General features: G+C 47.1%; 3 protein-coding genes, 2 long non-coding RNA genes and 1 other non-coding gene across 11 annotated transcripts; 1 reads left to right on the plus strand and 5 right to left on the minus strand.

Annotated features, from left to right (window-relative positions):
- Nucleotides 1-3,830: 3,830 nt before the first annotated feature.
- Nucleotides 3,831-21,790, minus strand: SLC26A2 (solute carrier family 26 member 2). Of its 2 annotated transcripts, XM_072756894.1 has the most exons (4): nucleotides 21,656-21,790; nucleotides 9,500-9,677; nucleotides 8,099-8,836; nucleotides 3,831-6,578 (listed from the first exon to the last, which is right to left on the minus strand). In XM_072756894.1, exons 3-4 carry the CDS (start codon nucleotides 8,804-8,806, stop codon nucleotides 5,058-5,060), a joined length of 2,229 nt encoding a protein of 742 aa, XP_072612995.1. In that variant the 5' UTR covers nucleotides 8,807-8,836; nucleotides 9,500-9,677; nucleotides 21,656-21,790; the 3' UTR covers nucleotides 3,831-5,057. The 2 variants fall into 2 exon arrangements, with proteins under 2 accessions (XP_072612995.1, XP_025864568.2); XM_026008783.2 differs by lacking the exon at nucleotides 21,656-21,790 and having other exon boundaries at nucleotides 8,099-8,831; nucleotides 9,500-9,587.
- A 21,173-nt stretch (nucleotides 21,791-42,963) lies between these two features.
- PDE6A (phosphodiesterase 6A) lies at nucleotides 42,964-95,205 on the plus strand. The gene is made up of 21 exons (XM_026010631.2): nucleotides 42,964-43,110; nucleotides 43,850-43,939; nucleotides 44,494-44,634; nucleotides 49,501-49,575; nucleotides 55,981-56,045; nucleotides 62,985-63,051; nucleotides 66,018-66,065; nucleotides 68,768-68,917; nucleotides 69,469-69,612; nucleotides 71,659-71,724; nucleotides 71,939-72,085; nucleotides 73,059-73,166; nucleotides 74,787-74,896; nucleotides 76,348-76,435; nucleotides 76,612-76,712; nucleotides 77,123-77,230; nucleotides 89,041-89,104; nucleotides 89,394-89,468; nucleotides 91,009-91,092; nucleotides 92,593-92,740; nucleotides 94,646-95,205. The coding sequence occupies exons 1-21, from the start codon at nucleotides 43,030-43,032 to the stop codon at nucleotides 94,723-94,725; spliced, it is 2,040 nt and encodes a 679-aa protein (XP_025866416.2). The 5' UTR covers nucleotides 42,964-43,029; the 3' UTR covers nucleotides 94,726-95,205.
- Nucleotides 95,206-98,404: 3,199 nt separating this feature from the next.
- Nucleotides 98,405-210,804, minus strand: PPARGC1B (PPARG coactivator 1 beta). 2 transcript variants are annotated; one of them, XM_026008788.2, is made up of 12 exons: nucleotides 210,567-210,804; nucleotides 131,605-131,778; nucleotides 124,487-124,708; nucleotides 121,175-121,291; nucleotides 118,770-119,916; nucleotides 117,787-117,823; nucleotides 117,118-117,182; nucleotides 115,029-115,821; nucleotides 111,692-111,767; nucleotides 109,535-109,659; nucleotides 106,970-107,124; nucleotides 98,405-106,036 (listed from the first exon to the last, which is right to left on the minus strand). In XM_026008788.2, exons 1-12 carry the CDS (start codon nucleotides 210,642-210,644, stop codon nucleotides 105,936-105,938), a joined length of 3,090 nt encoding a protein of 1,029 aa, XP_025864573.2. In that variant the 5' UTR covers nucleotides 210,645-210,804; the 3' UTR covers nucleotides 98,405-105,935. The 2 variants fall into 2 exon arrangements, with proteins under 2 accessions (XP_025864573.2, XP_025864582.2); XM_026008797.2 differs by having other exon boundaries at nucleotides 109,535-109,656; nucleotides 210,567-210,798.
- Nucleotides 206,783-207,940, minus strand: LOC140598668 (uncharacterized). Its single transcript, XR_012001235.1, has 2 exons — nucleotides 207,799-207,940; nucleotides 206,783-206,958 (listed from the first exon to the last, which is right to left on the minus strand). It is a non-coding gene; the product is annotated as an uncharacterized lncRNA (long non-coding RNA).
- A 20,576-nt stretch (nucleotides 210,805-231,380) lies between the features above and the next one.
- Nucleotides 231,381-231,487, minus strand: LOC112928973 (U6 spliceosomal RNA). The gene has a single exon (XR_003236827.1). It is a non-coding gene; the product is annotated as a U6 spliceosomal RNA (small nuclear RNA).
- Nucleotides 231,488-243,105: 11,618 nt separating this feature from the next.
- On the minus strand, nucleotides 243,106-265,921 carry LOC112927443 (uncharacterized). 4 transcript variants are annotated; one of them, XR_012001236.1, is made up of 7 exons: nucleotides 265,805-265,921; nucleotides 262,595-263,116; nucleotides 260,979-261,081; nucleotides 260,577-260,698; nucleotides 251,151-257,267; nucleotides 246,471-246,675; nucleotides 243,106-244,102 (listed from the first exon to the last, which is right to left on the minus strand). It is a non-coding gene; the product is annotated as an uncharacterized lncRNA (long non-coding RNA). The 4 variants fall into 4 exon arrangements; XR_012001237.1 differs by lacking the exons at nucleotides 262,595-263,116; nucleotides 265,805-265,921 and having other exon boundaries at nucleotides 251,151-251,254; nucleotides 252,031-257,267; nucleotides 260,979-261,210; XR_003236543.2 differs by lacking the exons at nucleotides 262,595-263,116; nucleotides 265,805-265,921 and having other exon boundaries at nucleotides 243,329-244,102; nucleotides 251,151-252,205; nucleotides 260,979-261,210.
- Nucleotides 265,922-285,991: the final 20,070 nt, after the last annotated feature.

Raw genomic sequence — 285,991 nt, forward strand, 5'->3', positions numbered from 1 at the left:
GAGAAATCATAGTAGCATCAGAACTTAAATAGTAATTTCCCACCTGATTTGAATGAAAAAGACAGGAGCTTTTTGATTCCCGGTTTCTTATTATTTTAGGGTTAGGGGATGGGAAAGAGGGGGAGAGAACTTCCCTAAAGTAAGTTTATTAAAGCTGCCGTTAAAAATCTCTTCTGGCTAAGGCTGCTTGTCTATCTGCCAACTAAAAAACCTTCAGTTAGAAATTCTGTCATTGGTATTTCAAAATAAGATTATAATTATTTGGCCTTTTTCAGAGCCATAATTCAAGTCCAAGAAAGGTACAAGGTTCCAGTGTAGACTTGCAAACATGGTATCTCAAATAAGGGCATTTAGTGTCCTTCATTATTCTAGTTTTCACAATTCAATTTCTCCTCCTTCTTTTATATCACTAAGAGAAAAATAGAATACACACCAAAAAAACCCACTAGTTAGTATATTGCTTATTTAACTTTCCCAACTGTATTTAACATGTTTACTTAAAAAATAGGTGCAAAACACTTTTAAAAACAATAGTCCTTGTCAGGATAAAAATGACCTTATAAAAATAAATCTTCCCCTACTCCCACATCTAAATTCTCGTTCCCTAGAGTTACTAATGTTAAAAAAAAAAAACAACACACACACACAACTAAAATGTACCTTTAACTTACAGTATTTCAATAATATTTTACTTTAATAATAGGCTATGATAACAAAGCAGGTTTATTATTTTGGCCTGTTTCATTATACTTTTCTTTTTTTTTTTTTAATATTTTATTTCAAAGAGAGAGCAGAAGCAGGGGGAGGGGCAGAGGGAGAAGCTGGCTTCCCGTTGAGCAGGGAGCCTGACAGGGGAATTGATCCCCGGACCCTGAGATCGTGACCTGAGCCGAAGGCAGAAACTTGACTAAGCTACCCAGGAGACCCCCATTCTACTTTTCATTTTTGTATTAACACTTGATGATTCCAATCTTGATTATCTAATAAAATCTTAATATAAAAGGGGAAAAAAGCTAAGTTAGTTCAAAACTGAAAAGGTTCCTAGATCTAATTTCCTCCTCCGAGTTTTTTAAACCCAGCTTCAAATTAAGGCATCACTAGAATAGATAAAGAAAACAGGTGGAGAAAAGAAAAACATCAAAGAACAGAAAAACTAAACAAAAAGCCTAAACTCTGTTGACTGGGTTTTTGCGATCTCACTGTAGAATCATTCCCTAAATAGATCAGGGGCATCCATGTCTCCTTGTTTGCCTCAGTTGCCTGTCTCCTGTTCAGACCTCGGTCCAGGCTCAGCTTGGCTCCTCCAGAAAGCTCCTCCAAGTGCCCCAGTATTACCTAGGAGAGTTACCATATGGCCCATCTACTAGATTTGGTACCATAGTCCCAGCACCTGGCCCAGGACTCTAGACCCCTGCACGGGTCCTCAGTAAGTAGTGAGGTATTATCTACACTGGTGCAAAAAAGATCCTATAGCTCATCTATAGCAATATATAGAGGAAAACAATTCATTAAGAACAGTAACAAAGACCATAGAGCTGAAATTTATCATTGTAACTTCAAGACTCAATTTTAGTTCCCAAGAAATTCACTGCCTTTTTCTCATTTTTATAATAAGATCAGGGCTAACACCCAGACAATGTGTTTGTTCTTCAGTGACAAACTATTTAAGTATACACCTGCAGAGAATAACTATTCCTGTTAAAACATGTTCATTAGCATTAGAATAGTCTAATGAACTCATCTAACATCTTGATACATGTTTAAAGATCACCATTTATCATACTGTAAATTTACCAACAAATTCTGGCTTCAATGACTACTACTGTTTAAAAGCTAAGTTGGACTATCCAGATTTTCCTTTGGTTCCACTAAAAAAAAAAAAATAATAATTGTCAACTAGACATTTGTCCCTTTTACCACCATCAGAGGCTACAGTCACTCAGTCTATGCTCCAGATTAGGTCAACCGGGCCTTTGCCCCAACTCTGGGGTTCCACATGCTCCTCAGCTCTTTCATCTTTGGTGAATCCACCCTCCCTTTCTAGAAACCAAAACCAGTTCCGACCCTGCTGTCAAACTAAGGTGTGGCTCCTATTTCTGATCTCCCTACTGCTACATGGGGCTAAAAACAGATTGTATCCTGTTCAACTTAGTCCTCTCCTTTATCCCTCTTTTGGTCAAAGAGGTTTTTTTCTTTTTTCTTTTAAAACATTTTATTTATTTATTCATGAGAGACACAGAGAGAAAGGCAGAGAGAAAAGAAGGCTCCGTGTGGGAAGCCCAATGTGGGACTCTATCCCGGGACCCGGGAATCACGCCCTGAGCCACCCAGGCATCCCCAAGAGTTGTTTTCAACAGTATATTCCTTTCATTCCTCTTGAATGTTATCCTTACTCTGCACATTAGCATACTCTGTCTCTGGCTCTAAGTTTTTAACCATCAAGAATATATACACTATGTTTCAATTAAATGACTATTTTAAGATATTTAGAATTTTATGCATTTGTCAATAAGCAATGAGAAAATGCTTTAGACTCTAAAGTGTAGCATAAGCAAGATATTTTTGTATCAATAAAGTGTGTAAAGTATCAGCTTTTGAACTAAAGTCCAAACCTTGAGCAAGAAAGAAAATTAAAATAGTTTTGTTGGGGAGTTAGATTTTGGCTTTAGGTTGATTTCTTTAAATACTAGCAACCAACAATGTGTCACAAAAGGTGGACTGCAACCTGAGCAGAGAAATGAGATATAAATTCCAGTGAATCTTAAATGTTTTTACAAGTGGCTGCCAAAAGCAGAATCTCCTGTATATTTGTCTGGGTAGAAGAGGAACAAACCAGAACATAATTCAAGAATTTGCTTAATTGCGTAAAACTCCAGAATTGTTAATATCCATATATGGACAGAAATGTCAGGTAAAAGATCCTGTTACTCCATTCTAAGGCATTTTCTAAATTCTTTGGATCCTTTTTTTTTTTTTTTTCTGTGCTACTGTTTGCTAAATTATAGGGTCATCTTTAACATGTACTCATTTACTTTCTCACATGGCATTCGACATCTGGATTCAAACCTGGAGGGTGAGGGGGTGGATAAGAGGGATTAAAAATAAATAACTAACCAAGACACTATAATTGTACTATTACTATTCCTAAAATTGGATAGAAAGGGCAAATAGTGGCTAAAAACAAAAGGAAAAAAACCCCACAAATACAAACAGCAGCTAGTATTTTTGAAATTCTAGATTTAAATTCTAAAAGGATGTCAAAATTTAGTACTATTATACTTAATCATGAAGTCAATCACCTTCAAGACAGAAATCCAGCTTTTCTATCGAGAAACTGCTTTAATAGAAAGGCATTTTCCATGTAAACAGATGGACAGAGTTCTACCAGTAGAAAAGCAACACTTGAAGGTTTTGGAACCAAAAAGAAAGTTAAATGTATTTAAAAGTGTCCAACTCCAATAGATGCCCAACAGATAGGGTTTGCTTCTCATAAATATTTAAGTTGTTTAGAATGTAGTAACAAGTTAAAAAATGATTCACATTTCTGTAATTATTATTTTGCTTGCTTTAAATAGTGTGGGTAAATGTTTCAATCTTGAAAAATTATTCTCCTAGTCCTAACTTTGGAAAACTTGTTTTTTTTTTTTTTTCTTGACTATCAAGGTCCACATACGGAATAAGCTTTTAATGTGGGACATTCTTGCTTTTCAAAAGGAACTGAATAAAGATGAATAGTAGCTTCTATTTGAGAAAGACTGTCAATCCCCAGTGGACCCTTGCTAAAATGCCATGGAAAGGAAAAAAAAATTCACTGCTAAGTAAACAAATTCTTTTTTATTTTTTTATTTTTTTAAGATTTTTATTTATTTACTCATAGAGACAGAGAGGCAGAGACACAGGCAGAGGGAGAAGCAGGCTTCACGCGGGGAGCCTGACGTGGGACTCGATCCAGGGTCTCCAGGATCACACCCCGGGCTGCAGGCGGCGCCAAACTGCTGCGCCACCAGGGCTGCCCAGTAAACAAATTCTTAAGGGAAACCGTCAATCATTTCTTTTTTTCAATCCATCCTTACAGTAGCCTCAAGCTCATTTAAAATGCTGTCTAGAATTGTGTAGTCAGCATTCTGCCCTTTACCTGGCAATCTTGTAGCAGGTAATGTGTAGCAGTATAAGACAGATTCTGTGGGAAACACTAAATGAACGAAAGCTACAACAGAGGTAATAGTAGAGAATAGTAGAGAAATACTCAGTAACAGGGACAGACTGAGATCACAGGAAAGACATGGAGGTGTCCTAGTATTTGGCCGATTATGAAGAAGAGCTCTTTGCTTACTTACTTACTCTAAATAAAGAGGCATGAATAAAAACATCAAATGTATTACAAAGAATGTTCTAAGTAACATGGGGCTGGCTGATAGGATTTCACCTATCAGCCCACCCAGCCATCAAATTCCTAATAAGACTATGCCTGTGGAGTTCCTAGCCCTAGGAAAGGAATGGTGCTCTCCTACTAAAAGCCAGAGATCCTACTGCCATAGGGAGCAAAGACTGGGACCGGAGAAGTACAAGTAAGAACAAATCTTTTGCCACAGAAGTCCCCTGACCTGCTGGTATCAGAGCAGGTACAACACTATTTCCCTGCCTCCTTTCTATTCTCTCCTAAGAGTCACATCAAGTAGCCTCTAGCACTTCTCACGTCAATGTCAGCTTTACCTCCAGGAGAAGGAAGAGTCCAAATGCTTATCTTCTAAAACAGCATGGTAATTGAGTTTGAAGCCTACTTTACAGTTCAATTCAATAGGTATTTATTTAATTTCAAGAATACCTCATATCTGCAAAAAGGCCTAAAACCACAAAATTTTCTTCTTTTTGATTCTGCCTAACTATAAGTTCTACTGCATTTGTGTATCTACAAAGGCCATCAACTTCAAAGGAATAATATCTCTCCATAGGTTAAATTTTCAAGTACAACATTTTCCACTGTGGAACTAGAAAATATTACATACTTCAAACCTTAAGCTATTGGCTAGACATCATTCTTCTTTCCATCTACTTTCTCAATCACTGGAAAGGCTTAGACCATTGGGAATACACACTCCTTTCTGATTCTGAGATTCTTCTGCAAAGGCCATTGCTTCATACACACTATAAAAGAGAAGGTTTTCTTCTTCCTTTTTGCAATACTCTCCACGTGCCAGGGAATCCCTCACAGAGGGATTGCACTGAGCCAGCAGAACCTGGATGCCGATGGCTTCATAATCTCTACGAACCTCTTTCAGCGTATGAATCCCCGCTGTATCTAAAAACTGTATTGCACTGCAGTCAATCACTATGGTTTGAAGCTCCAAGGGATCATGGGAAAGTTGCACTGAAACTTCATCCTGGACACCACTGAGAATCACTGTTTCCTTTGTGATCTTTCTCTTTGCGGCCTTCTTCTGAGCTGCCTTTACTAAGACTGGGTTGAGTGTTTTTTTGTATAAAGCAGATTTAAAACATTCTTTGTTTATGTAGTAGAGAGGGGCTACAAAACGGAATATCTTGATTCCCGGCTTAGTCTGCAGATTCTTGTAAGCAGACATGGATTCAAAGATTTCAGACTCTTCCACCAAACCAAGCAATGAAGTCTTTGGCTTCTGAGTACGGAGAATGACACAAAACATAGAAAAACAAACCCCAATAAGCAGGCCTATTTCAGTACTTATCAGTGCAGAGGACAGCATGGTAACAAACCAGATAACCGTATCCATTCTGCTAACCTTCCACATTTTGGGCAGATCCTTAAACTTACGTAAGGCTCCCCGGAGATTTACAATGGTGATTACACCAAGGACACTTTTCTGAAGGGAATAGAATAAAGGAGCTATTACTAGGAGGACCAACAGAAGAACCATGGCTGTAACCACACCAGAAAGCTGAGTTTGGCAGCCTGTTGATTCTTTAACCAAGGTCTTTGCAAGAGCTGCACTAGTAGTAAAGCAGTGGAAGAAGGAAGGGATGATATTGCAAAAGCCAATGGCATACATTTCCTGATTAGCTTTGACTGAGTAGCCATGTTTTTTGGCAAACATCTCAGAAAGTGATACAGTAATAGCAAAACCAATGATTGAAATAGCTATTGCATCTACGGCCAAACTAGGAATTAGGTTCCAGTCCGGTGCTGTGGGTGGCATAAACCCTGTGGGAATAGACCCAGCAATACTGGTATTATATTTCTCATTTAGTTTTCCAAAATGAGAGGCTAATGTGGCTGCCACAACAACAATGAGTTCAGTAGGAATTGGTGCCTTAAGCTTGGACTTGAAGTGCTCATTGAGTTCTTTGGTTGGCAAAAGAACCAAAAGGCACAAAAGGCTGGTGATGAGATCACAGATATTGGTCTTATGGATGTTTTTGAAGATATGTATCCACGTAGTGATGAGCGAGCCCACACCATTACTCCGAGGAAGGCTGAGCCCAAGGAGATACTTGGCCTGAGATGTAAGAATAGTGAAGGAGGCACCAGTGACAAATCCACTCAGCAAGGCATCTGAGAGGTAGACAGAAACAAAGCCCACTTGAAAGAAGCCCATCGCTACCTGGAAGGAAGGATATACAAGTGTTAAATATAAATGGAAAAGAGCTTCCAAACACTCTTAATAAATACCCCGGCATTGCTTTGTGTGGAGACATACCATCAGAGCATCGCAAAATGTCGGAGGTAGAAAAAACACAATTGTACATCAGTTTTACAAAGAGGGCTCTCATTTTACAAAGGGAGGGCTCATTTCACTGACACTCAGAGGGCTAAGCAACTAGCCCAAAGTCACACTGTTACTCAGTCTGGATGAGACAAGTAGTTAGGATTCCTACTGTCTTATACAATCTTTCTTAAATGTGGATAAAGTTCAGACCTTTTTGAAAACAAAATAATTCTTAAAGACAAGAAATTATAGAAACTCAAATTGGAAAAATTCTCCTAATTAAAAAAACATGTATTTTCATTAAATTACAAATCATTTCTATAATAAAGTGAAGTTTTAACTGATAAACAAAACTGGATTCATATCAAAGAATCACATTTAAAATTATTATAGAACACACTTCTTTAGCCTCACGCAGAGAAACTCTTCTCATTCAGGGTATATGTGCTTATTATGCCAAACTACTTCCCATACTAATTCTGTATCCTCAAAGAGAACTTTTATTTTTTCCTTTTTCCAATGATTCCTCAGAACTCTGCCGAGCCCTTCCTCATTCTTGATGAGACATACTAATGAAAAAAGAAAAAGAGACCCTGCAGAACACCAGTCTTCTGCACATCCCCCACTTCTCCTTTTCCTCTTCACCAGGCACCATATAAAGTGAGCTACTCTTCCTCTGCCCATATTGGAACAGAGAAGAGGTTTAATGCTGGCAATGACTCCTGGATGCCAAAGACAGGGGCACGATAATAATGGCGGGTTAGTGGATTCTATGAGAGACTCGAAGAGAATCTCATTTTCTAATCCTTTCTTTTGGCTGATTAATATGAAATTGTGGTTCTCAACTTGTTCCCCAGAAGTCCAAGAAAATTGCTCTCTTTGGCGAGGGTCACTCACTAGAGCAGCAAACCTAAAGGCAGGCAGGAGGCGGGTAAAGTATGGAGGGGAGACACCTATAGTTTGAGACCTCCTCCACTCCTCCCTTTGCCAACCCTTATCCTGTTACCCTTCTCCTGCTTGTTAATGCTGACTCTGCCAATAACCAACCACAAATAAACTCAAGCAAACCCAATGTTTCTCAGCATATAAGATTAAGGAGTTGTACTAAATGATCTAAGGTCCCTTTCTGGTCAACATTTTTACAAGCATATAATTACAATCTGGCTGACTGAAATTGATTGGCTAAGAGGTAGCCTAAAGTTGAGAAAAAAGAAGCAGTCTTATCTTACCTGTAAAGCCAAATCAGGGTTTGAATTTTGGCTCTATCCTTCATATATCCTAAGCAGTCAGTAAATGATAGCTTTGATTATTATGATCTCAGACATCCCTTGCAGACCTGAGATTTCATGTACAGTGATTTTTTTTTTACAGTGATTTTTTTGCTAGCAATAACCACTTGTTCCATTGTTTCTTACCTGATAAACTCCAGCCATAAAGGTCACAGTGCTGCCAACTGCAATTGCATAGCAACTTCTGTCACATATCCAGTCTGATGTCTGGTTTAATAACGTGCTCCCATTCAAAACCAGTCCTAAATCAGAAGGCGCATTATCGGCAGTGTCATAGCCAGCTTTGTGTAGTTCTCGGTCAACTACCTCACCAATCATAAGGCACAATATTCCAAAAATGCCCACAGAAATGTGACGGGAGGTACCCAACAGGAAATAAATGATGCTGGCAAAAAATGATGTGTACAGACCATAGATAGGTTCTTGGCCAGCCAAGAGGGAATAAGCAATGGACTGGGGCACTAATAAGATGCCCACAATCAAACCAGACATCACATCCCCTAAAATGTTTTTCTTCAGATCATATTTTGGGAGCCATCGCAAAACAGGAAGGAAATCAAAAATCATATTTTTGGCTTTGGCTGGACTGCACTGGCAACTCTTCTGCAGTTTTTTAATGACAAATTGCTTGAAGTTAGTACTTGATTTCTCTCGAGGCTCCATATGGATCCTACGATAAAGTGTGCATTGATCATTGACTTCAAATTGCTTGAAGTCAGTACTTGATTGCTTTTCAAGCTCTGGATGCATATTAGACAGAGGACTGTGTTGGTCATTTCCTTCAACTGAATTCTTGAGTGACAGATCATGTTGTTGTTTACTTTCCAAAGACATTTCTGGAGATAGACACTTCAGCCTCCTACACTGAAAAAAAAACACCAGAATTAACCAAGTAATTCTCAGTGTTCACACATTTTAACGGTTCTACTTTTCATTCATGAGAATTAAAAGTGGACTTCAGTTTGGAGGTAGTTATCTCATATTTACTTTCTTTATTTGACCCTCATATGTCTTGATGGGAAAACAAAACCAAAAAAACAAAACAAAACAAAACAAAACCAACAAACCATAATTAGTCAGTTAAAGCAAGTAAGTCACTGGATATAGGATTTCCCAAAAGTATAAACCATGAAGAATTTTTCTCCATCTTGTGTTAGTTAAGTAAGAGTCTCTCCAGCTCCTAGAGGAAAGGATATCTTGTTCATCGTTGTAATCACCAACAAATGTATAACGACTCTGAGATGGTAGGCTTACAAAATATTTGAATGAATCAAAGAACAAATTAACACACAACTTTATGACTTTAGCCAAATACCGATAAGATATATTAGATGGAAGACTCAGAAAATTTCCTATTTTGGAATTGATAGAAAAATACACCCTTTACTGTAAAATTAATCCACATTAATTTTGTTTGGAAGAAAGGGCTATAGCTGGTCATCCCACTCAGTAAGAGTAAAATAATGTTACTTGATGGTCTTATTAAGTACATAAAGAAGAAAAGAACAGATTTAGATGACCACTTACCCTGAGCAAGTCAATCAAATTTGTGGATACACACAGCAACTCTTCATTCCTCAATGCAACTCGTCTATAACTCTCTTCTTACTTCCTACTCAGGCCAAGCTAGTTTGAATACATTTCTTATGTCCTTCTATTTTGGAACAGCTTTTAGTGATTCCTGGGTGCAAAGGCTTTTCCAAACCTAAGATATGCAAAAGAGGCATAAGAAAAAAACAAAATCCAAATCTTGCCCTACATGGCTGCTATCTGGGACGGAAAAAGATAAAAATTAATGCTAGAAAGTCCAACAGTGATGGAAACTGTAAGAAAGAATTGAATTGAAATACTAAAAGTGAAAAAGACAGTAACAGATGAAGAATGAATGCCTCTGACAGGATCATCAACATGCTTGACAGAGCCATAGAAAGAATCCATGAAATTGCGGACAGGTCAATAGAAATTACCCAAACTGAAAAAGAAAGAGAAACACAAAATTTAAAAAAATCAATGACAACAATGTAAGAGAACATTCAAGAGCTATGGACATATTAAACAATCTAACTTATGTATAATTGGAATCCCAAAAGGAGAGGACAAACAGTGGTCAGAAAAAATATTTGAGGGATCCCTGGGTGGCGCAGCGGTTTGGCGCCTGCCTTTGGCCCAGGGCGCGATCCTGGAGACCCGGGATCGAATCCCACGTCGGGCTCCCGGTGCATGGAGCCTGCTTCTCCCTCTGCCTGTGTCTCTGCCTCTCTCTCTCTCTCTCTCTCTCTGTGACTATCGTAAAATAAAAAATAAATTAAAAAAAAATTTGAAGACATAGTACCAAGAGTTTTCCAAAATTAAACACAGACACCAAACTATAGATCCAAGAATCTCAGAGAATACCAAAAAACAAAAATATAGAAACAAAAACCAAACAAAACCCCACACCTACACATATATTCAAGCTATGGAAAATGAAAATAAAATCCTGAAGACAAAGATAACATCCTGATGACAACCAAATTAAAAACACACATTAAGGAGCACCTGGGTGGCTCAGTGGTTGTCTGCCTTTGGCTCGGACACACACATTAAACAGGGCACCTAGGTAGTTCAGTCAGTTAAGCGTCTGCCTTCAGCTCAGATGATGATCCCAGTGTCTTAGGATTGAGCCCCATGTGGGGCTCCCTGCTTAGCTGGGAGCTTGCTTCTCCCTCTGCCCCCATGTCCCCACTTGTGCTCACTCTCTCTCTCAAATAAGTAAATAAAATCTTTAAAAAACAAACAAACAGGGATCCCTGGGTGGCGCAGCGGTTTGGCACCTGCCTTTGGCCCAGGGCGCGATCCTGGAGACCCGGGATCGAGTCCCACTTCGGGCTCCCGGTGCATGGAGCCTGCTTCTCCTTCTGCCTATGTCTCTGCCTCTCTCTCTCTCTCTCCTTCTGCCTATGTCTCTGCCTCTCTCTCTCTGTGACTATCATAAATAAATAAATAAATAAATAAATAAATAAATAAAAATAAAAAAACAAACAAAACACACAGAAATAAAGACAAAAATTATAGCAGACTTATTTGAAACATCAGAAGATAACAGAGTAATACCTTTATCACAGAAAAATAACTGTCAACCCAGAATTCTTTACCCATAGAAAATATCTTTGAAGGAGATAAAGGAGAAATAAAAACTTTCTCAGACAAACACTAAGAGAATTTCTAGTAGACCATCACTACTATATATACATATATACAAAGGACATATATACGTACATACATATATATCAGAAACTAGGTCTACACAATACACAACAAAGAAATAAAGTCCAGGAATGGAAAACACGGAAATGAAATACAATTCATTTTTTAATTTAAAATATATTTAACTGCTTTAAAAGATAAACATCTAAGCAAAAATAGTAATGTATTTTGTTTATAGCATAAGCAAAATAAAATATATAAAAATAGCACAAAAAGTGGGTGGAGGAATTGGAAATTGTAAGGTCTTAAACTAGATGTGAAGTGATAGATTATTATTTGAAGGCAGGCTCTGATTAAAGATGTATATTGTAGGGGCACCTGGGTGGCTCAGTGGTTGAGCATCGCCTTTGGCTCAGGTCATGATCCCAGGGTCCTGAGATTGAGTCCCACATCAGGCTCCTGCAGGGAGCCTGCTTCTCCCTCTGCCTATGTTTCTGCCTCTCTCTCTGTGTCTCTTACGAATGAATAAATTTTAAGATTGTAAATAAAATCTTAAAAAAAAATGTAAAGATGTATATTATAAATCCAAGAGTAATCACTAATTTTTTAAAGGTATAAACAGTAAGTCAATTGTAGAGATACAGTGGGATCATAAAAAATTCTCAATCCAAAAGAAAGCAAAGAAAGGGAAAAAGGGACCAAAAGTCAATGGAACACATTGAAAACAGCTTGCAAGACAGTAAAATTTAAAACAAACATAAAAATAATTACATCAATTGAATGGTCTAAACAAGTCAATTAAAAGGTAGCAAATGTCAGATTAGATTAAAAAAATAAGATTCAGCTATATGCTATCTATAAGACTCTCAACCTTCCTTCCTTCCTTCCTTCCTTCCTTCCTTCCTTCCTTCCTTCCTTCCTATCTGAGAGAGATGGGGGCAGGGGTAGAGGAAGAGAAAGAAAGAATCTTAAACCAGGTTCCACACCCAGTGTGGAGCCTGACACTGGGCTAGATCTCACGACCCTGAGATCATGACCTGAGCCGAAATCATTCTCTGTCTTAAGAATCAGACACTTAACCAACTGTGCCACTTAGGTACCCTAAGAAACCCACTTTAAAAACAGATTAAAGTGAAAGGACTTGCTCAATATAGTAATTTATTTAGCTTGTAAGTGACTGAGCCAAGTAATAAAATCCAGATTTTAGGACTCTAAGCATAGCTCTGTTAGAGCATGGCACTATTCCTATCACCTATCTAATTAGCTTTCTCTAACTTCAGATACTTCCAAACACTTTAGAATTCAGCTATGCTTCACATCTCACTATTACCTCCCTGCTACCATAAACTTACCACTGACAACCATAAACTTGTGCCCTCTCCATTTGCTATACTCTTGGCCATGGTCCTTTTCCACTTCAAGCTCTCAAAAATTTAGGTATCCATCCACAAACAATCCTAGAAGTAGAACTGACACAGCCATCAGTCTGAACCCAAAAGTCATCTAGTCTCCTTTATCTGTCCTATTCACCTTCTAAAATTCTCTTCAACACTATATTTCTTTTTCACACATATCTTAAAACCCAAAGCAACATAAAACTACACTTAAAAGTACCTTAAACTAAATTGTAGGTATGACCTTCATACTAACGAAGCTCCTTGAGAGCAAGCTCCACTCTCATTCATCTTTGTATCCCCCAAAATGTCCAGGTATGTGCTTTCTAAAGTAGGAACTACAACATCTGCTAAGCAAATAACTCAAATACAGAAAAAGTAGGATGCAAAGCAGTATTTATTTTCAAGTGGAAATATCTACTTCAGAACATATTTTCCAAATATTCCTTTCTGCACAAAAATCCCCTTACTTCCCAAACCAGTTACTGCTTTTAATTACAGTATTCATCAATTATTTCATGAAAATTAAGAGATGACAGTGTTTATTCTTGGAATAGAGCCTACATCCAGACATCCATTTTAAGGAGACTGAAATACAAACTATTCATCCCATGAAGTTCAATAAAAGACAATTCTACTGTATTGATTGTCTAGGGTAGTTTCTCCCTTTATTAACACTGATAACCGAGAGTGAGAAAAGGAAAGGCTCAAGGGGAAGACACTTGGACTTTCCACATTACTTTGCAGAAAAAAACATAACATTTGAAAAATACATTTACATATTCATACATAAAGTACAACAGTAGGTCAAGCAGCACAAAAAGGAAAGATATTCTGTCCTTTCTTCTTTGACTATCTAGAAAGTGGTCTGATCCACATGAGTAACCAGCAGCACTGGCATCATTCCCATGTGAATGAGAAGCTAGAGCACTGGACTAGAAGAGAAGTTGCATCTCTTCTTCTTCTTCCTTTTTTTTTTTTTTTTTAAAGATTTTATCTACCTATTCATGAGAGACATAGGCAGAGGGAGAGGCAGGCTCCCTGAGGAGAGCCCGATGCAGGACTCGATCCCAGGACTTCAGGATCACGACCTTAGCCAAAGGCAGACGCTCAACCACTGAGCCACCCAGACGCCCCAAGAGGTTGCATCTCTTCTATATATGCCCAAGAGTGGTCAGCCAACTTTTTTTTGAAGATTTGGTTATAAGCAAAACAATGTCTACTTTTGGTAATTATAGCATATCATTTTAACTAATGGTGCTTATATAGCAGTTTTGCAATTTGTGAAACCGAAATGCCTTTTCAGGGGGCAATCGTTTTCAGAGGACAAAGGTAGAGTCTACCTCTGAAACATTATGGTTCCGTAGTTACGCTTTGTTTGACCTGTATGTGCGTGCCACAACTTACTGCTACATAAAACTGAAATTGCTGACTACTATGATCACAGCATCTACACAGGGGAGATATCTCCAAGAGCTGGACTAGTTTAGAAATGCTTCAAGGGAAGAACCTGTCTCATGTCTTACCTGGGCTCTAAACTCTAGGTCAGAATTGAAAGGAGAGGACTTGGAAAATGTAGGAGGGAGAAGAAAACTCAGAGATAGTTCCGAGGTTAGAAAAGAATCAGAAATTAGAATGTTTAAAGCACCAGATGTACATGGGGAACTGGTAGAAGAAGGAGCTGCCAAGGTACCTGGGAGAGATTCTGGAGGGTCCTATGTGCCAGGTTAAAAAGGTAGACTTTGATCTGCAGGCAGTACAGCAACCCTAAAGGTTTCTGAGAAGGTTTTCAGATATTATTCATTTGATAAATGATTATGTATTATCTTACTACATCTTCTGGTCTGTTACGCTCTTTAATTATTTTCCTACTAAGCGATTAATATTTTACTTTTTTTTTTTTTGCCTTTTATGAATACAGAAATAGGCTTAAGATTGTTTTAGAAAAAAACTAAACCATAAGCAGGTACAACTAAGGGAGAGTCTCTAGTTACACAGTGCCATCTGATCCTCCAACTTAACTGTTTGTTGCCAGACAAATCCAGGGAAGATCATAGCTTCCATTCCACTCTCCATCCCACTCACAGGTTCCTGAGGCCAGGATGGTTGGTGCCTAAACTACTATTCTGGGCTCCTGACCTAGATTAAGAAATTAACACTGAGAGCATAGGAACTCCTGGAGGAAAAGGAAAGACTGGTCCTCAACAGATGAAAATTCAGACCCATCTTATCTTTGTTCTTTGAGTTTGCAACCCTTGCTTATTCCATAAATGTTCATTAGTGCCAACAAGCCTTCCATGGCTAGATTGATTAACTCTTCTATGTGAGCTCCTAGAGACTGGGTACTGGTCTTCCATTATATTATATTTACTAAGCACCTACTATAAGCTAACCAATGTGCTAGACACAATGCATCAGAACCTAGACCCCTGGGACGCCTGGATGGCTCAGCAGTTGAGGGTCTGCCTTTGGCTCAGAGCCTGATCCCGGTCAGGGGATCGAGTCCCATATTGGGCTCCCTACGAAGAGCCTGTTTCTCCCTCTTTCTGTGTCTCTGCCTTTCTCTGTGTCTCATGAATAAATAAAATCTTAAAAAACAAAAGAACCTAGACTCCAAACCGAGAAGTCAGTCTTTCTTTTCCCTACCCCACTAATCAATCTTATCCTGTATATAATCCATTAGTAAGTCTTGTCTGTTCTACTTCAGATAAGATATTCTTCTTCTCTCTACTGCCCAAAGTATCTGGAATCTAATCACTTTTCACTCTTCACCACCATCACATCTTATCTGGGCTACTCTCTAATAGCCTACAAAATCTGAACCCTGCCTACCTCTTCACCTCCTTACTGCCTTTCTTGCTTTTCCTGGAACATGCCAAGTTGATTCCTTTTTTTAGGGTCTTTGAACTTGCTCAAGTTCTCTTTGCCTGAAACAATCACCCCCAGGTCTTTGGAGGCTGTTTCTCATCCTTTAGGTCTCAGCTGATGTATCATCCCCTTAGACCTTCCCTGGCCATTCCAAATAAAAATAATACTCCATCCCATCATTCTTTAAACCCTTACCTGGCTTTATTCCTTCATAATACTTTCACAGTGACTTCTAAAATTATATTATGTATTTATACATTAAAGAAACTATTACAGTCTTTCTCACACATACTGTATCCCCAGTGCCAGAAACAATGCTTAGCACATGATAGATCAGTAAGTTCCTATGAAAATAAATAAGAAACCCAGGTTTTACCCACAATCAAAGGGTTAAAATAATTATTAACAGATAATCGATAAAACCCTCAGACTGGGCAGGGATGGAAGAGGTTTGACTTTTCAGTGTACAACCAGACAAGAGACAGTAAAGGAGAAGAACAAATCTAAGATGAATCTGAGATTGACCACACAAAAGGAAGAATTATGTACAGGAATATGGAAGAGGAAATGGAAAGAAAGGAGACAACAAAAAGCTTGACTTTAGGTTTCATAGATTTGAAATTTCTATTAGATGTCCAAATGAGGATGTTCACTGAGCACTTGGAGGTGTCAAGTACAAGAGAGAAGCCAAAACTGGAAAAATAAATGAAGAAAGGAAAAGTATTTTGATCATTAGCACATAAATGGTATCTCATTTTTCTCTGAGTTCCCATTGTGTAGATGTTCAATAAATGTTCAATATATGCTTTACCTTCTCAACTAAATTAAAAATAATTCAAGGAGATGTTTCACACATTTTGCATACTCTCACAATTTGTAGCATAAAACTTGGCACACAGAGAAGACATTTAATAAATATTTTGTTAATCGACAAACTACCCTCTATTTTTAAAAAGTTATTTTAACAAAAAACTCCAAAAAGAATTACCTTTGACTTTTAAAATCTGATTTTTGTTTCTCGAAAAGATAACTGATACACTGCTGGTGGGAATGTACAATGGTGCAACCACTGTGGAAAACAGTCTGGTATTCCTCAAACAGAGAGAATTACCGTAGGACACAATTCCACTCTCGGGTATATAACACCTCCCAAAAAAATTTAAAAATTGGGACTTAAACAAAAACTTATATGCCACTGTTCATAACAGCATTACTCACAACACCCAAAAGGTAGAAACAACTTTAAGTATCCACCCACAGATGAGTGGACAGATACAACTGGTACAAGCCATATTGTTCAGCCACTAAAAATGAATGTAGTTCTGATACTCCTCATCTACATTATGGATGAACTCTGAACCTGTTATGCTAAGCAAAAGAAACCAGACACAAAAGGACAAACACCATATGATTCCGCCTATATGAAATATCTACAACAGGCAAATTTATAGACAGAAAATAGATTAGAGATTACCAGGAACTACATAGAATGATTTCTTGCTTAATAATTACAGTCTCTATTTTAAGTTTTAAAAATATCGACTGCAGATAGTTATACAACATTGTGAACTGTACTTGATGCACTGAACTGTAAATTTAAAATGGTTAAATGGGACACCTGGGTGGCTTGGCAGTTAAGCATCTGCCTTTGGCTCAGAGCGTGATCCTGGAGTCCTGGGATCGAGTCCTACATCAGGCTCCATGGAGCCTGCTTCTCCCTCTGCCTATGTCTCTGCCTCTCTCTCTCTCTGCATCTCTCATGAATAAATAAATAAAATTTAAAAAAAAATTAAATGGTTAAATGGCCAACTTTATGTTTAATATATATTAACATAAACAAAAGTAGGAGGAGAGGAAGCATAGTATTAGAAGTACAGTATTATGCTAGACACAAAAGGGTACAGTATCACTGAAGATAGGCTATGATAAATTAGGGATTCCTACTATAAATTCTAGTGCAATTCCCTTAATAACACAGTTATGGCTAAAAAACCAACACAGGAGATAAAATGAAATCACAGAAAATATTGAATAACCCAAAAGCAGAGAAGGGAAAATAAATAACAACTATATATAGTAACCTAGATCTAAAGTTTTTGGAAAACTTGAAGTTTTAACATTAACCTAATATTAATGTGAACAAGTCCTCTGCCAAAAGACTCTCTTCACTTAAGTGGAAAAATCTCAACTAAACTAGGCTGTAATTGGCATGGACTGTGTAGTTTGGAAATAATTTTCCAGTACCCGTGCTGCTTATAAGCATTGGAATAGTGACTGGAACCCAAGCCTGTCTGATTCACACCTATTCTGTCTCTGGGTTGCTTATTTTGAAACTTTTCAAATCTTCAGAAAAGTTAAAAGAATGATACATGGAACACTGGTATATTCACAATTCACCTATTACACAATTTAACAATTCACCAATTGTTAATGTTTTGCTACATCTGCACTTTTGCACTCTCCAAACATACTGGTTTGGAGTTTTTCCGTTCAACAACTTGAAAATTACAGACATATTTCAGCCTTAAACACTTAATGGAACTAACTTTTTTTTTAAGATTTTATTTACTTATTTACTTATTTTTATTTATTTTTATTTTATTATTTATTATTTATTTATTATTATTTTATTATTTTTTATTATTTACTTATTATTACTTATTTACTTATTTATTTTATTTATTTACATGAGATAGAGAGAGAGAGAGAGAGAGAAGCAGAGACACAGGCAGAGGGAGAAGCAGGCTCCATTCAGGGAACCTAATGAGGAACTCGATCCTGGGACTCCAGAATCATGCCCTGGACCAAAGGCAGGCGCTAAACTGCTGAGCCACCCAGGGATCCCCGAACCAACGTTTTTTAACCAAATGCTATGCTGCCTCTTCTTCCAAAAGAAGCATTCAATAACAACATGAGATCAAACCATTTGGATACACCCTTCAAAACCTGCAATGGCCCCCCACCTCCTCCTGCATATAGTCTTAAAAAGTTTAGTACAGGCTTCTCTCTATCAGTGAGCTGAACTTGCCTTTCTTTTGCTTCCTTTCATGCACTACTGTTCTAGTCACCAATCCACGAAAATATTACACATCCTTTGTTTCTCTGGGTCTTTGCTCATGTTGTTCGTTCATCTGGAATGCCTTTCCCTTCTATCTCCATCGATCTTGGTCCTTTTCCTAATCCTTTAAGGTTCACCTCAAATGCCACAGGACAAAGAGGTTAAAACTTCTGTGGCTATGCTGCCCTGACATATTCCATATAATCCTTTAGCACTTAAGGTTCCATGTCTTTCAAACTAGAGTATACATTTAAAGGCATCCTCGTTCCTACATAACCCAACACCTGACACAATGCCTCTAATGGTGTGTAGGTGGTATACCTATATTTATTGAAATGGACAAACAGGTGAAGTTTCAAGTAATTGGAATGAAGACAAAAAAGTCTTTCTATTTTCCAGTCATCACAAATAATCAACAATGTTCTTTTATGTCTGTGATGCAAAAAGAAGAACCACCATAAGGCTTATACAGTAGTACAAGCACTATGACATATCATTTCTGGTATAAAGCCCAATGTAAGACAGAAAAGTAAAATACCCAAGAGGAAAATAACAATGTAAAACCACAATCGAATTATTTAATAGTTCCTTCACAGTAATTCACTGCTTTCAAAAAGATTTTATATACATTTCCCAACTGCCTCCTGAATAAATCTGAGAACAGATTATGAATCCTTTACTTTAGTCAATTGCTCAACTAGCAGGACCAGATTCTCAACCTTCATTTTCCAATTTCCAAGGCTCCCTCTCTTTCTAAAATACCACTCACCCCTAAATTCGTTTCCTTGCTAAGAAGTTTTAAGAGCTAGCTCAAATCAATATTTCGTGGTCAAGTGCTCAACTCACTTCTGAATCTTATTAATTTTAATAAGTCAAGGTAACAAACTGCCTGAAGCAGTTTACATAACATTATTGAAGCAGGTGTGGTAAAGGAATAAGAGTGAAAATACTTTTATCTTTCATATGAACACACATGCATTGGTAACATTTTCATTTACCTTTTCTATCAGGAGGAACAATGTAAAATTTACCTCTGTAACTACACTTTGGGTTCAAATTCATATCCCAGCCAAGAGTCAAACAAGCCAAGCAGGTTCCTCCCTCCATCTACTTTTGCTGGCTCTAACTGGAATGCTGCTCGGGGCTAGGTTCATGGCTTTGCCTCTTGCTTCTTTTAGGTTTCTGCTCAAATACTGCCCTAATTGGTCCCTTCTCAGACACAACTTATAAAACGGCACCACTACCAACACCATGCCTCCCTCCTGGGCCCATCTCTGCCCTGCCTTCCTATCCCCCACTTCCCCTTACTTAGCTTTATTTTTTTCCATGGCCTTTCTCACTGTCTCACACTATATACATCTATCTATCTACATCTATCTATCTATCTATCATCTATCTATCTATCTATCATCTATCTATCTATCTATCTATCTATCTATCTATCTATCTATCATCTATCTATCTATCTCCATGGCCCTTCTCACTGTCTTGCACTATATACATTCACATTCATTCATTCACTTATAGTTTCTCTCTCATGGGGCAGGAACTTGCAGTTTTGTTCACAGCTGTATCTCCTGTGCCTTGAACCATATATACAGCACCTAATAAGTGCTTAAACATTTGTCGAGTGAATGGATGATAGGTTAACAGCTATGGAGTAAAGAGAAAGGAGTGAACCCTGTCTTTCCACCTCCATACACCATAACTGAACTACATCAAGAATTTACAGTTTGGTAAGCATCTGCTTGGGGGTTTACGCTCACTAAAAGTAATGTCAATGTTCAAAATGCTCACCCCTCATAAATCTAGTCTAAACCTCTCCAAAGCCCTAACTATGTTAACTCTAGATCTTCCCCTGGGAGGCAGCATATTATAGTACAATGATATTCAAATGCAGAGATCTGTTAAAATTCAGATTCTCAGGCAAATTCAGGAATGAGATGCAAGCGGGCACCCTGGGTGACTCAGAGCCAGTGAGGTGATGTCCATAAGAGAATCACTGGGTATATACTGGAATCAGACAAATCTCTATTCAGATCCCAGCTACACTATCCAACAGCTGTATGGCACTGGTGTAAAAGTCCCATTTTACTCAACATCAATTTCTCACCTGTAAAATGGGGATAATATTATCTGACTTGCAGGTTGTATAAAGCTAACATGAGTACTTAGTGCAGTGTCTGGCATATAGTATTTGTTCAATAAGAAAGCTACTAAGTCTGTCCTTTGAGATTCTTAAAAGGAAAAAAAAAAAATGTGCTCATTTCTTCCAACAGGACTGGCTCTCCATTTCTAACTCGATTTTCACTTGGTCGTACCCAAAAGGCCGAGAAGCAATCTTGCTTGATTTTCAAAAACAAGAACTTCTGCTTAACCCAATACTGGATCTCACATGAGTTCCAGATTTTACATAAAAGTCCCTAGAGATAAGGAGGGGGTGGGGGTGGAAAAACCGTACTAGGGTGCCAGAAAGTTTTAAGTCCTGTATGCTTCTAACTCACGTGGTCCCCCAATCTGTGCAAAGGAAGGGGCCCAGCCTGACAGTCTGAGTTTGGGGGAGCTGGGAGCAAGTTCCGGCAAATGACTTGCTGTGTAACATCAGGCAAGGATCTGGCCTTCTCTGGGTCCTTTCAGCGTCTCTCCATCTTACCCAGCGAAAGAATTCCAATTTGGCCTACACGAGACTGCAAGAAGTACAGTTCCCCGTTTGTACCTAACCAGGTAAGTGGTTTTAAAAGCCAAGATAATGAAGTCCTCTCGCGTGTCCGAGCCTCTCAGTCTCCCCATCTGTCCAAAGGGGGGAGGCTGGGTGGAGCTGGTGGCTCCGGTCTCCTCGGTCTTTCTCCCGGTTATCTGGGTTCAAGACGGCTGGACGGAAGACTCCGGCAGAAGAACGGCACAGTTATCCGCGGGGGGCGAGGGGCGCGGAGCGGGGGGCCGGGGGGGGGGGGGTAGAGGCCCGGGGAGCGGGGAGCCGGGGCGGGACGGCGGCGGCGGGAGACCCGGGCCCCGCCCCAGCTGCCGCCCCCGCCGCCCCCGCCGCCCGCGGGTACAACCCCGACGCACGCCCACCCGCGACGCCCGCGCTTCCCGCCACGGGCCTCGGACGCGGGCCAGGATGCCCCCAGGGGCGCCGCTGCCGGCGCGGGGCCGGCACTGTCCCTCCCTTCTCACCTGTCGCTCCTGGGCCTCCCGGCGCGTCCTCCGCCGTGGCGGGAGCGAGGGGACACGACGGCGCGGGCAGCGGTAGCCCGGTGCCGGGCCGGCCTCGCTTTAACCTGCCCGTCCCCCTCCCCGCCCATCGCCCGGCCCCGAGGAAGGCGGGGCCCGGCCGGGCGGCACCGCGGGGAGCGCCCGGCGCACCGGCCGAGAGGCGCGGAACACCCAGCCGGGACGACCGCTCGGGAGGTGGCGGTCACGTGGCCCCGCGAGCGAGCGACGCGGCCGCCAGCCAATGGCGCGGCCCGGCCCGCGGGGGTACCGCCCCCTGGCTGCTCTCCTCCTCCCCATTGGCTGTCGTGAGCCGCGGAGCCACGAGTCCCCGAATCTTAGGCAGATTCCTCCTCCGCGCTCGTGCTCGCGGGGACGTGTCACCCGCTCTGCACCGTAACTCTGGACGCGTGGGGAGGAAAAGAGACCCGTCGGCGGAGACCCGGAAGCTCTCTGTCTCGAGCTGTTAAGTGCTGTGCGTTTGCGCGGGCCGAGGTCCTTGTCCCCGACTCCTTGGGACCCCCTTCCCTCCCGCCTCCGCTCTGCAGACGGGCCTGAAGGCCCAGGATGGGGAAGGGTCGGAGGCGAAGTTAGGCGCTTTGCCCCCAGGGTAACCCACTCTCCACTGAAGGTCCCAAGAGCCGGAGTTGCCTTTTCAGATGTGAATAAAAATATAAGAATAAATATGAGAAATGATTCCAGCCTCTTTTAAGATCCTCAAGTGGCTTTTCTTGACATTTGTTAATCAAAATCAAAGTCCTCCCTATTCTTTTGAGGCCCTGAATGCTCTGGGCCCGCCCTGGCACCTTTCTCGCTAGGTATCTGTCCCTCCCTCTCTGCTCTCCACGCATCCTGGCCTCTTTTGCCCGCCAAGCTTGTTCTCTTTTGGGACTCGGGAACACTGCTGCTTAATGCCTGGTTTCTTTCTTGTCTCAGGTCTGGGCTAAAAGTTGGAGCTCCCCCCCCCCCCCCCCCCCCGCCCCCAGCGAGGCCCACGTATCCTGGCAGTCACATCCTATGGTGTCATCCTGCTTTAATGATCTGCCCCCTAGCTGGGCGCTCTCTGATATCGAATTCGTGTTTATTCTTTTCTTCCTCCTGTCGATAGCCTCCGGGGCGGGAGGGCGGTGCCATTAGCCTTGAGTGGAAGGTCAAGAACAGCTGCGAAAGAAGAAAAATGGTTCACCTTCCTTTCTTTCCCTTTCCAGTGAACCTCGTCACAGTAATTTTAAGGAGCTCCATTTCTTGTCTAGAGATGATCCTCATGTTTCCATCAACCATCAGATCCAGAGCTCCCAGAAGTCACAAGCCGTATTGGGAATCAGAACACCTGGATTCTACTCCTCTTGCTGTCCCTTGTAACCAGAGTTAAGTCAATAGGCATGATGAGTGTTCTCATGTCTCCAATATAGTTAGTTGATTGCTCCCGGCCTGCCAACTCACACCTCATGTACCCCTCCTTCCAAGTCCTGGAGAGGGCCAAGTAAAACAATGAATGTAAAGTACTTTGCCGACTCCCTGTAGGCTACAAAACATACAATGGCAACAGATGCTGATTTCTGGATGCACAAAACTCTTTCCATTGATTTTATTTAATCCTTATAGCCACTTTCGAGGAGGTCCTGTAAGTGAGGAAATGAGACTCAGAGGTGTTAGGTGACTTGCCCAAGGTCCTAGCTAATAAGTGACATAGATATGATTTTAACTCAGTTACATCTGACTGCAGAGCCCACTTTTAACCACCACACCCACTGTTTTGGTCAAATGTAAAAATCCACCTTGCATCCTTGCATGTAATAGACACCAATAAAAACTGGCGTCTATTTAATAATTTAATAATGGCTATGGCTTTCTTTCTCTTATTCCATACTTTTTAATCCACATTATGGATGAGGAAACTGATGGTCCGAATATTAAGTTATTTAAGAGGTCACACAACTGGTAAGTAGTGGATTTTGAGGTGGGATAGAGATGGATTTTGGAACTGCCAAATGCCAAGACACAAGAACAGGTGCTATGACCTAATGCAAGGGGAAGGTGCTAGAGAGGAAGTTTAGGCAAGTCATTGGTGCCTCTCTCCTTCTCAGTTCAGCATCTCCAACTGCAACTTAATGCGGTGGGCCTCTGTGCCTCCCTTCACACACATGCTCAGGGCCCCTGGAAGTGGACTTTGCTCTGCCATTCCTACCTTATCCTCGTCAATGCTTAGGTCCCTGCAGGAATCTAAGAGGCAAAACAGATTACCAAATCCCTGCTATTCTGCTTTTCCTCAATAACAGGAGGTCAGCTGCCCCAGCCAGCCAGAACCCACATCTGTTTACCCCTCCCATGTAAGCCTGGATATTTTCCTCCTGTTGGTCTCAGGGTTCACAGAGGTGCTGGCAGCTGGAGGGTCACGTATTATAGCCATTACTCTGTCCTAAACTGCTTTCCAAAGTGTAACTAAACTGAGGGTGTTGTGGGTCAACAAGTAAGTCATTTCAGGTGAGAGGCCATGTCAGGATTTACCTCTGCAGCACTTTCTGACCAGTCACACTTCCCAGGTAGGACAGGTCACTTGCTCGGAAGCCTTGCTATAGTGGGCCCCAGACTGACTCCCATTATTGAATAGGCTATTCCCGATTTGCTATTCTGATTTATTTTCACTGCTATGGGTTAATTTTACTTTTTTTAAAAATGTGATTGTTCTTGAAATTGGGTAACATGTATAAGTAAATAAATTCAATAGATCAAAGAGTTTAGGATGAAAAGTAAGTCTCCCACACTATCCATTCTTACCCCATTGTTCCTTCTGGAGTCAAACACAGCACCGGTTTCCTGTGTTAGCTTCCGGTTATTCTATACCAGCAGTTCTCAATCCTGGCTATACATCAGAATCTCCTGGAGAACTTTTTTATTTTTAAGATTATATTTATTTATTCATGAGAAACATGGAAAGAGGCAGAGAAATAGGCAGAGGGAGAAGCAGGCAGACTCCCTGTGGGAAGCGTGATGTGGGACTAGATCCCAGGACCCCAGGACCCCAGGATCACAACCTGAACCAAAGGCAGACGCTCAACCACTGGGTCAGCCAGGTGTCCCTCTCTTAGAGAACTTTTAAAAGATAACAATGTTTGGGTCCCATTCCCAGATATTATGATCGAATTCAAGTAGAATGCCTGAGCTCAGGCATTGATATATTTTTAAAAACCCCAGGAGATTCTAATGCCAACACAGGATTGGCAAACCAGTGATCTATGCATATACAAAACTTTCTTTTTAAATAAAAGGGACAATATACACTATTTTACACTTTTAAAAAATTAATATTATACATTGAAGACTGTTCCATATCAGTGCATAAAGAGCTGCTTTCTGGCTATCTACTGCTGAATAACGAATCACTCCAAAACTTTTAGTGGCTCATCATTTTGCTAATTTGCAGTTTCTGTGGGTCAGGAATTTGCTAAGAGCTTGACTGGGTGGTGTCTCATAGACCTATAGTCAGAAAGTGGCCAGGTTGGGGACAGGGCATAGGGATCAAGCTGAAGGCTGTCTGGGCCTCTCCTTGTGGCTCTGTGTGGGCCAGTTTGGGCTTCCTCACACTATGGCAGTCTCAGAGAAGTCTCTGTTTAAATGACAGCTGAAGGCTTCTAGAGCCAGTGTTCCACCAAAGAGGACACTGGATAAGCCTTTTACAATCCAGCCTTGAAAGGCTCATAGCTTCACTTCTATTGCACTAAGTAGGTTGAAAATCATAAAAGCCTGACCAAGGGGTGCTGACTATGTGGTTCAGTTGGTTAAGCTCAGATTTTGATCTCAGGGTCTTGAGTTCAAGCCCTACATTGGGCTCCATGCTTTCTGTAGGCATGGAGCCGAAAGAAAGAAAGAAAGAAAGAAAGAAAGAAAGAAAGAAAGAAAGAAAGAAAGAAAAAGAAAGAAAGAAAGAAAGAAAGAAAGAAAGAGAAAGAGGGAAAGAAAAGAAGAAAAGGAGGAAGGAAGGAAAGAAGGAAGGAAGGAAGGAAGGAAGGAAGGAAGGAAGGAAGGAAGGAAGGAAGGAAAGAGCAAGCAAGCCTAACTAATTTCAAGGGTAGGGCAGTAGACCCCAAATCTCCATGGGAGAGGTGTCAAAGTCACATTATAAGAAGGATGTGGGATGGGAAATATTTTTTTTAAGATTTTATTTATTCATGAGAGACACGCACAGAGAGAGGCAGAGACATAGGCAGAGGGAGAAGCAGGCTCCCCACAAGGAGCCCGATGTGGGACTTGATCCCGGACCCCAGGATCATGCCCTGAGCCAAAAGCAGACACTCAACCACTGAGCCACCCAGGCATCCCTGGGATGGGAAATATTATGGCTATCTTTGGTCACAGCAGCTGAATAGTATTCCAATGTTTGGGTATACTGTCATTTATTTAAGCATTGAGGGACATTTATGTTGTTTCCATTCTTTTAATATTACAAAGGGTGCTTTGAACTATTATGGATGTTTTCCTTCTGCTCCCTATCCCCACTCCTTAGAAGGGGCTTGGTCTTTTGATCACTTACCTCTCAGGGCCACTGTGCAGCAGGACAGGAAGTAACCATTCTCAGGCTCAAGAAGAGATCCCCTCCCTCTTTGGACCTTTGAGGGAAATTGTGCTGAACTGTCCCAGACAAGAAAGAATGGAGAGCCAAGTCATTGGGGGAAAGGAGATTTTTGAAAGCCTCCTTAAGGTTGATGTGGGCTTGGCCTTGTAGGACACTTGAGTGGCAAGGATCTAGACCTTTCTCTACCCTGGGCAGGCAGGAAATCCTCCCACATGGGTTGCCCTGGGAGGCTGGAGGACCTTTGAGCCCCTGGGAAGAGAAGAATTGTGGGCCTTTCAGGGGCCATACCAAACTGAAAGAGGGGCACATTTATGGTATCAGGGTGAACGGAAGGCCAGAGGGCTGTTCCCCGGCTGCCCTGAGTTAGACTGACAGACTTTCACATGAACCTGGGTGGGCAGCAGTCATAATAATTATCCAGATTAATATCTTGCCAGCACTGTGGGATGGGGGCTTGGAACAGAGAACATTTAATCTGGAGAAAGAAAAGACATGTGACTCTTAACCAGGGTAAAAAAGCATAATTCACTTTTCCTACAAATATTTAGGTACAGAAAGAAATCTGTTATTTGACTTGTCCCAGCAATCACAAGCCCCAGAGTTCCAGATTTGTTCCTTCACAGGAATGTGCCAGGTGCTATGGGAGACGGTCATTCAAAATAGAACATGATCTTTGCATTAAAATATTGACGTTCCCACTACTTCTTTACTTAAACTTTTACTTAAACTTTCATATTTTGGGATAGCCAAGGAAAATCTTCAAAGATTAGTAATGAAGTTGTTCTGTCTTTCAGGTCAAGTTTTTTAATAACAAGGTAAGAAGATAACCAGGCATGTATGCAAAGATTTCACCACAAAAATATTCATTGAGAATACCAAAAAATTAGAAAGAGCCTAAATAACCAACAGCTAGAAATACATTAGACAAGTTATGATTCAGCCACCCAACAGAAGTCTATGAGGCCATTAAAGAAGAATATTTAATGGCACAGAAAGATGTTTGCATATGTTATTAAACAAATAAAATACAAGATTACATAGTCACAGTTACATTATGAACATATTTATATGATTAGATAAAGGATGTACATCAAAATGTTTCTCTGGGTGGTAACCATTCTGTTCTTTTTATTTGGCTGTATTTCCTCAATTTTCTACAACAAGATGTATATAAAGAGAAAAATAATAAGAATTTTTGCTTAGAAAAGAATAGGAAAATAGATATATTTGCATTACTTCTGTTTTCTACAAATACCACTGCCTCATATTCCACTATATTATCATTATTAAAGGTTACATTTATTGAGAACTGGCCATCAACCAAGTTCAATAGATACACTGCCTCCAATCCTCACAACAGCGCTATAAGTATTGTTATCCACAATCTGCACATGAGAAAACTGGGACTAGAGATTAAGTAATCTGCCAAATGTCAAAGTTTGTGAATGATATAGGAAGAGGATTCAAACGCAAACCACTCTGGATCCAAAGCCCAGGTGTACTCTCCTATTTGTTGCCTTTCTACTGCTATGGTCACAGGATAGGTATTTAGGACCTAATTTTACTTGTCTTTTCAGGATTCCCTAGAGTTCCTAACTATTTTTGAGTTACAGATTCCTTTCAGAATCTGACCTTTGGGAAAATGAACAGAAGGTTAAAATGCACTTAGGACAAACTTCTACTAGATGCATCCACTGACCCATATAAGACCCTGAAAGTCAAACAAGGAGAACATCATGGACTAGCCGAATAGCAAGGATCAACCAACAGGTAACCCAAGGAGTTGAATAAAGTTACTAAGTCAACAGATGACTGGACAATTAGGAAATGATAACAACTGTAGGTCATGGGTATGAACACGTGAAACATGGAAGTGAGCCAAGCTAAGTATAAACGAGGGTGGAGACCAACCAAACTATTTCTTTCAGCAGTTCTAAGGATGTAGCCAGAGAATGGCCTTCTCTTTTGTGGCCTCACAAGGACATGGGGTTTGGCAAGCCTGGAGAGGAAAGGCCTTCAACCAAGAAATGGAGACCAAGTCAACATTGGACACCAGTGAAATGTTCTGAAGGGGGCCACACAGTGCCAAGTTTCCTGTAGGGATCCAATAACACACAAATTACCCAGGCCTACCCCATTCTTTCTTATGTTTCTCTTTCCCAGTCAGCCAGGATGTCTTCAACAGCCTTCCTCTTGCTTCTATGCCCACTCACTTCTCTGCACTCTCTCAACCTCCATCCTAGACCTGTTCTTTTCCTCTGGGAAGATTGAGACAGCTTCCTTATTGACTTCCTAGCCCCAGACTCATCTTTCTAATGCTGGTGTTTGAAACCTCTTTGCCAAGTCCTCAGCTTGTATACCTTCAAAGACAAGGAGCACACTATCTTCAAGTTAATCCAGTTCGTCTTTGAAAGTTGTGATAATTAATGACAATAGGATAACTACTTTTTAATTGAACCATATATAAATTGTTGTTTGTGTAGGACAAAAATAGTCAAATGGGATGATTTCATAGAGTTCACCTTAATATGCACTGGGTAACACATAGCTGGGCATTATACTATAAATTATCTCAATCTCCACTACAGTCATGGAAAAGCATTCTAATTTTAGAGAAAAGCAAAATGAGGTCCAGGAGAAACTCAATAATTTACAGAAATAGTAAGTGACAGGCCCAGGGTCAGTCTCAGATCTGACTCCTGAGCTCTACCTCCTACACACTCTGGGTATTGCCTTCTTATAATAACCTATTCCTCTGTCCTCCTCCCTGGATCCTCTCTGAACAAACTGGCACACTCTCCATCCCCAACATCCTTTCAGAGCTTCCTCCCAACTGAATATCTCTGGTTCCTTCACTATTGCTATTTATAAGAGGGATAAATGGTGGGGAGCCCATGGAGACCTTTCACCCAGCACTAGAATTTGTGGAACTAATATGCTGATCATTCCCATTCAAATTGATCCCAAATTTCAGAGTCCTATTCTTTCCAAAAAAAAGCGTCTCACAAAACACCTTTCCACAAATGCGTCTTCTTGACCCAGTTGGTTCCTTGCTATGTCCTATTTCTTTCCTTATTCCCTCCTTTTACCTTCAAATTCAGAGTCATAAAATCACCCATGGACCCAGCAATTACACAGCCTGGGTATATACCCAATAAAACTTAAGACTTATCTCCATATAAAGACTTGTGCGTGGATGTTCATAACAGCCACAAAGTGAAATAACCAAATGTCCATCAACAAATAAATGGATAAACAAAATGTGGTATATCTATACAGTGGAACATTATTCAGTCATAAAGAGGAATGGAGTTCTGATACATGTAACATGGTTGAACCTTGAAAACATTACGCTATGTGAAAGTAGTCAGACACAAAGGGCCACATATTGAATAATTCCATTTCTATAAAATGTCCAGAAGAGGCAAACCATTAGAGAGAGAAAATAGATTAGTGGTCACCAGGGGATGAGAAAGTAGATCATTGGTGGCATATCATAACAAATATACTAAACAAAAAAACAAAAATGATGAATTGTACAATTTAAAATGGTGGATTTTATGTTATGTGAATCAGTTCTCAATTTAAAAAATTTTTAAGTCACCTATGATTTGAGTCATCTAACTTTTCAAAACTTTTCACTTTTTTCACCCATGAAACATGGATCTTGGAATAGAGATCATTCTAAATAAATGGTTCTAGGTAGTCTTTCAAAAGAATCCTTTAGCAAGGCTTATGGTCAGGGATGGACAAGTCAGCTGTTTCTGGTCAGTCATCCCTCTGAGCCCATCTGGAGTCATGGATCCAGATGTGTTTGAGACACATTATTAGATGTTTCTGTGAACTGGGAAATCAACAAAACCTTCAAGGAAGACAAGACTTTTTCAAAGTCACAGAATGAATCAGTGGCATTGTTGGGCCTACAGTCTTGTTTTCTTGTTTCTAGTAGTATGGTTTCTTTTTCAAGACTAGACTACAGAAAAAAATCTTTCCTAACCCTACTAGTAGTCCCTGCTCCCAATAAAAGAAGTTTCAGATTTCCTTCTGCTGATACCTGAAATCAGGACCATTTGGCAAGCAAGTTAGGAGGTCACCTGCTGCAAACATCTGCTTATATGTACCTACCCAACGATTAGAACTGAAGTTTTTCAACAGGCTCGATTTCCTCATTCTGGCATATTGAAAAATGAGGTAAAAGTAGATTTCTTACAAAACTGTTGCTTCCCTGATGGACATTAAGGAGGGGACTTGATGGGATGAACACTGTGTATTACACTATATGTTGGCAAATTGAATTTAAATAAAATATATTTTTTTTAAAATTTAAAAAAAATTTTTTATTTAAATTAAAATATTTTATTTTAAAAATTTTTTTAAAAAACAGTTGCTTCCTAAGCCAGTTGCAACTAACCCAATATAACCCGTTGGTATATTATGATGATAATAATATAATAATTTAATATGATATATTAAAATTTTTTTTAAAAAAATTAAAATATTTTATTTAAAAATTTTTTTTAAAAACAGTTGCTTCCTAAGCCAGTTGCAACTAACCCAATATAACCCGTTGGTATATTATGATAAAATACTTGGGCTGGGCTTTTTTGGAGATTTTAAGAAAAGGTAAAGTTTTACTCCTATCTTCAAAGAGCTTGAGTTTGGTGAGAGGACAGATGAGCAGAAGTAATACAACCTAGAATGAAGAAACTCCTATTGGAATGGAAGGAAACCAATAGCTTAGGGGTTCCAAATAGAAAAAGAGTCTAATTGAGGCATCAAAGAATCCATGGAGGGAATGGCATTTGAACTGGACAAACAGGAGGCACGGCAGGTATGAAGGTGCAAAAACCAGAATGAAAAACAGTAGGGTGGAGCTTATAGTGTTTACAGAGAAATTGTGAAAAACAAAGCAGAAAGAGTTTTGGAGCCACATTCTGGATTTCTGTTAATGCTGAGATTAAGAAAAATTGCTGGGACACCTGGGTGGCTCAGTGGTTGGGTGCCTGCCTTTGGCTCAGGTAGTGATCCCAAGATCCGGGATTGAGTCCCACATTGGGCTCCCTGCGAGGAGACTGCTTCTCCCTCTGCCTATGTCTCTGCCACTCTCTCTCTCTCTCTCTGTGTCTCTCATGAATAAATAAATATATCTTAAAAAAAAATCGCTTACTTTCTGATGGGAGAGGTGGGGCTAAGAACAGTCTCATATACTCTGGTATAGCCTTGGAGAGCAAAAGTAGCATTCTTTATCTAAACGCTTAGAGAGCTATAAGCTGGATCTCCCTTCTAGGTTTTTCTTGTTTGTTTGCTTTTTCTTTTTTGTTTTTTACTAAAAAATATAATGATGTTCATTACAGCATTGTTTATAATACATGAAAATTATAAACAACTTAAATGTCTAACTGTAAAGTAGTGGTTCTCAACAGAGGTGATTATGACTCTAGAGGACATTCAGAAATGTCTGGATTTATTTTTGGTTGCTGTCACAATTTGAAGAATTCTAGTCTAGTAGATGGAGGTCAGGTGACTAGTAGGTGTCTAGTAGGTGGAGGCCAGGGCTGCTAAACATCCTACAATATGTAAGACAGTCTCTAGAGCAAAGAGTTACTAGGCCCAAAATGTTGAAAGTGTCAAGATTGACACAATGTATATATTTTTTACTTTTATGCCTAAATCTTTAAAATACATATTTTAATATCTTCCAAAAGAGTATATATATTCCATATATTTAAAAATATCCAACAAATATTGCAATGGTAATATCTGGAATTATGTTTAATTTCAGTATTTTTCCTTTGTGTCTTCTTGTCTTTTCCAAATCATACTCAAGAATATACAGGAATTTTTATTTTGTATGAGTCAGGTTTCTCTAGAGAATTGGCTCACGTGGTTATGGAGAAGTCCCACAATCTGCTATCTGCAAACTGGAGAACCAGGAAAGCCATTGGTATAATTCAGTCTGTGTCCAAAGGCCTGAGAGCAAGGATCAAAGGTGGAAGTCCTAGTCTGAATCTGAGAACCAGGGGTGCTAATATCCATGGGCAGTAGAAGATAGATGTCCCAGTTCAGGCAGAGGGCACATTCTCCCTTCCTCCACCTTCTGTTCTAGTCAGGCCTTCTACTGATTGGGTGATGCCCACCTGTACTGGTGAGAGAGATCTACTTAGCTTACTGATTCAAGTGCCAATCTCTTGTAAAAACATCCTCCTAGACACACTGAAAATTATGTTTTACCAGCTATCTGGATAGCCCTTACCCCGTCAAGTTGGCATCTAAAATTAACCATTCCAGACTTACAATTAAAACAATTTTGGGGAACAGCCCTGGTGGCTCAGCGGTTTAGCATCGCCTTGGGCCTACAGAGTGATCCTGGAGAACTGGGATCCAGTCCCACATTGGGCTCCCTGCATGGAGCCTGCTTCTCCCTCTGCCTGTGTCTCTGCCTCTCTCTCTCTCTCTCTCTCTCTCTCTCTCTGTCTCTCAAGAATAAATAAATAAAATCTTAAAAAAAAAAAAACAATTTTGGGGGCAGCCCAGGTGGCTCAGCAGCTTAGCACTGCCTGCAGCCCCAGGCGTGATCCTGGAGACCTGGGGAGTCCCAAGTCAGGCTCCCTGCATGGAGCCTCCTTCTCTCTCTGCCTGTGTCTCTGCCTCTCTCTCTCTTTTTGTGTCTCTCATGAATAAATAAATAAAATCTTTTTAAAAAATAAAATAAAATAAAAATAAAACAATTTTTTACTTAGCATCAAGAATGTGCCAGGCAGCATTGCAAGGCCTAGGGAATCAGCCCTGGCAGGTCCCCACCTGGTAGAACTCACAGTATAGATGTGAAGAGAATCAATTGGCAAAGAAATGAAACACAAACAAGATAATTTCTAACAGTAATAAATTAAATAGAAGAGATAAATAGTATGATGTAAGAGAAAGAACCTGAGGAGGGCTGTACTTGGAATAAGATCACTAGAAATGACTAACTTGAGCAGAGACCTGGAGGTTGAGAAGGAGCTTGTATGCAGAGCTGTGGAAGAGCATTGTAGGCAGAGGGCTCAGGTTATTTATGGCGGGAATGTTTGCAGAAATTCAGGTTGCTGAGTGGCCTGCCAGACTAAGCGGTCACCTGTGTACACAGGGCTAAATGGGCACAATACTCTAAGAATTTACTACACACTACAATAAAGGAAGTAATCTACTCTCCATTAAAGTTCATTTGCAAAGTTCAGAGTGCCAGCAAGAGTCTATTGGTCTTGCGATGCCTGAGTGGCTCAGCAGTTGAGTGTCTCTGCCTTTGGCCCAGGGTGTGATCCGGGATCGAGTCCCACATCAGGTTCCCTGCATGGAGCCTGCTTCTCCCTCAGTCTATGTCTCTGCCTCTCTCTCTCTCTCCCTCTCTCTCTCTCCCTCTCTTGCTGTCTCTCATGAATAAATAAATAAATAAATAAATAAATAAATAAATAAATAATCTTTTTTAAAAAAGTCTATTAGCCTGCATTCCACAGTGTTTACAAGACAGAGACACCAGGCCCTCACATGTATATTCATGGAAACAAAAGTACAGAAAGAAAATGTTCTCCTCCTCCCCTATTGTCCTGGAGGGTACTTCAATGAAGATTCTGGTGTTTTCAAGATTCAAAAAGAGCCGATAGCATTTAGACTCTCGTGTGCATTTCTGACTGACAATCCCAAAAGGTACAGATCGTATCCAGAAAAACCACATTAAAGTATCAAGAGAAAGATAGGGGGTGGGGGTGGGGGTGGGGGGGAGGTGCAGTCAAGGGAAATAGCTTTTAAAGGTAAGCCTCTACAGAAAGGACAGAAACGAAAATGCTCACTAGAGGTTACCTCTGAGTAGCAAGATTATGGGGGACTTTAATGATCTTTGCATATTTTCTACAGTGAACATGTGTTTTGTAATGAAAGGAAAAGTATGAATGGCGTTATTTTTATGAGGGCACCTCATATTCTACAGTTAAAGGGTCGTTGAAATCTAAAGCTGGGAAAGGCTTTGATGCAGATTCTGAAATCGGGCCCGTTAGGTGCCAGAGCTGCACCGAACACAGGGAAGCAGGAGGATTGGTGAGCCAGCGCAGTGAAGCTGGACTGCGGGGGCCCTGGGAAAGGGGGCACAGAAGGGTAGAGGTGACGGCCAGGGTGGCTGAGGGCTGGGTGGGCAGTTCCTCTCGGCTCTGGCCATTCCAGTAGAAAGCAGGCCCAGGGTCGTTAGGTCTTCCAATTCTCCAGAAGAAGCTGAACGAATCTCAACAGCATAGGTAGGCTTCTGTGTCAAACACTGAAGAAAACACCCTGCAGGGCAGAGAAAACACACCTCCGGTAGTAGCAGTTGGTCCTGTGCTGCCCTCTGCCTTGGGGTGGTTTTTTGGGTTTTTTTTTTTTTTTTGGTTTTTGTTTTAAGATTTCATTTACTTATTCATGAGAGACACACAAAGAGAGAGAGAGAGAAGCAGAGACACAGGCAGAAGGAGAAGCAGGCCCCATGCAGGGAGCCTAATGTGGGACCCGATCCCGGATCCCCAGGATCAGGCCCTGGGCTGAAGGCGGCACTAAACCACTGAGCCACCCAGGCTGCCCCTGGTTTTTGTTTTGCCCACCTCCTGCTCTGTCTAGAAATCCCTTCTCAGCTGTTAGGCCAAGGTGAAAAGGAAACGCTCACCTTCTCCCGTCTGGGGCCTGGCAGCATCTGGAACCCTCTTGATCCTCATAATCCTTGTTCTCAGGAAATATTAATAATTTAATCTCCTGAGCCCGAGCTCTGTGCCTCACCTCTACAGCCGTAGTGGCCACATCCCACAGAAGCCCAGGTGGGAACAAAATACCTCCTGACTCTGTCTTGCCCCCAACTATAGACCTTCCCTGGGCAGGCCAGCTTTAGGCTCTCCTGGGAAGTAGCCAGCGGGATTCCAGTCATGGGTGAGGTGACGGCAGAGCAGGTGGAGAAGTTCCTGGACTCGAATATTACCTTTGCCAAACAGTACTACAACCTCCGCTACCGGGCCAAGGTCATCTCAGACATGCTGGGGGCCAAGGAGGCAGCGGTGGACTTCAGCAACTACCACTCGCTGAGCAGTGTGGAGGAGAGTGAAATCATCTTTGACCTCCTGCGAGACTTCCAGGAGAATTTGCAGGCCGAGAGATGCATCTTCAATGTCATGAAGAAGCTGTGCTTCCTCCTTCAGGCAGATCGCATGAGCCTGTTCATGTACAGGGTCCGAAATGGCATCGCAGAGCTAGCCACCCGGCTCTTCAATGTCCACAAGGATGCTGTCCTTGAGGAATGCCTGGTGGCGCCCGACTCAGAGATTGTGTTCCCCCTGGACATGGGTGTGGTGGGTCACGTTGCGCACTCTAAAAAGATCGCCAATGTCGTCAACACAGAAGAGGTACCCTCTTCCCCAATGAGAAGGGGCGCAGGGAGGCATTATTCCCTGGGGTCCTGGGTGGGTTCAAGTGAGGGGAGAGAGCTGCTGGCCATCAATACTGGGATGGTGAAAGTTTGGTGCTTCTCTTAATTTATTTATTTATACAATTTTATTTGGAAAAAAAAAATCCAAACCTAACAAAAGAGCTTAAAAAATAGTACAGACAACTATATGTCTTTCATCCAAGTTCATTCCTTGCCACATTTGCTTTATCGCTCCATTTTTCTGACCCATTTGGGAGTCCATAGCAGACAACATGCTGCGTATTTCCAAAACAAGGACATTTTTTTTTACCGTCTCTGCAGTGCAGTGATCAAATTCAGGAAATGTAGCATTGATGCACTACTATTTTCAAATAAATAGTCCAGATTCAGTTTTTGCCAGTTGCCTCAGTTACCCCCAGATAGCACTATCTCTTTGGTCCTCTCAAATCTGAAACAGTTCCTTGGTCTGTCTTGTTTTCCACAATGCTGATGTTTTTGAAGGGTACAGGAAATGCCCTTCAATTTGGGCTTTGGCTGTGTCTTCATGATTAGATTCAGGTTGTATGTTTCTCTCAGGAGTATTGTAGAGGTGATATTGTGGTTATCTTTGTGCATTTCGTTAGGAGACGTATGATGGATGTCTGTCTCATTACTGGAAATGTTAACAGTGCCACTTGGTTAAGCACTTGACTTTTGTTTCTGAGTCTAGTGTTCTGTGGGATTCTGCTGGCAGCTCTGATAAAGACCTCTTTGATCACCAGGACAAAGCACTTCATACAGCTCTCCACATGGCTCTCTACCCCTGGCCCAACTCCTACTTATCCTTTGGATCTCAACTTAAAGGTCACTTCTTCCAGGAGGCCCTCCCAGACCCCTCTGTTACAGTTTCCTTTCTAAAATCATTTATTATAATAAGCCTGGGGGCCAGGGACCATGCCTGTCTTATTCTCCACTTTATCCCAGCAAATGTCTGGCACAAAGCAGAGGCTCAGTAAACACTTGGCATTAAAAAAATGTACCATCAAGTAATTATACTTAATTCCTTTAACTCCTGTTGTGCCCAAAATGTTTGCTCTGTGATAGCAGGGCCCAAACCTGGTGAGCAGCACTGACCAAACCAGGAGCCTGTGTTTAGGAATTTCCAAGATGCAGCCTGGACATTTTGTGACTTTGCTCACCTTACCTCTGGCCTTATTTCATATTAGGGGTCATAAGGTTAAGAGGGGAGAGAGGAAACTTCAGAGATTATCTCATCCAACTGCCTTATTTGATGGCTGAGGGGTCTAGAGTCAGGAGAGTTTGAGAAGGGACTTGTCCAAAGTGACCAACGAGTTAGGGCAGAGCCAGGACTTCACATCCACAAATCCAGGAATTCAAATAGGTTATCTTTTGGACTTGGGTTCCTTGGCAAGATAAAAAGCACAGACTTCAACCTCCATGGGAGATAGTTTTCTTTGAAATACACTGGGCTGGATCTTCCATGGGGTTCATCTGTCCCTTGTTTCCCCTTGGACATCCAAGGGGGGGGGATGGTTCTGCCTCCAGGAAGCTTTCAATGGGACTGGAATCTATTGTCCCTTCAACTCTCTCTGGACTTGAATTGTAGCCAACATGGACCGCCACAGTCTTATGACATAACTGATTATCCCTGTTTCACAGATGGTGAAGCAAAAACCCAGAAAGGTTAATAACTTGCCCAGAGCCTCTCTGACAGAAAGTGGTGGAGCAGGTATTTGAACCCAGGCACTCTGGCCTTGTGCCCACATTTTCCACTGCTCTGCTATTCTATCCTTCTTCCTTATCTGTAAAATGAGGGCATTGAACTAGGTGCTGTTTACCAGTGGTCATTTCAATTCATATGGCAGAGAATTAAGAGGTTAAGCCTTGAGGTCACATCTGGGTGTGAATCATGACGCTGTAACTTTCTTAGACCAGTGCCTTGGCATATTGTTGAGCCGTCTAGGCTCACTTCCTAATTTATAAAATGGGGTGAGAATACCTACTGTACAGTGTTGTTGTAGGATCAAAGGAGAGAAATATTTCTCATCTAGCAAAGTTCTTGGCACATTGTAGTGGCTCCTATTGGCAGCTCCTGCTCCTTGTTGTTATTATTATTATTATTTTGTTGTTGTTGCTAAGGATCTATTCTAAGGGATGGATGCTGTACTGGGTCTGTGGTGGGATTTGGAGAAGAATCCAGTCCTGCCCTTCTAGAGCTTTCAGTGGGAAAAACAGAAGAGAGGTGCTGACAGTTTCTGTAGATTCTGGTGTTGAAGGACTGAGCATTTAGGCTGGTGCTCTGCTGCTAACGTACCCTAGTGCAAGAGTTTGCTGAGCCCCTGTGCTAAGGGATCACCCAATATTTCCTGCTCAAGCCCAAAGTTCACTCTGGAAGTAATGTCTGCACTTACCTGGAAGCTTTCAAGTGGGGGTCAGTCTCCCTGGTTGGTGACTCAGGCCTGAGGGTGAAGTTCATCCAGGATAGTAAGCCTTGGTACCTACTATTTGCCTGTGTTTGTTCCCTTCTAGAGAAATCTTGCTCTGTTCGGGACTCTGGAGAGTGACTGGAGGCTAGGTGGAGGAGAAGGAAGATGGTATAGACTCAGGTCTGGGTTGATCCTGCAACATAAAAAAGTGATAGCCTTCAGCACCCTCAAAAAACTTGGGGCATGGTTACAATCACTGGATTTTTGAAATGTGAAATGATGAATGAAGAATCTCCCCAGGGTTGTAATATAACTCCCCACATCCTAGCAAATTCCTGCTTAAACTTGGGATCTCTTCAGGAAGACTTGCCATTAGGGTTGCCAGATGAAATATGGGATTCTCAGTAAAATTTGAATTTTAGATAAACAACAATATTTCAGTATAAGTATGTCCCATGCAATATTTAGGATATACTTGCAGTTTAAAAAGTATTTACTTGAAATTCAAATTTAACTAGACATCTTGTGTTTATTTGTTAAATCTGGCAACCCTGCTAGCCCTTCAATATTTGTGTTTTATTCTTCATCCTTTCTCCTTAGGAAAGCCCACAAGGCCTGCCTATTCCTGTCTGGTTTATTCACCACTGGTCCTCAGATCCTAGTCCAGGGCCTGGAACAGAGTGGGTACTCATTACAAATTATTGTGTGAATTAATAAATGATGGTCCTTGCCCAGTTGGCTATGATATTGAGATTTATAAAAAGAAGTATTTATTTGGTCTTTGTCCTGGTTCCTGACACAGAGCTCCTGAGACTCTTATCATTTCCTGAGTAATAGGAGCATCTGACACAGAGCTTCTAAATTCCTTAGAATTTCCAATATGTTAGATGGTTTTTTTGTTCTAATGAGTTGACTTTTGGGCTCCTGGATGAAGCCAGTCACCAGAAAGATCAAGTCATGATTAGAAACTTGGAACCCTCAGCCCACCTCCCCATTCTCTGACAACAAGGGGATGGGCTGGAAATGGAGCTAATAATCAATCATGCAGGTGTGATAAAGCCTCCATAAAAATCTGAAACATCAGAGAGTTTCTGGGTTGGTGAACACATGCATGTGCCAGGAGGGTGGCACACCTCAACTCTAGGGGACAGAAGAGCCTGCTCTCAAGAGCCTTCTGGATCTCACCTTATATATCTCTTTATATGAAAGCTTATCTATTCTTTTATTCTGTCCTTTATCATACAATAAACCTGTAAACGTAAGTATTTCCCTGCATTCCATGAGCTGTTCTGGCAAATTATCAAACCCAAGGAGGGAGTCTTGGGACCCTGCTATACCCAACCAGTCAGAAGCATAGGTGACAAACTGGGACTTACAATTGGGATGTGAAATGCCAATGGGGGCAGTCTTGTGGGATTGAACTCAACCTGTGGGGTGAGATGCTGACTCCAGATAGATGGGGTCAGAACTGAACTGAATTGTTGGACAGTCAGCTAGAGTCAGATAACTGGTCGGTGTGGGAGAGACACCTACATATCTGGTGTCAGAGTGGCGTGAGTGTGTTCCTAGTGTGAGACGAAAGGAGAATAGGGAGTTTTTCCAACACAGGACATTCCCATTTCTCAAGACTGAACCTGAGAGCACCTTTCCAGAGACTCTCACAGCTATTGTCCTTCCTTGCATGGGGGACCCAGAACCCAGCATTCTAGACTAGGAGAAAACCTCAAGGAGGACCCACTCCAACACTCTGATTTTACCAAAGGGCAAACCAAGGCTCAGAGAATCTTCAAACTACTGATAATGTACAAATTGACCCCCCGAAGCCCAAGAGAACAAGTCCCTCTCTCCCCGTCACTCATCCTGTGAGGACATCCTTCATGTTATGGTTTGAACTGTGGGTTCAAGTTTTGCATGATGTTCCCAGTATCCTGGAAGAACCCAGTGAGGACAACCTCTTCTTTCTTATTGGTCTTGGCATATCCAATACTTCTCACAGAGCCTATGCTCAGCAAATATGAATGAATGAATGAATGAATGAATGAATCAATCAATCAATCAATCAATCAATCAGTGTATCAGTATATAAACCAGTGAATGAATGGCTGTCCCGCTTACCAGCAAGGGAACTGTCTATGTGATGGTTCTATGTGACAGCGCTGATGTGTGACTTAATGAGATAATAGATTAAATCGTCAGGCTTGGGGCTGCATACATCACTATTGCTCCATAAACAAGATTTCACCATGGGACACAATGGAGCTTGGCCCCATGAAGGTTTGAAAAGAGGAATTGGAGTTTTCAGGAATGAGAAGCCATCTTGTGCTGCATTGGAATAGAATTTAAACTCTACAGTGGCCTCCAAGGCTCAGCCTCATGGGGCCTCTGACCACCTGTCAGACTTCCTAGCCCTCCACTCTGCCTCTCCCTCGCTGTGCTTCAGCTATGCTGGTCTTTCTGTTTCTCAGATGGGTCAACTCACTGCCCTCTCCTGGCCTTTGCATTCTCTGTGCTCCCTGCTTGGAATGAGTTCCATCCACCTGGCTCCCCTGAAACATCAGCCCTCAGCGTTGTTCACTCCCTTGTTTGCTGCTGTAACCTCAGAGTCTAGATCAGTGTCCAGCATAAACGTACTCCATGAATGCTAACTGAATGAGTGAATGACTCTGGGTTTTCCCTAAGCTGGGCATCTGATCCCAGACCTTAAAATAAACAGTTTGAGCTAAATGGCTGCTAAGGCCCCCTCTGCTTCTGATAATCTGAGGTTCTGTGACATGATTGTGTAGAGCACTTTCTATGCTGAAAATACAAGGATGGCAATGATTGTGCAAACACCAGTCAGTCGGCAGCTGTGTTATTTGTGAGAGAGTTCTGGAATTCTCAGTGGGAAAGAGGGTTCTGGTGGCTTAGTAACATCTGTTTCAGATGTAGGTAAGGCCCAAGTGTTGCTTTCCTTGATAGAAGTGAATATTGCAAGACTGAGCTGACTTCGTGAAATGAATCTGAGCATGCCCCACCCAGGCCTGTGTTTAGGGATTTATCAGTGTCCTTAGAGAAAGACATGGAAAACCCTTCATGGCTAATGCCTCTTTAGAGATTTTGCTTAATCTTCTGATGCTAATTCAAGCAGAGCCCTACAGGTGTCTCTTAATTACTGTACTCTTAACCTGGTTTGAGACATCTTCACTGACAACATGGCTGTTGCCTGTCTAATCCCACTCCAACTGGAAGAAAGCCAAAGATGCAGAGCATTACGCTCTGAATTTCTCAATTGTGGGAAAGGTTCTGCACACCCAATCCTAGAAAAGCTATGTGAATCAGCTCTATGAAATACACGTCCTTTCTCAGAACAGCATGAACTGTGCATATCTGGGCTGGCTTGTGTACCAAGCAAGGCCTATGGTCGGGAAAATTCATAGTGCTACCAAGAAACTGAAAGGTGGATTCTTTTGGATTTAAGACAACTCATGCTCTGTCTCTTCTTTCTGACCACTGCCCTGTGCTGGCCTCCCAGGCTGCTTTAGGGGTGGGGGGAGTCGGGATGTGTACTCCTCTGTACTCTCACAGCTTTGAGCCAAACCCTGTGTCCTGTATTACTATTATTGATTTGACTGTGAGCTGGCCTGAACCTTAGTATCCCCAGCACTCACCACAAGGTCTGCCATACAATGGGGCTTCCATGAAGATCTGCAGAATAGGGATACCCATTGGACAGACCGTGCTGTGCTAGAATTGCTCAACAAACTGGAAGTGCCAAATTCTTTTTTTTTTTTTTAAGATTTTATTTATTTATTTGACAGAGAGAGAGAGAAAGAGGGAGAGAGAGCACAAGCAGGGGAAGGAGCAGAGCAAGCTGCAGAGGGAGAGGGAGAAGCAGGCTCCTGGCTGAGCAGGAAGCCTGATGCAGGGCTGATCCCAGGACCCTGGGATTATGACTTGAGCCGAAGCAGAACTTAAGTGACTGGGCCACCCAGATGCCCCAGTACCAAATTCTTTTGTTCGATGACCAAAATGCAGGTCTAACCTCATTGAGGCTTCCCTTAAAGACAGCAGAGCTGAGGGCAGGTTCTGGAGTCACACACACACACACACACACACACACACACACACACACAAAGTATGTCATGTTAACCTGCTTGAGTCTCAGTTTCCCTTTGTAGAGAATGGGCTACTAGCAGCCCCCATCTCATAGGATTTTTTTTTTTAATTTTTTTTTTTTTTTTTTTTTATGATAGTCACAGGGAGAGAGAGAGAGAGAGGCAGAGACACAGACAGAGGGAGAAGCAGGCTCCATGCACCGGGAGCCTGATGTGGGATTCGATCCCGGGTCTCCAGGATCGCGCCCTGGGCCAAAGGCAGGCGCCAAACCGCTGTGCCACCCAGGGATCCCCATCTCATAGGATTAAAGTGAGTTGATGCACATAAAGCACCACACGTGATACCTGCTAGCAGTGGTGATTATTATGCTCACTAACGTCTTTTCTCACTCAAGTTTCTATTTTGGCTAACTGCCATCCACTCAAGAGAACCTTCTCTAGCCCTTACTTCCCAGGCAAAATCAGTCTCCCCATCCTCAGGTTTCCACAGGGCTTTGATCGTATCCCCTTCACAGTCCTTAGTAAGTTGTATCTCAGACTTTCTCCTACTGGAAGTTGAAGGCTTCCTGGGCAGAAATCACCCCTGATGGCTTTACTCTTGCTGAAAGAAGTATATGGAAATATCTTAACTCTCTTGTCAACAAGATAATAGTGATACCCTTCCTCCCACCTCCTACCATGGGCACATGGGGCTCTGGGCTGGTTTACTATCTTTGCTCTTCCTCTAGCCACCCATGCCTGTCTCTGTCTTCCTTCAGGATGAGCATTTCTGTGACTTTGTGGACACTCTCACTGAGTACCAGACCAAGAACATCTTGGCTTCCCCCATAATGAATGGGAAGGACGTAGTGGCAGTAATCATGGCTGTGAATAAAGTGGACGAGCCCCACTTCACCAAGAGAGATGAAGAGGTAAGAATGCTTCAGAAACTGCTGGGGTGGCCACGCTAGCACATTCTCCCAATTTGTGAAGTTCTCTGAGCCTTGTTACTTGACCTGGCCCTGGTTTCCCCATCTGTAAGATAAGGGGGTTAATCTGATGCTTTCTGAGGGAGGCAGGACAGGGTAATGGTTAGGATGTTGGGGTCCGGAGCTAGGAGTAGAGATAATTGTCCTGGCTCTGCAAATACCTAGCTGTTTGACTTGGGCAAGTTACTTAATTTCTTTAAACCTCAGGGGTTTTTTTGTTTGTTTTTGTTTTTGTTTTTCCTTTAAGTAGTTTCCACTCCCAACATGGGGCTTGAACTCAGGACCCTGAGCTCAAGAGTCAGGTACTCTACCAACTGAGCCAGCCAGGCACCCCTAAACCTCAGTTTTCTTATCTGTAAAATGGGCCTAGTTTTACATCCATCTCTTGGGGTACTTGTGATGATCAGATAAGATAACATACCTAAATGACTTATCACAGGGACTGCAAACTCAATAAATAATACTGATTTTTTATTAATACATCCTGTGAACATTGACATTCTACATTCTATGAGTTTTACATTCTAACAATGCAACATTTTATGAGTCAGCATTCCATGATCCATCTGCTCAAATTGCCTCTGATGCCTTTAAAGTATTCAAATATTTGCTGAAGGTAGAAGTGGCCAGAGGAGGAATTTCTTCTTCTCACCTATTTCCCCTTGTGCTGTTTGATTTCCAGATTCTTCTCAAGTACCTCAATTTTGCAAACCTAATCATGAAGGTATACCACCTGAGTTACCTACACAATTGCGAGACTCGGCGTGGCCAGGTAAGGGGCTTGGTTCAAGGGAATGGACTGACCATGTCTTTTTACTGAAGCATTGATGTGGTCAGGCTGGAAAGGCTGTGGTGATAAAAGTGCCTGGGAACCATCCTAGAGTGTCTGCCCAACATCCCTAGCGTTAGTAGGGTGGACACTAAAGCTGTATCCCAGAATTATTATATGCACAGTTTTCAAGTCAGGCAACTTAGATTAAGCTATTAAGCCATTTACCAGCCCTAAGACCCTACGACCACTTCCCCTAAGCTTCAGTCTCTCCCATTTGAAAAATGAAGCTTATTATTATTATTATTATTATCAATAGTAAATGAGATAATGCATGTAGAACACTTGTGTTCAATCAATATTTGTTATTATTATTCTTATCAAACAATCTGTGAAACAAAAGAAATGGAAAGAGTTGGATCCAATATTTCAGCTCTCTGGACTTCAGTTTCTCCATCTGTAAAATGGGGATAATTATCCTGTCTCTGTCTTGGGGTTATTGTGAACCACTGCTTTGTGTCTCAAAAACTTTGACTATGTTTTTGTGCTTTGTTAAGATACTGCTGTGGTCTGGGAGCAAAGTCTTTGAGGAGCTTACGGACATCGAGAGGCAGTTCCACAAGGCCCTGTACACAGTCCGGGCCTTCCTCAACTGTGACAGATATTCTGTGGGACTCTTAGACATGACCAAGCAGAAGGTGAGAGGGATTTAGAAACAGACATCTCCAAGAACAGGTTAAATATACAGCGGAGCCTAGACTTGTGTTGCACATTCAGTTCATAGGGAAGAGGCAGGGAGGATGTGGCTAGTTGCAAAGAGGTCTTCACATTGAAGTCTTTTATACTGAAGAGTGATGTACCAAACTTTAAAGAGGAAAAGTTGACCAGGGCACGAGTGAGTGAAAACAACCTGGTCTTCCCTGGTCCGTGGCAAAAGAAAGCTTGATGAGATGGTGATGGGGAGTGATAAAGAGGTTCTACATAGGGTGAAAACCAGAAAGAAGAAAGTTGCCAACTTCACGAATTAGAATTGCACCCAAACCTTCCCCATGGTTTGTCAAGCCTACAGCTCACCCGGGCAGTTGAAGTGGAGGCAAATGATTGGAACTGGCCCTCTGGATACTCAGGGGGCAGATCTGTAGAAGCTAAGGATTCAGAGACTTATACAGCCCCTGCAATATTTTTCAGCCAGGTTTTCAACCCAATCAGTTCCCACATTTTCCTTTCTCTACCTGTCTCTGCTTCCTGCAGCTAATCATTTTCTGCCTTGAAATAGAGTTCCAGAGTTACCTAGATTTGTGATCTCTTATCCTAAAGAGCCACGATCCATGATTCCTGTCAGTTTCATTTTTGTAGGGCCGTGTGCTGAGTGTGGTGCACTGACCAATGCAGACCCTCCAAATATTTAGTTTGATGATTCAATGAATTGCAGAATCTGGAGTTGGAAAAGACTTTGGGTCTAGTCCAGAGGTTCCCAGACTTGAGTCAGATTCTTCTGAGGAAATGTTTGATAAATGCTGGATCACATTTCCTGATAGTTTGCTTTTTTTTCTTAAACTTAATGTCTTGTGAACATCTTCCCACATTAGTACATGTGGATTCTTTTTAATAAGCCTTTATGTTGAAATATAACATATATACTGAGACGAGCACTAATTACAGGTGAATAGGTCAATGAATTGTACAGAGAGTCTCCTCATGGAACCCCAAGATTAAGAGATAGAACATTACTAATACCCCAGAAGCCCCTTGCCTACCCGTTTCCATTAACTTCCATACCCTCCTCCCTGAAAGTGACCACTATGGCCTTTAATGACTTCATTCAAGAAGTCTCTGGTAGGCCGTGAGCTTGACAAACCATGGGGAAGGTTTATACCCACCTTCGAGGGCATTTTCTGAGAATTCCTGAAGTTGGCAACTTCTTTCTGGCTTTCACCCTGCATAGAACTTCCTTATCACTCACCTTTAATGCCATGTTAGTTTTGCCTGTTTTTCAACCTCCTGTATACAGAATCATACAAATACATATTCTTTTGTATCTAGCTCCTTTTGCTCAACATTTTGGTTGTAAGATCCATCTTTATTGTTCCACATAGCATTATTTCATTCATTTTCATTCTTATGGGATGTTGCATTATAGGAATAATCCTCAAAGTATTTATTCATTCTATTCTTGATGGGCATTTGAGTTTTCAGGTTTGGGCTACTATGAATATTGCTATATTTTTTTAATTTTATAAATTTATTTTTTATTGGTGTTCAATTTGCCAACATATAGAATAACACCCAGTGCTCATCCCGTCAAGTGCTATTATGAACATTGTAGTACATATCTTTTGCTACACAGTTGTACCCATTTCTGTTAGATGTTTACCTAGGAGTAGAATTTCTGGGTATTAGTTTTAACAGATACTGCCCATCTGATTTTCAAAATTATTTTACACTCTCCCTAGCAATGTATGAGGGTTTCCTCCCAACATGTGGTTATTGCCAGTCTTATTAATCTTAGCCATATTGGTGGGCACGTGGGTATTATCTCATTTGGTATTAACATGAACCCCCCTAATGAACTGATGAGGTTGAACACTTATTCTTGTTTATTGACCACATGGATATCTTCAAAAGAAGTACCTATTCCAGTCTCTCTCCATTTTGAAAATTCTTTTGTCCTTTTTAATATTAGGATTTGTAGGCATTCTTTATACATTCTAGAAATGGGTTTTCTGTGGAATACACACATTCTAAATATCTTCTCCCACTCTGTGTTTTCATTCTCTTAATAGTATGTTTTGATGAATGCAAATTCTGAATTATAATGTAGTTCAATTTATCAATCTTTTTTTTTTTTTAATGGTTATTGACTTTTGTGGCCTATTTAAGAAATCTTTTCTGGCCCCAAGGGAATAAAGATACTCATATATGTTAACTCTAAAATTTCATTGTTTTAACTTTCACATGTAGCTCTATGATCTACCTGGAATTTTTTAAATGTGCAGTGTGCAGTAGGGTCAATATTAACTTTTTTCCAAATGGAGATACAACTGACCCAGCACCATTTACTGAAAAGACCATTCTTTCTCCACTGTCCTCTTGAAAATATCATCCTTCTCTAATGTACCTCTGTCATCAATCAAGTAACCATATATATGGGACACTTGAGTTTTGGATTCTGTTAAGAAGGACTTCCCCAACATTATTATAAAGATAATCTGAAATAATCTGATATACTTTGATTAATATATTTTAATCTTTCATTCATCTTGAAATTATGAATGTGTATGGTTTGAGGTAGGGGTAAACGTTGTCCCTCACTCATTTTTCTCCAGTTAGAGAATAGTCTACCTTTTTTCCACTGTTTTAAAATGCTACCATTTTGATATGCCATGTTATCATATACCATATTTCCATATACTCACGGGTCTATTATTCTGATTTTTAAAATAGTTCTGTATGTGATTTTTGGTCCAGGTGGGCTATCTACTGATTTTAGGGAACCTCTGATTCTAGTGTAGATATCCATTTGACTTCTGCATACTTATGAACCAAATACTTTGCTAAATATTGCCTAGTCCAGCAATAAGTCCTTTGACATACCTTCAGGAAGTAGTAAATGAATGAATTAATACAAATGAATTGTTCTTTCTTAATCAAAAGAATTTCTGAATAGTTGAACTCAAAAGGTGCTCACACCTTAAAGGATCTGACTCCAGGTGTGGGCTACTGTGTGTGGTTGTATTCTGTTTCTCCTGAACTCTCTCTCAAAAAGGAAAGTCACATTTAAACAAGAATATTCTGACTTAGTCATCCCCCAAATATGGAACAATCTAGCAATTAGAAGTGGGCTGGCCTGCACATAATCATTCTAACGACTTGCTCCCTCAGGTAGCTAAACTCTTATCTGAGCTATTGACATTATGAAAGAAGTCAATAAAACCACTGACTTGTATATTTCAACTGGGTGAATTATATGGCATGTGAATTACATGTCAATAAAGCTGTTTAGAAATAAAAGAAAGGAGAGAGATTGAGAATGAGGAAGACAAGCCTAAATACGCCCCACTCTCTGCCCAACCCCTCTGCTTCTCTCTGGGGCAATCTTCAAACGCACTCAGTGTTTGACACAAAGGCTGTCAGCCTGATGTATTTGCCTTTCTTCTGGGCTCCTCTAACATTTTTGTTCTTTTTCCATTCCTGTTTTGGTTCTTACCCTGTCTACCTGATATATTTACTTGAGTACTTGATTGTCTCCTCCAAGAGATAGCAGGTTCCCCCAGGGCATGAACTCTGCCTTATTTGTCTCTGTACATCTAGCAGCAAACATGTTGTGGGGCTTATGTAGACTCCCTCTTCACATTTTCACCCAGAATTTAATTTATTCCTGTTGTGTAGTCAAGACAAAGAGTCCAACTGGGCAGAAGGTTGAGGACATGGAGTTTGAATTTCATGATGACTTTCTTCTGCTTGTGCTCTGGATGATATTAGAATAGTAACCCACTATGTCCAAATGAGAAAGAGGCCAAAAGCAGAAGGGCTTAGCATCCTATCTATGATGACCCAACACTAACAGATCACTGTACCTAAGCAGGAACAGATGAATGAACAGAGAGGGCAGTGAAGCATGGAGGTCTCCTGTGCCAGGCCCAGGAAAACCAGCAGACAAGTGGCAAGGAAGAGCTTGTGCAGTGTCCCAGTTTTTTCTGAGGCTGTGTGTCCATGCGGTGCCTTAGCTGGCACTTTCTCTCTTCCCTATCTGTACCTTTGCCAGTTGTTTTATGGGTGTCACTTTTCTTGTTGGAGCCCAGCTACAGGTCTATCTGTCCATTTTTGGCACCATTGTTTTTTCTTTCTTATTTAGGCAAGATATTTTTTCCCTGATTTCAAAAGCAATTAATTTTATTACAGAAAAATTGCTAAATAGAGTCTCACTGTGACTACCCAGAGAAAACTAGTTATGATGCTTTATTGTGAATTCTTTGAGAGGATTTTCTATGTGTAATTAAGCATTGAAGTTACATGATCTATATTTTTTGTTACCTCACATTATTCACTTATCAATGCAGCAAGGACATCTTTTTAATCAACATATAGACATCTGTAGCATTAGTTAATAGAGGTGCCATAATTGTTTCATAAGTCCCCTTTTATTGGACACTTAGGTTGTTCTTAACTTTCCACAACTATAAATGATCCTGCAGAGGACATCATTTTAACTAAACCTTTGGTCACATGCTTAGCATGCTTAGCAACTTTTTAGACATAGAGAGCCCAATTTCTTTCTCATGTTGACTTCCACAGCATGGAGAGCATTAAGGTGCTCCAACTCAGCTCTTACTTATTGCTTAATGATTAGACATGCTTAGTTCAACAATATCTTGAAGCACAAACATGACCAACATCCTCTGACACTAATGAACTTTGCATCCCTTCCAAGCTTAGTTTTCAATGAACTTTTCCCACCTTCCAAATTTCAGTGATAGGTGACTCATGTAGGTGGGTCTTCTTTTCTTAATCTTTTTTCCCTGACCTATTTTCAAGACTGTAATTGTTGTCTTTCTCGTTCCTAGGAATTTTTTGATGTGTGGCCAGTCCTGATGGGGGAGGCTCCACCCTATTCTGGTCCCAGGACTCCGGATGGAAGGGTAGGTCTCTCTCTGGCCTGCTCAGTATGATCTAATGTTTATTGAAATACAAATGTAAGGCACTGTAGACATTGCTGACATTTCCTTTTTCACTTATTTATCTTCTCTGGGTTGGGTCATTTCCCTTGAAGTTTTGATAATTGTTCATAATTGCCACGCCTTATAATTTGCAAGGTATTTTTAATATCTTGCTAGAGTTTCATAATAACTTGGTGGGATAGACTAAGGAATAATTAATATCCTCATTCCACAGATAAGAAAATAGCCCCAGAGAGGTCAAGCTATCTGCTCAAAGATTCACCCAGCAAATGTTTAGAATTGCAGACAATTAGAGCTGGAAATAACCTTAATATCTAATTGAGACTGTATAAATTGATAGCTAGAACATCAATTCCAGCCAATAGATAAACCTATTTGGCTGCATACATTTAAAATGCTTTCTTTGGGATGCCTGGGTGGCTCAGCAGTTGAGCATCTGCCTTTGGCTCAGAATGTGATCCTGGAGTTCCGGAATTGAGTCCCACATTGGGCTCTTTGCATGGAGTCTGCTTCTCCCTCTGCCTATGTCTCTGCCTCTCTCTTTCGGTGTCTCTCTGAATAAGTAAATAAAATCTTTAAAAATTTTTTTAAACTGCTTTCTTTTTACTTTAATTTTTTTGAATTTGTAGCTTAACATTAAAAAAAAAAAAAAAACCAAGATTTATTTCCTCAAAATATCTAGCTTCTCAATTTCTTTTTAAAAAGTGGAAGATCAATCGAAATTGGACCCACAGTCCCACAGGGTAAATTTTTTAAAATTTTATTTTTAAGTACTCTCTACACCCAACATGAGGCTTAAACTTACAACCCCAAGATTAAGAGTCACATGGTTTGCTGACTGAGCTAGCCAGGTGCTCCCACAGGGTAAATTTGATGGGAGCCGAGTGGCAGCTACCGCCTTGGAACCTGGCCTGAGCTCTCTAGCTTGTCAAAGCCCCCACCACTCCCCTTGTGTACCCCTGCCCCCCAGTCCCCACTCTCATTTATGTTCCTATCAGACCTCTCCAGGCACTGGAGTTTGTGACCTCTGCTTTTATAGCATTTTATTTTATTTATTTTATTTTATTTTATTTATTTTAAAGGTTTATTCATTTATTTGAGAGAGAGGGAGAAAGAACATGAGTGGGGAGAGGAGCAGAGTGATAAGCAGATTCCCTGCTGAGCAGGGAGCCCATTGCAGGGCTCAATCCCAGTATCCTGAGATCATGACCTGAGCCGAAGGCAGGCACTTAATAAACTGAGCCACCCAGGTGCACCCCAGTGCTTTATTTTAAAAGATGAGGCATAAACAAACACCTTAGAGAAGCTGAAATGGTTTCTGTGGAGAGGAGATGAGGCAAGGTAAACGGATGTGTCACTCAAATAGCCTAGGGCACCTGTGGAATAACTGGTTGACCTTAGTTGAGACCATATAGTACAAGTAAGCAGCAGAGTCACCCCCAGAATTGAGTTTGAGTCTGGTGCTTGTCCCAAAAGATCTTTTAGCCTATCTGAAATTGTGTAGCGATTTTCTGGTAGGAGGCCTGATTCCCCCAGCCAACGGTAACCCTGCCCCAAATTAAAATGTGCATGGGTGTGCAAGTATGTGTGTGTATAATGGACTTTATCTTAATTCAAACTCAAAGACATTGAAATCATCACCCTTGCCTGTGAGCTTCATGTACTCACCAGGAAAGATTTCACTCTGGAAATCCACATCATCTGCTGTGCTTCATCCAAAGTATCTTTTTTAACCTGCTCTTGTTCTGCTTCAAACCACTGTTTCACCCACACAATTCCATGATTTCATAACTGGGAAGACTGAGTCTTCAAGTACTGCATCATGTGCTGCTGTTGGAAAGCAACTTGGGGACACTTTTCTTTTTAAGCACAGCCTTTTCTGTCAGTATAGTTGACATGTTACCACTGAGCTTTCTAATTCATATAAGAGCTGGGTTTGTATCTTCTGGAAATTTAGATGTTGAGGAACTGGAATAGAGTTCACCATTGCTTTCAGACACCACCAACTTCAGTTAACTTCAATTTCCTAGGCTATTTTTAATATTCAGCTCTCTGAGCTGAGTCCTGAGGTCAGAGGTCATCTCCAACTCCATGATGGCCAGAGCCATGCTGGGCTCTGAATTATCTGGCTCTTCATCCTCGAGCACCCCAATCTGCAAGATGGAGCCGAACGGAACATATTCTCACAGCACTAGTCCAAGAAATGCTGCCAATCGTTTGATCAGTTCAAGAAGTTTGGCATTCCCCGAGGTGACGCACATTTATAGTTAAGACTTTCCTTTCCAGAAACTCTTCCACACCTCAAGTAGCAAGGGCTCAGTCCTTGCAAGAGTACGATGCATTAGGTTGTGATGGAAAAGGCCAGAAGGCAAAGGACTGTGGTTTTGGTTGGTTGCTGACCTGTAGGGTGAACTTGGTCAAATAATCCTTTTGGTCCTCGATGTTCCCAACTATGAGGTACTGTCACCAAACTTGTCTCCAAAGTCAGTTGTAGGTCCAAGACACAGCTAGGGAGGATACACACATAGGCCTGAGCTGGGGCCCAAATCCAGTAGAAAAGGATTGACCCAAAGTGGATCTTTTAGAAAGACTGGGCTTGGAAAGAACCAGTCTCAGTTCCAGAGATCCCTGCTCCATTAGCCAGTTGTGTGGCCTTGGGCAACCTTTCTAAACCTCACCTTCCTCATCTGTAACGCCTGGGTAGTCGAGATGGCCTTCCAGGACCATGGTAGCTAAAGCACACCACACACAGACACATAATAGGCAAACAATCATCATGGCTACTGGGGTTGAATCTCATTATCTGCTGGCACTTTACCTGGATTATATTATTTACTCTCCTCAACAAGTTCATAAAGGAAGTATCCTCATGATCTCCATTTCACAGTTGAAGAGATTGAGGTTATGAGGGGTCAGTTTATTTGCACAAATTCAAAGGCAAGCTGCTTTTCTTTCTGCTAAATCATTACAGTTGTGCTTTTTAGCACTCCCTCTGGCCTTCTAATGGCCTCACGCTTTACCTGCCACATTCATGTGAGAAATACAGCTTTTGTCTGGACTATGACCAATTAACCTCCCCAAATCTTGAGTCTAAAGATCTCCAACGGCAGCTACACCTCACTTCATCTCCTTTTAAAAATAAAACATTATACATGTGTGTGTTTTAATTATTAAAAAGTTATACAGGCTAATGATGCTTTGTGGAAAACAAACAAACAAAAAACCAAAACAGCACTCGTTTAAAAACTGGTATATTTTCATGCAGGATAATTTCGCTCTGGCTCTATTTTAGGCTCTTTCAAAGCCTCTTGTGTTGTAGCCTTAGCTGTTCAGGTGGAAGGTAACAAAGGTGCCCATTGATGGCTCAGTTTTGACTTTCCAAAGGCTGGTGAATTCTTAACACGAATATGGCTTTAAAGGCAACTTGGCTGAGCTGCAGTGTGTGGAAAAAGCCCTATTTACCTCAAGCACACTGATCTTTTTGTTGCTTTCTGTGAAAGCAAATTTATTCTCCTGTGGGCTTCAGAAAAAAAAAATCAATTTCTAACCTTTCTAAAGGAGTCTCGTACAGACCCCTGGAGAGGGCAGCCTGGGGGAGGGGGGGGCCAAGGAGCCAGCAGCCCACTTCAAGGAGCACCCCAAGTTCAAGGACAGATGGCCTGAAACAACGACCTGAAGGTCGAGAAGGTTCTAGAAATCAGCCTCCTTTTCCCCACAGGGGGCACTTAGCTATACCCAAGTCTCAGCAGATAACGTTGCCATTTTTGTTTTCAGGAACTGCCTATAGGGTAGAACCTCACTTTAAAAACTGTCCTTAGCGCAACCCATTTACATCTATTGAAAAAGTGATTCATGAGCAAGTGAAAAGCTCACACTATACAAAATGACGCACCACAGAAATCCAGCCTCCCCGAAGGCAGCCAGTGTGAGCAGCCTATCCTTCCAGAAATGTCCACAGATGCCCAGATAATCCTAGAATTCTACCCCCAGCCCAACCCTCAATAAATGGGATGCTTCTGTTTTGTGCCTTATTTCCTAGCCTGACCATATTTTGGCATCTTCCCTTATCAGCCCAGATACAGCTACCTTGTTCTGGAGACATGCACGGCACGCAGCCAGTTGGCCACTCTCCTAATGGCAACATTACATTGTCTCCAGACTTCGGAAAGCAGTCTGGCTGAGACGCCTGGATGGGGCAAACGATGCTTTGACCCACATTTAGAAGGGTGTCTCTAGGGTTCATTACCAATTATGGAATGGCTGGGTCAAAGGAGATACACATTTTAATCTACGAGGGATTTGACTAACCATCCAACCACAATCTTAGAAGCATAGCTGGGAAGAACTTTGGGGATTATCTAGTTTAGGTTTTAAAATGTTCTGACTGGGGACCCCTGGGTGGCTCAGTGGTTGAGCACCTGCCTTTGGCTCAGGGCTTGACCCTGGAGTCTCAGGATCGAGTCCCATGTCGGGCTCCCTGCATGGAGCCTGCTTCTCCCTCTGCTTGTGTCTCTGCCTCTCTCTGTCTCTCTCTCTCATGAATAAATAAATAAAATCTTTAAAAAATAATAAAATAAAATGTTCTGAGTGTCTTTAGACCCTTCCACTTCCACAGCTGTTGCCTTGGCCAGCAGCGACTAATGAGGAAGGTAGAAGGACAGGAAAGGCAGTGAGAGGAAGCAAAGAGAAATGCTGGATCTCCTTGTGCCCAGCTCTGCCTCCACTGTGGCAGCTGGAACAAACACACACCGCTAGTTTTCCGACTGGGGAAACTGAGCCCCCAAGAGTGCACATAGTAGAACCAAGACTAGAGCATGGGTCTTTTCAGTGGCTGCTAGTCAGGAGAAGCAGAGCCTCTCCCTCTGGAGCCTGAAGAAGGTCATGATCACCTGTCTACCAAATGGGCTTTCAGACACCTTTGGCTGGATCAGGAATTTCTTTTTGTTAAGGTCTCTGAGGAGACCAAGGTGGAGCTCAAGTATCTACATTTAAATCTCTAGAGCAGGGCACCTGGGTGGCTCAGTGGCTCAGGTCATGATCTCGGGGTCCTGGGATCAAGTCCCATATTGGGCTCCCTGAAAGGCATCTGCTTCTCCCTCTGCCTATGTCTCTGCCTCTCTGAGTGTGTCTCTCATGAATAAAATAAATAAATAAATAAATCTCTAGAGCAATACTTCTCAAAATACTGCCCTCAAGGAACAGTTTTGTTTTAATTTCCAATCCATTTTGGACTGATACTTTTTAAAATGTGGTAATATATAACTAGAAAAATAAAAAATTTCAAAGACATACAAAATGTAAATCCCTTCCCCCTTTTTAAATTAGTTTCAGCAGGCCTAAGCTAACTCAGTCAGACTGCTATACAAATTTCTAAACACCGACTCTCAGTTTCTGTTTTTATGTCAGCATGGAATGACACCTGATAGTTTGCCGGCAGTCTCAGTCTGGGGCCCATCTTTCAACTAACTTTCTTCTGGGTGAGAGTGGATGCAGAGAGTAAAACACTATCTTTGATTAACATAAGATTAACCTTCAGTAGCGTCACAGAAAGAACCCTGAGTATAGGACTCAGGGGCTTTGCTTTTGGCTCACTGTCTACTATAAATGAGTCTCTTCCTCTCTCTGGGTTTCATTTTTCCCATTTGTAAGATGGTTTCTAACCTGCCCATCATAGCTGGGTGTTCAGAGGATCTAATAAAGCAATAGACTTTTCCCTGGAGGGTTAGGGGAAAGGAGCCACCTGCCAATATCGTACTACATGTTAGGAAGTCATGTAACTGAACAGATCTACTTTAAAGGATGGGAGTTTTCATGGTGCAAGGAGGTAGGAGAGATGGAAAGTGGGTTGGGAGGCATGAAGTAAGATGGGGAAGACAGGTCTGGAAGAACTGACAGAGCAGAGAGTAGCTGAGTGATGGGAGACAAGGAGAAAAGGGGGTGGTGACCATGAAGCTGAGCCCTGCTGGGATGGCTGAGTTGACCACAACTCTGAATGGGACAGGAGTCTCCTTTCCACCTCCCTCTCTCCCTCAACTCCAGAAAGCAGTCTTTCTCTCTGTCTCCTTGTACTCACCCCACAGTTCCCCTTGGAACACTTCCTACCCCTCTTTCCCAGATCCTAGCTCCTGCCTGGGCCCTGTGAGCTGCTTTGAAGGTTAAGCACGCTGAATTGTGAGTCAGCTGAGGACAGTGAGCTCCAGAGGCAGCCGGGATACGCCCTGAGAGGGCCAGGCTGGTGTTTCTGGAAAACCACAGGGTACACGGTAGAGAACAAGCCTTGTCCCATGGACACACTCATGCTGAAGTCCTGGGATCTGGGAAAGGGATCTGGCTCTCGAGTTATGTATTTTTTATCTCTTTTGCCAGGAAATCAACTTTTACAAGGTCATTGACTATATCCTACACGGCAAAGAAGACATCAAAGTAATCCCGTAAGTTTCTTCTCAAAACCTGTAGAATTGTAAGCATGTTATCAATGTCCACAAATACTCATTCTAAGATCAACACCCAAGAAGGCCACACATTTAATTAGAGGCAGGGAGAGCAGTAAGGAGACAGTGTGGAAGAATGGAAAGACCATACAGGTTGGGAAAAGAGGCTGGATTTTGAGTCAGCTGCTGGGAGTTCTGGTTCCAGGCCTCAATTCTCCATCTACAGAAAGAGACCGTGGGATCTGATCAGGGTTTTCCAATGGTTTTCTGTGGAGGCAGATCTGGAGCCTGGCCAGGGAGGTGAGGCAAAGGCAAGAAGCTGGCACAGGGAAAGCTCATTCTCTGTTGTCCTCTTCCTATTAACCATGGAGGATAATGAAAGGAAAGAAATTCCTAGAGGGTGAGGCTTCTACCTCCCTGTACATGGTAAAAACTCAAGGCCATTTTAAGAATCTAACAGTTAAGAACCTTCTTTAGTATAAGCTTATCCATTTTTGGTCAGTAGATCACTGGCAGAAACCTAGCTGCCTTATTATTTATTTGAATCCTCTCTGCGTGCTAAGAGGCACACCCACAGTTCTGTCTTAAAATTGGCTCACTTTCTTAACTGAATCGTAGACACCTCCAGGCCAAAGTCAGACTGTGGGATTTACTGTTGGTCACCTTGCTCCTCAAACAGTGAGTATGAGAGGCCACAATGGGAGTTAATCTTGGTCATCACCAGACTGAATGATAATAATCCATCGCACAGACAACGCAGTTCACAAATTTATCTGTAACTGGTTGGGGTTGAGAAGTTGCTTCAAGGTCCTGAGTTTCTGGGTTCTCTCTGTTCATTCCTGTTTGTATGAAAACTGATTTTCTAAGCTTACCCCTTCCTTCCTTCCTCTTTCTTTTTCTTTCTTTCTTTCTTTTTCTTTCTTTCTTTCTTTCTTTCTTTCTTTCTTTCTCTTTTTCTTTTCTTTTCTTTTCTTTTCTTTTCTTTTCTTTTCTTTTCTTTTCTTTTCTTTTCTTTTCTTTTCTTTTTGTGTAGGCTCCATAGCCAGCGTGGAACCCAATACAGCACTTTAACTCACAATCCTGAGATCAAGACCTCCTGAGCTGAGGGATCCCTGGGTGGCACAGCGGTTTAGCGCCTGCCTTTGGCCCAGGGCATGATCCTGGGGATCCGGGATCGAATCCCACGTCAGGCTTCCGGTGCATGGAGCCTGCTTCTCCCTCTGCCTGTGTCTCTGCCTCTCTCTCTCTCTCTCTGTGACTATCATAAAAAAAAAGACCTGAGCTGAGATCAAGAGTCAGATGCTTAACTGAGCCATTGAGGCACACCATGTTTTTTTTTTTTTTAACCTTTAACCTTGTCAAAGGCATACCCTTTAACCATTCTAACTTCTTTTCTAGGGATAAAAGTTTATTAAACTCATTATCTGTTACCACAGATCACAGTTTTCCCCAGTGTTTTACCACTTGTGCTCAAACATTGTGTCCTCCTAACTTCTGCTAACACTCACTTTGCTACCTTCCACACAGACCACCCTAAGTGGTGTCACCTATTTTAGATTCTTTGTTATGGTGGCACCCTGTCACTGATAGTAATTTTTGTATCAGCCAAAGCAGGCCAGGCTGCATTATGGCAACAAACCCTTAAGACCTTAGTGGTATAGGCAGCCCGGGTGGCTCAGCAGTTTAGGGCTGCCTTCAGCCCAGGGCGTGATCCTGGAGACCTGGGATTGAGTCCCACGTCAGGCTCCCTGCATAGAGCCTGCTTCTCCCTCTGCCTGTGTCTCTGCCTCTCTCTCTCTCTCTCTCTCTGTGTGTGTGTCTCTCATGAATAAATAAATAAAATCTTTAAAAAAAGAAAAAAGACCTTAGTGGTATGAACAGTAGAAATTTATCTATCCTCCCTCTCCATGTTAATTGCGGGTTGGGGGTGTGGCTGGAGTATCTTGTATGGACTGTAGGCAGGTAGGGATCACAGCTGATAGAGCAACCACCGTTTTGAACCTTTCGAGGTTAACTAACTTGCCAAAGGGAAGCAAGAACACAACAAAACACACACTGGCTCTTAAACATCCCTCTGGAGGTGGTGCTCTTCACTTCCTCTCACGTTTCATTGACCAGAGTTAGTATAGGGCTGCACCTAACCTCAAGTAGATAGAGAATGCAACCATCTCACAGGCCAAGAGTGAGAGCCAGAATATTCACAACTATCCTAAATGACTGCTAAAGTATATGCCATCTGAACTCAGAGAGGGGAAAACAGAACAGTAAATAAATGGTTAACCAAACCAAAAGAAGACAAAATAGGTTTAGAGAGAACATAGAACAGATGAAAAAAAAAAAGTACACATTAAGGTGGTATTTAAACCAAAATATATCAATAATTACTTTAAATGTCAATCAACTAAATGTTCCAGTTAAATGATAAAGATTGCCAGACTGGAAAAGAAAGAAGTCTTTCACATTTCATTGATTTTAAGATGCATACTCTTCTACTTTTTGACATTTCTGGAATAGAATCAATGACACTATATAATTTCTGTCAGCCAGATGGCAGTCATGATGTAGGTGTTGCTGCCTGTCTATGCGTGAACTTGGCAATGACAGTTTGTATTGCTAGGACTTCAGTTGAGTTATGTGCACTGTTGTTTGTACTCATGTTTAATTTAGTTACCATATAAAGTAACTTAAAGAGGGGTGCCTGGGTGGCACAGTCAGTTAAGGGTCCAACTCTTGGTTTCAGCTCAGGTCGTGATCTCAGGATCATGAGATTGAGCCCCACATGGGGCTTTGTGCTCAGCTCAGAATCTATTTAAAACTCTCTCTCTCTTTCTGCCCCTCCCCTCTGTGCTTTCTCTCTCTCTCTCTAAAGTAAAAAAATAAGTCTTCTTTTTAAAAAAAAAAATAACTTGAAATTATATTCTATAATGTAGCACTGAAACAAAAAGTTGCTTTGAAAAGCACAAAAAGATAGGAAAAGGTGTGAAATATAAAAATCTGTTTCTAAACTCTAAAAGAGTTCTGTTGATATTAATAAAGTAATAATACAAGTTCAAAAAAAATTGTGTTACTGATTAACTGCAGCATTCTATCTTCCTAGTTGCATGTATGAAATGGTCTGTCAAGGAACAATTGGCTTTCTAGGTATAAAGAAATATTGTACATCCTGTTTATTAGAAACCCATCTAAAAGAAAAGAATATAGAAAGGTTTACATCCTGTTTATTAGAAACCCATCTAAAAGAAAAGAATATAGAAAGGTTAACAGTAAAAGAATGAAACAAATATATACTATACAAATGCTAATAGAAAAATTAATATAACTATATTAATATCAGATAAATTAGACAATATGACAAAGAGAACAAGTAGAGATGTAGTCACTTCTTAATGATAAAGGGGTTAATTCACCTGGCTATTACAGGAAGATATTATAATTCTAAATTTGTATACACTTATTAACATGGCCTCAAAAAAAGAAAAAGCAAAAGCTGATAGCAATATAAGAAGATAAAAGCAGATCCATATTTGCTAATTGGTAGGAGGGACAGACTAAAACAGAATATAGGATATTTTAATAACACAAACTTAATCTAATCGGTATGGAGAGAACATCACACCACATCCTCCAAGCTAGAGGACACTCGATCTTTTCAAGCATATATGTGACACTTTAACAAGAACTGGTGATAAAATGGGCCGTATATTTATATATTTCAAAAGATTGAAATAATACATGGAATGTCTCTTGGTCACAATGAAAGTATTCTGGAAAAAAAAATAAAATTAAAAAAAAAAAAAAAAAAAAAGAAAGTATTCTGGAAACCAATAAAAAAAAAACTAATTAGAGTAATCTTCATATGCAAACATGAAGCTAGAAAATGCCTTTAAAAAAAGATGTATTATTTATTCATGAGAGACACAGAGAAAGAGGCAGAGACATAGGCAGAGAAAGAAGCAGGCTCTATGCAAAGAGCCCGATGTGGGACTCCATCTCAGAACTCTGGGATCATGAGCTGAGCTGAAGGCAGACGATCAACCGCTGAGCCACTCAGGGGTCCCAAACATATGCTTCTGAAAGAAAAAAAGGAGTCACTTCCCAAAAAACTCATAGGTAAAAGAATAAATCAGTGGAAATTAATAATATTCTGAAGTGAAAAATAACAAAAAGATACTACATATCAAAACCTATGTGATGCAGTAAAATCATGCTTAAGGTGAGATTTACAGCCTCAAACATAGATATTGGAAAAGATTAAAACCTGAAAAAGAATGAATGATGTACCCACCTGTATCTGTCAAGGTGCCAACAGATGGTAGGCGTCACGTTCAAACTAGGATAATTTGAGGAGGGTTTATATACAAAGGGAAAATTACAAAGGTGTGGGTGGATGAAGGAAGAAAACCACAAGAGAAGGTACTAGTAGTGATGCTGTTATAACCACTTCTGGACCCAAAGAGAGATTTCTAAAACCTGAAGAAAGAAGGGGTCATGCAGAACAGGCCACCTTGAGAGAAGCATTGCCTTTTAGTCAGGGAACAGAGTGAGCCCAAAGCGACCTTGCCAGGGGGGACCCAGGGAAATAAATAACCTCACCTCGCTGTTCTGTCTTCCTCTAGTCTTTGGCCAGGTCCCCCCACTGGGCCAAACCCAACTAGAACCTAGAAGGCCAAAAGTTCTGTTGATGTAGTCCCTCCTGGCACAGGAAGGAACAGGTTTGAGAGTGGATCTGGAGGGGCAGACAGATGCTATCTACAACATCATCTTAAGAAATCAACAACAAACTAGCAGAAAAATAAACCCAAAGGAAAGGATAAAGACAAGCCCAGAAATTAATAACATAGAAAGATACAAATGATGGACAAATGCCAAAAGTTGGTTCCTTGAACAGATTAACACAATTGACAAATTTCTGACAAGGCTGAGCAAGAAAAATAGAAAATCAAATGAGTTATATCAGAAATGAAAATGGGGGTAGCTTCAATGGCACAAACAGTAAAAAGATAAGAGGATATTTTGTGAAAAATAATTTAAATCTAGATGAGCTAGGCAAATCCCTGGAAAAATAAAACTTACTAAACACAAATCGAGAAGAAATAGAAAACTGTAATAGTCTTACAGCAATAAAATAAATCAAAACCTTCCCACAAGGATTGTAGGCTCAGACGTCTCCAGGGGTGAGTTCTAGGAAATATTCAAGGAAGAAATAATGCAATTCTCATGCAAATTATCCAAGAGGACAGAAAAAGAAGTGCTTGGTATAAACTTGGTAACAAAATCCAACAAGGGTTGTATAAAAAAGGAATATTCCGATCACTTGAACATTGATGCAAATATTCTAAATAAATTTTAGCAAATTAGGAATGAATAAATCACAGGGATAAAAGGTACAGCATAGGGAATACAGTTAAGGGTATCGTAATAGTATTGTATGGTGACAGTTGGTAGCAACTCTTGTGGTGAGCATAGGATAATGTATGGGGTTGTCAAATCACTATGCTGTACACCTGAAAGTTGTGTGTCAACTGTACTTCAATTAAAAATTCATTAAATAAAAAATTCATTAATTTTTTAAATTTTAGCAAGTAATAACTAAAAAGGATTATATGTGGTGACTCAGTTGGGTTTATTCCAATAATGCAGGGCTGGTTTAACATAAGAAACATCAGTCAGAAAAAAAAAAAAAAAGAAAAAGAAACATCAGTCAGTACAGTTTGCTACATTTAGAGAAACATGACATACTTATCTCCATAGAGAATTTTCTTAACTTTCTAAAAAGAATGTCTGTAAATAACTAAGTATCAGCAGAGACATGGAGCAAAAGAAAACTCAAATATACTATTGTATACTCTAGAGTTAGGCCCTACTATACTAGAAACAACCACTTCTGAAAATAGTTTGGTTTTACCTAGTAATGTTGAAAATATGTACATCTTAGAAGATGTACATCTCAATATTTCTACGTCTGAGTACATATCACATAGAACGGAGAGCAGATATACCAGACTGTGCGTAACATCATTGGTTATATTAGCCTTAAACTGGGGGAGAATGCCATCAATAATTGAATGGATATGTTGTGCTATAGTTTTACAAGGAAAAACTGTAAGTCAGTAAAACAAATGAATGACAGTAGCATGAAAAAGAGACCAAATGAAATCACATACACTGTATGATTCCACCCAAATGAAATGGAAAAACAGACAAAATTAAACTAGAGGGTACTGGAAAGGATACTTAAGTAGTAAAACAAGACCATAACTTATCATCATGTCAGAACAGTGGTTACCTTTGGAGTTAGGGAGAGGACTGCCACTGGCAGGGACAGGTCAGGAGTCTCCAAGGTGCTGACAAGGCTGTTCTCAACCTGGGTGTAGTTTAATAGATGTTCACTTTCGAACAATTCATGAAGATCTTGATGCATTTTTTCACATTTATATCTTTTCTCACAGCAAACAAGTATAATCTTACCGTAAATGAAAGATAATAATACCAAAAAAAGGTTATATTGTTGTGGGAGGTAAATAGATATGTAAAGCACCCAGCTTAGTGCTCGGTACATGGTAGGAGTTCACCACAGATGAGTTTCCTCACTCTCTCTATAGAATTAAGCTACCTTGCTCTGTGTATTATTGGAGGGAAACGATGGTGCCTGTTTTTGCCCAACAGTCAAAACAATCTGCTGAATGAATGTTGTACCTTTTCTTGGGTAATCGAACTCAGTGTGCTGCCATAAAATATTGTATTCATTGTTGTCTTTTTTCCATGTCTAAATTTGAGACAGTAAGCTGCTTAAACAAGATTTGGGGCTTATTAAGGCCCCGTGGATATAAGCAGGAGCTGAGAGCCACAAGAGAGTAGAGGGGGGCAAAGACCCAGATTCAAGATTTTAGTCCAACTGTCTCTACAGCAAAAGTGACCAGTTGTCTTTGGCCTTTACAGGAATCCACCTCCTGATCATTGGGCTTTAGTAAGTGGTCTGCCCACTTATGTTGCCCAGAATGGCCTGGTAAGTAAAACAACTTTGAAGCTTGAATCCAGTGGAAGAGTGAAAGGATTTCAAATTGAGAGAATGGGAAACACGATGGGAAGCATAGGTCTCTAAAAACTTGATTCTCTCTCATTTCTCAACTTGCTTGACCCTTGGTCCAAGGACATGAGCAGAGAATTGACATTTGAGGAAATCTGAAATACACAGAGATGTTAATCTTTAGATGGGAAGGTGCTTAGTTTCACTGACAACTAAAGATACCTACTCATATGTCGGGGACAAAAGCATGGCAGACTGGTCTTCCAGGCTCATCACAGACCAAGTCCCAGCCTCTCATTCTAGAGACCTAGTTGCCACTCTCTAGCCCTCATCCCTGCCACATTTCCAACTATACCACCTACAGCAGAGTTTAAATGCCCTACCTCCCACCCTGCCCCACTCACTCAGGGTAAAAAATGGAGTAAACAAGACCCTAGAGAGAAGGGTCTTGTCTGTTAGCTGCATATCACCCCCATATTTGAGTCTGATTACCCTTTTATCCTTTTTCAGGCACACACTACTCAATCCTGCTCACATAACAAGTTTATTTATTGAACATTTTCTATGTACCAAGCACTGTAATTGGCTCTGGGGATAGAAAGATAGATGCATCAGATACGGTTTCTCTTCTGAAGTTCACGATCACATGGGGAGATGTTTTAAACAGATTCTTATACTCCAATGTGCTAAGGACATAATAGAGATATACACAGTATATTCTAGGAACACAGAGTAGGAGGCATCTAAACCAGGCTTCACTTCCTAGAGTGTTTGTTTGAGTTTTAAAATAAATAGGCACTAGGCAGGTGGGAACAGGAAAGGAGATCTCAGGTAGAGGTGACAATATGCACAAACAGGCCTGGAGGTTTGAACGGCATGATATGTGCAGTCCAGTGTTGTTGGAATATTAGGTTTGAGACAGGAAGATGTCAAGAGATGAGGCTTGAGGGGGAGGGGAGTGCCAGATAGCAGTGGCCTTGGATGCCAGGTCATGGGGGTGGGACTTTATTCTATAGGCAGTGAGTTTTTAAGCAAGAGATTGGCATAGCCAATTTTCATTTTAAAAAGATAACTGAGAGATCTGAAGGGATTAAGAGGCAGGGCAAAAAGTACATCCTTACAAGCAAGAGAAGATGAGCATCTCATCAAAGGCATAGGCAGTGACTAGTACTATCCATGGTCAACAGCCATTGAGTACCTATGAGGCATGCAGTAAATACATTTGCTCATTTGACACTCACACAACTCTGACAGAGACAAGATGGAGAGAGGGAGATTGGGGATCAAATTTAATATCAGGAGGTTAAAACTAGCAGGACTTTGTGATTTTGAGCAGAGAAGGAGGGAGAGAAGAGTCAGAGCCAGTTTCAGGCTTCTGGTTGGATTAGTAGTGCTGACATCAGATTTGGATGTGAGATGAGGAGGTCAGTTTCAGACAAGGTGACACTGAGATATTTTTTCAGCAGCAAATGTCCAGTAGGCAGCCAAAGAGATGACTCTGAAGTTGTGGAAAGAGAGGAGGGACAGAGATGGGGTTTTGGAAGACATCAGGACAGATGTTACTTGAAACTATGTGTGTGGATGAAGTCACCAGGGAAGGTGAGAGGGATCTGGGGTGGGATACTGTTGGATGTCAGCATTTAAAGATTGGATGGAGAAAATGGAGTGTGTGAGAAAGGAACAGAAGGAGGGTTCAGAGGTCTTTGGAGTCCCAGGAGGGAGTAGTGTCACGGAAACCAAGGAAATAGGTAGTAAAAATGATCTAGCGAGATAAGAACTGAAAACACTATTGAGTTTGGCAATTAGATCATCAGTGGCCCCAATGAAAGCAGATTTGGTGGTAAGGTGGAGGTAGAAAACTGTGTGCAGTCTGGGAGGCATGGATGGGTAATGAGGAGGAAGAGAATCACAAAAGAAAAAAAGAGGAGAAAGCCTGGACGGTTCCTATGGGACCATAGGAACCCTCCCTTTGGTTCAAGGGAGGATTTCATTTTCAAGGATGAGAGACACTCTAGCAAGCTCACGGCTGAGGGGAAAGAGCTCTTGGAGAGGTCGGAGATCAGGAGGGAATAGTGGCAACTAATGGAATTAGTCTAAACAGAGGCCAGAGAGATGGTGCAAGGGGTAAGCAGTTTTGAAACAGGAGCAAAAACAGCTGGCCCCCTGAGACCACAGTATGGTCAGGGCCAATGGGACAGGCAGGTTACTTCAAGCCCAGATGGTGCCTTTTTGGAGCTAGAAAAAAGTACCCCTTCTCAGCGGGCGAAAAGAGAAAGACTAGGTGCATGGCCTTGCAAGTCAAGAGCAGGCTGGATTTCAACTCCCAGTCAGCCCTTCAGTGAAACGCTTTTGTGCAGTACACATGCTATGCAACTGTATACCATGACCCCATGCAGGGCTCTGGAGGGATCAGGTTAAGTCCCATATGTATGGTAGGGTAAATTGGTTCAATGTTTAGAAGAGGAATCTGGCAATATAAAACCAAAGCTACAATTTTTTTTCTCATCCTACTTTGGTGTTTATACCCCAAGAAAAAACTCCTTCCTTACAAACAAGCAATACCAAACCTAAATGTAATTGCCTTAAAGATGCTTAAAGTAGCCTTACTTACACTAATAATACCAAAATTGGATACAACTCAAATATTCAACAAGAAAGACATCAAAAATGAGATACTATAATACAGCTATTAAAAATGACAAATTGTCGCCTTAATTTTTTCAAAGCTTGGAGCCAAGCAAATGGCAAGAAACACTGTTTATAAGGTAGCTTTTCTGTCCAGCAGCCTCAGTTAATCATTGAAAACCATCTCGAGCATGTCTACCTGATGAAAGAATGTGAACGCCTTGGGCAAGGACGTAGCATTTCTGAGATAGCACGCAGGGCTTACTGGGTATGCTATAGAATCTAATCATGGCTCTATTATTCCTCTTCACGGCTTTCAGATTTGCAACATCATGAATGCACCTGCGGAGGACTTTTTTGCATTCCAGGTAAGTCATAATTTGTTTGTTCTCTTAGTCATCTGATGTTTTTCCCCCCAAAGAGGGTTAGAATACATTAAAACCCATCTATTTATTGGGAAGCAGTTTCAACAAACTGAAAACATGGATGGAAAAAAGTCACGTGCCTATGGAAGTGGGGAGGGAGTTACTTTGGTAAATTCCAAGGTCCTATTTGGTTTTAATGTTCACACACTTTGCTTTCTGGACTCAGGACCTTTAGCTATGCTGTTCCCCCACCCCCAAACCATCACATCCTGCCCAAATACTCTCTGCCCTTCAATATAACCTCAATTGCTATGAAACTTTGATGAAGCTTTATTGTTTCCTCTGGCTAAAATAATTTCTGTCTCCTTGGGAATTTCACGGAATATTGTTTAACACTCCATTTGATTTTGTCCATCTTTTTAACAAATATTTATGGAGGGCATCTTCTGGGCCAGGAATTGACACAGTGCTACATTGGCTGCAATGGTGGACCAGACAGACATCATCTCTGTCTCTAGGGGGCTCACGATTGTATGGGGAGAAAGCCCTGGAGTGCTGGTCAGAGAACGGCAGAGGGAGAGAAGAGGAATCTCTCTGGGGACTTAACTTAATGTGGAAGAAATCAAGGAATGTATCCCTGAGAAATTATATTTGGGCAGCAAAAGAAAGGAGAGAAGATTGTAGGAAAGAGAGAGTTTGTTGGTAGGACCTAGATTAGACCAATGACTCGGAGTGAGAGACATAGTGGAGAGTGTCAGGAGGGGATTCCAGAGAAGTAAACCAAGGCCAGATGACGCATGGCCTAGAGGGCCTTGCCAGGGAATTAGTTCCTCCTACTAAGTCTCTTTACTTTATCTTTTATTACCCTTCCTTGCTCTCAGATTAATTCCTCTCAGCAAAATATCAGCTTCTTTTGGTCAACGGTTGGGCCTTATCTTTGTTAACATTTTCAGCTCCAGGTGCCCTATCAATATTTGTTGAATTTAGCATGCTAGATGGAAGAAAAATAAATCATTATTGTAATCAGGAAATAATTAAGAAGAAAATAAAAATGACTCCTAGAAAAATTAGTGAGTTACTTTTTCACCCCTTGAAGAACGTGATGAGAGAGTTGAGTGAGAATACCCTTCCAAAGTTTAAGCTGTAGGTCTTGTGTTGGGATTTTGATCCTAGCAAGGTGACAAGCCCAAATCGTTGCTGAGAGCTGCTAACCGGATTATCACCATACAGAACCTGGTCTCTAGCCAATTAATTCAGTTTACCCACATTAAGATAGCAAATCTGATCTCGTTTTTAGATTCTAGTCTTCTTCCTCCAACTCATCCTCTACCAAGTAGCCTGCATAATTTTTCAAAACTCATGCTGCATCAAGTAACTTTTCTGCTTAAAAATCTTTAATGCTTTCTCGTTTCACTTTCGATACAACCTGTTTCCTTATCATGGCCTTCAGAAGGAAGGAATTCCCTGAAGGTTAGGTAGAGAGTTGGGGGGAAGGCAGACCTGGAACTCCTGTTCCCTGACCAATAGCCCTTTGCTCTTTAGACTGTAATCTGTATCCTACTAGAGTCACTTTCCCACCAGCTGCTGACTTCCAGTTTTCCCGAAACCATCATCATCATCTCACCACCTTAAAAATCTTAGAACTTTTGAATTGGAAGACTCTCCGAGTACAGGAAGGCTTCCTTGATTTCCTTCCCTCCTCTGGCTCCCCAAGAACCCTAACAAACTCCCCACAGGCAATGTCATTGCTCGCTTACCTTCTAGATTATGAGCAACCTGAGGACAACCTTTGTGCCTTATTTTGTCTGGGTTTTTTCAGTTTCTAGCTTAGTTCTTTGCACATTGAAAAATGTTTAATATTTTACGAGTTCATGGGAAAAGAGTCTAGAAATGGCCTAGTCGGGTCATCTCCATGTTATAAATTATAAAAGTGATAGGCTCAAACAGACAGGAAATGACTCACAAAGCGGCACTTTACCACTGATAGAGAAATTTCACCTCCCTTGTCTCATTTGTTCCATGAGGGACACCTTCTTGCTCCCATCCCCATCTGTGGATGAGACAATTGAGGGCAACAGAAAAAAATAACATGCCAAAAGTAGCACAGGAAGTCATGTCAAGAGACAAACAAACAAACAAGAACTATAATGATGGCTTGCTTAAGCACATCCATAAGTGATTGTGAGAGACACCGTGAATGAGACACTGTGAACAATCAGAAGCAGGTGAAACAGTCCAGATTCCTTTTACCTGTTGCCAGAACAGACAGGTGAAAAACAAAGCAGGGAGCCGGTTATAAAGCCAAAGGTTTTGTTGACATAGCTACAATTGGATTTCATAGCCTTGTTTACCACCTACCCACAGAAGCCCTAGTTATTTTGCAGGTCTCATTTTGTAAATATTACATGGAAAACATAGGCACTTTTTAAAGAGACCTAAATAGCTGGTGTGGCAGAAAGTCTGAAAGCTTTGTGCACAGAGGCCCGTGAACTATATGCTATTTAAACTCATCGGAACCCCTCTGGACTGTGATTATCTTTACTTTCCTCTGTTGTTGCTCATGTTGTTGATAACGAGCACATGGAATTATTTTTCCCTTGTCCTTCCCTGACTGCTATTTCTAGGGCCAGTTCTATCCAGACTTCTGAATGAAAGGTCCTCCTGAACAATAACAGATTTGTAACCTACTCTGGCTTCTCTTGTAGAAAGAGCCTCTGGATGAGTCTGGATGGATGATTAAGAATGTCCTTTCTATGCCAATTGTGAACAAGAAGGAGGAAATTGTTGGGGTGGCCACGTTTTACAATCGCAAAGATGGAAAACCCTTTGATGAAATGGATGAGACCCTCATGGAGGTATGGTTTGGGAGGAGGCCTTTGCCACTGGGTTGTGAAGTCGGCCTGTTGCAAGTGTGCTGGGGGCATTCACCTGTGGAGGGGAGGGGAGCTCACCTTGTAGACACTACCCTAACTCAGCCTCAATGTCTGCTTTCTTTGCTTGCACTTCTGCACTCCATGTGTTGTCAGAAAAATCCACCTTCCCTTTACAACAAATTTTAATTAATAAACTCTACCTTTTGGCATGTTTAGGATCCTGGCAAAAATGAGCAGAAAGTATAAAGTTCCCATATGCCACCTGTCCGCACATGGACACAACACATTCCCCTTGAGTGGAGTTACTACACATAAGAACGATGCTTTATGTGTGTTGGCACTTTATTTTAAAGTACATTCGCATCCATTGTTTTATGTTCATCCTCACAACATCTCTTGGAAGAGGGCAGCACCTAGCTGATCAAACCTGTCTTATAGCTGAGGAAATGGAATCCTAGAGTCTTGCCCTGAGTCGCAGAGGCATGATAAAGGCTGGATGTTCTGCTTCTGATTATTCTTCTCCTTCCTTTCAGTCTTTGGCTCAATTCCTGGGCTGGTCCGTCTTAAATCCTGATACTTACGAGTCAATGAACAGACTTGAAAACAGGAAGGATATTTTCCAGGACATGGTAAAATACCACGTGAAGTGTGACAATGAAGAGATCCAGAAAATCCTGGTGGGTAAAATTGTATTGTTTCTGCTCTAGCAGGGACTGCACCCTGGAGATGTGGCCAGAGCAATACTGAAGCTCCATGAGGGCAGAGACAGGTGGACTAGACTTGCATAGGGATGCCCGGGCCCCTCACATCGAACAGATGGATGGATGGATGGACCCACGAGTGCCAGAGAGTCCTACATAATGGCTGATCTGTGTGGCTTGGCGACAGCCATATCTAGCAAGCCACCTCAGTGGGGGCCAAATTTTGGCTTAATATCTCTAGAAACTTCCATTTTTCCACTGTGCTGAGTGAGGGCTGACTTAGGTAGTAGAGATGGAGTCATCCAACCACAGCACCTACTCTGACAGCCCAGTGGACAATGGTCGGTTTCTCAGAGTCTCCCTCCATGACGTCAGCTTACTTAGAAACCCAATCAGATCACAGAGGAGTTTGGTGAACAAAGAAGTATGACAGAAGGAATTAGATGTTAGTAAGGAGTCCTCACATAATTTCATCACTTTACAGTTTATAGGGCAATTTCATACTTAGGATATTGTTTGATGCTTGCAACAGTGCACTAGGGTGGGTGGGGTGAGGGTTTCTATTCCCATTGTAGATATGAATAAACTGAGGTCCAGAAAGGGGAAGTAATTTGACCCCTAATCACCCAGCTCATTAAATAGGTCTCACTTAACCTTTATCAGGATAATGTGCAAATTCTCTACCACTTTTATGAATGGGCTGCCTCATGAGGGAGTGAGCACCCTGTCAAGAGAGGTATCCAAGTAGAGGCTGGATGATCATTTGTCAGGAATGCTATAAAGAAGAATCCTACCTAGGGTAGGTTACTGGATGAGGTACTTTCAAAGATATGTGACAATTAGGGACTCATCATTCCTGGGATTTTGTTCTAAAAGAGACCATAATCTTAACAGTAAATTGAGTTAGCCAAATGGCATTGGTTAAGACGCCCAGCTGAGCTCCCCAGACCTTGCTTATAGACCTCACAAGTCGAGACAATACAGGCCAGTATTTTCACAAGTGATTTCTTAAGCTGGGAAGCTATCACAACAATTTTTATCATTTCATCCCAATAACTGATAAATTCAAAGGAGAAATCATCGAGTTTGGATGAATTGACTCACGATTTGCTTGTGTCAGACTGTGATTTCAGCCAAATGAGGGATATGGGGACCTTATGGAAGGATAGCCCCAGTGAACCCCTGAAAAGTGAGTAGACTATACTCTGGGTCAAGAAATCAGAAACAAGTAACTGGGTCCATGTCCCCCCCTCCGCTGGCTCATGCATGGTGCCGGAGGCCCAGGGAAGGAAGAAACTTGCCCCAAGTCACACAGTAAGTAAGAGGAAGAACCAGGACCATGAGCAACACCTTCTGACTCCTGGTCAGTAATAATAACAATATCAGCAACAACATTATTTAATTCTAGTGCTTACTATGTTATGTGCCAAGCACTGCACTAAGGGCCTTACGTGCTTTATTTCATTTAGCTGTACACATGTTTTTTCTTTCTTTTTTTTTTTTTTTATTTATGATAGTCACACAGAGAGAGAGAGAGAGAGGCAGAGACACAGGCAGAGGGAGAAGCAGGCTCCATGCACCGGGAGCCTGACGTGGATTCGATCCCGGGTCTCCAGGATCGTGCCCTGGGCCAAAGGCAGGCGCCAAACCGCTGCGCCACCCAGGGATCCCCAACACATGTTTTTTCAAAATGAATTGGTGTAAATCTAACCTGAATTCACCAGTTAAGTATTTATTATCCCCATTTTACAGATGAGGAAATGGAGGATCGAAGGCATTCAGTAGCACTGAGAATAAGTGGCAGAGCTCGAACTTGGACGCAGGTCCCCACAACCCCAAAGCCCAAGGCTCTGAATTTGCCTGTCAACAAATGGTGAAGGGCAGCCTCTCTGAGCTCGTGGCCCCGCTGCAAGCGCTTAGGAGGAAGGAAGAGAATGGAAGTGGAAAAGTGGAGGTATCTCTAGACCTCAGATAGAGTAACCAATTTTTTTTCTCTCTGTCTGCTACCTTGGGCCCTGACAGAAAACCAGAGAGGTGTACGGGAAGGAGCCGTGGGAGTGCGAGGAAGAGGAACTCGCTGAGATCCTGGTGAGCAGGGCAGAAGGGCCCTGGCTCTGGCCCGGAATAGGGCAGGGTGGCCCCGAGCATGTGCGGGGAGGGGGCTGCCCCTGCAAAATCTGACCCTTGCCACCCTGCTCTGATCCTCCCAGCAGGCCTGGGATGGGGACAGGGCTGGGGGCTGCGGGGAGAGACCCACAGACACTTTGTGCGCTCCGACCACTGGGCTCCCTTCCTTACACAGCAAGGAGAGCTGCCAGATGCAGAGAAATATGAAATCAATAAATTCCACTTCAGCGACTTGCCCCTGACCGAACTGGAGCTGGTGAAATGTGGAATACAGATGTACTATGAGCTCAAAGTGGTGGATAAATTTCACATTCCTCAGGAGGTAAGGTCAAAATAAGCCTCTTCGATTTCCCTTTTTCTTCTTCTTGCTTTTTTTTTTTTTTTAACTCCATCTGCAAACAGCGCGCCCTCAGCTTTGAGGATACAAAGCATTAGTCATGTTGCACTGATGAGTCATTTATCAGAAAAGAGACACACAGTTCCTCTGAACGGTGGCATTTGGGGTGCACTGGCTTCTCGAGGTGGGTTGTGAGACGCGGAGTTCTGAAGGCTGGGTATATATAGGAACCTATAGTCAAACAAGGGTGGGAAATGTGGGTGACATCAGTTTAAACAGGACGTTTCCTCTGCAGGATTCCTTCAGTGTGCCTGGAGGGACAGGAAGGTAGGGCTGGCTGGGGGGAGTGTTAAGCTCAGAACTTCCCAGACTTGTTTGATTAAAGCAGCAGTTCTCAAAGTGCTAGCTGAGAATGTATCAGAAGCACAAATTTGGGGCGCCTGGGTCATGATCTCAGGGTCCTGGGATTGAGCCCCACATGGGGGCTCCCTGCTCAGCGGGGATCTGCGAACCTCTCCCTCTGACCCTCCTCCCTGCCTGTGTTCTGTTTCAAATAAAATCTTTTTTCCAGAAAAAGAAAAGAAGCTCAGATTCTCCCTTGTGAGCGCATTCTCCTGGCTCTAATGAATTGGAAATTGTGTGTTTTATCAAAACCGTTGGGTGCTTCTGATGGGCACTCAAGTTTGAGAACCACGGATTTCAAGACCCCCCTTGTTTTCCTCCCCTGTAGCTCTCTGGGGCAGTTAGGAAGCTCCATTAGTGGGTTGAGTGGAGTGACTCACACCCACCGCGTTTCATAACAAGGCCCATTTTGCTGGTACTTAGCAGTTTGCAAAATACACTCACAGCGTTAGGGTTACCGCAGCTGTTGCTCCCCACCCCTCGGGCCCAGTGGGGCGGCGGGAGGGCCTCGCCGGACACAAGGCCCCAGGCCTCACTCCCCTGCCTGTGTTCGCAGGCCCTGGTGCGCTTCATGTACTCGCTGAGCAAGGGCTACCGCAGGATCACCTACCACAACTGGCGGCACGGCTTCAACGTGGGGCAGACCATGTTCTCCTTGCTGGTGGTATGGCGGGAGCGCGGGGGGCTGGGGCTCCTGCCACACCACACGGCCTCTGCACCTCCTCCGGGCAGCAGCAGCTTTGAAGAACATGATGCAAGAGGAGTACATGCTTAGCATACATGGATCCCAAGCACAGAGAATTGTATACAATAAAAAGTGATAAAAGGCCACAGGCTACCCCCCACCCCAGTGCAGGTATTTAGATAACCATGGCACAACTCCTTCCAAGTTATCTTCTGGAAGCATCGAGACCTATTTTTACATACGCACACAGAGTTTATTTTGTTTATAACCTATTGAATAATAATATTCTAGAACATGCTTTCTTCGTTTGAAAAACTGTATCAGTCACATTCTTCGTTTCATTTTTTATTGTGGTAAAATACACATCACAGAAGACTTATCATTTTAACCGTTCTTAGGTGTACAGTTCAGTCGATGGTATTAAGGACATTCCCAGTGTTATGCAGCCATCTCTACTATCCTCCCCTGGAACGTTCTCATCTTTCCAAACAGAAACTCTGTCCCCATTAAACAACGATTCCCCACTTCCCTCTCCCCAGCCCTGGGGACCACTCTTCCCTTTTTGTCTCTATGAATTTGACTATCGTAAGGACCTGATATAAGTAGTCTCCTACGGGATTAGCCTTCTGTGTCTGATTTATTTCACTCAATGTGATAGTTTTCAAGGCTTACCCATGGTATCATTTTATGGCCACATAGTATTTGGTATTGTTCGAATACACCATAATTTCTTTACCCAGCCCCCTATTATTATTAGACACAGGGGTTGTTGTTGATCTTTCACTGTTAGGAACACTACCATGATGTCCTTGGGTGGACATACCTATGTGTATTTGTGTCAGTCTTTTCAGCTCCGAGGGTTCAGAGATTCATATTTCTTTAAAAATGTTTCCTATCCAGATCATGATGCAAATCTCTGGCCTTGTCCAGTGCGCCTCATCCTCATTTCTTCCCCCATGTCTGGAATGGTTGGGTGGGATAGGCACTAGGACATCAAGGCAGGAATATTGGCCAGGCCACCACAGAAGACGACAGTGACAGCACTGAGACTTGATTTCTTTGAGTCACAGAGTCAGCATCACCTCTTCAGAGCTCTTCCCCACCCTGTTCTCTAACACTCAGCATAAACAAGAAGTATTTGAAGGAGACTTAGGGAAAGATTCTTCTGGGCTGTGCTTAAACCAATAGACCAGTTTGGAGAGATTGCTTTGCCACTCTGGGCATATTCAAAAACCCTCCAGATCCTAAAACCTGGCAGCTGCAATTTCTCAACAGTCATTTAGTCCAGTGCCTACTACCTCCAGGGTGCAGACTGGGATACTGAGGCCCAGAGGGAGACGGGACCAGTTACTGTCACTCAGGAGTAAGGTGACCAACCATCTCCATTTGCCTGGAACTGTTCCAGTTCTAGTACGGAAAATCCCATATCCCTGAAAAACCCCAAGTCTCAGGCAAACATCTGGCCATGCTATTTATTGTGCCAGGGATAGAGCCAAGGTCAGACCTGTGTTTCCAAGCACCAGGCCCTCCCCCTCACACCTGTTCTGCTTCCAACCCCTGCAAGAAAGGAGTGAGTGACACCTCTGATTGCTCTTCCAGACCGGAAAGCTGAAGCGATACTTCACAGACCTAGAGGCCTTGGCCATGGTCACCGCTGCCTTCTGCCATGACATTGACCACAGAGGCACCAATAACCTCTACCAGATGAAGTGAGTCAGCCCTCATGGTCCCCTCTCTCTACCTCCTGCTCCCATGATTCATTACCCAGATGAATAGCTTCCTACTTCCTCCTGCTCTGTGGCTCTTAGTAAACTCCTGTGATAGACAGAATAATGACTTCCAAATATATCCATGCCCCCATGCCTGGGGACTGGGAATATGTTGCCTTCTATTGAAAGGGACTTTGCAGATGTGATTAAAGATCTTGAAATATACAGATTATCCTGGATTATCCAAGTGGTCCCCATGTAGTTAGAAAGGTCCTTATAAGAGGGAGATGAGAGGTCAGAGACAAGAGAGGATGCTATACCATTGGGTTTGAAGATGAAGGATGGGCCACAAGCCAAGGAATATAGGTGGCCTCTAGAAGCTAAGAGCAAAGGGAACGGATTGTCCCTTAGTGCCTCCAGAAGGAAAGCAGCTCTGTGGACCCATTTTAGACTCTGAACCCCAGAGCTATAAGATAATAAATCTTTACTACTTTAAGCCATTAACTTTGTGGTAATTTGCTATAGCAGCAATATATGGAGTGGGGTCCCTCCCACTCTCCCTTTCTACCTGCTGAATGAAATTAAGCCAAATGTTAGTAACTGATACTGGCTCATTCATTCACCTCATATTTGTAATGTTTTCTATAAGTGTTGTAGGCCCTATGCTAGGCAAAGGAGGTACCATGGTAGCAAAACAGACACAGTCCCTGTCCTCACATAGCTTATATTCCAGACAGCCTCTGAAACATGGTCCTTGAATTTAGTGGACCTTATGACCACATTGTAGGCTGGGTAGAGCAGGGACTAGTGTTACATTATGGAGGAAGAAACTAAGGCTCTGCCCAGGGCCCACAGTCTATAGGTCATAAACAAGCCCTAGTACCTGCTGCTGAGGCTAGAGGTCATGCTTATCTTGTGGGAAGCTAAGTATTGAGCTCAGTGCTTGGCACATAGTAAGCATTCCACAATATTTATTGAATAAGGACATGAATAAACACATGGCTTGTGGGAATTCAGCGGCTTCTCCTGAGATTCAAATATCATATCTAGGGCTTGGTCTTTAAAGTATGGCCCAGGGCCAATGTCCAATGGATGACTACGGGGAACCCATAAATCTCTAAAATTGCATGTGGCATTGTGTGTGTTTGTGCCTTTTGGGTACACACTATTCAACAGCCTCTCTAAGGAGTCCATGAGCCTAGAGAGGCTCGGAATCAGCTATGGAGAAAATTAAAGCCTGAGAATCAAGAGGCCTGACATCTAGTCTTATTTCCCACTCTCACCATGTGACAAACTCCTTATTTCTGGCCTTCAGCCTTTCTGCCTACAGAACTAGAAGGGGGCAGGACTGGGTGAGGATGATATTTTTAACTTCTATCTTGGTCATTCCATGCCGACTCGTGTGTGTGTGTGTGTGTGTGTGTGTATGTGTGTGTGTGTTTCCCACTCAGGTCCCAGAACCCACTGGCCAAGCTCCATGGGTCCTCCATCTTGGAAAGACACCACTTGGAGTTCGGCAAAACGTTGCTGCGAGATGAGGTAGGATGGGTGGGGGCTTCTCACAAGAAGCTTGAGTGTGGCCCCACAGGGCTCTTCCCATTGGCCCGGGCAGCCTCTCCCATCATGATGACCTATCATCAGAGGTCATCATCAGTAGCTGTATGGCTATCCTACCAGCATCACTTCTCACATCTCTTCTACGGTTTTCTCTTTAGAGCCTGAATATCTTTCAAAACCTCAATCGCAGGCAGCACGAGCACGCCATCCACATGATGGATATAGCAATCATTGCCACAGACCTCGCCCTGTATTTCAAGTTGGTATTTCTTTTCATTTTAAGAACAAGAATAACAATAACAATGACTGTAATAATAACAAACGCCATAGATCCAATTGATTTAATATGTTCTGTGTGCCGGGCACAACACTTGTGCCACAGAACAGTAACTCTCAGTAAGATCCTGGAAGTTAGATAGTCTCACCCCCATTGTATCCATGAGACGCTGGAATGCAGGGGAAGAGATTTGCTCAGTAATAGCAGGTAACACAGTGGTGACAGAGTCTGGGTTAGAACCTAGGTCTTCACGCCCAGGCATTGGTTCTTTCCACCTTGTTTTGTTAATTATGTTGTTTTCAGAAACCTCTGTCTGAAACAGGCAAAGTTAGAAGCTCGGGTGTTGCCTTACTCTAAGATGAGCTTCTTTAATAACCTGGTATGTTTTGCAGGAAGAGGACAATGTTCCAAAAGATCGTGGATCAGTCTAAAACATATGAAACTCAACAGGAGTGGACACAGTACATGATGCTGGAGCAGACACGGAAGGAAATTGTTATGTGAGTAAGACAGGGCTTTAACCCTGATTTTCCTAAGCCCAGGGTCCTGAGGTGAGATGCTGCACTGATAGGCCTTGGTGCCCTCAAGAGAGCTCTGGGACACTTGCCATTTTGGAGGCCTCCAATATCTGAAAACAATAAAGTTATGCCCAAATGGAGTTGCAGAAATTATGGTATATGTTTAATTTTGAATTTAACACTAAAATACAAGATAATATATTACTGTTTTATTTCTCTGTAACGAAAAGGAGAATACTTGAAGTGTTGCTATCATAAGATTCAGAATTTTGGTGGTAAAGTAATATAACTTTAAACGTGTTGATAAAACACAAAGCATTATGCCAATTATGATTTGAATGATATCTGTGTATCACTCAAAATATGTAGGCTTAATTTTTTTAGCATACCTTTATATATGGCAATGTCCTACTATATAGCTCTTCTAGTCACAAATCAGGTGCATGATTTATATTAAATTTATAGTCCCTTGTTGGCATGAGGCCTGATAATGGGAGTCACACTGGGGTTTTAAAAATGATTTTATTTATTTATTTGACAGAGAGAGAGAGAGCACAAGCAGGGAGAGTTGGAGAGGGAGAAGCAGGCTCCTTGCTGAGCAGGGAGCCCAACATGGGGCTGGATTCCCAGGCCCATGACCTGAGCCAAAGACCTGAGCCAAAGGCAGACACTTTATCAACTGAGCTACCCAGGCGCCTCCCTGTTTCAGTTTTTAATGACTATCTTCTTTTGGTTCCCTCATGCGCCCCGTGATTCACCTCAAATGATGATGGGGTGAGAAGTGTAAATCTGAGGCCTTTTGTGACTATATGGCCCAAGCCAAATGGTCCCCTGGCTCCCCTGTGATGAGTCCTAGGTATTGATGGTAAGGGAAGATAAAGCTTGACCCAGTTCCCAAGGAAGTTATCAGGTTTTATCTCCAGATGCTTCTGTGGAGATGAGGCTTGATTAAATCACAAATGTTGCGAGTTCCTGCAACAGAGAAGGGGTGGCTGCTGGGATGGGCTCAGGGGAGAGGGACCAATGGCAGCCTGTCCTTCCCTGGGCCTTGCAGTTGTCCAGCCAGGCAGATCCCCTGATCTTGAGGAGCTGTGTGACCTGTCCCCACTGAATACAGGGGCACGCTGAGGCTGTGGCTGCTCCCAGCTAGCTGCCTGATTTCAAACTGTGCAGCAGAAAAATTGATCAAGAAGGAAGCACATCTTATTCTTAGATAGAGGCACTTAATATTAAATGTTGTCTATTCTCCCTAATTAATTATTCATTTAAGGTGATTCCAAGGAAAATATTGACATTCTTTTTGGGATCATCAGGAAGCAATGCTAAAATTCTTATAAGAAATAAGTAAGCAAGAAGAGTCAGAAAATCCTGAAATACAAGAGTAATGACAGGAAAAAACAGAACTAAAGGCAGTTCAGTCCTAGACATTAGTAGGACAGGTCAGTGGGGCAGACTGGAAAGACTATGCCTGTGTTAAGAGTGGATATATTTTTTTTAAGATTTTATTTATTTATTCATGATAGACATAGAGAGAGTGAGAGAGCGAGAGAGCGAGCGAGAGAGAGGCAGAGACACAGGCAGAGGGAGAAGCAGGCTCCATGCAGGGAGCCTGACGCGGGACTCGATCCCGGGACTCCAGGATCACAGCTTGGGCCAAAGGTAGGCACTAAACCACTGAGCTACCCAGGGATCCCCCAAGAATGGATTTTATAAGTGCCTGGCTGATTCAGTCAGAACAGCATGAGACTCTTGATCTCAGGGTTGTGTGTTTGAGCCCCACATGGGGTGTAGAGATTACCTAAATAAATAAAACTTTTAAAAAGTGGATTGTATAGCAGTGAAGAGGGGAATAAGTTCATAAATGATGTTGGGATGGTAAGGTAGTCTAGTGGGTTTTTTTTTTTTCTCCATTTCTTGGTGGACCCAAACTGGGTGTTCTATAGATTAACTCAATTCTGACATTGTCTAAATGGAGGTAGCATTCATTAGAACCCACAGGTTAAGGGCTAGTCCCACAAGACCACTGCAGACATCAACTGCAAGTCAAGGTTACCACTTCTGCTTCTGACCCCCTGGCTACAAATTGGAAGTTCCCGTGACCCCATCCTTTGGTTTCTATTCATTTGCTAGAGCAACTCATAGAACTCAGAGAAACATTTATTTACTAATATTTACCAGTTGATTATAGAGGATAGTAATTATAAAGGATGCAGAAGAATAGCCAGATGAAGAGATACATAGAGTGAGGTTCAGAAGGGGATGGCTGGCACAAGAGCTTCCGTCCCTATGGTACTGGGGTGCTCCACCCTTCTTGCAAGTGGACACTTCATCAACCTGGAAGCTCATCAAATTGCCACTGTTTGAGTTTTACAGAGCTCAATCTGCAGGCCCCCTCCTTTCACAGAGGTTGATAGGTGGAGCTGAAAGTTCCTCTATTTGCTTGGACTTTCTGGTGTCCAGTCCCACCTTGAGCCTATTTAGGGACCTCGCACTAAGTCATGGTCATTAACATAAACCCATAGTGGGCTTTCCATGAAGGGCATTCCTATCACTCAGGAGACTCCAAGGGTTTGAGAAGCTTTGTTCCAGGAACCAAAAACAAAGACCAATTATATTTTGCATTAGACTGTAGGTGATCGCAAAGCTGGATCGCTATCTCACTCCTGTAACAAAATAAGTTCCAGATGAACCAAGGATTTTAATATGATGAGAAAACAAGCCAAAAAAAAAAAAAAAAAAAAAAAAAGGAAGAGAGGCAAAGGGGCATGGTAGAATTAAAAAGAATAATTTCAGAGTGAGCTTTTCTAAGTGTGACATAAAATTCAAAAGTCGTAAATAGATTGATAAATTTAACGACATAAAAATTAGGGATTTCTGCCCAACACATGTAAAAACACATAGCTGAAGTCAGAATGCAGGGGGGAAGCTGGGGCAATATATCCAACAGAACTTCTGGCAGAAAAAAGAGCCCATTTCCTTAGTAAATAAAGTGTTAATACAATTCAAGAAAAAGACTAATCCAATAGAAAAGTCGGCCAAACGTTCATTTCCCCCAGACATTTCCCAGAAAAGGAATTACAGAGGAAAATAAACATATGAAAACAGGATGGCCTTACTCAAAATCAGAGAAATGCAAAATAAAACTAGAACAAGATATGTTTTTGTTCTTCGTGTCAGCCAAGATGAGGACGTTTGCAGGCACACTGTGCTGCAGGCAATCCCGTCCATGGCCATGGGCAGGTAAATAGACGCAGCCTCTGTGGAGGGCCACTCCTGTCCAACTGTAACCGCCCACACCCTGACCCAGCAGGTCCCGGTGCAGGATTCCCCCCCCCGCCGGGTACTGTCCCCCTTGCATGCCAACTGTGTACACCTTTGAACACAACTCTTCAATGCAGCAGTATTCGTAATCATCAAAAAGATGAAAACACATATCCATGGATTGGAGAACGGGTTAACTACATGCCAGTATTTTCATACAACGGGATGTTATACAGACTCTACAGAGAATGATAGGATTTCCAAAATATAATGTTTAATTAAAAAAAAAAAAAAAGGCCACAGGCAGGACTTCAATCACTGCAAAAGCCAAGGTAGTTTTAATTGGAAGTCTTCAAACTGAGGTACACGTACCCTACCTCTCCTACTCCGACTCCCAGCCCAAAGCCTTCCAAGAAATACATGGGCATCGATGGCCTCAAGGGAGTCAGTGTTCTCTTTCTAAATGTTATCTTTCTGAGATAGCACACGAGTGAAGCATTGTCAGTTAGTTCCCTTACTCTTCTTCCTCCTTACAAAATAAAGTCAAACTCAGGCCTTCCCTGTCTCTGTCTCTGTCTCTCTCTCTCAGTCTCTCTCTCTCTATTTATAATGCAAAACAAGGCATTAGAGAAGGAGAATTCTGTTCTGAATTGTACAGTGGGGCAGCAGGAGCTAAGGCATCTTTTATTTAACAATATTACTTCCTTCAGAGAATGTACCACTGTCCAGGGATGTCCTGCTGATATCAGGGCAAAGGGGGCATCAAAATAAGTTCTGATGGCGGCAGCACTGATTTAATCTGTGCCACTTTCTATTATCTATCTATTTACCATTTATCTTCTATCAATCATCTATCATTATCTATCTATCTATCTATCTATCTATCTATCTATCAATCATCATGTATCTGTTCTACCTACATAACTAATCGATTTACCTACCTCTATCTTTCTTAGAACTGAAAAGAAAAAGTAAGATGGATGGCACTGGGATGCATTCTAACATGCTTATTTAAGTTGGCAAATAAAATCAGAATCTTTCTGACAAAAACATGTCTGATCTGCTTGCTCTAGTGGACAGTAACAGGCATTTCCAATGATATTATATAGCAAACATTTCTGTAGATGAAATGAGTCAAGTCTGCAGCTTCAAAGTTTTGATGAAAACAGTTAAAACTTGTTCTAGGATAAAAGCACTTTGTAAAAAAATATAACGCTGGAAAATATATTAAATTAATAATGTTTTAATTGATCTCACCCATTCTGAGTATCTTGGCTTAACCAGAATGCTGCAGAGAAAGTGTCAGGGGTGTAATTAATGGGAAAATCTTTATGGCATGCTTCCCAGAGATTGAGGAAGTGAGTGATTTCTAAGGTTTGCTTTAAACAAAATTGAAGGAGAACCTAATTGAATTGTCAGCTGATAGATCATTCAGACTAATGATCAGAGTATACTTTTTAACAGCTAATTTGGAAGAATTGAAAGAATTGAGTGACGTTGCTATAACAAAACTTCCATCCCCAAGGCTTCTAATTACTTGCATCTATAAAAAGAAGAGTCAGATTTTTAAATGGATGAATGGCTGATGGTTGGCATGAAACTGCTATGCCATTTAGATTTCTATGTATGTGAAGAATGATGTAAAATTTCATTTTAAAAATGCCAGTATCGATTGGATGCCTGGGTGGCTCAGTTGATTAAACATTGCCTTTGGCTCAGCTCATGATCCCAGGGTCCTGGGATCAAGTCCCGCATTGGGGTTCCCTGCTCAGCGGGGAGTCTGCTTTTCCCTCTACTCCTCCCCGCGGCTTGTGCGCGTTCTCTCTCTCTCTCTCTCTGTCAAATAAATAAAATAAAAATAAAAAAATCTTTAAATAATAAATAAAATAAAATGCCAATATTTACAATATGCTTTGCATGAGCTCCTTTGCAAATATTTAAGCTTATGATGAAATTGTCAAGATGTCAACTTAAAAACACATAAAAGAGTAAGTGTTTCTCATCTGAAAACCTGTAAAGCAGAGTTTCTCAACCTCAAGGTTAGTGTTAATGCTGTTGACATCTGGGGACAACTCTATGTTGTGGAGAGCTGTCCTGTGCATTGTAGGATGTTTAACAGCATCTCTGGTCTCTCCCTACAAGATGTCAGTAGCAGCCTCCTCTTTAGCTGTGACAATCAAAAATATCTCTGGGGGGGGAGGGGAAATATTGCCAAATATCCCCTGGGGGCAAAAGATAGTCCCTGAATGAACACCACTGCCATCAAGCAGTCTTGAGATCCATCGGTGACATAAAATTAGAGCTTCCCGCGTGGCTCCTCCTGTTACACAATGAAGGGCTTCCACACCAGACAGCCTGGGTTCAAGTCCCAGCTCTCTCTCACTTACCGCTTGGTGTGACCTTGAGCAGGTTATTTCCCTCTCTGTGCCTCGGTTTTCTTATCTGCTCAAAGAACATGAAGGATCCTACCTCCTAACTCTACCTGATGGATTATCGTGGGGGCTGAGCAGGATTCTTCATAGTATGTAGTGGTGTTGGGAGCTTCCTGGGCTTTCATAAGATGTATGTGTTAGGTCTTTGTACAGTCCCCAGACCCGGAGCTCTAAACCCTTTTGGAATGTTCTGAGCTGTAGGAGTGATAGGAGTGTCTTTTGTTCTAATGAGGTGACTCTGGAGGACTGCAGGATGGGGGCTGATCCCCAGGAAGACTATAAGCCATGACTAGAAGCTTGGCAGTTTCAGCCCCACCCCCAATCTCTGGGCAGAACAGAGTGGCTGGAAACTGAGTTGGTCACCAATGGCCAATGATTTAATCAATCATGCTTACATGATTTAAAAAAAAACCTCTGCAGAAACCTCTAAACAACAGAATGCGAAGGGCTGCCGGGTTGGGGAACACAAGGAGGTGCTGGGAGGGTGACATGTCCAAAGAGGGTGTAGAAACTTTGTATGCGCCCCACCTCCACCCCATACCTTCTCCCATACCTCTTGTCCATTGCCTATTCCTGAAGCATATCCTCTATAATAAACTGGTAAATGTTAGTAAAGAGTTCCCCTGAGTTGTGTGAGCTGTCCCTGCAAAATTTTGAATCCAAAGGTGGTGTTTGTGGGAATTCTTGACTTTGTGGCCACGTTGGGCAAAAGTGTGGGTAACCCAAGAACCTGATATTTGTGACTGCCCTCTGATGTGAGGGTTTTGCTTGTGGAGACTGAGCCCTTATACCCGTGGAGTCTGACAGGTGGTGTCAGAATTGAATCGCAGGACATGAAGTTGATGTCAGAATTGTTTGTTGTGAGGGAGAAAACACTTCCCCCCGCCTGCTGCCACCCCAGTGCTTCGATTAACTTGGAGGGCTCCTGTCAGTGAACCCCCTGTAGTCTAAGGTCACACCTAACCCCTTGACACATTCTAAACCCACTGATTTTCACTGGCTGCACAGCTAGTTTCTAGGTCACCCTACATTGTATATTTATATTGGGCTGAGGTGTGAAAGTAACTCTAGATTGAGGGTGTGACTGCCCATTCTTCCTGAAATCCCTCACGTCTCCACTTAATTTCCAGTTTCATTCCTCACAGTCTGACCAGACCATGAGTTGGAAGGGCTCTGGGACCCTCTAGCTCTGGGGTGTAAGGCCTGCCACCTGTTTTTGTACCTCTCATGAGCTAAAATGCCTATTACATTTTTAAATGTTTGTGGGGGGAGAATCAAAAGAGGAATATTTCCTGACAAATAAAAAGTCTAAGAAGTTTGAATTTCAGTACCCGTAAGTAACATTTTATTTTTATACACAGGGCCACATTATGACTTCGGGGGGTCCTAGGCACTTTGGTCTCTGTGGCTTCTTCCTCTATTAAAATAAATTTTTTTATTTTTTTTTAGTTTTTATTTATTTATGATAGTCACAGAGAGAGAGAGAGAGAGAGAGAGAGAGAGAGGCAGAGACATAGGTAGAGGGAGAAGCAGGCTCCATACACCGGGAGCCTGATGTGGGATTCGATCCCGGGTCTCCAGGATCGCGCCCTGGGCCAAAGGCAGGCACCAAACCGCTGCGCCACCCAGGGATCCCTAAAATAAATTTTTTTAAATGGTATTTTATGACTGTGCTGGTATAAAGACAAATATAATGTGGGCTGAATTCACTCTTACATCTTTGTCATTATTATATGATTGTTTTCTTCTGACCTGAAAAGAAATTAAAATTCAAACATTTTCATGGGCCCCTAAAAGTATCCTGGGCACTCTGCCTTTACTTGCCTCTGGCTGCTTTCACACCATGATGCCAGAGTTGAGTAGTTGAAATAGAACCCACGTGGTCTGCAGAACCGAAGCTATTTACCATCTGTCCCTTTATAGAGAAAGTTTTCCAGCTCCTGGTCTAGTGTTTTATAAACGAGAGACTGAGGACCAGAGAGACAATGTGACTTACCTGGCGTCACACATGCATTACGGGAGCATCAGTGACTGGAGTCACCCTCCCCCTCTCCTGCACGCCTCCAGCTTTCTCAGGCTTCTGTAGGCCTTCCCCCGCAGGCCGCACCCTCCAGGCCAGGTGCAATTCCAGAAGTGTCTGAATGCCAGGCTGGGTTGGCTGGGGTGCTTGCAGGGCCAGCCAGGGGGCAGGGAGAAGTGCCACTGAGCCGCACAGCCTCTCAGAAGAGACATTTGCCTTGAGGATGGGCCAGGTGAGCAGGAGTCCTGCTTGCTGCCAGCGGCCCAGCCCTGTGCACCTGGGCAACCCTGTTTAATGTGATGAAGGTGATGATAATGAAGATGAAGACAATGTGTGCACTCACAGGGCCGTCGTATGTGACAGTCACAGTGGCCCAGGAGACGGCATGTATTACATCAAACCTATGTGAAATTGCTGACTTTGGGTTGGTTTTGACCCACAAAGTCAGAATTTCGTGATCCAAGCTAATATGATGATCTCCTTTTACAAAGGAACAGAGGCTCAAAGTCACTAAGTCACTTGTCCTGGACACAGGAAGTAAGGAGAAGAGCAGACCTGAAGTTGCTCTGATTCCAAAGCCCTGCATGTCCTCCCACTCAGCTCCGTGCCCTCCTCCCCTGGATGCCCCTTGCTCACCCAGAATGGCTAAGGTTCACATGTCTCCACATCTAAAGTCTTCATGACTTGTGCTCTTGTCTGCCTGGTAACCCCATTGTCTTTTGCCCTCCCCCATCCTGACACCTCCCTCTTCCTGACTTTGCGTGTCTCATCTGTCCCCACGCCCTGTTGAGTTTACTCCTTCAATGCCTTGTTTATCTGGATACTTGTCCTGGTCCTGCAATGGCTTCCTGGCTGGACTCCCTGCTGGTGTTCCCGTCCCCTCCACACTAAAGCCACAGTGACCCTGGAAAACACAAATCTGATGGTTTCACCCTTCTGTTCCAACTCTTCTTCAGTGGCTTTTCCTGTTGTTCTTGGCAAGAAGACGTTCCCCCGCCATGGTCCAGGCTCTGTGGGCCTGCCTTTTTGTCTCTTGGGCCTCATCTTACCCCCTTTCCTGCTGCTTCTTGAGCTCCTCCCACCTTCTAGCTCTTTGAATGTGCCAGGCTTCCTTCTACCAGGGCCTTTGCAATAGATGTTGTCTCTGCCAGGATTGTGTCTCCCCATCCACTTCTTTATAAAATTTACAGCTACACTGCCTGCAGACATCAGCTCACAGGTCACTTCCAGGAGGGAGCTCTCCCTGACATTTCAGACCTATTCTCCTAGAATCGAATTCCTTTCCCTCAGAGCAGTTGTTTACATGCTTACACTCATCTGTGTGGTAAATATGTTACCCCCCCCCCCAATGTATGTGTAAGCTCTCTGAGAGCAGGAACGCTGATGAGTGCAGGGTAGATAGATGAAGGCTCCGCTCCCTACAGTCACCTCCTGGATGACCCTCTGCCCTATGGCAATCCTGGGCAACTCCACTGCATCTCTGCTTACTGTATCCTCTCTTGGAGAACTCCTATGCAGCCCTGTCATCTCTTGCATATCCCCTGAGCTACATATTTTTTTTTTCTCTTACACCTTGTACTTCTTTATGCCATCTCACTGAGCATATTGTGAAAACAGCTTTTTGCTCTCTGTTCTCTGAGTGACTGTGAGCTCTCTGTCAGCCTCTGTGAATGCCCGATAGCTAGCATAGCACCTTTGCCCCACAGCACTTAAGGAGGTGGTGCTGACATGAATGCAATGTCTTGTCTTTAGGGCATGAGGCTTTGGATTTGCTTTCCTGGCACCCTGAAGTCCTCACTTCCCTGCTCCCCCATTCCCAGGCACACAATCTCTGTCTATAAAACACCTGGGTGTGTTTCCCCTACAGTGGGAGTGATTTTCACATGAAATGTGAAAAAGAAAGTAAACATCCAGTGTTCTCCTAAAGCCACGCCTAGCTGTGGGCTGAAAACGTGGACACTGATGGGTAATAAGGAACCAGGGACTCTTGTGTGCACAGCCCGACATTCACTTGCTTAGTTTATTTGATGGTAACGTGTCTATGCCACTTGATATTAAGCATAGGGCACATGTTTTGAAGCTATTACATAGCTATAGTTGTTTCTTTTTTTTTAACATTTTTTTAAAAATTTTTATTTATTCAGAGAAAGAGAGAGACTGAGAGGCAGAGACACAGGCAGAGGGAGAAGCGGGCTCCATGCAGGGAGCCTGACGCGGGACTCGATCCTGGGTCTCCAGGATCAGACCCCGGGCTGCAGGCGGCGCTAAACCGCTGCGCCACCGGGGGTGCCTGCTATAGTTGTTTCAAAGGAAATGTATGCATTTCTGAAAGCTTAAAGAATCCTACGAATTTTTGAGGGTTTACTTAATGAAAGATCACCAAACCTGTTAGAATTTCCTGAATAACTCTTTATTGAAGTACAGTTGACACACAGTGTTACATTGGTTTCAGGTGTACAACATAGTGATTGGACAAGTCTGGAGGTTATGCATCACTCCCTACAAGTGTAGCTCCCATCTGCCACCACACGACACTGTGACAAGATTACTGACTGTATTCCCTAGGCTATGCCTTTCATCCTCTTGACTTATTCATCCCATAACTGGAAACCTGTCTCTCCCACTCCTCTTCCCCCATTTTGCCCAGCCCCCCAGCCCCCTCTCCTCTGGCAACTGCCCATTTGTTCCATGAGTTATTCTGAAGGCTTCCCAGACCAGCTGATATGAATTATGCCAGATACACCTGGTTAATTGTAAAATTGTCCAAATAGCAAGACCCCCGGCCTTCTCCAACTCTCCCATTTCCCCAGCCGCTGCCCACCTGCCTCACTGAGTTTCACCAAATCCCGCAGACCCCAGCAAGGTGGCCTGACCAGCAGACACTGCAGCAGGTCAGGCCCTCCTGTGCTCCTGCCTGAATCACTGCAGCAGTCCCCTCCTTCCTTCCCACCCTCTCCTTTCTGCTCCATCCTCCAGGTGCTGCCAACCTGCTGGCCTGCAGCACAGCTCTAAAGAGGTCATGACCAGGCCCTCAACCTTCAGTAGCTCTCCACGGCTTATCAGATACAGGTTCCATTTCCCAGCTTGGAATGTCATGTCCCCACCACATGCTCCTGCGTTCCCATCCTGGATGTGGATGCCACGGCACCCCCATCTCTGAAACACCTTCTCAGATTCCACCCTCCCCCCACCCCAGTTCTTTGTCCACGTCCCTTCTTGTCTGTCTTATATTGTACGGACCTAGGTAATAATACCTGTCTTACCTTCTTCCTGTTGTTGCAAAACTGCTTTCAGAGTTCATGTCTTAATCCCTTCTATTCCTAATTCTTCCTTCTACTTCTTAATGCAAGGCTTCCTAAAACGACTGACGGGGTACTTCTTATATGGTGCGTTTTCAATGGAGGCGATATCAGCCACCACCCCAGGCAAAAAGTAGTTCTTGGAGGAGAGGCAAAAAACCTTATGTATTACAGTGACCTGTGGCCCTCCAGACAGATATACAGCATGGCTATGGTCTTAAGATTTCCTGGTGGAGTGATTACAGAAAAAAATGTGCATAGAGGCTGTTTGACGTGGAAGGTGGAGGATGATGAGATAAAGCTTAAGAAACATTGGTCTCCACTAGACAAGAGAGCAAAAACTCCAGAGAGGTGCTGAGACTGAAATGAAATCGATGTTTCAAAGTGCCTAGAGCAGTGCGTGTCACCATAATAAAAACCCGATGTATGTTAATGATTATCACCAGTATTTATTGGGCACATACTATGTCCAGACCCTGTGCTATGATTTTTACACACATGATCTCACTTAAACTAGCACCTGTCTGATGAGGAAAGTACCTCTATTATTACAGATAAGGAAACTGAGGCTTACAGAGGTTGGTTTAATTGCCCCATGCCTAACTGCTGGTCATTGGCAGAGGCAGGATTTTAACCACTGACTTCAAAGCCTGCGCTCCAAAGGCAATGCAGCAGTGGCCTCCTCCTCGCAATGCGGTGCGGAGACAGGAGAGATGGTTGGAGTTAACCAGCGCTTGCGGCCTTAATTAGCTCCAGGCTGATGGATGTCCTTGTGTGCAGGGCCATGATGATGACCGCCTGTGATCTCTCAGCCATCACCAAGCCCTGGGAGGTGCAGAGTAAGGTATGGAGCCCTCCTGACCTGAGAGGAGGGGAGTCCTGGCATCATGACAGCAGCCAATGCGGCTCGGACTCCCAGCTCCAGAGGCAGCCCACCTTCGTCTCATCTGCCAAGACATGGAAACCACTTTAGTGCCTCTCCAGTGATGACAACAAAGGGGGTGGTGACGCAGTGGTGGGGTTTAAGTTTTCACTGAGCTGGAAACCCAGGAAGGGTGGGAACAGGGGTTGGAGGACCGGGGCTGGGGCTTGACTCTGGGGGGCATGTGTGTGTGGGGGTCTGCCTATTGCAGGTAGCTCTACTGGTTGCTGCCGAATTCTGGGAACAAGGTGACCTGGAGCGCACAGTGCTGCAGCAGAATCCCATTGTGAGTAGGGGGGGGGGGGGGATGTCAGCCTGATGTTGAGCTTGTGCGATCATGACCCCTGACATAGGTGCATGTGATCTTACCATAGAGACGATCTTTTCCTGTTGCACTGATTCTCAAAGTATCGTCCCCAGGCTACCATCAACCTCATTACTTGGGGACATATTAGAGATGCAAATTCACAGGCCCCACCCTAGACTTTCCTAAGCAGAAACTCTGGAGGTAGGCTCAGCAAATGTGTGCCCTCCTATATAATAAGCCCTCCTAAAGTTTGGGTACGTATCCTTGGCTCACTCAGCTAGGTAGAGGTTGACAAGAGAACACAAAAACAGATTTCCTCTCAGTTCCAACAGGCTAGGGGGCCACCTCTCCAGGCCCTGTACAGGGGAAGACCTTGGCAAGCTGAACACCCATCAACATTGAAGAAGCTTGGCTGGGAGAGTCAGTCGGCTCCCCACCCAAGCTGGGGAGCCCAGGAAGCGAGATTCACTAAGGTCCTGAGCCAGGGCAGGGCTAGGAAGCAGAGGTGGGATAAGAGGGAGAGACATCCTGGGGACAGAGCCACTGATGGAGATAGGGACTATAGGGACGGGTGAAGCCTGTGGCAGTGCCGAGGAGGCGGGGCCCCCTGTGTGGGGCTTGGGCAGGGGCTGAGAGGGACAGACAGTGAACGGTGTGCCAGTCTGAATGCAAGCATGCAGGGAGCATCCCAACTTGAGTAGCAGGGGGCCACGGATTGGGATCTCTTTTCTTTCTTTTCCACATTTTAACAGTAGAGGGACGAGTGAACAAACTCTAGAGACCCATCAGCCAGGTTCAACCACAATCCCTAGTGACGGGTCAGCCATTCTTGTTTTATCTATCCCTCCACCCCTAGGCATCTTCCTATCTTTTGGTTGAAGTATTTTAAAGAAAATTCCAGATGTTATCATTTTTTCCATAAATACTTCAGTTGTATGGGTCTCTAAAAGATAAGAAAAACACGAGGCATGTGTGCGTACCCCCTCCCAGTACCACTGTGATGCTCACAAAATTAGTAATTCTTTAAAATCATATAACCGTCAACCTCTGTTCATTTTCCCTCATCAAATGAGAGAAATAATTAGGGAGATATGCTCAAATCAGGATCCAGTCAAGCATCACTCACACTCCCTCTGGTTGTTAGGTCTCCTGAGCCTCTTTCAACACATATCAGTTTTCTGGTTGTTGTTGTTTTTAATATGCCATGTATTTTATTTGTTGAAGACTGTGGGTCTTCAACCCACAACTGTTGTGTAGTTTCCCACATTCTGGATTCAGTTGATGGCACCTACATGGTGTTATTTAATATGTTCCTTTATTTGCTGATTATTTCCAGCAAACCACTAGTCAGATCTGGAAACTTGAGGAGTTCAGGTTTAGTTGGGTGTTTTGTTTTGTTTTGTTTTTTTGTTTTGTTTTGTTTTGTTTAACAAGAATGGTTCATAGGTAGGGTGGGTCCCTTTTAATGCATCATGCCAGGAGGAGCCCAGTACAGCTAACTCTTTCTCTGCCATGACAGCCCATGATGGACAGGAACAAGGCAGATGAACTCCCCAAGCTTCAAGTCGGCTTCATTGACTTTGTTTGCACCTTTGTCTACAAGGTAGGTGCTTTGCTTCCTCAGGCCCGATGAGATAGCTTTGAGAAACCGGAAATTCCCGAACACCATCAGGAATAATAAACCCTGACTAGTGACCAGTGGGTGATAGTTTACAAAGAGCTTCTCCTCTGCAAAGGCATTTGGTCCTCAGGACAAAACAATGGGGTCTTGAGTGACTATCTGCCTAGGCCAGAGCCTGGAGCTTCACACCCTCTAGTTGCTCAACACCATAGGGACAGATGACTAAGCATGGTTCCAGACAGGAAAGGGGGAGCTCTATCAGACACACACTCTCCTAACTTCCCTAGCTGGTGGAAATGTGATAGGTCAAGGTACCCAACTGTCAAAAGATAATGTGGAATTTCTTTGAGCTCTTGCTCAGAGAAAACCCACTGCTCCCAACTCCATGTGATTTGTGCTACCATCTGCCTCCCATTTGTTATTTTTATTTTGGTCATGTGTAACACGAGGAGGCAGAGGTCAGACGTGAGAAATGACAGGGCCAGCATCACAGGAGTCAGCCATGCACCAGGACTAGAGCCAGGGCACCTGATCCCTAGTCCGGGGCTCTTTCTGCTGTGCTAGGGACAAGTGCCTCTCCAAAATACTGTGGCTAATGGGGGTCCTCTGAGTAAACGTGATCCCCACTATCATCAGCAAGGTTATTAAACCAGGTAGGCGAGGCTGAGTGCCCTAAGTGCGCTCTCACAGCCCTGTGAGGTAGGTGTTACCCTGTGCTGACTTTATGGCTGGGGCTGAGTTCTGTAGGTCACACGGCTTGTGGCAGAGCTGGATCCAAACCCAGGCAGCTCAGAGCACCACCGGCTCTGGCTGGAACTAGGCAGCGGGCCCTGGATTTGCCCTTCTCACCGTGAGCTAATCTATCCCAGCAGCCTGCCTGCTGGATTTTCTCCCCTGCGAAAGTAGGAGGGGTGCATCCTGTTTTCCCACCTCCCAGGAGTTTCTGGGGATCAAAGGAGATGAAGCGCTTTATCAATTATGTGCTGTGCTCAAAGGCTATATTTTTATTCCTGGAGTTAAGAGACCTCAAGAATCCCCTTCATGAATCCCAGTCTCACTCAGCAAATGCTTCCCGGTATCTTTATGCCCCAGACACTGTGCTGAGCCGGGGCCACCCCAGTGAACAAGGCGCCCCTGTCCCTGCCCTCTCCAAGGTCACAGCCCCTGGGGGAGACCGGCAAAGGGAGTCCTTGCGATGGAGTGAGATGTGGAAAAGAGGCTTTGGGAGCTTCTAACTGGGGACTCTACTTACCCAGAGGGTTCAAAATGGTGCAAGGGCGAGGGGAGTGACTCAGGAGGGGTTCAGAAGCCAAGTGAAGGCCTCACTCCCTTCATCCTGAAGGCCAGGCTGCCACAGGAGGGTCAACACACAGGGACCACTGGGTGATGGGACGCCCACCGCCCCAAGCCGCTCACTGCTGTGTCTCCCTGGCCCCGGACCCTGGCGCGTGGCCCCTGCCCCAGAGGCTCGCTCTCTTCCAGGAATTCTCCCGTTTCCACGAGGAGATCACTCCCATGCTGGATGGGATCACCAACAACCGCAAGGAGTGGAAGGCGCTCGCCGATGAGTACGACACCAAGATGAAGGCCCTGGAGGAGGAGAAGCAGAAGCAGCAGGCAGCCAAGCAAGGTCTGTGGGCCGCGGGCAGGGGCGACACGCAGCCCGTCCCCACACATGACACTCACAGCGTGCCTGGCCTGGTCTCAGAGCCTCATGCGTGTGGTCCCATCCGGGCTTCCCTCATTCTGCATATGAGGGCCCTGAGGTCGCCGAGATGAAGCACCATGGCCAAGTGACACAGTCCGTGGCAAGGCTCGTTCCCAAGATTGAATCTCCCAGCCAGGACCCCCGACTGTCCCCCAACCAGTGTAGGCCGGATTCCAATTCCAAGGCTGTGCAGAGGGCCCTCCCCAGGGGCAAAGGAGAAAAGCTAGAATTGTTCTTTGAAGGAATTTGAGGGGTCGTATTTCTGGCCTTTCATTAGTTGTTTGAATGCCCTCTATACCATCGTGAGCCTTTGCTTGCACACTACCAGTGATGGAGCGCTCACTACCATACGTGACATCCTCATGCAGTACCACTATTAGAAAGCTCTTCTGTGACCTGCAATCCTCCTGGTTGAAATCTCCACCTAGTGGCCATAGTCCTGCCTCCAGGAATCAAATGGGATTTGCTTGCTCCAGCTCTTCCCAACTGACACACACTCTCCCTCCCTCAGGTCATTTCTTTGACTGGTTGAGTGAGTCCAGTTCTCTCATAGGACATGACTTGTGGTCCAGGCCTCACTCTCAGGGCCCTCCTCCGCACACCTGCCCCTCCGCCGTGCTCTTAACACGGACGCTGTCATGACTCTAGTGCCACCCAGGCCATCATCGGGTGATTCTAAACCGGTGGCTGCAAACGTGGAGCTACTGTTTACATTTTGCAAGTTATGCTTTTTGCACAGCTCCAGGAGGTGTCCTGTACATTACAGTCATCATAGGTTTGGGCTATCTTAGAGATTCATTTATTGTATTTTAAAGAGAGGGGGAAAGAGAGAGCATGAGCTGGGGGGAGAGGCCAAGGGAGAGGGAGTGAGAGATTCCCAAGCAGACTCAGCACTGAGCCTGACATGGGGCTTGAGCTCATGACTCTGAGATCACAACCTGAGCTGAAATCAAGAGTTGGAGGCTTAACCACCTGAGCCAACCAGGAACCCCCTTTATCATAGATTTGTATGGTTATTACAATTTTCCAGAAATGGCAATAAAGTGTCCTAAGGAAGATGCATCTTTTTCTAATTTGCAAATTATCTTTTGGGCTTGCGGCAGGTCTTGTAGCCTGCAGATATCTTTTGTTTGGCCTGTATTCTTTTAATGTGAATTTGCTGTCCATGTTTTAAAATTAGGATATTTCAGGGGCACCTGGGTGGCTCAGTCAGTTAAGCATCTACCTTTGGCTCAGGTCATGAGCCCAGGGTCCTGGGATCAAACCCAGCATCAGGCTCCCTGCTCAGTGGGGGGCCTGCTTCTCCCTCTCCCTCTCCCTCTGCCCTTTTCCCCCTCCCCGGCTTGTACACACACACATTCTCGCTCTCAAATAAATTTACCTTTAAGAAATAAAGTAAAATAAAATTGGGATATTTCAGATTTTTTTGAAAAATCGATATTTGCAGTATTTCTTTTTTAAAAGATCACTCTTTGGCCATACCAGTCTGCATTTCTGCAGAACAGTTAGCTGGAGCTGAGTGGCAACTGCCCCCTTTAGATAAGACAGAAGATCTCTCCAGTTTGCCACAGTCTCCACCACTCCCTGTTGCCTCCCAGAAGTACCAAGTGCCACTTGCCATTTATCATCATGATTGTGCTGCTCTTATTCTACTTCTCATTCTTGATTTCTCTGATTCTCCTTACACTTGGCTTGCCTTCTGCATGTATGATTATCTGTGAGCTTCAGAAAGCCCCTGAGTTTGCAACTTGGTCTAAACCTGGCCGAAGGGGAAGCGCATGGTAGTTTCCTCTCACCTAGTGGGTTCTCTTTCCTATCTGATTGCAGGGGCAGCAGGAGATCAGCCAGGGGGCAACCCCAGCCCAGCGGGGGGCGCACCTGCATCCAAGTCCTGCTGCATCCAGTAACGCTGCCTGGCATCAGCTGCACCGAATGGCACCACCCTTCCTGGAAAGAGACCACCCAAGCCAGCGGAAAACCAAAACCCTGCTTGTGAAGTAAAATAGTAATCGGATTTGAAAGCTGGGAGAGAATTTAGCTTACATTTCATCTAGTGGTTTTTGAACACTTTTTCAGTTTTGAATACTTTTTACTGAGCTAAAACCAACATTCTAGCTTTAATAGACATCAATTAAACATTTAATTAAGGCCAAGTTCATTTGCTTGCTTAGAATCATTTTCACTCTTATATTTCCATTTTATGTTTTCTTATAACAATTGTCAAGCATCCTCAAAAGTAGAGAATTGTTCAGTGAATCCTTCCCTCCTCATCACCCAGATTCCAATATCAAGGTTTTGCCCCATTTGCTTCATCCATTCTTTTACATTTCTTTTGCATTTTTTTTCTTAGCTGAAGTATTTTCTGTATTAAATTGGTGGTCTTTTTTCTTTTTTTTTTTTAAGTGTTTTTATTGATTGAAGTAACCTCTACACACAACATGGGGCTTGAACTCACAACCCCAAGATCAAGAGTCGCATGCTCTTCTCCAAAGGAACCAGCCAGGTGCCCTTTAGCTGATGTATGTACAAGCACATTCCAGACATATCATTTCACTGCTTCATGACACATCTTTAAAAACATCTGGGTGTTTTCTCATAGAACCACATCATTATCACATGCAGGCAATGAACACCATATCCAGTTGTGGTAGATGCGGTGATGAGCTGGAGAGACATTTCTTAAAGAGTAAAGGACCTGTGGTCCCTGCAGCACCCAGTGGTGTCCCACAGCCCTCAGAGATGACCTCAGCTGTGGGGAGACACTTTGCCCACAGCCATGCCCTTTCCTGGGATGTCCTACACACAATGACAGACCCATGCCAGGGGTTAAGGCCTGGCCACCTTGGCTCCCCGCACAAGACAACTCCAAAGGGCCCTTCTCACTCAAGGATTCCTCATGGGGTCACCACGGCTGTCACCGGAGCTCCATCACAGCTCAGCTTCTCCCTCTGCCCATTTCTACTGCCTTCCCTTCCCCAGGAGTTGGTCCCATGGGCATGCCTTAATAAACAGCCTGCAGACCAAGACTCCTGCAGAGGCTGCTTTCTGGGAGGCCAGCTGGGGATACCTGTCCATCGTGGTCTCACCCCCTATGTCGCCAAAGTGTCCTAATTAGTTGGTTTGCTTGAATCTGACCCAAAGGTCACACTTTAATTGCTATGTCTCTTAAGCCTCTTTCAATCTACAAAAGCGCTCCCTCCTCTTTTTCCTTTGCCAGTGATTTGTTGCAGAAACAGTGTCTGTTGCCCCATATTCTGGATTTACCCATTTGGCTCCTTGTGGTGGTGTCTTTCTCCTCTGTCCCTGGTGGCCGGTAGCTCTAGAACTTCTCTTCCTCCCAGAGAGACTGTCTTAAAGCAGATACTAATGTATTAGAGCATTTGCTTGGAGGAGGGGACCAGAGGGTTTCTCCAAACTATAAACCAGGATCTCCTCTAACCTTCCTTTTTACATAAATGAGGAAATTGAAGGCCCATAAGAGGACAAGCTGGGCCAAGTTCATGGCACAGTTCCCTGGCTGCCCTCAAGAATCAGATCCCTGAAGTCCCGGAGAACACAGCATACAGAGCACATGTCCCTATGACTTCCATAGCAGATCAATCCCAGCTCCTGACGCATGAGCCTGCCCAGGTTTGCAGGTCATGATGTCATTAGAGAGCTGGGTCTCGAACCCTCCTCTTTTAACTCTCAGGTTAGATTCTTCAGCCCTCCCCAAATTGACAATCTCAGAGCAGTAGTCTTTAAACAGAGACATGTCCCTAAGCACGCCACATGTAGTGGTTAAGTGGCAGGGTAAAGAGGAGAGGTATGTGTCACTCAGGAACATACAGATGCTGGTCCTGGCTCCATTCCTTGGGCAAGTTCCCCCTGCTTTCCCCAGCCCTCAGACTTCCCCATCTGTCAAATGAGAGTCACAATCCTCACCATGCCTCGCACGGCGCTGTGGTTAGCACCCATAAGACGGTGCATGAGGATAGCAGCTTATGTCGATTGTCTCCCATGACGTCCGAGGTACTGTTCACGATCTTAAATTTCATCTTCACAGCCCTATGAGGTAGAAACTATCACTAGTCTCGTTTATCACATGATGAGGAGACTCAGAGAGGGTAAGAAACCTGCCCTTGGACACCCAGCTGGTAAGTGGTGGAGTCAAGACTCAAAGCCAAACAGCCTGACACCAGGCTCCTGGCTTGTCACCATTTCCCCTGCACCATACTGCTTCTGAGAATCAGCTGTTTTAGAACGGAAGGGACCTCTGAGTTCATCTAAGCAGATCATCTGGCATAGTCGGGAACCAGGGGCCAAAGAGGCGGCTCGTGCAAGTTTGCAAAATATCCAAGTGGCAGAGTTGGGTCTCAAACACAGGTCTTGAGCCTCTAAAGCTCTCACACCATTGAATGTATCTTTGAAGGGATTATTTCTGTGACTCTGTGGCTTGGCTGCCTCTCTCGCCATGTACAGTCATCAGGCCATGGATAGGATCCACTCACTCATCCATTCAGGAATTCCCAAGCAATAGGGCCGGGCACCCTGCCATGAATGGAGAAGCAGCCCTGCTTTCCTGGACTTTACCATCGAGTAAGAGGGCGACAGATACTGAGCAATCAGTCACCTGGATAACCTCTGTAAAGACTAACTTGTACCCTGCTGCCCAGCGGAAACATCCTCATTCATCTGAACGGAAAATATCATGGTGTGCGCCTTTCCAACTGCAAAGTCTAAACCATTTCCAGATTGAGAAAATAAATCACATGAAAATGAGAGCTAGTTTCCGTAGGAAATCAACAACTTACAAACAGTGTGCACAGAACATAAAGTGGAACGGCTTAGTGCACTTGTTCTTGTGTATCTAGGATTTCTTCCCCAGTGTTTCAACCCTTCGGGGGCACATGGCGATCCATGGGTGTCTTGCACTCCAACTGCACTTAGAAAATAAAGCAAAGGCAGCTTTAAGGCAAAATAAAGGCTAAACCCAAGAGAGCTTGAAACCAAGGAAACAACACATACATCATCCAGGATGGAGAGTCATGTCTTGACCGCTCTTGCTGGGAGCAAGTGAGCAAAGGAAAACACTGCAAAGTCACCCAAATGCAGCACACAATTCAAGCCTGTTCTGCACATTCCCCTGGCCAGAAATGAGTTTTTTGTGTGATTTCTTTTTTCTTTTTCTTCTCTCTCTTTTTTTTTTTCCACCCGAAAGTGTTTTGTAGTTGTCAGTTGGTGAGGGTTTTTGCTTTGAAAACATGTCAAAATATCGCTTCTGGCATGTTTATTTAGTGTGCTCGTGTGAAAAAGGAGTCGCAGGCAAACAAGGAAGTCCTTGTGCAGAAAGTGGGAGAGCTTTTCTAAAAGTCATGGCCAAAAGCTGGTCATGGAATGGCTGTCGGGAGAGGCTACGGCTCACAATCACCGTGAAATGTGCTGTCACAGAAGGCAATGTGAGCTCAGAGTGTTTGGCAGGTTGCGGGGCACACCCTGACCAGGGTCTTCTCTGGGACAGTGACCCCAAAATCAGAATCCCTTTCCCATTAAGTGGGCAGGGTGTCCCCTCCAGGAGCGCAAATAAAGACACATCTAAAAGGGGCGGTGGGTGGTATTTTCTTTTTAATCTCCATAGTGTATTTGTTAAGTTTATTTATAAGCAGATCACTTCACTATTTACAGTACATGAGCATAGAGATTCTACAGTTTTTGTGATGTAAACAATAACCCCACAGTGGGAGTCTGAGAAAAGAAGCCAGTTTTGAAGTATTTACAGACATTAAAATAGAACTTTATACTCACGGAATAATAATACATAGAGCAATTTGGTTAAATTATCTATGAAACTATAGAATCTGACAATGTACAAATACAGGAAAACGGTTTCTCATTTAGAAGGTAAGACAGATAAATCACACCAGAAATAAAATAGGGACGATGACAACCACAATAATTAAAAGCAAAGAAGGTCTCTTCCTTGCCTCTTACAGATAAAGTATTTATATAAATAAGGACACAACCCAACAAAATGGAAAAAATATATAAAAATCCTCTACCAATTAAAAAAAATAGCAAAACTAAAAACTCGATTCTCAATCATTAGCAGTGTCCTTTAAAAAATTAAAATTTAGCTTTCTATTATAAATAACAAAGCAGATGTGTCCCTCTGTGTAGGTGAAATTCTTGCACCTTTCTCAAGAAATGCATCAATGTAATTCCACACATACACACACAGGCGTGCACACGAGCAGACAAATACACACACACACAGGCACACACGCACACACACGCACACACATACACAGCCTTGCGCTCACGCACCCCAGGCTGTAGTTACCTTGTTGAGCTTCCCAATCAATAATGCCCCCTACAGTAGTACCCCTGGGGATGCCCAAACCTAACAAGTTTAGCCATTCCCTGGTTTGACCCTGTCACAGAGCCGGGGAAAGCCCTGGCTCCCTATTGCTCAGAATTCTCTAGGCTGCACGGTCACACCAAGAGAAAAAGATTTGAGTCCAAGATTTGGAAATGCTGGAAGGGACCATAGGGACCACCTCGCCCAGTCGATTAAGGCTAGCTACAGACACCGTCTCTTTAAAACCTGGGGTTGGGGAGAGGGATCTTGTGTCGGTTTCAACCTTAGCACCTGCCTCTGGAGGAAGCTGTGCTCAAAGCTCAAAGCTCAAAGCCAATGCTAATACGGTGGCACAAGGGGGTGGGCGTGAATTTCCCAGCAGGCTGCACTGAGCCAGCCTTCCGGATGGTCACCTTCCCCCCCCACCAACCATCTGGAAATTCAAGTGGTCCGCCTCCCCGTTCCACTGGCCACACACCCCTTGAGATTTCCAACCTGTTTCCATCGGAATCAGAACACCCCTCAAGAAACGAAGTTGGGAAGAGTTTATGACTTTTTATTCCTAACACAAAAACACTTAACATTTTTAAAATACGAAATACAAAAAAACAAACCAAAAAACCTGTTTGGCTCTTCAGTGGACCGTATCAAAGGCCATGGCCAGGCCCCCCGCCCCCAGAATCCTCACACCCAGCCTCTTTGCCTGCCCCAAGGGTACAGCGCGGGCCACCAGCAAAGGTTCACTTAACAAGATCAGCAGCTGAGCTGCTAGTATTGCAGTTAGAGTAACCCCCACCCCCTCCCCGGGGCCCACTCCTGTCTCCTCTGCCCACAGGATAACTAGTGTGCTTCTCAAGTCTGTGCAAGAGTCTACTTAGTGGTTGCTTCTGGAGTCTTCTGACTGGTGTTACATTGGGCTCTACACACAGAAGACGGTTCACTCAAGTCATGACATGTAATTCCCCGAATGGGTGTTGGGGCAGCAAGGTGGCCGAAAGGATGTCTTTGCCTTCCATCTGGGTAGCTGGTGGAGACAGTCCTTGGCCACTAGAGGGCGACCAGACGTTGATAAGGCAAAGTGCTGAGGTGGAAGCTGACCAATCCCTTCACAAGCCACCCAGGCGCCAGGCGGGCCACGCGCAAGAGGTGGCTCCGCTAGGCTTCCTTGCAGGATCCTTTGACAAGACAGCACAGAGGGGGTTCAGCTATGGAAACAAGGCTTTGAGGTGTTGCTCTGCCCAGGGACGGACCACCTAACAAAACCGGATTTTCCAAGGTGCCTCCGGTCCGGGGAGTCGGATGTCTATGCTGCTTCCAAATGTGCAAGGTGTTCTGAGGACACGGAATACCTGCAAACCTGTCCTCCGGGATCTCAAAGCCTCAGCCACCGCTGCTGTATTATTACAGAAACAAAAAGCAAAAAGCTGCCCTAGATATATGCGGTGTGATCAATGCCTCCCTGTTGCCCCAGAGGTGTTACAATCATTTGGAGGAAATGTATGGAAAAGTGCCTAAGTTAAGCTGTTTTGGGGGGAGAGAGTGTATTGCTAGTATCGTCTGAGAGCAAGAGACAAACAGCCAAGCGGTCATCACAACATTCGGATTAAAAGCTGTTCGGTGGGGACGATGACGAGGCTAATGTGAGATTCGAAACCGCCACCTGGCCAAGCTGGGGTCGAACTTCTCACCATCCCCATGAGAAACTATGGCTTAGATCTGTCCTGGGGAGCTGGCCTGCACACAGGGTAGCTCGGCCAGGACCGGGTGGGCTTGAATCTGCTGCTGGTTGGTTACCTTGCGGAGAACTCTCTCACCCAGGCCTCGAGCTGGGCGCAGCCGGAGGATGGGATCAGTTTCACAGGTTAGTGACCCACGCCCGGGGCTCCAGGGTGGGAGCCCGAGCCTATTGGGCTCGAAAGGGACCCTGGTGCTCATTCTGCCCAATGTTCTCCTTCATTAGTGGAGGGAACAGAGGTCCCAGATCACACAGCAAGTGAGAAACTTCAGGTCTCTCACTGAGATGGCTTATATAGTTATGTGACTTGCTCTGGAAACCCGTTTCCGTCAGCTGGGCTGCTTTGACTTTTTAATCCATCCATGAAAAATCGGTACCAAGATCTAAACTGGGGCCTCCAACAAGAAGGCGGGCCAGGGCTCACTCTAGGCCTGGCTCTGCCCTCTCCCACCAGCCCCCCTCCTGACCCCCGCCCAGGGCCTAGGAGAGTCCCTCACATAGCCCAGGGAGACCCGAATCTGCTGGGTAGAAACATGGAGCCGGGCTGCAGTGTGGTTTTCTCAAAGTGCTTTTATTGCTTCAATGCAAAGTCAGCCTCTGCCTGCCTCCTGGACGTCCTGCAGCCGCCTCCTACGGGTCCTCCCCCCACCCCACCATCTGTTTCAGGCCAAGAACATTTCTGTGGGTTTCCCAGCTCCCGAGCTCTCCCTCCATTTACCCTGTACCTCCGGACTCAAGCAGGCAGCCCCGGAGCCCACCTATGTGGGCAGATGCCCCCCCCCCCCCAGGACTCGGGGGCCAGCTCCAACATATTGCACACAAACACTAACTGCTCTCCTTCTGCCCCAGTGGGAAGGGGTGAGGGGGTCCCTCTTCTTTGGCCAGCAAAACCATGAGGTTCACTTTATTTGCTACCATACATCCAATTTCTTCCCTTCATCCTATTGGAGGGGAACTGCTAGATCTCAAACGCTAAGAAAACACTGCGGTTTTGATGTCACGGAGTTAGATCAACCGAGTGTCTAGCGTTGGTTCTGCTTCACAGCTGGGACAGCCCCTCCCTCAAGCTGGAGGCTCAGCTGTGATTTCAACGGGAGCCCAGGCCTGGCAGGAGGTCCTCCCCAGCCCACGCAGGAGGACGACGTGTCAGTGCCCTCCCTGCCGCCCCCTCACCGCTTGCACGGGGGCCTCGGCATGCGTGCCACATCTGCCCAGAAGAGACCACGCTCAAAACCTCTAAGAGCATAGGCTTTATGCATCTCTTCCTGCATCAGGACTTGGGTACTGAGTGTTTGCAGCTCCGAGTGCTCCTCCCTTCCTCCCCCTGCCCCCCGAAGCCCCCGAAGCCCTGCCTCTCCCCTGAGCACGGTCAACATGCCAACACAGCAAGGCCTCAGAGCAGATGCGGACACCTGACTCATGGCTCTTTGACTCAAAACAGTTTCCTGGCTTGGGAGCAAGATGTGGTGGGATAATGGGGGGCAGGGGGGGGGGTGGTCGGCTTTCTCTGCACTCCATCCACTCATATTCTTTACCTCTTTGATGCATTTTCCTTAGGCAACCAGAACCCCCAAGAGTGAGGATTCTGATTCAGCCTGGTACCGACTGAGGAAGGAGATGAATTCCACTTAGCGGTTGGATCGGACATTTCTGGAAACACCAGCACGGCACAGAGACGGACAGTACAACCTGCCCCACACGGGCGGCTGTCAACACAGTCTACAGTAAGCTTTTATGGCAATCACATGTAAACATCATCCAGAGCAAATACTAGGACAGAGCTACAACGAGATGGTTGCCAGTGGCCGCTGCTCCCTCTGGGTTTACTCCTTAATATGGTGGGCAAGAGACCAAGGTGGACAAGTTTTCCTGGAGAGACCTTGGAGTCTCCTTGGTTAATAATACACAGCACCGAATGAGTCTTCCAGATAGAGGTTGTCTGCAGGCTTGGTCAATTTTAGAACTTGTAGCCTTTTATGGATGGGATGGCAAGCAGAAACTGCTTGGCGGTCTTGGCAGGCTTCCTCTCCCACCGCAGCCAGCCCTGACCTTAGGCACGTTACCTCCCAGTGCCATGCTCAGATCTCTGCTCTGCTCAAGGGGTAGTATCTAAGTGACTTCAAGTGCCCTGTATTAATCCGAAGTGGATGGGCAGCCTCAGCTGACCCAGAAGAGGGGAGGGAGAGACTGGTCTTCCACTACAACCTGGTATTTCTTTACCCTCTGGTACCACCTGCCCAGGGTAAAAGCTCTGGCCTAGGGTGAGCAAAGAAGAGGCAAATAGCAGGGGCTTAGAGAACCTCTAGTCCAACTCCTTCTGGTGCGGAGGGGAGGGCAAGGGCTTTAGCAAGGTCACAAAGTCCTTGGTGGAGCCAAGACTCAACCCAGCTCTCCAGACTCTGGAGTTCCTTCCCCTTGGCTTCCACAGGGGTGGAACCTCAGGGTACTCCTTGGTCAAATCAGGACTTAGGGGAGGCAGCAGACAGATTTAAATTCTATTCTATTGCATTCCATAACCATTTATAATGTGCCTACTGTATGCTAGGCAGTGAAGAGCTATAAAAGGAATTTACAACGTTCAGGTCTGTGCTGTGGAAAGTCCTTTTCTTGGGTTTATCCTCATAAACCCCACCTCCCTCAAACATTTCACATCTGCTATTCCACTTGCTCCATCGGCCACCCAAGTGGGGGCTGTGTGTCACAGTATTATTGGGAGTCCTGTGCCAATGAATCGCTTTAGGGGAATTTTCTCTCTTAGATCAGGACGTGAGAGACAGGGATGAGACAGCATGAAACCCAGTCACCATTTGGATCTGTAGAATTGGGAGCCTTTCAAAGATCAGACCAGGATGTCAAATAGGTTAAACTCTGATGTGAGTAATGGCTGCCCAGAGCACTGTGTTGAGAGTTCTAAAAGTATGACCAAGCTCAAAGAACGTGAGTACTGTGGTTGATTAGTTATGTCTGCCACTGGCCAAGGATGTGGGAGTAGTGGCACATGTGCCATGTATTTGCCATCTTGAGCTAGATACCACCTTTCCAGAAGGTTAGATTCAGAGAGGGCTGGGACCTTAGGGATTGACTTGCCTACTTCTCCCTCTCAGTCCTTTCAGAAAAGGAAGTTGGGGCCCAGGGAGGTCAAGTGACTTGATACACAGGAGCTCAAATTCGCTATTCCTTCTAAAGCCCGTTTCCTCCAGCCTTCTCCGCAGGCTTGGAGTATCTTCACCTCTCAGGACAAGCTCATTGGCTCAGCATACCTACTAAGGCATTTGATGATCAATTAAAATAATCATTTTATCAAATGATTAATTTGATAAAATAATAATAATCAACTACCAAGTCTCAAATTTCTAAGCCTGGCAATCGCAATAGATTAAATTAGCTTCTTTAGTTTTAACGGGTTAATTTCAAACATTTTGAAAGCAAGCAGGACTCTTTCTCTTTTCTTTTTAATACAAACATTTCCCAAGGAACCCTGACATATGAACCAGATTAAGGTGGAGCCGCTCTGTCTGAAGCAGAAGTAACAAGCTCATACCCTGCCTGGCCATGCTTTCCCTCCCGAATGGCCCCGAAGGCACCTGCAGAACATCCAAGATGGACATGGTTTGACATCACTCAAGAACAGAAATTTTAAAGTAAAGCCCAATTAGAATGTTGTCAAAGTTAGCAAGGACCTTGGAGACTGTCTTATCCACCCCTGGCCCTCACATGCCCTTCCTGCTCCCCTCGCCCCATGCCACCAAAACGGCTTTACAAGTGAAGACAAGGGAAAGACAAGCTAGTAGGAGTAGGATGGGTTCATGGCTGGCCCCAAAGGGATGATTGCTCCCAGATCACCTGCCTGTGCCTCTCCAGGTGTGTCACTGAAGCTCTGATGGCATGTCCACAGGTGTAGATATCCACAGAACCCTCTGGATTAAGACACATGCCTGAGCCTAAACTTGCCTAATGCTGGTGAGTCAGCTGTTGACTTACCCCTCAGAGTAAGCCCACAGGCTTCTTGCCTGTGGCCCAGCATAGCCACCCTCACCTCTACCAGTCCCTGCAGCTGTGTACCTTTATCCCAGCTACTGCACGAGCAGGGGCCCAGGAATCAGGAGACCTCAGCTGGGTCACTGCTCTGCCTTTTCACTGGCCGTGGGACTTCGGGCAAGTCATCTCACCTCTTGGGACCACTGCCCGCCTCCCCTGGAAAAACAAGAGCAATGCAGCTTGCCCCACCTTCCATACAAGGCCGGCCAGGATAGGATACGAGCACTCCAGGCCAGGCACAAGCCCTGAGCACAAGCTGGCACCAGATGGGGGCTCCAACCATAACTGGACCCACACGTGCTCAGTGAGCAATGGGGCAGAGCTAGGCAGGAAGGTCCCAGAACCTCTCTCCACTGCTCCCAGGTGTGGCTGCAGGCCACACTTCCCTGGGGACCAACACACCAGCTGCCCAGCACCTCGAGGGCATTCTGGCAGAGGGAGCAGAGCAGCTCAGTGGCAAACACCTCACGACAGTGCATAGTTAAAAAATCAAGGAAGCGATACAATAATCCCAGGCACAGTACATCTGAGCCATAAATACATTATTTTAAGGATATACTTTTTTTTCTTCAATTAAAAATGAGTTTATAATCCTGATTCTATTCACGAGTAACAATTTCATCATCACATACTATAGACAAGAAATGTTATGGTGAACACGGCTGCACGTCTACGAGGGGAAGTTCTCGGGAAGAAAGGGGAGATGGGTGACTGACCCAGCACTTGGAGGCGCACCCGGGGCCACCCGCCGGAAGCGAGGACACTAATGTGGCAGTGGAACATTAACACCATGGAAACTCACAGACAGAAGCAGCTTTGTTCAATGTAAACATTGATTTTTTTTTTTTTTTAAAAGGACAGCAGTTTCAAGTCTCTCTCTCTCACGTGTGTTCTCTCACGCGCTCGCTCTCTCTCCTTCTCATAGACTTAATTTCTTTGAAAACGTAAACATATTGGAAGGGCCTTGTCTGAGGTATTGAGGTATTCCTCGAAGGTTAAGGCTGTTATCAATGCAGGCTCTGCTGGGCCTCCTTCAGTAAGCTGTCAAAATCCATGGCTTCGTACTTGGTTTTCACTGATGCAGGAAGGGCCTCTTCTGAATTGGAATCTGGGCAGGGGGCAGGGGAGTCAAGGAGAGGGGGAAGGCAGTGAGCAACTCAGAAAGGCTTGACCATCAGAAAAGCTGCCACCAGGGCCAGGCCCACGGAGGGTATGTGGCCCACGGCCTCACAGCACTAGACAGCACGCGTGACCTCCGCTGGCCTACCGTGACACCTCAGCCCTGTCATCAACGTCTCAGGGTGGCCCTGCTTCTAGAACGTGGTGGCCCCAACTAGAGCACCCCAGAGATCTCTTCTGGTTCTGATTATCCTATAAATCTGTTTCCCTAAGAGCTTCTTGCCCACTAGTAAACCACTGCAGAAGTCGCATAAGGTGGCCAACAAAGCTAGGATGCCCTCCCTATGTAGATATGGAACCAGACCTCATGCGTGGACAGGAAGTCAGATGGAACAGTGTCTGGCCCGGGGCCGTCCTGTGTCTCCTCGCACTCAGCCCAGTACTTCGGGAGGCTGTGTCGGACTCTCCTCCACAGATAATTCTCTCCTAAATTGTCCTTCTTCACCAACTCGCCCCCAAATGGGGAGGGCATGGTGACAATATTATTTCACTGTGGCCCATTAATGGACAAGGCTGTCTACTAGCTGTTGGGGCCACCACAGAATGCCCCGGAGGGCAGCAGGGCAGCCACTGGCCCTGTGAGGTCAGAGGCAATAATCATGGTTCTGCCAACTGGCTGTGAACACAAGACTGGACCTTCCAAGGGGCCCCGGGGGGCCCGAATCTCTCTCTTGGTATCAGTATCTCTCTCTTGGTATCAGTCTTGAGACAGGACAAGATGGGCCAGAGACCAGAAGGAAAACCAGATGGCGGCCTCCCAGCTACAAGGTTGTACCAATGGCACATTAGAGCGTTAGAGTGGAAGCTGGGTCCAGAGGGGGTTTAGGCCTCGCTGGAATGTGCCGGGGCCTTATGTACTTACCATAGTCAGTGTGTCTGGGCCAGCAGAAGTGCTGGAGCCCTCCGTAGCTCAGCTGGAAGGAGGGCTCGTGGCGTTTCCGCAGGGCAGCGCCGTTCCTCAGAGACAGGGCAGCGTGCTCAGAACACCGGTAGGTGATGAAGCCATACTTCTCACCTCTGTGGGGAGATGCCAGGGGGAGCGTGTTACTGAGCCAGCTTGGTCGACACTCTCAGGCCACCCATTAGTCGGCGACGAGCAGAGAACCACACTGCTTAGTGGTTAGAACCACTAACCATGTCCATGGCCCCCCAAATACAGATGATGGCAACTGCCAGGCTGACCTCTCCTGTGCAGTAACAGTAAGAGCAGGTGATTTACAGAATGTTTGCCAGGGTGCCTCACTCTTCAGACCGCCAGGTGAGTGGCTTCTGGCATTTTCTCCCCCTCAGGGATAAGGAAATAGGCTCTGTGGAGTTCAGAATTTGCCCAAAGGCAAGGGGGCAGGGCAGGGTTTTCGAACTCAGACCTCCCCCCAAGAAAGCCTGTTTGCCATACCTATGCCCCCACCCTACCCCTCCTGCCTCCTTCAAAGCCAGCCTCGCCACCACTTCCTTGGCTGCTAATGCGGCCTTCCCCCTTCCCTAACGTAGCTGGTATTCGGTACGCATCTCGTCCTTGATGGTAGACATCTCTGAGCTTGCCCTGCTCAGCATCCATTCCCCCTCCTCTGACAACGGTGCCAAGTGTTCACAATGACTCATTCAAGGATGAGCCTTTGGCGCACAGCAGAACCTCAAAGAATTCATCCAGCTCGTGGCTGGAACTGTGAGGAACACTCCCCCCTTTCCCCAGTAGGAGGAAACTTAGAGCTGGGGGCAGCCCGTTTGAGAAGGATGCTGAGGTGAGGGGGTCCTGGGGTCAGTTCTTCCCTCAGCTCTTCAGCTCCACAACAGCAAGAAAGAGACTCCTGGCTGCTCCGTCCCTCTGCTACCTATACTCCTCGGCATAGAGACAAGCTGGAGTCCCCCGACTGCTCAGGACGGGCTCACCAACACTGGGCGTGTTAAGTACAACCACACTGCTGTGAACGGATCTCCTCCCTGTCGGCCTGCTGTTTCCAGGAATTAGACTACTCCAGATACCCCATGTAAGTGGAGGCGTTCAACATTTCTCTTTCTGTGGCTACTGATTTCATGTAGCATAATCATTAGGTTATCCATGATTACCAAGGTTCATCCATGCTTGTAGCATGTGACAGGATTTCCTTCCTTTCTAAGGCTGAATAATACATCCCATTGTATGTGTATACAGATTTTGCTTATCCGTTCATGAGTCGATGGAATACTTGGGTTGTTTCCACTTCTTGGGTTATCATGAATAAAGCTCCTATACACATGGGCGTGCAAAGATCTCTTTGAGATCTTGCTTTCAATTCTTTTAAGTTTATACCCAGCAGTCGGATTGCTGGATCACCTGGTAATTCTATATTTAATTTTTGGAAGAACCTCCACACCACTTTCCATGGTGGCTGCACCAGTTTGCATTCCCAAAGTGCAAGAGGGTTCTAATTTCTCTATACCCTTGCCAATGCTTGTGATATTCTGTAGCCACCTTAATGGATACGAAGCATGTAATGATTCCCATATAGAAACTATTTTGTCATTGAAGCTCTTTAAAATTATTAAATTAGAATTTAAAAGCCTTAATAATTTAGTTGGCAAATATAATGGGAGATACTTCAGAATGACCTCAAAACTGACAAAGTTTTAACATCTAAGTTGTGCATTTACATGCAACCTATTCTTCTGGCAGATACCCTGACTTCTGAATGCTGCTTCCCCAAGTAAGTGAGGAAAAAATCAAGATTCACAGCAGAATCAGTGGTGTGAAACTGGCTGCTCCAGAGGAATGGAGGGATGTGAAGCAGGGGCTCTTGCAGGGCAGTGAGGTTCTAGTACAACTGTGTCCTTAAGCCCCAGGGGCTGTCTGCCACCCTGGGCCAGTTCCAGGGTAGAAAACCTGAAGCAGACATGTAGGCTATAGATCTGGCTCTGCTACTAACTAGCTGCTTACTTAACTTGCCTCAACTTCCACGAAAGGGAGAGCAATAGAATGAGTGCACAGGTCACAGGTATGTTAGAAAGTTTAAGAGAGAGGGGCACCTGGATGGCTCAGTCAGTTAAGTGTCTGCATTCAGTTCAGGTCTCGATCCCAGTGTCCTGGGATTGAGCTCCACATTGGAATCTCTGCTTAGTGGGGAGCCTGCTTCCCCTTCTACCTGCCACTCTGTCTACTTGTGCTCTCTGTCAAATAAATAAAATCTTTAAAAAACAAAAATCAAACAAATTTAAGAGAATGCACAGGAATTTGCACTTAGCGAACCATTAGCAGCTGTTTGCTGCTTATTGCTGGGCCACACAATTGTTACTGGACCTTCTCTGGGGCCTGGCTCTCCAGGTCCAGGCTGTGGATTTCCTCAGATATGTGTTCTACAAATCTTCTCTGGCATCTTCTGTAGCCAGCCCTGGATTGGGACTTCTGCCCCTCCTCCCTGCCCTTCTCTGCAAATAGCACGACTTGACTCACCTCTTGCTTCTTGTCAGCACCTGGCACTCCACGATCTCACCAAATACTTCAAAGCGCCTCTTCAGCTCTCGGGAGCTCATGTCACTGGAGAGATTTCGAACATACACCACACGGCCTTCGCCCTGCTCCAGAAGGGAGACACGGAGAGACCCAGTCACTGCCTGGCTTCCTGGGACCTCTTTGATGGTGGGCTCCTACGGAGTCCTCATCCTCAGCCCGTGCTGCCTGGCTGAGCAGGTGACACCACCTGCAGCTGGAGTCAGAGAGAGGACGAGGACAATCCCTCTCCCAAAAGACCTGCCTTGGAGGAGGGGGCTGCTGAGTGTCGGGTTGGGATGTGGCTCCCAGAGGAAGCCACTGCTCACTTAAGGAAATGAGCAGAGAAGGGACGAGACAAGAGGGTTCATCAGTATTAATATAACTGTGTACCGTATTTGTGTTCTGAGTCTGGGGCTTTTTTTTTGGTAGTTGGGGGAGGCTGTGATACAAAGGCAAGTTGCCAAGATGGTAATGGGCAAGGATGGGGAGCCAGGTCACTATGGGGGTCACAGTGGGCTGGGAGGAAGGCAGTAGGACCCCGGGCATAGGGCTCGGAACCACCATCACCCTCAGCTTTGCCAGGGCAGCGTGCGGACACGAGGACTAAGAGGTCACTTCTGGTGAGCTGGGTGCTGTGCTGTGGGCCCCCAGAATTGCCCAGCAGAGGGAGGGGTGGGGAGAAACCCAGGCTGAAATGTCTCCTCCTCTTCCTCTACCATCCGTGACTGGATCCAGTTAAAGCCACTGCTAGTGGAAGAGTTGCTTTGACCCGCTAGGTAAACTCCAGCTGCGTTCCTGGAAACCTGCACTATTGTGGGTAATACAGACAGCTCTGGTTTGGACAGGCTTAGGGTAAGGCCAGGGACTCTGGAGCCATCCCATTCTCCTCTCACAGAGGGGCAGGGAGGAAACCAAGGCCCAGGGACCCAGCAGGGCTCCGCCCTAGGTTCTGGATTCTGCTCAGTGAAGAAACACCCTCCTCCCAGGCTCCTGGCAGCTCCTTAACCTGATAAGGTTCTTTCCTGCCTCTGTTCCACATCCTCCTGAAACCTCATGGTGGCTCCTTTCATCCATCAGCATCTAGCTCTTTGCAGATGCCCTTCCCAGACTGCCCTATAAATACATCCTCACCAACCATCAAAACACAACTATTTCTCTCAGAGACTCGAGCCTGACGTGAATTAATTCCACCGCGCCTCTCCCCATCTCTGATTATAGTGTTTATTCCTTGTTTATAAGTCTGTTGTACGTCTCCCTTCTGCCCCAGCCATGAAAACAGGGGCCTGGTCCGTCTCGTCCACGCCAGGCACGTCACAACCGCTGCATGGTCACATGTGGATTCCAAGAAGACGCTCCAGGCACAGCCCGTGGTTCTAAGCACCTGCTTGCAGACAGCTGTGGACCTCTGGGGTACACACACCTCATGTGTCCGTCCACGTCTCTGCCCAGAAGCACCCTCATGGTGGAAAAGCAATCAAGTGCAAGTCTGTCTTTCTGTGCCTCTGTCTGAATACTTTCCCTTCCCTTCTTTCTAGTGACATGGAGCGGCTGGCTCTGGCTCTCCTCTGCAGCCTCCTGGCACAGCCGAGGCCCAGAGACTAACTCTGGAGGAGGGTCAACAAGGTCAGTGGGAAGCAAGGAGCAGGCTCTCCTGGTCCCTTAGCCCTGATCGAGCCAGGGGACCCTTAGGAAGGACAGGCCCAACTCCCTGGTGTATGGATGAGTAAACTGAGGCTCAGGGAAGCTGGGAGACCTGCCCAAGGTCACACAGGAGGTAGTAGCAGGGCTGCTTTGTGGCCTGGTTGGCCTAGCTCTGCTCCCTGCCCCCCTACCCCCCGCCCCACGGCCTGTGCTCTCAGCTCTATCGAGCCTGTGATGCTCAGCACTAAAATCACTACCGACTACACGCCTCACAGCCAGTCCCTCAGCCGCACTTTGCACGATGCCACCTCTGATGCCCTTTGGTGACCCTTGTGCCTTTTTAAGTCAAAAAAACGTAATTATCTTCTGCAGGCCACAGCCAGCCTCAAAGGACTTCGGGCCTCTGAAGCCTTGGCATGTCCTGCTGCCCCTGTTCTTCCCCATTCACTCTGGGCTCCGGGGCCCCAGGTCACTTACAATGGCCTTTTCCCGCCGCTTCCTGGCGTGCCGGACGCTTGGCGTTCTGTCTGAACACGGCCCTCTGCTCTCACATCTGTCAGTGAACAAGCAAAGCAGAGGCACTCACTCTCAGGAGGGACCACAGCAGGGTGGGTGGGCGGGTGGAGTTGCTCTAGGAAGCAAGGGACGCTTCTTTCAAAATTGCTCATGAGGGCAGAAGTAGCAGGACTGGTGCCCACGGAAAGCCAGCGTCCCCCTTGGCAGCGACAGCCCAGGGTTGTGTGCGGCTCTGCACCATCCAACACGTGCCTTTGCCAGCTTCCTTGACTGGATCCCTGGAAACCACCATGTCCCTAATCAGCACCCTTCTGCCTCTTTATGCCATGAGGGGTGGAAAGGTCCTTTTGCTTCATTACTGCATGTGATCTGATGGGGGGAAAAGCAACTCACGAGGCCTTATGCTTCCCCATTTTCCAAAGGAAAACCCTGAAGCTCAGATTCAGTATGGGATTTGTCTAAAGCCAGAACGCGGGGGAGGCACAGCTAGCAGGAGGGGTGCTGATCCTAGACCCACCACTCTCTAGTGGCTGACGCCCAGCCAAGAGGCAATCCCAGCCATCACAGCCCCCATGTCCCGTCCGGCTATGGGGCTCATCAGCTCAGGTGCACAGTCTGAGGACACTCGTGGGTGCCCCACGCTCATGTCCTCTTGCCTGTCTGCATGCTGCCTCCTCCTCCTCCAGAGAGCCAGGCTGCTAGAGTGGAAGGAGCATGGCATGTGCGGTCTGCAGGGCATCCTGGCTCTGCACAGACTGTCTGCATCCCTGGGAAATTCAGTACAGATGACAAAACATCGGCTCTCCGGTCAGACGGCCTGTATTCGATGCCTTGCTGGGTGACCTTGGGCTAGTTACTGACATCCCCTTAGCTTTAATTCTTTGACTGGAAGACAGGGAAAACTGACTGTACCACCTCCTTGGCCATTTGTGAGGTACAGAACACAAAATGCTGAGCTCAAGACCTGCTCGGTTAATTGCTTGCTTGCTTTTCAAATGAATCTCTTACAGCCTCTGCTCCCTCATCTCTAAAATGGGGACAAAAAGCAAATGTGCCCTCAGGGCACCTGGGTGGCTTAGTGGTTGAACATCTGCCTTTGGCTCAGGTCATAATCCCAGGGTCCTGGGATCAAGTCCTGCATCAGGCTCCCTGCAGGGAGCCTGCTTCTCCCTCTGCCTATGTCTCTGCCTCTCTCTCTCATGAATAAATAAATAAAATCTAAAAAAAAAAAAAAAAAAAAAAAAAAGCAGATGTGTCCTCCAAGTGCATCTGGGAAGCTAAATACGGTAATAGAAGGGGGTGTGACTTGCAAACGTTAAAGCACTATAAATAACAGGGGGCATCTGGGTGGTTCAGTTGGTTAAGCAGCATCTAACTCTTGATTTTCACTCAGGTTATGATCCCAGGGTCATGAAATCGAGCTCTGCATCGGCTCCACACTGGGCATGGAGCCTGCTTGGGATTTTCTTTCTCTTCCTCTTCCTCTCCTCCACCCTCTCTCCAATAATAAACAACAAACAAATAAACAAATAAGTAAAGTGCTATAAATAACAGTATCATCATCCATTTGCAAAGGATTGGCAGTTTCCCCACCTGCAGAGCTGAGGGTGACTGGTTCGTGTTGTTAAACCCCCTCAAAACACTTTTGTTGACCTATGTTTGGTACGGGAAGCACAGGTGAAAAGATGTGGGTCTGGAGAAGACTGATGACAAGTTCACCAGGTTTACCAAGCACTGAACTTTGCCAGCTGAGCAAGAACCAAGTTAACCAATTACTTTTCTCTAGTGAGAAGAAAAAGCCAGCCCTGAACTTGGCCCAAAAGCAAGAAGAGGGAAAGGAGAATCTATGGGAGTTTCTAAAGAGGCTCCTAACTCTCTGCAGGCAAGCTGGGCCTACCCTGACAGCCCTGAGCTGGTCAGGAGGGAAAGGAGGCCAGAAAACCTCAGCTCCAGCCTTGGAGGGAGGGAGGGAAGGAGGGAGGGAGGTGTTTCAAAAAGAAGAGAACCTTAGTACCTTCTGAAATACTAAACATTGTAGAGGAAACTGCCTAATATGGATGCCAAGTCACTTAGCTCAGTGACCCCCAAGGAACAGAGAATGGAGCCCTCATCCTGGCTTATTACATAGAAGGGCTTTACGAGAAATCGCTAGGGAACTCTTTTGGAGTAACAGGTAGCCCAGGGCTTCTTAATATTAGTATCTGGAGAATCTACAAACCTCCTAAAACCTAACGCCAGTTGGAGCTCTATGTACTTTTTAAAGGGAAGAGGAGTGTTTGCTTTCATTAGATTGTCAAACAGTTAAGAGTTACTTGTGTAGATAAGAGAAAGCCGAGTTTTTCTAAGATTTTTTTAATTACCTGAATTCTGCGTCTGAGAGTATGGCTCTCTGGTGATATCATCATCACCTGGGAACTAGTCAGAAATGCAGATTCTCCACCACCACCCCCAGATGTAAAGAATCAGACACTGGGCGGGTGGGGTCCAGCGGTCCACAGGTAACCAGCGGCCGCCACTGCACTGCTCAGGACCCCAGAGCACCATCTAGTGGTCGCTCAGGTGCATCTCAGGTGGAGGGTTTGCGACCTGCACCGGCTGACAGGCCTCAGGCCTCCCGCAGGTGAAGACTCACTGGGGTCCTGCTATGAATCAGGGAGAGAAGCAACGGGTCTCCACCAAAACACGCCAAACCCCCACTCTTTCTACCTAACTCCCCGCTGACTTTTGAACCAGCTCCTTCTTTCAGACTAGTTCAGTGGGCCAAGATGGTATGAGCCAACAGGCTCAGATGCATCATCGCAGCGGGAAGGTAAAGCAGCTTCTCAACTGCTAGAAGTCCTGCACAGCTCGCCAGGCCCAAGAGATGGGAGTAAGCCTTATCACTGCTTTAAGTCCAGGTGTTCTTTTTTTTTAGAATACAGATCAGAATTCTGCTCAATTTCCTTTCACATGCAAATGTCCCATTATATTAAACCGAGTCCAATTTACAAATGTAAAAGCAGAAAACACAGATGAGAAAGGGGCAAGTTCATTTAGACATAAGGCTTTGAATGGCCAGGAAGTGGGTTTTCTTCCTCTCCCGGGGCCAAGAGACTGGCGTCACTCCTGACCATTTCACTGCAGGCTTTACCTGCCTCCAACTGGCCCACAGCTCCCCCAGGGAGATCACCTCCAGGGCCTCTGACCAGGACGCAGGCCACACACAGAGACGCAGCCCCAGGGCTCCTCCCTCCCTTGGCACCCCAGGAACTGGGGTCCTCAGCTGCCCACTGTCCCTCTCGAGGCTGCCCATCCATACCTGAAGGTCCTTCGGGTGGCTGGTGACCGGGAGCGGCAGGAAGAGGAGCCAGAGCTGGAACGGCTGCGGGAACAGAGCTGCCGACTGGCCTTGCTTGGTGGGCTCTGGTAGGGGCAGTGGTCAGAGCGAGGGGGGCTGACCCCTGAGTCCTCTTCTTCATCCTCCTCTTCCTCCTCCTCCTCCAGGAGGAAGCTGCTCTCACCACTGCTGCTGCTGCTGTCCTCAAAGACTGTGTCATACTCAGGACTCTTACAGGAGGCCAGGTCTTCATCCTCCAGGGCAGTCTCCAGAAGCCCAAAGTGCTTGGTGAGGCTGGCGCGGATCTCATGGTCTCTCAGGGGCACGCTGTCCTTGGCGGGACCCCCACTGTCACAGCTTCTGTCTTCCTCCCTGGCAGAGGCCTGCACCTCAGCCCGTGGGGCACCTTGTTGGCGGCAGTCCTCAAGGTGGACCCCAGACGGCTCCCAGGACCTCAGCACCTTCCTCTGCAGGGCGCCTTCTGGCTTAAGCACCTGGCAGTAATCGTGGTCTCCAAAGGAACAGGAGAAGGGGCGCTTCTGACCCGTCTGGGAGGCCGGCTGGGCTGTAGCATGCCGTAGGTGTGACAGGAGCTCGCTCCGTTCTGGGTGCTTCTTTGGCAGCTTGGGGGCAGCCGCTGTGGCGGGCCCAAGCTGGAGGCCCTCCAAGCTGGGGAGACTGGGAGCTCTGTCTTTGCCTGGGCTGTGTTTGATGTCTGGCTTGAAGGGGTCCTCCTCTGTGGGTTTGTAAGGAGGTGTGGTGGGTGGGGTGAGTCCTAGCCAAGCAAGAGGAGAACCAGAGGTGAGGGGGACAGAGACTCTAGTTTGGGATGCCACATAAGCAGCACAAGTACCTCCACTTCCCTGACCCAATGAATGGCAGGCATCACTAATCAATCACTGCACTGCCAGCCGAGCCTGAATGTGGCCTGGGACTCCTCAGTCTGTGGTCAATTCTTTTTTCCAATTTGAATTCAATTAATTAACATATAATGTATTATTATTAGTTTCAGAGGTAGAGGTCAGTGATTCACCAATCTTATATAACACCAAGTGCTCATTACATCACGTGCCCTTCTTAATGGACAGTTACCCCATCCTCCCGCCCCCCTCCACAGTCAATTCTTGAGCTGGCATGTGATGAAATCCACTTGCCATCCCTCTATAGCCCCATTGATGGTAGCCAAAACCTTCAGGTCATTTGAGATATCTCCTCCTGCTCTACATCCTGTCACTCAACAGCCTCTGATGTCCCCAGAGCTGAGAGGAGGCAGGTGCCACAGGTCAACTTCCCTCGTGGACTGGGCCATCACAGTGCCATTGGTGCTTCCTGCATCCACCCTTGGCCTCCCTCCTCCCCCCAGTGCACCAAAGGGAACTTGCTAAGTGCCTGAGGTCTCTTCCTTTCTGGGGCTCCTGAAGCCTACAGGATCAGGATCACAGCCTCAGCCTGGCATTCCTCTGGGCCCTCTGTGATTGCTCCTTCCTGCCCGCCCTGCCTTTGCTATGCAGCAACGGCAGGTGATCAATCTCAGATGCACCTGTGCTTTCACCCCACGTGCCTCTGCTCCTGTAGATTCTGTTGCTAGGGATCTCCTTCCCACCTCTTTGTCTCTATCTCCCCAACTTCTGCTCCTTCCGCAAGCTCAGATCATATGAGCCCTGCTCTGGATGCCTTGCAAAGCTTCCCGGCCACGCTCCTGCGCTGCCCCACCCCGCCCCTTCCAGCACCAATGCTCCCAGAGCTCTTGCATATCCTTTGACTAGTACGAGTCATAGTGTGAGTCTGTCTCCTCCATAAGATGGCAGGCTCCTTTGGGGGAAGATGGTGTCTCTTTCTTTCCTAACCTTGCCCTCAGCTTATGTGCGATTGTTTGCAGATGAAAGGCTGACTCTCCCCCTTATGACACCCTCACTATGTATCCTAAGGCCCCATGCAACCCGTGCAGCAGTGGCAGGATCAGTGGGGTACACCCCCAACTGCCCAAGGGGCTGCTCAGGGTAGGGGACTCGCTGCCAGGAGTCACGTCTGCTCCCCCAAGGGCACCCTACCAGCTGAGCCCCTGGCTCACCTGCAGTGCCACAGAGCTCCACCGTCAAGGTCTGCTCAAAGCTCTTCCTGCCAAAAGGAGGGTCACTGGTGGGGGTGGGGAGGACAGAAAGAAAAGAGGCCAATCAGCAGCAGGCTCCACTTCCCCCAGCATGCAAGGAGGGCAAGGGGACACTGCGACAGACCCTGGTTCTGCTGCCCATAGAGGTGGGTCCTGGGGAGAATTTCTGGGAAACCCTCATCCTGGCTTAGAGGAATTCAAAGCAGCATATACCTCTTGCAGGAGACACAGGAGGAATTTGCTGGAGGAGGGGGACAGGGCAAGCATCATTACCCTTCTTATTTTACAGATGGAGCACCCAAGTCTCAGGGTGGGGAGGAGACTTGCCCAAAGCCACACAGCATTTGCAGCTCTCCCTTGTGGAGAAAAGAATTCCTTCCCCTGTCCTGGAAAGGACAGTTTATGAAATGGCCTGAAACGTTAATTCCCCCACTTTCCCTGGGCCTGCAGAGACCTCCCTTCTAAAGGAGCCCACTTATGGCGGGTCCCACATGGCAGAGTGAGAGCAGGTGCAGGGGGACAGAGGCAGGCTTAGAGGCTGAGGAACCACCTATCCCCCCACCCCCGAGACACATATCCAACAGGATAAAGACTCGTGGAATAATTAACCAGTGATTTCCAAAAATCTACCTTTGTGACAAGGCCAGCATGAGGCACCTGGGAGAGTCTGAAAAGAAGATGAAAAAGAAAAAAAATAAGATTCCCCAACATGGCATCATTAGCATATGTTTCCCTCAGGAGGAAACCCTGAACCCCCACTGGAACCCAAGCAGCACTCCCTTCAGGCATGTGACCCAAAAGTCTCTGTCATTTTCAGGAAAGGGCAGGAACAACTCAAAGCCACCTTCATTCCCAGGGTCTCAGCAACATTGGCGGTGGGCAGACTACTGGAGGTTTCCGAAAAAGCAAGTGGCTATGAAGGTGATCCCTTCTGGCCAAAGAGTGCAGTACAGTGGGGAGGAGCCCCAGGGAAGGCCAGGGCCTAGGGTACTCCCCCAACAGGTGGACGCAGGACTCGCTAGCTCAGCGGGTCACTCGATACCTCTGTGCCTCAGTTTCTCTGTCTGACAATGGAGATTATGCTAGCACCTACTACACAGGCCCCCTGTGAAGAATCACCGGGGTTAAGCGGTGTCAAGTTTTAGACCAGCACCTGGCACAGCGAGTACACAACAGATCACCCGGTATGATCACCACCACTACTGTTACCATTTAAAATTCAACATCATTATGGAGCTGGATTTAAGACTCACTCCTTTTGTCACATCATCACCCAGGACGTCTTCTTTAGAGCACTTAGCACAATTTGTAATTATCTTCCTTTTTTATTTACTTTGTGATTGCCTGTCTGCCCCACTGACACAAAAGCCCCAAGAGGGCAGGCATCTCGCTCCGTGTTCATTAAGTGGTGCCTGGCCCACGTGTGATGAAAACTCAGAGATGTGTGGGTGATTTCTGAAGAGCCGCCCAACTAGCCCATTGCACAGAAAGGGAAGTCGGGAGCCGGAGAGGGGAAGGGACTTGCCCAGCACAGGGCTCCTGGCTCCCAGCGCAGTGGGGAATGCCACGCCCCATCCCTGCCCCCTCTCTTGCAGACCATCGACTCCGACTACCTCTGGAAGGGAGCCGTGGGCAGCTGGGGTCCTCATCCGTGTCCCCACACCCACTCTCACAGGGGCTCTCCAGAGCCGGGATCTGGGGTCCCCGTGGGAGCTGCTGGTCCTGGCCACTGTCCTCATCTGTGGGGCTGCCCAGTGCCCCCTCCACGTCGTAGGCCTCGGGAGCCAGGCGCAGTGAGGGCAGAGTTCCCTGGGGCTCCACAGGGACCAGAGACTCATCAGAGAATGCCAGCCAGGGGCCCAGCTCCGGGTTCAGTCTCCTGGAACGCCGCACGGGGCACACGGAGCTCTCCAGCTTCCTCCCCAGCTTGGTCCATGGCAGGCCTCGACCTGGTCTTTTCCGGCCCCACTCCTCCTCCTCCTCTTCCTCATCTTTTTCGTCCTCTTCCTCCTCTTCCTCCTCCTCCTCCTCTTCCTCCTCCCGCTGCAGCCTGGCTGTCCGGCCAGTGTGTCCTTTCACGTCAAGCCGCAGTGGGCGCAGGCTGGGTCTGGGCCCAGTGCTCCGGGGTGAAGCTGTGATCCTCACCTCCTCCACAGGGGATGGGTGGCCAGGGGAGGCCTGGCTGTCTTTGGGGGGCCTGGGCCTGGGGCGGGGCGTGAGGGAGGCGTAGACAGGTGTGGCCAGGCGGTAAGGTTTGCTGACATCGCAGAGGACATCCTGAGCCAGAAGTTCCCTCAGGATGGAGAACTCGGCCCAGGAGCCTTTGGAAGGGTGTTGGGACCGGGGCCGGGGTTTGACCTGCTTAGAGGGGCTGCTGCAGGGCTGGGGGGCTGGCTCAGAGGCCTGGGGGGGCAGCTTCCTCTGGGGGAGGCAGTAAGTGTGCATGTAGCGAATGAGCTGCACCATCGCCTGCATGTCTTCCCGGGACACCTGGGTGCCAGGGCCTGCCCTGCCCGGTGTTGGGGAGTCCTGGGGCAAGGCTGGAGCTGGCTGGGGGCTCGGGCAGTCCTCACTAGCTTCCTCATCCTCCTTGGCTGGGAGCGGGGGACTCAGGGCCGGTGGTGGCTGCAAGCCCCTGTCTGGGGAGCGGGCTTTAGTCTGGGGGCAGGATGGCACTGACGTGAGGTGCTTATGCAGTTCTGTACAACTCCGGCCCTGAGACTGCACTGTGGGGGCCTTCTTGTCTTGGGTGCTGTCCATCTAGAGAGAGAAGGAGGACACGGTGAGGAATGAGGCCCACTTTGCCCCCTTCACTCTGCCCCATGCCTACAGCCACTGGCTGGGGCCAGGGTGGCACCAGGCAGTGCTCAGGTGACAAGGAACAAAGGAGTGACCAGCCTCCTAACAGGCCTCCCAGGCACGGATTTTACCCCTTCCCGGTTCACTCCCCAACCCCTGCTCTGACCACCCTGCTCTCCTGCACTACACACTTCAGTTGTGTCACCAGGACCTACATTAGTGGTGGTCTGGGCTTGGGCATGGGAACAAGGAAGAAGTGTATGTGGGAGTGCTGGGGAGCTTTCTGGGATGATGGGAATGTTCTAAACTCAATTGTAGTCATGGCTTCACAACTGTAAATTTACTACAATCATCAAATTATACTTTTATTTTTTAAAGATTTTATTTACTCATTCATGAGAGATAGAGAGACAGAGACAGAGAGAAAGAGAGAGGCAGAGACACAGGCAGAGAGAGAAGTAGGCTCCATGCAGGGAGCCCGATGCAGAACCCGATCCCAGGACTCCGGGATCACACTCTGAGCCAAAGACAAGACGCTGAACCACTGAACCACCCAGGCATCCCCGAATTATACTTTAATAAGTGCCTTTATGATATTTAAGTGACACCTCCATAAAACTGTGTAAAAAAAAAATCCTGATTCTTCCCTGAGGGCATGGGATTGCGTGCAACAGTCCCCTGCAGAAGTGTCCAGGGACCAAAGAAAAGGACTGAATGTGGGCTTTGAGTAACGGGAATGCTGGGAAATCACCTGAGAAACCTCTCTGAAAGTCTTAGAAGATGGAGCCCAAGGAGGAAAAGGGATTTGCTTCATTCCCTGGTGTTCACGACAGAGCTTTGGTTGCTCCAATGGCTTCTTTCCCCAGAAGAAATCCAAACTCCTTATTGAGGTCCCCACAACCAGTGAGGAGCTTATGTTTCAGTGTGTCACCCACTAGAATAAGCCCACTGAGAGCAGGCCACATCTTTCTCATCCCTGTTCTAACCCATCCTCTAACACGGTGCCTGCAATACTAAGGTGGAAAAGAAAGCCCAGTGCTCTCCCTAGAACCCCAAACTAGCCTGGGTCTCAAGAAACACCAAGCACACCAGCTACAGGGGTAATGGAGGGAAACCAGATGCTGATTGAACTTGACACCCTCTAATAAGAGTGGAAGGTTGCACCCCCTTAGAGGCCACCTGGGAGCCCAGGTGGATTTTGGGATGTGCACACAAATACCTTGACACAAGGCCGCTGATTCCTGGACCTGAGGCCTGCCTGGCGCCAGGCGGTGCCTTCCTTCTGGGTGTCGGAGCTTGAGGCTGGGTAGGATGTGGCGAGAAGGAGTTTCTGCAGCTGTGGGAGAAGCAGAGAGGAGGGGAGCTGGGGCTGTGCTCCGCTGGGGGACATGGAGAAGTGTGTGGCAGGGAGAAGCCTAAGCCCAGAGCTAGTTTCTAGGGACTGAGCACGCCCTGACTCTGGGTCATCACAGGACCATGGGAAGAACACAGGGAGGGCATTTAATGACCTAGAATGTTTCCCATTACATTAAGCACAGAAAGCAGATCGTCTAACAATGTAAGACACACACAAGTATCCCAATAAAATATAAATCCTTTTCAGAGTTACTAACCCGAGAGGAGTATCTGTGACTTTGAGAAATTCCAAACAGATCTGGTGTCATGTCTTCCCATTCTACTGTTAAAATATGCCACGTACGCCTTACTGGGACACTCTGCATATGCTTGCGATACACATGCGCATGCATACACACCATCTGGAAAGTCAGGTACCACAAGGATTCTTTGGTATGGGATTCCAACTGACTTTCCTTTTGTTCTTTTTGCTTATTCATACTGCTTTGTATAAAGTTAATTTTTTTAATTTAAAAAGAAATGCTTGTAAGTAGTGAAAAAAATATACACTATAGACACTAAGGGGTGGACAAGTCCCCCTCCTGCCCGAGGTCCTCCTTCCCAGAGACAACTACTATTAACCACCTTCTGGCGACCCCATTCTGAGGTGGGATTCAATCACATAGGAATTATGTACATATCACCCCCAACACACCTGGTTGTTTGTACACAGTGGAAGCATACTATACTAAAGCTTGTCTGGCTTTTCTAATTTTTCTATAAAAATTACTGAGTCTCTTACACTTCTGCACCCAGAGGACAGGTGCATAGTGTATTGCAGAAGAGAGCGGGGAACTGAGCGCACCTGCAAGTCCCACCAAGGATCCTGTGACAGCAAGACTGAGAATAAGCCAGGAAGCAGGATGGATTTTTGCTACAGCACCAAGTATTTCCTCAAGTGATATGCCCTCCAGGTCACCCCAGCAAGGAGTGCTGGGGTGAGCCAGAGAGAAGGCCAATCCTCACTCCCCTAGGAGCTAGAGGATTCCCACCACCCCACCTAGACCCCAAACCAACACATGCAGGTCCGTGATTCTCTGACATGGACAGAACGAGATTCTTGGGCTGGCAGGAAGGGATCTGGTTCTGGCCCAGCTCAGCCCCACTCACTATGAGCCCTTGAATGAGTCCTTTCCCTCTTCAGGCCTTGGCTTTTCCATCGGCATATTGGTGGCAAGCACATTAAATGATTGGTTCTGAACCTTTTTTGATTCAGGAGTCCCTTGAAAGATATGATAGAAGCTGCTGAGCTCAGAAGGATGCACGGATATGTAGAGGCCAGCCCACCAACGGGCTCTCTGGGATCCATGACTCCAGGTTAAGAACAGGGATCTGGATCACTCGTCAGGGCCTTTCTGAACTCTGCCGGTGCGCTGGAAGTCTAGCTGGTGAGTCTGTTACCTGCGTGCCTAGCACACTTCCTGAAATGCTCAACAGGTGTGGGAGGAATGAAGGCAGTCGGAGGCATGGGAGGGAAACACCCTGTGGCCAGCAGGGGTCGCTCTCTGCCTCTCCAGAACCGCCCCAGAGAATTCCTCATTACTACTGCCACCAGGACTATTACTTAGACAGCATTTATTGAGCAACTTCTATGTGCCAGGCACTGCTCTAAGCGCTCTCCATGCATTATCTGCTGTACTCCTCCTAACAGCCTTTGAGATAAACCCTATTATTAACCCCACCTTATGGACCAGGAAGCAGAGTGAGAGAGATTAGGGGCCTCAAGGACACACAAGCACTAACTGGTGGGGCTGGGATTCTAACCCAGTCTGAGTCCTGTCAGTAGAAGCCACCATGTACGACTGAACATATTCTCGCGCCCAGCACACAGTAGGTCCTTACTAAATGTTTCACACCACTCTCGGGAACTTGTAGGCCGTGGGAGAGAAGAAAAAGGATCCTGGAAAAGGAGTCAGAATACCTACTTGGTGTGTGACCACAGGAGAATCCCTTCTCGCTCTGGGCCTCAGTTTCCCCAGAGCTGCACTTGAGAGTTACCGAGGGCCTTTCCACTCAAACCTTCCATGACCTAAGACCCTCACCAGCTCAATAAGCCCTGATTTTCCAGCTGAGTCTTATCAGCACCTAGGTTCTCCAGTGCCAAGGCGGGGAGCCCAAGATACATGAGTGAGGCGGGACTTCACACGCCCCATGACATCTCAGCTTCCAGCTTCCAGCTTCCCTCTGCCTGAGTCAGCAACTGCTTTCGGTAACTTTTTGAGGTCTGGACTCCTCTGAGAATCTGATAAACATGAGACCTCCCCATCCCACAGATACTCAGACATTTAACTTCTGCTGGGGGGGGGAGGAGGGTATTAACCAGTCTGACCTCTGTGGAGGGCAACCTGGAAATATCTGTCTAAACTGAAATACTGGGTCTCTGCAGACCCAGGAATCCCACTGTTAGCAACTCATCCACTTAGATGTGCAAAGGCCTCTACCAAAGCACTGACCGCAGCAGTGTCACAGGGAGAGGTGGAAAGACCTAAATCTCCACCAAGCAGGAGACTAGTCAAATAAGTTATGGTCCATCCTTACAAAAGAACACGATGCAGTTAACAAAAAGGATGGGGCCGAGCTACCTGTGCTCATCTGAGTTTTCAAGGCACACAGTTCATTGAGAAAAGGTGCAGAGCCATTTATGAGGTCAACTCCCTTTTGAATTGTTAAAAAAAAAAAAAAAAAAGTAGAAGAGGAAAGTCACACAACAGATTGGTAATCATGGTTACCTCCAGCCAAGGAACTCAACTGTGGGATGGGCAAAGAGGTTTTTTTTTGCTTCTAACTACCCACATTTTCTGCTTGAATTTTTACTGCCATGTGTCTGTATAACCTTTAGAAAGAGGTTTACATGTAATTTCGAGGTTTTACCACACAAGGAAGGTCAATCCATGAAATCCCAAAAGGACCTACAGAGTGCAGGTGGAGCCTCCAAGGTGAGCCCCACAGTACCACAAGGAAAGGGGAGGCCGGGAGGGGACTTCCATGCCCTGTCCAGGCTGCCCGCCATGTGTCAGTGATACGTAGACATCCCCCCCACAGGGGCTGGGGCTGGCTCCCCTACACCTGCTACCCCTACCAGCAGACACCATAGCCCCAGCCACTACCATCCCCGCAGCTAGAAATAGGTTCTTACCAGTGAGAGGTCGTCCACCTCAGGTGCCGGGGGCTGGGGTCTCTCCAGTGAGGGGCTGGGACTGGGGGGTGAGGATGAGGGGGCAGGCGAAGCTGAAGTGCAGGATGGTGCATCTCCGCCATCCAGGGCCGGGAAGGCAGCCAGACCCACGTCATCTTCAGGGATGTCGTCCAGGGTCTTGGTGAGCGCTGCCAGGAGGGCCTCATTCTCGCTGTCAGTTATCTGAAACGAGGAGCGCGGGTGGAGCAGAGAGGGACATAGTTAGTCAGTACCCTGGGCTCAGCCGTCTTCACGTCTTCGTGGTAGAAATCTGCTCTGCACATGCAGCTGCACCACATCACTCTCTTGCCAAATCCTCTCCCATCCTTCCCCCGCCCTCAGATCTCTCGGTATCACTGGGATGGCAGATGCCTGAGAAATATGTTATCGACTCCAGGAATCACAGAGTCTGTGAGCAGGCAGCAGGTGAAACTGGAAGTAGCCTTGCCCTGGGAGCCCCAATCCTGGCTCTGCTGCTCATCGGGGTGGGCACAGGGCTGTCTAACCTGAAAGACACCTGCTGTACCCTATAGCAAGGACAGCAGCTCCACACTACAACCTCCTGTTCTAACTCCTGGGACACAGCCCTTGGTCCCCAAGGCTGGCCTCTGCCTCTGGGAACAGCATGCCATTGCAGCCCCCCACTCCCACGGACACTGGGTGCCAGGCAGGCAGTGTACAGGCTGGCAGCTTCGGGGTTGACCATGACAATGAGAACGATAGCAATAATAAAACCGCTACTGTTCCCCAGTGGGCTCCTTGGCCATGCTCACCACTCAGGAGGGGTCAGGAGCTTGGGCTCTGGCTGCGGTTGCATCTCAGATCCCACACTTCTCAGGTATGGGTCCTTGGTCAAGTTTTAGTCTCTTCATCTGTCTCATGCAACGACAGTACCTACTTCTTGAGCTTAATGTTGAGGACCTAACCTCATCTCAGCTAACGTACGTACAATAAGCGGCTTAGCAAACCAAAGGAGCCTGGTGCATGATGAGTGCTCAGTCCTGCCACTACCATTGCTACTATGATGGTGGTGGTGGAGGCAACGGCAGGCTCTCCTCCCGCCTCCTCCCTCCCTTCCCCTGACATGCACGTACTAAATGGCTACTCTGCACCTGGCACAGTATGGGCACTTGTCCTACCACATTGCCAAGACAGGTGTGGCCCCTGCCCTCATGAAGCTTCCTCTCCAGCAGAGAACAGACTTATGAAAGGGAACAAACGAGATCATTTCAGAGAATGAAAGTCTAGGAAGAAAGTAAAAGGAAGTTGCCATGGAGAAGAACGTGGTGAAGATTTACAGGCAAGTTAGGGTAGTCACAGACGACTGCTCTGAGCAGCTGGCATTTCAACTGAGGCCCAAAAGGAATGTGGGCACCAGGCGGAGGGTGGAGAACCAAAGACCCCAGGCAAAGAAAAAAACCTAGAGCCAAAGTCTGGGATAAACACTGGGGGCCAAGGAGAGGAGCATCCAGGCCTCATGAATACCGCCTTGGGTAAACCTCACAACAACCTCTAGGAGAGGAGTTCTACTCTAATCTCTGTTTTGCAGTTGGAGAAACTGAGGCTCCTGAAGGTTGAACCAGGTGTCTGGGGTCATATAACAAATCCGGGACAGAGGCAGGACCTCCACTGTGGCCCACATCAGCCAAGAGTTGAGCCTTTCCGATGTCTAAGACCTATAATGACGGGGGTCAGCACATACATTGCCAGCCCACCCCCAGACACCAGCCCAGTGGTCCCCATGCCCAGAGGCCCTGGAGCATGGCAATCACATAGCTTCCAGGTGAGGCGCCAAGCACCTCGTTCAGTAAGCCCTGGCTGCCGGGCCTGTTCTGGCAGGAGGCGCCTTTTGTCACATGATGCCTCCGCCAGCACTCTTTCCCAGGTCAGGCTGTTTATCCTTCCTTCAGGAAGTGCATCTGAAATACGCATCTCGTGACAGCCTTTTTGGCTGCACTGAATCTGTTCCGGGCCTTGCAACCAGTGAGGCAGCTGAGTAACTCAAAGAGGGGGAACATGGAGTGAAGAGAACAAATGTGCTTGTAGCTTTTGGATTGGAGCTAAAATAAAAGAAGGGTCAAAAGAAGGTTCTGGTTGGGCCTGACCCAGGCCCCGGGGAGTATGTGTGTCGAAGAGGTGGGGGGTGGGGTGGGAATGACACACAAGGGCAGATCCTGGCCTGTGGACTCTGGCTTAAGAATGTGATGGGCTCATTTGACTGCTTGCTCCTCTCTCCCCCTACCATCCCCGCCCCCCCCACACACACACACACACACAACCACCACCCTCAAGCCAGAGTCCCCTGTATTCCCAGAGTGGTCTGTTTAGCCTGACAGGGAGTTAACTAAGACCTTGGAACCAGGGACCCAATGACCACTCTGGGGGCTGACCACATGGGGCTCCACCACCACAGGGTGGTTGCCAGCAAATCGGTTCCCTCTTCTAAGCTTTGCCGCTTTTTCTGTAAAATGGGAAAACATGACTCCCCCACCCCACCACCACTGTCTGCTTAGGAAGGCCAGATCCGGACTGGAGGGTGCTCCCAAGCCCAGCCCAGCCCAGTGCCTGGGGCAGGTGGCACCTGGGCAGATTTGTTGAATACAAGGAAAAATGTACCAAACAATGCATTCTGGCCACCTGAACAGATTAGCTAGCACCTCAAGGGAGAGATTCTAGAGGGAAGTTATTCAGAAATGATGTCACCAGCGCTGGATCAAATAAGAGCCCCCTTTCTCACAGGGACAAGAGCCAGTGGTCCAGTGGTAATACTATGAATTATCACACACATCAGAGCTGGATCCCTCAGGGATCACGTAGTAACCAATGATGTTAAGCATGGGGTCCTGTGTGCCACTGCCCCCCTATATCACTACCCAATTGTGGCTCTTGTTCTTTCCACACCAGTATCTATTGTTCTATATTTCTTTCTTTCTGTTTTTTTTAAGAGGGAGCTGCAGAGGCAGAGAGAGAATCCCAATCAGCTCCATGCCCAGCGCAGAGCCCAATGCAGGGCTTGATCTCACAACTCCTGAGATCATGACCTGAGCTGAAATCAACAGTTGGATGCTTAACTGACTGCATCACCAAGGCGCCTCCCATACCAGCATCCGTAACAGAGCCCTCCAAGCAATAACTGCCATTCCTCGTTTCCTCATGAGGAAATCTATTTGTCACTGGTGGTGGTGGGGGTGGGGGGTGGGATGGGGGGGTTGTGGAGGCGGAGAAATGAAAGTCCAGGAAACAAACTTGTCAAGGTCACACAGCAAGTCAGGGTGGTGGTCAAGGATGTACTGTGTACCAGGCACCATGTGAAAATGAATACGAAACAGCAAAGACCTCAGGAAGCACCCAACAGGCTGAGCCAAAACAAAATGAGTAACAAAAGGCCTCCTCCCTCTCCTCAGCCCACCCTGGGCTGCTCCAGCTCGGGAACAGCCAGACAGACAGGGTTGGAAGCGCTGACCCTGCCAGGAAGGAAGGCCCCTCTGCCCACAGCGTCCACGGCGTCCGTCAGCACCTAGGATGATACATCACGGGGGGCCGCGCCATCCTCTCCTCTTCCTGGGCCCATTGGCCAGGCTCTCCTGCTCTGCTTGGAAGCGGAGTGCAAATTAATGGAGAGTTAATCAGGGAAGGAAGAGATATTAATAGACTCAACCCCACCCCAGCCTTCCTGAGCTGCACTCAAGCCGGAGGAAAAAGGAGGAAAAAGGAGATTTCAAGAAATCCGAGGGAAAATGCTTCACTTTGAAGGCCTGGGGTGGAGGCGGGGGGGGGGGGGGGGGGGGGGGGGGGGAGGACCTGAAGGAATGACAGAGAACAGGATTTCTGCTTCGAGGGCCAGAAGAACACTCAGAAATCCCCACCCCCACCCTCCAGCCAGGGGGCTCAACTGGGCTCCAGAAAACCCAGGAAATCAGTTTTTTCCTCCCTTTTCTTCTGGCAGCGGGCCCACAGATTCCATCAGAAAACTGTGACGGGGACCCTCCCCTCAACAGACCACGAACCACTGACTGAATCCACCACGGTCCTTCCCCAGGGAGCTACTTGCCCACGACCGCACAGCAAGCTGACAACCAGGTGCCTGCTTCCTCCAAAAATACTTAGTGATGGTTGTGGCCCTGGCCTGAGGACTCTGGGAAGACAGAAAATCGAGGCCACCATCCCTCCCTGCCCTCGAGGACTTGTTAACCCCGTCACGCTGCCTCGAGGCCTGTTTCCATAGCAATGGCGCCATCTGCCTGGGGGAACACAGCTCGGGCCCAGGCGGTGGCTCCAGGGTTCCCACCGCTCAAATGAGAAAGCTGAGCTTGTGGCCGCGGAGAAGCCACGACGCCAGCTTGAGGCCTGTGCAACGGGCCACGACGTCTGGTCCTTGACAGGAAAGAAAGCCTCACAATCAGCTTCTTCATTCAACGCACGAGAGCGAGTCCTCACCACGTACGACGCCCCCAGAGCCTAACCAGACGCAGTTTGTCCTCCCCGGGGCTCACCGTCCAAGGGGCACAGAGAGACGGGCACGCCACACAGATGGCGCCTGGGACAGGAAGTAACTCACCGACTGCCTAAGGAGGCGACCTGACAGCTTGAAGGGGATTATCCACTTGGTGGCTATTTATGAAGCCCTGGGAGAGTGCGGGGCTCTGCGCAGAGCCCGGGAATATAATAGTGCATGGGGCCATCGTGACCCCACGGTCAGGGGGTTTAGGATGTGTGTGTGGCAGGGGGACAGCCACTGACCACACCATCACGCACACAGGGGCGCATCTGTGGGGAATGGGTGGCACTGGCCCGGGCTTAGGAGGGCAGGTGGGGTGTGCAGACCACGACTGGGGCGGGGCTGGGTGGGCAGAGGTCGGCCAAGGTCCTCTCCGTCTGTGGGGCTGGGAACCCCGGGGCCACACAGGCTCACTTGGCGTCCAAGACCATTTCAGGCACACAGTGGGATCCCGGCAGGGGCTGGCTTCCTTTCTGAGGAAGCAGGGAGCCCGCACAGCTCGGGTGGGGTTCTCCATGCACCATCTCAACCTCTCTTGCTCAGCAGCCCTCCCTGCCTGAAGGTATTTTCTGGAAGTGAGCCACACACACCCCCGGGGGGAGGGGGGTAAAGCAGCGTAGTGTAGGTCTCACCTCTATTGTTCAAATAAAGAATGGAGGTCCCTGGACCTAGCCCAAACCAGAGCCCAGCCCTGCTGCTCTGCATACGGTTGGCAGAGAAGCTGTACAGCAGTGAGGGGCAGGGCTTCCTCAGGTCTTCACTGACCCTTCCTCGCTGTGTGACCTGGCGTAAGTTACTTAGCCTCTCTGAATTTCATTTTCCTCACCTATAAAATGGTTATTAATTGTCCTTTCTTTATAGGTTAGGATAGTCTCAGGAAAAATCTAGACTCCTTACCACGGCCCCCGAGACCCTGCATGCATGATCTGGCCCCTGCCTACCTTTCCGACTACCCTCTGGCACTATCCCTTTAGCTGCTACCCGCCAGCTCTTCTGTTCTCCAACATAGCCAGCTTTCCTGTTCCCGGACTTTGTGCTTACCACTTCCTCTACCTGGAAAGCTCGGTCCCTGCTCTCTGAGCTTCACAGGGCTCCTCCAACCGTCCTCCAACTGAAGCAGGGCCTCCTCAGAGAGGTCTTTCCTGACCACCCAGTCTTTAGATCCCCTTCTCACACCTGGTGCGTTTCTTTTGCGCACGTGTCACCATGACCACAGTTTCGGTGTTGACTGATTTAGGGTCACTTTTCTCTCTAGATTGTAGACAGCACAGTGTCTGACACACAGAGGGAGCTTCCATTTCTAGAAGGAACGCTACAATCTGTTGAGACTATCTGAGATGATGCTCACGGCATACGAGCACGGCACAGTAGTAGGTTAAATTGTTGTTTATTAGTATTATATTGCCAGACAGGCACGGGGACTAAGGGTTCTCCCCCTAGTCTTTTTTTTTTTTTTAATTTTTTTTTTAATTTAATTTTATTTATTTATGATAGGCACACAGTGAGAGAGAGAGAGAGGTAGAGACATAGGCAGAGGGAGAAGCAGGCTCCATGCACCGGGAGCCTGACGTGGGATTCGATCCCGAGTCTCCAGGATCGCGCCCTGGGCCAAAGGCAGGCGCCAAACCGCTGCGCCACCCAGGGATCCCTCCCCCCAGTCTTTATAGGGGAGCATATTTCAAGGAAATAATAATAAATCCGATTGTACCCATCACTCAGTTTCAACACGGCCAATCTTATTTCCCATACACCCTCCCCTACACACCCACACCCACATACGCAAATGCAAGCAGAACTTGCTGTATGTTGAAGCAAATCCCAGACTTATTATTCCATACTAGAGGGCTTCTTAAAGGAAATGTCACCCATCACATGCCCTGAGACTGGACGCAGAGCGCATAAGGTAAGAGGCCTTATGTTCACAGTTCTCGACACTGCCTCTTTTTAAAGAATCTCTGGGCTCCAGTTGAAAAATGGAGACAACTGTACTTGCTCTAAGAGTTGTTAAGAAAATTAAATAAGTTAATAGACACAACAGGGACAGTCCTGCCACAGAGCAGTTGTTCAATACATGTGAGTCATCTCCACTATGGCGTAGCCGTGGTTACAAAGCCCTGGCTCAGGTGGGAGGCAGACTGGGTTTGCATCTAGCTCAGCTACTAACTAGGTAAATCGCCCCAGGCACACGACTTTTAACTTCTCCAAACCTCAGTCTCCTCATATATGAAATGGGTTTATAATCATGCCTGCCTCACAGGGTAGGGATGAGAATTCAGTGAGGTAATAGAGGGTAGGAGGGTCTTGGGGTTTTAAGCCACCCGGGCCCACAGAGGGGCTCATTTCTGACTGGGGGGCGTAGCAGGAGCAGCTCTTCCCCATCCTGGCTGTCTAGGGGTGGTAATGGGCCCAGCAAGGGGTAAGAACTCCCAAGATCAAGAGAAGATCCAGGATAAGAGGCAGGGTCCCAAGAGCTTTAGTGGGTGATGAGACTTTTTTGCATGAGCAAATGCAAAAGAAGGTGGTACGGGGCAGAGCCAGGCTTTTAGGAGCAGAGAGTTACCTGGAGGCTCAGAGGACATACCTGGAAGAGCTCGGAGTCATCGGGGCTGTACTGGCTGGGTTCAGTCTCAGAGTTCTCTGGGCACCACTGCAGCTCCCCGAAGCAGGTGGCTGAGTCAAAGTCACTGGCGTCCAGCTGGGAGAGGTCAAGCTCAGGAAAGTCCGCGCAGAGTTGCTCCTCCCCAGACACCCCACTCTGAGGAGACAGGAAGAAGGAAGGTTGAGTCAGAGCTGGGCTTGGCTGGACCCAGGCACAGACCCTCTTAACTGTGCTGCCGGCCTGGATCTCTGGCAGCTCTCCGTCAAGGCCTGATTTTGCCACGTGACCAAGGAATGGCAAGGTAGGCCTCACCCTCCTGCAACGGTTGAATCTACTAGGAGCTAAGCCAGGCCCTGGCAATACAAATCCTGCCTGCTGCTCAATCCCCTCCTCCTTTGCACTCCTACACATCCCTCAAAGCCCTTTTCCCATGGCACCTCTTTCCTCTTATCAGAACTGCTGTGTTGAAAACTTCATTAGAAGCTGTAAATAGATACTCATGTACATTACTGTCCCCACCAGAAAGGGGATTTCTGGAATTCAATGTTAATAATGAAACAAAACCCAGTAATAATAATGGCCGACATTATTGAGGGATGACGATGTTCTGGAGAAATACTCATTTATGTTCTCAGGGATTTTATCAGACTATGTGTAAAGTCTAAAATGCAGAAGACCACCTGTCCGTGGACATAGGTAAATAAAACCATAATCACTGTAGCGTGGAATACCACGGTGCATCTAAAAAGAATGAGGCAGAGGTATATGCTCCCCAAGACATGTCAAGTGGAAATAAATTGTAGAATGTAGCATGTAGAATATTATCCCACGCATGTTAAGAGAAAAATCCAACTATGCAACTCTCTGTGTGTGATAATACGTAGCAAACATACAGGAAAAGGTCTACAAGGCTATAAATCCACCTGCCCGCGGTGGACGGGGTTGGGGGGAGGCCCAGAGGACTATGGTGGCAGCCCTGACTGACCCAGCCTATCTCAAAGCGTGGTCCCAAGACTGGCAGGGTCAACACCACCTGGGAACGTGTTAGAGATGATGCAGATTCTCAGGCCTAACTCCAAGCCAACTCATCAGAAGGCAACGGCTTTCTGACCCTGGTCTCGCACTTTGAACAACCACCCGTAGAAGGGCTGCCCTGCAGATTGACAAACAGCCCGAGCTGGGAGGCTGACCCAGAAATGGCATACACCACAGGCCTTGGGGGCTGGTAGACTTGAATCATAATCCCCATGTGCCAGCTGTGAAACCTGGGGCACAGCTCTTCTCCTCTCTGAAGCTCAACTACCTCGTCTGTAGAATGGGACAAAACCTGCCTCACAGATTTAAGATTAAGCAAGGCAATGCTACAGCCTGGCTTGGGAGACGCTCCATGAATGGTAGTAACAGTACTAATAAAAGTAAGAAATAATAATAATAATAAAAACAACAGTGTTTCATGGCAGTCAGAGAGCGTAGACCTATCTTCGAGAACAAGAAAAGGCCTATGTAACGCTTAAAAGAAATAGGTTTTGCACAGGCCTTTTCCTTAATTGTTCCCACTTACTAAGCCTCATAAATTATGAACAAATGTATATTATTAGCTCAACTTGACACAGGAAAAAGGCTTTTATCCGAATTTGGGTCAAATGTCTTAATTGGTGTTTTGCGAGAACTCTGTATCCATGGGCACCACCAGCGCCAGGTTCTCTCAAGTGGCTGGTCCGCTGCTCTCAGACCAGACACCAGGGTGCTCTGCGGAGCCTCCGTCTCCAGGGCCATCCCTGGGATCGCTGCAGGCCCCTCCCAACATCCTACTACTACTACTGGCCACCACCACTCAGTTGCCCTGGCTGCAGGAAACACTTGGGTGGACTCTCAGCCACCTCCGGGGGCTTCCTTCCCCTCTTTGTCCCATCAGACTGTGGGGATGCAGCTAGATGGTCTGTTTCCAGTTTTTGGCTATTGTGAACAAAGTCTGCAATATGTGTGTACACATCTTCGTGTGGACATGCACCTTTAGCCCCTTGGGTAAATGGAATGGCACTGCTGGGTCACAGAGTCAGCATATGTGACTTTTTAAAAACTACAAAACCATTCTCCAAAACTGTTGTGCCATAGTACATGCTCACCGGCTGTGCTGAGAGTGCCAACTGTTCCACACCCTGCCCAGTGCTTAGTGGTGTCAGTCATTTTAATTTTAGCCCTGCTGGTGAGTGTGCTCCCGCATTTATTAAATGCGACGATGAGCCGGGCCCCGAGATATGTAAGACAGTTTATTCCTTCACGAGTTGGCATCTTAGGAGGGGAAAAACACATAAATACTTCCTTATGGGTGGTGGTGGTGCTCTGAAGGAAACAGGCCAGGTGTGCTGAGCGAGGGTAACAGAGGGAAGGGAAGTCTCTGATAGTGGGGGCTCAGGAAACACTTCCTGGAAGAGCTGACTCTGAGTTGAGACTTGAAGGAGTCAGGCAGTGGAAGATGTGGGGAGGAATGTTCTAGGCAGAGGGCCTGGCAAGGCCAAGACCCAAGCGTGGGCCAAGGCTAGAGCATAAAGCACTGACCAGAGGTCAGTGAGGCTGCAGCTTGGGGAGCGAGGGGGAGATGGGGGAAGATGCCTCCAGAGAGGCAGGTGGAAGCCGGATCAGGGAGGGATTGCAAGGGATTTGGGTTTTACTCCAAGTGTGATGGGGGTGGGGCCAGCGCAGAGGCACAGGCAGATAGGTTAGGCAGGTCGAGCATCCAGGAGAGGGACAGGTGGCGGGCTATGAGATCCCACTCTGCTGCAGTGAGGGCCAGAGCAGACTCATGAGTGCTGGGCAGCTGGGGTCCCCCCGGTCAGCAAAGCCCCCAGCAATGAGCTCTCTGGGAGCTCTTTCTATGTCCCCGATCCCTCTCATCCCAGGAACTCAGCAAAGCCACATTTGTAGGACCTGCTTCTTGAGGCTTAGAAACCACTTTAAAATCAGAGTCTCAGAATCCCAGACTGGCCAGGAATTGGCAGCCCTGAGAGGTTGTCCAGGAGAGTCACTGCAGACAATCTGGGAGTCAGAGGCCCCTTCAGGAACCAGACAAGAGCTGGGTAGCCTTTATGTTGCCCATAAAACATGTCTGAGCAACGCATGCATGTGCGAGAAATGTATATATAACTTCCAGGCCTTCTCACAAAGCTTCAGAATTCCTGGCCTGCTTGGTCTCCCTCCTTCACTTCACAGGAAGGGAAACCGAGGCCCAGGGAGACTAATGGATTTGCTCGGGGTCATCCAGTGAGTGTCCTTCCCATCCAAACCATGCCGCCTCCTTTACCAACCCATTAAATGGCCGTGACTACTGCACTTATAGATTATCCACAGCAGCACAACATACTCAAAGTGTACCTAGGACATAAAAATAAAGAAACCTCAGCTTCGCGGCCTTGTCGATTAGGGCTGAGGCCACTCTCTGGCTAAAAACCATTAAGTACTGCATTAATAGTAATTTCTCTGGCCTCCTCCATATTTAGAGAGGCTTTTTGAAGGGGTGCCTTGGGTGACCCAGTTCTCTTTGAAAGGTCTGACTTGAGGCCTTGCTCCATCCCGGGCTCTTCTGCAGGCCCCCTAGCGGAGCTGGAGGGCACAACACAGGACTCACAGCCATGGTCCTCAACAAACGCTTGCTTACCAAAAGCCAGGGCCTTGCTTACCAAAAGCCAGGGCCGCACTACATGCCTTAGAAGTGTCCTCTCATCCGATTCTTAAAGCAACCCTGCAGGGCAGATATCACTGTCCCCATGTTATTCATCAGGGAACTTGGAGATCCAGGCCCTCAGATCAGCCTGCCAGGGCTGCCGTCAAAAAGCACCACAGGCCAAGAGCTTAAACAACAGGAATGTTTTATTTTCCAGGTCTGGAAGCTAGAAGTCTGAGCTCAAGCGGTTGGCAGGGGTGGCTCCTTCTGAGGCCACTCTTGTTGGCTTGTGGATGGCCTTCTCCCTATATGCCTTCCCATCGTCTTGCCTCTGTGGGTGCCTGTCTTTCCTCTTTTGATAAGGAGACTAGCCATACTGGATTAGGGTCCTTGCTAATGACCTCACTTAAACCTGCTGACCTCTGTAAAGACCCTATCTCCAAATCAGGTCATTTTCTGAGGTGCTGGGGGTTAGGTGCTGTGTGGTTAGGGCTCAAACCTATCTTCTTTCAGAAGACACAACTCAACCCACAGTACCCAGGGTCCCAGAACAGGGAAGCAGAGATTAAAAGCCAAGTCTTTTTGCTCCCTGCAAAGCTTATGCCATTGCCTGGCATCTGCTTCTGAAAGTGGACAGGAGCATTCAAGACCTTTATATTCCCATTTACAGGTGGGAAGGCGGGGGGTTTTCAGACAAGGGCTGAGAAAGATCCAAGTCACATGGCAAGTTCAGGGACAGGTCTGGGACCACAAACACTGTGCTGTATACTGGACTCATGCAGATGCCCAGCCATCTCTGGTCCCCACCAATGGTCTGCTTACACCCATGCCATGGGATGTCCCTCTGGTTGCTGAGCCTTCTATACCCATTCTTCCAGCAGCATCAAATCCCTGATCTGAAAAGGCTGCGGCTGCCCTAAGCCAGGGAGATAAATGGCCCTAGCAGTGGATTAATGGTGTTTTGTACAGATTCACATAAGTGGCTTCATTGGAAGCCTGTGTATCTTGTTGGAAATCGATTCTCTGCTTAAGAAAGAATGCATCTTCAGGAAAAACTGGTGGCTCCACTTTCCTGACTGCAATCAGCAAATTGTCAAGCTTAGTCCTTGGCCTAGAGCACACTGTCAGAGTCACTGAGTGGTAGGAAGCAGGAGGGGGAAGAAGGGAGGCTGCAGTGACAGAGCCTGGATTCTGGGGCTGTGCATACTCACTATGCGTCCTTTACCACGTGTGCACTTCACAGTCACCTGTCCTCCCAGTTCTCACCGTCCCTCTCTAGAAAAGAGAACATCAAAGGGACAGACCCCTCTTGCTCAAGCATTCGATGCAATTCTGTACTAATCTAGTTTCTGAAATCCATATAGGCTTTCAGTAAATATCTAGGTAGAACCTGGCACTTAATAAATAAGTGAATGAATGAATGAACTTACCAAGGGGAAGACAAAGGTGGAGCGAGAAGGACTGTCATGAAATGGAAAGAGGCCTACACAAAGGTCTGGGCCCCAGCTTTGCTGTTTAATGCTAACCTTTTGAGGTCAGGACATAACTTTGGCCACCTGGTTACTACTGACGAAATGGAGAAAATAAAAAGAATCCTACCTCATAGCATTCACACAAAGGTAAAGCAATATAGGATGTGTGCCTAGCATGCATTGGACACCCCATGAATGGAATGATACAGAACCTACAGTTGACTTTCAAGTGACATTCACAGCTATGGTCTCATTGGTACCCTCCCAAGATGCAGGAAGAGGTCGATGGTCAGCATCTCCACTTGACTGATGGAAAAATGGGGCTCTCAGAGGGTCAATGCTTAAACATGTCTTCTGACCCATCCCCTCAGTACTAAACCTTACTGGCTCTTCCAACCCTGTGTTCCTTCAACCTCCACCAGCCCCCAATCCCACTGTTTTCATCACTCATGGTTTTTGTTGAAGACATAACCTTTCCCTGACAGCCAGACTACACTGGCTCTTTCCAGGCCTGCCTGGGATGGTGAGGAGCAGAGCCCCTACCCAGGCCTGACAGACCTCTTGACCACCATCTTGGTTACTCTATGCATAGGATGGTACTTAGGGTGGCACCCTACTGCCAGCTCAGAGCCTCCTCCACTGATAAGAAGTTGCATTTGATGGTCTGAGGCATGTTTCCCCTTTTAAATTGCAATCAGGAATGCCCAGACCAGCCACGCCATCTGCTAGGGTGGCAGGTACCTAGCAGTGGGGTCACCTTTCCCACCTTCCTAACCATGGTGGACACCACTAACTGAACACAACTATACTTCCTGCTGAGCCCCAAGCCTGCTCAACATGGAGCCTCAGGAGCCACTACTGATCAGACAGAACTAGCCTGGTCTAGACCTATGACTCTGTACCTGTACTTGCCTTCCAAGAAGGAAATAAGGTAAATGTTCGTAAAGTCCCTGCAAAGCATTTCATTTTACAGATGTTTTCTTCTCCTCCCACCTCTGTGATTTGGCTGGCCTCCCACCCATTCCTCCTCCTAACGGTGGCAGCCTGCTGATTTTTCTTGGGGAAGCTGCTTCTCCGTGCCAACCAGACGGTCCAGGTAAACACAGTCTGGCTAATTAAAAATGCCTCATCCAGCGACCACAACAAGTACTTCACCTGGTTCAGGGATGGCTCAGAGTGAACACCAAGACTTTGCTGAGGCACGTAGACAAAGGGGCTCAGCTGGTTGAATTTAATTCTGGAGAGGCTGGCAGCCATCTTTGCCACTACCTGGGAAGAGAGCCTGCCTCAGAATGAAGTCGGCCCGCAGGATGCAGAGCCAAGAAGGAGAGAGAGAGAGAGACCTGATAAAATCATTTAAACACTTGGGTCCAGCTGTGCCTGAAGTCAGTCTGTTCTTTTTACTTCACAGTTACACGAGTGAATAAGTTCTCTTTCCAGATTACATGCCAGTTGGAGTTTGTCACCTATCAATGAGAAAGTTGTGACTAACTCATCTCTCTTATATCAAAAAAAAAAAAAAAAAAAAAAAAAAAAGAAAGGAAGAAAGAAAGAAAAGAAAAGAAAAGAAAAATCTAATCTTCCCACTGTCTTCCAAATGAGTACAAAACTCCTAAAGAGGCTTCTAGGAGCACAGTGAGAAGAGTAACTGAGCTTAGTCCATACAGAAATACTTATAGCATCCCCTGAAACAGGACCTAGGAACCACAGACACAAAGTTAAATTCCAGAAAAGATAAGTAGATAATTGAGGGGTTCTGATCCCAGCCTAAAAGAACAAACACCCAGAGCTTAGATAAACCAGGCCATTGAAAGGCTCTCCCACCAAAACACTCAAAGCTAAGCACCTCAGCTCCTCAACATGAGGCCCTTTCCACGTGGAAGCATCAGGCCCCAGGCCTGTCGAGAACAACTCAGTGATGCTCAGCCCTTTTCAGCAGCACCCAAGGCCCCAGCCACACAACTGCCCATTCAGGGCTTTAGTGTCAAGGCAACCCAAGAGAAGGTCATCAGGTCTGGTGAGTGAGTCCCCCAGCTCAAAGAGCAAAAACTGTTTCCAGTACTCCAAACTGGGCTACTCCAAGCTGGCCAGACTCTGCTAACCAGGAAGGATGACCAGTTTCCAGCGACCTTGTGAAGGCAGCTCTGCACGGTAGGCAGGGCAATAGGATGGAGCTCCCCTAACCAGCTGCCCACGTTCACCAACACTGTCCATCTCCTCCTGTGACAACAGTGTTCGCTGATGCCCACAGTGCTCCCGAGCTGTAGGGAGGACTCCCTAAGGCCACTCCCACTGGCTGGATTGCTTGTTTATACTGGGGGTCAGCTGTGCTTCTTCCCAAACCCGCTTGTTACTATAAATTCTTGATCCAGTGGAATGAATCCCCAATCTGGAAACGGGAGCCCTGGTGCAGCTGTGGGTGTGGCCTATGCAGGAGATGAGCTGGGATTTCGGCGCTGGCACCACAGACAGCTCTAGAGCAAAAGCCTGGAAATAATGTACATGTCACATGGCTTCATTATTATATTTCACAATTTTGCGCTTTCACTGACTTTTCTTAAGAATTGCCCTCTCTAGCCCCTACCATGCCCTGCCACCCCCAGCTACTATTCCCCACTCCCATCAGATAAGATGCCTATTGTACATGGTCTGTGGCCTGCACAGCACAGGAAATAAATCCTTACGATGGACTACAAACACAGCACAGTATGGGCGCGGGTGGTGCTGGAAGACAGTAGAGAGACTTCTAGAGACTCATCTCTTATTTTGAAGATAAGGAAACTGAGGCAGAAAGTCTCCTGAGGTGGGTGTTATCTTACACAGCCATCTCCTTTCTTCCTCCATGTTGCCTTCAAACAGCCCCTCATCCAACAGAGATCTGCAAAGTCTTTTGGAGCTGTGCCCAGGCAGGGTTACCTGGGGTGGAGCAGCTCTCGGATGCCCTGGCAGGTGGCTGTGCGGGGCCCAGGTGCCCCTCCCTTGGCAGCTAAGCCCTGGCCCCACGGTGTCCCCACTGGCACCTGTCAGAGCAGCCTTACAGAAGGCACAGGCTGCCCCCGGCCCAGGAAGGTGGTGTGTATTGCATTTTTTATTTTAAAACAGGAAAAGGCTGGAGTATGTCCTGCCACTTGAGTGAACGAGGCAGCGAGCGAAGGTGTTTTGGGGACAGTGTGATCCACGCATTGTGCCTGCCTGCAATTGCAGTCCATTTTATACACTTGAGTTCAAGGGCTCTTGAATTCAAAGAGTGGTAGGAAAAGTGCTTGGTAAATTGCAAAGCGTGTACAGGTATCTGTTGTTAATATTTGCAGGGGCAGAGCTGGCCCTGACTCGTCACTTACTAGTTGCAGGGCATCACCTAGCCTCTTGGCATCTCCTGAGACCAGCCTCCCCCAGGGAACTGTTGTAAGGCTTGAGTTTCCAGCCTGGGGCCTCTGTGCTGCCACTCCCTCCACCTGGAGGGCTGCCTCCTCCTCCTCCTCCTCCTCCTCCTCCTCCTCCTCCTCCCTCTTGCATCTCCAAGGGGCTGGTCGCTTCTTAGCATCCCTGTGGCAGATGCAGGGCTTCTCCCAGATGGGCCTTCCTGACCACTGCACCCCGCAGCAGCTGCCCATCTCCCCTCTTATTGTAAGGTCACCCTGCTGCCATGCCCTCCATTACCACTTTCTGATCCCTGACATCCCTTCCTCTCCTTTTCTTTTTCCAGAATTAAAAAAAAAAAAAAAAAAAATCATGGTAAAATACACATAACATAAAATTTACCATTTTAGCCATTTTTAGTGTACAGTTCAGAGGCACTGAGTCTATTCACCCTGTTGTGAATAGACTGCCGCCACCAGCCCCCTCTAGAGCTCATCCCCAGTTTCCATGTACCCACCTCGGCGCTGTCACCTCCCCTAACTACTAGCTCTGTACCAGCAGGACCTATGCGCCCCTAGTACTAAGCAGATACTCAGCACCTAGTAGGTGCTCAATAAGCAAAATCAGATAAATGTGGACATGCCTCATAAATTGTGCATGAAAGTAAAAAGACAGCATGGAGATTTTCCCCATATAGCCCCAAAATGAGGCTGATGTGCCTGGTAGCCTCCGTGACCAGATCACGATTTCAAGTTTAATCCATCTCTGTGGAGGCAAAAACCACCAAGAGCTCCTTTGCTTTCCTGGTTCCAGGCCCCTCTGCGAGGTCAAGAATGAAGATATCCGATCACACAAACCACCTGACATGAACACTCACCATTTCAACACATCAGCTGTACCCAGAGCAACATTTTATCAGTCGCTGAAGGGCAAGCACAAAAATAGACTGCAGAGAGCAATGCCACTCTCAGCAGTGGTTGAGAGGCTTTGGCATATGGTGACCTGAGGCCTGGGGACCTGGGAGGTGGGTCCTCTGTGACACTGGGACACCGAAATTGGAAGGGGGAATCAAAGCCAGGGTTGGGATGAAGTGAGGGAGGCACCTCCCCTTTGGGCACCCAAAAACTTCATTAATCAAGACAGATTGTTCCTAATGCAACACTCCGAAAAAAACATTAGTGCAAAACCCCCACATTGAGCAAAATATCAAAATTCTATATAAAGACAGGCCAGGAGTACTGATTTTTCATTTTGCTTCAGGCACCTCTGTGACTCCTCTGTATGGCACTCTTACTGCTCCTGCCTTTATTTAAAGATTTGGTTTTTGTTCTGCATGGCTATGTACGTGCCAACTAATTATTTTTAAACATTGCATTAAAATATGATTTCTCTTGATTACTGACTTTTTGGCATCTCCTCTAGTTTTGTACCTGAGCCGTGTGTCTCCTTGGCCTCACCCTAATGCCAGTCTGGACGAGACGGTGAGTTACTGTATGTACAGAAGACTGGAGGGATCCCAGTCATGTCCAAGATCACGTCACTCTGGTCTCCATTTCCACATCTCTCCAAAGGGATCCATAACCCTCTGGTGGCTGTGGGATTATCCCAGGCCTGTCCAGTGTGGTGTTTTAGATGGAAACGTGTTTTGGGAAAACTGAAGTGCTGTCTGCGTGCAAGGAACTGTTATGAAACTTTTATCAAAGGTAGTGAATGGTCCAACCGAGTGGGAAGCAGCATTCAGCACCATGGTGAGCTGCAAAACATTTGCCCTATTTAAAAGGAGTGAAGTTTGCTAAATGAGTACATCTTGCTTAAAGAAGAGAAAGAGATTAGGGGCACCTGGGTGGTACAGTCAGTTAAGCATTGGACTCTTGATTTCAGCTCAGGTCATGATCTCAGGGGTGTGAGATTGAGCCCCAAGTAGGGCATGGAGTCTGCTTGGGACGCTCCCTCTTCCTCTGCCCCTCTCCCTACTCATGCCCTCTTTGTCTCTGTCTCTCTCAAATAATTTTTAAAACTTTAAAAAAAAAAAAAAACAAAGGAAAGAAAGTGATTAGAGCAGATCGAGGTTCTCCCTGCAACCAGGACCTCCCCTCCTGTCTTGATCCCTTTCCTGAATGGGAAGAAAGACAGAGGGTTTCAGCGGGCCCTGGGAAATCTGCCCACTCCACACTGCGGAAAGGGGCGACTGCCGACATTCTAATCAAGTTGTGGCAATCCTGAACTGGCTGGGCCTCTCTCTCATCATCAGTTTGTGCAGTTTCCTCAAAATCTGAATTTCCTTGGGGTGATGGAAGGAGGTGGTCCTAAGCATGTGCCAGCCATCTTCATATGTGAGATGGCTTTGGGATGACAGGAAATTTCTGGAAATAGGTGACAGTGATATTTGTTTGACATTGTAAATGGGCCAAACGCCACTGAACTGGACCCTTTAAAAAATGCTCAGTTTTATGTTATGTATACTTTACTACAACAAAATAAAAATAAATATTAAAAAGTGCCAGAGACCCTAAAAAAAAGAAAAAGTAGCCAGCACACTCTGTCTAGAGGTATCCTCTGGGGTCCTACAGTGTCCGTGTTCTTTGGTTCTATTTATGTGTCTCTTGCCCCAGCTGCCAGGAGAGTCTCAGAGAGCTGGGCCAAGGCTCAGCCGAGAAGCCCTTTTGCCTGTTAGCACCGTTATAAATAACCCAGAAGGAGGCAGAAAGGGGGTCCTGGCAGGGGGGTGAAGGTCAGGCAGCCCCTCTGTGGCATTTGAGGAAATGTCACACTCCACAGGCCAGCAAGGTGCCAGCTCACATCTCCAGACCGGTGTTGCCCAGCGCTGACTGCAACTCTGCCCTCATGCCAGGGAGCCTGGGCAGCACTCCCACCAGGAAGGGCAGCGGCGCTAAGGAGCTGGGCCGGGACGCTGGGTGGGTGGAGGGGTAGTGGGTAGCTGAGGATCCTCCCCCCGCCCCCCGCCCCAGCCTCGCAGGAAGAAGCCGAACTCAGCTCCCTCAAGAACCCAGGCCAGGTCTCAGCCACCAGCACACCAGCCTCAGCTTGTCAGCCAACACACACGGCCGCGGAGGGAGAGATGACTCAGCAACGCTCACGCCGCAACTGCCCCTGCTGCGCTGCTGCACAGCGTGGGAGCCGGGAGGGGCCTCGCAGCCCATCTGGCCCTGTGGTTCCCACGCTGGGCTCCCTGGGGAACCCCCAGCATCTCTCTCCCACAGCCCACCAGGGCCCTGGGCTTTGAAGTGGGAGAGATTAGGAGGGAGTTAATTAATTAGTTTTTTCCATTTTTATTAACTAAAAACCATACAGCGGCAACCCAGCATACTCCTATTGAACCTAAGTGATTCAACATTATGAGCTTGGCAAAACACATCATGCACATAAGAAGCCAAATTCCTATTTCTTTCTTACAGATTAGAAATACGGTGACATTATACTCTGCACATGAATTCTAGATTTCCCCATACCCACACACTCGTACATACTTATTATACACACACACACTATTTCACAGGCAACTGAAGGGTTTTCGGAGGTTAATTTGTACCCTTAGACTAAAAGCCGCTTCCCAGGTAGGTGGTATCCATCACTAAGAGCACCTGAGTGGTAGGTGAGAGCCCTGCGAAGGCCGTACTTCCCCATTCTGCAGATGACAAAGTAAGGCTTGGGGAGGTAACAGGACTTTGCTAAGCAGAAATATGAATCCAGACTCAGGTACCAAACTCTTGGCTGCTACACCCTCCTGTCCCTACTCAGGTCGACTACAGCTGTCAATAACACTATTGGGGCAGGGGAGGGGGCTCTTTTCCTTGCTCTGTGCAAGTTGATCTACTAGACCTTGAAATAATGGGGAGGGGGAAACATTCTCAAAGCCCTGCTAGTACCTTTGAGATTCTTTATGGGTTCAGGAAGTCTAGGTCCCAGGCTGCTGGTGTAGACCAGCAGAGGAGGGATCCAAGGCCCCATCCGAGAGAGCAGGGGCTCTCCCACCATCAACCAGGGAGCAGGGAGCAGAGCTAAGACTAGGGCTAGTCACTCACTTCCCTATTTAAAAGCCTTCCCTGACTCCTCACTGCCATGGACAAAAACCCAAAGTCCTCACCAGGTTATGAGGCTCAGTATGGCCTAGCCTGCGCCCCCCACCCCCAACCATCTCCTGGACCTTCCCACATGCCCCACGCCACAGCCATAGTGGCCGCCTTCTCCCTGGAACAAAGCCCTCTTAGCTTGGGCTTTCCACCTGGGACACTTCCCCAGGTCGCTGGCCACGTTGCCAACATTCAGTCTCAGTGAGAGGGGACTTTCCTGACACCCAACCCACTGGGCCACAGGGAATGTTATCCACAGCACAAACTCAGGGGGGCATCTGTCTCTCCTGTAGAATGGACGCTACACAAGGGCGAAGGACTGGGCTTGGCCCCCTATTGAATCCCAGTGCCTGGAACGGTGTCTGACACAGAGTAGGTACTCACTAAAACTCGGTGGGATGGGAGGAGGGGGTGGTAATAGGGACAGAGCCCCCATTTCCCAGGGCAGTTTTGGTATCTAAGCTTCATATTACTGTGATCCCTGCAAAGTCTCGCTCACACTCATCCCTGCCTTTACTGGGGGTGGGGAGGGGGTGGTTTCCTTCCATATCCATTTATTCCCTTATGGAAATTCCTGCCTTTTCTTTTCCAGTGGGTCAGATGATGAGAAACCCAGACCCATGGACTCCCAGATAAAGCTGGTGGGAAACAGATTCTCTTTGGCCCCAGCAGGCCCTCCCTGGTCATGTGGTCAGTGAGGGCCAGAGGAGGAAGGAGGCCAAGAAGGCCTACTTAGCAGGCCCCCTGTCCCCCATGTCCCCCATGCCTGAGGCACTGGCTCCTTCCAGTCACAGGTGGACCTGCCTTGTGTAGAAGTGTGTTAAATGGGAACAGAAAATGGATTTGCATCCAGACAAATCCCACATTTCCATTCCCTTCTTCTGCATCCCATGAGAGGGTGCCACGGGCTTCCGGGCCAGGATAGAGCTTCCTTAGTAAACACTAACAGTGGAGTTAACAGGTGCCTAAACTATGAAAGGGAAACCACCTCACAGTGTTTGATTATCGCTGAAGCCTTATGGGAAATAGGCAGGAAGTGGGAAGCTCTCAAATACAGGACAGCGAGACCTCTCGGGGAACAGAGTTCCTGCCATCCCCGCATGTAAGCGCCATCTGAAGCACCTGCTTTTCTCTGCCATGTGAAGTCTCCCTCACCCAGCTGGGACCGGAGGTCTCAGGGCTCATATGAATCCTTCAGGCTGTAAACTAGACATTCTCCCATCTGATTGTCACAACAAAGCAAAGGTGAAGCCATGTTTCCCTTTCCCTGGGGGAAGCTAAAATTCAGAGAGAACTAATTTGCCTTCAATCACATAGAAAGCTAAAGAAAGGAGCAGGATTCACAACCCCAAGACGGCAGACTCCTAGTTGAAGCAGTAACAGACAACACTGATTGGGGGTCAGAACCCTGAATTCTCTGCACTACTGGTGTCTAATCTTGAATGAGTCCTTCTACTTCTCTGAGCCTCAGTTTCCCTATATTCCAACACAAGCCAGCACTGGAGACCATACTACTTCTCTGAGCCTCAGTTTCCCTATATTCCAACACAAGCCAGCACTGGAGACCATACATAGTCAACTGGGGCTTTGGGATGTGCAGGCTCACCCCATGATGTGCCACGCATGGTGGGAAAGCCCCTGATGCCCCTTCCGTATCGCACGGAGTGGTGGCCACTGAGGGATGGAGCTCGCGGTGGCCTGGGTCTGCACGGGAGTCATGGGAGGGCATGTGGGAAGATCTGCAAGCTCCTCACTATGCTATTCAAAGTGTGGCCCACGGGCCTACAGCATCGGCTTCATCTGGAGCCTATGAAATTCTGCAGGCTCTCATGGTGAATCCCAGACCTCCTGAATCAGAATCTGCATTTAAACAAGAACCCCAGATGATTCATATGCACTTTTAAGTTTGGGATGCAAACATTTTAAAATGAGGCCTCAGGTTGTAGCATGTGATCCTGGGTTCGGCACTTCAGGCCTTGGAGCCCCAGCATCCCCTGTCTGCAGAGGACAGATAATGACGCACACCCCTCCAGGGACGGCTGTGAGGGTTACGTAAGACCGTGCCTGCTAGAGCCTTGCCCGGTGCCCCGCAGGTAACAGCAGCCCAAACCGCTGCTTCCTCTCCTTCCTGGAAGGCCTCTCCTTCCTTTCTGAGTCCTGCCTGCGCATGTGGGAGGCAAAGCAAAGACCCCCATGGGGCAGTAACAGATGGGGACAGGGTGAGAGCAGAGGGAAAGGAAGACAGAAGAGGAAATAAAGAAGCAAAAGAAGCAAACAAAAAACAAGCAGCAGAGACATCTGAATCCCCAAGAGGCAGGCGACATGTGAAACCCAGAGATGCAGCCACTTCAGCTCACGTCCTGCACCGGGCTTGTCAAAAGCACTGCCAGAAGCTACCGGGCTGGGAGGGATAGAGGAGCAAGAGCCACACATACTGTGTCTCCTCGGGCCAACATGTGACAATGCCTTTCCAGGCCAGCTCTGAACGGGTCCTGTGGCCGGGGGGGCCCGACGCCGAAGGTCACTGGAGCAAGCAGACGGAAGCCAGGGGGCTTGGGCCGAGCCCTGAGAAGGGTCAGGCTTGACTGCAGGACACTGACCCAGGGACCGTGCAGTGGGGGGCTGAGCTATGTGATCTTAGCGGGCTGATTTAACCCCTCTGGGCCTCAGTAAACCAGAGGATAATATTCTTAAGAGGGTTTAAGAAGAAGGGCTTTGTAGAGCGTCTGGGGGCAGAGTAAGTGCTCCAAAGACAATGGCCATTTGTGAGACTATTACACAAGTCCTGAAGCAACTGCTGGCACTGCTGCAGCCTCTCTGGGCTACTGGAGCTTCCTCACCACCCAGTCAGAGTTAGTCCTTCACGGATCCAGTCCACACTGCCATCAGCTCACACCTGAATGGCAGCCACAGGCTCCTGCTTCCACTCTAGACGCCCCCAAGCTTCTGGACAGGAACCACCACAGCCATCTGGTCAAGATGCAGATCTCATCCCCCTGGGCCCAGTTTCATATGCAGCCTGCCCGATTCCTCCCAGATAAAGACCAAAATCCTTCCTGAGGCCTGGAAGGTCCTGCCTACCTGTCCCAGTACTAACCTACCCCTACCTCCACTTTTGGTCCCCCTGGCCTTCTTTTCACTCCAGCACTTGCCAGGGTCTTTTCCTACATAGAGTTCCTACATGTGCTGTTTTCTCTGCCTGGGATGCCATCCCCACCCATAGACCAGCTGTGCCTAGTTCTCTCTCCCATCTGTCCCTCACTCTTTACTTCTCAGGGGAAGCCTTCCTTGAGCCCCGAAGACCACGTGAGGAGTCCTACTGCACCCTCTCTCGGCCTTCGGGAGGTCCTGAGCCTTCTAGGGTTTATCACAGTTAGTAATCAAACATTTTTTTTGAATGGGCATTTTAATAATGCTCACTGTTATATCCCTGGCACCTGGCACCTAGTAAGTGCTCAATGAACAGTTGGGTAGTGAATGAATAACCCCATTCTTGGGCAACCGCCTCACCCCCTCATCCCTCTTACCTCATCCCCTCAGCCTTAACTTTCCACACACATGGAACCAACCCCAACACTGCTTGATCTTCAACCTGCATCCATGACCCGCTGGCCAAGTGCCAGAGATCCAAACTTTTCTAGATCTGATTTTCTTGAAAGCAGCTTTGGGACACGGCCAGGGGAGGAGGCGTGTGCCGCCGGCCTCAGCAGTAAACGCTGATGAAGCTGTCTGGACCAGCTGAGCTGAGATCAGGAAATGCCAAGATTTAAAAGCATCCGGAACCCATTTATTTATTGTTGTTCTTGCACTTCCAGGCTATTTTAAGCTTCGGATCGATCTGTTGGCCCTCCTCTCTCCAAATGTTGCTCAGAAACACCCAACATGCACCTAGCCCTACCTGACAGGGCTCGGCTGCCCCTGCCCCATATGATGCGTGACAGCAACAGCTACCAAAATGGGTGGCTGTTCTCTTTTGCCAGGTGCCTCTGTGAGTGGTAAGTGCTTTCACTCAAAGTCTCTAACACTCTCAAAGAGAAGCATTATTAGCTCCACTAGAAAGATGGGGAAATCGAAACTCAGAGAGGTAAAGAAACTCGCCCAGCGTCACACAGCCGGAAAGTGCCACAACTGGGATTCAACCCCAGATCTTCCAAATCCGAAGGTCAGGCTCGGTTTCTGACCACTTGGCAATACTGCTTCCCGCACACCTCCACCAAAGCTCCTCGCACACACTGAGTTTTCTCATCTCGCTGTACCTTCCAGGCCACCCGCAAGGACCACACGACCAGCTGAAGCAAACTGCCCCCATGTGCACTGCCAGGGGATTGCCAAGATGGGTCGCTAAGTGAAATGGGGAAGTTAACACTATAGGATCTTGTTTGTGCTTTTAATAAAAAATGGATGGATGGATGGATGGATGGATGGATGGAAAAACAGATAGATACATAGTTCACATATTCATAGACTGTTGCTAGAAGGACACAAGAAAATACTAACAGTTTAGAAACAGGAACAAGGAGTTGGCTGGGGAGACAGGGAGGTCAGAGAACATTTACCTTCTGTTTTAAAAAGTCCTTCTTCACTCTTTGAAGGTTTCATTTTTATTTGGTCATATACATGTTTCAACCCATCCTCCAAGGAAGGCCCAATGCATAATGCTTCCTCCCCTGTGAAGCCTGCCCTGATTGTCCCAGCTTGTCCCTCCTCTCAATCCCTATCATATTCTGCTTGCATCTCTCAGGCACATAGGCCACTGAGCCCACATCCTCTAGTGGATACAGATACAGGAGCACCCCACCAGGCAGGAACCCCAGGGCCTGAGTCAGGGCCTTGGGCTTCCACAGTCTCCCCCACACTGAGCCCGGGGCCTCTGCTGAGGCAGGGGCATGGACAGCCTCTGCAAACGAGTAACTGTTTCACTTTCTATCTTGGTCCATGGCCTCCCAAAGCCAAGGAAGTTGGAAACTCTAAAATGGAGCTTGGGGGCAGGGAGGCAAAGAGGAAAGCAGAGAATCGGAGGGTAAATTCAGCTCCTGGAAACCTGCCCAGCGCTCATCCCTGGGAAATGACTCAAGCACCGCTTATGCCAGCAGACAGTCCATTTGGGCCCTGAGGTCACCGAATCTCGTCATGGTCCTGCTTATTAAATATAGAGGAGCGTGAAATAAAGCCACCACGTCTGGTGCTGAGGCTCTGAGGAAGGGACAGAGAGACAGATGAGAGGCAGGGTATCTGTCCCCTGTCAACCAGTCCTGATTGCTCACCTAGGAAGCTCTGGGCTGCAGCTGAGACTGGACCCACATGTCAGACTTGGCTCCCAGCCTTGGTGGGAGCTTGGTGATGAGCCCATCTCACCTCTTAGGCAGCAAGGGAGTCCCTGCCCTCCTCAGTAGCCAGCCCCTGCCTGAGGACCTCTGCGAACACACTTTACAGACATCTCATTGATACTGTCCAACAACCAGGTAAATGTAGGTAGACACACCAGCCAGCCCATTTTACAGATGAGAAAACAGAGTCATAGGAATCGTAAATAAGGTGCTTGAAATCACACAGCTAAGTCAGTGCTATTGAAACTGGACCAAGGTTGCAGCAGTAGCAAGAAAAGCAAGAACTAGGACTTTAATGGTTGGAGCTCTGGGACTATAAGCAGACCACCCAGTGGCCGAGGCCTCACTTTTCTCATTTGTTCAGTGAGCTAGGCAGCAACCCACAGGGCAGCATGAGAGTCTACAGAGCTTCTCTGTCTCTGATCACACATACATTGGGGATGCAGTGGTAGGCTGAGAAATACTCAAATGCATCGGACAGGCATGGTGCCCCTTCTCAGATCTCTACTCCCACCCCCTAAGATCTGGCACAATGGAAAGCTAACTCATTTCACCGCCAAAGAAAACTTTCTTCTATTATTAAAAAAACAAGGGTACACTAGCAACTGGAATGCAAAAGCTGCATTCATCTCTTCGGATAAAATAGGAATGGTTTTTATGCTGTGGATTCTGTTTAAATCAGTCATAGTTTTAACAGAGGGGCTACTTTGGAGGTGGCAATGGGCCTCTCAAGAACACTGACCTTGGAATCAGAAAGGTCTGCCTTCATCTAAGCTCCCTCACTCAACCAGCTGTGTGACCCTGGCCAAGATCCTCACCCTCTCTGAGACTTAGCATCTTTATCTATAAAATGAGAGTGATAAGATCGTGCTTGTAAAGCTGGAGTCAGTCTCTTTTGAGTCACTGGGTCCCACTGGCAATCTCATGAGGCCTATAAACTTCTCAGAATGTTATAAATGCATAAAATAAGTAAAATGTTTTAAAATGCATATAACAGCATTATAAAAGAAAGCAGTAATATCAAGATACATTTATAAAATATTAAAAAGAATAAATTTGTGTTACGGTAATAGAACATACTTCCTTATTACGATGTTAAATAGTAAGACCTAGGGCAGCCCCGGTGGCGCAGTGGTTTGGTGCTGCCTGCAGCCCAGGGTGTGATCCTGGAGACCCGGGATCGAGTCCCACATCGGGCTTCTTGCATGGAGCCTGCTTCTCCCTCTGCCTGTGTGTCTCTCATGAATAAATAAATAAAATCTTTAAAAATAAATAAATAAATAGTAAGACCTAATAGCAAGTATAATAATTACCCATAATTTCTTTTTTTTTCTTTATTTTTTAGAGAGGGAGGGAGAGAAGGGCAGAAGGAGGGGGAGAGGGAGCGAAAGGAATCCTAAGCAGGCTCCACACCCAGCAGGAAGCCCAACACAGGGCTCAATCCCACAGCCCTGAGATCATGACAGGAGCCAAAATCAAAAGTCAGATGCTCAACCGACTGAGCCACCTAGGTGCCCCAATAACTACCCCTAGTTTCAAACTAGCAATGAGTATAAATATTTCCAGGTAACTGAAATAACTGTAATGTGATATGAAAACATCCGTGACTTCCACTAGTGACAAAGTCACAGGTACCACTAATATTTTCAGTTTGTCATCTAAGTTCCTAATGAATGGAAATTCTAAATTTCACTTACAGGTTGGCAAAACAAAAACAAAAAAAACAAAAAAACAAAAAAAACTTTTACCTGGAGGTCAGAGATAATTTTTTTTTCTATCCAAATCCACAGACCACCCACTCCCCCATACTCTAACCCCCGGGGTTCATGGGCATGAAGGTTAAGCAGCTCAGTTATAAACCATTTCCCACAGGGCCTGGCTGGCTCAGGCTCTGTCCCCACGTACGACAGGGCCCAAGGTTCCACCTGCATGCCATCAGGAGTCCTCTCAGGGAGTGGCTGGAGCAGCCTTGAGCCCATGAGGGGCCCGGGGAGGGATGTGGGTCATGCAAGGCTATCGAGTGAGTAAGGGAGGCCCTTAAAGCTAATCCAGAAGCTTAGGGCTGGAAGAGGGTTAAGCTCCAGTTAGATATGCACTTGGGCTGTCTCAGCTCAAAACAAGAAGTTCCTTCTCTACATTAGCTATGTCCTCAGCTACTCTTGCAAAGGAGCCCTTTCAGATCTTGTCCCCTTGACATCTCCCCTTGGCTGGTTTACTGGCACCTCAACCTTATGTTCAAATGGAGTTCTATTTCCATCCAAGCCAGTTGCTCTTTCAAGTCTTCCTCATGTCAGTAAATGGCAAAACCCTCACCCAACTGCTCAGGAGCAACACCCTGGCACACCTCTCTCTCTCTCATACTCAATCCATCGGCTGGTCTTATCCACTCTCTCTCTGTCTCCGCTGTCTCCATACTAGCCCGTGCTACCAACATCTCTAGACGCTTACAAGGCTGCCTGGCATTACCTTCCACTTCCATACTTGCCCACCCCACCCCAAGCTGGTCTCTCCCACAGTAGCCAAAATCATCTTTAGAAAATATCAGACCGTGCTGCCCCACTGCCCCCTCAAAACTCTCTGAAGACTTTCCTATTGCACTTAGGATGGAATTCAAACACTCATGGCTACCCCACCTACCTTGCCAGCATCCCATCTGGCCACTTTCTGGCTCACTCACCATACCCCCCCCACAACCTGGCATTCTTCTATACATTAGAACTCAAAAGTTGGTCACTGCCCCAGGGCCTCTGCACAAGCCATTTTTGCATGGCTGGCTCCTTCCTGACACTGAGACCAATGTCACCTCTTCGAAGAAGCCTTCTCTGACCGCTCACTCTATAAGATGGCTACTTTTCCCCCACTTCGGCATGCTGTCCATTACATGGCTCTGTCTTCTCTTCCTCGTGATCCACATCACTGTCCGAGATGATCTTGTCCGTTCTGGTCATGTGTTTGTTATCTGTCCACCCTCACCAGAATGGAAGCTCCTGATTCCTAGAAACGAGTCTGGCTTTGTTTCCCACTATATCTTGGCACACAGTAGGCACTCTTCAGATTTTACTGATTGGGCTTATTTTGTGCAAGAAAATGGGCTCAGCTGACATACCTTCTGTCATTTTATCCTCACAGTTGCTATTATTTCTATTTTCCAGGAGAGCTGAGAAGGCCCAGTGAGGTTCCTTAGCTGGCTGAGGGCCATCTGACTCCAAAGCCAAGTTCTTAATCACTGTATTACACTGCTCAAAACGGGAAGAAAAAAAAAAAAAAAAGATTCCTTCCTTCTTCCGTATCCCCCTCCAAAAATCATCCCCCAAACAGAAGACAAGGGAAGGATGATTCTGCAGAAAAGTACACAGGGATGGGGCGGAAGTGATGGTATCCCAGGCCTCACAATGCTGCGACCTCATCCTGCTCAAGAAGCCGTGGCCCTCCTGGCCCTCTCCGCCCCGGGGGAGCTGGCTGGCAGGGATGTGGCACCCACACCTGGACCCACATTTGCCTGCAGGGCCCGGGAAACTCCCTACAGCTCCTTTCTCCTCAATTGCTTTTCCGGGCCTCTAATCCCCCGATCAGGTTTCCAGAGCTGCAGAGTATCCTCTGCTTGGAAATTCCCCAGTCGACAATGGGAAAGTGAGGACACCTGTCAGAGGCTGGAGAGCTGGAATTAGAACCACAGAACCCCAGGTAGGAAGAGACCTTGACACCATTAGTCCAATTCCCCCTCCTATGCCTTCACCAAAAAATAGCTGCAGGGACCTCATGGGGGAGGCTCCCTCTTACCCCCATTTTACCAATGAGGAAAGCTGAGGCCCAGAGAGGTTTGCTGACTTCCCTTGCAGACACCCAGCTAAGTAAGTCACTGAGCCAGGATGAGAACCCAGAAACGTGGCCCCCTAAGCCATGGTATCTTACCTCTCTGCTAGAATAAGAACAAAGCCCTTTTTGTTTTGGAGCCTCTCCACGGGAGGCACAGGTGCCAGAGTTGCAGAACAACAGACTAAAAAGAATCTGTGGACAGAGCTGGGGGAAACTGAGGCTCAGACGCCCAGCCTGCATCAAGCTGCCTCTGGTGAACTCCCCACGGCCCTGGACACAAGGCAGGGCATACAGGTGGCACGCAGCTGGGGGTCCCAACTCCACAAAGGACCCCCTTGAGGCCTGCAGCCCCCAGAGCCAACATTCCAATCTGGTTCCAACGGGAAGGACAGGTGCCGGCAGACAATGCTCTGTCCGCAGCAGGCAGGAGGCAGCTGTGGTGCAGAAGCTGCCCTTTAACAGAGCTCCCTGTTTCCATTTTAGCCCTGTTGCCATGGGATGGGGCTGGCTGGGACAACAACCTCCTTATATAGGGCAAGGCAGGAATCCTTGCCCCGCTTCTCCAAATGCTCAGGCAATGGACACAGAAGAGACAAAATAAGCAACTGCCCTTTAGAGGCAAACATATCTCTGCCATTTTGCTGCTTAAGAGATTTTTGCTTGTGCGTATGCATGCACATGCATGTGCCATAAAACAGCAAATCAGAACAAAGTGCTCTGGCCTCCATCTGAGAGCAAGAGCGGCCACTATATGCTCACCTCCCTGGGCCTCAATTTCTCTGTATGGATGTGAAAGAGTCAAACGAGACACCAGGCAACAGCCATCTCAGCCTTAATGGTAATTCTGTGAAATCCAGATGATCTGAATGACCAAAATGGCTCTTTCCCATTCATTAAAGCACCAACACGCGAGTGACACCACCATCAGCCAGTCTGGAAGTCCTTTTCCAAGAAACTTCACACCTCCTGGTATTGCTCTAACAGAGGCTGAATTTTAACTCTTCCCTTCATAGCCCAAATCATCAGCAAGCGCTTACTGTAAAAGGCCAAATAATAAATATTTGAGCTCAAAAGTCAACCACTCAGCTCTGTGGCTGGAGCGTAAAAGCAACCACAGGCAATGCATAAACCGGTAGGTGTGGTTGGCTTCCAATAAAACTTTATTTGCAAACACAGAGCTGACTGGGTTTGGCCCTCAGGGCCTTAGTTTGCTGAGCCCAGGAGCCATCATCTTCACCACTGCCCCCTCAGAGGGGCCCTTTGCTCCAACACATCTCTGCCCTCCACCAGCAGCTCCTCTAGCCAGTAGGAGTCTGGGCTTCCCCGGCTTCCCCTGTGAGCCTGCCAGCCTTCACCAAATTCCACTCCTCTGCTTCGGCGCCATTTCTGATCTGCAGCGAACTGGTCAACCGGATCTCCAAGCTGAAGGCTGTATCTAAAAGCAGAATGAGTAGGCTCTGAAGGAGAATCATTTGGGGAGCTACAGTCCCTGGCCTCTGTCATAATGGTTTTGGCTTCCACAAGCTCTGCACGAGATTCCAGAAGGCAGAGACTGCTGGATGATGTGGGTCTGAGGCATGAGGAAACCAGGGTATGACCTGTCCTCCCCAGAAACATATGTAGCACAGACATCAAATGAGACAGGGCAAGAGCATTCTCTTAAACAGGGGTCCACTTACACTATTTTTAAGAGCACACTGGGATTTTGGGATGACAGAGGATGCTCTGATGAACCAGCTTCCTTCTGTCTTTCCCCTGGGAGTTGTGATATAACCACTTCTCCCTTCTGACAGGAAAACATCTCCTATGAGTCAGGGGCTCCTCCTGGCAGGCAGAAACCACACCCCTGCCAACGAAGAGCTTGCCCATTGCCTCCACCCAGTTCTCAGGAAGGCGAAGGGAAAAGAGCAAGCAACAGCAGCAGCTCTGCCCACCAGACTAGCGACCCTGAGGGCAGGGAGGTCCAGAGGGCTGGAGGGCACACCTACCACCAAACCCAGGGACCTAACTCCTCAGTGCCCCTGACTGGGTCAAGTAGCGGAGGATGTCAGGTCCCAAGGCTGTGGCCAGCCACTGTCACTGGACATCTCTGAAGGTGTTCCAGGAAAAGATACACTGACCTCTCTTGTGGGGCCCCAAGGGCAGATCCCAGGACCAATGGGTGGAAGTCACATTTTTTCCCATACAAGGAAGAATGTCCTAATAAAGACAGCAATTTCCTCTGTGCTGGGATTTATGCAGAGGCTGTCAGTGTGCACTGCACAGGGGACTCCTGCCCCCAAGAACGGGGACAGCTTTAAGGAGTCAAGGACTATGCGACTAGGCTGTGTTCTCTTCCGCTTCATCGGCATAGTCTTCAGACTTCACAACAATCCTCAAGGTAAAAAAAAACTACTATCCTCCTGCTTTGCAGATGGCAACACTCATGCTCAGAAAGGTTGAAACAGAGAGGCAAAAGCTATGCAGCCAGCCAGGAAGAGAGAGCCAAGCTTCTTAATGCCAGGGTCTCCAAAAATCGCATTCCCGCAATGACACGTAGAATCCGAGTGCCATCCCCAAAGTGGAATGAATCCACTTCTGGACAGTGTCATGGCCTTTGAGGTCTCCCACCTCTGGGGAGCTGCTGTGATGAGTGAGGGCCCCACATCTGAAAGAGGCCCCAAGGAGGAAGACTTCTGCCTCCCTCTTCCCTAGGGATCAGAAGTCTCCGTCAAGAACCCTGCTGGCTCCAGGACGGGCTGTCCATGCAGAGCCCACTTGCTCAGTGCCCTGTTACAGCCTCCTGCCCTGCCCCTCCCCACCCCGTTTTCCAAACACCCTGAATGGTCCCTCCTCTGTACATACTGTTCCTCCTTCCACCACCCCACCCTGCTCCCATCCTGCCCTGCTAGGGCAATTTTGTTCCCTGTACCATGTCTTCAGGGTGCTGCCCTTCCAAGTTTCGCTTGAGAACACCCTGTGCTCAGTTCACACCCTTCTATGGCTTTAGCATCACTCCCCCATGGGAAGGCCCCAAACCCAAGACCAGGGGATTATGGGGTGCATCCTAGGTTCCCACAGGTGCTCCTACATCCCACCTTTGTTGAATGAAACTCTTACGGATGTACCCTTTTATATTTCCACAGGAAAACAACAAGCAGTGAGACCCAGGCTCTCAGTATAGTCATCTGGAGAAGCCTGCTGACCAGGGAAGGGGGGCTGCTAGCTGCTGGCCCCATCAGAGCAACTCCACTCGTATCCTCCACTCAGCCCACTGTGGGTTAGGTTCTGTCTGCAGAGGGCAGAAAAGGACCCCTCGGGCGAACAGCTACCTTCCGGTTCTGAGATTCTCTCCTCACCCCCCATTCCACAGAAACTGACTTCTGCTATGACAGAGGAGCCTCTCCAGGCAACGAAACCACAGACTTGGGCAGCCCCAGTGGCTCAGTGGTTTAGAGTCGCCTTTAGCCCAGGGTGTGATCCTGGAGACCTGGGATCGAGTCCCACATGGAGTCCCACATCGGGCTCCCTGCATGGAGCCTGCTCCTCTCTCTGCCTGTGTCTCTGCCTCTCTCTCTCTCTTTCTTTGTCTCTCATGAATAAATAAATAAAATATTAAAAAAAAAAAAAAAAAAAAGAAAAGAAAAGAAACCACAGACTCCCAGCACCAAAGGAGGTTCTGTGCTTGGTTGGCTCAGTAGCCCAAATTCAAAGCAAGCATGCTCAGGAGCTCCTTGCACACTTCCAGAGATAAGGAGCTCACATACAAGCAGAGGTTCATCTCTAGAAACTCTTAAAGTAGGAGCTCTGGGCAGCTGGCAGGGCCTTAAGCTGCCCCGAGAGTTGGAGGTGGGGTAGCTCAGAGGGGACAGCCTAGGAGAAGCTGAAGAGAATCAAAGGATATACTTATAAGAAGAGACAGTATTTGCAAGGTTTGGTTCAGTTAGCCAGCTGCTACAGAATCTCCTGGAGAAGCCAGTAAAAATGCAATTTCCTGGGTCCTACCCCCCAAAGGTCCTGAATCCACCTCTGGGGAAGACCCAGGAATGTACATTTTAAACAAGCCCCCAAGTGATGAAGGAACCATGACTGTCCATTGTCTGGAATCCTCCTCCAGTGTAGGAATCTATACACTTCACACATCCCCCCATAGATTGCCAGGTCCCATTTCACAGTGGGGTTCCTGAGACCCACTCCCAACAGAAGGGAGTGTACCTAGACTGAATGACAGGAAAGCAAATCATCCATGAGCACTGTCAGTTATATCTTTGCTTATTTCATCTGGTCCAAAAACAAGGGCACTTGTATACTCTCAGACGCCTCACCCTAGTATCAGAATCGCTTCCGACAGTGCTCCTTATATTACATTGTTTAAGCCTCAAAGGTCCCCAGGAAGTGCAGGCTGCAGACTAGCTCACTCTGGATTTGGCTGGTTTAGGGCTGCTGCAACATGGACCAAGGGTGCGACAACTATCTGCAGTGGGAGAGCCAGTGAGAGCAGAGGATCACTCCACAGCGGTTAGCAAGCCCATGTCTGGGGGCTGAGGGTGGAGAGTACTAGCTTCCCTCTAGGGGGGGAGTGATCTGCTCAGGGCTGTCCAGGGCAGCATCATAAATACTGCTGCAGAAAGCCCCTGGTCCTTGGCCCAGTCCTGAGAGGGGCAGCTCAGGCCCACCATTTCCGGTCCCTTCAGCCTCTGCACCCACACTCCCACACCCACCCCCATGACCCATACTGAGTATTTAATGTTCCCAGGTACATCTCTGATGTTATCCTATTTACTCCTCACAATAGTCTCACATGACAGATATGATTATCATCTCCATTTACATGAGAAAACCAAGGCTCAGAGAGGTTAGATTACTTGCCCAAGGTTGCCCAGCTAGGGAGTGCTAGATCCAGGAGGTAAACCCAGGCAGTCTGACTGGGGATCAGGGATCCACTCCTTGGTTTATACCACTTTCCCTTCCTTACTGCCTATGAAGTCTTGGGAAAGTGTCATTGAGCCCTGAAACGTTGACACACACACCAAAGCAGACCATTTTCACCTCCGTGAGTGTTAATGAGGGAGTGGATTAGTGGGACATTTCCTGAGCAAGGAAGGAATTAGAGGTGCTGCTTCAGGTAATCCCTTGCAGGTGCAGTTCACTCTACAGTTTTACGTGAGAAGCACCATAATGAAGGGATTCAGCGCAGTGCCGCCAGGACCAGGCTGCCTGGGTTCGAAGCCAGCTGTGTGGATATGTGACTCAATGTCTGAGCCTAAGCGCTGTCTTCTTTAAAAGGAGGATTAACAATAGCAACTATCTCATAGGGTTGTTTTGGGGACAAAATGCGGATAAAGTAAAACTGTGCCTGGAACATAAAAAGTGTTACTTAACACTTGCTGTTATAATTGTAAGCAAGACGGAATGATTTCACATTTATCAGTTCATCTGATCCTTGTAACAATCCCGCTAGGTTCACAGGACTGGATCATTTGTCCTGTTTGCAGACAAGAAAAGTGAACATCAACAGGGAAGAAGGACTTCCACGAGGAAACACAGCCAACGGTATAGGTCTCTGAATTCTCTAGTCACTTCCCAGGCAAGTCCACGTTTACATTTGTTTCTCCTTTGAGCCTTGATGTTGACCTCATTTGTTCTGTTGGCTTGTGTCTACAATGAGAGCTTAAAAAAAAAAAAAACACCATACAGCAGTGGCATCACCACTTCAACGCCTTTACCTGTGGCAGACACTGCTAATCAATCACAGGCCTCCTTCCTGCTGAGCCAGAGCACAGCTTTGGACTCCCCTACACAGCACTCTTGACAGTCATTACCAATGGATCACAGATGGTAGATAATCAAACCCAACTCTTCCATTGTATGGACAGACTCTTCTAGCCAAAGTTGGGTGATTTCCAAGCCTAGTTATGACTGGGAGACAAGGGTGCCCATAGCCATCACATCACTACACATGTCAACCTCCCTGCACGCAGATCCTTTTCATAGATTATAGTGTCCCTGTGGGTAGAATGTGGTCACAGCAGCATCCATCTTTCCCCACATCCAAGAAGCTGCTCAACACGGATGGCTTGCTTAGAGTTGGGCCCACAGCCTTGCCTTTGTGATTGGCAGTCATGTCAGGTCATTGGGGAAGCAGATGCTCTTAGCCTTCCACGTCAGCAGGTCTCCTCTGTGTGGCTAAGGGCACTGGTGAAAGGTGCGGTAGATAATTCGTTATTATCACATTTAAAAATCCCAATCTGAAATAAAAATAAAATAAAATAAAAAAATAAAAATCCCAATCTGGGGGCAGCCCGCGTGGCTCGGCGATTTAGCGCCGCCTTCGGCCCAGGGCCTGATCCTGGGGACCCAGGATCAAGTACCACGTCGAGCTCCCTGCATGGAGCCTGCTTCTCCCTCTGCCTGTGTGTCTCTGCTTCTCTCTCTCTCTCTCTCTACTCTCTCTCTCTCTCTCGAATAAATAAAATCTTTAAAATTTTTTAAAAATTAAAAAATAAAAATAAAAATCCCAATCTGGAGATGCCTGGGTGACTCAGTGGTTGAGCATCTACCTTTGGCTCGGGGCGTGATCCTGGAGTCCCAGGATCGAGTCCCACATTGGGCTCTCTGCTGGAGCCTGCTTCTCCCTCTGCCTCTTTCTCTGTGTCTCTCATGAATAAATAAATAAAATCTTAAAAAAAAAAAAAAGGTTAAATAAATAAATATCCCAATCTGGAGGATGATTTGGTTTTTAATGTAAAGAGGAGCTGTTCAGTGGGCACAAGGAGTTTTTATCACTCTACCATCTATCTGGAGAATAGTCCCTTCCCATTCTAGGTCTCACAGGTCAGTGACGCTGAACCCATATACACACTCTTGCTCCAGAAGTGCCATGCCTTAGTCCTGGGCAATCCACGGCCCTTGTTTCCCAGCCATCACAATTGGCTCAGAGCTGAGCATGTGCCCCCAATCCAAACAACAAGAGTCAGTCCCACAATTAGCTGATGCTTTTGGAAAAGAAATGCTCCTCTCCTATTGTGGCTGCTATGTTGATCCATGAGAAGCCTTGGAGCCATTCTTCCCGTTGAGTGGGAAGAACCTGTATGAAAGCGGTACCCACCCACAAAGGAAAGTAGAGTTGAGAGATGGAGCTCTTAGGTCCGACTGAACCTGAACCCCACATTTTCACTTATGGGACCAAATAAATTCCTGTATTAGAGGGTGACTCTGAGTCAGTGCTCTGTCCCTATAACCAAAACAATCCTGATAGTTAAATACTCAGTATGGGTAAGAAAGAAATCTGGGAAGCGCATGGCCACTGTGGCTTCTAGCCATGCCACAACTGGTACCTACCCTGGGCATGCGTGGGGAGCAAGCCTGGGCTCTCCAACATGCATGCTGGATAGGATGTAAAAGTCTGAAAAATCACTGAGCTTAACCCCGTGGCTTCCTTCTGACTTTTTCTCTCTACTCTAGACACCTAATAAAATTGATAAGGCTTGAGCCAAGCAGGTTAAGGCTATGCTTCTGAGGCCTAGCAGAAGATTCTGCTTCTAAAGGCAGGGAGATAATACTCTTATTCATTCACTTGTTCACTTGTGCATCTATTCATTTTGCCGACATTCACTGCTGTTTGGTGATCTCCATTCTGACCCTCTGAATTCTCCTTCACCTTTTCTATTACCTAAGACCTTCCTCCCCGGCTGCCTCCACATCCAGTTTCGGCAGTCTGCAGCAGACACGCAACTATGGTTGCACATAAGCCACCCCTGTGGCAGGGTGTCTGGAAAGCACCTACACGGATACCTGCCTCTTTCTCTGGGTCTTGGCTCCTGCCGCTGGGGCATCTTCCCATTAAGAATGGGTGGCGTGGGCACCCCGGGTGGCTCAGAACTTTAGCACCGCCTTCAGCCCAGGGCCTGATCCTGGAGACCTGGGATCGAGTCCCATGTCAGGCTTCCTGCATGGAGCCTGCTTCTCCTTCTGTCTGTGTCTCTGCCTCTCTCTCTGTGTCTATCATGAATAAATAAATAAAATCTCTCTTAAATAAATAAACAAAAATAAGAATGGGTGGCTCAATCGGTTAAGCATCTGCTTTTGGCTCAGATCATGATTCCAGGGACCAGGGATTGAGCCCCAGGTTGGGCTCCCTGCTCAGCAGGGAGCCTGCCCTCCCTCTCCCTCTGACCCTCACTCTCACTTGTGCTTTCTCTTTCTCTCTCTTTCTCAAAAATAGATTTAAAAAGAAAAAAAAAAAGAATGGGTGTCAGGCTCAGCCCTCCCTTGGCTTGCCTTCACTCTGAGCCAAGCCTGGCCCAGACCCTTGGGCAGCTAATTTGTAGATGTGGGCAGAGGGTTACCAAATGATTCTGTTCTCTGGTTCTCATTTAGTACCCGCCTGGGTTGGGGTGGCATCAGCTCCCGAGTCACAACACTAACCTCCACAGACACACCTGGACCACTCAGGTGGTACCACCCGGAGACCAAAATGTCCTTGCCCTGTGGACAGAGCAGGGGGGTGGGATCTCAGAGGTGAGAGCATCTTGGTGAGTAGAGGCAGGACCAGATGCCCAGCAACCTCCCTACAAATAGCACAAGGTAAGGGGGGGAGGAGAATTTTTCTTAATGAATCATTTGAACTGCCACGTTCCATTGTCAGATTGTAAACTAAAAAGAAAGGGGCCCCCACTTACTGTGTATGTACTAAGTGTCAGGCACTGACATTTGAGACTGCAGAAATAATTATCTCCATCTCCTTCACAGATGGAGAAACCAAGGGTCAAGGAAGCCCGAGATCACCAGGCCAACATTTGATAAAAGTCAAGATTTGAACCTGGGTCTGTCTGGCTGCAACGTCCGTGACACTAGGCTCTGCCTTTTTTCCGTCCTATCATGAGAACTAAAAGGGCCCTTTGATGAGGGGTCTGGTTCAATCCTTTGTCAAGGAGACTGACGCCTCAGAGAAGAGGCCCACGTGGGACCCAGCTCCCTGCGGTCCTGGGTGGGGCTTCTCTCCAGACCTCCCGACCTGGATATCAGGATGGAGAACACCTCGTCGCCCTGTGAGTACATAAGCACCTTTCCTTTTTCCTGAACAGTTATTTCGATGCTAACCTGTGCCATGTATCTGGGGACACAGCAGCAATAGAAAGATGGGGTCCCCACCGTCTAGTAAGATGGAGAAGCTCCCAGAACTGGGCCTAGGTGATCCAAACACAAGGAGAGGGAACTGACAGATGCTCAGCTGGCTGGAGTGAGGGTCCGGGGAGACCAGGAAGAATGAGAGGAAAGTATCAGGGCCAGACCCTGCCAGACTTCTAACCATGTGTTAAAGCTGGTCTCTGCCTGAGATCATGAGGCTCCACGGAGGGGGATTTCTGCAGGACAGCATGACAAGACGGATTTGTGTTCTGGCTGACATGTGGAGAGAGGTACAAAATGGCAGGAGGAGGCCCAGTGAGTGGCTGTCCCATAGACTAATGGACATAGTGGCGTCTGGGCAGAAGGAAATAAAATGAAGAGGAGCAAATGAATTAGACCTATTGTGATCTGTGATCTCGTGACCAGACTTGGTGAGAGCCAGGCTGTGGAGAATAAGGAAGAAGGGAAAGTTAAGGAGGGCTGGGAGAGCAGTGCAGGCAGCCTCAGGCAGGCAAACGCAGGGGGGTCTCTCATACCCACCTTGCCCAGGTAGGCCAGTACAGCCCAGAGCAGGCCAGTACCGCCCAGAGCAGGCCAGTGGCCATGTGCACAGGTGCGCAGGGGCAGCAGGTAGGAATACTGCTACCGTACTCCTGTCTGTGTAATGCTACAGAGCAGATCCATGCACTCTCTTATGTGGTCCTTAGAGCATCCTGGTGAGTTCTCCCCATTTTGCAGATGAGGAGCCTACAACCCCAAAAGGTTGGATGAGTTCCCGTAGGTCACTCTGTCTCCTAAGCCCCATGCAGTCATTGTTGAGGTCACTAATCCTCTTTACCCTGACATGCTACTCTCTCTCTTTTTTTTTTAAAGATTTAATTTATTTATTCATGAGAGACAGAGACAGAGAGAGAGGCAGAGACAAAGGCAGAGGGAGAAGCAGGCTCCATTCCATGCAGGGAGCCTGACGTGGGACTCGATCCCAGGTCTCCAGGACCACACCTTGGGCTGAAGGCAGCACTGAACCACTGAGCCACCCGGGCTGACCGACATGCTACTCTCTTTACAAAAAAACTCTACACGGCTTTAATGGAGTTTCCAACAGGGCACAATGGGGGCAGGTGTGCTGATCAGTCAAGACAAGTTCCCCAATCCTGGTGGTGGCTGTTTGTCTCAGGGAAAACAAACTAACTGGCCTCTGAGGTGCCGAGTATTGTAGGAGGGCAAAAGATATGTCTAAGGTTGAGGAAGGCCTGGGATCCCTGGGTGGCGCAGCGGTTTGGCGCCTGCCTTTGGCCCAGGGCGCGATCCTGGAGACCCGGAATCGAATCCCACGTGGGGCTCCTGGTGCATGGAGCCTGCTTCTCCCTCTGCCTGTGTCTCTGCCTCTCTCTCTCTCTCTCTGTGACTATCATAAATAAAAAAAAAAAAAAAAAAAAAAAAATTAAGGTTGAGGAAGGCCTGAGTAGGCCAATGGTCTCTCAGTCTCCTCTCTCTCATTCCCGTGTGACACTGACACTGGGACCCAGGCATTCTAGTACCCATTCTGGGACCTTTGCCCTTAGCACCCTGACTTTCCGTCAACCCCACAAGCTCAGAACCATTGGCCAGGACAGCCCTACCAGCTGCCTTCACACAAGCCCTTTCTTCCCTTCTGTTCTGCCCCGCTCCCACCTCTATCCCAGCCGGCACTTGGCAGCCCCCCAGAGGCCTGCTGGGAGTCAGGAGGGAATGTTGAGCATCTGGCCAGAGCCCAGGCCAACCTTGTGGGTTCACATTAGGGCACCTGCTAATGTGCAGGACCCTGGGGCCAGCCACCCTGTGACTGGCTGGCAAAGCCAGGCATCAGGCCATCCCAGTACCCAGGACCGCGTGACCCCAAATCCCAGCTATAAATAGATGAGAACCTGTCAGCCCCCCTGCCCATACCCAGCCTCCCCTCTCTCTTGGCCAAGAATGAAAGGGCGCCTTGAAATGATGCCGAGGCCCAGATACCCAGCTCAGCTGCTCTGGACCCAAACCTGGTGCTGACCTCAGGGAAAATACTCTAGCCGCTGGGAATCAAGGGTGATCTGTAGTGCCCAAGCCACACTCAGCCCACATCCTGCTTTTTCCCCCAGTAACTATCCTGGTGTACTTACTGTTTTCAGCCCCCAGATTTCTGAGTCATTTGGATCACACTTTAATATGCTGCCACCAACAAGACATTCATTAGGAACCCACCGCCTGGGGAGAGGGGTGCCTCTGTGTGTGTGTGTGTGTGTGTGTGTGTGTGTGTGTCAGAGATGCTGGTCTTTACAGAAATGTTTTTTAGAGCTTCTCAACAGCTTGAAGGATATTAGATGAACGTGTGCTCCTTACATTACACAAAGGGAATGGGCCTTTGCCAGTGCCACAAAGTAAAAGGTGGGTTTCTGCTGACATTGCCAATGGCCTGGAATGCCCTTGCTGCTTCTCCCTTCTTCTCTTATTCTCACCGTTCTTGGATTTAGCCCACTACCACCTCCACCAAGAAGCCATCCCAGCCTAATTTAATTTAGCTCAATGCTGCCCCAGTCCCCACTCCCTGCCAGCACATACACTCCCCTTAATGCATTTACTGAGTCACTTGCTTGGCACTGACAAAAAATGGCATTAATAATTATTTTCCTTTATTTAGAAGTAGCAAATAGGGTTTATCTCACAGGCTAAATCCTAACAGTACTAGCTGTCATCATGTGTGTAAGGATTGTGAGACCATAACCAAAATCAGAAGGATGAATGTGGTGATTGATTGGTGATGTCTGTCTCGGCCAGAGCCCATGTCAGCACTCACACCAGGTTTCATTATCCCTGCTTCACTGTTGACCCTTCACGCTGTCGCCCCCAAAGACTAGACTCCTAAAGGCAAAATTTCAGCTATTATAGATCAGTCAGCTTGAGCTGTGAGAAGAGGGGTTCCTCTCTCCCACGCCCCCACCCAAAGTGTCAGCACAGTGGAAGCAGATGATGCAGAGGGAAAAAAAAAATGACAATCATCTCCTGCTCCCAACTGTGGGGGCCCCACACAAAGGACTCCACAGCCATCACTGCAAATGATCTGAGAGGACAAAAAGTCTGAGAGGCACACAGATATTCTCCCTCTTATCAGTAAGTAAACTGAGGCACGTGGAGGTTGAGTGACTATCTCCAGGTCATGCTACAGGAGTGAGCAGGCTCGGACCTGAACCTGGTTCACAGAATGGCAGCCGTCCAGAACCAGCAGGAATTATCCAGTCCGATCCTCCAAAGAACAAAGGACAGCCAGCCTGCCAGGTGACCGTCCCACCTGCTCTCTCCTATCTCCCATGGCAGGAAACACCCTACCGTCCAAGGCAGGCCAGCTCATTCCATCTGGAGGCAGTTCTAGACTTTTGGGAAGCTCCTCCTTAGCCTGAGCTGGAACCTCTCCTTATGACCTCCATTCACCAGCACCACCCTCTCCAACGTCAAATACTCACATAAATCTCAGGCCCTCCTTAGAATCTTGTTTCCTCTGGGTTGCACACTGCTGCAGCCCCTACCCTTTGGAAGAATACATGGTTTAAAGTCATCTTGCTTTTTGTTCCTTTCTCTGAGGGCATATCTGTTTGCCTGTGGTGGTGACAGAACCATCTCCTCCCTAGTTCTAGACCCCAGACTTCTATTAATACATCCAAATTTTCAGAACTATCAATAAGTTTTTGAGATTCTTTGTGCTTCATTTTATACACCCCTCTCCCCAAAACACCCTCCTCTGCCAACATCCTGCAAAACTAGAATAAACCAGAATTACAAGCTGTCAGAGCAAGACGGGGCTTAGGGACCCCTAGTTTAATAAGCCTCTCATGTACAGATGAGGGACAGGGGTCCTATCAGCTTCAGTGGCAAGATGGTAGAGAGCCAGACTGGAACCCAGATATCTTCCTCCGAGTCCTGGACTCTGCCCACCAAACACTAGGTAATGTTTGACTTGAAATCCTGCACCCAATTCAAGGTCAGGCGAATGAACCTGGGTCATACTGAGAACTGTTGACGGGTCAGGATGAGAATCTGAACCCTGCAGGCCTGGGGCCAGGCCTCTGGCCACACTTGGCTCCAGCTGCACTCCACACAGGGCTCATCCACGTACCAGAATCTGTGCTTGGGGCTTCACCCTCCTGGGTGCCAATGTTCCAACCTCACACGGCTCTGCTCCCCACTCTGCTTACCCAATCCCAAACTGTGTAGTAGGCACGGGCTTTCCACCTGCCGCCCCAGGCGCTCACTGCAGGGCCCTCCCTTTCACTCCACCCAGGATACAAGGCCCTTCACCCAGATCTCCTCTCAGCTTGGGGACAGGGAAATGGTCACTCCCTTGCTGCCAGCCAGAGGGTGTTAGTAATGCCAACGGAAACAGGAGAGCTCCAACGTGGAGGGGCTGGGAGCGGGTTCTATCTACAGTTTATCAAACATCACAGAGCACCAAACTACCAGGACACAGCAACAAAGACAGATTCGGTACATGCCCTGACCACCCACTTGCCCCCATTCTGTCTCCTGATTTGTTTCCTCATTTCTGTGCCTCTAGAACACTCAAGAATGCAGGAGCCTGTCTTTCCATCACCGTACCCTCAGTTTCCAGTATACAGCACGAGTGACGCATGGTGCCTGAGATGATCCAGTGACACTCTGGGGAAAAAGGGTACCAATATTTGACCTTGAGGGCACAGATGGCAGCTCCTCTCCCAGACCAGATGCTTTCTGGTATCTGGGCCCTTAAGGCGCACCAGGTACTTGCATTCATCCTATGGGATCTGAGCAACCCTGACACCTGCCTAAAAGATGGGGAGAGTCAACCACTGAGGTCACAGACACTTGCTGATCTGTCTGTGCTATGCACCCAAAAGGCAGCTGAGATGGGACTAAAAACTCAGGACTCTCTAACAGCTGTACTCAGAGCCTGGCAAGCCATGATCAGATCATGATGAGCCTTCAGTGTTGTGAGAAGGAAGCCGAAACTATCCAGTAGCCAACAGAAATCTAGGGAAGACCCTTCTGAGGAGGGACCTGGGGGGGGCCTTCAATCTGTGACACTCAAACACATGTCCTGTTGGGAGCAGTTCTCAAAAAACTGGTCTGTGAACAGACTTGCTGTCAAACACAGACACGGGACACAGGTCATCTCCCTATGTCATGTTTCTAGAATCTTCTGGATAATTGCTTTCCATGGAATCCTAGAAAAATGGGACGAGGACGTCCTGAGATCATATAGTCACACTTCCCTTTTATTCAAACAAGGAAACAGAGGTCACAGATGCCAGGTTTTGTATGAGATGAGCCAGCCACAGCCAGCCAGACTGTTACAGATCCAGGATGTCTGGCCTTGTGTGTCAGTGTGTGGGGACTGGGAGGAAGGGGGTATAAAGGGCTGTGACTTGTAGTAGGAGGGATAAGCTTCACTCTCTGAGGTCCCATGAAGCTGAGCCAGCGCCCAGAGTGGGAGCAGAGACTGCAGCTCACTGATCCTAAGAGAGCCCTGGGACAGCCAGAGCTGGATTGGTCCCAGGCAGCCTTGGAGGTGGCGAGGGCTCTGTGACTGGGCATGTGCAAATACAGCCTGCTTGGTGGGATGGCAGGAGGCACGAGCGACAGACAGTGGTGGTCTCGATGAGACAGCCTTGAAAATCCCCTTGACCTGCCTTTGGCCCAGGGCGCGATCCTGGAGACCTGGGATCAAGTCCCACGTCGGGCTCCCGGTGCATGGAGCCTGCTCCTCCCTCTGCCTGTGTCTCTGCCTCTCTCTCTCTCACTGTATGCCTATCATAAATAAATAAAATTTAAAAAAGAAAAAAAAAAAAAATCCCCTTGACCTAGAGAGCCCACAGCCCTGCTCTGTGCCTTCCCCCAGCTGCTGTCAGGGTTCTCTCTGGCCCCTGGAGGTCCAGGTGGAGTCAGGAAGCCTCACAAACCTCTTTGCCTCCCGCCAAGTTGTAGGCTGGGTTGAGAGAGGCGGAAATCTTCCTGCCAGGAACACGGGCCTCCTCCCTGCTCTGGGCTCAGGGGCGGCCTCCCTCTTGCCATCCCCGATGGGTACAGGGCATGCGCCGAGAGCCCATGGATGCCAGTCGGTGCATGTGGACAGCTGGACACCGTGCGTGTGCTTTCAGAAGAGAGTCTGTAAGCCCTACTTCCAAGTGCTCCCCTCTTGGGAAGCTGGAGCTCTGGGAGGGGGTGGGGCAGTGCAGCCTCCTAGGGAGAGAGGACCAAAGAAGGCAAAAAGTTAGGATGGAGGGGGAGGGGGTGGGCCACAGGCAGTTTCCTGAGGAGACCCAGGCTGTAAAAGGAGTGAAGAGGCCTCCGTGATCCATAAGGGACGAGGCAGCCATTTAACTCTTCCCTTCCCCCGGGGGAGGGTAGCGTGGGACGGCGGTGGAATTTCCCAACACATTCCTGGGCACAGAGCCCAGCACGCCCCCTCCCATCCCTGGGTGTCAGCACAGCTCGGGCCAGGCCTTACTCCTGAGCATGGTGGCCTGGCAATGGCCCCGGGGGTGGGGGGCTTTGGGCAGTTGGTAGGAAGAGTATGCGTGGGTAGAGGAGACAGAGGAAGTGACCTCGGATCCTGGCTGTGCCAATCCCGGGCGGCCTTGGCATGCATTCTGGGACTTTCATATCTGTAAAGTGGCCTGAATGTATGCATGTGTGCGTGTGTGCGTGTGTGTGTGTGTGTGTGTGTGTGTGTTTGAGGTGATGGGGGAAATTACTCTAAAGCCCTGGGCACACACTCAATGCTCGATAAATAGGAGATGAAACAAACCACAAACTGCCTTGGCAATAATGACAGCAACAAAAATGAATTCAGACCGAGTCCTGGCCCTGACCTTGCTGCTTCATTAAGACAAGTCACATCACTTTTGTGAGCCTTAGGTCCCACACCTGCACGTGGGATTAACAGCCTCCCTCTTGGCCAACTAAGAAGTGCAACATGCCGGAAATGGTTGTTCCTGTGGCAGAAGAGCAGGGTGGCACGTGGGTTAGGAGTCAGGGGCAGGAGCCGGGCAGGAGCATGCAGGTGTGCGCACATGCGTGCATGCAGAGCACAGGCAGCCCAGGATGCCTCACCATACCTGCTGCCAAAGGGAAAAGGTTACTGGGTTATTTCCATCCTCACCTGAGAACCACAGTCTTGTTCAAACTTGTATGATGACTTAGGGCTTGTAAGGGGCCGAGCACAGACATAAATGCAGGTCCAAATGCTGAGGCCACCGTCCCCCTGTGACTCTCCAGTCTGGCCTCCGTGTGGACCATTCCCAGGGCCACTGGGTGAATTCACTGCACCTAGGCTGCAGCAGCCATCTCAACATGATCTCAGAACCTCAGGTCTAAAGACACCAGTCATGGGTGGTACCACTGCTAGGGAGTATTTGGGAGTTTCAGGTTGGCACGATGATCTGGGGCCCAGGGAAGCTACATGTCCTGAATGCATGGGCAATCCTGTGCAGTGAAAAACTGTCCAACCTAAAAAGCTTTTGGCACCTCTTTTGGGGAACGCTGAACATAAGTAAACTTTTTTATAGTGCAGATAGGGAAACTAAGGCCCAGAAAAGGGCAGGAATTTGCCGTGGCCACACAGTAAGCTAGCAGTGGGAATAAGGCTACAGTCAGCTCCTCTTGTTCCCAGTCCAGTGCCCCTTCATAGCCTTCATCACCTCTGCTCTACTGTCTTTTCTATGATACATGGCAGAGTTAGAGAAGTGGAGAAGGGAGCCAACACAGATGGAGGTGAAGTGGTGGGGTCCTGGCTTGGCAGGGGAAGGAAAGGGAGCAGTGGAGATAGGGTGGTGCAGTGAGCACGCTCTCACTGCTGACCACGAGGGGGCAACGTTGGTCTCAGGCAGCTTGGTTGTGTTGAAAGAAAATAAGAGGAGGTTAAGAAGGGGAAGAAAGAAGTCTCTATCCATCAATAGATGGATTTATTTTTAAGATTTATTTATTCATTTATTAGAGAGAGAGAGAGCATGAGCAGTGGGAAAGGGCAGAGGGAGAGGGAGAAGCAGACGCCCTGCTGAGCAGGGAGCCCAACATGGGGCTCGATCCCAGGACCCCGAGATCACAACCTGAGCGGAAGACAGACATTTAACGGACTCAGCCATGCAGGCACCCCTATTAACTGATTTCTATCTCACTTGACTTACTTTCCTTATAGACCACCTTGTGCACCTAGCACCACAACTCCCCTCAGTGCCAACTGTGGAGAGAGGTACCAATGGGGAGATATGGGGGCGGGGGGGAGAAAGGGGTCCAAAGGCAGATGCAGACCAGAAAGCCACAGCAACCCAGCCCTGAGTACTTCCTGGCTCCCATCCTAGGACAGGAAGAGAAGTAGGCATCATTAGCAGAAGACTTCAACACAAGATAGGCCCAGCTGCAGACTCAGCATCCCTTTCTAGATCTCTTAGAAAATGTTTGTCTCAAGCGCCAGCTCCAATTGATTGGGAAGACTGCCTGAAGCCCTGTTTTGGCAAAGGAATCTGGTCAGCTTCAGAGGACAGACAGTGGTGATTGATTAGTTCTGTCTGCCCTGGGTGCTGCAAGGGGAGTTCCCCCTTGTGTGACATCTCAGACCGATTTTCTCCCTTCCAGGAAGCCTCTTCCGACTGCACTCTACTGTCTTCCCCCAAGCAAATCAGGCAGTGGGCAGGACAAGAATGATTAAGCCCCTTCAAAGAAAAGGAATTGAAGGCAGGGAAACCATCTGAGGTTACAGAACGAGTCAGAGGATGATAACAGAGGTGAGAAATTGAGACTCCATCTGTCCCCCATTTGCTGTTTTGCCCCTGCCCCACAGAAGTGCATTCTCAGATGCCTCTGCCCCTTCCCCCTGACCATGGTTTATGGCTTCTGCAATAAAACCTCAAGGAAGGGTGAGAGTTCACCCACGTGAGGTTGTCAAGAGGCCTCTACAGCAGGAACTACCCCTACACACCCCTGCACACCCTTACACACCCCTCACACACCCCTCGCTGTGCATGAACACACCCCACCGAAGGAGGAAAGGGAGGCCAATCCAGGTGAAGCTGTGTAACCAGTCCCATTACTGGTGCCCACCTCATAGCTGCCACTACCCGCAGCAGCTCACCCTGGTCTCTGACTGGGGGACATATCACTCAGCTGGGCCACAGCCCTGAGCCTCACACCAGCTAAGGTTGAGGAACCACCCCCAAAAGGCTATGCTGGACAGTGAGAAGCACTGGATTTGGAGTCAAGTCTTGGACTGGGGTTTCCATTCTGCCAAACGCAGACTCTAGGGCCCTGGCCAAGGCCCTACTTCCCACCCTAGGCCTCAGTTTCCTATCTGTTCAATGTGGATTCATGGCCTCCAACACCAGTCTGTGGACCAGCCGCTTTATCAGAGCAACTCACACAAGAGACTTATGAATACACATAGGCCAATCCCAGTGGCAGACCAAGCAAATAGCTGGGACAGGACCTGGAATCCACACTATGAACCTGTGTCCCAAAGGACTCTGAGACCTAGGCATAGAACCCCACCCCTGGGTGAAAAGCCCTCAGCTCTCAAACCTGCAACTTCATCCTTTGAGCAGATCCTGGAGGATTGCAGCCATTTTCTGAGCAATCCAACAGGGCCTAGCTACAGAGGAGAGTATGCAATGCGGGGCAAAGACAGAGGGGAGAGGGGGTAAGGTTCAGACCCTACCAAGCAGTCAGGTCACATGTGGGGCAGGTGCTCAGTCATGCGTATCCCTGAACACCTGTCACCCTGAAAGGCCTGGTTTATATGGGATGCAGCCTGTGAGCCAAAAGAACAAATAAATGTCAATGCTGGGAGTCAAGGATCATCCCGAGTCCCCCCTTAATGCCCAGCTACGATAACTATGGTCAGGCAGGCCATCCTGGGACCAGACCCCAGAGAAAGCTAGTAGTAGCAAAATCTACTTATTCAGGGCCACGCCCACTGCGGAGTGCTTTACTGGTGTCATCCCATTTAAACTTCATAAGAAGTATGTACCCCCCACAAGTATGTAATATTTTTAGCCCCATTTTGGAGGTGGGGAAATTGAGGCTCAGTGCCCACAGCCAGTTAGCAGCAAGGCTATGGCACCATCTCAACAGAGTAAGGCAGGGGGCTTCACCAGGCTCTCTGCATCGTGGCTGCTACAAGATACTAACCCCTGGACTTCCCACTGAGTGGTGGAGGATGCCCCTGACCTCTACACAAAGGGCAATAGGTCAGAGCTGTGAGGGGAATCCAGGACAAAGGCCTCGTTTGCTCTGTTGCTAAAATGGCCAAAACAGGCAGGGCTTGGGATAGAAACCTGAGGCACACCTGCAGACACCTCCTTTCACACCAGATGCCATGGGGCCCCACACAGGGCTGGGTAGGATCCTAGGGACAGAGCTCCAACTAGAGAAAACACCAGGAAGGGGAAGGAGGACCTGGCATACCAGGCCCTGGCCACAGGCACCCCTTCCCAGGGCCTCTCCATCAAGTCAGGCCATCAGGTCTCCTCCTTCAGAAGTTCACAGCCAGCTCCCTCCCTGGAAGGCAGATCCCCACTGCTCCACCTGCTTCCACCTCACCTGGAGTCTCCAACGAGGCTAAAAGCCACCCTGCCTGGGCTACTTCAGTGGATCTCCCTGGCTGCTCAGCCTCCCACCACCACGTGTGTAAGCTTCAGAGCACTGGCTCAATGTGTAACTACATACTGATTAGGATACTTGATTATTGTCAGTCTTCCCCCACACCTCATCCCCTTCCACCCAGATGGGATGCCATCTTGTTCACTTGCCCAGTGCTGGCAAATGCTGGGTACTCAATACGTGCTTATTCAAGCAAGGAGTAAGTCCAGCAGGGAAGAAACATGCAAAGTTGGGAATGGTCCCAACAGCAAGGGCCAACAGAAATCCAAAAGGGCAGAGATCACTCCAGGGTGTGGAGAGAAAGTCAATCAGGGAAGTTTCCTGGAAGAGGAGTTAGGCTTTGATGAGTGAGGAGGAGGAGTTCAACAGTCATTTCGAGAGAATGGTGCCTCGTCCCACCCCTGCCCATGAGCCAGAGAAGGAGCCAGAGCAGCCTTCCCTCTGGTGGACATCAATGGCTAAGATAGATAACTGCAGGGTTCAGTCATGTACCAGCCCTCCCAAAACACCAGGCAGACACTCAGGATACCAGGGGACCCTGGTGATGTCAGGCTTGGCAGGCACGGCTGTGTTTCCTCTGGAGGCTGTTTTGTTAATAAAAGGCAGGTAGGTCTCATCTGCCTACACAAGCCATCACCACAGCAACCTCCATTCTCAACCCCACTAATGTCTGTGTGGTTGGGACGCCTGGGTGGCTCGGTGGTTGAGCATCTGCCTTCAGCTCAGGGCGTGATCCTGGGGTCCTGGGATCGAGTCCCGAATTGGGCTCCCTGCAAGGAGCCTGCTTCTCCCTCTGCCTATGTCTCTGCCTCTCTCTGTGTCTCTCATGAATAAATAAATAAAATCTTAAAAAAAAAAAAAAATTAAGTCTGCGTGGTTACCCCAAACACCAAGAAGCTACAGAGAGAAAGCACCAGCCCAGCCAGCATTGGTCCCCAAAACCACCAAGCACCACAGCCCAGTAGGAAACACCATCCTGCAAGAGCACCCCAGCCAGTGCCTCTACCTGAAAAGCCAGATGCCTCCATTGTGTGACTGTCAACATGGGACACTGCCACAACACCTTCGCAAGGTCACAGTCAGTCCCACCGACGACCCCCTCCACCCTCCAGTTCTCCACCTCTACCACTCAGTGACTGGAAACACAACAAAAGCCCCGGCAGGCTGTACATCCTCCACAGCCGGATCCAGTTTACCAAACACTGTGACATCGTTAGCACAAACCTCAACAGCCGGTGTGACGCAGACCCACCACACCTAACCCACCACCAACACATCACGGCAATGTCCCTGCCAAACACCCTTCTCACGACCTATCATACTTGCCAGCCCGACAAGCTCATGGCACAGGCCTTCACCACTGAAGCTGCTAAAACACACTCTGACCCAACATCGAGCCTTGCTGCTGTGCCTGCTTATCACGGGTCTGGTAGCAACCTCAGGCCAGAGCAGATGAGAGAGGCCCCTCCAAGGGCTCTCCACCCACACTCAGTGTGGGGCTGGCGTGCACCCGCTCTGGTCCTTGACTGCTGGCTCCTGGCTCCCAGTGCACAGCGTTCACCCTGACCATGCTCCACGGCCACGGGTTAGAGGCTACGCACCCAGGACTCCTCTTGGCCCCTTTGGGACCTGCCTTCTCCCTTCCTCCCCATTCCCACCCCCACCCCAATTCTTGGTCACATTCTCCAGATACACAGGGTCATCAGTCACCCTGGATGAACTTGCAGAGTCACTAGTAGACCAGAAGGGTAGACTTTTTTTTTCGAAGATTTTTATTTATTCATGAGAGAGAGAGGCAGAGACATAGGCAGAGAGAGAAGCAGTCTCCATGCTTGATCCCGGGACTCCAGGGTCACACCTGAGCAGATGCTCAACCTCTGAGCCACCCAAGCGTCCCAGAAGGGTAGACTTTTTAAAAAGCTCCCAGGGGCTCTGACACTGAATCCCAACCCCTGAGAATCCCTGTGGTAGACTGGGAGAGAGAAATGCCCCTGCTACCCTCTGTGCCTCTGGGGCACTATGTAGCTGCTGTTGACCTTGATGGGCTAGGATAGGGAAGCCCTGTCTGCCCTGACGTCTGGCAGAGGCAGCACCACTTCCCGGGAAAGAGACCCGAGGGATGACCTCAGTTTCCCTATCTGTAGAATGGGGACAGCCATCCTGTCTTGCCAACCCCAGTGGGTCCCTGCTGCATAGATATTCCGCAGCACCTCTCATAGGGCCAAGACGCCTGCAAAAAAACCTGGCAGGATGAGTCAGTGGATGATAACGGGCTATGGCCCTGGGGCTTCAGGGCCATACTATTAGAACAGATTCGTTTGCTAGGGCTGCCATAACAAAATGCCACAGACGGCATGGGGTGGAGGGAGACCCTAAACAACAGACATTTATTTTCTCACAGTTCTAGAAGCCAGAAGTCCAAGACCACAGAGCCAATAGGCCGGTTTACAGACAGCTGCCTTCCTGCTGTATATATGCGTGGCTCTTCCCTGGCATCTCCTCCTGTTCTTATCAGGATACCAGCCCTATCAGAGAGCCCACCATTATGACCTCACTAAAGGCCTGTCCCCAAATACAGTCATACTGGGGCTTACAGCTTCAGTATAATTATGGGGGGCAGGGAGGTGGAATAGAATGAAGTCCGTAACGGGAAAAGGCTCAGTATAGCATCCACACAGGTTAGGAATCTCACAGGCCTGGGCTGGAAATCTTCGCCTGAGTCCATCGCCTGTCTGCAAATCTAGGTGATGGCACCTGTCCACAGGATTGTTGAAAGATTAAAACAAAATGTAAAGCAAATGAAAGCTGGAGCCAGCTTGGAGAAATAGTCAGTGGCATCACATCAGTAGTATGAAACTGGCCACAGGAGGGAAATTTTACATCATGGAAACTGGCAAATCCTAAAATCCAGGGCTCCCCAGTCCACCCCGGAGCTGGGTGTCCCTCTTTCTCTGGCACACCAGGGACTGTAAGGTAGAGTAAGCACAGGGCTGTCCACATGGCACTACCAGATAGGCAAACAGAAAGAACAAGGAAAAAGAAATACAGCTCACTATGTCTTTCTATGCAAAATTGGCAGAGGAGAAAGAAAACACTTTTCTTACTATAATTTATGTAGCACACAGTGCAACATAATAATAGGTGGTTACTCCATGCCTTTGTCTCGGTTCTTCCCCACCCCCAAAATCTGACTTCTCGGGGCCCAAAACCACACCCAGCTAGTTCCTGCCTCCAGGCCTTGGCCCACAACCCTGCCCCCTAAATAGCTCTTCAGACCAGAGCTATCAGGGCCCTCGCTCTGGGCTTTGCTTCTTAGAGGGCATCGCTCTGGCCCAACTCCAGACCCCAAATGCCCTGCCTAAATAGTGCTGAGCCTGCTTCCCGGCTCCATGCAAACATCTCCCCCAGGTCCACCAACCATAGTACAACTCACAGCATGAGTGGTGGGCAAACCCCTCAGCCCCAAGGGTGACTAAGCAGTGGTCAGCTGCAGGGGAAAAGGCAGACAGAGCTTGGACGCACAGCTGGGGCCACCACACTGAGTGCAGGCCCAGGACCTCTGTTTGTCCTCTTGCCTTCACCTCAATAAACCAGTCATCCAATTTCTTCAAGGTTCTAGAACACAAAATTTGGTAATGATGATGATCTTTCAAAGCCCAGGGTCCTCGTGTCTTCCAGAGCAGACCTCATCCTCCCCAACCATAGCCAGCCTTCTCCTACAATAATTATGTGTCACATTTACCCACTAAGTCCTTATCATGACTGTTTTGCTATCATTCAAAGATCTCATGCCATTCCAATAAACCCTTGTATTTCCATAGTATCTTCTGATGTTTATCCTAACCCAGCCCTTGGGGGAAAAGGAAGATGCTACTGTTCCTAGGTCATAGATGGAGAAACTGAGACTCAGAGATAGTAGGTTCCTTGCCAAAGTCACACTGCTTAGTAACGGCCTTGACTTTGTGTGGGGGCCTACATCTCCTCCTAACTGGATGACCAGCTTTTTTGGAATGCAGAGATAATGTCATATTTCTTTGTACCTCGAGGGGCTACCAGACAACAGAAATAGGCTTCCTGGAAGGTAAGAAGCCAGTATTTTTTTTTTTTCACTCGAGTCGTAATAAGAAACTGGATGGAATCAGACAGCTGGTGAAGGCACCTTCTGGACTTTAGCATTTCTCCCCATTAGGAAGCCAGACTCTGCAAAAGGGGGTTCCCACAACCCTGATGGAGGAAGGCGGCAAAGGTGCAGGGGGGGGGTAACGCTGAGCTGTCGCAGAACTGAGGGGGCTCTGGAGAGGATGGAGTCCATCCCAAGTGCAAGCAACATCCCCCTCAAAGTCATCCACATCCTCATTCCTGAAACTGTGAGTGTGTTACCTTACATGGTAAAAGGGATTTTGCAGAGAGAATTAAGGTAAGGATCTTGAGATGGGAGATCATCCCAGATTATCTGGTGGGTCCGATGTAATCACAGGGTCTTTATAAGAGGGAGATGAGAGGGGTCAGAGCCACAGAAAGGAGGTGTGATGATGCAAGTGGAGCAGTGTGACCACAAGCCAAGGAACTCAGACAGCCTTTAGAAGCTAATATATTGTGTCCTCGAACCTCCAGGAAGGAATATAGCCTTGCCAACAGCCAGATTTTAGCCCAGTGAGACCCCATCTGGACTTGACCCCCAGACCTGGAAAACTGAAAATCTGTATTGCATTAAGCCATTAGGTTTGTGAGAAATTGTTAGAGCAGCAATAGAACACTAATAAGAGCCCCAATCAGTGTGCAAGTACAGAAACTGAAGCCCAGGAGAAGAAGGAAGTGGCCGGGGGGGTCCCTCAGCTGTGAGAAGCAAGGTGAACTCCTCTATCCTCGATGGGCTTCCTGTTCCAGTGAGAAGTTACCTCTCCTGTAGTTTCTTTTAGCCACTCAGATTATCATTTGTAAGGGGGAAATGTAAGCTGTTATGTAGGAGAATGTGAACAAATGCTAGAAAGTTCCAGGGAGCAGAGTTCAGCTCAGTGAAAGGAACAGTTAAGCTGTCAGATGTCCAAAAGGAATGGGATACCCCCCACAGGAATGAATGTCCTATCTCTGGAGATGCACAGAGGAGCGGGTACAGCATTTTCCAGGGATGCTATGAGAAGCTTTCTTACTTTGGGAAGGAATGTTAGGCCAACTGATATCCATCAGTTCATGAATTAAGATGGTTCTAGATTTCCAGATATTTTACCTTGAAAACAAGGTTCTAGATGCTCCTGAAGTTGTAAAATCTGACTCTCTCCTCAATAAAGTCTGAGACCCCACACCATCTCTCCACACATCCTCAAAGCTTTCTGGTGTCCACGGACTCAGAGGGAAAAGCAGGAAGAAGACTCTTCCCCTGGGAGTCCTGAGTAAACCATCATTTCTAAACAATTATTTTATTATCAGGGAATCTTTCCAGCCAGCCTCACCCAGACACATCTCCTGAAGCAGGGGGAAAGGCTGGAGGTACAAGATTGCATCCCTGGGCTTTTGAACCTCTAAGCACAAACACCCCCTCAGGTCCCAGCCCACTGCCATGAACTTTACACCCCAGCCCACACCCTGCCCTGCCAGCCAAGCCAGCGTGGGAAACAGGCAGAGGCATCCAACTTTACAGAAAGAAGCCTGTTGTTTCCTAGTGTGGAGCAGACTTCCTCCCCTGGCCCAGGAGGATATCCTTGCTGGGGGCCAGGGTGTTGCCAGGACAGCTCTCCACCCACTCAATGCGGGGACCGGTCCCCATCTTCACATCAGCTATGCCAGGCCTGTACCACCAGCAAAACGGACTTGGAAAGAAACACACCAGTTCTGTTTCCTCCTTACACTCCTGCCACCTCCACACTGATTGTGGGTGGGTTCTACACTCAGGTTCTCAAAGTACAAGAAGAAGACCTGCTTCTCTCTCAGAGGCACTCAGAGAACATCCACCTTCCCAAAGAGGCCAGCCACCTGATTGGGGCGGGGGGGGGGGGGGGGGGGGCGGATAGCCAAACAGGGAATTCCATCATCTACATTCAGTGGGATCCAGTGAACTCATGATGGGTACTCTGTAAAGCAAACAGGCAGGACTACAGGGCATACACCCAGGTGCTGGGGTTATACAGTGTTTCTTTAGGTCAGCTGCAGGCAGAAATCAAGAACACAACCCACTGACCTCTCCAGGGTCCAGGAGCACGACAGATATTTGGCCTGGCCTTGGTTGAGAGATGGTAAAAAGGTTAACATCACACACAGGCTTTGGAATCAGACTGCCTGGTTCAAACACCAGCTCTGCTATATATGGGCTATGTGCTGTCAAGCAAGATACTCGGTTACTTCTGAGCCTCAGTTTCCCCTTTTGAAATATGGTACTGCTATGGATCTTGCCATGTAGAACAGACTACAAAGGATGTGTGCAAAGTGTTAATCAAATTGCCTGGCCTATTAAGGAAAGAACTTAAGGGCAGCCCGGGTGGCTCAGCAGTTTAGTGCAGCCTTCAGCCCAGGTTGTGATCCTGGAGACTTGGGATCGAGTCCGTCAGGTTCTCTGCATGGAGCCTGCTTCTCCCTCTGCCTGTGTTTGTGCCTTTCTCTCTCTCTCTCTCTCTCACTCTCTCTCTCTGTCTCTCATGAATAAATAAATAAAATCTTTAAAAAAAAAAAAAAAGGAAACAGCCTGATAAGTGGTACCTTTATGTATATAGATTAATAGATCATTAAGTCACTGCCCAGTCGGGTAGTCTATAGACAAATATACCCTAGCCCATCCTTTTTGGTTACCCTGTAACCCTATGAATGTACATTTTCCAGCTGATCTCCTTCTTTCAGCCAACCCCTTCAGGCCAAAAACAAAATACAATCATAACAATAATAATAAATATTTTTAAATTTAAAAAAAAAAAAAAGCTGAACCTGCAATTTGGGCAAGTGGCCACAAGGTGGCAGATCTCTCATGGGAAGGTCTGATTCAGAGGTAAAGTTCTGCTCTTGTCTCTCAGATCAGTAATCATTAAATTTCTCCATGCATTAACTAAAAGTCTTTATTTAAAAAAACAGCCTAAAATATATACAGTAATTTCTTGGCAGATACTGCCAGGTGCTTAATCTTGTTTAATCCTAAAAATAATCCCATATAGGCTGGCATTACTATTGCCACTTTTGCAAATAAAGAACTAAAGGCTGAGAGGGGTTCAGTGACAAGCCACATAGCCTGTATCTCCTAAAGAAAGGACTTCAGGTAGCAAAGAGCACCTCTTTCCTGAAGGTTTACCCTCAGCTCAGGGTGGCTCCAGGCTGTGATGCCAGGCAAGCAGCTCCACCAGCCTGCGGTTTGGTTTACTATTTACCAAAGATGCCAGCGGGCTGCCTCAGTGCCTTCCAGAAGGGAAGCGACACAGGTTAGGCTGATGTGAGGCCTCCCTGAGTGCCTGTCTTTCCCTAGTCTAAGGGAGCTCTTCTCTTATTTAATAAATAGAAGTGAAAAAGAGGGCTTGTCCCTCCTTTCTGTTCATAGGATTTATTTGCCTTAAAAAGAAATTTCTGGATTATCTAAGGCACGCCCATACCTCCCTACCTCTTGAATCAAGAGGTGACTTGGTTTCCTTCTATCAGATCCTAGAGGCAAACTCCCTCGCCTGCATTCTGGCTATCAGTAGCTGTGATTCCACCATTCAGCACTCCCACCTCCTCCCCCCGCCCCGCACTTTCTCATGCCCCCTCCCCCAGTACCCCCTGAAGCTGCTGTTGGGGGGGGGGGGGGGATAATAAGCAGTGAATGCATCAGTGAGTCAGACATCATCCCAAAGCAGAGCAGATCAGCAGGGTGATGTGTCTGAGTCAGGGGTGCCTGGGACGGCCCAGGAAGGCCTCTCTGAGGCGGCGTTAGAGCCATGTCTGAAGGAAACTGAAATCAAATTGCCAGGCCTATTAAGAAGGAGCTTAATAAGTGGCACCTTTAAGTGCACAGATTAGTGGATCATTCATTAAGTCTCTGCCAGGTTCGGTATTCTGTAGTTAACCGGGTGAAGGTACCTTAGCCCATCCTTCTTGGTTCCTCTGTAACCCTACGGATTTAGAGTTTCCAGCTGATCTCCTTCTTTCAGCCAACCCTTTTCAAGCCAAAAACAAAAAATAATAGTAATAAATGTATCTTTTTAATTAAAAAAAAGAAAAAAACCCTGGGGCAGGCACCTGGGTGGCTCAGTCGGTGAAGCGTCTGCCTTCCGCTCATGTCATGATCTCAGGGTCCTGGGATGGAGCCCAGTATCAGGCTCTCTGCTGGGGGTGGGGGTAGGGGGAAGGTCTGCTTCTCCCTCTTCCTCCATATGTGCACGCTCAGGCTCACAATCTCTCGCTCTCATTCTCTCTCAAATAAATAAAATCTTTAAAATAAATAAATAAATAAATAAATAAATAAATAAATAAATAGGGGCACCTAGGTGGCTCAGTCAGTTGGGCAACTGCCTTCGGCTCATGTCATGATCCCAGGGTCCTGAGATCAAACCCCATATTGGGCTCCCTGCTCTGCTGGGAGCCTGCTTCTTCCTCTCCTTCTGCCTACTGCTCCCCCTGCTTGTGTGCTCTCTTTCTCTCTGTCCAATAAATAAATGAAATCTTTAAAAAATAAAATAAAATAACCCCCCCCCCCAAACCAACTGGACCTCCCAGGGCAGAGCAGCTCCACCTTCTCCTATTTCTCCAGTGGCAGCCACAGGTGCCTCCGCCACCAGGAGGGCAGCCCGTGCCTTCCCACGTCCAGACAGCAGAGACCGACCTGAGTCCATCACTGGACAGGCCGTAGGCAGCTCTTCCAGCCACCATATGGCACAGATTGGCAGGAGGTGTGTCACTCTCCTTCCCATCTTCTTAGTCGCAGAGCTAAGGACAACCTAGACAAGACCCACATCTTTGGTCAGAACCCATTGTGCACCATCAGGCTGGAAGTGGCCTAAGCTGAAGTTCTGGAGAAAAGTCCCTAAGTAGCTCCAACCTGCCTGGTCCCTCCTTCTCTTTTGTTTCAGTCACGAAAAATACAAAAACCACCCCCCCCCAAAAAAAAAGGCCGGGCGGGGGGGGGGGGGGCGGTGGCGGGTGCTTGGGTGTCCCAGTTGGTTAAGCATCTGCCTTTGGCTCAGGTCATGATCTCAGGGTTCTGGGATCGAGCCCCACATCCAGCTCCCTGCTTAGTGGGGGAGCCTGCTTCTCCCTCTCTTTCTCTTCTTGGGAAGCAGCCCACCTAGAAGGGATGGAGGGGGCATGAGAGCTTAGATGGGCTCCCCTTCTGCCCAAAGGGGCGCCCATCCTCAGGGCTCAAGGGTCAGCCTGGATCTGTCTGTCATTAGTGTAGTGGGGACTAGAGAGCTAGGTTCCCATGCCAGCTGCCTGAGTTGTACCTCTCTACTACTTCTTACCGGGTATATCTTTAAATCCACTCATTTTTTTTCCTCCTTAGATTTACCCTTAGCAATAAGTTATATGTACTAGCTATATTTTCTCAAATGTGCACTTATGTACTTAGCTATTAAAATGAAATAACTTAAAAAATAATAATAAAATAAAATGAAATGAAATAACTTGATGCACTTGCCACCCCAAATCACCAAGCAGACCACCCATGCCACACTTTGCGACTCTGGAGTTCACCTGTTTCACATGTATTTCCCAGCCTCCTGCCCTTGCTGGCCTCACTTCCTCCCCTGGAAAATTCTAAACAGTAGCATCTGAGGCCTTTCCAACCCAACGCCTGGGTCTCCCTGAGTCTGGCACCTCCACTGGCTAAGGATCACGTCATCCTTGTACTGGAGCCCGTCTTGATTCCACCACGAATTCAAAGGTTGCACATCTCTAGCCAATTCCCACCCAACCTCCCTCTGGCTGCCATGTTTGTCCCAGCCTCCTCTGCAGAGCCTCCATCCCTCTGGGTCCTCCTCCTGGCTCCGAGTCTCCATCCCAACCCTGTTCCGTGTGCACCCACCCCACCGGCCCTACCTCTGGCTGAGCTCCTGATCCCATGGCTGATCCACCACGGCTCTGCTCCTGATCCCCAGTCTCCGGGCCCCTGGTGCTTCCTCCCACTCTTCCTCCCTCCTCTCTTCCAGCCCACCAGTAAATGGAAGTATAGGGGTGCTCCTCTGGACCTCAGATTCCCTGTCTGTACAATGAAGGTGAAAGGACTCAAATATTAGTTCTTATTTCAGGTCTGTATGTGGCATTGAGGATCCATGAAATCACATGTAAACCTTTTCATGTTCTGACTTTCTGATGTGAAGAATGAAGGGGGACCTCTGGCCAAAGCCCCAGGAATCGACAGTCTCTGAAAGCCTTCTGGTTCCCACTCACATGCTCAGAATCCTCACACTCAGGACCCAGAGCACAATGGGCCCCAATAAGACACTTAAACTCCACCCCTCATGACCAACAACATCCCCTGCAACGAGAAAAGAAAATCACACCAAGTGTTCGACACCTTCTGTTCTACACGAGAGCCAAAGCGAGTTGCCTTTAATAGAAGAAAAAAAGGAAAGTTCAAGAGTCACCCCAGGTCCTGGGGCATGGTGAGCTCTCGACTCTACTCCACTGTGGCTCCCCCCAGAACCCAGAGTGGGAACTGTAGGACCAGGGCCAAGTGCCAGAGGGATTGAGGCTACAGAGCCAGGGAGATGGAGGGACCCCAGGGGCCTCAGAAAGAGTCCATGGGGAGCAAAAGCAGACAGAAGAAACACATTTGGCTTAGCACCCACCCACACATCACCAACAGTGCCCCCCAAACAAAAAAGGGGCCTCCAGAGACAGTAAGCACCTACCTTGTCCTTGTATGTGTACAAGCAGCAGCTAGAAGATCCAAAAACCCTGCCTGGGAGGATGTGGGGTGAGATGCCTCTAACATCACCATCTAATATTCCTTAGAGCCTTGGATTCTTCCTCAGGACAAAAGTGAAGACCGGGGCCCAAGAGGCAGGGAAGCCACTCAGAGGGGCCTCCATGTCTGAGTCAGGCCAGGATCAGAAGGGAGGCATGTAGAGGCCACCACAGGGGACTCCACTCCCTCCTGCTTGTCACTCCCCTGCCTTTTATCCTGGCCCCCTCACGGGAACCCAGGGAAGCCAAGGGTCTCGCCAGAGAAGAGGATGGGGGAGCAGCGGGGCAGTCCAAGCTAGGGAGGGAACAGCAGAGAGGAAGAGAGCCCTAGTTGTGAGAGCAGACATGAGTGCTCGTGGGGGAAGGTGCTGTGCTCTGTTCTTTATGCATATGTTATCTCTGATGAGGATGGCACCACTGTCATGTGTCCACCGATGTCCCCGGGGACAAAAAGCATTGCCCTGGTTATGCATGAGGAGACAGGACAGTGGGGACCCACAGCCCAGTGAGCTGATAAGCCACAGAAGCAAGGCTGGACCCCAAGCAGGCCCTCTGAGACCTGCAAGACCAGAGCAGAGCTGTGAAGTATGAGAAAGGGCCGTACGCCCAGCCAGCATCTGTCCCTGAACAAATTCACCCAGACACCTCTTGCTGCTTTAATAACCAGAGCAGCAGGAAGCCCGCTGACTCCAGAAGCTTTCCTGCTTCTCCCTACCTACCCCACCCCCAACCCCTCCCCACTTCAGGGTAGGAGCCTTTTCTTTCACCTTTACTTTCAGGATGGGCAGGCTCTCCTGGAATGCTCAGGGTGCTTGGTGGGACCAGGTCAAATGGAATCCTGTTATACCTTGGGGCTAATTCCAGAAATGACTCCACTCCTGCTCATAGCAAGGGGCAGCCAAGCAGAGCAGGCCTCGGTCCTGCTCTTATTAATGCAGCAGGTACATGAGATCATTAGTAGGACACCATCTATCATGTTTGCATAGTATTTGGGCTCCACTTAGATTTTACTCCGCAGTGTACAAGCAGTGGCAGTCCCGGGTGTGTCCCAGATTCTGCACACCTGCTGCCACGGCCATGAAGGACAGCAGCCAAGAAGCTGGTGATGATGATCATGGCTGCTGCAGATACAGGAGGTCCACTGATTATCATTGCATTCTTGCACCCTTTTTATTAAGGGTTTCATTCATTTGAGAGAGAGAGAGTACAGGTGTGTGGAGAGGCAGAGGCAGACAGCGAAGCAGACTCCCCACTGAGCCAGAGCCCAATGCGGGCCCAATCCCAGGACCTGGAGATCATGACCTGAGCCAAATGCAGATACTTAACCATCTGAGCCACCCAGGTGCCCACCTGCACCCTTTTTAAAACAGGATAGAAGGTTCAGAAAAGCCAAGCAACTTGCCTAAAGTCACACAGCATGTCAATCAGCAGAACCTTCAGACCCAGCTAGCTACTACAGACTACCATTCAATGCCAAGGCCCTACCCTGGCTGCTGGGGCACCGCCATTAGGGCACCCCAAGCTTAAGTCCCACCTCCAGCAATTCTTCCCATGGACTAGAGCCCAGAACATTCTGCCAACTACACAGTGCTCTTTCCAACACTGGGCTCATCAGCCTCAACTTGCCAACAGTTTGCTGTTTGCCGGTCGATGCCATCCGCTGGCTCACAGCTACGTCCATGGAGCTGAGCACAGGGCCTGGCCCAGCTTAAGCTGAAGGGATGAACCAGTGGACATCCCTACTGGGTCCTTGACCATCGCAGTATCTCCAGCATGGTGTGTGCACTATTTCGGCAAGGACTGCACCCATTCTTTGTCCTCTGACCGTTCCTTGCATGTAACAGATGTGCCATCCCAGTGGGTGAAGGAGTCAAAAATGGAAGATGTGGTAGGAAAATCCTGGGTTCAAATCCCAGCTCTGCCACTAACACACTGCCTAATTTGGATAGCTTGGTCTCTCTGAGCCTCAATGGGCAGAGCAGGTGTGGGAGGTCCGAGGTTTGGGGGGTTCTGGGAGGCTAGGTCCTTCACCAATTCCCAAGAAGCAGCCTAGCAGCTGCCCCACACTGAGGCTGGAAGCATGGCTGGAAGCATGCCTGGTGGCGGATGTGGGTTATTCTTAACCAAATGCACTTCCTCCCGGTCTGGTTTGTGAGGACAAAGAGGGGGAGGAGGAAGAGTTCCATCCTTACACTAAACTTCCCTTTATATGCTGCTCAAGTTCAACCCAGCTCAGCCGCCTAGGGCAGGTGACCTCATGCTCAGTGTCCAGCTCCTGGCCACCTGGCCCTCCTCCCTCCTTACCTGCTCCCCAGTAGCGGCTGTGGTTCTGGCATATTCCAGGCACTGGAGCATGCACTCCAATGGGGAGAGACGGTGGTTTCTCCTTTTAACAAAGAAATAACGAGGCAAACAGAACTCAATTCCTTGCCTGAAGTTGTGAGTAAAATCTAACTGGCTATGAGAGAACAAACCACAAAACAGAATCTCAAGCTCCATCCATGAGGAACATTACCTCGCTGTCATCAAAACGGTGAGTTTAAAGGTGTAAGGCCATGGAAAACACCTTCTATAAAACCTTCATAAAGATTAATAAGACCTTAATAAAAATACATTATCCAATATAACACCAAGTGAAAAAGTCACAAAGATAATAGGATCTGATTTTTTTTTTAAAGGAAAAATGTATCAGAGAAGAAAGAAAAAAGAAAGGTTCATGGTGGTCCCTTCTAGATAGTGAAATTTGGTATGGTTTCTATTTCCTTTTGGAGGGTGTGCCTACTTATTTAATTTTCTTCAATAAAGATTGTATTATATCTTGTAATAAAAAATGTTTACATCAATTTTTGGTTTATATTTTAAAAACAAAGCAGGAAGGGTGCCTGGGTGGTAGAGTTGTTAAGCATCTGCCTTCGGCTCAGGTTATGATGCTGGGGTCCTGGTATGGAGCCCTGCTTCAAGCCCAGAATCCGTTCCTTGCTCAGTGGGGAGTCTGCTTGTCCCTCTCCCTCTGCCCCTCCCCCAACTCATGCTCATGTGTGCCCATGTGCTCTCTCCCTCTCTAATAAATAAATAAATAAATAAATAAATAAATAATAAAATTAAAATTGATTTTAAAAAGCCGAAGTTTACCCTTATGTAAATGAAAGGAATTATGAATGCGTAAAATTAATGGCCAATTCCTTATTTATACCTGCTTTAAAACAAAAACTGGAAGTCAAGTGCAAAAAAATGTGTAATCCTTAAATATCTGGTGAATCTTTTTTAAAAGCAGGATATAAACTCATAGTAGAAACACAAGACACCGTTAAACCGGGAAGGAAGGCCCGAGTACATGGGCAGAACTGGCCTGCGGTCATCTCTGAATCCTGTGGCAATGAGCTCCCAAAAGGCAGCACCTACCCTGGCACATGACCACAAGGAGATCCCACATGGATTCGGATCCCTTGGCCAGGTGCTTATCTTTTGAGGTATATTTCACAACAGTAACTGACACGCAGCTTCAGTGACAAGTGTAACCATGATGATGATGATGTGTGCAATGCACAGGTCTGCTTCCTTCTTCTTATCCCTGTGGACTCTAAACTCTAAGACAGTGGAGAGCTTTCCTGTTGAGACTGTGTCCCTAGCACCCAACACAGAGCCTGCCACGGACTATGGCTCCATAAGGAATAAATAAACAAAAGAAACAAAAGTATGGCTGATTAGATGGATAAGCGAATGGATGAATGAATGGATGAATAAGTGAATTCTGACCCAGAACAAGGGCAGGATTACCTGGCCAGAGTCCACTCCACAGAGATATAGATAGGAATTGGCCAAGTAATCTTCAGTCTTACGAGCTACACCCTCACATGGCCATCAGGCAGTAGCTCTGTGCCCAACAGCAGCTGGTGATGACCACAGACAGTACATGTGTGGGATGCAGGACGAGGGTCATGGTCTCAGGGCGCGAGAAGAAGAGGAGGTCCCCACTGCCCAGGCTGTTGCTAGGAAAGATTAATCCAGGACAGAAAATACCCCAGGCTGCCCACCTGGCCTTTTTTCTAGAACATAAACCCCCAGAGGAGTGCCGTCCCTGGGCATCCAGACCCTCCATGTTAATTAATCCCTGTCACTTCAGCTCTGTTACCAGTGGCTCCAGCCAGCCCAGCCCCCCCAGTCCAGCCCTGCTGGTTTCTCTGCATTGTGACCCTGCCCCAGGCCCAGATATTCCAATCCTAAGAACCTCCCTCTTATGAAGCAACCCAATTAGCTCCCTGACCTCAGCTCTCTGCAGCTCTCTGCGCAGCCGGGCGTTAAATCGCAGATCCAAGAGTGGAAATTGACTTTGCCGACGGTGACTGTGGGTGCTGACACCATTAGGTGGTGAGCCGGCGAGGAAGTCCTCATCTGTTAGGAGGGCCTGCCAGGGCTGCTCGGAATCCAGGAATGCCTTGATTCTGCCCCTGCTGAAGGCCTGGTGGATTCTATTCATTCCAAACAAATACTGAAGCTCAAGCCACGGTCGAAAATGCATTTGCTCACTCAAGCACCCAGCACCCAACCAGACGCAGTGATCCCCTCAGGCAGGGCCCACTCTGATTGATAACAAATTCACCGCCTGCTCTGAAAAGATGCTCCAACACACCAGTTGTGTTTATAGGGTCTCCCCTTGGATCCTGTTTGCACCGGCAGTGGGCGCATTCTGTGAGTGACAAGCCCTGCCTCACAAGGCCCTGCTCTTGCTGTTCCCACTGCCTAGAACACCTTTTCCCAGAAACCTGCTCTCTTTCTGCTTTCTCAGCCTCAGCATGAATGTCATTCCAGACAGGCTTCCAGACCACCCTTTCTACCGTAGCTCACACACCACCATTGGATGTCCTTGTCTTTCTTACTGATTCTCTTCTCAGGGCTCATCGCTAGCAGAAATCATCTTGTTTCCTGCCACCCTATGCCAGCTCCCAGTGGGCAGGACTGGACTCACTGCTGTGCCCCCAGGCCCAAATCCAGTGTTTGGCACAAAGGAAATGGACTTAAATATGGGCTGGATGAGAGGGAAGCTTCCCATGGCCGAACAATGAATGAAGCAAAGAGACCCAGGCTGAGGGGTCAGGAAGCCAGGTCTAGTCTTGGTCAAACAAGCCACTAGACCAAAAGGCTTCAGCCCCCCGCCCTTGTGAGGGGATGAGGGTGGCAGGCTGAGTCAAGTTCCCTATAACTATGGAAAAAGAGCATCTCATAGGAAGTAAGTCATCTGCAGAGTCTACAGGAGCAGGGAAAACCCCCCAAGTCCCTTCAGAGTGTGTGTCCTAGAGCTTCTAGACAGAGGCCAAGCAGAGTCTAGGGACACCAACCAGACCACGCTGCCGTTACTATGATGAGAACAACAATTAACATGAATAAGAATCTAGGACATAAGCTCCCCGAAGCCAGGAACCCTTCTTCTTTTCTGCTAAACCCCAACATCTGGGCCACTGCCACCGCATCCAGGCACTTCAGCAAAGTACTTTTTTCGTTACTTATTTATAAACGCCTCCTACGTGATAAGCACTTTGTATTCAAAGTCCACTGATTCCTCAAACCAAAGCGTTGCAGCTGGGACTCCTATGATTACCTCAGAGAGGTGAAGTAAGATGCCCAACCAGCAAGGCAGGGCAGAGCAAGGCCTTGAACCCCAGGTGTCTGGCATCAGAGCCTGGCTCCCTGATTCCCTGGCGGCCACACCTCCTGCGAAGCCAAACAACAATAATGACACCATTTACCAAGTCCCATCAGGTGCTAGACGGGCAGGGCCCCACCATTGTGGTCTCGGCAATCCCTCCGCAGCCCTCTGCCCTCCACAGAGAAGGCTATTGTGGTCCCAAAAGGTGAAGTCACCTGGTGCATGGGCAGTAACTCACAGCTGGCAGAAATGGGAGCCCATCTAGAGATTTTTCAGTTCTGAGGTATGGCCTCCTGGGGTTCAGCCACACTGCATTTCCACGTGGAAGTTCGGATAATTTAATATAAAAATCAGAATGCTCTTGAGGAAACCGCAGGACAACCCAGGACCCCACTGCCTTATGACTCTGGCAGGTCCATTCTCTCTGTGCCTCCCTTACCGCACCAGGTTTAACCAGGTGACTCAACTGGCCTCTAAAGTTGTAGGAATCTAAACTCTAGCACTCACTTGCAACTAAGTCACTATTAATGCAAGATTGTGTTTTTATAGCTTTCCACGGTTTATAGAACACTTTTACATTGATTATCTCATCCATCCAACAACATCCTGCTGTTGAACTAACATCCTCACTTACGAGGTGGGAAGCAGTGACTCAGAGTTTAAGTGACTCAGTCAAGGTCACACAGCAGGAAGGCAGCAGCACCAGGATCTGGATTGTGACTCTAGCCCTGTGGGCTTTCTCCTCCAAACAGTCTGCCTGAGGGAGGTTGGAGCCCAAGACGACGCCGGGGGTATTGTGAGGGTAAGTAAGGGAAAACAAGCACACCCATGTAAATCAAGGAGGAAAAAATTAACAACACAATAGGCAGTTCTTTGGAGGGGAAACACGAGTGACTCTTAACCAGGAGAGAAAGTCTGCAATTAAAACTCCAAAGACACACCAGATTAACAAAGATCAAAAAAGTTTAAAGCCAAGCTGTGTTGGAGAAGGTGTGGGGAGACGAGCATGTCTTATTCATCTCTGTAGGAATCTAAAACTGATAAAATTTCATGAAAGGGAATGTGGCAACTGCCATCAAAATTTTAAACGCACACACCCTTTAACTGAGCAACTGCCCCTGGGAGGTATTTTTCCCGTACATCCATCACACAAGTGTGCAAAATGACGCTCACACAAAGATAGATGTTCACTGCAGACTAGCAGCAGCGCTAAATTAGGAACAATTTAAACGCTCAACAGAGAACTGGTTAAACCACTACAATCAAGCCAAAAAAATGAAGTAGATTTTTTTTTAATGTACTAATATGAAATGACCATCAGGATACACTATGAAGTGAAATACAGCAAGGGGCACGGCAGTGTTTTTAGCTTGTTACCATCGGTGCAAAAAATGAAGGTAGGAAGCAAGACCCTGCATATGCTGGTGTCTGCACGGTTTATCTCTGGGAAGAACATGTTAGAAATTGGTAGTGGGGTTCCTCGGGGGATAGGGACACAAAAATGGGAGAGATGACTTCCATTTGTAACTTTGACAGTTTCCTCAAGGAGGCTCCCGTATTACCTCTTCAAAAGAAATGCAAAAGTAGGTCTATTGTCTGTTTCCCGTTGAACAGGGCTGTATGTTGAAACGAAAATGAAACTTGTCAAGTACAAAATGAACTTGTCAAGCAGCTGCATCTTCCTGGGGCCCTGCTCCCAGGGACCCCCACCCATCTCCTCCCCTTGCGTGGGCTCCAAGTGCAGCTTGAATCACAAGAGGGATCAGTGAACCCTTCAAACAGCCCAGCTGAGTAATAGATTCTAAATCAGGAAGGCTGTGTTGGAATACCTTTCCTACCGGCAAGGGTGTTAATCGTGCTCTGTTCATGTTAACAAATGTATATATAGACAGATGCCGCACACACTGTGTGAACGAGGAGCCAAGCCTCAGAGTGATCAAATCTTGGAGTATAATAGCACTTGGTCACATGCAATATTTGGAGGTAATCAAAGATTGTCCAAACCTGATACTGTCTGGAGTTAAAACAATAGCAGTCGCTGTGGTGGCCTTGTATCTGTTTATGACTCTATGACTTGCAATTAGCTTTGAAATCCATGATATGTGCATTTTCACAGCAATGCACAGATTGTTCCCATTTATGAAAGGCTGAAAGAGGTCACATGGTGGGCGGCAGTTTTACACCAGGCCTGGAGCTGAGGCTCTCTCCCTCTCAAGGTCACAGGCAGAAATCAGCTCACAAATGCCAGCTGAAAGGCAGGGAAAGTGTGCCCAAGGAGGGCAGCTTGGCTGCAGGTGGAACCTACAATGTTACTTGAAAGGAAAAAAAAAAAAAAAAAAAGCACTGCTTTTGACTGGTTATTTCTGGGTGCTGGGATAACTTTTTCTTTTTTTTTTTTTTTTTTTTTTGCTTATTTCTATTCTCTCAAATTTCAATAAATTAATACCTGCCACCTATTCATAACGAGAAAATACAACTTATATGAAAATAAAACAGATAATCTCGTATTCAGTTGAAAGGCATTTAAACACACCAAACTGCTAAGATTGGTTGTTTCTTATGGATAAGAGATGACAAGGTGGGAGTGACCTCGTTTTTTTCTGACGAGTTAATTCCAAACATTGGAAATTTTTTAAATATTACTTTAAAAAAAATTCTTGGTGAAGAAATTTTAATTTTCATTTAAAATATATGTATAAAATATCTGTTGAACCAACAAACAAAATATAAAATGAAAAAAGGAATTTAAGGCAGGAAGGTATCTCTCCAAAATCTTTTGGGGTTAACAGCAAATTATGGAGCAATCAAACAAATGTCCGAGTTACAGTCATATAAAATCGTTTTAAATCTCATCACTTTTTGCTTCCTTTATTATTTAAAAAGGGGGGGGGGGCTTTTAAATTAACTTGCTTTGTGAGGCTCAGAGCAGAGCTTCCCCTGGATATAGGCAGATCCAGTCTCCCCGGCTGACGCAGAGCCAGGCCGCCTGTGCGGGCACCCACCCTGTGCACATGGACCTGCCTGTCAGGCAGGCAGTCACCTAATCCACGGGGCTGCAAAATCCAGCAGCTGGTGAGGGCCTGAGGGGGTTGGGTAGCTCTGGTGTTGAATTGCCTATTGGCCACATGGTTCGGGTAGTGTGGTCCGCTCTTTTTCCACTTGATGCGAGCTTTCCTTAAATAATTGCAGACTTTGTGGTTGAGCCGGCAGGAGCTCTGCGTCTAAGACACCAGGGCCCAGGGCCCAAGGCCCAGGGATGGCCATCTGAGCCTCAAAGAGCACCCACGGCCAGGTCCACAGACCCCCACAAATATCTCAAAACTCACTGGCACCTTCCCTCTCCCCAGCTAAAATCTTCCTTAACTGAAACCGAGAGAGCTCAAAGACAGTTTTATAGATCACAAAAGCATTCAAGATGGATAAAACAGCACTGTGGAGAGAAAAAAAAAGGGAAGAAATCAATTTTAGATATAATCTATTGGTAGAGGATTTTGAATAATTTGCTCCTTTGAAAAAACCTGGCCCAAAGTTCCTAATTTTCACCCAATCTTTCCACCCCCGTGAGTGACTTATCCCAGTGTTCCGTGATTCACTGGGGAGGTTGGAAATCGGGGATTCTCTTGCCTAAAGTTCCTCCTCCTCCTCTGCCTTCTCCTCCTTCCAAACCCACACATTTAAGACACATGATCCCATGATACATTTCTTCCAACTTGCAGTTCAAAGAGAAGTCAGCACCTGTCACCAGAAAAAGGGACACAACCGGGGAAGTTAAGAACCTGCAACAGGCTCTGCTCACTGGATGTAGGGAAATCATGTTGCCCGCCTAAGATGTGACAGGTTGCCTAGTTCCATCTGTCTCCAGGAACAAACCTTCTCCATCTCTCTCCAGTACCTGGCAGTTCCGCCCCAAGCAGAATTGGTAAGACAGCCCCCACAGTAGGAAAATGAGTCATGGCATGGCAGAGATAGGGAAACTCAGAGCCCAGAAGGGGGCCAGACTTGTCCAAGTCACAGAGCAAAGAGGGACAGGTAGGGATGGAACCCAGACCTTCTTCCCAGAGTTCCAAGTACAATGCCATCATCACGGCACTGATCTCCAGTGCAGTTACAAACTTCTCTCTCTCTCTCTTTCTCTCTCTCAAGTAGGCTCCACACTCAGAGTAGAGCCCAACCTGGGGCTTGAACTTACAACCCTGAGATCAAGACCTGAGCGGAGATCAAGAGTCAGACCCTCAACCGACTGAGCCACCCAGGCGCCTGTACGAGCTTCTCTATAAACAACCCTCTTCCCTAACTCTAACTTAGAGGAATCAATGGAAATTAGACTTTTCTGAGGGGGAGTTGCAACTATTGCAAAATCCTAACACGGAAGGATGTTGCAACTCCCAGAAGACTGGGGATCACCGCTCCAAGGAGAATTCAAAATAATCCTGGGAACTCAGTCTAAGACAAGGCACAGACAGGAAGCGCTGAGAGGCCCTTTCCAAAACCATCCTTTCCTGACCAGGTGGGTCTTGTGGGCCCCTCCAAATCCACTTTCCCCTCAGGGTGGAGGGGGGCACAAGTCCCACATTCCTGCTAAGTGCCTGCAACGGTGACCTTATTGGGCAAGACATTTCAACATCCCTGGCCTCAGGTTCTTAATCTGTAAAATGGACAAGAAAATCCTCCTGAGGACATGGATTATGGATGTGAAATACCCTGAGAATTTCACAGTAGTATGCTAAAAGGGATAACAGTAAGTTGTAAAAAGAGTAACAGTAATTATTACTATGGCAATACCTATCATTATCATCATTAAATCTATTCAAGGTCTACTCTGTAAAGTTACCAACCTTCTCTCTGCCCCGCAAGTACCTGGTGGGTGTGTGGGGCCTGGCCCCACCACAACAGGGATAGCTGCTTTATCAGACAAAGGCCTCTGATCAGGACTGCAGGTGAGAAGCTATGCCCCAGCCTTGTGTCTCTGCTCCATGCCTAGGGCCTGCATGCCTGCACAGACCACAGGGTGATACCACTAGTCCACCTGCCTGTGAGGCCCAGAGAAAACCTAGCCACCTTTCTTCAGCCCTCCCCATGCCCCCCAGCAGCCTCCCGCTAGTTTCCCAGGCTGGAAATACCCTACTTGTGTGTCTTCCTACTTGCTCCTATTGGGTGTCTTCCAGACACTTGGACCATCCCTTATGTTCTTTGCCCTCACCAAGAGTCCTCTGGCCAGCTCAAATCTTCCAACGGTAGGAAGGGAGCTTCTGTCTCCCCCGAGTCACTCACTAATCATTCACCAGCCACAGGACATCCAGGGCCTTATGACAGGCTGGTCTCTCCCTGGGATGCCCCTCCCCACCATGTCAGCCAGCTCCAGCTCACCCCTCCACACTCCGTCTGCTACACAGACTGTCTGGACACTCCCTCTGCACTGGCCACCCTCCATGGCCATCTGCAGCTTGGTTCTCCCCAGGCCAGGGAGCAGGGCTTATGCAAATCTGTGATCCTAGCTTCCCACACAGAGGGAATGATTGCTGCATGGAGAGAAAAAGAGGCATCGAATGATAACCTGCAGTCTGTAATTCATAGGGTCGTCCAGTATCCTCCACCAGTCTGTCATCAAACCAAGCAGTCGCGCTGACTGTCACTGCTATTAATAATAACACCACCCAGGCACAGCACTCTCTTCAAACACTATTACCTTCTCATTTCAACCTCCCACTGAGATACTTTCATCCCATTTTGCAGATAAGGAAACTGAGGCCCAGGCAGTTTAAATAACATGCTCTAAATCACTCAGCTGCTAAAGATCTTAGACCCAGACTGACTCAAATTTCCCATTTTAACTAATGTCTGTTCAAGTCTGCCTTCTGCTGACCCTCAAAATCCAAACCCCAGGCTGAGTCTACCACCTGGCAGCAGCTGATACTGCTCCTCTCTCATTGTCCTACAGGTAGATCGCTGAAAATTTACTGTGAGGCCATCTGAGCAAAGGAGGCCTTCCTCCTCATTCTGGGGTGGATTCTAAATCTCCCTCCTCCCTCTCTCATGCTTTTCAACTCATCCTTGAGCCCACTCTGCTCTCCCCCATGACTTGGTCCATTAATCTGGGCCAACTGGGGCTCTAGGGAGAAAAGCCTCTGGCAAGATCCCACCACTGTCCTCTAGGTCCACGGGCTACACTGCACAGCCTGCAGACCACCCCACGCCCACCCCCACACCCAGAAACAGGAGACCCCCACACTCCCGCCGGTGGCTGATCCACAAAGTCCAAGTCAGGCAGCTGCTCCCTCAGCCACTAGGACAAAGAGCAAGTGCTGGAGAAGGTGGAGGCCCGGGGTGCTGCTGAGCAGGTACTCTCAACTGTACCCACGGGACAAAGAAGGGCTGTTGCCCAACCCTAGGGAGAAAGTGGTAGGAGGTCACTGGGACACTGGGGTAGGACTCCTAGGGGACAGGGGGCTGGTCACACTCATCTGTGGGGCCCCAGATGGAGAGGCCTGATCAGCAAAGGAGCTATATCCTGGGGATCCCTGAGTGGCTCAGCGGTTTAGCGCCTGCCTTCAGCCTAGAGAATGATCCTGGAGTCCCAGGATCGAGTCCCCCATCAGACTTCCTGCATGGAGGCTGCTTCTCCCTCTGCCTATGTCTCTGCCTCTGTGTGTGTGTGTCTCTTATGAATAAATAAATAAAATCTTTTTTTAAAAAAAAAAAAAGGAGCTATATCCCCTAGCCCCACCACTCACCCTCTGAGCCTCAGGTCCCTCACCTGAAGAATGGGGCTTCATCTCCAGGGGTTGTTGGGAGAATCAAAGTGAGCTCACCACAGGGGCTGGTACAGATTAAGGGCTTAATGCAAATTCATTCATTCATTCATTCATTCATTCATTCAAGACACATTCAGTGAGTACCAATCAGGTGCTGGGCCCTGGGCTAAGTTCTGGGGATACAGTGGGAACCAGACAGGCGATGTCCAGCCTTATGGAGCCTTCCATTCCCACAGGACAACAGGCAACCAATGAGTACAAAATCATAAATACAAAAGTAGCTGGGAGTGGCGCATATCTTAAAGAAGAGAGAACATGTGCTAGGATAGATAGAAATCAGGGCTGGAGGATCAGGGAAGGCCTTTCTGAGGACATGATGTCTCAGCAGATCTGGAGAGGAGAGGGAACAGCAAGCCATGATGCCTGGGAAGAGAATTCCTGGCAGAGCGAACAATACTTGCAAAGGCCTCACTACACTACCTCAAAGATTACTTTTATTATCACTCGAACTACACTCTGTCCACTCCATAGAAGAAGCTCATATAGCTGGGAGGACAGTGAACTGGGCATCAGAAGTAGGTTCAAATCCCATTGCTTCTCCTAAACTACCATAAGGCCTGGGACCATGACCAACACTCTCTGACCTTTAAACATCCTGATAAATCAAAAGTTTCCTGATCTGAGGGTCTGTAGGTGGCTCCCATTCCCTCAAGCTCTTTCCTTTCCCCCTCTTTCAACCTACCCACATCTTGAAGTAATCATGATTTCTTCCCACTCCCCAACTCCCCACCCCGTGAGTGGCCCAGGAGTGAGTAGGTGACTGAGGATCAAGGAAGACAGATATGGGGATGAAGGCAATATTTGAAAACTGATTTGCTGCAGTATCCTATTGAACCACTGAGGCTCCCCCATCTGTAAAATGGGAATACTCCCCTCCTCCTGCCTCCAACCCAGAATTGATGTGAAGATAAGTGGAAATGCAAGATAAGGAAGCCACCCAGCTTTATACAGCCATTAGAAAGGGGTTTCTATCTGCTTTTGGGTCATTTGTATCCTAAGGGCTACCCTGTGGCCTGGGCCTAATGGCAGAAAGGACAGAGACGGGAGGGAAGGACAGAGTGGATGCCAGACACTCTACAAACAGTATCTGATTGTTTAGGACCAAAGAAGGGGTGTCGTGAGAGGGAGCCTTCTAAAAACATAGAAACTTAAGGGCTTGCTCTCAAAGATTCTCATTCACTAAGTCTGGGACAGCCCCAGACGTATAATTATTATTTTTTTTAATTACACAGTTGATTCTGATACACACTCATGGTTGAGAACCACTGATTAGTTCTACCAACCCTGGAAGGCAGGATGCACTCATATTCCCATCTGGGAGCTGGCTAACGAGAGCACAGAGAGGCTACGTAACTCTTGGATCACACAGCTAAGATCCGAACCAGGCAGTTTGCTCTCATTAATTACGAGGCCACATAATCTGTTTTCTAAGATTTTATTTTTAAGTAATCTCTACACCCAATGTGGGGCTCGAACTCTCGACCCTGAGATCAAAAGTTGCACACCCCACCGAATGAACCAGCCAGGCGCCCCAAGGCCATACAATTTCTTTTTTTTTTTTTTTTAACACTTTGAGTTTGCTTTGTTTAAGATTTTATTTATTTATTCATGAGAGACACAGAGAGAGGGGCAGAGACACAGGCAGAGAGAAGCAGGCTCCATGCAGGGAGCCCAACGTGGGACTCAATCCCGGGTCTCCAGGGTCACGCCCTGCTAAAGGCAGACGCTCAACCGCTGAGCCACCCGGGCTGCCCCAGGCCATACAATTTCTTGAGGCCAAACATACCCCTACTTCTCCGTGCAGCCCTGAAAATATGAGAAACATCTCATAATAAGAGACAGCATTAACTTTCAAAGAAACTTTTATGGCGGGACACCTGGATGGCTCAGTGGTGGAGTGTCTGCCTTCGGCTCAGGGCGTGATCCTGGAATCCAAGATCACGTCCCACATCGAGCTCCCTGCATGGAGCCTGCTTCTCCCTCTGCCTATGTCTGTGCCTCTCTCTCTCTCTCTCTGTGTGTGTCTCTCATGAATAAATAAATAAAATCTTTTTTAAAAAATAAAAAAAATAAAGAAACTTTTATGGCTAGATTCACTCCTTATTCACCTGGTGTTACTGAGGAATAACGGATGCTCGCAGTCAGCTAAGTCTGTAGGTAACTTTGGAACTTTTCCTGCTTTTGATAGACTTCCTGTTTTAGGTGGTAACACCAAAATGTATTTCCCTCTTCCTTGCTTCCTCCAACAGAGAACACTGAGCAGAAATGTACCTTTCCTTGGGGATGGCACGGTCTGTATGACTCAGCTCTGTAACTTGCATATAGTATATTCAGCAACAAGGAGCCTCCTTGGCCCCTGACGAAAAGGACCCCGTGGCCTGCAGAGCTGTGGTCCAAGTGTTTCTGCCTCTGGTAGATTCTCACCACCCCACCCCCGCCCTGTCCCATGCCTGCATGGACATACACTAATAGAACTGGCTTACAGCTACTCAAGTCATGAGGTGTGGACAGGACAGGCCACACCTGTAAGAACTGTGTGTAAATGAAGAGTCAGTTGACCCTAAGCAGGAAGGGTGAGGGGTGATCTTGTGTGGAACAGGTTCTTGAGTGGATTCTGAGCAAGGTAAGATTGATATGATACCGAGTTAATCCTCCTGGGCTACAGAGTGTGGTCACTGGTCCCCAGGTGCTCTGTCTGTCCTCTGTCCTTCACCTCCCTGCCATTTCCTCCTTCCTTTAGAGTGAGGCTAGCCATCCCAGTCCCTCCAGAATAAACAGATGGGCAAAGGACATAAATCCTGGTGTGAGGTGCTGGTTTCAATCTCCCTGGAAGGTGCAAAGTATTTGACCAGGGACCTCCCTGCAGACACGAGACCCTAAAAGCTCTGAGCCCCTTCCCAGTTGGGCCAGAGCAATGCCCTGTAACAGACTGGGTTCCTAGCAGTAGTTTAACATTCTACAAAGACCTGTCCACTGGAGGCATGTTCTGATAGGGAGTTCTGGAGGCTCCAAAAAATGTTTGTCGTTGATTTCTTTGTGTGCAAGGCTTATCTTGGGGACGACGGCAATAGGCCCCTTGTGGGGACTGGTACAACCCTTCTCCCAATTCCCCTCACCTACATGTCCTAGCACAGTTCCAAGCAGAGAAAAGGCCTTTGGGGCCAAACAAATGGTTGGTGAATTTCCTGAAAGATCACACAGCACTTGTTCATTCAGACAGTGAGTGGACAAATATTTCCTGGGGGCCTATGGTGTACCTGCCACCCTTAAGGCACTGGGGGACCTGATGGTGAACCAGACCAATGAGGTCCTTCTCCTTAGGGACCTCTGGTCCTGAATTGGTAGGAGAACAGTAAAGAATAAAATGTAAGCAAAGGTTATCACAGGCCCGGACCAGAGTTTTGCATTTAACAAGGCTCTGGGGAAAGCCAAGGGTAGGGACAAACCCGGCACACAGTGCGCCCCGAGTAAATGGATGTCTACTCACACAAATCCTCCCCCAAAGCAACTTCTCTTCTGCACCCCTTATCTCAGCTATAGGGATGCCACAGAGCCCTCTGCACTCTGTGGCTTCTCTCCCACATCCCACTCACTCCCACTCACCCCCCCTCCAGCTGAGGCCAAGTGCAGATGTCACCCATCAGCCCCATTCCAGTCCTTTCTCTGTGCTCAGCCAGATCAGCCACACTGCAGTGGCTCAGACCAAGCGCTCTGAAGCCAGGCAGACCTAGGTTCAAGTCCCGCCCTTGCCGCTACCTGCCTGAGGGATGCGGGGCAAGTCACTGACCTTGGGTTTGTTGTTGTCCCAACCTCACCAGATGGCAGAGGATCCAACTAACTAATGTCCCAGCCTAGTGCCTGGTAAGTGGTCATCAAATGTTGGCTGTTTTCTACGATTAGCAAGTGGTCATTGAATGTTAACTGTTACGTAATTCTATGATTACTGTAATTAATAACAATATTCATGAAAACCTTTGCTGACTCCTCACTGCCTGCCAAGTGCGAAGTCCTGAACAGGGTGGTCAAAGCTCTGCCCTTTAGCCAGCTTCCCTGTCTGTTTTGTTTTGGGCCGGTTAGAGGTCTGGGTATAAATTCAGCAGGGTGACAAAGTACACAGACAAGGAGGGCACACAAGAGGTCTCTAAAGGACTGTGGGGTCACAGGGCAGAAAGGGCCCACTTACAAGAGGGGGAATAAGAAGAGGCGGCACTTGTGCTGGGCCTTGAAGGATGCAGCTGGGGAATGGGGAGAGGGCAGATCCGTCATGGCAGTTCTAGAGCCTCCCTCGTACAGGGAAGCAAGGACTGCAGAGTGGCACCAGCACAACAGACTCTGGAGCCAGCCTCAACCTACCCAACTGTAAAACGGAGAGAAGAGTGGGGACTACTCCATGGGATTCCTCAGAGATTAGATGTGACTGTGAATAATTTATGTGACTAACTTAGCACGGGGCCTGACTCAGTCAATGGGGACCAGATTGGGAACCCCTAGCACCAAGTCCATGTTCAAATTATTATATTGTTCTGTTCCTGCAGCAAGGGATACAGTGTTGCATGGTCTCAGGCTATTTGAGGAACAGACTGATACAGACGGACGGATGGACAGGCATTTGAGGCCTCAAATGCCATACCCAGGAGCTCCCTTCAGCAGGCTGTGCAGGGTAGGCCTGCAGAGGTTTTCAGCTGTGGCTGCTGCAGCCTGGGATCCCCAAGAGCACGGAGACCGGGTCATCCTCGGTGTCAAGGAGCCAAGACAGGGCCCTCCCCAGTGTCCCGGGTACCACACTTCCTGCGAGGAGGTTGGGATCAGAAATAAAGGCTCCAGCAGCCACGTTGCCAAGGCTGTTTGCCATGGCAACCTCAGGGAGCCACTCGTGGGCCGGCTGCTGCAACTGCTCAGGGCCTGGTTTCTCACGTCTCTTAGCTCTCCCTCTGCTAAATGGCTGTGCTCTGCCAGGCAAGCACAGGGGAAAAACACGGCTACAGAGCTGCTGGGAGCATCCATCTCAGACACGCAGGGCTCGCCCGGCTGAGTTCCCAGACAGTGGGTCCCAGACAGTTGAGTGTCTGCCATCCAGAGCCAGCCTTGCCCACGCAGACAGAGGCTAGGAGTCCTGTCCTGCCTCTGCTAGGTGGTGATCTGAAGCCAATGGCTGGTCTGCTAAAAACCAGCCTGTTTCCTCACTTCAAGGTAAGGGCATTGAGTCAGATGGTCTGCGCGGCACTCCCAACTCCCTGAAAACTCAGTTTTACACTGGTGTTTACACCCTCGTCACTGTCATCATCATAGTGGCTACTATTTATTGAGTGCTTACTCTGTGTCAGGCAATGCTCCAAGCGTTATCCATCCTCTGTTACAGCCATCCGAAGGGCACACCACTGTCATGCCCAGTACTGGATGCGAGGCCCTGGATGCCATACCAGGAGCTTGCTTCTACAACTGAGGTCAGAGTGGTTAAGCCGCTTGCTCAAGGTCACACAACTGGTAAATGATAGGCCCCTGGGTTTAAACCCTCTGCAGTGGAACTCTAAAGCTCTTAACCACTATCTGTTTCTTCTCTCTTCAAGCAGCGTCTATAACTGGATTTGGTTTTCTCAAAGTCAATACTACAGTCCTTGCTAAGGCTGGATGGGATTCCTCTTCAGTTCCCCCAGAAGTACAGGGGAAAAGAAAACATAATGCTCTGAGAGAGAAACCACAGGCCCTCAACAGGATCAAGGACCCAGAGCTCAATGGAAAGGTAAGTGGCAGGCTCTACATGGTAAGTGTCTGTTTTCTTCTTACTAACAATGGTCCCCACGGACTGAACATTCCTAAGCACTTTACAGGCATCATTTCAACTTGTCCTACAACCCTCTATATCACAGGTTGGGACCAGAATCTTGTCAGTCCCATTTCCCATGGAGCTTATATTGTCAGTCCCATTTCCCAAATGCAACACCCCAGGTACAAAGAAGCCTCATGCCAAGGCCACAGGGCTGCCTCAAGCAGAGCCCAACCCCAGGGCTCAAAGCCCTCTCAGCCACCTAAACAAATAATTAGAGCAAATGTTTGTTTTCTTACCTAAAAGACTGAGCAGTAATTACAGGCCTTGGGGGATAATTAATCAATGATTTTACCCTCCCATTTATAAAAGTCTCTCTGGTCTACCCTACCCGTGGGCAGCAAATCAGTCTCTGCCCTGAAGAATGGGCAAGATGGGGAAATTTTTTTCAAAGAAAGAAAGGGCAGGGTGGGAGCCCAGGAGTCTAGCTACCATCAAGGGCCTACAGACCCTGTGCTGGGCCCAGCTCTGCGCTTTAAGTCAGATGCCTCCTCTCAGCCATGTGAACCCAGGTTTCTGACCCTATGGTCCCCCTGACTTGCTTACTGGAAAACCCCAATGAAGCACCGAAGGAAGAAACACACTCAGCTGCAAGGGGAGTGGGGGACCTTTGGGGTTTAGGAGCTGTGAGAGCAGGAAGCAAATGCGGCCTGCCCAGTGGTGGTGGTAGTGGACTGCACCCCAGCATCCCCACAAGCCACCACAAAGCCCAGTCACCTGGGCAACAGTGACTCTCACCCCCCAAAGCAGAGATACCCCCACCCCAAGTCCTGATCCTGGAAAAGAAAGGGTCTGAGTCTGGCACCTGGGCTTCCTCCAGCTAGATGGCTTCTCCAACTCTGCCTCAGTGACCCTCTTCTGGAAAAAGGAGGGAGAGAGTGGATCTTCTCCAATGTGCCTCTCAAGTGTGGTAGGAGAGGAAGCAGCTCAGGGGTTATCATTCAAATCCCAGGTTAGACCCTCGCACTCTGCAAGACCCAACAGGACTAACCTAACCCTCTGCACTTACCAGATGGGGACAACAGAACAAACCTGACAGTTATTGGGAAAAACCATGTGCTAATACTAAAAAGTCTCTTCACAAATACACACTGAAATAGTCACGGATGACATGATGTGGTGTGTGGATGGATGAACAAGAGTGGCATGGGTCTGAAATGGCTGAAGCTGAGTGATGGGAGCTTGGGGATTCACGATACCATTCTACGACTGGCTCCTTCTGTAGGTGCTGGACATTTGCCACAGGAAAATGTTTAAAATACAAACCCCTCTTCAGAGACCCTGACACCTCATCACAGAAAACATTCTTTTGCTCAAAGATCTACTTAAATGGTAACCACAAAGCTAGCTCAGGATAACAATTCTTGCCCTCCCAGAGTTGTCAACCTAGCGGTAGGGACAACAGCACGCAGACGCGGTGGGGGGGGGGGGGGGGGGCAGTAGGTAGTACCCTCCACGTGAGTGGCAGAGGCACAATAGCTGACTTGAAAGTCTTCCCCTGGAGGGCAGGTGTGGGGATGAGGTTGAGGGGCAGCCTGAAGTGCAGGGGGGCTGTGAATGCATTTAGGTGGTGGGCGGTGGAGTTGTGGGAGCATATTCCAAGGCCATTTCACAAGCATGTATCACTCTGTCCCTTCTCAGGAACACACAGACTGCGAATAACAAAAGGAGGAGCAGTGTCTGCCCTGAAAAGGTTCACAGTCGAGCATACTCATCCACTCAGTGAGGATTTAGAGTGGCTGAGTTCTAGGCACTTGTCTATTCCCCGTGGGAAAAATGGAGAGTGAAACAGACCAAGATCCTTGCCCTCATGGAGCCTGAATTTTCAGGCTGTGATTTCTTAAGTGGTTAAACTTAATGGAACTTAAAATATCTTTTATTTGGTACTTATTACCTAGCACACATTGTGCTAGGCATTTTATTATTTTTAAGATTTTTATTTATCTATTTATGAGAGACATGGAAAAAGAGGCAGAGACATAGGCAGAGGGAGAAGCAGGCTCCCTGCAAGGAGCCAGATGCGGGACTTGATCCCAGGACCCTGGGCCCACAATCTGAACCGAAGGCAGACGCTCAACAACTGAGCCACCCAGGTGCACCTATGCTAGGCGCTTTAAATCCATTTGTCATTAGGTGTTCGTGGACTTCTCACACCAGTTTTAAATGATCCAAGTGGAGAAGTTATGGGATCCACCAAAGGTCTCACAGCCAGCACGGCAAACGCGGACAGGCCCCCTTCAAAGTGAGTGCAGTGGCCCACGCAAGGGACGGAGCAGCTGTGCCCAGAGGGCAGGGAGAAGCCAGCACGACAACAGTGGCACCAGTGGCACGGCAGCTGGGTCAGGAAGGATGAGTGGTAGGAATGGAAGAAACAGGGGCAAAGGAGACAGACAACAGCAGGAGGAGCCTACCCTTCCAGGAAGAAGACTCATGACCTATGCTGCAGCGGACATATCCCCAAGGGAAAGCAGACAAATCAGAAAAAAGTCAGGGGCCTACCTCTCTGACTTCAAGTACCTGAAGGCCCTTGAACATTGGGAATCAACTTTAGGCTCTAATGTGAAAGTACTGGGGAGCTATGGGTGATGTGTAAGCAAGGGAGTGACATCAGATACGGACATCTGCTAACTACAGGAATCCCACGGTCGTGAAAGGACAAAGATCTAGACCAGAAGAGGAAATGCATAGAAAGGGCAATCCAATCCAATTGATTCTGCAACAGTTGATTCTGTCAGTTGAGTACCTAAGAGGAGAAATAGGAAATGGCCCTGCTCATTCTCTTCCAAATGACTTTATCTGGGTTTCCTTCACCTTCACATAAAGAATTACGCTTCCCCTTTTTACATAAAAAAGATTACATGGAATTATGCTTCCCTTTTTTTTTTTTTTTGCATAAAAAAGACTGCACGAAGGGTAGTTTGCATTACACTTAATCCTGCCCTTCTGAAGTGCTTCCAAAGAGAATTCCAAGTTTCCTGAGCAGCAAGCTGCTACTCATTTTGCAGACATTTTATTATTTTATGCTCAATCCTGAGAGTCAGGGCTACAATCCCCATTTCAGAGACTGAGAAACTGAGGGCTTTATGAGTTGTCTTCTCTCTATGCAACGTGCCTTCATTTGCTCAAGGTGCTAGAAAAACAATGAACAGAAGTAGAGAGTAGTCCCTGCCTTGTGAACTTGGAGTCATGTGGTCTGAGAACCTTGCCTCTGATCCTGGCTCTTCTACTCAGTCCAAGGCAGTGGAGTAGGGAGACTGTTTAGCAAGCCAGTGGGTTCTCTGAAACTGTGAAATCCTCATCTGTTAAATGGTAATAATCATGGCACCTACACATTGTAGACTATTTACAAGGATAAAATGTAACAATGCAAAAGAAGGCTTGGCAGAGTGCATGGCATCTAAAGGATGCTCTCACAAATGTCATGGGTGATGCAGGAGGAAGCTAGCTGTTAACACTGCAATGTTCATGTTATGACCTCACTTCTAAGCCCAAACCCCCATTTGAAAGCTGCTTCTGACTCAAACCAGTATTCCTTCTATTCTCCCAGAGAGAGAGGGAAAAGGGTGACTCATCCCCTGGCAATGGTGGAGCTTCTGGCTGGCCTGCACCAGCTGCAGAGAGGAGAGCCCCAAGGTGAGGGGAAATACGAGCCCCTGGGGCCCCATTGCTAGGCCACTGCCTTTCCTGGTTCCGAGGGCATCCTGATCATTAGTACCAGCCAGGGAGCCCCCAGTGAAATCAGAGCCCCCGCCTCTGGTAGACGAAGCCAGCAAACCTGTCCCCTTCTGGGCTCAGGTGAGTAAGTTATTCCCCCTATTCTCACACAGGTGAAGGGTGGACAGAGGCACCCAGCCAAGGCTGTACTACACCTGCCCCTCCAGATGCCTAGGACTTTGGCTTGAAGAAGAAGTTAGCCCTGGCTTCCCGGGCTGTGGAAGCAGCACCACTGCAGACCTAGTAGCCCATTAGATGTTCAACCCATTTCCTGATTCTCTGCGTAATGGGGCCCCCTCTATGTACTCAGGCCCAGGTCTAGAACAATGAGGGGACAGGATACCAATGGAGAAATAGGCCAAATTCACAAGCATGAAATTTCACAAAACAGAACCCCAAATGGCCCATGATCATATTAGGGGGGGAGGGGCATCCCAAGTGATCAAAGAAATGCACATTAAAACAAAAGGGTAAAAGAATTTATTGATGAACAGACTGGTAAAAATGAAAAACAATTAAATACCAAGAGTTATCTGACTGTGGGGAACCAGGCATTCCCACACAATGTTGGTAAGTGTGTAAATTAGCACAATCCTCCTAGAAGGCACTCCAGAAATGTGTTTACCAACCGCCTGCATAGTTCCTTTGTCAGAGTAATTTCACTTCTAGGAATTTAAATGAACGAAAGAAGACATATGCAGAGACATTCATTTCAGCGTGGCTTACAAGAACAACAACAAAAATTATAAACAAATTAAATGACTAACAACAAAGGGCTGATTAAATACATTTTGGTTCAACCCACAATGAAATACTATATAACCATTCGGATATTAAGACATGAAGTAGAATATTTATTGATGTGGAAAGACAATCACAGCATATTGTTTGGAAGGGGGAAAAAAAGCAAATCACAACAGTATGATTCCAAGTTACAATGAATATATAATGAAAAACTCCATTTCTGTGTAACAGATATAATCCATAAGAATCGATGGGAAAGAAAAGCCTGGAAGTATACATAAAAATTAACAGTGGTTACCTTTGGGTAAGATTACATACTTTCCATTTTTTCTTTATGCTTGCCAGTATTTTTCTAACAACTCTACTACTAACTATGTTTCAATGATAAGAGATTGGACCACATGATCCATAAAGTTCCTGCCAACTCTGACATTTGGGGCATCTATGATTGATGTCCCAAGTGACTTCAAACAACCCATATTTAGTGTGGGCTTACTGTGAGGCCTTTGGAGCTCAAGTCATGGCCCACAGCTGTAGCTTTCTTCATTCCTCTCTACCCATGCCTGCTGCCCAGCTGTCCTGGGGGCCAGCCTAGGAGGCTCCCCCCCCTCCCATCCCCCCTGTAATTCACCTTCGGACCCCCAGACCAAGAGCTGAGCAAAGGAACTCAGCATGGTGGCAGGTGCCAAGGGGGCACAAAGATAAAAGGCACAACTCTAGTTCTAGAATCCTACTGGGCCACAGGACTCACACAGAAAAACTGCTTTTGCTTGGTTGTATAACACCGACTACAAAAACCAGAAGAGAGAGAGAAAGCAGGGCAAGCCAGGGAAGGAAGGCCTGCTAGAGAAGGCCATGCAGGAACGGTGGGTGAGGGCAATGGAGGCAAGGGGCACAGGCTGGGCAAAGGTGAAGCCAACCCAAAGTCCTCTGGAATACATGCCCCAAACCTTTCCAAGAAGCTTTCACAATCCTTGGTCTGCAGAATTTCTGAACTTTGGCCTGAATGGGTAAAAAGTTAATTCTCCCAAACAGAAGTCCTCCCTCTATCTGACTCTGGATTAGCCACCAAAGACAAGTCCTTGGGATAAAGACAATAAATTACCTTTTTATTCACTCTCCCAACCCCTTCCCTTAAAGGGGGAAATGGAGGGGAGGACCAGGGAGGGACTGGAGGAGGAGAGAGGTAGTCACAGGAACAAGCAGACGTCTCGCATGCAAGCAGTGCTCACCCCCACCACCTCGACCCGGTCTCCTCTTGCGGCAGCACCAGCCCCATTTGACAGATGGAGGAAAGGAGGCTCGGAGAGTTAAAATGGCTTGCTCTGGGGTCACCCAGCCAGAGAGTGGGGAAGGCGACTCCACTCAGGCCTTCTGACTCCAAGTCCAGTGCTATTTCGAGGTAACACACAGGACCTGGAGTCAGGAGCCCTGGGTGGCTCTGTCACCCGCTGGCTGCGTGGTCCTGGACAAGCCGCTCACCCCTCGCAGCCTCTCTCCCCAGCTGTAAAATGAGGAGGCAGGCGATGGCCCGCCCAGGTCCTCTTCCGGCGGGGCCCTGTGAACCTTCTAGGGGTGGCTGCAAAGCCTCCCTATCAATTACGTTTCCCAAGTTGGGCCGGCTCCAGAGGAGCCTCGGCCCGTCACGTGGTTAAATAAAAAAAGCAAACGTCCCAGATTAACTTTCACTGCGCTGCTTCTGCTGACACCTGATTACCCAATTTTCTAGTATCCCTGGGTGAAATATCCCTGCCGGGGAGGCCCGCTGGGCGGCTAAAAGGACAAAAAATGAATTGTGGGTGAGCCCAAGAGCCCCCAGTGATGGAGTTAAGAGCCGGGGTGCAGGCTGACGGGTTCTCGCCGGAGGGGTCCCTGACCGAGTCTCCGGCTATCTCAGGCACCCCCAGACCAGGCCGAGGACAGAACTTTCCCAGGGGCACCTCGGTCCCGCCTGCACCGAGTCCCGCGGGTCCCGGGCTGCCCGCAGGCCCGGGTCGGGGGTGGGATGGGGGTGGGGTGGGGGTGGGGGTGCAGGGGGGAGGCGCGGGGGGCGCGCGGGGGGCGAAGCCGGGCGGCCGTGGCGCTGGGGCTGGGATCTGCCTCCCGAGCAGACGTGGGCGCGGGGCTGGCGGCGGGGCTGGCGGCGGGGCCGGTGACCGCCGGGGAGCTCCACCGCAGTTTCGTCAGAGGTAAAGGTACGCGCCCGGCGCGCGCGGCGTGTGCACACACACACACACGCACACACACACGCACACACACACACACACACACACTCACCCTCCCCGCCCCCGGCCCCGGCCCCGGCCCCGGCCCCGGCCCCGGCCCGAGGAACGCGCGGCCGCCCGCCGCCGCCGGCCCTTCGGCCCCCGCCCCGAAGCCACCCGAGCACGCCCGCCACCGACCACGAGGCCCGCGGCTCCCCGCGCAGGGCTGTCTGCGGCGAGCGGGGCCGGCCCTCCCCGGCGCGCGGCGGCCTCCTGTCCGCGGTCCCGGCCGCCTGCGGGAGCGGCCGCCCGGGGCCCGGCGTCGCGGCGGCCGCGTCCCCTCCGAGTCGCGGTCTCACGGCCCGGAGTCGGCTTGCAAGGCTCTCCCCGCCCACCCGGTCCCATGACAGCTGCTGCCGCCCAAAGACAGGCAGATTAGAGCAAGAAGCAAAGTTTCCCTCTCTCTCCTCCCACCGCCCGCCCCCCCGCCTCCCCCTCCCTCCCAGTGTTATGCAAAACGAGCCGGCACCGGCGCTCCGACTCCAGGTACCAAACCAGCCCTCGCGAGCCGCGCCCGGTTCCGCCCGGCGGCCCCTCTCCGCGCCCAGCCGCGCGCCCGCATCCGGGGGCTCCTCCTGGCCTCCGCCGCATCCCCAGCCTCCCGGCGGCCCGCAGCCCGGCGCGGGGAGGGAAAGCCCTAACTATGGGGCCAAACTTTACGCTTGCAACAGGCATGGGGTGGGGAAAGCCAGGGAAGGGTGGGGGGCGCGCACGCCTAGCGCAGGCATTTTCGGTGGCGGCTCGTCCCAGCAGCACCCCCCGCCCCGTCTCCAGGTCACCAGCTCCCTCGAGCCCCCCCCGCCCCGGCACACCAGAGCACCCTCTCCTGTCACGCGCGTGTCGCCGGTGGGGCTCCCGGGCGCAGCCAGAGCCCGGGACGCCGCCTCGCGTTCCCTTCCCCCAGCATCGCCGAGCGCGCACCGGGGCCGCGCGCCGCAGGGGGACCCGGGCGCCCCCAGACAGTCTGTCCACCCCCATCCTGCCGCGCTTTCCTCCCGAGGGGCTCCGCCGGTAGCGAAACCAGGAAGGTGCCGTCTCCGCCCGCATGCCCACGTGCCCCGCAGCCCCCTAAGCCCTCAGCCGGCAACTGGCAGGAAACTCCGCGCCGCCGGCGCCGCCGGGGAGCCGCGGGGGCCAGCAGCAGCACGCGGGGCGCGGAGACCCGAGGACCCAGGCACTCCGGGGACGGGGGCAGGCGCCGGAGCCGGGGCCCTAAGTCCACGTGAAAGTACGGCAGCAAGTGCCGGGAGTCCGAGGGCGCGCCTCCGACTCCCAGGGCCAGCCCAGGGGTCCCCCACGCCTTGGCGCTGCTCCACCGCCCCGAGGAAACGCGGTACCCCCACCTCTGCCGGCAGGGGGGTGCGGACTCCAGCCACCGAGGCCAGACCCTCCCGGCGGCCGTGGCGCCCCCCCGCTCCGGCTTGCACCGGGAGCCTCGGGCCCCCTGCCTCGGTGGCAGAGCGCATCGCAGGGCGCAAGGAAGGGGCTCTGCAGCCGGGAGCCCCCGTCCCCCGCGGCGCCCACCGCCGCCGCCCGGCCTCCGCCGCTGCGGCGGCAGCCCCGCAGCTCAGCACCCCTGCCCCGGGCCCGCGGCCCCTGCCGGCCGTACCTGCGCGTCGGCGAGATAGTTGAGGAAGAAGGAGGAGAGCTCTTCGTCCAGCAGCGCGCCGCAGTCGTTCCCCGCCATCTTCCAGCCGCGGCTGCAGCGTGCGGCGGAGTCAGCGCCGAGCCGGCCGGGGGGAGGGAGCGAGCGAGCGAGCGAGGGAGGCGGGAGGAGGGAGCGAGGCCGGCGGGAGGCGGAGGGCGGAGCTCGGGCCCGGGCTGCCGCAGGGCCGCTGGCTGCGGGGGCGGGGCCGCGCGGTGCCCGCGCGCGGGGGGTCGCGCCCCCGCCTCACTGCGCCACGTCTGGCTGCGCGGTCCTCGGCGGCAGCCCCCGGCCCGGGGGGAAGCGCCCGCGGCCGGGTGGCGCTGCCCCCGCCCGGAGCCCGATGCCTGCGCAGCAATGCGGGCAGCCCCCGCTCCTGCCCGAGCGAATCACGTTGCGTTAGCGCTGGGCGGGTCCTTTGAGAAAACCTGCTTCTGCGCTGCTGGGGAAACTGAGGCCCGGGAAGGCGGAGGACTTGGTTTGAATTCGCGGTGCATTTCAGCAGCAGGAAGACAAAGCTCAGGCCTGACTGGCCCCGAGGTTCCGCACCTGAGCTCCAAGGCCAGAGAGAGAGGGATATCTTAGGGCAAAGGTGGAGAAACCCGGGCAGGCTCAAGGAGGGGGTGGCATGTTTTTCTTTTCTTTGAAGGTTGCGTTGACCCATATTCTGTTAAGTTTGGCCATCACCCTCAAGTTTTCCTTCACTCCCCTACCACCACCACCACCACCACCACCACCACCACCACCACCACCACTGCCGCCGCCCATAATCTTGAATGACTTCTCTTACCATGGCCCACAATGCTTAAGGTGGCCAGGCTCACGCAGGCTTCCCCAGGCCCCGTGGCTTGGGGCCCCCCAGGTCCTTCCATGAACCATCTCACAAGGAGCTTCCACACACAGACTGGTGTCTCCTACCCAGCGGCCATTCATTCATTCACCCAGTAACCACATCTTCAGCGCGTCCTTTCCCACTGCCCCTCAGACTGCCAGGGGGTTCCTTCTCGCCGTCTGGCCCCACTGTCATGGGCTCTCCTAGCTCTGCAGGCCTTTCCTTGAAAACACTGGCCACAGCTGCCATTTTACATTTGCTCCAGGGAAGATTTGATCTTTGTGTGTCTTCTTAACTCTAAGACTCTAAGACCCAAGAGCTGAATCTTTTTTTTGTTGTTGTTTTTTGCATATATACCATGTCTCCGGTGCCTGGCACATAATAGATGCTTAATAAATAATGTGCCAACCAGAGGATTTGGATTCCCCACCACCACCACACACTGCACACATAAGAAAACTTCCCAGACTGCAGCCTTGAACTCTCACCATCATGCCCTGCTGTTTGTTTGCCAGACAGCAGATGAGGGCACCGCCTGAATAAAGGCGAAAAGGCGGGAAATTTAGACCTGTTTCATTGGGCACGCCTGCCTCCTGCCCCCACCCCACCCCCGGGCACTCTGGAGGGCTGCCCCACCCTGCCCACCCTGCGTGGGCTCCCTCCCAGCCAAAGGAGGAAACAGGGAGAGTCCTCAGTTCACCTGCTCAGACTTGAACACCAGAGCAAGAGCTTCCTTCTCCAGTCTGAGGTTCCCAGAACCGCAGGGCGTGATTTCACTCTTTGGGCTGTAGGCCAGAGCGCTTTTAAGGAACAATGAATCCCAACAGAGAGCCTACATCTAGCCTTGGAGCACTAGCCTGGGAGTCAGGAGTCCTGGGTCCTAGTCCAGCCGTGCTACATCTTGTCTCAGTATTGGGCAACTCAAGAAGTCCAGAGGAAGGGCCCCCTGGTCAGACTGCCCAATTCTGAACCCCTGCATGTAGTGTCAGGCCTCAATTTCCTCATCTACATCATGGGGGTCGTAGAATTACTTACTTCATAGAGATGTTATGATGATGGAAGAGGTAATATATGTAAAGTGCTTGGCACAGTGCCCGACCTCATGAGAAAAATAGCTAAACTCTGGTCCTCTGTTTCCTCATCTGTAAAAATGAGGATAACATACATGTTCTTTGAAGGACTTTCTTTTCCTTTCTTCCAGCACTCACAGGCTTCTGGCTACCTTGGATTCCAGTAGATCTGGATTTGAATCTTGGTGCTCACAAATAATGTGCCCCTTGGTCCTTTACTTAATGTCTCTGAGCCACATTTCCTTCCCATAGGGTTCTTGTGAGGGCTGCATGAATCTGTGCACATAAAACAAATTGCTGGGCCCTGCACCTGGCAGATAGGAGGGTTCCTCCTCCCTCAACGTCATCACTATCAGCAAGGTCATCACCATTAGCACAAAGTGCTTTGCTCCTCCTGCCCATGGACCCCAGCAGGACAGTTTTCCAGAGATGTTCCTACCAGATCCAACATAGCCTGTGACTGGTGTTGAGGCCCTCATAGCTTAAAGGCCAGACCTGAAGAGTCCCCAAGGACAGCCATCTCCCGGCTTTGGCCTTGCAGAGCTGCAGCACCAGGTAGGGCCTCTCAGGAAAGGCCTCGATAGTGCTCGCCCAAAGCAGCTTTAGTCTTTAAAACTCTAGTGTTGAAGGAAGAGCTGCAAATTAACCGGCTTCAAGGACCTCCTCACCAATCACCGCCGCTTCCTCAGAATAGGCTTCTGGCTGGCAAGCAACTCAGGAGAAGGTACCTCACCTGAGATAATGTCATTTTCTTTTCAAAAGCACATTTCAAAATGCTTTCATCACAGGCCACCTACAGAGCTCAGCCTCTTCACCCTCTCTGGTCTGAGGAGGAAGTTGAGGTACTTCATTGAGAATAGAAGCTCTCCAGAGACCTAAGGCACTAGGTGATCTTGTGCAATTCGCTTGCCCTCTGTCAGGTTGTTTCCCTACCTTTAAAACAAAAGAGCTAAAGGAACCTCTACTGAACCCTCCAGCCCAAATAGGATGGCAATTTATAGATATTAGCCAAAACTGAGCTTTTCCATACTGCACATGTGCCAGACACCTGAGTGTGTATCAGCTCAGATCATTTCCAACAGCCCTGAGGAGTTGACATTCTGATGTCCAGTTGACAACAGAGGAAACTGAAGCTTAGGAGAGATTGGAGTGATCAGCCCAAGAATAAGCAGTTAGAGACACAGCTGAGATTTGAACCCAAGCCTGCCTGGTCCGAGCTATAGACTCTTGAAAGGAATTTTTTAAAAAACCTCACACCAGCCAACCACTCCCAAGAAGCTGGAACGGTGGCACATTTCTTATTTTATGACTTCTAAATGAAGGGCAATAATAATGCCAAACTTGGACTTCATGTGGCTCTCTCCTATCTGCTCTGCCTTTTTATTGGCCCTGCCTCTCCCGAGATTAGTGGAAGTTTGTCTTGTGCATACACCAGGCAAAGCCCTGACTCCTCCAGCCTCCACGGAAATGGCTACCGTAAAATGAACCTTTTTCATTTGAATATTATAGTCACTACTGACAAACGCTCAAAATTAAAAACATGAGCATTTCCTCCCTTCTGATAATAGAAGAATGCTTTATTCAGATGCTATGACCATGTCTCAAATTCTGGAGAGCATGACAGTCACCTGGGCTCTGTTACCAGAGATTATAATTCAGTAGGTCTGCAATGGACCCAGGAATCTTCATTTAAGAGGCTCCCCTGGATGGCTCTCCTGCAAGAAACTGCCTATCGTTCAACCAATATCTACTGAGCACCTAATAGCCAGCCACCGCACTAGGTGCCTTGGATAAATCAGTGAACACAATAGCTGCCATCCCGGCTTATATTCTATTCATGATCAGTGCCTAGTGAACGTTTATTGAAAGAGTGAAGGCGCTAGGGCATAGGTCTTGATAATCACTGAGGTTTCCTGCCTGCCACCCACAGCTCTGTGATTCTATAAGCCAGGCCAAGGAGTCAGAAACACACCTATTCCCCAGTTTCTGTCCAGGAGGCAGAAACTGGAGCCAAGAGGAACTAAAAAGGCACTTGCTTTGTATTGTTAATTCTGACAGCCATCTCCACCTTTCATTGAACGCAGAACTTTAGAACGGTGGCAGGGCACTAGAGAGCATGTTATCTACCCGCCTCACTGTACAGGTAGGAGAATGCGGCCAAGGCCACCCAGCCCTTCAGTGGCAGAGCTGGGACTGGAAGCCAGGGCTTCCAGTGTGTGTCATGCTCAGGTGGCTTCTCCTCAGGGCTGAGCCTTTGGAAAGACCCCACCTAGATGGTGTCATCCTCAGGTCTCAGCATTGGGGGTGAGGGGTCTTTGACACTCAAATATCCATCATAAGCAAGGCATTTCTGGTCAATGCCGTCTTCTTCCTGAAGGGTTAGCCTATGAACCCGCAGTACATTTGGGGGCTACATTTAGCAGACCTCTCTTTCATATGCTACAGTGATTAAAGGGCTTCTAGGTCAGCCGATGAGGGACATTAAACAGCCAAGGTATTGTCAGCTATTGCTGTCTCTCCCATATGCAAGGGCTACTTGCCTTTCTTTCTAAGACTTTTATTTATTGAGAGAGAGACAGAGAGCAAGAGTTGGGGTGGGGGGAGTAGAGGGAGAGGAAGAAGCAGGCTCCCCACTGAGCAGGGAGCCCAATATGAGGTTCCATCCCAGGACCTTGGAATCCCAGGACTCTGTAGAAGGCAGAAGAAGGCTATGTGGAAAACATATAGGGAAAACGTATATTAAGTGAGTAAGTATATTAAGTGAAACAAGGCTATAAAAATGTTTATGAGGGATCCCTGGGTGGTGCAGCGGTTTGGCGCCTGCCTTTGGCCCAGGGCGCGATCCTGGAGACCCGGGATCGAATCCCACGTCGGGCTCCCGGTGCATGGAGCCTGCTTCTCCCTCTGCCTGTGTCTCTGCCTCTCTCTCTCTGTGTGACTATAATAAATTTAAAAATAAATAAAATAAATAAATAAATAAATAAAATAAAAATGTTTATGAAATGATTATAGCTCTATGCATAAATGCACATGTAATGTACATATGTTACAGTGACATAAGAAATCCAAACACATGAAACTGGATGAGGATGGAATCATGACCTGAGCCAAAAGCAGGTGCTTAACCCACTGAGCAGCCCAGGCATCCCAAAGGCTATCTTTCATTCACCCTCCATGCATAGATCATGGGAAAGATGGATCAGAGGAGGGGTAGAAAAGTGCTTCCTCCTCATCTGCCCATAGAGCAAAAAGATCCTTGTGCCCATTTGATAGATGTTGAAACAAAGGCTCATAAATGTGAGGGTTTTTTTTGATTTGTTTTGTTTTTGCAGAGGTGTAAATTCCACCAGGTTGTTATGTGTATACCAGAACAGCAACATTTAAAGCAACAGTCACCCAACATTAAAGGGCACCATCTAAATTTAGGAACCCTATCAAATAAGGCAAGTAGATGGCAAGACCCAAGGACCTGTTCTTTACACTCTGTCACTTACTGGCTTTGGGACCTTGTGAAAATGACTCCTTGGCGAGGCTTGTCTTATCTTACCTGACCTAGAATTTTGTGTGGATCAAGTTCACTTACGAAGGACTTTGAGTGTTAGGTTCATTATCTTAAGTCATCAATAATAGTCCTTCTGGGAATTTATCCTAGGGATCTGATTCAAAAGATGGGAAAACTAGAGCACGATGTTTACATATACTTTGATTTATCAAATATTTTTAGAAGCTGCCAGGTGCCAGGCACTGTGCTATGGCTGCACAAATGGAAACCATGATACAGTCTTTGCTCTTGTATAACTCACACCTCTGCTCTCCACAACATGCAGGGGAGAGATGTCAACATGCAATTCACTAGGGTTTAATAAGTTCTTTAACACAACCGGAGGCTGGAGACAGGATAGGCTGGGAGGAGACCCCAGGCAGAGCTGGGGGCCTGAGCCAAGACAATGAAAAGTAACAACAGGGATATGAAGGAGTGGATGGGCTAAAACCAGATTGTAGACTGAGAGTCAATAGGCTTTGGTCATAGGTAGGAAATGGTGGGGAAATCACAGGCCACCCAGTTTCTGACTTCAGTGGATGGTGGGTCTTAGAGGAGAGGCAACTCAGAGGGAAGTCTCCTAATGGGGGTATCGGAAGTCTGTGGGTCATCCAAGTGGAGACATGTAAAGGGGACCAGATTGATGCCAAGCAAAAAACTGGAAATAACCTCAACATGGAGTAAGCCAGAACAGTTCAATCCCACACCCCTCACCGAGAGTAGACAAAAGCTCACGCATACACAAAGAACTAACTGTCCAAGGATGCTCACTGCAGCATTGGTAATTGTGGTAAAAAGAGGACTCTAAAATTAAAAAAAAAAAAAAAAGAATGGTGGTGAGATCACATAGTGGAGTATTAGACGATAGTGAAAATCAAAAACACCTCATGAATCCACACAGATTAATCACAAAAACAATAAGTGAGACAAGCAGCCTAGAAATGTAGTATGATGCCACTTAGATAATATATATTTTTGAAGATTTTATTTATTCATTCATGAGATACACACAGAGAGGAAGAGAGAGGCAGAGACACAGGCAGAGGGAGAAGCAGGCTCCATGCTGGGAGCCCGACATGGGACTCGATCCCGGGACTCCAGGATCACGCCCTGGGTGGAAGGCAGCGCTAAACTACTGAGCCACCCAGGGATCCCTAGATAATATTTTAAAATACAGAAAGTAATACTCCATAATGTCGGTCCATATATGTATACTAAGTAAAAGCATAAACATGGGACAGCAAAGACACAGATCACTTTTAGGAAAGTGAGAGGAGAGAAGGCATCGAGACTGGCTTCAGGGTGTACGACACATGCAGTCACACTGGGCCACTTGCTTAGAAAGACCCCATGTTTGGTTGAATGCTCTGCTGTCGCTGCCTCAAAACTCATGATTTTTCAAGAAAAGTCCCTGAATTTTCACTTTGTCCTGGGCCTTGCAAGTTATGTAGTCTGTCCTGGGAGATTAGGGTCCATTGTACAGAAGAGCACTCCGACTGTACCTGAAATGGTTTATTTTCTTGAAAAAAGTCCCCAAAATATTTTTAAAGTGTCAATCTTTGTTAAACTTCTGTAGTTTATTGTTCCTATGCTTTTCTGTGTGTTTGAAATATTTTATAAGAGCAATGAAGATGTCCTTATGTAAATACAGTTTATTTACGTGATGAAATACTCTGTAGAAGGCAGAAGAAGGCTATGTGGAAAACATATAGGGAAAATGTATAATATTAAATGACACAAGGCTATAAAAATGTTTATGAAATGATTATAGCTCTATGCATAAATGCACATGGAATGTACATATGTTAGAGTGATATAAAAAATCCAAACACATGAAACAGAATGAGGATGGCAGAAATAATTTATTTTAACATTTTCATTTGTGCTGTTACAATTTTGTTTTTTTTTTAATTTTAAATTTTTATTTGTTTTAAGATTTTATTTATTTATTCATGAGAGACACAGAGAGAGAGAGGCAGAGACACAGGCAGAGGGAGAAGGAGGCTCCATGCAGGGAGCCCGGTGTGAGACTCGATCCCGGGACTCCAGGATGACGCCCTGGGCAGAAGGCAGGCGCTAAACCGCTGAGCCACCCAGGCGTCCCTACAATTTTGTTTTTATAATAAATAAAATGCAACTTGCTATCTGCTTTCTACACTAAAAAACCAGCTCCTCTGGGAAACTAGGTTGCTGAGTGCTGAATGTGTTCTTTAAGAAACAAATGTGCATTGTGACAAGGACATTTTGGAGACAAGGTCTCTACCTAAAGGAGAGCCATGACGGTGGAACTTTTAGCACCCTCCCTAAAATGAGCTCTGCACTGAGAGCCAGGTCAGTCTCACTCTGGCACTAAACTCACATTTGGATGAATCTCGTCCCTACTCTAAGCCTCAGATTCCCATTCTGCACAATGGGCCATCTGCACTGCATTGGCCATCCCATTTATTGGATGGGCATCTCCCCCGAGGCCTTTGCCCTGACTGTGAGATGCTCGGATTCCCTCTCCCATTTGCGGGAGAAATCATCTGGGCCATGTGTAGTTTGGCAGCAGAGGCAGTTGGAGTCAGGATACTGAGAAGAGAATCCAGGTCAGTAGGCCACCCCAGGAGGGTTTTATATGGGTGGAATCTCCTTGGCTCCTGGAGCAGCCAGAACCACAGAGTTCCAGGGAAAGGGCACGGCCTCACAGGCATGGCAAGGTAGAGAGGGTACAGTGTGGCATCATGGGCACAGCATCATGGTCACTGCAGAGATCATGGGCACAGCGTCCTGGGCGCAGCAGAGCGTCATGGGTGCAGCAGAGCATCATGGGCACAGCGTCCTGGGTGCAGTGGGGCGTCCTGGGCACGGTGTCATGGGCACAGCATCCTGGGCGCAGCTGGGCGTCCTGGGCACAGCATCCTGGGTGCAGCGGGGCGTCCTGGGCACAGCATCCTGGGCGCAGCGGAGCATCCTGGGCACAGCATACTGGGCGCAGCGGGGCGTCCTGGGCACAGCATACTGGGCTCAGCGTGGGCATCATGGGCGCAGCACAGCGTCCTGGGCACAGCGTCCTGGGTGCAGCGGAACGTCCTGGGCACAGCGTCCTGGGCACAGCGGGGCGTCCTGGGTACAGCGTCCTGGGCGCAGCAGGGCGTCATGGGCACAGCGTCCTGGGCACAGCGGAGCGTCCTGGGCGCAGCAGAGCGTCCTGGGCACAGCGGGGCGTCACGGCACAGCATCCTGGGCACAGCGGGGCGTCCTGGGTACAGCATCCTGGGCGCAGCAGGGCGTCATGGGCACAGCGTCCTGGGCACAGCGGAGCGTCCTGGGCGCAGCAGAGCGTCCTGGGCACAGCGGGGCGTCACGGGCACAGCGTCCTGGGCGCAGCAGGGCGTCATGGGCACAGCGTCCTGGGCGCAGCAGAGCGTCCTGGGCACAGCGGGGCGTCACGGCACAGCATCCTGGGCACAGCGGGGCATCCTGGGCACAGTATCCTGGGCGCAGCGAGGCGCCATGGGCACAGCATCCTGGGCGCAGTGGGGCGTCCTGGGCACAGCATACTGGGCTCAGCGTGGGCATCATGGGCGCAGCACAGCGTCCTGGGCACAGCGTCCTGGGTGCAGCGGAATGTCCTGGGCACAGCGTCCTGGGCACAGCGGGGCGTCCTGGGTACAGCGTCCTGGGCGCAGCAGGGCGTCATGGGCACAGCGTCCTGGGCACAGCGGAGCGTCCTGGGCGCAGCAGAGCGTCCTGGGCACAGCGGGGCGTCACGGGCACAGCGTCCTGGGCGCAGCAGGGCGTCATGGGCACAGCGTCCTGGGCGCAGCAGAGCGTCCTGGGCACAGCGGGGCGTCACGGCACAGCATCCTGGGCACAGCGGGGCGTCCTGGGCACAGTATCCTGGGCGCAGCGAGGCGCCATGGGCACAGCATCCTGGGCGCAGCGGGGCGTCCTGGGCACAGCATACTGGGCTCAGCGTGGGCATCATGGGCGCAGCACAGCGTCCTGGGCACAGCGGGGCGTCCTGGGTACAGCGTCCTGGGCGCAGCAGGGCGTCATGGGCACAGCGTCCTGGGCACAGCGGAGCGTCCTGGGCGCAGCAGAGTGTCCTGGGCACAGCGGGGCGTCACGGGCACAGCGTCCTGGGCGCAGCAGGGCGTCATGGGCACAGCGTCCTGGGCACAGCGGGGCGTCATGGGCACAGCGTCCTGGGCGCAGCAGAGCGTCCTGGGCACAGCGGGGCGTCACGGCACAGCATCCTGGGCACAGCGGGGCGTCCTGGGCACAGTATCCTGGGCGCAGCGAGGCGCCATGGGCACAGCATCCTGGGCGCAGCGGGGCGTCCTGGGCACAGCATACTGGGCTCAGCGTGGGCATCATGGGCGCAGCACAGCGTCCTGGGCACAGCGTCCTGGGTGCAGCGGAACGTCCTGGGCACAGCGTCCTGGGCACAGCGGGGCGTCCTGGGTACAGCGTCCTGGGCGCAGCAGGGCGTCATGGGCACAGCGTCCTGGGCACAGCGGAGCGTCCTGGGCGCAGCAGAGCGTCCTGGGCACAGCGGGGCGTCACGGGCACAGCGTCCTGGGCGCAGCAGGGCGTCATGGGCACAGCGTCCTGGGCGCAGCAGAGCGTCCTGGGCACAGCGGGGCGTCACGGCACAGCATCCTGGGCACAGCGGGGCGTCCTGGGCACAGTATCCTGGGCGCAGCGAGGCGCCATGGGCACAGCATCCTGGGCGCAGCGGGGCGTCCTGGGCACAGTATCCTGGGCGCAGCGAGGCGCCATGGGCACAGCATCCTGGGCGCAGCACAGCGTCCTGGGCACAGCGTCCTGGGTGCAGCGGAACGTCCTGGGCACAGCGTCCTGGGCACAGCGGGGCGTCCTGGGTACAGCGTCCTGGGCGCAGCAGGGCGTCATGGGCACAGCGTCCTGGGCACAGCGGAGCGTCCTGGGTGCAGCAGAGCGTCCTGGGCACAGCGGGGCGTCACGGGCACAGCGTCCTGGGCGCAGCAGGGCGTCATGGGCACAGCGTCCTGGGCGCAGCAGAGCGTCCTGGGCACAGCGGGGCGTCACGGCACAGCATCCTGGGCACAGCGGGGCGTCCTGGGCACAGTATCCTGGGCGCAGCGAGGCGCCATGGGCACAGCATCCTGGGCGCAGCGGGGCGTCCTGGGCACAGCATACTGGGCTCAGCGTGGGCATCATGGGCGCAGCACAGCGTCCTGGGCACAGCGTCCTGGGTGCAGTGGAACGTCCTGGGCACAGCGTCCTGGGCACAGCGGGGCGTCCTGGGTACAGCGTCCTGGGCGCAGCAGGGCGTCATGGGCACAGCGTCCTGGGCACAGCGGAGCGTCCTGGGCGCAGCAGAGCGTCCTGGGCACAGCGGGGCGTCACGGGCACAGCGTCCTGGGCGCAGCAGGGCGTCATGGGCACAGCGTCCTGGGCGCAGCAGAGCGTCCTGGGCACAGCGGGGCGTCACGGCTCAGCATCCTGGGCACAGCGGGGCGTCCTGGGCACAGTATCCTGGGCGCAGCGAGGCGCCATGGGCACAGCATCCTGGGCACAGCGGAGCGTCCTGGGCGCAGCAGAGCGTCCTGGGCACAGCGGGGCGTCACGGGCACAGCGTCCTGGGCGCAGCAGAGTATCACGGGCACTGCTCTGCTATCTTCAGTTTCCCTCAGAATACTGACAGACATCTCAGGGGGGGAAACAGATTAAAAGGGAATATTCCAGGTTCTGTCAGAGTTGTTTTATTATTTTTTCACTACAAATTATTATTTTTTTACTTTTTATTTTTTTAGAGAAGGAGGGGGAAGGGCAGAGGGAAAAGGAGAGAGAGAATCTTAAGCAGACTCCATGCTGAGAGCAGAGCCCAGCCACGGGCTCCATCCCCACCCCCCCACCCCCCCAGATCATGACCTGAGCCAAAATCAAGAGTCAGAAGCCTAACCAACTGAGCCACCCGGGAGCCCCTATAAATTAAATTACACAGTGACACACAATTATTATCCCTGTATAAAAAATGGAAACAACAGAAAGGACATTTCTATGACTATGACTACCCCCACGCAATACCACTCTCTCCCCAGAGGTGCCCACTGTTAGTGTTTCATGAGTGGCCTTCGAGACTTTTTTCTTTGATTTATACACTTACTATGTTCACAGAGAAACTCAAAGTTTTGTTTGGGAGATTTTGTTTTTAATGAAAATGGAATCTTCCTGTAATTACTGTTTTGTAATTTCCTTCTTAATGTGTCTAGAGCTGCTTCCATATCAGCATATGTAGATCTGCCTTATTCCTTTATATCACTGCATGGTATTCCCCAGGGTGAGTGGGGCACAGACTTGATTTGTCACTGTGGCCCATCATGACTGTAGACTTGTCTTCTCCAGGTGGTATATGGCCCTGGTTATGTCTCTGAAGAATATATAAAACTAAAAATAAAAAATAAATATAAAATAAAAATAACTAAAAATAGGAAGTAACAGCAAAGGATGAGTTCTTTCATTCATTCAGCCAACTAAAGCCTGTAAGAATGCTTACTTTAAGTAGATCCCTCATCTTTTTTTTTCTTTAAATATTTTATTTATTTATTCGTGAGAGACAGAGAGAGAGAGAGAGGCAGAGACAAAGGCAGAGGGGGAGGCAGGCTCCATGCAGAGAGGCTGACCTGGGACAGGACTCCATCCTGGGTCTCCAGGACCACTCCCTGGGCTGAAGGCGGCGCTAAACTGCTGAGCCACCTGGGCTGCCCAGACCCCTCATCTTTTAATACACAGATCTGTATAGATGAATTTAGTAAATAATATTAATCATGTTGCCACATTGTTTGAAATTCATTCATCATTCCTTCATGAGCCACCTACTTTGTGCCAGACACTCTGCTGAGCTTTATGGGACTGTATTAGTTATGACCGCTTTGATTTCAATGAACAGAAAACCCTACTCAAACCAGCTTTAACAGATAATGTATTGGCTTCCGTAATTAACACATTCATAGGAGGAATGTTGCCAGGAAGTTGTGAGTGTTCATTTCTCAGCTCTGCTTTTCTCTGTGTTGGCTTCATTCTAAAGCAGGATCTGCTCGATGAAGGCAAGGTGTGTTTGATCCAGGCCTGGACCCAATCCTCTTTAGCAAATCCAGCAGAAGAAACTGTCCCAGTCTTCCAGCAAAGGTCCAAGATTCACTCTGATTCTATTAGTTTGGCTTAAATGCCTATCGCTAAGCCAGTCTCTGTTCTGATTGGCCAGTACTGGGTTACATGTAAGCATGTATCTGGGAGTCATTGAATCTGGGAGTCAAGCTGTTTCTAAACAAAGATTTCTTAACAAGGGACCATTAATTTGCATAGGAAAAAATTATATCTTTCCTTTTACTGACCTCTAACTGAAATTTAGTATTTCCTTCTGTTATGAATATAGCAAACAAATCACAGTAGCATTAAAAGTACCTGTAACTTTGTCACCAGTATGAATATTTCACACCACATCACAGTTGTCATTAGTATCTCAAACTTTCATTTATGTTCATCACTATTTCAAATATGATAGGTATCAGGCCAACTAGATCTTGTTATTTAATGTGCTAATAAAGAAGGATATAGGGGTGCCTGGGTGGCTTAGTTGGTTAAGTTTCTACATTCGGCTCAGATCATAATCTCAGGGTGCTGGGACTGAGGCCTGCATGGGGTTCCTGCTCAGCCAAGGAGTCTGTTTCTCCTTCTCCCTCTGCCCCTTCCACCCCATGCTTGTGCTCTCCCTCTTTCTCAAATAAATAAGTATATATAAATAATACTATGCCAAAAGTTTGTTTTTCTAATCATTTGAGAACTTTTTTTTTTTTTTTGAGAACTATTTCAATATAATTGACTTCTTTTAGGGGCACTGGGTGGCTCCATCAATTGAACGTCCAACCCTTGATTTCAGCTCAGGTCTTGATCTCAAGGTCATGAGTTCAAGCCTCACATTGGATGCTGGGTGTGGCGCCTACTTAAAAAATAATTTAAGATATATATAATTGACTACTTTTAAATCATAATCAGTCTACAGTATGCATTAAAAAAAATCCATCTGGGGGTGCCTGTGTGGCTCAGCTGGTTAAGCATATGCCTTCGGCTCAGGTCATGATCCCACAGTCCTGATACTCAGCCCCAGGTCATCCCAAGGTTGTTGGGCTCCCTGCTCAGCAGAGGGTCTGCTTCTCCCCTCCCTTTGCCCCTCCCCCCACTAATGTGCACCTTCTCTCTCTCTCTCTCTCTCTCTCAAATAAATAAATAAAACCTTTTTAAAAAAAACCCAGCTGAAGAGGAGTCCATGAACTTCTTTCTGTAGACTGCCAGAAGGGTCCAGGGCACACACAAAAAGGTCTAAATATAATATGGGGCAGAGGGGTCTCCCTGAAGGAAAATGAGGCGCCTTTGTCAGAAATAGACAGAAATGACAGATACCCACTCCAAAAAGTTGTAAAGATGTGTTAAATGTGAGCCTGCCCTCTAAACCATTTAGGCTAGAAGAGCCCTGCAGATGCTGTGGGTCCAGCATGAGAAAAACAGGGACTCCCAACTGGCTCAGTCGGTAGACCATGCAACTCTTGATGTCAGGATTGTGACTTCAAGCCCCACGTTGGGTGTAGAGATTACTTAATAAATAAAGTCTTTAAAACAACAGCAACAAAGACCCAAGAGTAGCAAGGACTTGGCCAAAATTACTTAGCAAGTGGCAGTATCTGGACCCAGCAAAGGCTTCCTAACTCTAGACCTCTCAGGGTCAATGGAGAAGGTGAGAGTGAACCTCAGACTCCTGAAGTTAAAAACAGCACATGAGAGAGAAGGAAATGTAAAGCACTAAATGCCTCTATCAGAAAAGAAGGTCTCAAATCCATAATCTAAGCCTCTGCTTTGTGACACTGGAAAAAGAAAATCAAACTAAGCTGAAAGCCAGCAGAAAAACAAAAATAATAAAGTTTAGAGCCAAAATTAAAAAAATAAAAGAACAATAGAGAAAATCATCACAACCAATAGTTGGTTCTTTGAAAAGACCAACAAAATAGACAAACCTTCACCTAAATGGACCTAGAAAAAAAAGGGAGAAGATTCAAATTATTAACATAAGATATGAAGGAAGGAACATTACTACCTTACAGACATAAAAGGGGTTATAGTGAATGCTATGAACAACTGTACGCCAAGGAATTCTATAACCCAGGTGAAATGATCAAATTCCAGGAAAGACACAAAGTATTAAAACTAATTTAAGAAGAAATAAAACATCTGAACAGATCTGAAACAAGTAAAGAGATGGAATTAGTAATAAAAAAAACTACCCACATAGAAAAGCCCAGGCCCAGATGGTTTCACTGGTGAATTCTACCGAACATTTAAAGAAGAATCCATACCAAATCTTCACAAACTCTTCCAAAAAATAGAAAAGGAAGGAATACTTCTCAACTCATTCTATGAGGGCAGCATCACTCTGATACCAAGACCAGACAAAGACATCACAAGAAAGCTACAGAGCAATAACTCTTATGAATACAGATGCAAAAGCAGTACACATAAGGACTTAACCACAGAATTAAATATCATAATGGGAAGAGATTTATAAAGATGTCTCTAGTTCCCAGAAGATTCCCATCATCAAAAGTAATAAGACATAATGGTGATACATGAAATTAAATTTAAGCATAGAAGTATAGTGGGACCATTTTGGGAAAATATGCAAAGATAGTTCATGAGAATATTTTGTTCCGTAAAGCAAGATTAATAATACTTTTCTGCCCCACCTTACCGTTTTTGGAATCATTTTGAGGATCACTTAAGGATCATAATAATGTTGAGAATCTTTTAAAGCCCTCTTGTGTAAAATAATTACTATTGGAGCTCTTCACAGTTTGTGAAGAACATGACCCTACTTATGAGCTCCATTTTATTCCTTGTAATGTGTTATCTCCTGACTCTAGACCTTTGCATTTGCTGTTCCCTTGACCTAGAATGCTCTACCCTCACTTCCCCTTATGCTCTTGCTCCCATTCTTCACACCTTGACCCAAATATCACTTTCTTAGGGAGTCCTTCTCGCTGTGTGATTTAAATTCAGTCTCTGAAATTATATTGCCTGCCTACTTGTAAGTGTCTCCCAGAGCCTAGGACAGCACCTGGCACATGGAGGATGCTGTTAAATGAAGGATGATCCACATCTTTGAAATTGGTAGCTAGGCCTGTTGTACGGATAAGGAAGCTGAGGCTCAGGGAAGAGAATTTACTTACTCCAGTTTTTGTGGCACATAGGGTATGCATAAAATACAGCTATCAAGGTGGCAGCCAGCAGTACCCCCCCCCCCCCCGCCCCCATTCTGCATACATGGTGCTCCTCCAAAGCAGGAGTGGGAGCTGTTTTCTTCTCCTTGATTCTGGACTGACATTGTGACTTGCCTTGACCAAAAGAATGCAGCAGAGAGAGGGTGTTGTGCCCATTCCCAGCCTAGCCATTAAGATGCCTTGGAGGGCAGCCTGGGTGGCTCAGCAGTTTAGTCTTGCTTTCGGCCCAGGGTGTGATCCTGGAGACCTGGGATCGAAGCCCATGTCAGGCTCCCTGTGTGGAGTCTGCTTCTCCCTCTGCCTGTGTCTGTGCTTCTCTTTCTCTCTCTCTCTCTGTGTCTCTCATGAATACATAAATAAAATCTTTAAAAAATAATAATAAAACATAAAAAAAGAAAAAGACGCCTTGGAGCTTCTGCTTTCAGCCTCTAAGAAGCCACACACCCATAAAGAAGTCCAGCCAACCTGCCAAACAAACCGCATGGAAACAAAGAGACCCGGGAGGACTAGTGACCACAAAGAGAGAAACCAGCTAGCTCCCCTCCATTTCCATCTCCCCTGAAGAGATACCAGGCATTTGAATAAACCCATCTTGGATCCTCCAGCTCCAGTAAAACTGCTTCAGTCAGTACCACGTGGAGCAGAGATGAGCCAACCTCACCAAACCCTGGCCACATTGCAGAATCATGAACAAATAAGCTGATATCATTGCCTTAGCCACTGCATTTGGGGACAATTTGTTACACAGTTACCGACTCCTGAAATGCTAGCTGTATGAATTTTGGTACATTATTAAAATTATATGAACCTCAGTTTCCTCATCTGTAAAGTGGGATAATTTTAATACTTAATCTAAGGGTTGTGATGATGCTCAAACATTACATAGTACACATTTAGTGATTTTGAGAAATATAAGATATGACAATATCATAAAATTTCCCACAGGGGTTGAGATAGGTTGATAGATGAACTCTACCGGGCAGGATCTTATGGAACCATTAGAAAGCAGCAGCATAGGGATCCCTGGGTGGCGCAGCAGTTTGGCGCCTGCCTTTGGCCCAGGGCGCGATCCTGGAGACCCGGGATCGAATCCCACGTCAGGCTCCCGCTGCATGGAGCCTGCTTCCCTCTGCCTGTGTCTCTGCCTCTCTCTCGTTCTCTCTCTGTGTGACTATCATAAATAAATAAAAATAAATAAATTTAAAATAAAAAAAAAAAGAAAGCAGCAGCATAAATTTCACAAACCACTTTATTTATTAAGTAATTTGAAACAAAAATAAAGTAATAAAAAGAGTGACACAGAGCCATTCTGATTCCAACAAAGTAAAAATTTTCTGAATAAAAGTTGAAGGCAATGTGGAGAAATGAAAAGTGTTAGTGTTTGGAGTCATGGTTTTATATAAAAATGTACCTTTAAGGATTTCCTTTTTGCTATTGTCAGGTTCTTCATAATAAATCACTTTAAATGCAAGTTCCAAAAGGGGATAAAGGTTTGAAGAAAACATGGAGAAATGAAACAGTGTATTTGAATTTTGATTTTAGTGAAAATGTTCTCTACTAAAATTTCCCTTAATTCAATCTTCATAAAAAATAATTTCAGTGCAATTATTAAATAGAAAAGCTGGCCATTGTGTAATTTATCCATTGCTGTTATGAGCTCAGCAGGGAGCTAAGTGCTTGTATTCCTTCATTTATTCAACAAATAGTAAAATCCATAGCTCTAAGGGAGGGCTTTCCATGCATGTGAAGTTTGAAGCCTCTCTGCAACTCTCTAATGTCAGTGCTATTATTATTATTCCCATTTCACAGATGAGGAAACTGAGCCTCAGAGGTTAGGTTCCTTGCCAGAGTCATTCAGCTTGGAAGTGGCAGACCTGAGGTTAGAATTTAGGTTTCTCGAGGCTCTCTCCCCACCCTCCCTCACTCCTCTGCCCACAGCAGCACAGACTGCTTTAAATGTTTATGGACTAAATAGAGACTGGGACATCTGGGTGGCTCAGTCAGTTAAGCATTTGGCTCAGGTCATGATCTCGAGGTCCTGGGATTGGTCCTTTACTTATTTTTTCCATGTGATGGTTCTTTACTTTGTAAAATTTTAAATAAATGAATGTCTATGCTTTTTATAAAGAAGAGTGAAAATACCATGACAGAAAAGACACTATCAGATGTTGTTGAGAAAGCATTTCTGCTTTCTGCTCAATGGGAGCCTGCTTCTCCCTCTGCCCTTCCCTCTGCTCGGGAGGTCTCTCTCTTTTTTTCTCTCTCTCAAATAAGTAAATAAAATCTTTAAAAATAAATAAATAAAATAAACAGAGACTGACCAAGCAAATAAGCGAGCCCGGAGAGGCAGCACTTACATAAAACAACAATACGGAGTCAGGAGACCTGGGCTTAGATTCTGACTCACTCTGTGGCCGTTCCCTCTGGACCTCTGTGGCCTCACAGGCTAAATGAGGGATTCGAATAGATATTTAGAAAATTTTGGAAAATAACCCAGACCATAACCCTTTGGACCTTAATTTTAACTGATTATAGTTAGTATGTTAGTTCTAAAAGGATACTAAAAATATGTCAATGGTACTCAGATACTATTCAAAGCAGTATCAAGACTTTTTTTTTCTTTTAAAGGTTTTATTTATTTATTCATGAGAGATATAGAGAGAGAAGCAGAGACACAGGCAGAGGGAGAAGCAGGCTCCATGCAGGGAGCCTGACGTGGGACTCTATTCCAGGACTCCAGGATCACACCCTGGGCTGAAGGCAGTGCTAAACCACCGAGCCACCCGGGCTGCCCAGTATTACGACTTAAAAGTCCCAAGATTTGAGTTCGAAGATTGGCTCTACTTTTGAGTGACTTTGGGCCAGTTTTCTAGTGCTCTGGCTCTCAGTTTCAAAGACAATAGCAATCCTAATGTCCCTTGATGAGCACTTGGAATCCCTCCAAGGTAACCCATGTGAAATAATCAAATATTTAATAAGTTCATATATCTTAATCGAAAGACAACTTAATGAGACATCAACATAAAATTATATAACATATACAATTTGCATAAATCTGTTTTGATGTTTCCTAATCACTCAGCAATTCTTTGACAGGTAGATACATATTTTTGATATAAGTTGCCACGAAGAAAGGAAGTGAATGTGTTGCCCTGACTCTGTAAGGTCCGTGAAACAAAGACCATGTCTGTCTGGTTCATGCCCATCCCCTGAGCCAGCACAGCATGTGGTCCACAGTAGGTGCTCAATAGTTGTGTGATGGATGATTGACAACATGCCTGTATCTCTGTGAAGACAGTTCAGAGCTGAGATGGAAGTTCTCCTGAATTCCCTATCTCATCTATTTCATTTTTTAAGACTTTATTTATTTATTCATGAGAGACACACACACAGAGAGAGAGAGAGAGAGAGAGAGGCAGAGACACAGGCAGAGAGAGAAGCAGGCTCCATGCAGAGCCTGACGCGGGACTCGATCCCAGGACTCCAGGATCACATCCTGGGCTGAAGGCAGCGCTAAACCACTGAGCCACCCGGGCTGTCCAGTATTGGGACTTAAAGTCCCAAGATTTGAGTTCAAAGACTGGCTCTACTTTTGAGTGACTTTGGGCCAGTTTTCTAGCGTAGTTTTCTTACATATGGCAAACAAGCGCACGGAAAGATGCTCAGTATCACTAGTCATCCGGGTACCACAAGTGGCAATCACAATGCAATACCACTACACATTCCCTACCGTGACTACAATTTTATTTTTTTTTAAAGATTTTATTTATTTATTCATGAGAGACACAGAGAGACACAGAGAGAGAGAGAGGCAGAGGGAGAAGCAGACTCCATGCAGGGAGCCTGACGTAGGACTCGAGCCCTGGTCCCCAGGATCAGGCCCTGGGCTGAAGGCAGCGCTAAACTGCTGAGCCACCAGGGCTGGCCCCATGACTACAATTTTAAAAACTGACCAAGTGTTTGCCACAATGTGGAGCAACTGGAACCCCTGTACAATATTGACAGGAGTGCAAAATGATACAGATGCAAGACACTACTTTGGAAAATAGCTCGGCAGTTTTTTTAAAAGTTAGACATAGGGCTCAGTGGTTTAGCACCGCCTTCAGCCCAGGGCCTGATTCTGGAGACCCTGGATTGAGTCCCACATCGGGCTCCTTGCATGGAGCCTGCTTCTCCCTCTGTCTCTGCCTCTCTCTCTCTCTCTCTCTCTCTGTCTCTCATGAATAAATAAATAAAATCTTAAAAAAAAAAAAAAAGTTAAACACACACCTCCTGCATGACCCAGAAATCACATTCTAAGTATTTATGCAAGAGAAACTTTTCAAAATATGTCCACATAAGGATTCACATGTGAATTATCATAGAAGCTTTGTTAACAACAACCAAAGGCTGGAAACAACCCAAGTGGTGGGTTGAATAAACCGATTGAATGAATAAACAAATGATGATGATATCCATTCAATGGAATAGTATTCAGCGAAAGAAAGGAACAAACTACTGATGCATGCAACAACATAGATGAATCTCAAATACGTTATACTAAGTGAGATATGCCAGGCTCCAACGATTCAACAGTGTGCACAGCTGTTGCTTGAACAATACAAAAGGTAAGGACACGGATTCTTTGTGTAGTTGAAAATTGGCATATAACTTTGGACTTTCCCAAAACTTAACTACTAACAACTTTTTGTTGATCAGAAGCCTTACTGATAACATGAAGAGTCAACTAACACATTTTTTTATATGTTACGTGTATTGTATGCCATATTCTTACACAAAGTAAGCTAGAGAAAAGAAAGTGTTAAGAAAATCATACAAAAGAGAAAATATGTTTACAGTGCTGTGCTGTATTTATTGAAAAAAAATCTGCAAAAAAAAGTGAACCCTCATGGTTTAAATCCATGTTGTTCAAGGGTCAACTGTAATTCCACTTAAATGAAATTCTAGAAAAGGCAAAAATATAATGACAGGAAGCTGAAACCAGGGGTGGCAGTGGGAGCGGAATGGCTACAAAAGAAAACAAGCAAACTTTTTGGCATGATAGATATATTCTTCACGAATCTGCATGTCATCCTTGTGCAGGGGCCATGCTAATCTTCTCTACATTATTCCAATTTTAGTATATGTGCTGCCGAAGCAAGCACACATGATAGAAATATTCTAAAAGGCATTGTGGTGGTGGTTACATAACTATATGTTTGTCAAACTCATTAAATTATATACTTAAGTTGGTGCATTTTATTTTACATCAATTAAATTCAATATAGCTGAGTTTTAAACTACTCTTTGGGTGGTTGCTTGTTAATATGGATTGCTTTTTGAAGCAGCGAGTATTCTATCCCTGGAGAATTCCAAAGATAGGCCAAATGGATATCTGTCAGGCATGCTGTAGAGGGGATTCCTGAGTTGGGTGCAAGCCCGGAAGAGATGGCCTTGGAGTACTTAGGGTTATAGAATTTAGGTTTATGGTCAGGATCGCCTAATGCATAGTAGAAAGAACAATAATCCAGGAGTCAAGAGTCATTCATTCCTTCATTCATTCACTCATCATTTACTGAACACCTTCCATGTGCCTGACACTTTCGTCTCCCGACAAAAGATCCTTCTGTGCTCTCATTGAACCAGATTAACGTGCAAATCCCCTAGCATGGTTCATAGGGCCCCCAGTGACATAGCTGCAGGTTGAAGGAAGATCAGCGAGGGAGGAGTTGTGGCATCCCTGTGCACTGGGGTGGGGAGCAGGGACAGCAAAGGATGGCATGTTCAGGAAGCAAAGCCAGCTGCTTCTGGCCCTGGCCCTACTGCTGGCTTGTGTGATGCAAGTCTCAATTTCCAGGTCATGCAATGAGACAGGTGATCTGGAAGGGTCCCTTCAATCCCAGGGTTATAAGTCTAGGCATGTAGCCCTGCTGCCCCTCTGTCTCTGTCTCTCTGTGTGTCCCTCTCACTCAACAGACACCTTTATAGAAAATTGTTATCTGCAGATATGAGTCACAGATTATTACTGGCTCAATCTGCAGGAGGCTTCACAGCCCATCCTGCTGACATGATTCTCTGCCCAGAAGAGCTTGAGGGTCATGTTACTGACCTGAAGTGCAGAAGAAAACCTGGTGAGCATACTTTGAAATGGGAGAAAGAATGTACTTATAGCCACTGACACTCTCCAGACAATGATCTTTCCCTGGAATCCAGTAAAAGGGAGTGAGTGGGAGAGAGAATAGTCCAGTCTATCAGATCTTTCAGTGCTGTGTGTCCAAAGCACTCAAGGCACTACTGGGGTGATGTTTCCTTCCAGTCAAATGGAAAGGTCACAGAACTGGCCATGAATCAATGGGCCACTCAGTCTTGGCTTGACCTTGACAATGTTACTTCACTTCTAGCGTTTCTTTACCAACCAAACACAGTAAGAACAGCTCATATTATCAAACATTTCACATTTTCAACATTACAACTAATACATGTTTATTAGAGAAAATACAAAACTTGAATAATTAGGGATGCCTAGGTGGCTCAGTGGTTGAGCATCTGCCTTTGGCTCAGTGCGTGATCCTGGGATCTAGATCAAGTCCCACATCGGCCTCCTCCCGGGGAGCCTGCTTCTCCCTCTGCCTATGTCTCTGCCTCTCTCTCTCTATCTCTCATGAATGAATGAATGAATGAATAAATGAATAAATAAATAAATATTTTTAAAAGCATGAATAATTAAGCATATATATGTATAAATATATATTCTTTAATCTCACATTTTGACAAAACAGATGTTTCTCTATTTTGACCAAAATGGGATTGCAATTGCACATTTCCTTCTGCACCCAATAATTTTCTTTAACAACATATTGCAAACATTTTTCTATGTCGTTAAATTTTCTTCTGGGGCACCTTGGTGGCTCAGTGGTTGAACATCTTCCTTCTACTTAGCGCATGATCCCAAGTCTGAGGATTGAGTTCTGCATTGAGCTCCCCTCAGGGAGCCTGCTTCTCCCTCTGCCTATGTCTCTGCCTCTCTCTGTGTGTCTCTCATGAATAAATAAATAAAATCTTAAAAAAAATTTTTTTTTTTTGTTTCTCCTATCTTATGACATTCAGATGTGGCTGGATACCCATGGGTATAGATCAAAGCTAGTTTCTATATTCCATTTCACCCTTCAAAAACACACTCGATCCCAAAAGCACTGCCAGGCCCTGTATATTTTACTGAAGACTTTGTGGGCCATGGAGGGGAGAATTACATTGTTCACCACGATCAAAAGTCCCATGTGATAGCTCTCTTCTCCTCTAGTCTGGCTTCCCAGCTGTGCCTACACAGGTACAGGGGATTTTGATTCCGTCATTCTGCAGAATGGTGGGTGACTGGATGGTATTGGAAGGAGGAACAAATGTGGCTTTGACCAGTCCCCTCAAATCAGGGCTGAGCCTCATCTCATCCCAAGTTCTCTGTCTACTGTGTATCAAACCGACCTCCTTCAGTTGTGTCAGAGGTGGGTGGTAGACTGACAAAGCATGGAGATATTTCCTGTGGTGTGATGTGTGGGAGGATCAATGGGGAAGCGTCTCCTAACCCTGATGACCCCTACCCCAATGAACCTGACCCAGCTCTCATGGGACTGCATTCCTCCCTCACTGCCCCCAGCCGTGTGGGTGCTGGAGGGAAACAGTCTGACCAACTGGCATGAACTTTGGCCTAGTGTTATCACTTTTCCTGAGAAACTAAAAAGTGGCCAAGCAAATCAAAGGTCTTTTATGACCAGGAGGACAAAAGTCCAGTCCAGCCATCAGCCATTGATTATTCCTCACCACACCTTGGGCAAGATCCTTGCCCCAGTTTTTCAAAGAGTACAACTGAGGGTTATCTTCCCAGGTCCCTGTATGATGCCAAGATGTCTTATCAGACTTGCAGGCAGGTTTGTTCAGAGAGAGAAGGCTTCTAAACTCACGCCCACTAAAGCTGTGTGTGCTGGGGTAGAGGATGGGGGCTCTATGGCCTGTCCTGCAGAGGAGAGATGCACACCTAAAACCAGGATTCTCCATAACAACAACAAAATGGTAATTAAGTGAGGTAAATGATGTGTTAACTAACCATATTGCGGGAAGTATTTTGCAATATATAAGTGTATCAAAGCATCGCATTGTAAACTTTACACTTATGTGTCGATTGTATCTCAAGAAAGCTGGAAATAAACAAACAAATAAATAATTGAAGAGTAAATCAAACCAGGATTCTTTCTCTTCCAACAGGAGTGTCAATAACAATCTGTATAGGAACTTTAAGAATGTCTTCACCCTTTGATCTAGCAATTCCATTTCTAGGAATCTCTCCTAAGGAATTAATCCTCAATGTGGACATGGCTCCAGACACAGAGGTGTTCATCATAGCACTATTCATGATCGTTGAAAAGTGAAATCAACCATCTACACTAGCAATAGATGAATTGCTAACATTTATTGCATTTCCCTGTTAGCAGAGATTTTTAACCTGCATTGTCTCATTGAATCCTTGCAGAAGCCCTGCAAGGTAAATATTGGTATTATCCCCATTTTGCAGGTAAAGAAATTGGGGCACAGACAGATTAATAATATGTCCAAAATTACATTTCCAATAGCACAGTAGAGCCAGGATTTATAGCAACATGAAAAAAAATGCTTCCGTTGAAATGGTTTGTGTTAAAAAGAATCAAAGTTATATATGGAATGATCACAACTATATAAAGCAATAATAATAATAATAATTGTGACTCAGAGGTTTATTTTTAAAGGCTTCAAAGAAGTACTCCAAAATACTACAGTGGTTCTCTTTAGGTACTGGGTGTGTGGCTATTTTGTGACTTTTGGTGGGGAAGGTTCTACCTTTTTCTATTTTACACAATTACATATTTTTATAATTCAGAGGAAAAATGAACCTTCTGTTTGTTCTTAAATAGGTATTTAGAATTGAGAATGCCTGAAGGTGGTTCTCAAATGGAAGGATTTTAGGCAATAGAGGAGTTATCCAGGGTAAAAAAGACCTTGCGAGAGCAGCCACCAGAGAAGCCTGGAAGTTTCTGACTGGCCCACTTTGGTCTGACCTAGCATTACCTCAGAAGTGTGCAGGGAACAGTAGGTCAGAAAAGCCAAGCAGGGGTAAGGCTCAGAAAACAAGTCCCAGGAGAAAGCTTCGAAACCTTTGGTCCAGACCATGGGGCAGCCCAGGAAGATTTTTCAATGACATGTCTGGGGACAAGGAGGCTGGGGGCTATTTGCTTTCCTCTGTCTTCTGCAAGGTGGGAATGGGCAGGCAGACATCAAGTTTTCCCCATCATGGCCATAGCACTGGGAGTGGGGAGGCAGAGAGGATGGTCCCAGGGCCCGCCCACTTCTCCATCTCCATCAGTTCTCCCCCCAACATATGCACACCCACTGACCCACTGTTAAAAAATGGACAATTTTTGCTCAACCTATCATAAGGAAGAATAAGAAATTCTTTTGAAAACTCTCTCTAACATACTATCAAAGTGAAAACACTGCGCTTGGTGGACAAAACACTTTCAAAACAGCCCCCACGCCCCCCCCACCCAGAGAATAATCCAGAAGCACCCTGTCCTCTGCCATGCCCTGGTTCCACCAGGAAGTCCGGAGAGCTAAGGAAGATGAAGATGAGGGACAGAGTGAACGGCTTGGCAGCCAGGACAGGCCATCTGAGGGCAGCAGGAGAGGCAAGGCCCAGAGTTTGGGCCAAGGAAACTGCAGAGAGCAGGGCCAAAGGGAAGGGTCTGGGGCTGCCAGGAGGTCAAGGTCAGGCCAGCTCTGCTTTACTGGCTGCCTAAAGCCCACAGCTTTATGTTCAAGAACTTGGTTAATTACAGATCTGTTCCAAAATAAAATAATAGATGTCAATATAGAAAATCTGGACAAAAAGAAAAAGAGAAGTTAAAAAAAATGACTGTTTTTCTGATACATCTATTTTAAAATACATTTTATTATTAAATATACTTTCCCTTTGTAAGTAAGCTAGGAGTGTTCTGTTTAAACCTTCCTGTGTTGTTTGAATGTTTAGGAATACCTGCCTTACTTATGTTAAGTAAATTTAATTGTTACTTTGATAAATACAAAATAGGGCAGAAACAACCTTTTTCTTACCTGAATATCTTTTTAAGTCAGAAACTTTATTTTATTTTTTATTTTATTTATTTTTTTTAAAGATGTATTTATTTTAGAGAGAGGGAAAGACCAAATGGGGGGAGGGGCAGAGGGAGAAGGAGAGAGCCTTTTTTTTTTTACTGTTTTCTTTTTTGTTTAATTTTATTTAAATTCAATTAATTAATGTGCAGTGTATTATTGGTTTCAGGGTAGAGGTCAGTAATTCATCAGTCTTATATAATACCCAGTGCTCATTACATCACATGTCCTCCTTAATGCCCATCAGCCAGTTACCCCATCCCCCCCACCCTCCCCTCTAGCAACCCTCAGTTTGTTTCCTATGATTAAGAGTCTTATGGTTTGTCTCCCTCTCTGATTTCATCTTGTTTTATTTTTTCCTATCTTCCCCTATGATCCTCTGTTTTGTTTCTTAAATTCCACATATGAATGAGATCATATGGTGATTATCTTTCTCTGATTGACTTATTTCCCTTAGTATAATACCCTCTAGTTCCATCCACATCATGGCAAATGGCAAGATTTCAGGGGTTTTTTTGATGGCTGAGTAGTATTCTATTGTAGATATACACCACATCTTCTTTATCCATTCATCTGTCTATGGATATCTGGGCTAAGGAGAGTCTTTTTTTTGTTTTGTTTTGTTTTTTTGTTTTTTAGGAGAGAGAAACTTAAGCGGAATCCACAATGAGCCCAGAGCCAGACATGGGACTTGATCTCCTGGCCCTGAGATCACTACCTGCACTGAAACCAAGAGTTCAGGGCTTAACCAACTGCGCTACCCAGGTGCCCCAGAAACTGTTTTTATGATGCAAAGCAAGTATTCAAGAAATAATAAGTATATATCTTTTAAAGTACATGCCACCAAATTCAAAAGGTACAGCAATGGAAAGGTACGCATAGTGAAAAAGTCAGCCCCCATCCCCTTCCCTTCTCTTTTATAGTATTTTATTTATTTCTAGAGAGAGCTCTCACAAACTGGGGGGGGGGGGGGGGGAGGGAGAGCGAGGGGCAGAGGGAGAGAATTCAAGTAGAGTCCCTGCTGAGCACAGAGCCCAATGTAGGGCTTGATCTCACCCGTAGGGCTGGATTTCACCACCCTTGAGATCATGACCTGAGCCAAAATCAAGAGTCAGATGCTTCAGTGACTGAGCCACCTATATGCCCCACCCAGTCCCCCTCTCTGAGAAAAACTGGTTTTTACTGTTTTGTTTTATTTTTTTTTTTAATTCATCTTGGCAGGGAGTATCTTTGCATTTACAAATATATGTGTTTACATTCTTTAGTGATTGTGTGTGCGTGTGTGTTTACAGTAATTGGAGTACTATGTTCTAAACCTTGCTTCTTACACAATATATCTTGGGGATCTTTCTTTCTTTCTTTCTTTCTTTCTTTCTTTCTTTCTTTCTTTCTTTCTTTCTTTCTTGTTCTTCTTTCTTTCTTTTTAAAGATTTTGTTTATTTATTCATCAGAGACACAGAGAGAGAGGCAGAGACACAGGCAGAAGGAGAAGCAGGCTCTCCATCAGGAGGCTGATGTGCGCCAGGGTCCCAGGATCACGACCTGAACCAAAGGCAGATAGATGCTCAACCAGTGAGCCACCCAAGTGCTCCTCTGGGGGAATCTTTCTATAGCACACGTAAAGAGTTCTACTAGCTGTTACCTCACCCCTATTGACCTGAAGTGTCCTTCTGGGTGTCTAACCAGAAAGCCTGACAACTCCCAACACCTCTAGCAAGGCCTGCAGCCCCAGGTAGATGGGAGAGACAAGGAGGGAGGTGGTTCAAGGGCTCCTGCCTTCTTTCTTTCCTCCCTCCTTCTCTCTTTCTTCCTTCCTTCTTTGTTCTCTCCCTCCTTCCTTCTCTCCCTCTCCTCTTTCCTTCTCTTCCACTCCTCCTTTTTTCCTTCCTTGTCTTCTTGCTTTCTAAAATGAAACAATTCATTGTGGCTTTTATTCACTCTGATTACTAACACAAAACATGCTTAATTGTAAAATGATCAGTAAGTTAAAAAAAAAAAAGAGAGAGAGAGAGAGTGAAAGTCACTCTTAACTATTACCCAGAAATCATCATTGTGAACATTTTAGTGTCTGTTCTTCCAGTTATTTTTCAGGAAGGCACACTTTTTTTTTTTTTTTTTTTTTACCATTTTAACCATTTTCAAGTGTACAATTCAGTGGCACCTAGTACATTCACAGCATTGTACAGCCGTGAGCACTACCTAGTTCCAGAACATTTTCATTGCCCCAAAAGGAAACTCTGTACCCATCAAGGAGTTACCCCTTATTTCCCCCTCCTGGCCTCTGATAACTGTTAATCTGCTTTCTATCTTTATGGATTTGCTTATTCTAGGTATTTCATATAAATGAAATTATATAATAGGTGGTATTTTTTAAAGATTTTATATATTTATTCATGAGAGACACAGAAAAAGAGAGAGGCCGGGACACAGGCAGAGGGAGAAGCAGGCTCCCTGCAGGGAGCCCGATGTGGGACTCAATCCCAGGACCACGCGATCACGCCCTGAGCCAAAGGCAGACGCTCAACTGCTAAGCCACCCAGGCATCCCAATAGGTAGTCTTTTGTGTCTGGCTTCTTTCATTTAGCATAATATTTCCAAGATTCATCCATGTTGCAGCTTCCATCAGTACCTTCATTCCCTTTTATGGCCAAATAATATTCCATTTAATGGATATACCATATTTGTTTATCCAGTGATCAGTTGAGGGACATTTAGGTTATATCTTCCTTTGGCTATTGTGAATAGTGCTGCTATGAACACACATGTATACGTTTTTGTTTGAACATCTATTTTCGATTTTTTGTAGGTTTACACTTAAAAGTAGAATTGCTGGGTCGAATGGTCATTCTATGTTTAATTTATTGAGAAAATACAGAACTACTTTCTACAGTGGCTGCATTGTTTTACATTCCTATCAGCAATGTATAAAAAATCCAATTTCCCCACATCTTTCTTAAGATTTGTTATTTTCCACTTGTTTGTTTCCTTGTTTGTTTTCTAGCCATCCTAGTGGATACGAAGTGGCATCTCATTTTGGTTTTGATTTACATTTCCTTAATGACTAATGACACTGAGCATTTTCCATGTGTTTGTTGGCCATTTGCATATATTCTTTGGAGAAATATCTATTCAAGTCCTTTGCCAATTTAAAAAATTGTGTTGTTTGCTTTTCTGTTGTTCACTTGTACAACTTCTTTATATAGTCTGGATACAAGACCTTCATCACATATATGATTTGCATATGTTTTCTGCCATTCTGTGGGTTTCTTTTCACTTTCTTGGTTGTGTCCTTTGATGCATAAAAGATTTTTATTTTGATGAAGTCCAATTTATCTGTGCTGTTTTTCTTTTGTCACTTGTGCTCGAGGTCATAGACTTACACCTATGTTTTCTTTTCTTTTTTTAATGTGTTTTCTTCTTATAGTTTTACCTCTTATATTCAGGACTTTTATATGTTTTGAGTTTATTTTTCATGTGGTGTGAGATAAGGGTCTAACTTCATTCTTTACATGGAAGATATCCAGTTGTCCCAGCACCACTTATTAAAGAGATTATTCTTTTCCTATTGAACGGCTTTAGCATCCTTATTGAAAACCCATTGTCAAAGATACGTAGGTTTATTTCTGGGCTCTCTACTCTATTCCACTGATCTATATGTAAGACCATCCTCATGCAATACCACATTATTTTGATTACTGTGGTTGTATGGCAAGCCTTGAAATCAGAAAGTGTGAGAATTCACACTGTTTTCTTTTTCAAGATTGTTTTGGCAATTTGGGATTTCTTGCAATTCCACATAAATTTCAGAATTGGTTTTCCTACTTCTGAAAAGTGGAATTTGTGGGGTTTTGAGATTTTTGTGGGGATTGCATTAAATATGCAATTGCTTCGGGAATTATTGTCATCTTAACATTTTTTTTAGATTTTATTTTATTATGTATTTATCTTAGAGAGATTGAGCATTTGCATGTGATCTGTGGGAAGGACAGAGGGAGAGGGAGAGGGAATCTCAGGCAGACTCCAAGTTGAGTATGGAGCTGACCCCGAGATCAGGGACTCAATCTCAATGACCCTAAGATCATGACCTCAGCCAAAATCAAGAGTTGTACAGGTTTGTTTGTTTGTTTGTTTGTTTTTAGGAGTTGTATAGTTAACTGACTGAGCCACCCAGGCGTCCCTCACCTTAACAGTATTAAGTCTCAAGCCCATGAACGTGTGTGTCCACAATTTTAGATCTTCTTTAATTTCTTTCAGTAATGTTTTGTAGTTTTAGTATATTGCATCTCTGCAGTTAAATTTATTCCTAAGTATTTTATTCTTTTTCAGTGCTATTGTACCCATTTGTTTCTAACTTTTTATTATGGTAAAATAATGTAAAACTTACCATCTTAACCATTTTTAAGTGTACAGCTCAGTGGCCTTAAATACATTCATAATGTGCTACCACCACTGCTATTTATCTCCAGAACTCTTTTCATCTTGTTAAATTAGAGCTCTAGGTCCATTAAACAGTAACTCCTCATTCTCCCCTCCCCACAGTCCCTGGCAACCACCATTCTACTTTCTATCTTTATGATTTGACTATTCTAAGTGACTCGCATAAGTGGAATCACACAGTACTTGTCTTTTTGTAACTGACTTATTTCATTTAGTGTAATGTCCTCAAGGTTCATCCATGTTGTAACACATGTCACAATTTCCTTCCTTTTTAAGGCCAGATAATGTTCTATTTTGTATACATACCACATTTGCTTATCCACTCACCTGTCAACAGATACATGTTGTTTCCATGTTTTGTCTATTAAAAATAATGCTGCTATAAACTGGAGGATACAAATATCTCTTTGAGAACTTGCTCATATTTCTTTTGGGTATACACCTAGAAGTGAGATTGTTGGATCACATGGCAATTCTATTTTTTATATTTTAAGGATATGCCACACTGTCTTCCACAGGGGCTGTACCATTTACTATTCCCTCCAACAGTGCACAAGGGTCTGATTTCTTTGCACCCAACTTTTTAAACTTCACATATGGCCATATTTCCATGTCTGTGGCATAGAGGGCCACTGACTCATTTTACCACATTTTACGGCTATACTACAATTTGTTCCAATAATCCCTTAATATTGACTATCATAGTTTTTCCAAATTTTTAACTATCATAAATAAGGAGGCTGTGAGCTTCATTATAATGTACATCTTTGTGCACTTACTCAATTATTTCCTTTGGATAAGTTCCCAGAAGTGGACTTATTAGGTGGAAGGAGAGCCATACCTCTAAATCTGTGATGACTATTGCCAAATCGTCCTCCAAAAAGTATCAGACCAGCACCCACTGTGCACAGCAGTGGAAGAGGTGCCTCTACCTCAAGCGTGCGCCCTGGTGTCACTTCCAGGGGAGAGTACGGGGGTCCTGGCATGCTCCTTCATTGGCAGAACCCTTAAAGAAGATAGAACAGTCCCATTCATTCAACAGAGGGGTCCTCCTCTTAGATCTGGAAGGGCTCTTATCTGGAAGGACAATCTTTCTCAGAATTGTCATAAAGATACTTTGTCTGCGTTTTATTGTTGTTGTTTTGTCTGTTATTTGTCTGTTTATTTCTCTAGACCATGAGCTACCTGCAGCCAGGCACTGTGTTCATGGGAAGGGCAATGCCTTGGGTAGCACCTGGCACAGGGAAGCTCTCAGAAAATACTAGTTCTCAGTAGAATGGGGGACAAGACATTTAACCTCAAGCTGAAGCTCCGTGGGAGTAGGAACGACCTCGGTCCTTGCTTCTGTGTCTCCACTGCCAGCACCGTCTCTGGCACATAGGGACTGCTCAGTAACTGTTTGTTGAATGAATAAACAAAAATGCCTCTAGGGTGCCGGTGGTCGTAGCAGATCTGAAGACTCCTAGTTCACTGCTCTTTCTATCTACTGTACCTACTGTACTCTCTTACTCAAAATACTCTAATGTTTGCACTGAATTTCTATGTGGTCCCTTGGTTTCTGTGCTTCAGCAAAACAGCCACATGGCTGCTGCCAGACAGACAAGCGTGGGGCATCACCCATCAGAGCTCTGAGGTTCCATCTGACGCTCTCCAACGATTTTCCAGTGGTAAGGATCAGGAAGGGACTTTCCCTGTGCTCACCCAGCTCTGGCCCATCTGTGCCCCCTTCGCTTGGATGCTGTTCTGTAGGCTGGAGTCAGCATGAGAGCTATTTTTGACTAAGTGGCTACCTAATCTTACATAACCCTCAGCGATTCAGGCCAAGGTCATTCGGCTTAGTGCATGAAAGACACTTCAGAGACAGTGATCCCCCTTTCCCAGAGCCCCTCCAGAGACCCAAAGCTGGGAGAGTAGTGCCATGGTGGTGACTCTAGGCCTCTACCATAAAGCCCAGCCAGGACCTTCTGAACACAGCTCAGCTTCTGTAGCATTTTCTGGGAGAATTCCCAAAATGTTGTGTTCCAATATCCCTGGCACTTGGACGTAACTTGGAGGGTGTGGGGAAACCCTCACCACATCACCCCCAACATGTGGAGGTGCATTGTTCCTCTCCTAATGTGGACATGCACAAGCTAAAGATACTCAAGAGGGCCCAGGGTGTGTGAGAACTTTGTCCTTCCTGGGAGACAAGTGACAAGCCCACATTTTTAAGATTTCTATTTAGTTGAGAGAGAAAGAGAGAGTGCACACAAATAGGGAGAGGGGAGCAGGAGAGGGAAAGGGACCAGCAGGCTTGGAGTTCGATACCACATGGGGTTCAATCCCAGGATCCCCAGGATCACAACTTGAGCCGAAGTCAGATGCTTAATAAACTGAGTCACCCAGGCACCCCAATAAGCCCACATTTTATTTTTTATTTTTATTATTTTTTAAAGATTTTATATATTTATTCATGAGAGACACAGAGAGAGGCAGAGACACAGGCAGAGGGAGAAGCAGGCTCCATGCAGGGAGCCCGACGTGGGACTCGATCCCAGGACCCCAGGATCATGCCCTGGGCTGAAGGCGGCGCTAAACCTCTGAGCCACCCGAGCTGCCCAAACCCACATTTTAATTTCAATTTTGTTTTATAAGAAAAAGTTAGAATTCAAGGTCCTCTGGAATTGAATTCCAAATGCTTTTCCTATTTGATCAGTAAGCCCTTAGGCAAAAGCCGGGCACATGATAGATGCTCACTAAATGCTTTGAGAATGGAGTTCTTGCCTGTCCCCTCAGACTCCCTGCCATACCCGGCTACCTGCCAACTGCTGGTGAACCCTGTACCTTTGCATACGCCCCAAGACCTCAGTGCCTCAAACCACCTTTCAAGATCCCCATAATCAGAAGGTGTTGCTCTTTGGTCTATATTTTCCTGGCACGCTGTTCACACTTCTCTTTTGAGCTTCTTTAAAACATAACTGATATGCATTCTTCTGTTTCTTCCTCCAGACTGGGAGCTCCTCCAGGGCAGAGTCTGGCCCTTACTTGTCACTGAATCTCCAGGATGCACTGCTGCCTGGCACTTACTGGGCCTCTGTCAATACCCATTAGTTGGATGGATGGGTGACTGGAGAACAAGTGAGGTCTGCAGGTCACAGACCTGTTTGTGTTTCAAATCCAACATGGGCTGGCTGAAGGGGAAACGAAGGGAAGATTGAGTCAACATTCTGAATACTCATGGAGTCAATATGGCTTTTATCTCTTAAAAAAATTTTTTTTTCCTCTCAAAATTTTTAATCTTAGGGGCACCTGGGTGGCTCAGTCAGTTAAGCATCTGCCTTCACCTCGGGTCATGATCTCAGAGTCCTGGGATCTAGCCCCAGATTGGGGAGTCTGATGCTCCCTCTCCCTCTATGCTCTCTGTCTCTCACTCTCACTCAAATAAATAAATAAAAACTCTTAAAAATATTTTAATCTAATTAAATTTAAATTGAAAAGTTTTTTAATCTCACAAATATTTGAGTCTGTTGTAGAAAACAGCACACCTGCAAGAAAATCACTTCCAATACTGTAGAATACCTTTCAGGATTTTTCTCCTATTGCCTCCCCCCATCATTTTTACAGAAATGAGGCCTCACTGTGCTTCCAGTCTGTGTACTCATTTCCTTGAACACTAGGTAGAGGATAACTGAGATTGTTGGCCAGTTGTCTTTCCTAGGAACCACTCCTAGCCCCTCTTTAATTCTGGAGCTCTCCTGTTAAATCAAGGAGCCCCCTTCCCTGGTCTTAGTTGATTGATCCAGAGGCAGGTCTTGACCCCAGCTGGGTCAACCACAGTGCCAAGGTACCCTGCCCACAGTTGGCTGGTTCTGGTTTGGATCCTTGACCTATAAGGTGGCCAATATACTTCTTGCTTAAGATTTTTTTGGGTTTGGCTCAGGTCTTGATCTCAGGGCCATGTATTTGGGTCCCCTGTTGGGGTCCACAGTGGGCATGGAACTACTTAAAAAGAAAAAAAAAACAGTTATGGGGCACCTGGGTGGCTCAGTCGGTTAAGTGTCTGCCTTCAGCTCGGGTCATGATCTCAGGGTCCTGGGTTCATGCCCTGTGTCAGGCTCTCTGGTCAGCAAGGAGTCTGTCTCTCCTTTTCCCTCTACCTGCTGTTCCCCCTAATCTCTCTCTCTCTCTCTCTCTCTCTCAAATAAATAAATAAAATCTTTAAAAAATACTTTCTTTGTGGAGGGGCACCTGGGTGGCTCAGTGGTTGAACATCTGCCTTTGGCTCAGGTCTTGATCCCAGGGTCCTGGGATCCAGTCCCACATCGGGCTCCCTACAGGGAGCCTGTTTCTCCCTCTGCCTGTGTCTGTGCCTCTGACTGTATCTCTCATGAATAAATAAATAAACTCTTTTTAAAATTAAAAAAAAATAATTTGGGGTTAAGACAGCTTCCAGCAGACTCTTTCCTGTGCTGCAAACTTATTTCCCCCTCTGGTCTGCAGTGAGAAAGTGAGTCTGGAGATGGGGAGAGGCAAACATAGCAGACAGAGGGGGAATCCTGGAGCTGTCTCAGTCCTACATTCCAGTTTTTTTTTTCCCCAGTTGTTTTTAAGGTTTGGTCACACCATGGTCCTTTCTGAACCTCGGTGGTCCAACTCTCCATTGGATTCCATAAACCAATAAATTCTCCCTTTGTTTTTTCTATTTTGAGATAGAGTCTGTCACTTGTCACTGAAGAGCTCTTGACACACACATGTGTCATAGACATAATTCCATGTCAGTAACGTAACAGGTACAACATCATTTTTAATGGTGGCAGGGAACTGTCTGAATTTTTGCTTTTAACAAATCTCCTGTTGTTGGCTATCTAGATTATTTCCATTTTCCACTATGATAAGCAACACTGTAGTAGATATCTCATAAATTCATCTCTGTTCCATGCAGCATTTTATTATAATAAACCCCTAGAGGTGCAATTGCTAAAACAAAAGGTACTCATACCCTTAAGGCTTTGTGACACAGTGTTTTACTGCCTTCATGCTCTATGACCATTGCCTCTTCCAGAGTCATTATCCAACTTGTTGTTGGATGCCTTCATGGTTTTACATTATTTCAGCTTGAGCTGGCCCCAGTGAGTTTGACCTTCAAATGGTTCTTGCAAGGGGTCGGGTCCATGTTGGGGCTTTAATCTGCTTATAAACTATGTCCAAACTTTCTGTTGACAGAAGTAGGTGTGGGTCAGTCATGGTCATGAGCATTTTCAGAGGATTTTATAAACACAAGGATAAGTCCCTGAGTGCACAGTGGACACTGGGTTTGGGGGTATGAATGAAGGATGCCCAGTTTCACAGTCATTGGCTGGGTCTCGAGTTTATCCCAGAAGGCAAGGGAAGAACATGGCTGTGAGGACATGTCTGACATCTGCTGCCAGGGAGCAGGGCACGGTCCTCGGTCTGGGAGGGCATGGGAAAAGTCCGTCTACTGTCCCTGTGCTGAGCACGGAACTCAGTTCCTGGAGCTCACAGCCTGGTGGCTAAGGCAAGACACTGAATGAGACCTACCACGAGGGGCTGCGAAGGTCGCATCCGGCAGTGCTGGATTGCCTAAGGTGAACAGTTCAGGGTTCATCCTGTTCAGACAATGGGGAAGCCTTCCTGAAAACAGTCGATGAAGCTGATACGTGAAGGATGTGTAGTGCTCAGCCCGATGAAGAGTGAACGAGAGGGACTAAGTTTCCCAGGCAGAGGAAACAGATGGCACTAAAACCTGGAAATAGGAGAGAACGTAGAGCATTCAGCAGGAGGAAAGAGAGCCCCTTGTGTCTGGAACATGGAGAATCTGATTAAAAAAAGTGAAAGATGAGGCTGCAGAAATGGTAAGGGCTTCTGCCTGGCTAGCCCAAGAACTCCAGCCTGAGGGTAATGGGGAGTTTTGGAAGGTGCAGGAGGGGCAAGATGTGATCCATGCTCTTCAGGGAGAGGCAGGGACACATGGAATCAAATGGTATCAGGGCCCATGTTTCTGCACTGTGGCCTGTCCCAGGGGCCAAAGGCTCTCTGAAAGCTTCTCTCCGCACACACTTGGGTCCTAGACCTCTTAGCTCAGTTCCCCTGCACTGAGAGCCAAATCCAGAACCTCAACCAGCCATTCCAACACAGCGGATGCCCTCTGCGGGTCAGCCAGCCTCATAGTCCAGGGCCCACTCTTAAAATATATAAACATAGCACGTTCATGGAGCAGCAAACACGTGAATATATCTCTGCTTTCTACACAAAGAAACATTCCGCCCACCCAGCCCCCCGCCATGCCTCATATACAGATAAGGCTTTAGGGGGAATAAAAGGCACAGCGTTGGGAATACAGTCAATGATATTGTAACAGCGTCCTGTGGTGACAGATGGTAGCTACACTTGTGGTGAGCGTAGCATAACATATAGAGAAGTTAAATCACTATGTTGTACATCTGCAACTAATGTAACATTATGTGTCAACTATACTCAAAAAATTTTTTTGAAGAATTTTTGTCATGAAGTTAAGTGGAATGAGATAAGGAAACTGAACGTGCTTTGTAAAAAAGACATTCTTTTAAGCAGCAGAAGATCTTTTCTTTGTCCAAATGAAATCGTACTGTAGGGCAGCCCGGGTGGCTCAGCGGTTTAGCGCCGCCTTCAGCCCAGGGCCTGATCCTGGGGACCCGGGATAGAGTCCCACGTCGGGCTCCCTGCATGGAGCCTGCTTCTCCCTCTGCCTGTGTCTCTGCCTCTCTCTCTCATGAATAAATAAATAAAATCTTTAAAAAGAAAGAAAGAAATCGTACTGTACATCCATATATCTCTAATATCACCAGTGCCGTGGCTTCCTCTCCAGTGTGTCTCCAACCCATTCTCAAATCTCCATTGCCACTGCCACCCCTCCAGACCAATTGTCACTCACCTGGATCCTGCTGCAATAGGCCTACCTCATCTCCCCCAGACCGCACCTGCCTCTTTCCAAGTTCAACACCCACAGACTGGCCAGAGTGGAACGTACGAGCAGAGTCACGCACAAATCCTAAGTGTTAAGCTTGATGAACTGAACACACCTGTGTAACCGGTACCTGGCTCGAAAGCAGAACACCAGCAGCACCCTGGAAACCCTTGTTTCCTCTCCAGGATAACCACTCCCCTGACTTCTAACCCCAGATTAGTTTTGCCTGCTTCTGAGCTCTATAAACATGGGTTAATACCACGTGTACTATTTTATAGCTGCCTCAATTCCTGTATCACTGCTTTTGTCAGACACATCCACAGCATTCATTACGTACCGGTCCAATGTGTTCTTTTTCATTGCCATATAATATTCTATCATCTATATCAATATTTATTCAGTCAAGTATGGAAGGCATTTCAGTGGTTTATAATTTGCAGCTATGACAAAGAGTGTGCTTGTCAATATTTTTGTCTCCAGTGCCTATAAGCATGCACTTCTGTTGGGTACCTACCTAGGAGTAGACCTACTTTATCACAGAGTGCACACATGTCTGCAGAAAGGTGTTTTAAAGCACAGTCTGTCACATTGTAGCATTTCCTCTCTTAGAACTTCCATGACTTTCCAATGCCTTCAGAATAAACTCCAAGCTTTTCATCTCAACCCGCAGAGGCCTCACATGCTCTGGCATCCCCTGACCTCTCCCTCTTTCTACCCCAAACCTGGCACAGATTGCTTTCCCACCATATTGACCTTCTACTCATGCTTGGAGCCTGCCAAGGAGCCCACCCAATTGATGGGGTGCAGTTTGCAACTGGCCAGCTCTTACTCATTCTTTATGTCTTAGGGCAAGTAGAGTTTTCTCAGAAAGGCCTCTTCTGATCCCTCAGTCAAGAAGAGCCACCACCATATTGTCTCTCACCTCAAAGCTCATAAGTGCAGGGACCCACAATTTGAAGCTGTCTAGTTGTTCACAACTACCTCACCCAGTAGACTGCCAGCAACAAGAGAATGATACTGTCATATTCACCGTTGGACTCCCCAATGCCCAGCACTGGGCAGGAACAGAGTAGGTACTCAATTAACATCTATGTGGTAGAGAGTAGGTAAGAGAAGACTCAGGACCTTGAAGTCTCCTAGAAACCAAGGTGCAAATCTTGGCTCAATTACTTGCTACTCTTGTGCCTTTAGGCAAGTAACTTGAGTTCCTGGGCCTCAGTTTTCTCCTCTGCGAGACCAAGATAATCCTGCTGACCTCTCAGATGGCTCATAAGGATGGGGTGACAACATAGGTATGTACATTGCCTAGCACACTCGTGGGCACATGGTAAGTGCTAGTTAAGCAGTGGCTTTCCATGGGTCAGTTCAGTGGAGTCTCAACACCATGGTTGGGGCAGGCACTGTTTAAATCCTCAGGATATTAGGACGCCTGGGTGGCTCAGTGGCTGAGCGTCTGTCTTTGTCTCGGATCATGATCCGTGGTCCTGGGAAAGTCCCACATAGGCTCCCCACAGAGAGTCTGCTTCTCCCTCTCCCTATGTCTTTACGTCTTTCTCTGTGTCTCTCATGAATAAATAATTTTTTTTTAAATCCTCAGGATATTAAACTCAGGCCCAGGGATCCCTGGGTGGCGCAGCGGTTTAGCGCCTGCCTTTGGCCAAGGGCATGATCCTGGAGACCCAGGATCGAATCCCACGTCGGGCTCCCAGTGCATAGAGCCTGCTTCTCCCTCTGCCTATGTCTCTCCCTCTCTCTCTCTCTCTCTCTGTGTGACTATCATAAATAAATAAAAATTTATAAAAATAAATAAATAAATAAACTCAGGCCCAGGGAAGTTCAATATTTTACCCAATACCTCCAGCCCTTCTCTACTGCAGTATTGGTGGTAACATGTGAACGATCAATGACAACAGGGGAAGGAACAGTGGCAAGCGCCTCAAGGCCAGCAGCCCTGCTCACCCCACCCCCTGACATCCGTTTTCCCCACAGACCCCGAAGGTCAGGAGTACGGTACGAAAACCACTGGGTTATGGAAACATCTGTGGTTATTAATAACTGGGAAGGAAAAAATAGAAAGATCTGATCACAGGAAAAAATGTTAACTTCTGTATAACAAAAGCCATTACAAATGAGGCCAAAAGATAAATGAGAGTGTGGGAGAAAATATTTAAACTTCATATAACAAAGACTTACCATCCCTAGCGTGAACATGCTCCAACAAATAAACTGGAAAAATACAGATGACCCAATGGGAAAATGGGCAAAGATCACAAACAGTGCACAGAAGAAGAAACTAAAATGGTCAACACACATATGTCTAAGCAGGGAAATGAAAATTAAATAATCAGCCCCCATAAATCTCCTAATCCTGGCAAACAGGAAAAATATTGGTAACATTCATGGCTGATGAAGGCAGAGGAAAACCAACACTACCATACCCGTTGTAAAAAAAATTACACCTTTTAGGAAAAAATTTGAAAAATTTTATGACAATAAATAAACATGTGGGGTGCCTGGCTGGCTCAGTTGGTAGAGCATGCAACTCTTGATTTCAGGGTTGTGAGTTCAAGCCCCACATTGGGTATGGAGCCTACATTCCCCCACCAAAAAAGCGACAATTTTCAGAAATGAAAACAATAATACATAGTGAAATACACAAGAATAGACACCACAACATTCTTGTATAACAAGAACTTAGAAACACCCTGATTGCACCAATATAGTTGCATATTATGTAGCTATTAAAATCAATGAAGTAGGTTCATGTGTGCCAAATTACAATTCTCTCTAAACCGTGGGAAGCCAAAAAAGGATGTGAATGAATAATGCCTAATTTCATGGAAAACAGAATAAGTGTCTCCAAATCACCCTGAATACTTGTTTAAGCAAAGAAAAGTAGGAAAATCAAATTTCTAATTACAGTGTGTCAAAGAAGTTGGACTGGGGGGTGTTAGTTTTGCTTCAGATAGGTTTTTAAATTTGAGTTGTCTCAATGACCACACATTTTTTTTTTCTTATAAGTAGGGTCCATGCCCAGCAGGGCTCGAACTCACAACCATGAGATCAAGACCTAAGCTGAAAAAAAAAAAAAAAAAAAAAAAGACCTAAGCTGAGCTCAAGAGTCAGATGGCTAACTGACTGAGCTGCCCAGCACCCCATGATAAGTACATATTTTATAAAAAAAACTAATTAATAAGCCTTGCTCATTGATAATGACTCAATAAATGTTGCCTGCCTATCTACTCTCATGAAATCTTTTCTGCTTTAACACTTACCTTGCTTCAGCTCCTACAATTAAGCTTCTGGTTGGAGAAAAGGTGTTAATTGTCTTCGGAACAACCTCCTCTGATTAACCTCTTGACTTGCTTTGCTGCCCGAACTTCCAGGGGAAAGAAATCAGATTGTGTGATTATTCTAAAATGAGATATATGTTCTGGATATGGAATACACGCACATGGTAAAAAATAAAATAAAAACAGAGCATATTAGTGAAAAGTGAACCTCGTTCTGTCTCTGGTATCCTGACCACCCAGCCCTATGCCAGTTTCTTTTGTATCTTTCCGGAGATAACCTAGGTATGTACTAGCATATACACGTATATATTCTATTTTTTTTAAAGCAAATGCTTTACATATTGTCTATACACACAAACAGGTGTGTTCATATGGAAGATGCCTTTCGATTTCTTCTAGTCAGAACCTGATTTGTTCCAAGGTTGCATTTCTCTCCTTGAGAAACCAAATTCCCCCACTGAGGCAGTCCATCCATCCATCCATCCATCCATCCATCCATCCATCCATTTATCCATCCACCAACATCCTCTAGCAAGTATTTGGTGAGCACTCACTCTGTGCCAGACTCTAGGCTAAAAGTTAGAGATATAACAGAAAAGATAAGGTCCTTGCTCTCACCTAGCTGACCTTCTATTGGGAAAGAAACAAATTATGTAGAGGAAAACACATAATTGAAGAAAATTAACACATTTGAGATAATGAGACGTGCCTTGAAGATACTCATTCTCAGTTAAGAGAGAGAGTGAGGGAGAAGAGGGCACGTGGGGAGAGAGCCTATTTTAGATGGAGTGGCCAAGGAAGATCTCCCTCAGGAGGTGACATTTAAGCTAAGAACTGAATGACAAGTAGGAGCAAATGTTACTGGTTTCCTTGCTCTGATGATGTTCCAATGAGACATTCCACAGGCAGAATTTCAATCTGATTCAAGTGGTGAGCAGGGTGGGTTCTGAAGTCCTGGAAACCTTCGTCGGAATCCCAGTTCTGCTGGTGACCCTTGGGCAAATTATTTAAGCTCTCTGTTGCCTCAGTTTCTTCATCTGTAATATAAGGTTATATAAAAATAGTGCCAACCCCATAGGATCACAGTGAGGATTAAGTGACTTAAGCAATGTGGGCTTCTCAGGCCGGCATAAAGAAAGTGAGTGATCCCCAAAATGAGAATGTTAAGAAAATATGATAATGTTAGGCGAAAAGTCGAACATACAATCAATGAAAGAAAAAATTGGTCAAATTTTCATCAAAATTAGAAAGGAAATTAAGAGGTACAAACTTTTTTTTTATGATACAAACAGGGCAGTCCGGGTGGCTCAGCGGTTTAGCACCGCCTTCACCCCAGGGCATGATCCTAGAGACCCAGGATCCAGTCCTACATCGGGCTCCCTGCATAGAGCCTGCTTCTCCCTCTGCCTCTCTCTCTGTGTTTCTCATGAATAAATAAATATCTTTAAAAAATAATATAAACAAGCCACAAGGATAAAAAGTACAGCACAGGGAATATAGCCAATAATATTGAAATAATGCCGTATGGTGGCAATGGTGAGCACTGAGTATTGTATAGAGTTGTCGAAACACGATGTTGTACACCTGAAGTTAATATCACACTGTATGTCAATTCTACTCCAAGAAGAATTTGTTTGTTTTTTTAATTTTTATTTATTTATGATAGTCACACAGAGAGAGAGAGAGAGAGAGAGGCGGAGACACAGGCAGAGGGAGAAGCAGGCCCCATGCACCGGGAGCCCGACGTGGGACTTGATCCCGGGTCTCCAGGATCGCGCCCTGGGCCAAAGGCAGGCACCAAACCGCTGCACCACCCAGAGATCCCAAAGAATTTGTTTCTAATTGGAAAAGTTTGTTCTGTGAGAAACACTGTTAAGAGAATGAACAGACAAGTTACAGTCTGGAAGAAAATATTTGCAAATCACGTATCTGACAGAAGGCTTATATTCAGAATATAAAGAGAACTCTCAAAACTCAACAGTAAGAAAATAACAACCCAGTTAGGAAATGGACCAAAGACCCGACCAGATATTTCACCAAAGAGGATATACGATGCAAATAAGCATGTAAGAAGATATTCGCAAGCATTAGCTATCAGAGAAATACAAAACAAAACCATGCTGAGACACCACTGCACATTTATTAGAATGGCTTAAAAAAAAACCTGACAATACCAAGTGTTAGCAAGATTTGGAGAAACCATAATCCTCACACATGGCTGGAGGGAATGTGAAGTGATACAGGCACTCTGGAAAACAGTTTGGCAGTTTTTTTTTTACAAAGCTAAGCCTATAAAAAAGAAAAAAAAAAAAAAAAAGCTAACCCTACACTCACTATATGACTCAGCAACCCCAGCAACCCCATTCCTAGGCGATTACCCTAGAGAAATGAAAACTTAGGTTCATATGAAACCTGCACACAAATGTGTGTAGCAGCTCTATTTATAATCACCCCCCAACTAGAAGCAACGCAGATGTCCTTCAAGGGGTGAACAGGTAAACAAACTGTGGTTAGTCCATTCTCTTAGAAAGCTACTCAGAAGAAAGGAAAAAGGTGCAAACGATCAATGCACACAACAACTGAATGAATGGGAAATTAGCCCGTCTCAGCAGGTTCCATGCTACAGGATCCCATTTCCAAGCCATTCTTGGAAAGACAAAGCCAGAGCAATGGAGAGCAGATCAGTGTGTGTGTGTGTGTGTGTGTGTGTGCACGCGCGTGTAGGGGGCAGGAGTTGTAGGTCTGCAGAGGGGCACCTCCAGGTGGGTTTTGGGCTCATGGACCTGATTTGTATCCTGATTGACTTGGTGGTTACACCAATCTACACACAGGCTAAAATTCATAGAAATGTACCTAAAAGTCAATTTTACTTAAGGTGAATTTAAAAAATGAGAAAAAAATAGTGATCAATGATACTGTCATTCTAACCCAGCCACTCACTGCCAGTCCCTCCTGCCTCCTTTTTCCTCATTCTCTGCAACCAAAAACTTCTTAAAGAGGAGCCACCTTCCACCCCCTAAATATTTGAAGGCATCCTAAGTAACCTGGCTTTGTTGCTCTGCACACAAAGCTAACACATTTCTGTTGGAAAGGAAGGAAGGAAGGGGGGGAGGAGGGAGGAAGAATTCAATCATTACAGAAATGTGTGTAGAAGCGAAAGCCCTCAGGAATCCCACCTTCCAGAATTAACCACTGACAGAAGCTTCCACCAGAACCATTTCAAAGCAATTTTATACAGTTGTTTCCTCACAAGGTTCAGAACCCATATGGTGGGATGTACTCTGATTGATTGTTCAAGGAAACAAGGAGGGCCTCGGGAGAATGACCTTGAAAGGTTAACATCCAGGACGCCAGCCCATCCTCACATCAAGTCAAAGTATTTCACAACTGGACAGAGTCTTCCAGTGATCTGGTTCATTAAGGATCCTCCAGGCCCACCCTGTCCTTCTCTGTCACCACCCCCAACAAAGCTATGTATCTCGTGGCAGCCTGTTGTCCACAGCTCACCCTCCCACCACCGTGTGTGTGTGTGTGTGTGTGTGTGTGTGTGTGTGTCTGTGTCTGTGTCTGTGTGTCTGTGTGTGTGTCTGTGTGTGTGTGTGTCTGGGCTGCCATTATTTCCAGCTCAGCTAGCTCCATTTGCAATCACTGTTTGGGGTCATTTAGTCAACACTCAATAAATCATTCATTGGCCTGTTCCTTGCTTCCTCATTCCAAAATACCTCCTGAGCACCCCACCTGAGCCAGGGTCTGTGCTGAGTCATAGAAATAACCTTGGTGAACAAGACCCACACAGTTCCTGCCCTCCTGGAGCTTCCATTCTAGTCAGAGAGAGCAACTAGCCACAAATGACTCCATTGCATGCATATTCCTCAGCATCTGTGCTGAAGCCTAGTAAACAGAGGTACATGGTGTGGTGAGAACACAGCTGGCCAGTCCAGCTTCCCTGAGGACAGGGATGAAGCTGAGACCTGCAGGTGAGCAGGAGCCCGGCCAGAGTCAGTGGGGAGGGAAGTGCATTTGAGGCAGAGGGAAGGGCATCTGCAGAGGTTGGGGTGGCTCACGTGTATTGTGGGGACTGGCAGTGCTGCGGTCACCACAGTGGACAGGACATGATGGCAGCTCTCCAAAATGTTTTGGGGACTTTTGCCACTGGCTTTGTGGCCTCCTTTTCCATCTCCCTGCATGTGAAACAGAACTATCTGAAGTCAGAGTGATGTAGACTCGCCAGACCTGGGCTCCTAGGAGCTCATGATGTGTGTGAAAATGGGAAAACAACTTAATCTCTCCATGTCTCATTTTTCCCACTTGTCAAATGGGTGTGAAACAGCAATATACAAGGGTTTAACAAGGTAATCCACGTAAAGCTGTGATCACAATACGTGGCACTGCAGCAGTGTTTGGTTCACGGTAGCTTGTGCTGTTATTAATATCATTAGAGACTCCAGGGTGCCTGACCCTGGAGCTGTAGTCTCTTTATAGTCACATATAAAATTAACACAGAGCCAGGGAGGGTCTTCCAGCCTCTGGATTCCTGTTCACAAAAATCCAGGCAATGACTTGGTTGGAATGACATTCCTTGAATACATCAAGTATATTTTGGGAGTGGCCTTAACATTTGTTAGTAACACAGGCTGGAGGGTAAAGGACAGCTAAGACCCACCAAGGCTCCTTAGATGACAGATTGGTGCTGCTGGTTGACATCAGCCCACTCCCATCTCTGCGGTCTGCCCTAAAGCCACACTCCCATCCAAAGGATTCCAACTATGCCGTCAGTAATGAGAACCCCACGGAGTCCTCTCTGGGCTGAGGAGTCACGGGGTTTGCCTTCCCAGAAAAGCACCTTTGCTTCAGTGGGAGTGTGCCTTTGGACTGATAAAGACTCACCCTGTCCCGTTATGGGTAGGAATATTGCAAGGGGGTGAAGCTATTTTTTGCCTCATGTTCTATCTCTCTCCGGCAGGCACAGTGACATTGCTTGGGATCAAATAGCCCCAGCCATAGAAGGTCACGGAGCTGAAGGGTAAAAGGCCTGGCTCCCAAAGGGCCAGCTTTGGGGTGGGCGGGATCATTCGCATCACCAGATGGGGGTCTCAGGACCTGTAGCTGTCCTCCCTTCCATCCGCTGGACCAGCCCCAACCTGCTGTCCACAGGACTCCTGTTGAACCTTTTCCCTGGACCCAGAGTCTGGTGGTGACTTTATTTTTAGCCTATGATTCCCCAAGAATGCGGGTGGGCCTCTCTGAAGCAGGGGGAGGGAGGAGGGAGGAGGAAGAGGAACTCCAGGGCCTGGAGGGCCAGGGAGGACACAGCCCAGCCCAGGCCCTGAACTCAGCGCTGTGACCGCCTCCTGTAGGGACAGGGCCAAGTCCTCTCCTTTCTTGCTCCAATCCATCTCAGGACCAGCTCAGCCCCATGTCCCTGTGTTCCCCTTTTCTTCTTTCCTGATGACCCTAGAGACTTTTTGTTGTTCCAGCTACCCCTGCGTTCTTGGTCCGTTGGGCTTCTCGTCCTCAACCACAGTTGGTATGGAACAGGACTCGTCAACAGCACCCCCTTCTTCCTGCCTCTAAAGAGATGTCCCTGGCCCGTCTCCTGGGCCTGCCTGGCACCAGAGTAGGTGCTTAATAAATATGAATAGACCGAAGGATACATCTCATTGCTCTTTCCCATAGGCAAGAGGCCTGAATAATGTAAGAACTAATAAGGGGAAGTCATAGTGGTTTAGAAACTTACAAAACCCTTAAGTCATTGTCCCTGGTTGCTAGTTCCTGTCTCTTTTCTGAGAACTTCCCTGGAGCCCCTGGGCCTCAGCTTTGTCTGTGTGATCCACGGGGAAATGCACCTACCTCTTCTTTCTCTATTCAACCTTTGGTCTTCCGTTGACCCTTCTTTCCTAGATACCCAGGCCCTGCCCCATGGAGGGTCTGGCAAAAGGGAAACCATCTAGCTGAGCTGGCTCCAGCCTGGCTCCGCCACATACTTGCCTATGACCCAGGGCAAGGTGCGCTGCCCCTGTAGGAAGTTGTTCAGCTGCCAGTGGGGTTGTTGGGATGACTGGGTGGTCTTGAAGTAAAACGGCTGGCACATAGTGGGTGCTGCAAAATTGGTGGTGGTTGTTTTATTATCATGAAGGAAATGGTGCAGAAAACCGAGCCTCCTTCTTTCATGCTATACCTGGTCATTCTTGTATTTATAGGAGGCTTTAATATTTTATAAAGCACTTTCACATCCATTAGCTCATCTAATCCCCACACAACCCCCTTAGAAGGGCCGAGTCATTATTACATGATTGTTATTCCCATTATACAGATAAGGACACCCATGCTCCAGAAAAACACAGATGGGTCTTGCTTGCCATTGTGTAGTCAGTGCCTGGCATGGAGCAGGTGCTGAGAACAAAAGAAAGCAAAATGCTTTTGAAGGAATGGCCTCTACAGTGTAATCCCATGCAGGATGCCACTTACTGTTTCCTCCGCTATAGAGTGGAGATTGATGTTGTAGGATATACACAGGAAATTCAAATTCTAGAACTCATTTTCACAGTAAGCCTTGGTCTTTTGGACAGGCAGAAAGGGAGGGAGGCATGTGTACCAAGCCCTTTCCCCTTCTCCTAGAGAGACCAGTTGGTAGGTTCAGGAGAATAACTAGGAAGTGCCTCTAACAGGGACATAGTTAGAGCTCATTCCTAGAAGATCCCCAAACTAGATCCTCAATGTCCTCACATACTGGGACTTTGGTTTCTCCTGGTTTCCCCAGCCAGAAGCTGAGTTTTTAGACAGGAGACAGGCCTACGTGTGGGTGGTCGTGGGGAACAAATCTCAGGGGAAATGGGAAGTCTTCTAGTGTAGAAATTACAATTTCCTCTTCTAATACTGACACTGTGGGGAAAGCATTCTGCTGTGTTTGTAAGAGATAGGGTGGGATGGATGAAAATGAAAGGGGAAACCAAAATACGTACCATCCTTTTTTAGGTCAAAAATCATGTTATTAATTTAGGGACATAAAAATGTATGGTGTATAAGCTGATTTCACTGCAAATGGTCACAATCAGCATATTACATTTCAAAGTATAATCCTTGGGGATCCCTGAGTGGCTCAGCGGTTTAGCCCCTGTCTTTGGCCCACGGCGCGATCCTGGAGTCCCGGGATCGAGTCCCGCTTTGGGCTCCCTGCATGGAGCCTGCTTCTCCCTCTGCCTGTGTTTCTGTGTTTCTGCCTCTCTCTCTCTCTCTCTCATGAATAAATAAATAAATAAATCCTTTTTTAAAAAGTATGATCCTTGCTGTCAGGCAATAATTATAAATCGCTGATTTACTTCTAATTCATTGACTGTTTTAAAAAACAGAGCTATAGCTACTAAGTTTCTGGAAACCTCTTCAGCTTGCCTGCTGAGAAGCAGAAGTCACCTGCACTTGACATCAAGAAAGCCTCGAATGTTATGGAGCTTGGGGCTGATGAAGAGACACCATGCATCTTTTACAAAAGTTGCCAAGACTGTGTAGGAGGAAAGACTCCAACTCACTGATGACAACATTTGTCCCTTGAAATTTTCTCATCATTGTGTGCGTTTTGTTTTCTAGTGAATGTAGTTCATGGGGGGGGGGGCATTCCTCAGAATAATTTACAGGGCTTTTAGGTTCTTGGAACTGAGCTCACTCTATCACAGAAAGGGAAAACCGGGGAACTGATTATTAAAGCTGACATGTATTGAGCTCCTACTATGTGGGAGCTGGCCACTGTTCTAATGGCTTCACACTCATTCATTCATTTAATCCCAATAACAGCCCCATAATATAGGTACTATCATTATCCCCATTTCACAGATGAGAAAACCAAAGTTTAAGAAAGCAAAATGACTCGTCTAAGGTCCCATGGCCACCAAGTGGCAGAACCAGGATTTGAACATAGGTCGAGAGCAAAGCCGTGGGTGGTTTGGTATGAAAATCAATCAGGCTCCAGTCAGCCAGCATTTAGTCAAGTTACCTCCTCCAAGTGAAAGAGGGCAAACTCCCTCTCCAGCCCCATCATCCCATGGAACCACTCAAAACCCTCCTCTTCCCAGATTCCACTACAACAGGAACACTTCTGTGACTTAGGTGGTTCATAAAAGCACACCAGTGCTCCTAAAATATGGCTTTAGATTCTGAACTCAGAACAAGTGTCAGTTGTTTACATTTTCACTTTATTTATTTTGACTTTTTTTTTTAGTCTAGTTATTTTTTAGCCATCTCTACACCCACTGTGGGGCTCAAACCCACAACCCCGAGATCAAGAATTGTATGCTCTTCCAACTGAGCCAGTCAGGGGCCCCTGAATTTTTATTTTATTTTATTTTATTTTATTTTATTTTATTTTATTTATTTTTAAAGCCTTTATTTATTGATTCAATAGAGAGAGAGAGCCAGAGAGCACAAGCAGAGGGAACAGCACAGGGAGGGGGAGAAACAGACTCCCCACTGAGCAGGGAGCCCGAAGTGGGGCTCCATCCCAGGACCCGGGGATCATGGCCTGAGCCAAAGGTAGATGCTTAATCCACTGTGCCACTCAGGTGCCCCTAAGTTTTCATTTTATTTATTTTTTTAAGTTTTCATTTTAAAAGAATTCTTTCTTCCACCCCTTTTATAAATGATGAGGTCACTGGGGCAAGAAAAGACCAAGTCTTAATCTGCTCCCAGCTCTGTATTACTCAGGATGCTCTAACTAGTCTTTGTGGGACCTAGTGAGGAAGCACACATTTCTGACCCTTCCCATTTACTCTGACACTTACGTAGGCAGTGCTGGGCCCTGAAAGGCACTGGGAACTCAGGTGAGAACAAGGCTCTGTTCTCTTCCAGCTGACCTCCTAGTGAGTGACGCTACTCAACCAGGAAACACCGAGAATTAAATTATGGAGACTACGTGCTCGCAGGGAAATCCCATTTTTGGATCTGGCCGACGCCCAGTGCCCAGTCCAGCTCCTGGCCACCAGGGCTTGGGCAGTGGGCAGGAGAACACCCTCAAACCACCCACTGCCACCAAGACCGAAAGTGTGTAAGAGGAAGCCCCCAAGCCAGGGGGCACGGAGTGCTGAGTCTTGCAACAACGGCGATTCCCCAGCCGCAGAGGGACCGCTTCCCCTTGCTGACCCATGCCCAGGTCACCCTGCCCTCGGTGCCCGGGAGCTGTGCGGAGTTGACACTGGCGACCGCTTCACGTCCAAAACCTCCCTATGGCTTGGCTTGATTTTTGACATGACTTCGGGAGTGCAAAGTCTACCTTGGTAGTGTTTGGACAACTTATCTTAAATATTTTATCTTCGGAGAGATTTGTTTTTCAAGAGCAAAATTTCTTCGAAGAACCAAAGAAGTCCCTGGAATAAAATGACACTAGTCTCCCCAGGGCCGGGCTTCTAATCCCACCTGTACCTGCATAGCCGTGACCCAGCAGGAGGATGGGGACGGGGACCACCTTCGTCCCTCACTGGCTGTACCTCAAGAGTCCCGAAGCTGCTTTCTCGTCCACGACGCCAACCAGTCCTGACGACCACCTGCAAGAGGGCAGAGGCTGTTACCCCCACTCTGGGGAGCAGAGCCGGTCATTTGCTGGGCAGCACTCGGGCACAGCTGAAGGACTCCAACCCTCGTGCTCTCTTGCCCATCACAGTTTCCCGACCTCCCGCCTGCCAAGTCCTGCCAGATGCCTATACCACCCAGACCATTAGCAGGGTACTCTTAAAGGTGGCCCATCTTTTCCCTTTAGCTTAAATGCTTCTGCTTGAAAGCGAAACTTGGTTTCACTGCCCTAATTGGAAATCTGGTTTCACTTACCATAAATGGAAAGCAGCCATGAAAATAAAGGCAAGGAATTGCTCTCAAACCCCGGCTAGACGCCGTCTCCCGCTGAAGGCTCTGAGCCTGAGGCCTGATCTCTCTGTAAAAAGGGAGAGTGGCAGCGGCAGAGGTGTTAAAGGCAGCCTAGTTCCCAGGGAGGCTTTCTCCTGGAAGGACTGAAGCAGAACTGAGAAAGTGAACTTTCTGGCTGTGAGAATCATGCCCCACCTCTCTTGGAGGCAGCAGCCCCTCGGTAGGGCTTATTTTGCTCTTGGGAAAAGGAAAAAAAAAAAACCTGTGGGTGCAGAGCAGAGGCCTCACCCTGGGCCACCCACAGGTCGGCTCCCCAGAGCCCCACCCCCGCAGCCCCCCATCTGCCTCAGAGGCCCTCCTTTGCAGGGCCTCTTGTCTAGGCCTCCTCAGCATGAGGTCCTGAGCTCCATTGCTGCCCACTTGGACCCTAGCACAGGGTCCCTCCTCTCACCCACCGGCTGCCTTCACAGGCGCCTACCCTTAGCTCCATGCAGTGCAGCAGCCCCTCCTGAGCATCCCCCCCCTTCCCACTTGGCCCCCCTCTATCTAGCCTCCACACCCAGGTGCCTTCCAGAGCCCAGATCCAATCTGGATCCTGCCACTTCTGGGCTGTCCCCACACAGCCCTCAGGCTCCCGGCCCTCCTCCCTCGAGGGCCCACGAGGCCCTGCCCCCCGCCCCCCAGACTCACTCTTCACTCCTTCCAGCTCCAGCCCTAGGGTCTCACCATGTTGGGCTGCCTCACTTTCTTACCAGGCTCTTCCTTGACTGCAGCAGCATAAACAGTGGACGTGAAGCACTGCCGCTCACTGTCACCCACTCATTCTTCCTGTCTCCGGGTAAATGCTACTGTCCCTGGGCAGTCTCTCCTCCTCTCCCTTGAGGTAGCACCCTGACCCCCACCCCGACCTCAGGCCTCGACAGCCCTGTGTTTCTCCCATCCCTCACACTGGGTTGGAATCATCTGTGTCTGTTGCTGCAGGGCCCAGCGCGGGACCAGAACCGTGCCGAGCCTCAGAAGTGCCTGTGGATTGCGTGGAGCCTTACTGATTCCCTGCACACACCGGTCCCCGCTCCCGCTTTCCACCTGCCCCGCCCTCTGTCCTCCTCTAACTAAATTCTGTCTCTCCCTGCCTTGAGGTTCCAGATCGGTTCCCGCCTCTTCCATGAAGTCAACCCTGATTGCTCCAGCCCAGCAGTGCTCCCTCCAGTTGAACCCCTACAACATCTGTGTCATGGTTGAATGAATGAGTGGGACATGTTATAAATGGAACTGAGTGAGAAAACAATTTAAGATTCAAGCTCACTGTAATGGCTTCTGTGTTTCTAAGGGGGAAGCGTGGCCCCCAACAGTGGAAAAATAAATCTTTAAACTGTTTACTTCGGGCAGCCCGGGTGGCTCAGCGGTTTAGCACTGCTTTCAGCGCAGGGTGTGATCCTGGAGACCCAGGATTGAGTCCCACGTCGGGCTCCCTGCATGGAGCCTGCTTCTCCCTCTGCCTGTGTCTCTGCCTCCCTCTCTTTCTCTCTCTCTGTGTGTCTCTCATAAATAAATATTATTAAAAAAAATAAACTGATTACTTCTTTGAAGAGGCTGGTGGGAGAAGAAACAATAGGCTGAAATCGCACAGCTTTTCTTCTGTTTTTTCCTTTGCAATAAAGGTGAGATCCTAAGAAGGACTATTTCAAAAAAGTACTTGGCTTGGAGAGAATAAATACTAGCTGTACATGGTATAGAATCCAAAAGGCAGATGGTGTGTCCTTGGCACATCACGTTAATGAACCTTTGAATGTGCAAGGAGGTAGGTACAAGTGAGAGTGGGGAATCCCCTTGCCTCAAGTGATACGGTGAGGGAAACTGCACTCCTGGGGGAGCCCACAGGGGCAGAAAAGTGGACCCCAAGAGCAAAGGGGCAGAGCACTCAAATGGAGTTCCAAGGTCCTGAAGGTGGTGTCCGGAGAGGAGGTCTTAGGGCTTTGCGGTCCAAAGGCCTCCAGGCCCAGAGCTGGCCAGCATCTTCATTACTGTTGCTTGCCTTACTAACCACACACACCAAGGCATCGGTATATGGGGCTGCACTCAAAACCTCTGGAGGGAGAGTTCTGGGGGCAAAACAAAGAAAGACAGCTTTAATTGCCTGGAACCAAAACAGCTGCAGAGGGGTACCTGGATGGCTCAGTCGGTTAAGCATCTGCCTTCAGCTCAGGTCATGATCTCAGGGTCCTGGAATGGAGCCTCACATAGGCTCCCTGCTCAGTGGGGAGCCTGCTTCTCCTCTCCCTCTGCCGCTCTGCCCTTCCCCGCTGCTCTGGCTCTCTCTCAAACTTTCTCTATCTCTCAATAAATAATTTTTTTAAAAATATCAAAAAAAAAAGGCAAGCCTCAGAAAGAGCAGGAACCCAGGGCATGGGGACATAGGGAGGACAGAGGTCCCTGGGAGCTTGTGGAAACTCAGAGAGGGCATCACACTTCCCATAGAGGAGGGCTAGGACTCCAGCTAATTTGGTTTAATCTCAAAGACACAGGAAAGGGATGCCTGGGTGGCTCAGCGGTTTGGTGCCTGCCTTCGGCCCAGGGCATGATCCTGGGGTCCTGGGATACAGTCCCACATCGGGCTCCCTGCATGGGGCCTGCCTCTCCCTCTGCCTGTGTCTCCACCTCTCTCTCTCTCTCTGTATCTCTCATGAATAAATAAATAAAATATTTTTTTTAAAAAAGAGACAAGAACTTAGTTAACATTAGGATTACAAGGAACCTTGCTTTATAGTACCATCTTTTGTTTGTTTACTAACATTCTGCATTCTTGACTATAGGCTGTCTGAGGCCAGGGACTGGCTCTCATTTGTTCTGTTCCATCCCCCTCTCCCCACCAGCACTGAATCCATTTTTGTGGCAGCTTATGACATCATCACTCAGCGAGGATTGTGACTGCATAATTCATATCTACCCCCAGTACACACACACACACACACACACACACACACACACACACACACACACTATGTGGAAACAGCCAGAGGAGGGCAGAAGCATCATCTGGGCTCCCAGGAGTCCCGGGCCCTCACCTGGCCCCCACTACCCCTGTGTTGCTTGCAGCAACCTTGGGAAAAAGCCCTTGACTAACTCAGCTTTTGTTTCCCACACCCTTCAATCAACAACTCAAGGAACCAGAAAGCAATCTTTATGGCTGTCATTCTAGCTGGATTGTAGAAAGTACAAATAAGGCCGTTTCCAAATAATTCCCAAACTGTTCAGATATGAAGGTTGTAATGGGCAGAGACTGGCATTGGCCGGGGAGCAGGGCAAAGCAAGATTACCAGAGGCCTCTGTAACTGTTTACTGCGGTTATAGGCCTGGAACCAGCTCCAAGTCAAATACACATACAAAGAGGAGGCTCGAACCCCACCTCATGGGGCAGACCTGGCCGTCTTGCTGCCTCCACTGGAGAGATAAGGAAGCAAAGACAGAGAGGTTAATACAGTCATGTGAACATCAATAGGTTAGTCTGGAATTAACCCCATTATGCCAATACCTAATTCCTGACTTCTGCAAGTCTCCAAGTTAGCAAATTTCTGCCAACTTGAAGTTTTCATTACTTTATAGAAGAAAAAAATTCTCCAAATGATGCCACCATTATTTGTTTTGTTAAGATTCTGTTTAGGGCAGCCCAGGTGGCTCAGAGTTTTAGCGCTGCTTGCAGCCTGGGGTGTGATCTTGGAGACCTGGGATCGAGTCCCACATTGCTCTCCCTGCATGGAGCCTGCTTCTCCCTCTTCCTGTGTCTCTGCCTTTCTCTCTGTGTGTCTCTCATGAATAAATAAATAAATAAAAATTAAAAAAAGAATAAAGATTCTGTTTATTTGAGAGAGGGAGAGGGAAGAGCAGGGTGAGGGCAGAAAGAGGAGCAGGGTGAGAGCAGAGGGAGGAGCAGTCTCCCCTCTGGACTCCCCAATGAGCAGGGAGCCCCAAGCCAGGCTCCATCCAGGGACTCTGGGATCATGACCTGAGCTGAAGGCACATACTCAACCAACTGAGCCACCCGGGCTCCCCTGATGCCACCATTATAACAGTGTGGGACTGTTGGGGCTTATGGTCAGATCAGGTACTCATCAGCTTGGTACTCTGGATTCTTAACATCATTCAGTTTAAATTCTTAGTTTTAATTATTTGAGTGAGCCAGAATGCTCATGGCAAGTACAGGTGCGGCATTTTGCTGAGCCCAAATTTAAATCTCATAAACGGGGCCTGGTATCCTGGAAATATTAACAGCCAGTAAATGAGCCGAGCCTGCTGTCCAGCAGCTACATTTCAACATTGCTTTGTTGTCACTTGCCAGGTATCCTGCAATTCTCAGGAGGATTATCCTCCCCCCACCCAAAAAACAAACAAACAAAAAAAAAACAAAAACAAAAAAACAAAGAAATCTTTGACTTTCTGTAAAATATGGTTCCTTGAAAAATAAGCCAATTTGTGCTGGTGATAGAAGGGAAGAGTAAGAGAAATATATAAGCTCATGCTGGTCCTTAAACCAGGAAAGAGAAGTTGTGGATAAACTATTGAGTGGAAGATTGGCTCAGGGGGTGCTCAGATCCTAACAGTGACAAAATTCACCTTCTTCTTTAAGTGGTAACTTTAAACAACAATTTACAACACTATTTCAAGAAATCACCAGCAACCATACTGACAACAAGAAAAAACAACTCTTTGGTAAGCAAGAGAAGAAACTGGAGAGAATTGGAAAAGGCATTCGAAGCGTAACCCTTGATGGAAATGGGCAGTAATGCAAATACCTGAGCAAAGACCACCAAACGTACAAAGGGCTTGCAAAGGTCTCCAGCTGTTAGTCTGCAGGAGATTGGAGGTCCCGCCGGGAGGTCTGGCCTCACCGGATCTACTGGCTCAGCCTTCACTCTTACCCCGCTCCCAGCCCAGCTCAATGGAGATGTCATGGCGGCGTGCCATCTAGTGGCCAAGATGATTACTGCAGTAACTGCTCCGAGCTCTCTCTAGATTCCATTACACCTTCATTCTTTAAAGTTTTTTTTTTAAGATTTTATTTATTCATGAGAAATACAGAGAGAGAGAGGCAGAGACACAGGCAAAGGGAGAAGCGGGCTCCATCAGGGAGCCTGAAGACTCCAGGATCACGCCCTGGGCCAAAGGGAGGCATTTAACTACTGAGCCACCCTGGAGTCCCAAGATTTTATGTTTTTAAGTATCTCTACACAAAACGTGGGGCTCGAACTCACAACACTGAGATCAAGAGTTGCATGATCTTCCGACTGAGCCGGCTAGGAACCCACACCTCCATCCACTTATTTATTCCTTTAATGCACCGTTGTGTGTCTGATGCTGAGGCCATGATAGACAACAATAGATATAGCCTTTCCTTCTGGAACCACATAGTCTAGTGGAGGGGAGATGACACATAAAATACAATATGAGGGTAAGATCATGAAATACCATAAGGAGCCAAGAGCACTGTCAAGGGGACCCGTAAGCTAGATTTGGTGGTCAGAGAAGACTTCCCAGAGGAAATGCAACCAAATTTGGGACCTGAAGATGAGTAGAAACTTGTTAAGCAAAGGAGAGGAAGGGAATGACAGCCTTCCAGGAACAGGGAACAGTGTGCCTAAAGCTTGGTGTCAAGAGTACACGACCAGTTCATACAGGGCTTTAAGCTTTATTAAGAACGTTGAATGTCACCACTTAAGAGCAGTGAGAGCCATTTCTTTTGTGGGGGAAATTAAGAAAGCCATAGAATTTGAATTTTCTCCAGGCTGTAGCTTAGCTGTCTCTTTCTTTTTTTTTTTTTTTTTTTAATTTTTTTTTTTAATGATAGTCACAGAGAGAGAGAGAGAGAGGCAGAGACACAGGCAGAGGGAGAAGCAGGCTCCATGCACCGGGAGCCCGACGTGGGATTCGATCCCGGGTCTCCAGGATCGTGCCCTGGGCCAAAGGCAGGCACTAAACCGCTGCGCCACCCAGGGATCCCTAGCTGTCTCTTTCTTAAAGCCCATAGCCTCACACCCACCCCCGAAGAGCAGCATGATGCTTTCTTTAATTTTTTGTTTTCCTCCGGGGCATGAGTTGCTCATCCCACACACCCTTGATCTTTCTCTTCCTTCTGTCAGCAAAGAAGTTGGTCTCACATTGTAATCATTCCTAAGCTAGGGCAGAGCTTTAGCTCCAGCCAGAATAGGCCTGGCAATGCCAAACTTCTTTCTAGGGCCAAAGACCTTGATGGAGAGACGGTGGTTACTCTCAGGGTGAGGTCCTGGGCACCTCATGCATCAGCGTCCTCTGGTCCTTTTGTTAAAGAGGTGCTCTCCAGATCCCATCCCAGGCCCGCACCGTCATCTTTCAGGGTAGGGTGGCCCTGGGATGGGCACTGGTGTCCAGGTGACCCCACTGCCTCACTCAGATTAGAAGTACAGGTGCAGTGGTCAAGAGGGCAGCTCTGGGGTCAGTGCCCTCCATGGTTCAGTCCTGGTCTTGCCTCCACCTCATGTGGCTCAGCTGTTTGACCTTAGGTCACTTCCATCATCTCCCTAAGCCACTACTTCCTCTTCTTAAAGAGGAGAGTAACAGGGTGCCTGGCTCGCTCAGTCAGAACAGCATGCAGCTCTGCATGCTCGATCTTGGGGTCATGAGTTTGAGCCCCATATTGAGTGCAGAAATTACTAAAAAAAAAAAAAAAACTTAAAAAAAAAGGAGAACAATAATCATAAAACCTACCCATTAGGGTTATCGAGAGGAGTAGTTGAGATTATGCGTGCAAGGCACTTGGCACAGAGTCTGGCATGCAGGAAATGCTTGAAGAACAAAAACCGTCCTGTCTTGGATCCCATTTCAGTCACAAATGGGCGTGGGGGTGAAGGGCAGCAGGCCTGGGTAATCAGGGGCTGGGATCTAGCACTCAACACACCCCCAGGAGCGGGCTGGTGCCCAGGGAAAGTCAAGAGGCCTAGGCACACCAACATGTTACCCAGAGAGGAGGGTGAGCCAGCGGCAAGAGGAGCCAACAGCCTGGGGGCAGCTGGGGAAGCCTTGACAGAGGGTCCAAGCGCATGGCAGCCAGGGGGTAAGTGCAATTCTCCATTAAATGTTTGGAGGAGCTGGTAGGAATCTTGGCTCCGCCAACTTCAGGTAGCAGTCTCGATCCTTGCCACTACAAACCAGCCTAAGCGAAAAAAAGGATTTTTTGATTCATTCAACTGAAAAGCATGGAAGGTCAATGAATTCATTTTAAGTAATGTCATCAATCTGTCTCCAGTGCTCGGCTTGCCTCCTTTCTGTCTTAGCTTTGTTCTCAGGCACACGTGCTCTGGTCATGGAGAAAAGTCAACCAGCAGCTCCCAGCATCGCTATGCAAGTGGCAACCCCAAGAGAGACACAGCATCTCTTCTGTGGCAGCTCCAGCTCCGGCAAAAATCCAGAGGCCTGCCTTGGATCACACGCACACCAGTGAACCAATCAGTGTGACCAGGGCAATGGGATGTTCTGGTTGGCCAGGCCTGTATCATGTATCCAATCTGGTATCCAAACTACCTGGATTGAGCATAAGGAGTCCTCAGAGTAAAATAGGGGCCTTGGGCAGCCCCGGTGGCTCAGTGGTTTAGCGCACCCTTCAGCCTGGGCATGATCCTGGAGACCTAGGATCGAGTCCCACGTCGGGCTCCAAGCATGGAGCTTGCTCCTCCCTCAGCCTGTGTCTCTGCCTCTCTCTCTCTCTCTGTGTCTCTCATGAATAAATGAAATCTTTAAAAAAAATAAAATAAAATAAAATAAAATAAAATAAAATAGGGGCCTTGATTCTGGAGGAAGGCATGAGGACAAGTACGAGAGTCCGTGTGAGACAGCCCTGTCACCAGCTGTCCCTGGAGCCAAGCACCTGGGCACCTGAGCATCCTTGTCATGGTGCCACAGCCATCACAGGCTTGGTCCTTGGGCCGGGATTCTTGCAGCCCTGGAAGGCAGGTAGGAGGAGCCTCGCCTCTCAGAGTGGCTACACCACAGATGGTGCTTGCTGAAGACGCAATTCTAGGGAGCAGCAGGTGCAGCTGGTATGCACGAGTCCCCAGCTGGATTTCTCCAATGTCCTTCAAGAGAGGTGGTGAAGGACAACAATTGAGGGACCTTATCAGGAGGGGGAAGAGGAGAGATGCTAAAATGCCCCCAGCTCTCCAGAGGCTAGGACTCCTCAACCAGCATGCTGAAGACCATGGGAAGCCACGGCCTTGGGCTAGGAGGGCATCAGGGATGATGCTCAGTCACTCTCGACTTTCCCCTCCCTTCTTCCTGGGCCACCTCCACCCCCACCCTAGAACCTTCTCAACTCTGCATTCCTCCTCTGAGCGTACTCCTTCACTCCAGATACACATCTCTGGGCCAATTGTATTCATTCGGTAACTAGATTATCACCTAGAATGGGCCCCACCCCATACCAGGAGCTATAGTGAATCCCTAGGCAGGCCTAGCCCATAACCTCGCAGGGTGCACAGCTCTAAAAAGTGTGCGTCCTTCATTTTTAATTGCACAAGTTATGCACGAAGTGATTCTCTTTCTAAAATGTTCCAACAATATATTTACTACTGAGGCCAATTGACTTTTCCCAGACAGGTCCTCCCTCAAAGTACCATCAGTTACTCATTTGGTGCATAGCTGTAAAATATGTCCTACATACGCACATCCCAATATGTTCGCATGCAGAAATGTATAGCTTTTGCTTGGTTGACAATTACAACAATAAATCCCAAAGAGTACACGGTGAAGACTCCCTTTTACTCCATCTCCCAGCTGCTCCATGCCCTCCCAGAACAGTCGCCGAAGTCACCAGCTTCCAGATAAGCTGGGAGAGAAGTCAGTAAAACTTGTCTGTGAAGGGCCGGATCATAAATACTTTAGGCTCTGTGGGCTTATGGTCTCTGTCACAACTAATCAACTCTGCCACCGTACCCGAGAATGCAGCCGTAGACAATACATAAATGAATGAGTGTGGCTGCGTGCCAATAAAACTTTATTTAAAGCCGTGGAAATTGTGAATTTTATATCACCTTCACATATGATGAAATACTATTCTTCTTTTGGTTGCTTTTCAAACATTTAAGAATCTAAATACCAGTCTTAGCTCGCTGGGGATGCTAAGACAAGAAGCAGGCTGGATTTGGCCCTTGGACTGCTGGATGCCAACCCTGGCCTCCTCACGTAAAAACCAAATATGCCCGAACATTCTTTGCCCTCTTTCTTATGTGAGGAGACCATACTATACACATTGTCTTATATTTTAATGTTCTCATTTTGCGCTATGTCCTAGAGATCATGTCATACAGTGTTCCATACAGAACTTATCCACTTTTGCCTTTGGCATATTACATTTTATTCCATGATAATGTATTTAGCACAGTTTCCTTAGCCAATCACTTGTTCATGTGTGTGTGTGAGAGAGAGAGAGAGAGTGTGTGTGTGTGTGTGTGTGCGTTTTGAGCTCTATTGAGATCTAATTCACATACCATACAACTTATCCATTTTTAAGTATACAATTAAATAGCCTTTAGGGACACCTGGGTGGCTCAAGCCAGCTGAGCATCTGCCTTCAGCTCTGGTCACGATTCCCCCGTCCTGGGATCCAGCCCCAAGTCAGGCTCTCTGCTCAGTGGGGAGCCTGTTTCTCCCTCTCCCTTTACTTGTTGCTCTGCCTACTTCTGCTCACTCGTGTTCTCTCTCTCTCTCTCTCTCTCTGTGTGTGTGTGTCAAATAAATGAATAAAATCTTTTTTAAAAGGTGGGGGGCAGCCCCGGTGGCTCAGCGGTTTAAGTGCCGCCTTCAGCCCGGGGTGTGATCCTGGAGACCTGGGATCGAGTCCCATGTCAGGCTCCCTGCATGGAGCCTGCTTCTCCCTCTGCCTGTGTCTCTGCCTCTCTCTCTCTGTGTCTCCCATGAATAAATAAATAAAATCTTTAAAAATATATAACAAAATTTAAAAATTAAAAAAGGGGTATCTGCAGAGCTGTGACATGGCAACACGGTCGATTTTAGAGCACTGCCATTACTTTGGAAGAAACCCCTCACTCCTTAGCGATCATCCCCATCCCTCATAACTCCTCTGAGCTGTAGGCAACTACTAATCTATTCTCTGTCTCTCTGCCTATTTTGGATATTTATAGAGAACCATACAATCTGTGGTCTCTGTGAAAAGCCGTTTCACTCAGCATGAAGTTTTCCAGGTTCATCCCTGTCCTAAGCAGGTGTCAGGACTTCATCGCTTCTTACTGCAGAGTGCCATTCTACTGTATGGCTCATGTATCCATCAGTTCATGGACATTTGGGTGGTTTCTACTTTTTTGACTATTGTGAATAATGCTACTAAGAACATCTGTGCATGGGCTGTTGTGTGAACACATCGTTCCATTCCTCTTGGTTATACATCTAGGAGTAGAATCACTGGGTCTTATGGTAACTCTATGTTTAACCATTGGAGGAAGTGTCAGTATGTTTTCCAAAGTGGTTGCGCCATTTATATTCCCAGGGGCAATGTATGAGGGTTCTAATTTCTCCATAGCCTTGCTTACATTTGTCATTATCTGGTTTTTTTTCCCCCATTATGGTTGTAAAGCAGGATCTCATTGTGGGGCATATGTGTTTTTAGCCAAATGTATTGTTCTAGAAAAATTCATTTCTAGATCTTGGACTTTTCCCCATGTGATTACATATAGATCCTTGTGCTTTTTAAATGCTACATAGTATTGCTGGAGTCCTGTTCAGCCATTCCCTTTGATGGCCAACTAGGCTGTTTTTAACTTTTTACCAGTACAAACAACAAAGCAATGAAGATTCTTGTTGTGCACAGAGGACACATTTCTTGAGGACAGTCTTAGAAGTAAAATTGTTGGGGCACCTGGGTGGCTTAGTCGATTGAGCATCTGCCTTGGGCTTAGGTCATGATCCCAGGGTCCTGGGATTGAGATCTGCATCCTGGGATCAAGCCTCATGTTGGGCTCCCTGTTCAGTCTGCTTCTCTGTCTGCCCCTCCTCCTCATGCTCTCTTTCTCTTTCTCTCTCTCAAATAAATAAATAAATAAATAAATAAATAAATAAATAAATAAAATCAATCTTTTAAAGAAAAGAAGCCAAATTGCTGGATTAAGGGCTATACACATTTAAAATTCTTGAAGAACTTATGAATTACCCTCTGCAAAAGCTCCACCAATTTACACTCCACCAATGGTGTATGAGAATATTCATTTCACTACCGCATGCCAGCCCTGGATTTTAGCCCTTTCATTGGTGCCAAAAGCCTTTTCCTTACATTTGCAGTTCCTTCATCAGTGTCAAGTTGACTAGGCACCTTATACTAACACATGGCTGTTCTCTTTGGTGCTAGGGGCCACCCCTTTTGTCTCTGTGTCTTCCATGCTGCCCAGCATGGAGCTGAGAGCAGCAGCGGGTGATAAATGCGAGTCAGGCACTGTGGTTTTTACATGACTAAAGTGTGTTCTTTTTTTTTTTTTTTTTAAGATTTTATTTATTTATTTGAGAGAGACAGAGATGGAGACAGAGATAGCAACAGAGAGCACGAGCAGGGGGTGGCAAAGTGAGAAGCGGGTTCCTCATTGAGCGGGTGGCCCAAGGTAGGACTCGATCCCAGGACCCCCAGATCATGATCTGAGCTGAAGGCAGAAACTTTTTTTTTTTTTAAGATTTATTTATTTATTCATGAGAGACACACAGAGAGAGGCAGAGACACAGGCAGAGGGAGAAGCAGGGTCTCTCCAGGGAGCCCGATGCGGGACTCCATCCCAGATCCAGGATCACACTCTGAGCCAAAGGCAGACGCTTAACCTACTGAGTCACCCAGGGGCCCCTAAGGTGTGTTCTGAGATCCACAGAATTCACAGTGTCTCAGTTCTTCAAGATCTCACTGTGCATGCTGAGCTTCTCTCAGAGCTGTGTTGTCCTCCAGGCCTTAAAGAAATCAGAAGTTCTGGGCTGGTCTAGGGAGAAATTCTTTAGTAACCAGCAGAATGACTTGAACACCTGGCCAGCTTGGAGCACAGGAGTGTGTTTCAAAATAGGTCTTAGGATCCTGGGAAGCAGGTTCTTCTGCTGGATACTTTCTGATACCATCATCCAAACGGAACCAAAAAAAAAAAACCAAAAAACAAAAAAACCCAACCAACAAAAACCCCTCAGGGTCAGCTGAAGCCGTCCCACTGTACAGACTAGGAGATGGAGGGAAGTGGCTTGCTCCAGGTTCCACAGCTAATCAGTGGGGGAACTGTGAGTGCAACTCAGATTTTCATTCCAGCTCAGTGGTCTTTCTTCAAAACCCGTGGAATCTGAGTGTTCCCCTCTAAGTCCTGTCCCAAGCTCCTCTATTCCTAACAGGATACCATGGCTTCTCCTAGAAGGCAGCAGAGTCGGGATTAGGGCCCTGGTTGTCAAACCAGACCATCCTGAATTCAAATCCCAGCTCAGCCTTTCAGGTCTACTTACTCTACCCTTTGACCCTCGGTGTCTTCTTCTCTGACAGTTAATATTACCTACCTCATAGGGGTAGATCCCAGATTTCGATGAGCCAAACTCATTGCCTGGCATACAATAAGCGCTCAGTAAACTGCCTGTCATTTTTCCTTCCAGTTCTTTCCCTCTTGGGTGAATCAGTCCGCCTGGGGGAGGGAGAGATCTGGGTAAGAGGGGGACCATGGTAGAGATTAATTTATCACACACAGGGAAGCCACAGTTCAGACTCCACGCAGTTGGTTGGGTCACATGTCTCCCGCACATTGTTATTTCACTTGGTTTGGCTTGAGTTGTCACATGCCCGACTCACTGCTTTAATAAACTACCATTCACAGCAGAGGGACTGTCCACATCCTCTTTTATCACCGCTACAGAAGTTAGAAGGAGCTGAGAACAAGAGTTCCTTTGAGGGACGCAGTTGAGTACCTGCCTTAGGCTCAGGGCATGATCCCAGGATCTGGGATCGAGTCCCACATCCGGCTCTTTGCATGGAGCCTGCTTCTCCCTCTGCCTGTGTCTCTGCATCTCTGTGTGTGTGTCTCATGAATAAATAAATAATCTTAAAAAAATAAAACTCTCTAGGTAATTCTAATTGAAATCAGGTACAAGATCTTCTGGTCTATATGAGGGATCTTCAAACTTCAGCATGCCTCCAAATCCCCTGGAGGGTTGGGTGCCATCAGTCCCATAGAATTGGGAGAATTTGCATCTCTAGCAGGTTTCCATGTGTTGTTGATGCTGCCAGTCTTGGAGGGAAGGGGCACACTTTGATAACAGCTGCTCTAGATGAGCCTGAGTGGGCCTCTGGAGGTCTTTTCCTTCCCAGAATTCTTTCCTCCCTCTAGTAACAGCCCCTGACTTGTCTTTAGTGAATTACCCTCCCCCTCTTCACCGCTTAGACCATAGATGTGAGTGGTATTCACCTTGCTTGCTACCTAACATTTGGAGCAGGGACATGACCAAATCCAGCCAATCAACAGAATCTATGCCCTGGCTCCAGGGAATCGTGGTTCAGCTATGGGCATGTCATTTAGTAGAGTCCAGTGACAGTTAGCCCTGTGACTTTTGCTGGAATGCTGGGGAAGAGACACTAGGCTGGCAAGAGGTAAGCCTGAGGCTTTTGCATCTCACTTTTGCGGGGAAGAGACTGTCTGATGACGAAGCAGGAAACAGCAGAAAAGACCAATAGAGGGGTGTCTGGGTGGCTCAGTCAACTGAGTGTCTGCCTTTGGTCAAGATCCCAGGGTTGTGGGATCAAGCCCCACGTTTGGCTCTATACTCAGCAGGAGTCTGCTTCCAACTCTCTCTCCCTTGCCCTCTCACTTAGGTGCTGGAGCTCTTTCTCTAAAACAAACAAATAAATAAAATCTTAAGGGACACCTGGGTGGCTCAGTGGTTGAGCATCTGCCTTTGGCTCAGGGCATGATCCCTGGATTGAGTCCCGCATTGGGCTCCTTGCAGGGAGCCTGCTTCTCCCTCTGCCCTATGTCTCTGCCTCTCCCTGTGTGTCTCTCATGAATAAATAAATAAAATCTTTAAAATAAATAAATAAATACATACATACATAAATAAAATCCTTAAAAAAAATCTTTAAAAAAAAGAAGAGACCAATAGAGACCAGTTGCCCTGATACCATCTTCCCCTCTGGATCCAGCCAAGCCCAACTCTGGACCTAAATGTTTCAGCTACATGAGCCAATCGATTCTTTTTCACTTAAGCTAGTTGGAGGTGGGTGTTTGCCAGCTCAAGGACAGGAGACAGGACATCTAAAGTGCCTTCTTGCTCAGAGTGGGATTCCAGTGGCTCTCCTGGGTGCTGCTTCCACCAGGCAATGACCTTTAAAAAGGCCCCAGAACTGAACAGCACAGCTAGTCACTTAGTCCCAATCTCTCCTTGTTTATGTGGGGTGACCTGGAGGCCAAAGCGGACGAGGACCGGTCCTGAGTCATGTGTATAACAAGGGCAACGGAATATCAGTCCTGGGCTCTGTCCATAAATCCACCCATACCAGTGGGGTGATAAGAGGTGGCAGTGCCAAACAGTGACCGTGTCCCCCACTCAAGGGCACCCATGCAGGGACAGGGCTCACTCCTTCAGCACGAGGAAGGGCTTCATTGCCCTTTGCTCAGTGTCTCGGGTTCTCTAATTGCAATAGAACAAACACACACATGAGTATTGTTGTTATGATGAAAACCATAAATGTAAATAGGAAACAATCTTTCAGGAGATGAGCTGAAAGGGGAAAATGAAGTCCTCCAGTCATCACCACCCTGCACTACTAGCGACAACATTTGGGGAGCATATTCTTTTGTGTTTGTTTACTTTTTCTACGAGGATAAATATGAGGCAAAGTGGGGGCCTGCCCTGGAGGGCCCAGATTGTCCTCTGAGGAAGGAATTGGGGTGAGTCTTGGAAGTGAGAGAGGGAAAGAGATAGCCCATCCTTGGGGGTTGTATCAGATGGGGTTCTCAGCACAAGCACCAGAATTTAGAGGACAAGAGCTCTTGGGGCTCAGGCCAATGGAAGCATACACAGTTGATGAGAGACTAGAAGAGCAGGTTTGGGTTAGCAGAAATTCAGGGAACTCCGAGGGCCAAGAAGCAGCAAGTAGGAAAAGCAGCCATTGTCTTTCATCAGGACAGTGGATGCGACCAGTGACCTCAGCATCGCCACTGCCCTAAGAGAGTGACTAGAAACTATTCCCCTGCCCCCGTCAGAGCCAAAGTCCATAGAAAGAGCAATTTATTTATTTATTTATTTATAGATTTAGTTTATATATTCATGAAAGACACACAGAAAGAGAGGCAGAGACACAGGCAGAGGAAGAAGCAGGCTCCACACGGGAAGCCCGATGGGGGACTCGATCCTGAGACTCTGGGATCACGCCCTGAGCCAAAGACAGACGCTCAACTGCTGAGCCACCCAGGCGTCCCAGAAAAAGCATTTCATTTTATTTTTTTAATTTATTTTTTTTAAAGATTTTATTTATTCATGAGGGACACAGAGAGAGGCAGAGACATAGGCAGAGAGAGAAGCAGGCTCCATGCAGAGAGCCCAGTGCGGAACTCGAGGACACCGTGAGCTAAAGACAGATACTCAACCACTGAGCCACTCCAGCATCCCTGGAAAAAGCATTTTAGATGACATGTTCCCCACTGATTCACCCAGGGGAGTGAACCCTTTGGCTTTAACTGGAGGAGGCCAAGGGTAGGAGGAGGAAGCCAAGAATCACACCTGCCCAAAACAGTCAGGGGGAGAGGCAGCTTCCCTTAGTGAAACCAGGGAGGGAAAGGGTTTCCTAGTTTCCAGGCTCTGCTACAAACGAAGAGCTACCCTCCAGTGAGCCTAGAAAGGGCAAGAGCTTGGGGCTGCTACCTCTAGGGACAGTGTGTAGCTGAGCCTGGAAACGGGCTCCAATCCAGCTACCCAAGCACACTATTGGTATACCTGGGGAAATAAACCAGTTGTATTTAAGTATCCCTGTATAAACAAAGAGTTCCAACACCGGATGTCCAGGCCTGTGTGTCACAGAGGGGCCATAGCCCTGTGAGAGATGTCTTTTCCCTTCCCCAAAGCCCCCTGAGAAACAGTTGCAGGATCAGCCAAATGGAATGTGCCTTGATCAAGCAAGTGCTTTCTTTCTTTCTTTAATTTTTATTTATTTATGATAGTCACAGAGAGAGAGAGAGAGGCAGAGACACAGGCAGAGGGAGAAGCAAGCTCCATGCATCAGGAGTCCGACGTGGGATTCGATCCCAGGTCTCCAGGATCACGCCCTGGGCCAAAGGCAGGCGCCAAACTGCTGCGCCACCCAGGGATCCCTCTTTTTCTTTCTTTCTTTCTTTCTTTCTTTCTTTCTTTCTTTCTTTCTTTCTTTCTTTCTTTCTTTCTTCTTTTTCTTTCTTTCTTCTTTCTTTCTTTTTCTTTCTTTCTTTCTTTCTTTCTTTCTTTCTTTCTTTCTTTTCTTTCTTTCTTTCTTTCTTTCTTTTCTTCTTTCTTTTCTTTCTTTCTTCTTTCCTTTCAAGATTTTATTTATTTATCCTTGAGAGACACACAGAGAGAGGCAGAGACACAGGCAGAGGGATAAGCAGGCTCCTTGCAGGAAGCCTGATGTGGGACTCAATTCTAGGACCCCGGGATCACACCCTGAGCTGAAGGCAGACGCTCAAGCACTGAGACCCAGGTGTCCCAAGAAAGTACTTTCTTTAGGGAGTAGGGACCATATCTGGGGCTGAGGCGATAGTACTATTGACTGTGTTTCCAGGCTCCTGCAGACGGTAGTAGAGCACTGGCACCCCACCTCACCAGGAGGGCAAGATTTTTGATTCATGGAGTCTTTTTTTTTTTTTTTAAGATTTTTAAATGTTTTTGACAGAGAGATATCACAAGCAGACAGAGTGGCAGGCAGGGGGAGAGGGAGAAGCAGACTCCTGCTGAGCAGAAAGCCTGGACATGGGGCTCCATCCCAGGACCCTTAGATCATGACCTGAGTCGAAGGCAGACGCTTAACTGACTGAGCCACCCAGGTGCCCCAATTCCTGGACTCAAGAAGGAGGGAGCTGAGGGTGGAGTTCTCCACAGGTGGGAGAGTTTGGAGGACTTGAGGTAACTGATGGGATATAACATAGTAGCAGCATATGATGTCCATTTAAATACAAAGCATAATGTGCTGTCACCAAAGTGAATACAATCTCAGGCTGAATTAATAGAAGTAGGTCTAGTAGAAAGAGGGAGGAGATGTCCTTCCCTCTACTCTGACCAGCCCATGTCCTATTCCAGGGAATTTAACAGAGATGTGGACACAATTGGGGGCATCCCCAGACCTTCTCATCAGTTGAACTGGGTTTCTCCTTACCCTCATCATCCCTGGCCCCCAGGAGCAGCTGATAATCCTCAGCAGTTCCTTTCTTCCAAGTATTTTCAATTATGCAGAACTCTCCCAAGTGTCCCCTGGTGAAAGTGTGCCTGGAGGATGAGTCCTGCTGCGGGTCAAGAATCCTAATTTAGGGCAGCCCCGGGTGGCGCGGTGGTTTAGCGCTGCCTGCAGCCCAGGTGCGATCCTGGAGACCCGGGATGGAGTCCTGCGTCGGGCTCCTTGAATGGAGCCTGCTTCTCCCTCTGCCTGTGTCTCTGCCTCTCTCTGTGTGTCTCTCATGAATAAATAAAAAAAAAAAAAAGAATCCTACTTTATAGGCAGCTGCAGAAATATTAACCTGATTCCGAGGGCAAAGCTTAGTCTGTTTGGGTGATCCTGGGATCACCTAGCCTCGGGAGATCCTGCATCCCCCAGTGGTCACAGGGACTGGGTGGCCCATCGCAGTTTCTTCAAGGCGCCGTCCCATGCACCTCTGGTCAAATTTCCCAACTTCATCTCCCATTACTCCCTTTTACACACACATGACTCGGCCAAAGACGAGCACAGTTCAACTTTTCAAAAACACATGCTATATTAGTTGTTTTTTTATTACAAGGGACAGAATGCCCACTGAGACCAGGTTGACCAAGAAAAGAAAGTGAGATGTGGAGGGTTGTCTGGCACCAGGCCCAGCTGGATCCAGCAGCTCAGGGTCTCTTGGCCCGGTGTTAGCTTCATTCTCAGATCAGCTTTTCCCTGGAAAGTTGCATAATGGTTGCTGAAAGCTTGCAGCTCAACAACCCTGGTAGAAATAAAATCCCTCTCCCCTCAAGAGTTGGAGCCCAAGGCCCAGGAGTTGACTCTCATGGGGCAGACTGGGGCTATTGTCCATCCTAAATCAAGTCCTGTGGCAGGAGGCATTGAACACAGTGATTGGACAGGCCTGAATCTCCTGCCCTGGGATGCAGGGAAGAGGCTTTCTAATAGCTGGGGTTGACATGAGGATCAGCGTTGCCTAGGCCCCATGGTTTGAGAGTGGGAGAGGGTGGGTCCCTAAGGAACAATATGCATGTAATGAGAAGCAGGGGAAACAAGGGATGGGCAGGCCAAAGCCCTTGCCCACCAGCATGCATGCCAAATCCGTGGTCCCAGCAACTGGGCCAACTGGTGATATCGTCCAGTGGAAGTCAAGGGAAGTAAAGCCAGGTAGAGCAGCTCTGGATGTTGGAGGGAAAGTCCTGTGTTTCCTCAGGACATCTTATTGGCTGTGGGAAACGACTGGAAAATGGACCAGGAAGCCACATGGAGGATTTTGAACTTTGAAAATGGATGTTCCTGCAAGATCATGCCTAATGAAAAGAGAGACGCTTCTGGAGGACCCTGGAGTATTCCAGGCTTAGAATCAGGGAGGGAGACTCAGGGAGCAGGAGAGGAATTGTGTGTGTTGGTGTGGCAGACAATGCCCAATACCCTTTGTCCTTTTCCTTCCTTCTTCAAGAGCCCCCTATTGTTCAGGGGTCCACTGGGCCCAGCCTCAGGTTGAACTGTGATTGGTCCACACCCATCATGATGCTCCCACCCCTTTTGCCACCCACTGGACTAGATATAAACATGTGATAGAATTCTGACCAATGATACAAGGGGTCTTTGGGGAACCAGTTTTTTCACAGGTGAAAGGACCTACAACAGGAAGAAACAGACCATCTACCTATGCTGGGCATTGTCATATATATTTTTCTTTTTTTGACCACTTTATCTATTTGTTTGAGAGAGAGAGAGAGAACAAGCTGGGAAGGGGCAGAGGGACAATCAGGCTCCCTGCTGAGCAGGGAGTTGGAGGTGAGGCTGGATTCCAAGACTCTGAGATAATAACCTGAACCCAAGGCAGATGCTTAGCTGACTGAGCCACCCAGGTGCCCTGGGCATTGTCATGTCTTGAAGTGTAGCAGCTGTCTCATAACCAAGAAGAAAGCCAGCCTGAAGGACAGCTGATATCCAAAGAGGACAAAGCAGAAAAATGCAAAGAACCGAGTTCTTAATTATGACACTGAGTCCCTGAATTAACCAACCCTGGATCCATCCTACTTTGGGACATCTTAGAATGTAGTATAAATTTCTTTTACTGTTGGGCACCTGGGCGGCTCAGTGGTTGAGCGTCTGCCTTGGTCTCAGGGTGTGATCCCAGGGTCCTGGAATCGAGTCCCACATCGGGCTCCCCGCACAGAGCCTGCTTCTCCCTCTGCCTATGTCTCTGCCTCTCTCTCTAAGTCTCTTATGAATAAATAAGTAAAATCTTTAAATAAATTTCCCTTACTGTTGAAGTCAGTCGCATTGGCGTCCTCTCTTATTGTAGCCATAGCGACTCAAATAGGCTTTGCTTATTGAGAGAGTCTCTGAAGAGAGAGGACATTTTCAACATCAGCTATTGAGGCTCTAGGCAAGTTGAATAACTATTCAGTAGAATCCTGGAAAGAGGATGAACTTCAGAGACTCACACTCCCAGATCCATTACTGACCAGCTGTGTGCCCTTGGACACTTACACTTACCTCCCTTGGCCTCAGTGTTTTCATCTGTAAAATGGGAAGAATGACATGTTCGTCACAGAGCTGTGGTGAAGGTTGAGACCACATATACCATTCTGACATACAATGACAATGGCTACTAATGGAAGGATCACTTTTATCTGTGCATCACAGGACCAGGATCTCAATGATGTCCAAACAATGATTTATAAGGTGGTGACACTTTATCAGAATTCCCTTAGAAGTGTTTTGAAAAATCTGGATTCTGGGAATCCATCCGTGGAGCTCATTATATCTGAGATGGGGACCTATGTAGTGGTCAGGACTCTCACTTGCAAGTAGCAGAAACCCCAACTCAAACTGGCTAAAGCAAAAAAAAAGGCATTGGGGAACCCTGGGTAGCTCAGCATTTGAGTGTCTGCCTTCAGCTCAGGGTGTGATCCTGGGGTCCTGGGATCGAGTCCCACATCAGGCTTCCTGCATAGAGCCAGCTTCTCCCTCTGCCTGTGTCTCTGCCTCTGTGTGTGTGTGTGTGTGTGTGTGTGTGTGTGTCTCATGAATAAATAAATAAAATCTTTAAAAAGGGGGGAGGGTATTGGCTCATGTATCTGAAGAGTCCAGGGAGACAAACTTCAGAGATGGCTGGATCCAGGTGCTCATAACGTGTCACAAGGAATGTGGATGTGTCTATGTCTCTCTGAACCCTTGTCATCATGGTCTGTCTCTGTGTTGGCTTTATTCTTAGCTAGCAGTTCCAAGCTGACAGCTACAGCCTAGGGCCTCTGAGAAAAGAGAGCATCTCTTCCCCTGCAGCTCTGCCAAAAGCCTGATGCTGCCACTGCAGCCAAGCTTTGGCCCTGGGCTGACCACTGGCTGTGATTGGCCAAGCTTGGGGAACATGCTCGCCCCTGGAGACCCAGGGGGGATCTCCACCTAAATGACACAGGATTGCATGTTGGGGCTGGGATGGCTCTCTAAGATGGCACATGGGCTTTCCTAGGGGGAAGAGAGAGGGATGCCGCGTGAGCAAACACCCTACAAGGCTCAGAATCTGTATTTCTGACCAAGTTACCCACTTGATTTGGATTCACAGGCAGGTTTGCAAATGACTGCTAGATAGATTGTCGGTTTTAGGACTTACTAGAGCCATGGAACCCCTTTTTTCCTAGGAACTCTTAAACAGGAGCCAATAAACAAGATTGACCCGAAAATAGCCGGGTCCTAGCGGAAGGAGCGGGTTTAGAAGCCTCGGGTTATGCCCCCAAGCAGCCTCTAAGGCACCCAGGGGCTCCCCTGAGCTCCCCAATTTCATTGCTCTGAGGTCCCTTTGGCTGCGATTCTCCAGCCCTGCATTTTTTTTAATTTTTATTTATTTATGATAGTCAGAGAGAGAGAGAGAGAGAGAGAGAGGCAGACACAGGCAGAGGGAGAAGCAGGCTCCATGCACCGGGAGCCCGATGTGGGATTCGATCCCGGGTCTCCAGGATCGCGCCCTGGGCCAAACAAACCGCTGTGCCACGGGGTTCCCTCCAGCCCTGCATTTGATGCAATGGGGGCAGGGGGGTTACGGGAGAGCTCACCTAATGCAGTGTCCCCCCTCCAGCCCCCGCAGCTGCCTTAGAAGCCAGTGCCCGAGGAGCAAATCAGGACAGGAGAGGCCGGGGGCTGGCTTGGAAGGTGCGTCAGACACGCCACATCGAATGCTTCTGGCTTTGAAAGCCTCCCCGGGCCCGGGGCCAAGCAGCCTCGCGGGCTCTGCAGAGCGCTGGGCCGTGGGGTGGCGTGGGCGGCGTGACCCGCCTGCCTGCCGGGGACACAGGGGCCGGAGACAGCGCCGCATCCGCCGGAGCACAGGGACATGCTGCGGGGACACGCTGGCTGGGGAGATGTGGTGCAGGATGAAGCCAATTTCACACTTTATTAGTTCAGGGCCAATTAAGGGCATCCAGAAACTGGGCTGAGGCCCCTTCTCTCCCTCCTCCCTTTGCCAAGAAGAGAGGCTTCGATGCCTGAAACTCTTCTTGTTGAAAGAGCACTATTTTTTTTTTTTTCTCAAAACCTCATGGTATTCAAACCAGGAGTTGAGATCCCTTTTATTCTGCAAGAGACTGCAAAGCAGAGAGGTGAACAAATCCAGTGTGCATCTGGTAGGGGGGAGAAGGGGAAAGGAGTTGAGCTATGTTGTTTATTCCTTCGTTTATTCATCCGGCATCCATTCAACAGATATGTACTGGGGCCTACTGTGTGCCAGCAAATTGAGCTTGGCGCTTACTGTGATAAGACATAACGTCCTGGGGCACCCTCACTGACTCCCTGGCTTTTCACTGAGCCCCAGCCATGTAGGACACCCTGCAGGACTCTAGGGGTGCAGCGCAAATAGGCAGACACAGACCCTGTCCTCATGGAGCTAACTCAGTGGAGGAGACCCCCAAGTGAAGATGCGACTTCAACAGGGTGGGGGAAGGACCCCAGCTGGAGGTACACAAAGAAGGAGCACCTGAACCAAGCAAGGAAGGCTTCATGGAGGAAGTGACCTGTCACTGGGACTTGAAGAATGACTTAGGGGCAGCCCCGGTGGCGCAGCGGTTTGGCGCCGCCTGCGACCTGGGGTGTGATCCTGGAGACCTGGGATCGAGTCCCGCGTCGGGCTCCCTGCATGGAGCCTGCTTCTCCCTGTGTCTCTGCCTCTCTCTGTGTGTCTATGAATAAATAAATAAAATCTTAAAAAAAAAAAAAAAAAAGAAGAATGACTTAGGGTATAGGGGACTGGGGAAGGGTATATCACCCGATGAAAGAGCGAGTGCAAAGGAGGCCAGAGAGGCCCAGCAAGAATGCGGAGGTCAAGGAGGGGAAGGGATAAATGGGGCCACACCATGAAGCTGAGGTCAGGCATCCACCCAGGAAGGACTTCCCAAAGCCTGATATCAGATCTGTGTTTTTGAAAGCTGGCCCTGGTGGTGGCCTCATGAAGAAGAGAGGGAAGGAAGGAGGAACTGGAGGCAGGAGACACAGTCCAAGGCTGTTGCAAGATGGCAGGTGAGCGCTTCTGCAGCCCCAAGTGACAGTGTTCACTGCCAGTGGGGATGGTGAAAAGCGGGTGACTTTGGGAGATCTGTGCTCTATGGGGATTCTCAGTAGGTCAGAGGGCGAGTACAGGGGACAGAGACTGGACTGGGAGTCAGATGAAGCGAGGTGTAGAATCTGCTCTGTTCCTAACATCTATGTGGCCCTCGGCAAATCCCTGTACATTCTCTCTCTCCCCTTCACCTGCCAGCTTCATTCTCATGGGACCATGTTCCCAAGATGTGGGACCATGGGGGTCAAGTAGGGTTACCAGCTAAAATACAGGGCACCTTGTTAAATTTGATTTGCATATTAACCCAAATAACTTTTTAGTATATAAATGTATCTCATTTGGGACATACTAACACATTTTAATTTATGATTAAATAAGACAGATAAAATCCCTACCTTTGAGGAACTATTTTTTTAAGATTTAAAAAAAATTTAAGTAATCTGGATGCCTCGGTGGCTCAGTGGCGGAGCATTGCCTTCCGCTTAGGTCGTGATCCCCGGTCCTGGGATCAAGTCCCGCATCAGGCTCCCTGCATGGAGCCTGCTTCTCCCTCTGCCTGTGTCTCTGCCTCTCTCTCTGTGTCTCTCATGAATAAATAAATAAAGCCTTAAAAAAATTTTTTTAAAGTGATCTCATGAGGCTCAAACTTACAACCCCAATCAAGAGTCACACGCTCTACAGACTGAGCCAGCCAGGTACCCCAAGGAACTTACTTTCTAATGGGGAATCAGACAACAAACAAACAAGAAAATAAGAGGGAGTGATAGAGTCTGTAATGAAGGTCAGACAGGGTGATGCAGTAGTGAGTGACAGGGTGAGGGTGAGGAGGGTTGGAGGCCACCCAGATGGAGTGGTCAGCAAAGGCATCACTGAGGAGCTGCCCTTCCTGGCAAGAAGCTAAGCCATGAGCAGATGTGGGAACAGACAGGCAGAGAAGGGAAGGGCCAGTGCAGAGGCCCTGAGTCACGAACGAGCTTGCAGTAATTGAGGAGCAGAAAGAGGGAAAGAAAGTGTGACCCTCGTACAGTGACCAGAGCGGAGGGTGGTCCATGATGCAGTGGGAAGGAGGCAGGGGTCTCTCACACTGGGCCTTTTAGGTCTGAATAAGGAGCTGGGACTTGGCTCAGTTTTCAGCAGGGGCATGATGTTCTCTAATTTACTTTTTTGAAGAATCACTGTGACTGGTCTGGAAGAGAGTGGGCTGAGGGCGAAGGACCAGGGTGGGGACAGGGGTCCAGGAGCTGCTGCTTCACCTGGAGTGCCGGCAGTGGACGCAGGAAGTGGCGCGACTGCAGGAAGGCTGACTGGCCTCGCTGATGGTTGAACGTAAGGGGCTGAGAGGAAGACGGGAAGCAGAGGGAATACCACGTATTGGGGAAGAACAACTGAACGGATGGTGGTGCCATTTACTGAGAGGAGAAGGCCATGGGCTTTGGGGTGGCAGCTGCAGGCGAGTTATTTGTTGCTGCTGTACCTTATAAAGGGGCAAATAAGTATGACAGTGAAGGGAGGAAGTGAATATAATTCAGACTCCATATTCAATTTTGTTAAAAATAACCTGGTACCGGGCAGCCCGGTGTCTCAGGGGTTTAGCGCCTCCTTCAGCCCAGGGCATGATCCTGGGGACCTGGGATCAAGTCCCATGTCGGGGTCCCTGCATGGAGCCTGCTTCTCCCTCTGCCTGTGTCTCTGCCTCTCTCTCTGTGTGTGTGTGTGTGTCTCTCATGAATAAATAAATAAAATCTTTATATAAAAAAAAATAACTTGGTACCTACATATTGTGATACGCTAACAAAAAAGCACATTATCATTGCAATACGACTACAGAAAGGAAATCCGCAGCAAGAGTTTTTGGCTGGTGGCTGTGATTCTCCAGGTGGGGGTGGGTGGGGGTGGGGACATGTGACTCCTAAGGGGTGTGCCATCGCTTGGAATCTCGGGCCTGGAAGGTGGCCAGGGGTGTGGTGCAAAGAAGATAGATGTTGAGAGTTTTCCAGTTGT

The sequence above is a fragment of the Vulpes vulpes genome, chromosome 4 (assembly GCF_048418805.1).
Source record: "Vulpes vulpes isolate BD-2025 chromosome 4, VulVul3, whole genome shotgun sequence".
Taxonomy (NCBI): domain Eukaryota; kingdom Metazoa; phylum Chordata; class Mammalia; order Carnivora; family Canidae; genus Vulpes; species Vulpes vulpes.

Coding starts and splice junctions, on each gene's coding strand:
- PDE6A (XM_026010631.2), top strand. CDS start 43,030: ATGAATGGGAAGGACGTAGTGGCAGTAATCATGGCTGTGAATAAAGTG. Junction 76,436..76,611: donor AAACGTTGCTGCGAGATGAG/GTAGGATGGGTG, acceptor TTTTCTCTTTAG/AGCCTGAATATCTTTCAAAA. Junction 92,741..94,645: donor GCAGCAGGCAGCCAAGCAAG/GTCTGTGGGCCG, acceptor ATCTGATTGCAG/GGGCAGCAGGAGATCAGCCA.
- SLC26A2 (XM_072756894.1), bottom strand. CDS start 8,806: ATGTCTTTGGAAAGTAAACAACAACATGATCTGTCACTCAAGAATTCA. Junction 6,579..8,098: donor TTATGGCTGGAGTTTATCAG/GTAAGAAACAAT, acceptor CCTTCCTTCCAG/GTAGCGATGGGCTTCTTTCA.
- PPARGC1B (XM_026008788.2), bottom strand. CDS start 210,644: ATGGCGGGGAACGACTGCGGCGCGCTGCTGGACGAAGAGCTCTCCTCC. Junction 131,779..210,566: donor ACTATCTCGCCGACGCGCAG/GTACGGCCGGCA, acceptor CTGTCTCCTCAG/AGTGGGGTGTCTGGGGAGGA. Junction 117,824..118,769: donor CCCACGGCTCCCTTCCAGAG/GTAGTCGGAGTC, acceptor TCTTCTTTTCAG/ACTCTCCCAGGTGCCTCATG.